General features: G+C 28.1%; 7 protein-coding genes across 7 annotated transcripts; 3 read left to right on the top strand and 4 right to left on the bottom strand.

Annotated features, from left to right (window-relative positions):
* The first annotated feature begins 2619 nt into the window (after window positions 1-2619).
* LOC135952295 (uncharacterized) lies at window positions 2620-4190 on the top strand. The gene is made up of 2 exons (XM_065502168.1): window positions 2620-2694; window positions 2762-4190. The coding sequence occupies exons 1-2, from the start codon at window positions 2653-2655 to the stop codon at window positions 3857-3859; spliced, it is 1140 nt and encodes a 379-aa protein (XP_065358240.1). The 5' UTR covers window positions 2620-2652; the 3' UTR covers window positions 3860-4190.
* A 2635-nt stretch (window positions 4191-6825) lies between these two features.
* Window positions 6826-8145, bottom strand: LOC135951735 (uncharacterized). The gene is made up of 2 exons (XM_065501438.1): window positions 8061-8145; window positions 6826-7993 (listed from the first exon to the last, which is right to left on the bottom strand). Exons 1-2 carry the CDS (start codon window positions 8100-8102, stop codon window positions 6899-6901), a joined length of 1137 nt encoding a protein of 378 aa, XP_065357510.1. The 5' UTR covers window positions 8103-8145; the 3' UTR covers window positions 6826-6898.
* Window positions 8146-17812: 9667 nt separating this feature from the next.
* Window positions 17813-19142, top strand: LOC135952158 (uncharacterized). The gene is made up of 2 exons (XM_065501965.1): window positions 17813-17940; window positions 18005-19142. The coding sequence occupies exons 1-2, from the start codon at window positions 17899-17901 to the stop codon at window positions 19085-19087; spliced, it is 1125 nt and encodes a 374-aa protein (XP_065358037.1). The 5' UTR covers window positions 17813-17898; the 3' UTR covers window positions 19088-19142.
* A 7856-nt stretch (window positions 19143-26998) lies between these two features.
* On the bottom strand, window positions 26999-28269 carry LOC135952392 (uncharacterized). The gene is made up of 2 exons (XM_065502303.1): window positions 28184-28269; window positions 26999-28118 (listed from the first exon to the last, which is right to left on the bottom strand). Exons 1-2 carry the CDS (start codon window positions 28223-28225, stop codon window positions 27033-27035), a joined length of 1128 nt encoding a protein of 375 aa, XP_065358375.1. The 5' UTR covers window positions 28226-28269; the 3' UTR covers window positions 26999-27032.
* Window positions 28270-52634: 24365 nt separating this feature from the next.
* Window positions 52635-54365, top strand: LOC135951099 (uncharacterized). The gene is made up of 2 exons (XM_065500681.1): window positions 52635-52708; window positions 52779-54365. The coding sequence occupies exons 1-2, from the start codon at window positions 52667-52669 to the stop codon at window positions 53829-53831; spliced, it is 1095 nt and encodes a 364-aa protein (XP_065356753.1). The 5' UTR covers window positions 52635-52666; the 3' UTR covers window positions 53832-54365.
* Window positions 54366-59301: 4936 nt separating this feature from the next.
* Window positions 59302-60588, bottom strand: LOC135950878 (uncharacterized). The gene has a single exon (XM_065500402.1). The coding sequence runs from the start codon at window positions 60586-60588 to the stop codon at window positions 59302-59304; it is 1287 nt and encodes a 428-aa protein (XP_065356474.1).
* A 14392-nt stretch (window positions 60589-74980) lies between these two features.
* On the bottom strand, window positions 74981-221853 carry LOC135950315 (uncharacterized). Its single transcript, XM_065499854.1, has 6 exons — window positions 221746-221853; window positions 184693-184725; window positions 107210-107270; window positions 98606-98713; window positions 77949-78442; window positions 74981-76600 (listed from the first exon to the last, which is right to left on the bottom strand). Exons 5-6 carry the CDS (start codon window positions 78315-78317, stop codon window positions 75533-75535), a joined length of 1437 nt encoding a protein of 478 aa, XP_065355926.1. The 5' UTR covers window positions 78318-78442; window positions 98606-98713; window positions 107210-107270; window positions 184693-184725; window positions 221746-221853; the 3' UTR covers window positions 74981-75532.
* Between the last annotated feature and the right edge of the window lie 59960 nt (window positions 221854-281813).

The raw sequence follows: 281813 nt of genomic DNA, 5'->3' as shown, positions 1-281813 counted from the left end.
ATTCTTCACCTTTTTTGTAAGTTATCTAACAAAACTTTATTTAAATCCTCTTCAAATGAAACTGATTTCATCTCAGATGAGGAGCTAAAAGATATTATTAATAAATGTAAAAAACCCAAATAACAATAACGAAACCAAATTATAATGTAGATTTGCAACTTGCAAAATATCATTTTATTTCTGAAGGAACAAGAGGAAAATACTTGCAGATTTGTTATGCGGCAGCAGCATATGCCGGAAACAAAATTCGTTCCAGAATGGCAGATGAAATCATAGATGCAATAGTATTCTTAAGAAGCTATTTAAAATAAACACTATTTTTTCTACATACTTGTAGATTTCTTCTTATATATTGTACTCATGCAAGTATTTTATGCTTTTTAGTGTCTAATAAACATTAATTGCTAAATAAAAAATGTACTTTCAATTGTAAATACAAAATTATGCACGTTTCTTTCTTATAATTTTCGGGATTTTAGATTTCCCGAAAATCCCGAAACGCCGTGTCGGGATTTCGGGATTCTTTACCAAATCCCGATCCCCGGGATTTTCAAAAATCAGTCCCGATTAGCATCCCTATGGAAATATAACCATATACGGACACCACTAAGTGATAAAATACCAAACCAAATAAGACCCGTGACTCGCAGATTTACCCAAAGATTTGGGGCCTCGTTGTAATTTTTGCAAAAAGTGATCATTTTCTCGGGTTCATATCATGCAAACAGTTCGGAATTTTGAGTTATTCTCTGAGGCAAAGTTGTAGCCCTTGTCATAAAGAACAAAAATTGTGAACATATAAAATCAAAAAAACTTCATCTTTAAGATCAAAATCGTAAACAACTTAAAAAAACCGATTTTTAAAATTTTTTCCCTTGTTCGAGTCCATAGGTAGCAAACCGTTCAAAATTCAAGAAAACAATCAATTAAAAAAATGTACCTAAGATCTCATTGAACAACTTTCTAGAACATATGAACTTCCTAGGAATAATTCTTAGCATCGTTAAGGTAGGTCAATACAAGTTAGTAAGAAAAATCTAAAGGAATAAAGCACACTTTTAGGCAGCTTTAAAATTACTTATTTCGAATTTTTTAAAGTTTTTTGCGATTTTGATCTTGAAGATGAAGTTTTTTTGATTTTATATGTTCACAGTTTTTGTTCTTTATGACAAGGGCTACAACTTTGCCTCAGAGAGTAACTGAAAATTCCGAACTGTTTGCAAGATATGAACCTGTGAAAATGATTACTTTTTCAGCAAAAATTACAAATATATATTTGGTATTTTCTGATAAGAAAACAATATGATTTTAATTGCATTTCTTTGTTTAAAAGTCACAATAAAGGGTAACCAAAAAAGAATAAATATACAGTTTTTAACAATTTTCTCCCCTAAAAAGCTTCAATTTCAGAAAAGTTCCCAACAGCTGTCTGCTCTTATTTCAAATGGATGAAGGTGCGCTTTAAATGTTCTTTTTGTTTCTATAATATTGTAAAGAAACCTAATTTCATAATTGGCCATAGCTCCAATATAATCCCAATTCCGAAAATAAATTACTGAAATTTTAAAAGAAAAATTATTTGCTGATATACTCCATGTACGGCTTGACCGACTATAATTTCTTACTTGTTTTTTATACCCTACACCACCATAGTGGGGAGGGTATAATGCGTTTGTGCAGAAAAATATTAGTCTAACACCCACCTTAAAGTATACCGATCGACGACTTAGAATCACTTTCTGAGTCGATTAAACGATGTCCGTCCGTCCGTCTGGTCGGCTGGTTGGCTGGCTGTCCATGTAAACCTTGTGCGCAGAGTACAGGTCGCAATTTTGAAGATATTTCGATAAAATTTGGTACATATTATTTTTTCGGCCCAAGGACCAAGCCTATTGAAACTGGCTGAAATCGGTCCACTATTTCACCTAGCCCCCATACAAAATTGGAAATTGGACTTTATCGGTCATAAATGTTTAATTTATAAATGTATCTCCACAAATTGCGCTCCAAATAAGTTTTATATACACAAAATTCATGTCACCAAATTTTGTTACGATCGGTCCATAATTAATCATAGCTCCCATATAGACCCGCTTCCGATAATCACTTTAACGTGCATAAATCGCTTAAAAATGATGGTCAACACACAAAATTCAACATAGTTAACTTTAATATAGACATAAATCACACGACCTAATTTCATGGTGATCGGTCCATAATTGGTCATAGCCCCCATATAACCCCACTTCCGAAAATCACTCAAAAATATAAATTATTGAAATTTTAAAAGAAATTTTTTTTTGCTCTTTTACTTAGTGTAGGGTATTATATGGTCGGGCTTGACCGACCATACTTACTTACTTGTTTTTTATTATATTATTCTAATCATAACAAATGAAACTGTTTCAAATATTAATCGTGCATCACATTAATATTTAGATGTGTAAGCAATAAAATAGAGAAGCTACAGAGCGACTGGAGTATCTAAACGATTTATTATTTATATATACCTTTAGTGGTCAACCGACAATCTTAAAAAAAATGAGTTTGTTACTTACAGCAATTTGTTATAAAAGTGGATTTTTAAATAAAATAAATTTATTATTCATTTAACAGTCACACTATGAACAATTAGTTATTAGAAAATCAACAATGAAACTGTTATACACTGTTATAATATTGGGGCTTATACAAGTAAGTATGAGATTTGAGATTTGGAAATTTTTACATCATCATCACACATAAACTTTCTGAATTTCAGTTGGTTGTTTTAAGGCCATTGGAAGCTTCCATTTCATTGCAGGACGAACTTATGGAACTATATAACTCCGAATTGGATATTTTAGGCAAAGAATTTTGTGAAAGGGCTAAAGCTATGAGTAAAAACATACTGCAAAATAAATATGTACAACAAGCCAAAACACCTGTAATGAGAAAATTTAAACAGAATATAAAAGATTTCTTACATGATTATCCTTCCTATATACGTTATGGTTTAATCCATGAATTAGTCCTCCTATTTGGTGGAATAATTCCAGATGTCATCAGCAACGCAGATACACAATATATTTCGGAGTTATTGATAATACAAGGTTATAACGAATTTGATGAAGATTATGAAAGCAAATGTGTGGAATTTGTGCAAGATATATTTCTACCCAAATTTGAGGAGTTAAAGTTAAAACTTTCCCAAGATGAATTGCAGCAAGAAAAAACCTTTATAAACTTGTGCAATAAATTGAAACAGTGCCATGATTATTTCTGTCAGAGTAAATATTTTATGACAATGCTTGAACAATACATCAGTCCAAAAAAGAGGCTCTATTACTTTATTGTTAAACAGCTCGATATCATTGATATCTTCCGTGGTAACAATGAAAACAATATTGCCAGTGCCGTAATAAAGGATCAAAAACTTTCACAACTTAGTCCTGCCGTCAGGCAACACTTAATAATTAGCCTTAATAACTTCATTATGAAATTCGAAAGCAATGAAGATGTGGTTGAATTGCACGATTTGAATGATGAATTCAATAACAATATATTAATGAAATTCTACTATAATAGGAAGTTGCCCTCAAAGGACAGAAGATTGTTAATGGAAATCTTCAACAAAAATGGTTATGCGAAATTTGTATCCAATTATCGCTTAAAATTTAATGGTTTTATTGAGCAGGGACTTTTAAAGGAATTAAAAACATTTCAAAAGTCTCTCAGTCGCAAAGAGTTGAAAAGTGAAAAGAACTTAATAAAATGCTTTGTTCAATCAAAAGCTTTGACCAATTTCTCTGAAAGATATGATCAATTTGAAAAATGTTTTGTGATACTACAAAACGAATTGGAAACAGAAACTATTTAAAAATATTTTTTAAAATAAGACAAACATTTATAAGTTATGTAGCTGTTTAATATATACTAGGATCGCCTGGTGGCCGAAATTCGACCACTTTTAAAACGCTTTTATGGAAAGAATTTTTAAATATTTTTTATATTGTGCACATCTAGAGAAAAAAACCATATATTTTTCATCAATATTGGTGGACAATAACATACCTAAAAGTGTACCAAAAAAAAACGTGTGGCCTATTTATATATAAGAAGATTGATAATTGTTAAAATGATATTTTGAAAATTAATAAAAACAAGTAAGAAAGTATGGTCTTTCAAGCCATATAATACCCTTCACTAAGTGAAAGAGCAAAAACATTTTTCTTTTAAAATTTCAATAATTTATATTTTTGAGTGATTTTCGGAAGTGGGCTTTATATGGGGGCTATGACCAATTATGGACCGATCAGCATGAAATTAGTACGTGTGATTTATGTCTATATGAAAGTTAAATATGTTGAATTCTGTGTGTATACTAACATTTTTAAGCGATTTATGCACGTTAAAGTGATTTTCGGAAGCGGGTCTATATGGGAGCTATGACTAATTATGGACCGATCGTAACAAAATGTGGTGACATGAATTTTGAATATATAAAATTATTTGGAGCGCAATTTGTGGAGATACATATATAAATTAAACATTTATGACCGATAAAGTCCAATTTCGGAAGGACATTTGTATGGGGGCTATGTGAAATAATGGACCGATTTCAGCCAGTTTCAATAGGCTTGGTTCTTGAGCCGAAAAAATAATACGTACCAAATTTAATCAAAATTGCGACCTGTACTCTGCGCACAAGTTTACATGGACGCCAGCCAGCCAGGCGACCAGACGGACGGACGGACATCGTTTAATGGACTCAGAAAGTGATTCTAAGTCGTCGATCGGTATACTTTAAGGTGGGTGTTAGAATAATATTTTTGGGCGTTACAAACATCTGCACAAACGCATAATATCCTCCGCACTATGGATGGTTGTGCTCTATTAACAGATTATAATTCACGAAAAAATTTATCTAATTTGAAGTGAAATTTTTAAAATTTAGCTTATGAAATATTTAATAAATAAAATTACTCATACGCTCTAGAGTTGCTTTAAGGGAAATTTAAAGAAATTAAATGATTTACTGCTAAGATCAATAATAAATTTATTAAAATTTAACAATGAGAGGCTAATTACGTACATTTATATAGGTAGACTTGTGTTAAGAGCCACACATGTTTAGACATATTTTTTTCAAAGCAAATATTTTGTCGCTGTAAAACAAAGGTTAATCATTGTTTAGGATGAAACCGTACTAAATTTACTCACTTGTCTCTTTTGTAGGACTTTCTAATCCATGTTTCCAATTTTCTTCGAAAACTACACTGTACAACACCAAAAAAAAAAATTACGAGGTCCGACCAATAAATATTGATAAAGGAGACTAAACAAACAAGTAAGAGAGCTGTATTCAAATTATATTTTAAAATAAATTTTTTTAAATATTTTTAACAAAATTTAATTTTTTTTTAATTGTTTTTCTATCATTAGATATCCGTACTGTCTATATTAATGACTTAGTAATCGAGATATAGATCAAAAATAGGTCAAAAATCGAAAATAGGTCAATTTTTTTTGTCGTAAATTTTTTTTCCAAAAAATTAAAAACTAAAAAAAAAATTTTAAAAAATTTGGAAAAAACTTTTTTTAAAAAAAATTAAAAAACAATTTCGAAAAAAAAAATTTTGAAAAACAATAAAAAAAATTAAATATTTAAAAAAAATTATTTTCAAGTATAATTTGGTGAAGGGTATATAAGATTCGGCACAGCCGAATATAGCTCTCTTACTTGTTTTTTTTCTATACCACTGTGTGACGTGCGAAAAATTCATAAAATTGGTTAATTTCAAACATTTCTTTAAGTGGTGACCAACATTAGGAAACTGAACAACCTCAGCTCCAACCATGTGCAATTTCATAACAATATCTAATATATTTTGACGACGAGTGCCATTTTTATACCCTACACCACCATAGTGGGTAGGGTACCCACCATAACACCCACCATAAAGTATACCGATCGACTTAGAATCACTTTCTGGGTCGATTAAACGATGTCCGTCCGTCCGTCTGGTCGGCTGGCTGGCTGTCCATGTAAATCTTGTGCGCAGAGTACAGGTCGCAATTTTGAAGATATTTCAATCAAATTCGGTACGTATTATTTTTTCGGCTCGAGGACCAAACCTGTTGCAAATGGCTGAAATCGGTCCATTATTTCACCTAGCCCCCATACAAATGTCCTCTCGAAATTGGACTTTATCGGTCATAAATGTTTAATTTATAAATTTTTCTCCACAAATTACGCCCCAAATAAGTTTTATATATACAAAATTCATGTCACCAAATTTTGTTACGATCGGTCCATAATTAGTCATAGCTCCCATATAGACCCACTTCCGAAAATCAATTTAACGTGAATAAATCGCTTAAAAATGTTGGTATACTCACAAAATTCAACATAGTAAACTTTCATATAGACATAAATCACACGACCTAATTTCATGGTGATCGGTCCATAATTGGTCATAGCCCCCATATAAGGCCCACTTCCGAAAATCACTCAGGAATATAAATTATTGAAATTTTAAAAGAAAAATGTTTTTGCTTTTTTACTTAGTGTAGGGTATTATATGGTCGGGCTTGTCCGACTGTGGATCGGTACATAATTGGTTTTAGCTCCTATATAAGGCCAGCCCCCTTTCAAAAATCACACGACCTATTTTAATGATTGGTCATAGCTCCTGTAATTTTAAAAGAATAATAATTTGCTCATTTACTTAGTTTAAGGTTGGGCTTGACCGATTATACTTTCTTAGTTGACTATTTTTGTATCCTCTGTATAATTTCTTTTAAAACATCTTAAGAAAAAAGAAATAACAATCATGAACAAAATTGTGTTTTTGTTTACAAAATTTATTTATTCAATGAATTTATTAGCAATATTTTATTAAAAATTCTTACCGCGTTACATTTTATTTTCATAAATCTCTTCTAATTTATTTAAAGCCTCCAAGATATCCTCTGGATTTTGTAAATCTTTCACATGATCATACCACTGCAATAAAGGCTTCTCTTTGGCCAACTCTTTGCGTGTTAAAGCAGCTTTAAATTGTTTAAATCTCACCACAAGACCCTGCTGCACAAAATCTTTCAATTTGCGGTCATATTCTGAAACAAATTTAGCACAGCCATGATCATCAAAGATTTGCACGATCAGTTGCTGCTGCTTTAATGGCAAAGAAATGTTATGGTAATATTTCGCTAATATATTAATGTCTAATGCATTTATAATATTGTACAAGTCATTAATATCTTCATGCTTCTTGTAGATCTTAATGAATTGCTTAATATTGTTGGTTAAATTAATTCTTAGATTATGGGGCAGTTGTGATAATCGTTTGTCCTTTAATACAGCCTTGGCCATTTCAAGTGCTGCATTGCCATAGTCGATATGAATGTTATCTACCATTTCCACAATATACTCAAATAGATTGTCTTTGGGTGTAAAGTCTCCTATAATTTTATACAAATATTTTGACTGACATTTATAATTTTGACATCTTTTCAATTCATTGTAAGAGTTTATTAAGTCCTGGTGTTGCTTTAACTCTTGTTGGTTAAGTTGTTTCTTGAACTCTTCAAATTTGGGCAGAAATTTATGTTTAACAAATTTCATATATTTACTTTCATAATCCTTATCCATTTCGTAATAACCATGTTTCTCTAATAATTTCCAAATGTATTCAATGTCTTTATTGCTGCTGGGATCCGGAATTTTTTCCTCAAATAGTAAAACCAATTGATTGGTTAAATGATAACGTTGATAGGAAGGATAGACATGTAAGAAATCGCTTATATTCTGTTTAAACTGTTTCAATATAGCTGTGGAAGCCTGTTTTACTAATTTATCTTGTAAAAGTTTTTCACTTAAAACTTTAGATTTTTCACTGAAATCTTTGTCCATAGATTCCAATTCATTGTCAAGTAATTTCGTTAAATTTTGCTTCAGTAATGTTGCATTAGAATTGGGGGAGGCTTCAAAAGGTTTTACGAAAACCATCTAAATTTAAAAAAAGGAAACAATTATTATTAATGTGAAAATGTTTCTTAAATATATAAAAACTTACTTGTATTAGGCCCAAAATTATAACTGAGTATAACAGTTTCATGTTTGACTTCAGTTTAAGTAGTTTGTTCTTAATACCTCAAAGGCTAAACGATTAATAAATTTATTTTATTTTCCGAAAGGCTTTTATACAAACTTCAGCAAGCTGTAAGTTTATTTTAAAAATTCATATTATTTCTATTTATTTGTAATGATTAATAACTGATGATTATTGTTAAGTTTTATCAAAGAATTATAATTTTATCATTAATCGCTGATAATAATACAGTTTGATTATACTTCCATATGATTCATTTTACCTCTAACACCCTGTAACAAATTCAGAATTGTTTTTAAACTTTATTCCATTTCTAGCAATCCTCTTCTTTAATTTGAAACCCAAAACAATTTGTATAAATCTTTAGTTTAAATTGTAAGTTTTTTAAAAAGTAGAATTGAAAAACTTATTACGCACTTTTACTAAATTCGTCTTCTAGTTTTGTCTGATGCAATCGGTATAAAATTTGACGTGGGCGTAGACAAGTAGTATTCGAGCTTAAGTTTTTAAAATGGACCCTACAAATGCACCATTGGCGGCGCAATGGGGCTCAAAGTAAAGTAAATGTAAAATTTTCAAACACATGCCAGTCTTTGTTTCTCATACGATTTCAAAGATGGGACAAAAATATATTTGCGTGCGCTATTTACTTTTATAATTTCCGAGTTATAGGCAAAATTGAAATTTTAACATTTTGGTCTGCTTTTTTAAAAATATTTGCACCGAAAAGTCTCTAATTTTTGTTAGTTAGACGAAAAAAAATTACAATATTTTTGAATGTCGGAGATTGTATTTTTTACAATTTCAACCATAGGATCCACATTTCCATTGCGGCTGAGAAAATACTTTGGATATAAATAGGGAACACATCAAGGTTTCCAAAGCTGCTTTCTGTTTTTATACCCTACACCACCATAGTGGGGAGGGTATTATGCGTTTGTGCAGATGTTTGTAACGCCCAAAAAAAATTAGTCTAACACCCACCTTAAAGTATACCGATCGACTTGTAATCACTTTCTGAGTCGATTAAACGATGTCCGTCCGTCCGTCTGGCTGGCTGTCCATGTAAACCTTGTGCGCAGAGTACAGGTCACAATTTCGAAGATATTTCGATAAAATTTGGTATATATTATTTTGCCCAAGGACCAAGCCTATTGAAACTGGCTGAAATCGGTCCATTATTTCACCTAGCCTCCATACAAATGTCCTTCCGAAATTGGACTTTATCGGTCATAAATGTTTAATTTATAAATGTATCTCCACGAATTGCGCTCCAAATAAGTTTTATATATACAAAATTCATGTCACCAAATTTTGTTACGATCGGTCCATAATTAGTCATAGCTTCCATATAGACCCGCTTCCGAAAATTATGTAGAAATATTTATATGTATATATATGTATGTATATATCATTTTTTATTTATGTTTTTAATAATATATTCAATATATTTTAATTTTAAATTTTATTTAATCATTTATAGCTTTCTATTTTAAATTTACAATAAAATTTGTAAATTAAGCTCATTTTCCACAAAATTAAAAAAACGTTCCCAAACAGACAAAACATTTTTTTTGTTTAGTATGGTTTCTTTTTAAGGGTATGACAATTATTGATAAACAAAAAAAATATAAAAATTTATTTCGTTACTTTTTATTTTTCAAATCGTTAAATATACATAAAAAGGCATATTATGAGAAAAGATACACTGAAAAATTTTTTTTTTACGATTTTAAAACGGAAAGTGATTTTTTTAAAAAATGAGAAGCAAAAAATAAATATATATATATATATTTTGAATAAATTTGAACATAAGTTTTTATGTATATTAAACGATTTGAAAAAAAAAAATTAAATTACGGGTACCATGAATTAATCGCCACTTTCGGTGTCATCGAACCCACTGTGCGCTGATGAAAGTTTAGAGAATGCTACACACAAAAAACTAAATTACATCACACAGTGGTTTTGAAACTTTTTTTTTGGGAATAATTCGGTATCTCAGGAACTATTGGATATATTGTTACGAAATTTCACATGGTTGGAGCTGAAGTGTTTTTCAGTGGATCTGCATTTGTTCAGCTTTCTAGCGCTAATGGGGGCCAGTGCAGGACCCTCAAGGTTCGTCACCTAGGGTCCCAATTTTTTTTTAAAAAATCGCCAAAAATCCATTTATGAACTGAATGAGCTGAAACTTAAAATAAAAATAGTCCTTAAGAAGATCTACAAAAAATATGCTTACATGTGTAGGTTATCTCTATTAGTTAAAGAAATATTTAGGTTTACTGATTTATTTTTTTAATTTTACTCGATCTTTTTTTGGTTTTTTAGATATGGCCGGCCTACGGAGGGCCCAAATTTATTTTTAAAATATTGGTGTATTGCTGATAAAATTCTAAATATAATAAATAAAACCTGCTAATAGTTATCTCATCTTTATAAAAAGTTACACGCATCCAAAGTTGGAACTAGTAAAAAGGTCCGTATTTTTTACGTTTTTTTTCCAAAAAATACCATATATTTTTTCATTTGTAAAAAAAAATTTCTTCGGGACTATATACAATTTTTATTTGAGCCGGAATGAGAACTTAATGAGAAAGCGAGTAAAGTAAAATTTGGCCCCTTTAAGGGAAGCTAGTCCCCACCTGGCCTGGCCAAACTTGGCCAATTTTTAAAAATAAATTTAGGTTTGAGTAAAAAATTCTAAAAAGGCAAAGCACTGATCCTCCAAAAGGATCCATATTTGTATAACCCCATATGTTTTTTAAATACTTACAAAGTTTTTTTACTATCACACGGTAAATAACGTCACAGTCGGCACTTTTCTAAAAAAACTCAGTTTTTGGAAATTATTTTCCCCGTTTTAGGAATTTCGGTACTTAGAAATAAAAAATGCCAAAAATTAAAATGCCATTAATTTAAGGACACTTGGAGCTACATTATTTTTGAATTTTGTTATGATATCTTTAACTATTAAAATTTTACATTAATTCAAATTTTATATTTTTATTCGTGGAAAATAACCATATTATAATTTTTTTTATTTTGTATGATAAATGACGTCCGAAAAATTCAAAAAATTATCTAATTTTACTAAAATATCAATCTTCAAGTCCTAAGGTTTTCACCAATACCAAATACTTATATAAAATGTCTTTATTTACTCCTCTAAAGTTCCACAAACCGTGCCCCCTTTGAAAAATTTGTACGTTTTTTCATATATTTCATGCAAAATGTTATTAACATATCAAATGTAAATTTTGAATTCAAACACATACTGACTTAACAGAAATTTTTGCGTAACAGATTTTGCACTCATTATATGAAAAAACGTACAAATTTGTCAAATGGGGAATCTGATTTTTAAAATCAATTAAATGATTCTTCGCTGAACACTCATTTAGCATAACTGAATGCAAAATTCAGTAAAGTTCTTCATAATTCTGAACGGGACGTGTTAAAAACATTGTTGGCAAATTTTTTTTAAAACGGCTACAGAAATAACGCGTTTCTAATAGAAAAATAACAAATATTGACTTTGACCAAATCTCATTTGTGTGTTGATTTTTGAAGTTCATATTTTATATACTGACATCCATTCATACATTAACATTAAGCTTTGTGAGAGCAACTCAATTTCTATTGCCGGAATTACAAGGTAAGTTGTATACAGATATGTATACCTGTGTATTTATGTGAATATTTAATAATTATTGGATATATTATTTAACTAATACAGTGCAACTTCGACAATCCGGACACATATAGTTTTAGGCTCGGTCGGATTATCGAGTTGTCCGGACTATAGCAGTGAACATTTTTGAAATAATCTGAGTGAATTAAAACATGAATTTACTCTTTTGGTGCATATATATTTATTCAAAAACCAAAATTCCTCTAATTCTGAATTTTCTGCTTATTTCATAACTTTTCTATTTCCTAAAAGAAATTTTTATATTCAGTCCAATTATGAATAAAAAATCTGCTGGAGTTTTTCCCTTCTCCCATTTTTATTGAATTTGAATAGCAAAAATGGAAAAAGGGAAAAAACTCCTGCGAATTTTTTATTCATAATTGGGCTGAATATAAAAATTACAATACATTATTTTGGTTCAAATGTTAACGGGTCCACATTATAGGTATACGAAATACATTTTTTTATCTTCTAATTATTTTTTTTTTCGAATCAAGGCTTTTGTAAAATATCCATTATTACTTTGAAGTTAGTGTGTTTTATGTTTGCGAAATTAGACAAACACGCTTACGAGGGAAGGAACGGAAACTGAAGTAATGACAGTGCAAAATGTGAATCAAAGTGTGAACAACAAAACATTCGAGGTTAAAACGGTAAAACAACGGCATTTAATTTTTGTTCTTGCATAAAGAAACATTTGTCCGGATTCTGGAGGCAAACATTTTATATTGTCCGAAACGTATAAGCGTCCGAATTATTGGAGTGACCGGACTGGCGCATGTCCGAACTGTCGAAGTTGCACTGTATAATTGTTCATTATAGAAGCGAGAATCGAGTATAGGCATCTACATCTATTAAACAAATTAGACCCCGAGCAGATATTCGAGAGGAGCCTTTTAAGAAGTGTAACAAGACAGTGTGTATTGGGAAAAGGTGAGTTTATGGTAATTAATTTTGTTCATTATTTATTTTAAAAGTTTATGTTTTTTGAATTTAGTACAAATATAATCCCGGAAAATGCCTTCTACAAACACCAACTAATTTTAAGGTAATTATCCATGACATATCCAGGAATTTCCTCAAGAATAGCAGGTTTTGGTGAGTTTATAGAAATAGTTGTTTATGTAAACGTTTATGTATGAATAATGTTTGTAAAATATATTGAATAAATTTTCGTTAATATTAAAAAAATCTTTTATTTAATTCTCTGCACGCAGCTGGTAAAATAATAAGCTTACGTTCAGTAATGAAGTAATTGAACGCAGCACAGTGCACAGTGTCAGATTTTGCAAATTTAGGGGGACAAAACTCATTTTTTTTTGTGTGTTTTTTTGATTAAGTTTAAATGCAGTACGACAGACAACTGTCCAAATAATAAATAAATGCTTAAGAAAGTGAAGGAATGTAAACCAAAACAAGGTAACGGTATTCTGAATGTCGTGTATATTACAAAAAATAAAAATCTTATTTTTATCTGCCGAGTATTCAATAACTTTAAATCATTATAACTTTTTTGTTTATGGATATTTTTCCATTTTTTTTTGCTTTTTAAAGGTATTAATCTATTTATTAATAGTAATAAAGCTTTTTGAAAAATAAGTGAGGACACATTTTTCTGTACCGTTTAAAGTAAGTCATTTTATTTTAAGTAAGTTTTGAAATTAACAAATATTTAATGGAATCAAAAATATAGAATACCATTTGATTCCAAGGTTCTGTTGGCACTATATGATAAATTGATATATAACCTATTGGGATTACAAAATATTTTTTGCATCTTTTTGCATACCCCATACACATTTTTTCAAAAGTTCATCATGAACTCGCAAATGTCGAATCAACAAATTTTCGATGTTTGGTGTTCCGCTGCGCCAAATAATAAATATGAGCGGGTCTTTGATTTTATTTTAGGAAATATTAGTAATGGATCCAATCAAACTATTGATCTTAAAAAATTAAAAATTTTTGTTAGTAAAATTTGCCATGATATACTGGAAAAGTGGAGGAAGTCTCAAAGATTAAAATCAAAGTTTTTAAAAATTAACAGTGAGTGGCTTGCATATAAAATTGATTTCTCAGTATACTTGAGTCAACCTTCTATTTCAAAGTCCAGAGGTGGTAGACCAACAAAAAATTTCGTTGACTGTTGTCGAAAAACAAAAACAAGAAAAGCAAAGGAGATTGTGAAAGGGACCACTCCGAATGAGTTGTTAATGGCAGCGGCTGTACAACTACATTCATCTGGTAAGCGATCTTCAGCTGCAATTGTAACTGAGCTTGCAAATGCATCCCCAAAAAGAGGTGTCTCAATAAAAATGGCTAGAATGTCTAATGAAAGGCTAACAACTCTTTCTACTGACCAGGCCTTAGCAATGATAATTGATACCGATTTATCGACGCATAAATATCGATTAGTAAGACAACATACAAAAGCTGTACATCCCAAGATATATCCATCTTACGATTTAGTATCGAAATCGAAGCGTTTATGTTATCCGAATGGTATAGTTGTCACTGAGTCGTATGCGGCTATTAATCTTCAATCTTTAATTGATCATACAGTTGAAAGACTATGTTCCGCTTACGAAGAAGTTTTTCTATCGATACCGAATAATTTCCATGATGTAATTATCATTATTAAATGGGGCTGTGATGGAGCTGAACATAATCAATACAAGCAAAAATTCGCTCAAGAAGATATTTCGGACGAAAATTTGTTTAGTATTTCCATGGTCCCAATTGAAATGTATGTAAATACAAAGGATGGAGTTAAACATACTATTTGGAAAAACTTGGCACCATCCTCAACGCGGTATTGTCGTCCAATAAAATTTATATTTGCTAAAGAAACTAAAGAACTTATTTTAAATGAAGTAAAGTTAATTGAGGAACAAATTTCGTCACTTGTACCAACCACGATAACAATAGGCACTATTGCTGTTACTGTTACTTCCAAATTAATTTTGTGTATGATTGATGGAAAAGTGTGCAGTGCACTTTCTAATTATTCATCGTCACAAGCATGCTATATATGTGGAGCAACACCATTAGCTATGAATAACCCAGTGGCAATTTTAAATAGATCAGTGGATCAGCATATGCTGCGTTTAGGAATTTCTCCTCTCCATGCCTGGATCCGTTTTATGGAATGTCTCTTACACATTGCATACAGAACAGACATTCAAAAATGGCAAGTTAGAGGAGATGAAAATAAAGCAAAATTGTTGGAACGAAAAAAACATATCCAAAAAAGATTTAAAAACGAAATGGGATTACTAGTCGATATGCCAAAACAAAAATCCGGAAATTCTAACGATGGAAACACGGCAAGAAGATTTTTTAGAAACGCCGAGAAAACAGCAGAGATAATTAATATTGACATGGAACTGATAAAACGTTTTCACATTATCCTAGAATGTTTAGCATCAGGATATCCAATAAATTCCACAGCTTTTGAAAAGTTCGCAGAAATGACAAGAAATATATATTTAGAGAAATATTCTTGGTACTTCATGCCAGTGACAGTACACAAAGTCCTCTTCCATGCAAAAGAAATTATAGATAGCAGTATTCTTCCAATAGGCCAGTTATCGGAAGAAGCACAGGAAGCTAGGAATAAAGACAACAGAAGATATCGACTAAACTTTACGAGAAAAACATCTAGAGTTGACTCTAATACTGATTTATTGCATAGACTTTTGATATCATCTGATCCGATAATATGCAGTTTGCGCAAAAATCCGAAAACTAAAAAACACGTTTTAACTCCTGAAGTTTTGGCATTACTTAAAGAGCAGGATATTTATAATGACGACTCTGATGGCTCTGATTTGGAATAAATAATGTAAATTAAATGTTTATGTACTTACCTACTATTGTATTATTCTGTAACAAATATTAAATTAATAAAAAATAAAAATATATTTTTTGACCAGCTATAAATTTTTTTTTCAGTGTAGTAAGGCCCGAGTATTTTTAAATATGGGTTTATCCTAATGGGTTTGCCCTAAAAAATCTCCTGGCCATAACTTTCAATCTTTCTTTGGCGCAATCTTAGCATATTTATTCTTACTGTTACATGGGAGGTGGGCGTGTCAGTTGTCCGATTTCGCCCAATTTTTCTAAAAAGATGCGTCTTTTCATGATAATACCAAGTTCAAAAATTCGTGGCTTTACCATTAATAGTTTTTGAAATACAGAGTTTAGTCCCCCTAAAATGGCAAAATCTGACACTATGCAGTGGTTTAAAAACTTTTTTTTTTTGGAAATAATTCGGTATCTCGGGAACTATTTTAGATATTATTACAAAATTTCACATGGTTAGAGCTGAAAAAATGTACAAATTTGTCAAAGCGGGCAAGGTTTGTGGAACTTCTGAGGAGTAAATAAAGGCTTTTTATATAAGTATTTGATACTGTTGAAAACATTATGACCTGAGGATTGATATTTTAGTAAAATTAAATAATTTTATAAAATTTTGGGACTTCATTTACCTTAAAAACTAAAAAAAACTTTCATATGGTGATTTTCCACGAATAAAAATATAAAATTTGATTTAATGTAAAATTTTAACGATTAAAAATATCATAACAAAATTGGGAACTAATTTAGATCCAAATGTCCTTAAATTAATGACATTATAATTTTTGACATTTTTTATTTTCAAATACCGAAATTCCTAAAACGGGGAAAATGTGTTCCAAAAACTGAGTTTTTTTTAGAAAAGTGCCTACTGTGACGCTATTTACCGTGTGATAGTAAAATAACTTTATAAGTATTTAAACAACATATAGGGTTATACAAATACCGAACATTTTCGAGGATTGGTGCTTTGACTTTTTAGAATTTTTTACTGAAACCTAAAAATTTTTTTTAAAATTGTCCAAGTTTGGATAGGTCTGGGGGATACTGCGTCCGCTTAAGTGAGCCCAATTTTACTTTACATGCTTTTGCATTAAGTTTTCTTTCCGGAACATATAAAAATTGTATATAGTCCCAAAGAAAATTTGTTTCTACAAAAGAAAAAATATAGGGACTTTTTTAGGAAAAATCGTAAAAAATTAGGCCCATTTTACATGTTCCAATTTTGGATGCGTGTAACTTTTTACACGGACGAGATAACTGTTACCAAGTTTTTTTTTATTTTATTTAGAATTTTATTGAAAATATAGCTGATATTTTGAAAAAAAATTCGACCCTCCGTAGGGCCGCCATATCTAAAAAACAAAAAAAAAATCGAGCAAAATTAAAAAAAAAAAATAAATAAACCTAAATATCTCTATTTTTTGTAGATCTTCTCAAGGACTATTTATATTTTAAATTTCAGCTCATTCGGATCATAAATGAATTTTTGGGGATTTTTTTTAAAAATTTTGAGACCCGAGGTGACCAACTTTGAGGGAGCACAAACTGGCCCGTATTACCCCTAGGAAGCTGAACAAATGTAATTCAACTCAAATACACCTCAGCTCTAACCATGTGAAATTTTGTAATAATATCTCCAATAGTTCCCGAGATACCGAATTATTTCCAAAAAAAAGTTTCTAAACCACTGTGCGCAGCTGATATGAAACTAAACTCTCGTTCAGTATTGCGAAAATTAAACGAATACATATAGTTAAAACCTGAACGCCCGTTTACTTTTGCACAAGCTGAACTCTAAATAGTAAAAAGCTGAATGCACGTTCAACGTAAATCTAAACGTATTACTCGGTTTTCTACTAAAGCCATAATGGGTGCAAAAACCCTAAAAAAAAATTTCAGAAAAACTAAACGTTTGTTCAGTTTTTTGCTATTTAATTTTTTCTGTATTCGTTTATTTAAAATGAGAAGCTTATAGGTTAATTTAATCATATAGCAATTCTTAGAATAAACATGATCGAACTGTATTATTTCCAATGCTTTATGATGAAACTGAAATTATTAGAAAATACTTAGCAATACTTGTTATTTATATATGAAAACTAAATACCAGAATTAATCATTTCAAATAAATAGAAAAATTATTAATTCTTACAATAATCTTACATCTTGCTGATGATTGTATAAAAAGCTTTTCGGAAAATAAAATAAATTTATTAATCTTTTAGCAGTTGAAGTTGAAGAAATATGAAACTGTTATACTCGTTTCTAATCTTGGGCCTAATACAAGTAAGTGTTAAATATTTTTTAAACATTTTCTCAATAAAAGCAAATATTTTCATGTTTAATTCAGCTGGTTTTCATAAAACCTTCAACAGCCTCAACCAAACATGAAACAACTTCATTCAAGCAAAAGCTAGTGGAATTCTATGACAATGGCTTAGAATCTATAGAGAAAGATTTCTGTGAAAAGGCTAAAGTTTTGAGTGAAAAACTTTTAAAAAACAAAGTAGTTAAACAGCCTAAAACACCTATAATGAGAAAGTTTAAACAGAATTTAACCGATTTCTTAAGTGATTATAATTCTTACCAACGTTATGGTTTAAACTATCAATTGGTTTTAATGTTTGAGGATAAACTACCAGATCCCAGCCACAATAAAGAAATCGACTACATTTGGCAATTATTAGAAAAATATGGTTATAATGAATTGCATGAGGATTATGAGAGGAAATATATGAAATTTGTTGAACAAAAATTTCGGCCCAAATTTGAAGAGTTAAAAAAGCAACTTGACCAACAAGAATTAAAGCAATACAAGGATTTAATAAAGGGATACAATAAATTGAAAAGATGCCAAACCTATAAATGTCAGTCCAAATATTTGTATAAACTTGTAAGGTACCCTACACCAAAAGCGGAACTTTTGGAGTATTTCTATGAAAAACAAGATAACATTCACATCTACTATGGCAACACAGTCCATAATATTGCCAAGGCTGTATTAAAGCACAAACGATTGTCAGAACTTCCCAATAATCTAAGGCTAAATTTAACCAATAATATTAAAGATTTCACTGAAAAATACGAAAAGCATCAACATATTGATGAATTATACACTTTAATAAACCAATTCTATTACAATATTTTAGAGAAATATTACTACAACAACACAATACCATTAAATGAGCAACAATTAATCAAGCAAATCTTTGATGCAGCAGGTTATGATAAATTTACAGCAGAATATTCACGCAAATTGAATGATTTTGTACAGCAGGGACTTTTTCAGAAATTTAAACAATTTAAAGCTGCTTTAACACGCAAAGAGTTGGCCAAAGAGAAGCCCTTAATACAGTGGTATGATCATTTGAGAGGTTTACACAATACCGAAGATATAACGGAGGCATTTGACCAGATATTAGTGTTTTCTTAAAACAGAATTAAACTTAGGAAATATATTTCAAATTTAAGCTAGTTTCAGTAAATAAATTAGTTTTTTTTTGTCAAAATACATAGAGTTATTATTTAATTCTTTCCGTTTAAGTGATCACTTTTCTAACCACCTTTTCTACGGAGAATTTAAACAATTTTTAGTGATATGTATTGGCATTTTGCTAAATAATTAAATTATTTTAAATCATCGTTTAAGTTTTTTTTTGCCAAACTTTGCTGCTTAGATTGATATATTAATTTAAAAATATTGAAAACCGCAGTTTTTCTAAGGGGGTTTTACGCATTCAATATAAACAAGTAAGAAAGTATGGTCGGTCAAGCCCGAAGCGGGTCTATATGGGAGCCATGACTAATTATGGACCCATCGTAAAAAAATTTAGTGACATGAATTTTGTATATATAAAACTTATTTGGAGCGAAATTTGTGTAGATACATATATAAATTAAACATTTATAACCGATAAAGTCCAATTTCGAGAGGACATTTGTATGGGGGCTAGGTGAAATAATTTACTGATTTCAGCCAGTTTCAATAGGCATGGTCCTTGGGCCGAAAAAATTATACGTACCAAATTTTATCGAAATATCTTCAAAATTGCGACCTGTACTCTGTGCACAAGGTTTACAAGGACAGCCAGCCAACAAGCCAGATGGACGGACAGGCGGACATCGTTTAATCAACTCAGAAAGTGATTCTAACTCGATCGGTATGCTTTAAGGTGGGTGTTAGACTAATATTTTTGGAGGTTACAAACACCTGCACAAACGCATTATACCCTCCCCACTATGGTGGTGTAGGGTATAAATACATATATTTTCACATGAAAATAGCAAATTTTTTTTGTTTTAAAAAACTCATGAAAAATTTAAAACGGCAAAAATTTATTGAATTATCGCAAAGCCATATGTAATATGAAGAAAATGAAATATCGATAATAAAAATCGATGGTTTCTTTTCGAATTTAATCCCAATTAAGTGCATTCGCTCATAAAGCAATAAATCAAAACAATTTGTGATATTATCGATTTTTCATGAGTTTTTTAAAACAACATTTTTTTTTGGCATTTTCATGTAAAAAAAATATATTTTGTATAAATTTGTCCGGAACCACTCCGAAAACTCCGATTTTTAAATACTAAATTTTTTGTATATAAAACAAAAAACTTTAATTTTTTTGAAAATGAGCGAATTCACTTAATTGTGAATAAATTCGAAAATAGTCAATTGATTTTTGTGACCAATATTTAATTTTGTTGCTATTATATGTGGGTTTGTGATAAACTAATAAACCTGAGCCATTTTTGCAATATTCGATTTTTCATGCATTTTTTAAAACAAAAAACTTTGCTATTTTCACTTAAAAAAATATATTTTTTGCTTCAATTTGTTATTATAACTCCGAAACTACTGAGCCGATTGAAACGCAACATATATGTGAAAATTTGTACATAGTATGCGGAAAATGTTTTAAAAATTCAATCATTCGAAAGATGAACATTACCAACTCAATTTTATGTATATCAAACAAAAACCTTAAATTTTGTGAAAATGAGCGAATTCACTTAATTGTGAATAAATTCGAAAAGAATCCATAGATATTTATACTCGAGATCTCATTTTATTGCTAATACATGTGGCTTTGTGGTAAAGTAATAAATCTGAACAATTTCTGCCATATTCGATTTTTCATGCATTTTTTAAAAAAAAAAATTTGTAATTTTCATGTAAAAAAAATATATTTTTTGTTCGAATTTGTTATTATAACTCCGAAACTGCAGAGCCGATTGAAACGCAATATATAAGTGAAAATTTCTATATAGCATGGGAAAAATGTTTTCAAAATTCAATCATTCGAAAGAAGAAGATTACCAACTCAATTTTATGTATATCAAACAAAAACCTAAAATTTTGTGAAAATGAGCGAATTCACTTAATCTATATATATAAAAGAGTAACGTTACTGACTGACTGACTGACTGACTGACTGACTGATTCATCATCGCACAGCCCAAACGGCTGAAGCTAGAATCACGAAATTTTATCTGTGGGTTCCTCCCTCCCCAAAACGATCCGATAAGAAGGGATTTTTGGAAATTCGAACGTTTAGGGGGTAAAAAAGGGTAAAAACGGGTAAATTCGGTAACCTTATATCTTCAAAACTAATAAAGATACAAAAAAACTTAAAATAGCATGTTACTCCATTTAAAAAATAAGCTGACAGGTGTTTCGTACTTTTTGGAAATTCGAAACTTTTAGGGGAGAAAACGGGTAAAAACTGTATTTTGGTACTTTTTTTGCACCCTATGTATCTTTTAAACCAATAAACATAGAAACAAATTTTAAATCGTATTCTTTAATTAACAAAAAATAAAAAATATAAGTTTGGTACTTTTCGGAAATTCGAACCTTTAAGGGATAAAAATTGTGTTAATTTTTGGTACTTTTTCATAAAATATGTTTTTCTATAATTTGACATAGACATACGAATATTTTATTATGAGCTCCCACCACGTTACAGAAATTTATTTGAATGAAATTGTACCACCTCAATGGGGATAAAAAAGGTACCAAAAAGGGGATAAAATCGGGAAAATACATTATATTTGAAATTATTAAGCCAATTTTGATAATTTTTTTTAACGTTGGTTCCTGGATTCATACAAAAATTAACTAACAGCGTGTTATTTGGAACTCGAGTACCAAGGTGTATATTGGGCCAAATCCGGGTAAACAGTTTGGTACTTTTTTTAAAACATATTTATTCTTGGGCACATTAACACAGATTTTAATATTTTGATACATGCCTATAGCATAAACAATTTTGGCAAAATGGAATATTTTTAAATTTCAAACTTGAGGGGTGTTCAAGTAAGAAAAGGGAAATTGGTACTTTTCTCCTAATGGTACTTTTTTAAAATTTTAAATTATTTCAGTTATCGACATTAAAGTTAGCTGATATGTATTTGAGTGAAGTTAGTGTTAGGAATAGGGGATAATATTTAGGTACCAAAATGTGTGAACTGTACTATAGGTACTTTTTTGTTCATCTAATGGTACTTTTTTGAAATTTCTATAATAATGGACTTAGAAACATGAAATTAAACATATATGGTCCTAAGTGAGTGAGAATTCTAGCGGGAGACTTTTTGGTACTTTTTCTTTATTGGAATGGTACTTTTTGTAATTTCTTCACCAATGAACCTAGAAACATGAAATAAAGCTTATATGGAACCGAGTGAGTGGAAAACCACAAGTGTGGGTTTTTTGGTACTTTTTCTATATTCTAATGGTACTTTTTTGAATTTTCTATAACTATGGACTTAGAAACATGAAATTAAGCATATATGGTCATAAGTGAGTGAGAATTCTAGGGGGAGACTTTTTGGTACTTTTTCTTTATTCTAATGGTACTTTTTGAATTTTCTATAACTATGGACTTAGAAACATGAAATTAAGCATATATGGTCCTAAGTAAGTGATAATTCTAGGGGGAGACTTTTTGGTACTCTTTCTTTATTCGATTGGTACTTTTTGTAATTTCTTCTCCAATGAACCTAGAAACATGAAATAAAGCTTATATGGAACCGAGTGAGTGGGAAACCACAAGTGTGGGCTTTTTGGCCCTTTTTCTATATTCTAATGGTACTTTTTTGAATTTTCTATAACAATGGACTTAGAGACATGAAATTAAGCATATATGGTCCTAAGTGAGTGAGAATTCTAGGGGGAGACTTTTTGGTACTTTTTCTTTATTCAAATGGTACTTTTTGTAATTTCTTCACCAATGAACCTAAAAACATGAAATTAAGACCGGAGTGAGTGGGAATCTACAAGTGACTGCTTTTTGGTACTTTTTCTATATTCGAATGGTACTTTTTGAATTTTCTGTAATAATGGACATAGAATTATGAAGTTAAGCATATATGGTCCTAAGTGAGTGAGAATTCTAGGGGGAGACTTTTTGGTACTTTTTGTTTATTCTAATAGTACTTTTTTGAATTTTCTATAACAATGAACTTAGAAACATGAAATTAAGCATATATGGTCCTAAGTAAGTGAGAATTCTATGGGGAGACTTTGTGGTACTTTTTCTTTATTCGATTGGTACTTTTTGTAATTTCTTCACCAATGAACCTAGAAACATGAAATAAAGCTTATATGGAACGGAGTGAGTGGGAAACTACAAGTGGGTGCTTTTTGGTACTTTTTCTATATTCTAATGGTACTTTTTGAATTTTCTATAATATAACGGACCTAAATATGAAATTATGCGTATATGGTCCTAAGTGATTGAAAATTCAAGCGGATACCTCATGGTACCTTTTGTTTATTCTGATGGTACTTTTTTTTAATTTTCTACAGCAATGGACTTAAAAACATGAAATTAAGCATACATGGTCCTAAGTGAGTTAGAATTCTAGGGGAGACTTTTTGGTACTTTTTCTTTATTCGAATGGTACTTTTTTGAATTTCCTATAATAATGGACCTAGAGTTTCCAAAAAATCGAAGAATTTCAAAACCGCGGTTTCGGTTTTAAAAAATTAAAAACCGATCGGTTTCGGTTTTGTGATAATTTATTAAATCTTAAGTATTATAGAAACAAAATTAGTTGATAATATAGGAAATGATATACAAATCTAAAATTCAAGCTTGACGGGTTATGGTTTAGTGAATGCGAATTTAAAAGTGATAATCAATGGTACTATTTCCTTATTGCAATGGTACTTTTTGAATATTTTATATAATAAACATAAAAATTTAAAATTAGGAACACATTTAGCATTTTCTATAATAATGGACCCAGAAATATGAAATCAGACATTTACAATTAGATTCACAAAGTGAGACTTGATAGTACTATTTCTTTCTTCTAATTGGGGTGGCGAAGCGCACCGGGTCAGCTAGTTGTAAATAAATTCGAAAGGAATCCATAGATATTTATGCTTGATATCTCATTTTATTGCTAATATATGTGGCTTTGAGGTAAAGTAATAAATCTGAACAATTTCTGCCGTTTTCGATTTTATATGATTTGTTTAAAAAAAAAAATTTGTAATTTTCATTTAAAAAAAATATATTTTTTGTTTGAATTTGTTATTATAACTCCGAAACTGCAGAGCCGATTGAAATGTAATATATAAGTGAAAATTTCTGCATAGCATGGGAAAAATGTTTTCAAAATTCAATCATTCGAAAGAAGAAGATTACCAACTCAATTTTATGTATATCAAACAAAAACCTTAAATTTTGTGAAAATGAGCGAATTCACTTAATTGTGAATAAATTCGAAAGGAATCCATAGATATTTATGATCGATACCTCATTTTATTGCTAATACTTGTGCCTTTGCGGTAAAGTAATAAATCTGAACAATTTATGCCGTTTTCGATTTTTTATGATTTTTTAAAAAAAAAAAAAATTTTAATTTTCATGTAAAAAAAATATATTTTTTGTTTGAATTTGTTATTATAACTCCGAAACTGCATTGCCGATTGAAACGCAATATATAAGTGAAAATTTCTACATAGCATGGGAAAAATGTTTTCAAAATTCAATCATTCGAAAGAAGAAGATTACCAACTCAATTTTATGTATATCACACAAAAACCTTAAATTTTGTGAAAATGAGCGAATTCACTTAATTGTGAATAAATTCGAAAAGAATCCATAGATATTTATACCCTGTATCTCATTTTATTGCTTATACATGTGACTTTGTGACAAAGTAATAAATCTAAACAATATCTGCAGTTTTCGATTTTTTATGATTTTTAAAAAAAAAAAATTGTAATTTTCATGTAAAAAAAAATATATTTTTTGTTTGAATTTGTTATTATAACTCCAAAACTACTGAGCCTATTGAAACGCAATATATAAGTGAAAATTTGTACATAGTATGCGGAAAATGTTTTCAAAATTTAATCATTCGAAAGATGAACATTACCAACTCAATTTTATGTATATCAAACAAAAACCTAACATTTTGTGAAAATGAGCGAATTCACTTAATTGTGAATAAATTCGAAAGGAATCCATAGATATTTATGCTTGATATCTCATTTTATTGCCAATATATGTGGCTTTGAGGTAAAGTAATAAATCTGAACAATTTCTGCCGTTTTCGTTTTTTTATGATTTTTTTTAAAAAAACATTTTTAATTTTCATGTAAAAAACATATATTTTTTGTTTGAATTTGTTATTATAACTCCGAAACTCCAGAGCCGATTGAAACGGAATATATAAGTGAAAATTTTTACATAGCATAAGATTTTTTTTTACAAGAAAGATGAACATTACCAACTCAATTTCATGTATATCAAACAAAAACCTTAAATTTTGTGAAAATGAGCGAATTCACTTAGTTGTGAATAAATTCGAAAGGAATCCATAGATATTTATGCTTGATATCTCATTTTATTGCTAATATATGTGGCTTTGAGGTAAAGTAATAAATCTGAACAATTTCTGCCGTTTTCGTTTTTTTATGATTTTTTTTTAAAAAAAAATTTTTAATTTTCATGTAAAAAAAATATATTTTTTGTTTAAATTTGTTATTATAACTCCGAAACTGCAGAGCCGATTGAAACGCAATATATAAGTGAAAATTTCTACATAGCAGGGGAAAATTGTTTTCAAAATTCAATCATTCGAAAGAAGAAGATTACCAACTCAATTTTATGTATATCAAACAAAAACCTAAAATTTTGTGAAAATGAGCGAATTCACTTAATTGTGAATAAATTCGAAAAGAATCCATAGATATTTATACTCTATATCTCATTTTATTGCCTATACATGTGGCTTTGTGACAAAGTAATAAATCTGAACAATTTCTGCCGTTTTCGAATTTTTATGATTTAAAAAAAAAAAAAAAATGTTTAATTTTCATGTAAAAAAAATATATGTTTTGTTTGAATTTGTTATTATAACTCCGAAACTACTGAGCCTATTGAAACGCAATATATAAGTGAAAATTTGTACATAGTATGCGGAAAATGTTTTCGAAATTTAATCATTCGAAAGATGAACATTACCAACACAATTTTATGTATATCAAACAAAAACCTAAAATTTTGTGAAAATGAGCGAATTCACTTAATTGTGAATAAATTCGAAAAGAATTCATAGATATTTATAATCGATATCTCATTTTATTGCTATTATATGTGGCTTTGCGATAAAGTAATAAACTTGAACCATTTCTGCCATATTCGATTTTTCATGAATTTTTTTTTCACTTAAGAAAATATATTTTTTGCTTCAATTTGTTATTATAACTCCAAAACTACTGAGCCTATTGAAAAGCAATGTATAAACGTATTAAAGGCTATGTAAATTTAAAATTTTCTAAGTTTATTTTAACAACATGTGACTGACCCTTATTGAGTTATCATTAATTATGTGGACAAACGTCTACAAAAATATCAAAATTTTACTTAAAATTTTTTTTTAAAAAAAACCTCTTATTAGAATTTAAAATTTGGACTACTGGAACCACAATACATCAAAATTGTGTAGTGGTTTAAAAAGCCTGTAAATTGTTTACGATTTTGTTGCCCTGTATATTTAGTAAAATATGTATGTTCAACATGTTAAGTGTGTTATTCTCGTGTTTTCAAAAAATGGAATTATATACCTAGTTTTTCCATACGAACACAGAAATGTTCCTCAACGCTCATTACGATTTAATAAACCCAATTTATGTTAAAACTTTTAGAACAAACTACGAAATGGCAGATCCGTTTAGGAAATTATGTTGTAATTTTAACGAAATGTTTAGCTTTATAGATTTCATTTGAAATGTTGATGTTATAATACGAACTCTTATTTTCAATTTAAACAACTAAATATTAAACTTTACATTAAAACAAATTTTTTATAATTTAATTTAACACTCAGTCTATAAGGATAATATCCATATATTAACTCATATAAATAAATAACTCATTCAACATCTTAGCTATATCTTGTGTGGTGGTATGACCTCTCAAACGATCATACCACCGTATTAAGAACTTCTCTTTGGCCAACTCATCTCGTGTTAAAGCAGCTTTAAATTGTTTAAATTTCTGAAAAAGTCCCAGCTGTACAAAATCATTCAGTTTGCGTGACAATTCTGCAGTAAATTTAGCATAACCTGCTGCATCAAAGATTTGCTTGATTAATTTTTGCTCCTTTAATGGTATTGTGGTGTTGTAGTAATATTTCTGTAAAATATTGTCGTGGAATTGGTTTAATAACTTGTATAACTCATCAATATGTTGATGCTTTTCGTATTTTTCATTGAAGTCTTTAATATTTTTGGTTAAATTAAGCTTTAGATTGTTGGGAAGTTGTGACAATCGTTTGTGCTTTAATACAGCCTTGGAAATATTATCTGCTGTGTTGCCATAGAAGATGTAAATACTATCTACTTTTTCATTGATATACTTCAAAAGTTCCGCTTTTGGTGTAGAGTACCTTAGAAGTTTATACAAGTATTTGGACTGACATTTATAGGTTTGGCATCTTTTTAATTTATTGTATCCCTTTATTAAGTCCTTGTGCTGCTTTAATTCTTGTTGGTTAAGTTGTTCTTTGAATTCTTCAAATTTGGTTAGAATTTTATTTTTAACAAATTTCATATATTTACTCTCATAATTTTTATCCATTTCGTAGTAACCCTGTTTTTCTAATAATTTCCAAATGTATTCAATGTCTTTATTGTGGCTGTGATCTGGTAGTTTATCTTTAAATATTAAAACCAATTGCTGGGTTAAACCATAACGTTGGTATGAATTATAATCACGTAAGAAATCGGTTAAATTCTGTTTAAACTTTCTCATTATTGGTGTTTTAGGCTGTTTTACTACTTTGTCTTGTAGAAGTTTTTCACTCAAAACTTTAGCCTTTTCACAGAAATCTTTGTCTATAGATTCTAAGCCATTGTCATAGAATTCCACTAGTTTTTGCTTTAATGTAGATGTTTCAGATTTGGTTGAGGCTGTTAAAGGTTTTATGAAAACCAGCTGAATTAAAAATGAAAATATTTGCTTTTAATGAGAAAATGCTTAAATACATATTTAACACTTACTTGTATTAGGCCCAAGATTAGGAACGAGTATAACAGTTTCATAATTGACTTCTGTTAAGTTTGCTCTTAATCTCTCTCAACTGCTAAACGATTAATAAATTTATTTTGTTTTCCGAAAGGCTTTTTATACAAGCATCAGCAAAATGCTGGATTATTTTAAGAACTAATAGTTTTTCTATTTATATGAAATGATTAATTCTGGTGGTTAGTTCTCATATATAAATAACAAATATTGCTAAGTATTTTCTAATAATTTTAGTTGCATCAGAAAGCGCTGAGAATAATACAGTTCGATCATGTTTTTTGATTCATATATAATTAATTTTAACTAAGAATTTACATCAGCGTTGGAAAAGTTGATACGAACGTACTTTGTGAATAATATGTAACGTTCAATAAACAATAATCAATAAATAAAAACAATCTAAAAACAAGTAAGAAAGTATGGTCGGTCAAGCCATATAATACCCTACACTAATTAAAAGAGCAAAAAAAATTTTTCTTTTAAAATTTCAATAATTTATATTTTTGAGTGATTTTCGGAAGTGGGCCTTATATGGGGGCTATGACCAATTATGGACCGATCACCATGAAATTAGGTCGTGTGATTTATGTCTATATTAAAGTTAACTATGTTGAATTTTATGTGTTTAACAACATTTTTAAGCGATTTATGCACGTTAAAGTGATTTTCGGAAGCGGGTCTATATGGGAGCTATGACTAATTATGGACCGATCGTAACAAAATTTGGTGACATGAATTTTGTGTATATAAAACTTATTTGGAGCGGAATTTGTGGAGATACTTGTATAAATTAAACATTTATGACCGATAAAGTCCAATTTCGGGAGGACATTTGTATGGGGGATAGGTGAAATAATGAACCGATTTCAGCCAGTTTCAATAGGCTTGGTCCTTGAGCCGAAAAAATAATATGTACCAAATGTCATCGAAATATATTCAAAATTGCGACCTGTACTCTGCGCACAAGGTTTATATGGACAGCCAGCCAGCCGATCAGACGGACGGACGGACGGACATCGTTTAATGGACTCAGAAAGTGATTCTAAGTCGATCGGTGGGTGTTAGACTAATATTTTTGGGCGTTACAAACATCTGCACAAACGCATTATACCCTCCCCAATATGGTGGTGTAGGGTATAATAAAGGACTTTTGTATTATTCGATCCATCTTACTGAACACTGAAGCCACTACAAAATACACAAACTGTATATGACTTAAAATTGCGTGTTTCTTTCCTAAATGTTTAGCTTTTATTTTGAAAAGCTATAACCTTTTCCAAGCCAAAAGAATTGCTCATCTTTTGAGGTCAAGAACAAATCAAGCCAATTTAGGATACTCTGTTCCAAACTTAAGCGTATGCCAGAGAGAGCGTACTGCATCTATCGAAAGAAAAATATTTTAAAATTTTTTTTTTGAATTTTTTTAAAATTGTTGAATTTTTTTTTTTCTTGGAAAAATTAATTTCTAGTTTTCGACTTTTCAAATGAAAGCAAACTTTTTGGTGTCTTCAATTTGCATAACTTTTTCTAAAATCGTGCTTGTTTTAGCTGTATATTAACGTTTATTTAAAATAAATAATCTAGGCGTATGATTAATATTAATTATGGGGTTACTTAACTAAAATCCTTATAACATTTAATAGGATTTAGATTCTAACTTTCTGTAAATGGTGTTTTGAAGCCAAAAATATTTACTTTTAGAAATATGGATTAAAAATTCATAATTTAAGAGCACTATGTTGATTAAAGCTTTCGAAATTAATAAAAATTATTGAAAAATATCGATATTTTTCACATTTATTTGATTTAGTTCCAGAAATCATAAATATTATTGAATATATAAGTAGTATTATAACCAAAAAGTCAAAACAAATTTTCTTCATTTTAAAATATTTGGAAATTTTTTTCAAAATTTATTAAATTTTCGTATTTTATTTTAAGATATGTCTGATAGTTTTTCTATTTAATTTAAGTGGTTTATTCTAATATTTTTTTCCATGTATAAATAACAAGTATTGTTGGGTATTTTTGAAATAATTTTAGTTTACCCATCAATCACAGAAAAAAACTGAAAACGGAAATGTTTACAGTGCGAAAAATTTACAATTCATTTTACTTATAAAACTCTATTTTAAGTTGCCTTGATCTGAAACGTAAAAGGACTATATTATATTGATCGAATTCTAAAAAAAATGTCATAATTTTTTTCTCAAATCATGCTTGTTTTATCTATATATTAAGGTTTGTTTAAAATAAATAATCTATGATTAATATTAATTAAGAGGTTACTTAACTAAAATCCTTATAACTTTTAATACAATTTAGATTCTAACTTTCTGTAAATGGTGTTTTAAAGCCAAAAATATTTACTTTTAGCAATATGGATTAAAAATTCATAATTTTAGATCACTAAGTTGCTCTAAGCATTTGAAATTAAAAAAATAATTGCAAAAATATAGATTTTTGTTTTATTTGGTTCCAAAGATCATAAATATTTTTGAAAATATTGGCAGCAATCTTGCTTTAGCATTATTACATAAAAAAGTCAAAACTAATTGTCTTTTTTTTTTTGAAAGATTTGGAAATTTATTCAAAATTTATTAAATTTTCTAGCTATTATAGAATTTTCTATAATTTTTTTGTATAGTTAAAGAAAATATGAAACCAAAATTTTAAATTTTTTTTTTGAATTTTTCTAAAATTGCTGAATTTTTTTTTTTTGAAAAATGAATTTCTAGTTTTCGATTTTTCAAATGAAAGCAAACTTTTTGGTGTCTTGAATTTGCATAACTTTCTTGTAAAATCTTGCTTGTTGTAGCTGTATATTAACGTTTGTTTAAAATAAATAATCTAGTCGTATGATTAATATTAATTATGGTGTTACTTAACTAAAATCACTATAACTTTTAATAGGATTTAGATTGTAACGTTCTGTAAATGGTGTTTTGAAGCCAAAAATATTTACTTTTATCAACATGGATTAAAAATTCATAATTTAAGAGCACTATGTTGATTAAAGCTTTCGAAATTAATAAAAATTATTGAAAAATATCGATATTTTTCACATTTATTTCATTTAGTTCCAGAGATCATAAATATTATTGAAAATATTATTAATTAATTTTTTTAGATATTATAGAATTTTCTATAATTTTTTTGTATAGTTAAAGAAAATATAAAACCAAAATTTTAAATTTTTTTTTTGAATTTTTCTAAAATTGTTGAATTTTTTTTTTTGAAAAATTAATTTTTAGTTTTCGATTTTTCAAATGAAAGCAAACTTTTTGGTTTCTTCAATTTGCATAACTTTTTGTAAAATCGTGCTTGCTTTAGTTGTATATTAACGTTTGTTTAAAATAAATAATCTAGGCGTATGATTAATATTAATTAAGAGGTTACTTAACTAAAATCCTTATAACTTTTAATACGATTTAGATTATAACTTTCTGTAAATGGTGTTTTAAGCCAAAAATATTTACTTTTATCAACATGGATTAAAAATTCATAATTTAAGAGCACTATGTTGATTAAAGCTTTCGAAATTAATAAAAATTATTGAAAAATATCGATATTTTTCACATTTATTTCATTTAGTTCCAGAGATCATAAATATTATTGAAAATATAAGTAGCAATCTCGCTTTAGTATTATAACAAAAAAGTCGAAACTAATTTTCTTCCTTTTAAAATATTTGGAATTTGTTTTTCAAAATTTATTAAATTTTCTAATTATTTTTTTTTTGGAGATTACAAATGTTTCTAGAATTTGTTTGTATCAATATAATTAAACAAAAAACGAAACCAAAATGTAAGCCAACTTTCTGGTTTTATAAATTCATTACTTTTTTTCTATAATCTTGCTTGTTCTAGCTGAACATTAACGTTTGTTTAAATTAAATAATCTAGGCGTATGATTAATATTAATTAAGAGGTTACTTAACTAAAATCCTTATAACTTTTAATAGGATTTATATTCTAACTCTCTGTAAATGGTGTTTTAATGCCATAAATATTTACTGTTAGAAATTTGGATTAAACATTCATAATTAAAGAGCATTAGTTATTTATAGCATTTGAATTAAAAAAATTTTAGAAAAAAATATCGATATTTTTCACTTTCTTCTAACTTTCTGTAAATGGTGTTTTGATGCCAATAAAATTTAATTTTAGGAACTTGCTTAAACAGCAATAGTCCAAGAGCAATAACTTGCTTAATGCATTTAAATTAAAAAAATCTTGAAAAAATATAGATTTTTTCACAATTATTTTATTTGGATCCAGAGATTGTAAATATTTTTTTAAAATATTAGTACCAATCTCGCTTTAGTATTAATAACAATAAAAGAAAAAATAAATTTTCTTTATTTTAAATGTTTTGGAATTTTTTTCAAAATTTATAAAATTTTCTTATTTTTTAGAGATTAAAAAATGTTTCTATATTTTTTTTGTATCAAAATAATTTCCAAAAAAACCGAAAAATATTTTTTTTTAATTTTTCTCAAAATTGTTGAATTTTTTTTTTTTTTTTGAAAAATTAATTTCTGGTTTTTGATTTTTCAAATGAAAGCAAACTTTTTGGTTTCATAAATTTTCATTACATTTTTGTAAAATCTTGCTTGTTGTAGCTATATATTAACTTTTGTTTAAAATAAATAATATAGGCGTATGATTAATATTAATTAAGAGGTTACTTATCTAAAATCGTTATAACTTTTAGTACGACTTAGATTCTAACTTTCTTTAAATGGTGTTTTGAAGCCAAAAATATTTACTTTTAGCAATATGGATTAATAATTCATAATTTAAGAGCACTATATTGAGTAAAGCTTTCGAAATTAATAAAAATTATTGAAAAATATCGATATTTATCACATTTATTTGATTTATTTGATTTAGTTCCAGAGATCATAAATATTTATGAAAATATAAGTAACAATCTCCCTTTAGTATTATTTTGGAGATTACAAATTTTTCTAGAATTTGTTTGTATCAATATAATTAAACAAAGAATGAACCAAAATGTAAGCCAACTTTCTGGTTTTATAAATTCATCACTTTTTTTCTAAAATCTAGCTTTGTTTAACGTTTGTTTAAAATAAATAATCTAGGCGTATGATTAATATTAATTAAGAGTTTACTTAACTAAAATCCTTATAACTTTTTATAGGATTTAGATTCTAACTTTATAGCATTTGAAATTAAAAAAAGTATTGAAAAATATCAACACTTTTAAATTTTTTTTATTTAGTTCCAGATATCTTAAATAATTTTTGAAAATATTTTTCAGATTATAGAAATTTCTAAATTTTTTTTTACTTTTCTTGAAATTGTTTGAATATTTTTTTTGGAGAAAATAATTTTTTGATTTTCAATTTTCAATTAAAAGCAATCTTTTTGGTTTCATAAATTTTCATAACATTTTTGTAAAATCTAGCTTGTTGTAGCTATATATTAACATTTATTTGAAACAAATAATCTAGGCGTATGATTAATATTAATTAAGCGGTTACTTAACTGAAATCACAATAACTTTTAATAGCATTTACATTCTAACTCTCTGTAAATGGTGTTTTAAACAGAATAATATTTACTTTTAGGAAATTTCATTAAATAGCAATAATTAAAGAGCAATAAGTTGCTTAGAGCCTTTCAAATTGATACAAATTATTGAAAAAAATGTCAATATTTTTCACATTTGTTTTATTTGTTTCCAGAGATGGTGAATATTTTTGCTTTTATAAGTAACAGTCTCGCTTTAGTCTGATTAACAATAAAATACAAAATAAAGTTTATTTATTTTTAAAGTTTTGGAATTTTATTTTGGATTTATATCTCTTTATTATTAAACACTATTTAATTTTAAATTCTTAAATGACTTTTCATAAAACATAGTATGAAACTTATCAAACATTATAATCATATCCAAAGTACTGTTTAAACCTTTTAACTCATCATACCACTTTATTAAAGGCTTTTGATGGGCCAACTCTTTGCGATTAAGAGCAGCTTTAAATTGTTTAAATTTCTTTAACATACCATGTTTCACAAACTCTAACAATTTATGTTGATAATTGGTAATTAAATGGGCACAGCCTTGTTCGTTAAAGATTTTTACCAATAATTTATGGTCCTTGGAGGGAATAGTTTTTGTGTTATGATAATATTTCAATAAGATTTGAATATAGAAATTGCGTGTTAGATTGTATAAATCATCTATAGTTTGGTGATTTTCATACTTTCGAATAAAATTATTAAGATCTGCTGATAATTGTTTGCTTAGCAATGGTGTTAAATGGGTAAATTTTTGATTTTTCATTAGACCTTTGGAAATATCATAAGCTTTTTTGCCATAGAAGATATTAAGGCTGTCCAGTTGAGCTGTTATATATTCCAGTAGTTTCCGTTTGGGTTCACTTTCCTGTGATATTAAAATATTGAAATATATGCTGTAGCAGTTATAATCCCGACACTTTTTCAAACCATTAAACCACTGTATTAAGTACTGCTGCTGATTCAATTCTTTGTCAGAAAGTTGTTTTCTCAACTCTTCAAATTTTTGTAGAAATTTTTGTTTAACCAACTTTACATATTGAGTTTTATAACCAATACTTATGTCACTGTAACCTAGTTTTTTCAATAACTGCCTTATATACTCAATGTTTTTATTATTCTCAGGCTCTGGTAGTTTTGCCTCAAATAGGGAAACCAATTCATTGATTAAACCATAACGTTGGTAGGAGGGATAATCATGCAAGAAATCTGTTATATTTTGTTTAAACTCTTTCAGTTTTGGAGTTGCAGCCTGTTGAATTTTTGAATCTTGAAGTATTTTCTGACTTAAATGTTTAGCCTTTTCACAGAAATCTTTGTTTATAGTTAGCAATTCATGGCTGCAGAATTCCACAATGTTAGCTCTGAATGATGTAGAGGCTGCCAAAGGTTTCAATACAAATGATTGCTTTTGAAATAAAAAAAGATTTTGTGTTAAATTCAAAGTTTGCAATTAATTTAATTAGAACATACTTGTATTAGCCCCCAGATTATAAACGAGTATAACAGTTTCATTGTTCCTAGCGCGACGACTTAAGGAAAAATAAATTTCTGTTATTTCAAAGAAATTTCTTGAAAGAACTTATAATATTAGTTTATTTTATTAAATAAATCAATAATATTTTTTGCCACAATCAACTATTACTGCGGTTTATTCATTAAAGTTATAAAAAATATAGTTTTTTTCTAAATCAAAGCAAATGATAGTATTTCAAATAGAGCTATAAATAAACTAATAAGAGTAATATATCCGGCTGTGGCGAATCTTGTAGACCCTTCAACAAAGTATACTTTAAGATAACTATTAAAAACTATTTTTGAACAATAGAAAAAACATTAAACAAATAATTTCTGCCGTTTTCGAGTTTTCATGAATTTTTAAACAAAAAAAAAAATTTGATATTTTCATGAAAAAATATATATTTTGCATCAATTTGTTATTATAACTCCGAAACTGCTAAGTCGATTGAAACGTAATATATAAGAGAGAATTCTACATAGCATGAAGAAAATATTTTTAAAATTCATTCGAAAGAAGAACATTACCAACTCAATTTTATGTATATCAAACAAAAAACTTAAATTTTGTGAAAATGAGCAAATTCACTTAATTGTGAATAAATTCGATAAGAATCAATCGATATTTTTGGCCGGTATCACATTTTGTTCCTAATACATGAGGCTTTGCGATAAAGTAATAAATTTGAACAATTTCAGCCGTTTTCTATTTTTCATTACTTTTTTAAAACATAAAAATTTGCTATTTTCACGTAAAAAATATATTTTTTGCTTCAATTTGTTATTATAACTCCGAAAATGCAGAGCCGATTGAAACGCAATATATATGTGAAAATTTGTATATAGCATGGAGAAAATGTTTCCAAAATTCAATCATTCGAAAGAAGATCAATAACTACTCAATTTTATGTATATCAAACAAAAAACTAAAAGTTTGTGAAAATGAGCGAATTCACTTAATTGTAAATAAATTCGATAAGAATCAACCGATATTTATGACCGGTATCCCATTTTGTTTCTATTACATGTGGCTTTGCGATAAAGCAACAAATCTGAACAATTTCTGCAGTTTTCGATTTTTCATGATTTTTGAAAGAAATATGAAAAATATTTTCATGTAAAAAAAATATATTTTTTGCTTCAATTTGTTATGATAACTCCGTAACCAGTGAGCCGATTGAAACACAATATAAATAAGAAAATTTGCACATAATATGGGGAAAATATTTTTAAAATTCAATCATTCGAAAGAAGAACATTACCAACTCAATTTTGTTTATATCAAACAAAAACCTAAAATTTTGTGAAAATGAGATAATTCACTTAATTGTGAATAAATTCGAAAAGAATCCATCGATATTTATGACCGATATCTCATTTTATTGCTAATACATGTGGCTTGCGAGCAAGTAATAAATCTGAAAAATTTCTGACGTTTTCAATTTTTCATGAATTTTTAAACAAAAAAAAAAATTAGCTATTTTCATGTACAAAATATATTTTTTGTTTCAATTTGTTATTATAACTCCGAAACTACAGAGCCGATTGAAACGCAATATATTTGTGAAAATTTGTACATAGCACGGGGAAAATGTTTTTTAAATTTAATCATTCGAAAGAAGAACATTACCAACTAAATTTTATGTATATAAAACAACCAAACTAAAATTTTGTGAAAATGAGCGAATTCAATTAATTGTGAATAAATTCGAAAAGAATCAATCGATTTTTATGACTGCTATAACATTTTGTTGCTATTATATGTGGCTTTGCGATAAAGTAATAAATTTGAACAATTTCTGCCGTTTTCGATTTTTCATGATTTTTTTAAACAAAAAAATTTAGCTATTTTCATGTAAAAAATATATTTTTTGTTTCAATTTGTTATTATAACTACGAAACTGCAGAAAATAATCCATAGATATTTATAATCTAGACCTCATTTTGTTTCTATTACATGTAGCTTTGCGATTAAGCAACAAATCTGAACAATTTCTGCCGTTTTCGATTTTTCATGATTTTTTTAAAACACAATAATTTGATATTTTCATGTAAACAATATATTATTGGCTTCAATTTGTTAAGATTATGTAAATTTGTAAAGATTATGTAAATTTGAACTTTTCTAATTTTACGTCAATAATACAGGACTAAGTCTTTTGGAGTTCTCATAAATTATGTTAAAAAATTACGTTTAAAAAATTCACAATTTAACAAAAAAAAAATTTTTTAAAAAACTTCTCCATAAAATCTAAAATTTGAACCATATTTGTACTACTGAAACCAAAATACATTTAAATTGTGCAGTGGTTTAAAAATCCCTTAAATTTTTTTCGATTTTGTAGCCCTGTGTAATTTGTTTACGATTAAATTTACAAAAATCAATTTTTTTTTATAGAATAATATAAGAAATATTTCCCTTTAACAGCCTCCATACAAATGATTCGATTCCCGGAATACTGTTTGAGCAGTCATAGATATTTTGATGACGAAAATCGAGCAAGATTTTTCCCCATATAAGGCCCCCCTCAGAAATGACATTCACTGTCCGACAAATTGAGACTTTTTGATTGGAACAGAACTAAGACCGATAATTTTGAAAGGGCATGTTGAGTAGATAATTTTTGTAGCATATACATATAGTCCAGCTGTTCTGAATTTCTTTTACAGTGCACATTAGGTCAAATGACACCTTTTTCTGTGCAAAAGTCTTAAAATCGAAGTGCTGTTTTACACTTGTTTTTGTTGTTTTTTAATTGGAAACACTTCAAATAAAATACTACTGTTTTTGTTTTTATAATTGTCAAACACCGTTACACAGCTGTGCGTCAAAGTCAATAGATGTAATTTTTTTTATAAATGTGCTTGCAATTTCAGTAGTGCTTGCTCAAGTTTAAGTGCGTGTTTTTCGAATTGTGTTCGTATTTAATTAAAGCTGCTTGATATATATTTCGCTATACCTCAAAATAACTCATTTTCCTACATAACCTCAAATCGGTAAAATTTATCCAAAACTTTGACTTTTCGTAAGCCATAAAAAATGTTGACCCCATTTGACCTCTTTCAATTTTTACTAATATATTAAAGAATAATTAGTGAGTTATTAGCAATTTATTTCAAACTGCACTTTTTTGCGTTTTAGGAGTAATCCCTCTTTAATTCAGGTAACCGATGTATAAAAAAACTATCTATTTGAAATACGACGAAAAGAATGCACAACAAAAGAAAAAATTTATGCCATTTTTAATTGAAATTAAAATATTTTCAGATGAAGTGGAGAAGCATATAACGCAAACAATAAATTTTTTATACCCTACACCACCATATTGGGTAGGGTACAATTCGTTTGTGCAGATGTTTGTAACGTCCACAAATATTAGTCTAACACCCACCATAATTTGGTACATATAATTTTTTCGGCCCAAGGACGAAGCCTATTGAAACTGACTGACATCCCTCCATTATCCCATATATCCCCCTTACAATTGTCCTCCCGAAATTGGACTTTATCGGTCATAAATGTTTAATTTATATAGGTACCAACAAAAACTTCGCTCCAAATAAGTTTTGTATATACGGAATTCATGTCACCATAATTCATGTCGGTCCATAATTAATCATAGCTCCCATATAAGACCAGCTTCCGAAAATTACTTTAACTTTCATAAATCTCTTAAAAATTTTGGTATACATATAAAATACAACAGAAATATCTTTCATATAGAAATTAATCATACGAGCTAATTTCATAGAGATCTGCCCATAATTGGTCATAGTCCACTTCCGAAAATCACTCAAGAATATAAATTATTAAAATTTTATAAGAAAAATGATAAAGGCAAATGAGACCCTTGCCAAAGTTTCGTTGCAATCTATTTTTTTTTCCACCTGAAGTAATTGAATTATTATGTTGCAGTGAACCCATGAAAGAATTCCACCTTAGCCACCAAGACGATAAAATTAATGAAAGTGAAGAGGACCTTTGATATAAATTTACAAAATGAATTAGATTTAAGCAATTACTAAATGTTTTAGTATAATTAAAATAAATGAATGAATTCAATGTATTGTGTTTGCACTAATGGTTGCAAAAGAGTTAATTTTTGGTCATTAGTGGGTTAAATTCCATTTTTTTAATAGAATGATTCTTTGTTATGAAATTCTTACAGGTTTTGGTTTGAATAACATGATTTTGTAGTCGTTATTAATTTAGCACAGAAAAAGTGGTCATTTGACCTATAGTGCAGTGGGTCAAAGTTTTAATTTTTTGATCGAAAGTAGCATTATACTAACTGAACAAAAATGTTATAAGTTAATGTCTGAGAGAATTCTTATTGGGATTATTTTATGGGGATCATTTTTGTGGAAGATCTTAACCTTTTATCTCCTCTCCTTAGGGGTCAATTTGACACTTTTTTCGAAAAAATCAAAAAAAAAATTCTTTAAAAAAGACATTTAAGGATTGAAACTTGGCTTACTTAAGAGGACCTCGTTGCCCTCAGAACTATCAAAACTTTGACAATTTAAAAAAAAATTTAGGTTTAAGTAAAAAATTCTAAAAAGGCAAATCACCGATCCTCGAAAAAGCTCCATTTTTGTATTTTTCTATATCTTATTCTAATTAATAAAGCCAATTAAAAACAGTTTTCTTTGTTGTATTTGAATTTAAAGTTGTCAGACTTTATAAAAAGTAAAGAATGTACAAACGTAATGACAAACTTATATAAATCCTTGCCACTCATAGAAAAGGCTTTAAAAATTAATCGTTTACAATTTCTCTCAGCAAACATTTGCGATCTAAAAATATTTTCAATGATTAATAAGGAAAATAAAATTAATTGTAATCACAAAAAAATTTATGTATTCTTAAATTAAAATCCTTAACGCTGATGTTGTACAAAAGCTTTCGAAAAACACTATAAATTTATTAATCTTCTAGCAGTTGAGGTATTAAGAACAAACTTGTTTGAAGTCAAACATGAAACTGTTATACTCGATCATACTCTTGGCCATAATACAAGCAAGTATAAAATTCTTTTTTAAAAATTTTCTCTTAAAAATAAATGATTTTTATTTTAAATTAAGCTGGTGGTCATTAAACCTTTGGAAGCCTACACCAAAACCAAAAAACCCATATTCAAAGAAATACTACTGGAAATCTATAAAAAGGAAATGATACCCTTAGACAAAAGTTACTGTGAAAAACTCAAATTTATAAGTGAAAAACTTTTACAATATCGATCAATAAAAGAGCCTAAAACTGCTATAATGTGGCGGTTTAAACAGAATATGACAGAGTTTCTTCAGGAGTATCCTTTGTATATGCGTTTTGGCTTAAGGAGGGAATTAACTTATGAATTTGATTATAAATTTCCGAGGCATAGCTTTAATAAAGAGAAAGAATACATACGTAAGCTAATCAAAAACCTTGGCTACAACGACCTGAATAAAGATTATATTAACAATACTACAAAAATGGTTAAACAAAAATTGCTGCCTAAATTCGAAGAGCTAATAAAACAACTTTCACCACAAGAAATTGAGCAAGACAAAGATTTAATAAACTTATATCATGATATGAGTAGGTGTCCTGATTATTACTGCCAGTACATATATTTAAACAGGATAGAGGATCCTTCACCAAAACAAATATTATTTGATTATATCACTGAAAAACTCGATAGCCTGCATATCGTTTATGGCAGCACCACACTCAATATTTCCCGGGATATATTAAAGGATCATAGATTGTCACAACTGCCACCAGACTTAAAGAACAATCTAACAAACAATATTACAGACTTCATTAGCCAGTTCATAAGCCATAAATCAATTCAAGAATTAAGAAATTTAACACGCCTCTTCTTCTTGGATATATTATCAAAATATTACCGTAACAGTACTCTGCCTTTAAAAGACCAACAACTAATCAGGCAAATCTTTGATGATCATGGCTGTAATGAATTAGGTTACAAATTTACTTACAAATTAAATCATTTTCTTCGATACGAACTTTCTGAGAAATTTAAAAAATTTAAAGCTGATCTAAATGGACAAGAGTTGGAAAAAGCGAAGCTTTTACTGCAGTGGTATGATGGTTTGAAAGATTTACACAAACCTGAAGATATACTAAAGGCTTTTGATAATTTAAAACAGTTTAAATAAAATGAAATTAAGACTAGCTGCATAAAAACATATAAAAAGTTTCTGTTTTAAGGTTTTTATGAAAAGTTGATTTTCTAGGGGCCAGTTATACTGTATATATTTTGAAATATTTATAGTAGGGTTCTTATCCCGGGAATTCCCGGTACAAATTTCAACAAATTTGCCAATTTTTTACTACCCGATTACCGGGATTTTTAGTCGGGAATCCCGGGGATTAAAAACTGACGAAAATACATAGAAAACAAGTTAGAACTCTATTTTTTTCACCAAAAAACAGTGAAAAGTTTTTTGCTAATATCTCGGCAATAATAGGCCGCTTATTATTATTATTATTAATTTTGGGTTTTTCGTATGAAAATCTAAAAAGTGAATTCATTATTTATAGAATTTATTTCTTATTGAATCATTCTAATTTCTTTATTTTTCTTCTTCAAATCATAATTTATTAAATGATTCAGATCTATTACAAAAATGATTTGATTTAACATAAATTTAATCATTAAAAGTTTGAATAAATTCTGTTATTAATTAACTTTAAAATTAATTCAGTTTAAACAAAGGCTTTGGAATGAATCTAAAAAATTAAATATTAGGAATGGATTTATGGAATGAAAGGCTGATATTCTTTAATTACGTATTAAGATTTTAGTGAATTAGGCACAAATTTTATTAATTAATTCGAAGCTCTGATATTTAATAATTATAACATTAAGTTTTTATATGAAATTTGGATACAATATTCATAATTAACAATATTTTATATTTCTGGAATAGCCGGGTACCCGGGAATGTAGAAACAATTTTCCCGATTCCTGGGAATCAAAAAAGGTCGGGAAATTAAAAACCCTAATTTATAGTCATTGCACATTGGTTTTTTTACGTTTTTTTGGCATAAACTCTAATTTAAAAGCAATTGAATTGAAATTTGGTTTGTATACATTTTTTATACTCCCAATATGACCTACCAAGTTTCATATGATTTGGGGCACTATTTCATATAGCTGCTATATAGCCGATCTGGCCGATTTGCCCCAACTTTTTTGTTTATCAAGCTATTGAAGTGAAATTTGATTTGTATTTATTTGTATACCCTTCACCTTCGTGAGAAGGGTATATATAAGTTTGTCATTCCGTTTGTAATTTCTACATTTTTCATTTCCGACCCTATAAAGTATATATATTCTGGATCCTTATTGATAGCGGAGTCGATTAAGCCATGTCCGTCTGTCTGTTGAAATCAATTTTCTAAAGACCCCAGATATCTTCGGGATCCAAATCTTCAATAATTCTGTCAGACATGCTTTCGAGAATTTTGCTATTTAAAATCAGCAAAAACGGTCCACAAATGGCGAGAGATATGAGGATGAGGAAAAAACCAAGACAACCTCGATTTTTGACCTATTTTTGACCTATATCTGGATTACTAAGACATTAATATAGACAATATGGATATCTAATGATAGATATTTCAAAGACATTTGCCACGACGTATATAAGACCAGATGGACCTACAATGGGTCAAAATCAAATTTAAAATTTTGAAGTATAATTTGGTGAAGGGTATATAAGATTCGGCACACTTGTTTACTTGTTTATGTTCCTAAGATGACCTACGAAGTTTCATATGATTTGGGGCACTATTTCATATAGCCGATCTGGCCGTTCCGACCGATTTGCCCCAACTTTTTTGTTTATAAAGCTATTGAAGTGAAATTTGATTTGTATACATTTTTTATGTTCCTGAGATGACCTACAAAGTTTCATATGATTTGGAGCACTATTTCATATAGCTGCCATATAACCGATCTTGCTGACATTTTGACGTTTCCACTAAAAATATAATTTTTAAATTTTGATTTTTCTTATTCTTATTAATCTGCATACTTTGGTTAATAACTTCTCACTTACAACTTTTTGCAACGCTATACCATGCAAAAGTAGTGATCCACGAAACACAACTACACTTGTTAAGCTCATTCATTTTTTTAATTGTTTTTAAAAATTTTTATTTTTGAAATTGTTTTTTATTTTTTTTTAAAAAAAGTTTTTTCCAAATTTTTTTTTTAGTTTTTAAACTTTTTTTTTGGAAAAAAAATGTATGACAAAAAAAATTCGAGTTAAAAAATGTTTTTCCCGATTTTGACCCATTGTAGGTCCAACTTACTATAGCGTTATCTACATCGTTGCAATGGACTTTGAAATATCTATCATTAGATATCCATATTGTCTATATTAATGACTTAGTAATCCAGATATAGATCAAAAATATGTCAAAAATCGAGGTTGTCCAGGTTTTTTGCTCATATCTCCGTTATTTATGGACCGCTTTTGCTGATTTTAAATAGCAAACTTCTCGATAGCATGTCTGACAGAATTATTGAAGATTTGGATCCCGAAGATATCTGGGGTCTTCAGAAAATTTATTTCAACATACAGACAGACAGACGGACATGGCTTAATCGACTCCGCTATCTACAAGGATCCAGAATATATATACTTTATAGGGTCGGAAATGAAAAATGTAGAAATTACAAACGGAATGACAAACTTATATATACCCTTCTCACGAAGGTCAAGGGTATAAAAATATATTAAGGGAAAGCCAGTATTGCCGTGTTTTTAATATAATAAAATTACTAAAAAAAATATTTTCGTTAATTTTTTTTTAAATTAATGAAATTTATTTTTGAAGATCAGTAATATGTGTTGTTGTATATTTGTGTTTTATTTTATTTTTTTAAATACATAGAAAATCTGCTATTTTCTTTTACTAAGTTCTAGAAAATTGATATTAAACTCGTTCTTGGTAACACTGTTTCATCATTTGTCATTTTATTTGCGACAAGTGAAAAAATTTACTTGTAAGCAAATTCTCTTGCAAGCTGGGCTGCAAGTAAGAAAAATATGAATATGTTATAAAAAAAACTATGTGAGTGTATTTATTTTTTTTGAACTTGCACTTGCATGTGGCAATAAAATTTTTCTTTGAATGGTTTTTAATACATTTTTTTAGTTATATAGAAAGTGTTCATCAAAATTCAAAAGTCGAAAAGAAATTTCTGATTTGTTATTGAGAATCCAGCAATTCCCAAAAAAAACTTTTCAAAAAATGTATTTTATAGTAATTTGACTATGGTATAAATTTCCTTTATTTCAGAACATATTGAGGCATACAAAAGAGATTTAAGTTTTTTGAAAGCAGCTATGCCATTACAGGAAATTTGGCATAAAGTTGGTGATTTTCCATGAAGAAAAATATAAAATTTGAGTTAATGTAAAATTTTAACGAGGTAATATAGATCACACACCTCATTAAATCAATGCCATTATAATTTTTGCCATATTTTATTTTCAAATACCGAAATTCCTAAAACCGGGAAAATGTGTTCCAAAACCAGAGTTTTTAGAAGCTTTTACTCAAACCACAATACAATATTTTTTTTTTAAATTGTCCAAGTTTGGATAGTTCTGGGAACTGTTATGTCTGCTTAACGGCCATTTTCACAATGTACGATTAAAAGTTAACGCGAACTTTAACCGCAAGTTAGGCTAATATGAATTTCACAATGTACGATTAATTCTTAACTGACACTATTTAACAAGAAAGTTGCTGTTAAATATAACCGAATAAATTTCGCCGGTTAGCATCTCAATTGTAAGAAATATAATAAAAGAACATGGAAAAACATTTATATTTTTGTAATATTTATAATTTTTAAAAGTGTATAGCGAAGAAAAGTAAATTTTGCACGGGGTGATCCATATACCACCCGGATATTTCCTTGTTGGTTTTCAGTAATTGTTGTTCAGTTTGTTCTGTAAATTTTACAGTTAGGTACCTTAATATTTTTGAATTTTATACTTTTTTTTTATTATACCAATTTTGGATGCGTGTAACTTTTTATAGGGAAGAGATAACTGTTAGCAAGTTATGTTTTATTTAATTTTATTTTATTTATAATTTTATCGCCAATATATATTGATAGAAATATATATTTTAGAAATAAATTTCGACCCTCCATAGGCCCATCATATCTAAAAAGCCATAAAAAGAACTAATGGTTATCTCTATTAGTTGATTATTATGCTTACATATTTAAGCATAATTTTTGTAGGTCTTCTCAAGAACGGGGCCACGTACTGGCCCCATTAGCGCTAGAAAGCTGAAAAAACGCAAATTAACTCAAACTCAAAAACACCAAAGCTCTAGCCATGTGAAATTTCATAACAATATCTCCAATAGTTCCCGAGATACCGAATTATTTCCAAAAAAATAGGTTTCTAAACCACAGTGGGTGGCAAATGAAAAATGTGAAAATTACAAACGGAATGACAAACTTTTAACTCATAATGAAGGGTATAAAAATGAATCGTTTAAAATTTCTCTTAGCAAATATTTGCGATCTAAAATATTGTCAGTGATTAAGGGGGGAACTAAAATTACACTTTGAGAACACTTAACAATACATAATTGCAGAATTCACAAAACCCCTTGTATCATTGTATCGAGTGTATTATTGAATTCAAATACAATAGTGTAAGCTTGTTGTTGGAAATTTTCATACAAAAATTAAATACACTTATACACTTTTATTTTGTATGTTTTTAAAAAGTTGTATTGGTTTACAGCTATAAATTTCTCTGAGCACACATCTCTCACGTATATGTGAGAGAGTAATTTGAAAAAATTAGAGTCGGTCCACTTGTTATACATACTACGCTTTCAAAAACATTCATACAATATACAATGGGTGTTCACAAACTAATAAACAAAAATTGTATTTAATACAAGATACACGATACAAATTGTTGTGAATTCAGCAAATATTTATAACAGAAACTAAACCAGCAGACTTAACCACATAAAATAAATAGAAAAACTATTTATTCTTAAATTAAAATCCTTTGTGCTGATGATTGAATAAAACCCTCTCAGAAAATAAAATAAATTCATTAATGCTCTAGCAGTTGAGATATTAAGAACAAACTAGTCAAACATGAAACTGTTATACTCGGTCATAATCTTGGCCATAATACAAGTAAATGTAAAAAAAAATTGTTAAACATTTTCTCTTAAAAATAAATGATTTTCATTTTAAATTAAGCTGGTTGTAATTAAACCTTTGGAAGCCAAAAAATCCATATTCAAGCAAAAACTAATGGAAATATATGAAAAGGAAATGGTAGCCTTAGACAAAAGTTTCTGTGAAAAAACCAAATTTATAAGTGAAAAACTTTTACAAGATCAATTAATAAAACAGCCTAAAACTCCTATAATGAGACAGTTTAAACAGAATATAACAGAGTTTCTGCAGGAGTATCCTTTGTATTTGCGTTATGGTTTAAGCAAGGAATTGGGTTTTGAATTTGATAATAAATTGCCGAGGCCTAACAATAATAAAGACATCCAATACCTACGTCAGCTAATAAAAAAAACTTGGCTACAACAACCTGATTAAGGATTATAATAACAATTCTACGAAACTGGTTAAACAAAAATTGCTGCCTAAATTTGAGCAGCTAATAAAGCAACTTTCCCTACAAGAAATAAAGCAAGAAAAGGATTTAATAAACTTATATCATGATTTGAGTAGGTGTCCTGATTATTACTGCCAGTATAAATATTTAAACAGGCTAGAGGATCCTTCACCAAAACTTATATTATTTGATTATATCACTCAAAACCTATATAACCTACATATCGTTTATGCCAACACCACATTCAATATATCCCGGGCTATATTAAAGGATCAAAGATTGTCACAACTGCCACCAGCCTTAAAGAACAATCTAACAAACAATATTAAAGACTTTATTAGGCAGTACAGAAGACATAAATCAATTCAACAATTAGAAAATTTAACCCGCCTATTCTTCTCGGATATATTAGCAAAATATTACCACAACAGGACCCTGCCTTTAAAAGACCAAAAACTAATCAAGCAAATCTTTGATGATCATTGTTGTTTTAAATTTAATTACGAATTTACTCACAAATTGTATAGTTTTCTGCGACATGGACTTTGTGGAAAATTTAAACAATTTAAAGCTGTTCTAAATCGTCAGGAGTTGGAAAAAGCGAAGCCTTTACAACAGTGGTATGATGATTTGAATGTTTTATATAAACCTGAAGATATACTAAAGGCTTTTGACAATTTAAAAAAGTTTAATTAAAATAAAACAAGTAAGAAAGTATGGTCGATTAAGCCCGACCATATAATACCCTACACCAAGTAAATAACAAAAACATTTTTATTTTAAAATATCAATAATTTATATTCGTGAGTGATTTTCGGAAGTGGGCCTTATATGGGAGCTATGACCAATTATGGACCGATCACGATGAAAGTAAGTCGTATGATTTATGTCTATATGAATGTTATTTAAGTTGAATTTTGAAAATTGCGACCTGTACTTTGCGCACAAGTTTTACATGGACTGCCAGCCAGCCGACCAGCCAGCCAGACGGACGGACATCGTTTAATCGACTCAGAAAGTCGGTCGGTATAATTTAAGGTGGATGTTAGACTAATATTTTTGGACATTACAAACAGCTGCACAAACGCATTATACTCTCCCCAGTATGGTGGTGTAGGGTATAATTAAGTCCAGTGGATTAAGATATAAGATGGCCCTTTTTTAAAAGTTTTTATGATTTTGTTATTCATATGTTTGGAAAATTATTTAAATTAATAAGATTATTCATTACAAAAAAAGGGAAAATTACACTCTGATTTTTTTACACTTTTACTCAATAATGAACAAAATTCCACCAAAAAAAAACAACTTTTTTTTGGAATTTTTTTTCTTGTGTTTGGTTTTTTGAAATGAATATCCTCAATATAAATTTACTGAAATGTTTGTTTCCGTTATTCGAAATTCTATATTTTCTTTCCTAATTGATGTTTATAGGGGCCAGTTATGCCGTATATATATTTTGAACATTGAATCTTAGAAGTAGTTCTTTTGATTTCTTTTATTTTCCCTTGAAATAAGATAAATTTATAGAACGAATTGGAAAATTTATAGAAGACTTTTTGTCAAAATATGGAAATAAAAAATTTAAGCTGATTTTTTGGGAAAATTTTAGGTTTCTTTATGAATCGTTTTGAATGAAGTTTAACAGCTGCACTGTGGTTCCAAATCAAAATCTAAGTGAGCAAAATTATGAAAATCGGTATCTTCAGAATTTGGAAAAACTAAGTTTATTCGGAAGCTGACAATCTGCTCTCCTCAAATACAGATGAGTTTTTCGATTGGACATTTCGTTTTCACGACAGAAGCGCCAGAAGTTCAACAAATTTTGAATCATATTTTCGATATTTTTTTTTTTAATATTTTACTGCTTTACTAAATTAGATATATCTCAATGGTTTTACTATACAGATCAAAATACAGATAAACATTGATATAGGCTTTTATTAACTGTATATCTTATATTTATGGTCTTCTCCATTTTCCAGTTATAGTTCTTTAAACTTGGTTCTCAAATATACTGACTATATTCATCACTTAGGCATACAACAAGGATTTTAATTTTCTGTTGCTGATGGACGAGGTAATGTTCAAGAATAATACCGGACAAAAAGCTCACAAAATTCCCCTGGAAGTTAGTTTCTTGTGGTGCAAGCCATTTGTAGTTGTGGTTAAAGAAGCCAATCATTTGTTACATCAGGCACGATAAATACATACGATTGTCTACAAAAACGCCTTTTACCTTTCTCAAAACAGCACAGATTGCCTTCATATTTCTGGACCGATTTTCCATCATGCCACTTTGAAAAAAAAGTCCCAATTCAAGCAATAATGTAAATTTTGTACTACGAAACAAATCCACCCAACTGTCCAGAACTTCGACCTGTGGAAAGGTATTGTTCTCTTTTGAAAAAAATAAAGAATATAGGAAAGATATCCCAGGACAGGTACGATTTGAAGCGTATCTGCCCTGCTTGAATTTGATTTTATTATTTCAGGAAATCACCCAGAAATATATGTGAAAAATTTCCTCTTTCTGCGTTCTCTATGATGCATTCATCACCTTGATAGTTTTGTTAACCCACATGTAATTGTTGAAAAACTAATGACTTCACAACATGGAAGACTTTGTGCTGTAGTCATATTGGACCAAAATAAGGTTGGTCAAGCAGTGACTATTACTGTTGCTTGATACCATGTCATTATAACTAACACCCATCTTAAAGTATACCGCTCGACTTAGAATCACTTTCTGAGTCGATTAAACGATGTCCGTCCGTCTGGCTGGCTGTTCGGCTGGCTGGCTGTCCATGTAAACCCTTTAAAGATATTTAGATAAAATTTGGTACATATAAGTTTTTTCGGCTCAAGGACGGAACCTATTGAAACTGGCTGAAATCGGTACATTATTTCACCTAGCCCCCATACAAATGTACTCCAGAAATTGGACTTTATCGTTCATAAATGTTTAATTTATACAAGTATCTACACAAAATTCGCTGCAAATAAGTTTTATATATGTATACAAAATTCATGTCAATAAATTTTTTTATAGGCTCATAGCTCGCATATAGACAAACTTCCGAAAATCACTTTAACGTGCATAAATCAATTAAAAATATTTCATATAGACATACATAAATCACACGACCTAATTTTATCGTGATCGGTCCATAATTGGTCATAGCTACCATATAAGACCCTCTTCTGAAAATCGCTCACGAATATAAATTAATGATATTTTAAAAGAAAAATGAAAATACTTTCTTACTTATTTCTACTGAAATTGGAGAATATTGGTGTAATGAGGACAACATGTGGTTTCACAGCATGAACCATTTCCTGGTCGTGAACTATCCTGTTTTATTGTCAAGAATTAGACACCTAGATCGTGTGATATAACATCCTATATTGCCCATTTCCAATACCAAACTAACCTTATCAACAGAGAGTATTTGTGGAAATTTTCAGTCAGCTAGCTTCTTTTTATTTGAGCCCTATCGTGTTTTAAACAGACAGGTAATAAATCTAAGCCTGCCATAAACTGAATGACTAGAATCTTCTTTATTAGCACTCCAAAATTTCTCTTAATCGAATCATTAGTTTAGAAGATTTTAAAATTTTTGTTTATGGCAGTACTAGTGCGTATAATTGATATTAATTCAGTCCAAAATGTTTAAAAACTTGAAAACTTAATGAAATTTTAATTTGTTTCTATAATATTTTGATTTTTCTTCGAAATCTCGTTTTTTTGCGAACCGGTTAATTTAAAATTTTGATTTTCGGTTAACCGGTTTATCCGGTTTATATAACACTCAGTTAACCGATTTTTAAAATTTGGGACTTAAATGAATAAATCTCATATTTTGCTGAAACAGTTGGTCTGATTTGAAACCTAAACTGCTGATATAGAGTCTTACCCCCATTAACACGAAGTCTGTTTATATGTTAACCGACAGTATAAATATTAGATAACATATAACCAGACTTCGTATTAATGGGGGTTAGTACTAAATTAGTAATAAAGTAGAGTTTAGTTTAAAAATAGATTTTCAATAAAATAGGGTTTTAGTATTAAAATAGAATTTTAGTACGAATATTGACTTTTAGTACTAAAATTGAATTTTAGTATGTAAAATAGAGTTTTAGTAAAAATTGAGTTTTAGTACTACAGACTTTTAGTACTAAAACAGAGTTTTAGTACTAAAACAGAGTTTTAGTACTAAAACAGAGTTTTAGTACTAAAACAGAGTTTTAGTACTAAAATAGAGTTTTAGTACTAAAATAGAGTTTTAGTACTAAAATAGAGTTTAAGTACTAAAATAGAGTTTTAGTACTAAAATAGAGTTTTAGTACTATAATAGAATTTTAGTACGAATATTGATTTTAGTACTAAAATTGAATTTTAGCATGTAAAATAGAGTTTTAGTACTAAAATTGAGTTTTACTACTAAAATTGAGTTTTAGTAATAAAATAGAGTTTTAGTACTAAAATAGAGTTTTAGTACTGAAATAGAGTTTTAGTACTAAAATAGAGTTTTAGTACTAAAATAGAGTTTTAGTACTAAAATAGAGTTCAAGTACTAAAATAGAATTTTAGTACGAATATTGATTTTAGTACGAATATTGATTTTAGTACTAAAATTGAATTTTAGTATGTAAAATAGAGTTTTAGTAAAAATTCAGTTTTAGTACTAAAATTGAATTTTAGTACTAAAATAGAGTTTTAGTACTAAAATAGAGTTTTAGTACTAAAATAGAGTTTTAGTACTAAAATAGAGTTTTAGTACTAAAATAGAGTTTTAGTACTAAAATAGAGTTTTAGTACTAAAATAGAGTTTTAGTACTAAAATAGAGTTTTAGTACTAAAATAGAGTTTAGTACTAAAATACTGTTTTAGTACTAAAATACTGTTTTAGTACTAAAATACTGTTTTAGTACTAAAATACTGTTTTAGTACTAAAATACTGTTTTAGTACTAAAATACTGTTTTAGTACTAAAATACTGTTTTAGTACTAAAATACTGTTTTAGTACTAAAATACTGTTTTAGTACTAAAATACTGTTTTAGTTCTAAAATAGAATTTTAGTACTAATATTGAGTTTTAGAACTAAAATTTAATTTTAGTATTAAAATAGATTTTTTGTATTCAAATATAGTTTTAGTACTAAAATAGAGTGTTAGTACCAAAATAGAGTTTTAGTACCAAAATAGAGTTTTAGTACTGAAATTGAGTTATAGTACTAATACTAAAATTGAATTTTAATATTATAATAGAGTTTTAGTACTAAAATAGTGTTTTAGTACTAAAGGGAAAGGGAGTTTTAGTACTTTTCAGATTAATACCATTGTTTTAGTACTAAAATAGAGTTTTAGTACTAAAATAGAATAGGGATTTTAGTATAAGAAGCTTTAGTATTAAAAAGGATATTTAGTACTAAATGGGAGTTTTAGTACGAAAAGGGAGTTTAAGTACTTTTGGGATTAATGCCATTGTTTTAGTACTAAAATAGAGTTTATTACTAAGAATTTATGCAGATGATTTTTTCTTACGTATAAATAACAATTTACTGTTACAAATGGACTAATTTAAACGATTGGTTTTCTGTGCGGTCACATACTAACCAAGCGATTTTCTTAAAATAGTTAAACTTTGTTACAGCAATTTGTTATAAAATTAGTTTATTTATGATAAATACGTTTATTATAACGCTAGCAGTCACGGCATAAAGACTAAACTTGAGAAGAAAATGAAACTTTTACATACTGTTTTAATCTTGGGACTAATACAAGTAAGTTTAATTGAAAATTAGTTAGAAATACGTTTGAATATATATTAATAAAACTTTAAAAAAATATTAGCTGCTTTCAGTGAAACCTTTGCTAGCTTCATCTTCATTTAGGAATAAACTTGTGCAATTCTATGATCAAGAATTACTATTATTGTCCAATGAATTCTGTGAAAAGGCCAAAAGTTTCTGTGAAAAAATACTTCAAGATGAAATGGTGCAACAGCCTAAAACCCCTAAAATGCGAGAGTTTAAACAAAATATAACAGATTTTTTACAGGAGTATACGGCTTACAAACATTATGGCTTAATTAATGAATTAGTTTTGCTATTTGAGGATAAAATACCGGAACCCAGCAACGACCAGGATTCCCAGTATATCTGGCAGTTATTGAGAAAACTAGGTTATCATGAGTTAAGTGATGAATATGAAAATAATTTTCAAAAATTTGCCAAACAAAAGTTTCTACCCAAATTCGAGGAGTTAAAGCTACAACTTTCAACAGAAGAACTAAAACAACATGAGAACTTATTAAAGTGGTTCAAGGGCTTAAAACAGTGTCAGGATTACAAGTGCGATCACAAATATTTCAGTAGATTACTACGAACTCCCAAAGAACAGCTATTTGGTTATGTTCATGAACAACTGGAAAACATTAATATCTATTATGGCAACAATGCTTACAATATTGCCAAGGCAGTTTTAAAAGACCAAAGGCTAAAACAACTTAATCCAGCTGTACAGCAAAACTTAACAAATATTCTTAGAGAATTCATTGGAAAATACGAAAGTAATCATGATGTTAATAAGTTATTTAATATAGCGCAGATTTTCTACAATCAAATAATATTGAAATTTTACTATAATCCCTTGGATGACCAACAATTGCTGGTGACAATCTTTGATGACAAAGGCTATGTTAAATTTGAGTCCAATTATCTACAGAAATTCAATGACTTTGTACAGCGTGGTTTTTATAAAAAATTTGAGGAATTTAAAAACTCTTTAGGTTCCAAGGAATTGGCCAATGAGAAGCCCATATTAGAATGGTTTCAGCATTTCAAAGGTTTAACTGAATATTCAGATAGAGTTGCAGCATTTGAGAAATTAAGTGCAATTGAGTAAATTTAATATTTTCATATGTAATCAGTGGTATTCAAAAAACGAGAGAGACTACAAGTTCTCTTGTTGTGCCTTCGTCATCGACACAACAGAGAGTCTGTTGTTTTCAACTTTTTTTAATAATTATTTAACAAAATGACCGATACCCTACAATAAAACCATTAAAATATTAATAAATTTAGTGACAAATATCCAGCAATTATCCAGTTCTCTCAATACTAAGTATTTGTTTCGAAGAAATTTATGCATTATTAAATAATTTTCGAAAGTTACATTAAATGGGTGCTGCATTTAACCTGAAATTTAGTACCTTGATGTATTTATATAAGAAACTTGTTTCATTTTCCTACAAATATGGAAGCTATTACCAATTAATGATTTTTTGGTAAAAATTTAACTTTGATAAAAATAAATTTATTTCTTAAAATATTTTATCCCTAATCAATTGGAAATTTTTGAACATTTTCAAGAGAATACAATACAAATTATAATTAATAAATATTCCTTACCTTTTATACTATAAAACGCATAAACAAAGTTTTTTAGTTTCCTTAAATTTTCAACATTATTTTAAGTTTTCTAAATATATGCCACAATTAATATCAATCATACGCTCTAGAGTGATTTTTTGTTAAATATAGAATAACTAGTAATGTAATGAATGGATTGAGTCAAAACTTTCTGTGTTAATAAAGGATACTTAATGCTTTTTGGTTAATTTGGATAAAGAATAATATTTTAAAATGTACACCTAGTACTTTGGAGTCATAGTTAACCCTATAATTTTTGAAATTTTTTGCAGAATTTTGTCTTTTAGAAATATTAGTTAAATCTTCAATAGAAATTACTTAAAAAGTTTGAATATTTCCTTGATTTTCCATTAAATATTTTAATTTTTAAAATTTGTACCATAATTAATATCAATCATACGCACTAGGAATGCTTTAAGGAAAATTCTGAATAACTTCTATATTAATGAAGGGATTGAGACAAAACATGGCTTATTAATAAAGGGGACTACAAGCTTTCTGTATAATTGGCTTTTAGATTTATATCCTAAAACTTATATCTATAGGGTGTAAGTATAGGGACAAACTTAACAATAAATTTTTTTTAATTTTTTAAAGAATTTTGGTTAACCTTTAGAAATATTATTTTAATGCTTAATGTACCATATTCTGTACTTTACAGAAATCAGCATAATTAAAATTTAAATTGTCTTAATTAAAAGCCGTATTTAAAATATTTGCCATCATAAATATTAATCATACGCACTAGTTGATTTTAACTAGAATAATTTCAATAACTTTAATATTTATATTTATTCATAATTTCTAAACTAGTTCAGCAATAAACAAAACATTTCTACATTCATTAGACAAATTTCTAAGCTTTTTAATATGATATAGCAATGCTTTCAGTTTAAATTCAATAGATTCAGTAGGTTAAAATAATTGAACCAAAATATGAAAATTTTAACACAAATGTTAACAAATTTGTATTAATATTTTATTAAAATATTTTATTTATTTTATTTTATTAATATTATATAATACAATAAATGACACTATATAATAAAGTTGGATGAGAGTTCTGGTAGCTGTGACCTTCGACTCCACTGATTATAATATAAATAAATTCTTAATATATATATATATATATATATATGTATAGAGGTAATTATATTGTGAAATATATATTCATATAAAGTTGTTATAGACAATATATTAAATAAGGTTCAATAAATTACATTTTTTGATGAAGTTAGCGATTTTGGCGATGTTATTTTGGCTTGGATTAGTTAGACATGAGCTGGGGATCGTCGTGTCAAAAATTTGTAATCTTATTGTGGAGTATACTTGACATTGATCTAGAATGTGGTTTATGGTTTGTTGTACACTACATATACGGCATATGGGGCTATCTTCTTTTTTCAGCAGGTGTTGATGGGTAATTTTGGTATGACCCAATCTTAATCTTGTGAAAACTCGTAGTTCTTGTCGGGAGTTAGATTTGGGGTAGATGGGTTTGACGCCATTGGGATTAATTTGTTTGTATCGATGGTTGTAGTTTTCCCATAGATTTAATTTGTTGTCTTCAAGGTGTTTAGATAAAAGTCTATTAAGATCTTTTACAACATGGGTGGTAAAGGTGTATGTTGGAGATTTTGCAGCAATGCATGCAGTTTTATCGGCAGCTTCATTACCTGCAATGCCGGAATGACCTGGGACCCACATTATGCGTATTTTATTTGGAAATTTAATTAAAAAATTACGTATGTATGTTACATATGTTTCGGAACATTTGGTATTTAAAATAGCTGAAATTGTGGATTTGCTGTCTGTGCATATAACGTACCGTCCTTTTTGAATTGAGAAATGTTCCGCAGCAAGTTTAATTGCTTGAGCTTCAGCAGTAAAAATACAACAATGTGGTTCCAAAAGTCCATAGATTACAGGAGTGTGATTATCATTCACTATACCAAAAGAGGTATATAGATGTGTTTTAGACCCGTCTGTGAATATGAATTTCCAGGTATTGTATGTCGGTGAATAGCGAATGGTATTGAACTCTTGCTGATATACAACTGGAGAAGTTGACTGTTTGTCATATTTCTGCAAATCAAGTATAAATGAACTGCGTTTTAAAAGCCACCACGGTTCATTTTTCGAGGAAATTTGCAATGGTTGTATTGTTGGGAACAAATTTCGAACATAGTTAACAATCCTGTGTATCGGTGATAATTTTTTACAGGTACGTCTGAGATTTATGGTATTTTTGACGAGTCGGTGAAGATTTTGGTTATTACAAATGTATAATTTAGGTATTAGTTTTATGTTTTTTTCATAAATTCTTTCAGTAATAGATGGGAATCCTGATTCGATAAGTAAGTTTTTAACGTTTGTTGTTGGGAAAGCTCCTATTGAACATCTGATGGCGGCATGATAAGGTGAATTTAGCATATTTAAGTACTTTTTTGGGCAGTTGCTATAAATTTGTATTCCGTAATCAATTTTGGAAAGTATTAGAGATTTAGTTATCATGAGGAGTGTATTTGTGTGAACGGAACTTTTTTTACATGAAAGGTATTTGATTATATTCAGTCCTAATATAATTTTTTTCCTCAGGTTGATGCAATGTTGGCTAAAATTGAATTTATTATCGAAAATAATACCCAGTATTTTCAATTGAGAGACATGTTCGATATTAATGTTGTTGTATAAGAGGGTTGGAGGTCTACAATGATGTTTTCTGCAGATATGAAGAATTTTACATTTGTTGAGAGAGAGTGAGGCTCCAGAGCTTTTTGACCAATCTTTGATATCATTCAGCAGGTTTGTGAAGGCTAATTTGACTCTGTCGTTGTTGTTATTTTTTGAAAAAAATACGGCATCGTCGGCGAATAATGAATGTCCAATAATATTGTATTTTGAGGCTATTTTACTAATGGCGTTGAAGGCAATTAAGAAAAGCACCACTGATAGAGGTGATCCTTGAGGGATGCCGTTGAATAGAGAGTAATTTTTTGAGAATGTAGTGTTGATTCGAACTTTGAACTTTCGATTTGTTAGAAATGATTTTACTATATTATATATTTTGATTCCTACTTTCCAATTTATTAGTTCCTGCAGTACAATATGAACACCGATGCGATCGAACGCTCTCTCAAAATCTGTGGATAATATAGAAATATGGTTCTTATGTGAGAGACCTTGTGAAATAAAATGGTTAAGTTGAAGTAGAGCATCTAATGTGTTTTGTTTTTTTTTGAAGGCGACTTGGGTAGAGGTTATAAGATTATTTTTGAATGAATACCACGAGAGCCTTTCAGCTATGATTTTTTCTAATACTTTTCCTAGACAAGGTAATAACGATATTGGCCTGTAGCTGCTGATATATTCAACAGCTTTATTGGGTTTTTGTATCGGTAATATAATGGCATTACGCCAGTTTTGGGGATAAATTCCGGAATTAAATATATTATTGTACAAGTTGATTATTCTACTTTTTAAACAGGTTGGCAGGTTTTTTATCATTGGATATGAGATTTTGTCATAACCAGGAGTTTTGCCTTTCGCATTAGATAACACATGTTCGAATTCTAAAATGTTTATATTGTTTTCCAATTGTTTTGCCGAATTGGTTAAATGTATGTTTTCATATGTGAGGTTTAGTATTTCCGATTTTTTAGATGCAAAATCCGAGTGGAATTGGCTGTCGTGGGATAAGTTTGACCAGTATTTACCAAAATTATTTGATATGTCGATTGATGTTGTAAAAAAATGTTGGTCCATTTTTATGAATCGAAAAGAGTTATATTGATTATTGCCTGTAAGTTTTTTTATATCATTCCATATCTTTTTGGAGTTGGTGTTGGGGTTTATCGCAGCAGTGAATTTTGAAAAGGCTTCTTCTTTGGCTTTTTTTATGTTTCTTTTGAACAACGCATTTGCTTTTTTATAAGCTATAAGATTTGTTTGGGATCTAGAACGAACAAAAGTGTGCCATTTATCTTGTTTTTCTGTTCTTAGTTTATTTAAGGTAGAGTTCCACCAGGGAACTTGTTTTTTATATAAGGTAGATGACGTTCGAGGGATGGATGAATTTGCTGCAAAATTAATGATTTTATGAATCTTTGCTGCTTCAGCATTGACATTAAGTGATACATTTGAAACTGTGTTTTGTGTTTCACAGTATTTTTTAAAGCTAATCCAGTCGGCTTTATCAATTTTAAATTTGTTGATTGGTTTATATTTTGTTGAGTTAGAGTCACATCCTAAACTGAGAAGGATAGGTAGGTGATCGCTGCCATATAATGAATTAAGAGTTTTCCACGATATACAAGGTGCAATTTGTGAATTGCAAAAAGACAAATCAACGTTTGTAAATGAATTATGAGTAGATAAGTGTGTAACTGATCCATCGTTTAATAATATTAGATTTTTCGAGAAAATTAGGTTCTCCACGATTTTCCCCCTTGAGTTGGTTGTTTGTGAACCCCAGATAGTACTCCAGGCATTAAAGTCACCTAGTAGTAAACAATTTTGTTTGGTGGGATGTAATATATCATTTAAATCTTGATTAGTAAACTGTTGGTGTGGTGGAATATAACAGTTTATAATAGAAAACATAGGATTAAGATTAATAACGAGTTCCAATGAAGCGATTTTTGTGTTGTGAAATATAATTTCATGCGGTATATTTTTCTTTACAAGTATGCTAATACCTTGTTTTGATGTTGTTACATTGGGTAAATTATAAAAGTACCCCTCGTATAGTGTATGAGTAATTATAATTGAAGTGTTCTGAGGTATATGAGTTTCTTGTAACGCTATAATGTCAGGGCTATACTCATTTATGAGAAGAGATAGTTCATTAAAATTGTTTTTGTAACCGTTGATATTCCACTGAATTATTTTGATCATATTGATGGGAAGTGAGAGTATAGTAGGTGGGAGAGTTAAATAATTATTTACTCTTCTTCGCTAGACTGGATTATTTGATAATCCATTGCATCGTCAAGTGTTTTAGTTAGTTGCTTTCCAGGTTTATTTATTATTTCTTGTACTCTATTTAAGAGTTGTTGATTATTTAAAAACTGGTTTTGTTTGATTTGTTCAGTAGTTGATTGTTGTTGTTCTGTGATGGTTGTGGGATTATTTGGAATTACTTTTTTATTGTTTGTAGATGAGGTGGAGGGAGCTGTGCTATTGATGGTAAGTTTTTGTGCAGTCTTATTACTTACTTCTTTATTTTCGTTTTTTTCAATTTCTTTATTTACTGTGATGTTTTTATTATAATTAGTATTATGGGTAATATCATTTTTGTTTTTTGCAATATTAGGTGTTGGTGTATAATTTGATACAATTGAGGAGAAAGAGGCATTTGGAGATATTAAACTTATGGAAGACTTATGAATACGTTTAGCTTCACTTATTGTACATTTGTTTTTAATTTTAATTCTAAGAATTTCTTTCTGTTGAATGAACTTAGTACATTTGTTAGATGAGGCTGCATGTTCTTCGAGGCAGTTTGCGCATTGGGTGCGAGAACAATCTGATGGTTTATGAGGTGGTAAGTTACATTGAACACAAATAGGATCATTTTTGCAATGTTTTATTGTGTGACCTAGTTTTTGGCATGTTTTGCAACGCATCGGATTGGGTATATATTCTCGAATATTTACCGTGTTCCAAGAAACTTTGATTTTTTCTGGCAAATGATATAAATCGAATGTAAGAAGAACTACTCCACTTTTTATCATTTTATCGTCTATTTTTTTTTGGAATTTGTAAATGTCGATTACACCTTGGCTGGAAAGTTCCCTGATGATTTCGTCTTCTGGGATGTCATTAAGATATGGGGCGTAGATTGTTCCTTTTGTACTATTTAGGTTTTCATGTAGCTTACATTGAATTGTGCATAGGCCAACCAGTTCCTTGGACTGAAGAAATTTGTCAGCAGTTTGCTTGTTGTTCACCAATAAGAGGAGGTTTCCATCACGTAGCTGGGTTATAGATGTAATGTCTTTGCTAATTAATTCTATTGCTCTATTCACAGCAAAGCAGGAAAAACTAGATATAGGTTTTTTAGGGTCTATTGTTTGCATGATTATATATTTGGGATTGGGAGGTTGAACTTTAGGTAATTGAGGGAATGGTGTTGTGTCTTTATATTTTGTTTTTTTACGTTTAGGACTTATCGAATCAGCTAGTAAAGTGAAACGATTGTCCCCAAGGTTGGGGGGCCCTGTGGGCATGTTGTAGTTGTTTTTAGCGCGCTATAGAATATATGTATTAAAATGCGTAGAGAAAAAAAGAAACACTTTGTAAAGCGATAACGAGAAAAGTAAAAAATAAACAATCCGAGTGTTTTGATAATGCGTCTGCTTATAACAAGTATTAGCCGAAGACTGATTTTATTAAAATAATAATAATTTTCTTTTTCTTGTTTTACAATTTTGGGCATATTCGTATCGTTTCTCGCACAGCCTCCACTTGATGATTTGAACCGATTATTCGTTGTTTAATTATTCGAATAATATTTTATTCGCTACAAAAAAATCTTATATTTTTAATAGTTTTAATATCAGTATCGATTTGGTTTAAATTTTCTGGTTTTGAAGATACAATTTTAACATTTATTCGTTTGCAATTATTCGATTAAAATTTTATTCGATGCAAAAATCATATTTTATACCAAAAGTTTCTAATTTAACAGTTTAGATGAAATTTGTATTACAACTCTGTTGATTTTAAGCGATTATTAGTTTTTAAATTATTCGAATAATATTTCATTCGTTTCAAAAATCTTATATTATTTAATATTTTTCATTATTATACTGATTCCTATTAAGTTGTGTCATTGTGAAGCCGTTATTTGAACGATTATTCGATTAAATTTTGCTTTAATATTCGAATATTACAACAAAATATTTTGAATTAAGTTTTTGTTATAAATTAGTTGTTTTACTATTGATTTTTCGTTCATAATTATTCGAATAATATTTTATTCGCTAGTTTGCTCACAATCGACCATAAATGCAAAGCAAAATTTCATGAATTCAGTCTGATTAATGCGTCAGAGTCATGGAAAATTGGACATTTCGGATGGCATCGATAGGCCTTTCAAACGAATAAAAAACTTAATTGAGATCACACACACATTTTGTTTTATTTTAATTTAAAGATAGGAAGCGCTTAATGAAAGTCGTCCCATTGTGCGCTTTAGAGAGATTCATCACTCTAGAGCGCGAAATGATCGATAATCGATTCAGTTTTGCGTTTGTGAAGAAGCATACTGAGGCGTTTACGACATTTTCTAAGCTCCGTTTTAAGTTGAGGGGATCTGTAGAGTTGCCACTCTCAACGAACTCTTCTTTTTTCAGCTAATAACTTTTCAATGTCTGCAGAATATACTCTATTGTATCTTATTTGTTGAGTTGTTTGAGTGGCTTGTTCAAAAGCAATTTTTAAGTTTTGTTCAAGATTTTTAAGAGAGATATCGATATTTTCTGGTGTTCTTAGCGATATATTTGGCATTGATAAAATCAGTAACAAGATGCTCCTCGAGCTACCCCAAATTGCATTAAGAATAATCCTATTTATTTTTAATGCTATATTACGCCTTGAATATTATCCACCAGAATGGAAGGTTTCTTTAGTTACAATGATACCTAAGCCGGGAAAAGATCACACTAAAGTGGAATCATATAGACCCATTGTCAAATATATCAAAGCTATTCGAAAAACTCTTAATGAACAAGTTAAAGCCGATGGTGAATCATTTTGATTATATTCCAACTCATCAATTCTGATTTCGGGAAAAACATAACACCATAGAACAAACTCACAGGCTGGTAGATATCATATCTAAGACATTTGAAGAAAAAAAATATTATTCTGCGCTCTTCTATTAAAATTAAAATAAAACAATATTTACCAGTAAACACACATAAGCATCTAGAAAGTTATTTAAGTCATCGAAAGTTCGTTCTTAAAGAGGGAGACTTCATAAGTTCACCACAGCCTATTGAAGCAGGCGTACCCCAAGGAAGTATACTGGGTCCCTTCCTATATTTGCTATATACTTGTGATATGCCAACTAACAGTCGTACCCACATATCAACATTTGCTGATGACACAGCTATTCTAGCCATTCATGAAAACCCCCAAGAAGCATCTGTACTTTTACAAGACCATATACTCGACATAGAAAGGTGGTTAAAACAATGGAGAATAAAAGTAAACGAGCAAAAATGTATATATCTTACATTCACACTGCGTAGAGAATCGTGCCCTCCAATCCTAATAAATAATCATATAATACCTCAACAAACTGAAGTTAAATATCTAGGTCTGCATCTTTTTTTTTATACCCTACACCACCATAGTGGGGAGGGTATAATGCGTTTGTGCAGATGTTTGTAACGCCCAAAAATATTAGTGTAACACCCACCTTAAAGTATACCGATCGACTTAGAATCACTTTCAGAGTCGATTAAGCGATGTCCGTCCGTCCGTCCGTCCGTCCGTCTGGTCGGCTGGCTGGCTGGCTGGCTGGCTGGCTGTCCATATAAACTTTGTGCGCAGAGTACAGGTCGCAATTTTGAAGATATTTCGATCAAACTTGGTACATATTATTTTTTCTGCTCAAGGACCAAGCCTATTGAAACCGGCTGAAATCGGTCCACTATTTCACCTAGCCCCCATACAAATGTCCACCCGAAATTGGACTTTATCGGTCATAAATGTTTAATTTATATATGTATCTCCACAAATTCCGCTCCAAATAAGTTTTATATACACAAAATTCATTTCACCAAATTTTGTTACGATCGGTCCATAATTAGTCATAGCTCCCATATAGACCCGCTTCCGAAAATCACTTTAACGTGCATAAATCGCTTAAAAATGTTGGTAAACACACAAAATTCAACATAGTTAACTTTAATATAGACATTAATCACACGACCTAATTTCATGGTGATCGGTCCATAATTGGTCATAGCCCCCATATAAGCCCACTTCCGAAAATCACTCAAAAATATAAATTATTGAAATTTTAAAAGAAAAATTTTAATTTAGGGTATTATATGGTCGGGCTTGACCGACCATACTTTCATACTTGTTTTTTTTTTTAAAAAAACAAACACAAACTGCGAAGCGTTTTGCTTGTACACCCAGAGTCTCTGACGGGGAATCGAACCCGCAACCCTCAGATTAATAGTCCAGCACACTAACGACTGTTCTATCGGGGCACTCATCTAGACCGACGTCTAACCTGGAAAAGCATATAGATACGAAATTGACTCAAATTAAGTTAAAATTACTACAAATTTACTAAAAACTCGAGATTGAGTTTAGATTGTAAACTTTTGCTTTACAGCCCAATAATAAAACCCATATGGTGCAATGGAATTTAATTATGGGGTACGGCCTCAGCTTCTAATATTGAAAAATTCAAAGATTCCAAAATAAAATATTAAGAATGATAACTGCAGCGCCCTGGTATGTGCGAAATTTTAACATTCATAAGGACCTAGGTGTCTTCCTGGTGAAAAATTAAATAAAAAAAACAAGCGGAGTCATATTTGAAAAAGTTAGAAGTTCACCCTAACCCACTTGCACGAACATTAATAAGAAGACTAAGTAGAAGGAATCCAACAGACCTGTGCAGATGATAGGATCTATAAATTAAACATCATTTTTCGTCCAACTGTGGTGGGACGTAAATAAAAATAAATATTTAGATTTAAGATTTGAACAAATTACTGATAGTTCACATTATTTTGTGAAGATACGATAAACAAAAATACGAAAAAAAATTAATTATTTTTAAAAACTTAAAAAATTTTACTTAAATTAAATCAATTCTGGTAAATTCTGAAACCTTAAAATAAAGGATTTTAATGGTCAATATTTCTTTTATTATATTCTATAGATATCATAACAAATTTGTTAAAATTTCTTCAATTTCTAGTCATATTATTATTTTTGAAATATTTTTGTCATAATTAATATAAATCATACGCACTAGAGTTATTTTTAAGAAAATGTTTAATAAAATCTGTATTACTGCAGGGATTGGGACAAGACTTGGTATATTAATAAAGGAGTAAATTTTTAATTAGGCTTAAGTTCATTTTTATTACGATTTATTTGTAATAATTCAAAGAATATCACTGAATACTAAAATTTAGACAATTGGCAAATTGGAATGCATTTTCTACCCTGCAAAAAAACTGATAATTTTCTCAGGCTCATATCTAGCAAACAGTTCGGAATTTTGATTTACTCTATGACACAAATTTGTAGCCCTTGTCGTAAGGAACAAAAATTTTCAACATTTAAAATCAAAAAAACTTCATTTTCGAGATCAAAATCGCAAAAAACTTTAAAAAAAATCGAAATAAATTTAGTTATAAATTTTTTTTTAAGCTGCCTAAAAGTATGCTTTAGTTTATAATAATAGAATACTTTATGGCCCAAAACACTAATTTTCTTAATTTTTTCATACTAACTTATTTTGACCTACCTAAACGGTGTTAAGAATCCTTCCTAGGAAGTTCACATGTTCTAGAAAGTTGTTTATTGAGATCTTAGATACATTTTTGTAGTTAATTGTTTCCTTGAATTTCGAACGATTTGCTACCTAAGGACCTGTACAGAGGAAAAAAGTTTAAAAAAATAGAATTAAAGTTTTTTGCGATTTTTATCTTGAAGATAAGGTTTTTTTGATTTTATATGTTCACAATTTTTGTTCTTTATTGCAAGGGCTACAACTTTGCCTCAGAGAGTAAATCAAAATTCTGCACTGTTTGCAAGATATGAGCCTGAGAAAATTAACACTTTTATGCAAAAATGACACCGATGTCCCAAATCTTCTTTGGGCAAAACTGGGAGACACGAAAATTTGTTTTGGTCTTTTAACATGTTGTGGTGTCCGTATATGGTTATTTTTTTCATTTTGCACTGTGTTATTATAAGTTTTGTGATGAATAGAGGCTGTGATGGTAATAAAATTGTCTTACCAAACTTTTTTGTTTTTTAATTCAAATAAAACTCAGTTTTTTGAAATATTTTCTTTTTTATTTCAGTGTTTTTGTTTTCAATATTAATTTAAATTTGAAAAATATGCATTTATGTATAAATTATTAATAATAAGCAGTTCATTGATCAGCAGTTTTGCCTAAAAATATGCCATAATTTTTTTCATTTATGTTTGCAATTAGAAAAACAAAGATATTTTATTAATTTATATGACTTAATATTAAGCTTAATTTTAGTTTACATTTAAATGATTTGTAATAATAAAAAAAGAATTTACAATTATTATAATAAATTATTTTTGGAAATTTTTCTGGAAATTAGCTTAAAAATATGATTTCAATAATTTCTATAAATTGAAATTTAGCAATAATTGTTGGTTTATAGTTTAATTTTTAGCAGCAAGTGTAATACAACAAACTTCAAAATACTATTTTAATGATTGATTTCAAGCCTAAAACTAGGCAATGTTACACTTGCTACTTGATTCAGTGTTATTAACTTTTAGTTTTTATTTTATTATTTTTTTTTTTTTAATTTTCTTTTTATTTATATATATATATTATTTTTCTTTTAAACTTTAACACATAAATATATAAACTTTTATATTATTTAATTTATAATCATTATTTCTTAAAAATTTGTTTTAAATTGATTTAATTATACATATACTTTGTCTCTATGCATTTGCTTTTAGAATTCTTTTAACGCTCTAGTTTGTATGTAAATATGTACACATTACACTTATACGAAAATGTATTTAACATTATATATTTATATTTATATAGCAGTTTTGCATTCTATATACATATATATTTTAGTATATAAACGATAAAATTTGCAAATTGCATTTTGTCTAGCAGACTTTAGGGGATTTGAATTTAAATGCAGATAATATAAATTAAACGTATCTATACAAAACAGACTGTTTATGTGTTTATAGTTGGAATTAAGAGAAAAGTCATTTAAATTAGAAACTAGCAAGGGGTATGTAGCAGTTCATTGTTGTTTAAATTGACAAATATTATAACGAGCATACTTTCGGGGGGGTCTTTGAGTTTGACAACATAATTTGCATACTCTGGGGAGTGAAATAGTATAAAGATGTTGAATAAATAATTGAGCAATAGTTTAAGTCATTGTCAAAATATATGTGCATATTTTTATTATTTGTATAGTTGGAAACCTAATGGAAACGTTTATTTCTTAATAATTAAATGCAATTAAAGGAAAATTCCTTTTATAAGATAATTAGGGAAAATTGAAATAAAATTGAATTTAAAAACAAAGAAAATATGTTGAAGGTCTTTTAAAAAAGCGAAGGAAGTATAAAAAATTATAGCATACTTTGAGGGGTTGTAAATGCTAGTAAATGTGATGCATACATTGGGGAACTGATGATTTATAGTAAAAGTAAAACTTGAAATAAATTATAAACAATTGTACTTAAATGTACAAAGAATTTAATATGTAAGTACATATAAAAGAGGATTTAGAAACAATTAAAACATTTTAAAGTTTAAAAAATATTTGTGTATGTGGGGGATCAGTTTTAAATCAAAACTCAGAACAGCGAATAAAAAACTATTCAAATTTATGTTCTTAAGAAGTTGTTCATATTCCAACTGATCTACTTTGCTGCACTGAAAATAAGAAAATTATAGCAAAAAAAAGTTTTTCATTTTAACAGTTGTGTAATTTGAATCGCTGTGTGTTTAAACTGAAAGATTCTGTATAACATATTATTAAAGCCTGGGCGTTAGACTATTAAATGTTCTAGTTTTGTGTTATCTCTCTCAATAGTTTTTAAGTTATTAAACTTTTCCCTTAAAGAACTCTAGAGCGTATGATTAATATTAATTGTGGGAACATTTTTTAAAAAACTAAAGGTTATATTAAAAACTGAGATATTTTTAATAATTTTAAATGGTTTTTTTAGTAAACACTAGTAAGAATGTGGAGCTTTAAAATAAGATTTGTGAAGCAAACATAAATGGCCAAAAATAATTTAAAAAAATTATAGTTTTTAAAAATAATTTTCAGTTTTTAAATTTTTCGACATAAATCAGTATCGCAATTCTGTAACTTTTTATACTTTCCTACCGATGTCGTTAAGTAACGAAAACTATCGGTTGCTTTAACGAATTTAATGTTCACTATTTGAAGTTAACGATATCTCTCGGTAATAAATTTTAACGACGAATAGTTAAAAATATAAATGTCAATATTTTTAAAATTAAAAAATCATAAAAATATTTACTATTTTTTCGTGTTTGCAGATAAATTCGTAGTCGTGTGAAAAAATAATCGCATTTATATATAAAAATCAAGCATCAGCTCACCCAAATATGTTCGCGAAACCTACTGAAAACAAGAACAAGAGTTTTTTTCTAAAAATAATAGTAACCCAGTGTAATACATATGCACCACAAGTGATCATTAATTCAGAATTTAGATATGTGTTGTTATAAGGACAGTCGACAAATTCAGATGAATTTTCTTCTTAGAATACTGCCTTAAAAACGATTTTATAACTTTTATATAAGTTTATAATCGTATCACATCGCCGAAAATGGAAATTGAATATAGGGATAAACATCATACACTCCAGAAATGTGTTAATTATGGATATTATGCCCCAAATAAAAGCTGGTCTTAAAATTCGAATATTATTTTCTAAAATTAATATAATTGGTCAATTCGCAACGTATCTTATCATGTCATATTGTCCTAATATTTCACAGTGATTTGTTTTGCTTTTCAAAATAAATATAATTGGTCAATTCACAAGGTCTCATAATGTCCTAATATTTCACAGTGGTTTTTATTGCTTTTCAAGCTAAAAAAAGTCCTAAAATAATACTACTATGTATGCTACGTTTATTGTGTTATCGTAACCAGCCAGCAGAGACCTGTGCCAAGTGCCTAAGAGTCGGTTAAGCCGAGCCGCCGAGACGAGATATGTTAGGACATTATGACAATATGACTGATAAGAGACCTTGTGAATTGACCAAATATATGTCCAAATTTATCTTAAAAAGATAATTAAAGCATGTTAATTTGTATATTAAAAACTCAAATCAGTCCGTATCTAACAAACACAAAAAAGTTGACAAACCGTACTTTCAAAAAACAACTTATTTCGAATATTTATGTTACAAAACTAACTCCTAAACAATTATCGTTATGGCTTAACTAGAACATTTTATTTGTCGTTAACCTACCGACAAATTTCGTTATCTACCGACTATTTTTAACGAAAATAATCGGTAAAATTTAATTCGGAATATCTCTTAACGATAAATATTGTTAACTAACGAATTTTGATTACTTAACGACAAAATTTTGTCGTTAAAAAGTTACAGAATTGCGGTACAGCATTTTAAAATAATAACTAGCCGTTGAACTATTTTAAATTCATACATACAAAAATATTTATATTTATTAAATTTTGAAAGGAAGACACTGCTCCTGTCAACAGGAATCTATCTGTCCACTCCTGTCAATAACAAGCTGTGTCATTTAGTTTGTTTTTGACAGCCCTTGATAGCAGATTACCACGCGGGAATTGAGGAGAAAATTAATTTCATGAACTGAAAAGCATTATTTTTTGAATTCAATCCAAGGCTTTGCTTGGGAATTCTGCACCATCAATTTCAGTGTTAAAAAAGTGGTTTATTGAATTTCGATGGGAATTTCTTCCGTACGGATGATGGCGAACGTTCTGCACGACCAGTTGACGTCTCTACACGACATCGTGTTGGCGGGTCTTAGGTAGAAAGTTCGAGAGATTGTGGAAGCATCTCACATGGTTCATTGCGTTTGCGAAATCGTATGTTAACATACGATTGCGTTGTTCAACTGCAATATGAACGAGTTTTTTCACCGTTTCGTAACCATGGACGAAACATGGATCCACAACAGTGATTAACCAGCATTCAAAACGCTAGGTTTCTCGGTTTGAGGACAAGTAAAATAATTTTTAATCCAAAAACCTGGGTTTTATTCAAAAAGTCACCCGCCCTTGTTTTATATTATTATAGCCCAGACATTAATCTACACCATTTCCAATTGTATTTCAGAAGTTTCTAATTGTATTTCAGAAATTTCCAATTGAATTTCAGAAATTTCCAATTGTATTTCAGAAATTTCCATTTGTATTTCAGAATTTTTATTTTATACTTAAAAAGTTTCCAATTGTATTTCAGAATTTTCCAATGGTATTTCAGAAATATCCATTTGTATTTCAGAAAATTCTAATAGCAATACCAATGGATATTTCTGAAATACAAATAGAAAATTCTGAAATACAATTAGAAACATTTTAAATATAAATTAAAAATTCTGAAATACAATTAGAAAATTCTGAAATACAATTAGAAAGTTCTGAAATATAATTGGAATATTCTGAAATACAATTAGAAAATTCTGAAATATAAATGGAAATTTCTGAAATTCAATTGGAAATTTCTGAAATACAATTAGAAACTTCTGAAATACAATTGGAAATGGTGTAGTAAATGCTAAACTTTTGTGTTATTTGTTTAAGTTGTTTGATAGTTATTAAAATTTTTCCTTAAAAAAAAACTCTAGAGCGTATGATTGATATCACAGTGCAACACAAAAAAAAACATATACGGACACCAACAAAAATTGCCCGTGTCTCCCAAAGTCATGCACTTTTTGTATGGGCCCCCATAGATTAGGGCCCTCGGTGTCATTATTGCAAAAAAGTGATAATTTTCTTAGGCTAATATCTTACAAACAGTTCGGAATTTTGATTTACTCTCTGAGGCAAAGTTTTAGCCCTTGTCATAAAGAACAAAAATTGTGAACATATAAAATCAAACAAACTTCATCTTCAAGGTCAAAATCGCAAAAAATCTTTAAAAAAATTCGAAATAAATTTAGAAATAAATTTTTTAAGGCTGCCTAAAAGTATGCTTTAGTTTATAATAATTTAATAGTTTATGACCCAAAACACTTAATTCCTTTAGTTTTTCCTTACTAAATTATATTATACCTTAACTTCTTAAGAATCATTCCCAGGAAGTTCATATGTTCTAGTAAGTTGTTTATTGAGATCTTAAGTACATTTTTGTAGTTGATTGTTTCCTTGAATTTTGAACGGTTTGCAACCTATGGACCTGAACAGGGGAAAAAAGGTAAAAGAAATCGAATTTTTTAAAGTTTATATAGATATCAAGAACAAAAGAGTCCAGTTGTATTTTAAATATATTCTAATTGCTGGCTTATTTAAATATTTTTTACTGAAAAAAATCAAAAGTTCCCCTGGTATTGTAGTTTTTTTTTTACAATAGATAGAAGAGCAAAACTTTCTTTAAATTTCAAATCATTTAGAGTGCATTTTATAAATAAAATTTTACATAATTTTTAGGTTAAATTTTTAAGCAAAGTATAGGTAGTTATATGTATATTTAAAGTTTACGATAGTCTTGATTTCAGCAATAATGTTTTAATACTTAGCATATATTTTTATTAAAATCTAAAGAAATTAGGGAGTTATATATATGAAAAACCTTTTGTTTCTAAGAAAAATAATCCAGGAAATTTAGAAATCATTTAAACTATTAAATTGTATTTGAATTTTATTTAAAATTTAGCTGGTTATATTTTGTTTGTTTAAATTTAAACAGAAACTATGAATTCTTTAGGTTTTCTGCATTTTGTTTAAGCTAGTTTTGTAAAGTTTTTTAGAAAAATATATAGTTTTGAGTGTCTTGGTTTTTTATTTATTTTTTATTTTGAATATTTCTTTAAATTGATTTTATTAATTTTATAAACTGAAAAATATGTTTATTTATGTTTCATTTAGCTTATAATTTAGTTTTATTATATGCAGTTTTTATTGTTTTATTTTCAGCTTAACTATAGTTTAACTTATTGAAGTTTTGTACCTTGAGGTTTACAGTGAAACAACAACAATAACAGCATTCGGTAAAAGGAAAACTGTAAATATGAGAAGCTCTGTTTGCTTTAACTGGAAAGTCCTGGTGTGTGAGTGAGATATAAATTAAATTTGATGAGGTACTTTAGTTTTAGAGAGAAGAGAAAGAGATTTCAGTCAAAGTTAAGCTAGAAATGAGAAACTTAAATTTGAAATTAAGCCAGATAACTAATAACAAACAATTAAAACCTTAACTCTAGTTAACTGACGTTTAAGTGAAAAAGAGTAAATTTTGTGCAAAAGAAATTAATATTTAAGGTTATATAAATAATTTTAATAAATTAATTTGATTTGTAAACGAATAGTTTTTATTTTTGCTTAAACTTTTGAGTAATTTGGTTTTAGTTATCATTTCTTTAACAAATTCTTATACTTCTTGTGTGAAATCTCTTTGCTCCTACCCTCTTTGAAATGTTTTCTATAGAATTTTACTTATTTGTTACATATTTATTTATTTACATTTTTAATTTATTTATTATATATGTATGTATATTCTATTTTTTATTTATATTTATTCAATTAAATAGTTTAATTAAATTTCTGTTTATTTTTGTAACATTACATTTAATTTAAGGTACATTTGACATTTTTTGTTATGCATAAGCTAAATTAAACGAAATTTATTTGACAATATGTGTGTGCAACATATTGAAAATATAATTTGTTTAATTTGCTTAGATAATTTAAATAACTTTGTTTTTTTTTTAAGGAAACTAAACAAAAACTATTATATAAATTTAAATATAAGACAAACAATATTTTATTATAGCTAAAATTTTAAGATTTATACCCAAACCGTAAACTGAACATTAATTTATTAAAGAATTAAAAATTTAAAAATTTTTGAAACTCTTGTGTCCATTTAAGATCTTTTTACTTGCCTTTTTAAACTCTTTTTATACTTTATTCTGAAAGCTTAATGTCTAGACTATGAGCCGCTCTAATTTTGTTGTGATTGGTTTACAATTGTGGAAGCTATAGCTTTTTTCTTAAATAAACTCTAGAGCGTATGATTGATGTTAATTATGGCAAATATTTTAGAAAATTAAGAAATCAAACAATGTTTAAGCAAATTTTATTATTTTTCTTAAGATTTTTGTAGACAAGAGAACAAAGATTATTCATTTTAAAAATAAAATTTCTTCGGGAGTTATTGTTGCTTGAAAATCTTAGAAGATTTAAAAAAATATTTTTTTTAATTTTAACTTTTTTTGTAGAAATTCTACTAAAAAAGCTAGATATTTTAACGAAATGAACTAGATTTTAATGTTCTATTGTTTTATTAAACATAGGCATTTAAATTTATTAATTTTTGTTACATTTACAAAGTCTTTAATGCTTTCACTTATTGGGTGGTCTTCTTTGGCCCACTGTAAATAGCTCAGTGCTTTAATTAAAAGTTTATTTATAGAATATTTCAAAAGTCTGTGGTCTTATGCATAACATATTCTAATTTCAGTTCAAATAATTTATGTTTCAAGATGTTATTTAACTTTTTTCTTTTTGAAACTCTAGAGCGTATGATTAATATTAATACAGGTAGATTTTTTTAGAAAATTAAAAATCAAACAAAGTTTAAGAAAATTTTATTATTTTTCTTATGATTTTTATAGTCAAGAGAACAAACATTATTTATTATAAAAATGAAATTTCTACGGGAGTTATTGTTGCTTGAAAATCTCAAAAGTTTTAAAAAATATTTTTTTTTCAATTTTATATTATTAGAAATGATATTAAAAAAGCTAAAAATTTTAGCGAAATGAACCATGCTTTTGTTTTACTAAACAAATGCATTTAAATTTATTAATTTTTGTTAAATTTACTAAGTCTTTAATGTTTTCTTTTTTTGTGTGCTCTAATTTGGCCAACTGTATCTAAGTCAGTGCTTAAATTAAATGTTAATTTATAGCATATTCCAAAAGTCTGTAGTCAAACCCATTACATAATCCAATTTCAGTACAATCAGATTAAGTCTCAAGAAGTTATTTAACTTTTTTCTTTTTGAAACTCTAGAGCGTATGATTAATATTAATACAGGGAGATTTTTGAAAAATAAATAAATTTAACTAAAATTAAAGAAAATATTAATAAGTTTCATATGATTTCTATACTACACAAAACAAAGAATATTGATTAATAAAATTATTTTCTTAAAGATCTTTAAATAAGACAAAAATCTAAATAAAATTTGAAAAATATTTTTTTTTAATTAATTGATAAAAATGAAATTATTTTTAATAAGTAAATTATTAGTAAATTTTAAAAGGAAACGAATAACATTGATTTTATTAAAAGAAAACTTTGAATTTTTTAAGATTTTCAGAGTATAGAAAGTTTTTTTGGTCTGACTGTGTCTAGCTAAGAAAATAAACTGAATGCAATTTCAAAGCAAATTCGAAAATGTAATCAATAAACTACATAAAATTGATTTTATTAAAGGAAAACTTTGAAATTTTTTAAAGATTTTCTGAGTTTAGAAAATTTAATCAATAAAATTGATTTTATTAAAGGAAAACTTTAAAATTTTTTTAAAGATTTTCTGAGTTTAGAAAATTGTCAATATTTCATCAGATCTATTTTGACACCCTGTATTTGCTATGAAATTAAAATGAATTTTATTTCATAGCACATTTGAAAATCTTATTGATTTGTGCATAAAATATTAAAAATAAACAAATTTTGATTATGATAATTTACTCACAAACAAATTTAGACCCAGGTTGTTCAGGGATTTTTTTTATTATTTTGAATAAAGCTATAATAAGTGTTTTTTTATATACAGTGTTTTTTTAACTTAAAACTAATTATTTACATTTGTTTTTTGTTGTTTAATAATTAACAGTCCATAGAAAGTTGGTTTGTTTTGATACAAAGGCAGAAAAATAGCAGGAAATTGTGAAGGAACTAAAAAAAGTTGTAAAATTAAATATAATTTTTTAGAAATTTTTATAAATAAGAAAAGAAAAGCAATGCCAACCATTAGTTTTAATAAATTTTATCAGTTACTTAGTAAAATAGTTCTGTAAAAATTTCAGCCATGAATTGATTCATTTTCCAACCAGCAGCATTTTTAATTTAGGGGGAAATAATGGTCCTTCGAATCCCAATTTTTTGAATAAAGCTCCAGAAATACGTATCTAAAGGCTATTTGGAAACCCAACTGGATTAATATTTCGATTTCGACTTCTTGTAATGGTCCTTCGAATCTCAATTTTTCAAACAAAGCTCCAGGAACACGTATTTATGCTCTTTTATTATGATAAATGTTAGAAACTTTTATGTTTAAAGGCTATTTGGAAACCCAATTGGATTAATATTTCGATTTTGACTTCTTGTAATGGTCCTTCGAACCTTATAATAAATTTATAAGCCTGTTTCGTCTTTATACATCGTCTTTTGTATTGTTTCTAAGCTTGTTGGAAAAACGATCGTTTAAAAGCAATCCAATTTTCTGAGAGAGATTTTGAGAAAGTCCACAGTTAATGTGACTTTTGAGTTCCTACAACAAATTTAACTGAATTCTTTCTTCACATAGGTTTAGTAACTGGCATTACCTCCAAAGTAACACAAAATTTTCCAAAATAAAAACCTTTAAAACAAGAAGAACTCAAAATAAAACCAAACTAAAAAAAATATTTTTATAAAATTATAATTGTTTTTATTATTATAAATTTTTAATCTCACATAATTAAAAACTAAAATAATATTGTAACTATATATGTACAACAATTTAAATTTTCGTATCTATTTTGTTGAGTTATCTTAAAAATATATGCTGCATTTATATTTACACAATATTAAATGACATTTTTAAACAAACGGGGGGGTGGAAAAAAAATCTTTTATTCTCTCACTTTTTTATCACAATTACGTATGAAGAATTTCTTTAATTGCTAGAAACTACTACGACTACCCGTCCCCGAACCAGAGCCAGCTGAACCATTGCCGCTGTTGTGCAAAGCAGCCTGTGGCACCAAAATACGCGGTAAAGTGAGCGAACGTTTAGGGCCCGCATGTTTAGGCACCGCCATAACAGCCAAAGCCAAAGACACCTCGGAAGTGGGCTTGCGCTCAATGCCAAATTTGAAGGTTTCTGTAGTTTTTACCGGTGTATTTTGGGTGGTGGCCGAGGGTGAGGGTGAAGCAGTTTTAAAGTCCTCTTCCTCGCCGTTACAGGGGGGCATAGGTCACGCATATGACTGAGCCGTTTGCGGCATTACATTGGCTGTGTACATGGGTGCAGCCAATACGGGATCCACCTTTTCCACCAGATTTTTTAAGCGTCCCCTCAGCTCTTCCAAACTTTTCGATTTAGCCTTATTGATTCTCTTATACTTAACATCTTTAGGTTTAGTAACCGATCGATGATTGGACATGACTCTGTTGTAGTTGGTCATGGGATTTTGGGGTTTTTGTGCTAAAGTCTCTGTTGCTATATCTTCGTCATCTCTACTCAAGGATCTTTGCTGATCCTCCATAGACTTGGCATTACGCTGCAACTGAGGCACTCTCATACTTAAGGCCGTATAGCCATCCTTAATGGGTGACGTTTGCACAGTATTTTCCTTATCTTTGGTTGTATCCTCGGGCGCCGTTATGGTTACCGTCGTACACGGCAGTGTGCCATTTGTTAGGGGCGGCGGTGTTTCGCCACTATCCAATTGACCTTCGGTGGAACTGGAACTCAAAGCCTTTTCCGATCTCTGCTTAAATTTATCTCTTTTCTCCGCCACATCTGAAGTGGGCTCGGGATCCTCTTCGACGGAGTAGACAGTCTCTAAAATTTCGGGCCGCCGCAAAAAACAATTGTTCCTGCGCACAGCACCATACTTCTGTAAACTGGTCTCTATGGCATCCGATATAGAACGAACTATGGTTATACCATCACCACCCGTACCACCGCCACTTCCCGTTGTGCAGCTGCCGGCACTGGAACTTTTTCTGCGGCTGCCTATCAGAGTCATATTGGTGTCGGAGTCGATGTCTTCTAGCACCACTGCAGAATCGGAATCATTTAGCGAATCCAATTCGGTGGCATAGCTGGCATCGATGGCTTCTAGGCCATGATCTACCAGACGCGAAGACAGGGTATCGATAATTTTCTGTTGTCTTTGTATGGTCATCTCACGATGTTGCAAAAGACTGGAAATTTGTTTTTGTTTACGTTTCAGGCGGGACTCGAGCAGCAGCAGTTGTGAGGTGAGAGCGTTCATTTGATCGCTTTTTTCCTTCTGATAGCGGTACTGCTGTTGGACCTGGAATAAAGATATAGAAATATAAATGCTATAAAAATCAATAAAGGTTATAGGAAAGGAATAGGAAAGGAATAGGAAACGAATAGGAAACGAATAGGAAACGAATAGGAAAGGAATATGAAAGGAAAAGGAAAGGAATAGGAAAGGAATATGAAAGGAATAGGAAAGGAATAGGAAAGGAATAGGAAAGGAATAGGAAAGGAATAGGAAAGGAATAGGAAAGGAATAGGAAAGGAATAGGAAAGGAATAGGAAAGGAATAGGAAATGAATAGGAAAGGAATAGGAAAGGAATAGGAAAGGAATAGGAAAGGAATAGGAAAGGAATAGGAAAGGAATAGGAAAGGAATAGGAAAGGAATAGGAAAGGAATAGGAAAGGAATAGGAAAGGAATAGGAAAGGAATAGGAAAGGAATAGGAAAGGAATAGGAAAGGAATAGGAAAGGAATAGGAAAGGAATAGGAAAGGAATAGGAAAGGAATAGGAAAGGAATAGGAAAGGAATAGGAAAGGAATAGGAAAGGAATAGGAAAGGAATAGGAAAGGAATAGGAAAGGAATAGGAAACGAATAGGAAACGAATAGGAAACGAATAGGAAAGGAATATGAAAGGAAAAGGAAAGGAATAGGAAAGGAAAAGGAAAGGAATAGGAAAGGAATAGGAAAGGAATAGGAAAGGAATAGGAAAGGAATAGGAAAGGAATAGGAAAGGAATAGGAAACGAATAGGAAACGAATAGGAAACGAATAGGAAAGGAATATGAAAGGAAAAGGAAAGGAATAGGAAAGGAATATGAAAGGAATAGGAAAGGAATAGGAAAGGAATAGGAAAGGAATAGGAAAGGAATAGGAAAGGAATAGGAAAGGAATAGGAAAGGAATAGGAAAGGAATAGGAAAGGAATAGGAAAGGAATAGGAAATGAATAGGAAAGGAATAGGAAAGGAATAGGAAAGGAATAGGAAAGGAATAGGAAAGGAATAGGAAAGGAATAGGAAAGGAATAGGAAAGGAATAGGAAAGGAATAGGAAAGGAATAGGAAAGGAATAGGAAAGGAATAGGAAAGGAATAGGAAAGGAATAGGAAAGGAATAGGAAAGGAATAGGAAAGGAATAGGAAAGGAATAGGAAAGGAATAGGAAAGGAATAGGAAAGGAATAGGAAAGGAATAGGAAAGGAATAGGAAAGGAATAGGAAAGGAATAGGAAAGGAATAGGAAAGGAATAGGAAAGGAATAGGAAAGGAATAGGAAAGGAATAGGAAAGGAATAGGAAAGGAATAGGAAAGGAATAGGAAACTTACTGTTTCTATTGGGAAAATATTCGAAATAATTACAAATCCTTATAAAAAGCATACCTGCATTGCATACGCCTTTCGCCACTTCATTATGTGTTCCGCCTGAAATCTCACCTTCGACCTCAACTCCTCGATCATGGCACGAGCCGTATGCAAGTCTTTCGGATCCTGATTCATCATATTCAAACGCACATTATTCGTGTGCGTTGAGACCGGCACTGGCGGTGGCCACTGAAATTCCAAAGGCGGTTGCACCACCATATCCGTGGGCAGAGAACCACGCGGTGCACCCGCACCTTTAGGTTTCGGTGTGGTGGGTCCCGCCGATGACGAGGTGGCCTTGGGTAATGGTTGGGTAGAGGGTTGCTTTTGTACACTACACGCCATTGTTATGGTTTTGGCAAATTGTGACGCTCTAGCTGCATACATCTAAAAGGCAGGCTAGTTTTTTGTTAATATTACAGGATATGGTAGTGGGGTCTACTCCCAGTACGTGGTGTCATTTAAAAAAACAGATGTATTTAAGTGTTTCCTGTTTAACTTTAAGTAAGGGGCTGTAAAGAATAAGAAAAAGCATAGAAGGATGTAATTAGTAATGAGTTTTTAATAGCTGGAATTTTAAATATAAACCGCAGCTGTTGAAGTAATTTATAAAACATTAAATGTATGAGGAATGTTAATATTCTGTTGATTTTTAACTGCAATAGTTTTGTTTTTGTGTGTAGGAGTTTTAAATTCTTTGTTTGTGGTAAATAATTAAAACTTAATTTTTTCAACTATTAAATGCATTTGTGTGAATAACCATGTTTAAATATTCATTGCTTAATTGGATTCATTTAATTAAATGCCGATGAGTTTGAAATAATTGTTTAATAAAATGTTAATATTACTTTGATGATGATGGCAATAATATCTTTAAAAGAGAACAATCCGCAATTGCACTAACTCCAGGTAACCTTCAAACTGCTCAATAGTTCGAGAAATATGAATATTTTGTACATGACAGGAAGGAAATGGAAGGAAAGGAACGAGAAGGCAAGCTAAGCTATACTAAGCTAAACTAAGCTAAGCAAAACAATGCAAAGAAAAGCAATGTAATGCAATTTAGTCGGAATTAAATTTAAAGTCTTCTTATTTTAAGAAAAACCAACGATCCTTCTTCTACCTAGTATAAAAATAAACAATCCAAGGGCCAATATTCCATTAATTGTAAAACTCAAATTAGTTTGCATATTTCCCCAATCTTCTCTGCTAATGTATACCCAGAAAAGCTCAAACAATTTTGTTCTTTGCCATACTTGAAAATTAATAAAATATTTCTTCCATGAAGTTCAGCTGACTTGTAATGAAAATATTTATTTTATATTTCCCATACAATCAAGCATATGATTATTATTTTATTAAATATTTCCCTTAAAGATACCAAAAACATGTGGAAAGGGTCTTCCATTAGGGACTTCCGGACTTTGACAGTTGATAGGGAGCATATTGTTAAAGCAAAGTCTGTCGAATTGGCTGTCGCTGATTCAGATTGTTTTGCGAAACATAAAATTTGTTTATAAAAATGCTTCTGTTGGAGCAAAGTTCCGCGAGCTTTGGTCATTTTAAGGTTGAAATATCGTCCTGCTGAGAGGACTCTTCACAGTGCGGCAAATTTGAGTTCACAGGTTCAGTAAGAAATGAACCAATGACAAAACGCAAGATCTGCCGACAATATTGCCGCTGTCCATGAAAGAGTGCAGGAGAAACCGAGGCACTCGATCACAAGAACTTGGCCTTTCACAGACCAAAACATGGCTAATATGGTATCTTGACTTGAACCTGCATCCATAAAAAATTCAAGTGACCCCCAGTAGCTGAAAGTAAGCAACCATAGACAACGATGTGCGGTCACTAAATGTGTCTTGAAGTGGTTGGAAACTGACCATACGTTTTCTTAGAAAATCATCTTCAATGATGCTCCTTTCTGTAAAATAGTTTTATGCTAAAATCCCAATTTTTAATTTGATAAATTCACTGAAATTTATTGTTGGGGGATAAGCTAGTTCCTATGCGCATTTCACTGGTTGCTTAGGCCAGATCATCAGGAAACCTTTTCCCAAAAAGCTTTAGAAAAACCAAAGATATTATACAAATAAAACTATAGAGTGCCTCGAACTCTCCTTGGCATTTCGTAGACCATAACATGGACAATTTTGCATCGTGACTTTGGCCTGTATTCGTACAAAATTCAAGTGACCCCCATCAGCTGAAAGCAAGCGAACATAGACAAGGACGTGCGGTCTCTAAATGTGCCCTAGAGTAGTTGGAAACTGACCATAATTTTCCTCAAAAAATCATCTTAATTGATGCTCATTTCTTATGAATGAGAGAATTGTCGAAATTGGGATGATACCAACCCAAATGAGATCCAAGACTGTCTAATGCATCCCGAAAAAGTCACTGTTTGATTTGGTTGGCGTCATCGGTCCATTAGTCTTTGAGAACGATATTGGTCAGGCTATCGCCGTCAACGGCATGATCTATAGATCGATGATTACTAACTTCTTTAGCCTGAGTTGGATGATATGGACTCAACAAGATGGCGCACAGTGGTATAGTTCCATACATTTTTTTGCAAAAACTAGAAGGAGTGCTCCTATGATAACAAAATGTGGTACACTTGGCTAGTTTCATATAGAAAAGCTAAATATTAAAAATGTTTCATATCGGATAGTCCCTAGGGGTACCTCCCATACAAGGGTCCTTCCAAAATAACGTTGTATCGGTTATAAATTCTTAAATAATGCAGCGATCTTATTTAAATTTTGCATACGTTAGTTCCAAGTGCCCAGATATCATAGTACAAAGCACAGTGGTTTAGAAACTTTTTTTTTTGGAAATAATTCGGTATCTTGGAAATTATTGGATATATTGTTATGAAATTTCACATGGTTTGAGCTAAGGTTTTTTCGAGTTGATTTACGTTTGTTCAGCTTCCTAGCACTAATGGGGGCCAGTGTGTAGCCCCCCAAAGTTGGTCACCTCGGGTCTCAATTTTTTTAAAAAAATCGCCAGAAAACCATTTATGATCCGAATGAGCTGAGATTTTAAATATAAATAGTCCTTGAGAAGGTCTACGCTTAGCAGTGTAGGTTTTCTCTATTAGTGGAAGAGATACATATTCTGGTTTATTGATTTATTTTTTTTAATTTTGCTCGATCTTTTTATGGTTTTTTAGATATGGCGGGCCTACGGAGCGTCGAAATTTATTTTTAAAATATCAGCTATATTGATGATAAAATTCTAAATAAAATAAAAAAACTTGCCATCAGTTATCTGTTCCCTAGAAAAAGTTATACGCATCCAAAGTTGGAAATTGTAAAAAGGGCTGTATTTTTTACGTTTTTTCCCAAAAAAACCCATATATTTTTTCTTTTGTAGAAAAAAATTTTCTTCGGGACTATATCGAATTTTTATATGATCCGGAAAGACAACTTAATGCAAAAGCGTGTAAAGAAAAATTTGGCTCACTTAATCGGACATATCAGCCTATCCAAACTTGACCAATTTTAAAAAAAAAATTTCGGTTTGAGTAAAAAATTCTAGAAAGGCAAAGCACTCCAATACTCCAAAAACAACATTTCTATAACCCTAAATGTTTCTTAAATATTTACTAAGTATTTTTACTATCACACGTTAATAGCGTCACAATAGGCACTTTTCTAAAAAAAAATCAGTTTTTGGAAAACATTTTCCCCGTTTTAGGAATTTCGGTATTTGAAAATAAAAAATGTCAAAAATTCTAATGCCATTGATTTAAGGACATTTGGGTCTATATGGGTACCAAATTTTGTTATGATATCTTTAACTGTTAAAATTTTATATTAATTCAAATTTTGTATTTTTATTCGTGGAAAATCACCATATTGTAATTTTTTAGTTTTTAAGGTAAATAATGTCCCAAAATTTTATAAAATTATTTAATTTTACTAAAATATCAATCCTCAAGTCCTAAGATTTTTAACAATATCAAATACTTATATAAAACGCCTTTATTTACTCCTCAGAAGTTCCACAAACCTTGCCCCCTTTGACAAATCACATTTGCATAATGTTATACTCCATACATAATGGCAACGACTGGCCTTTCAAATGAATGAACAAATTTGAATTAAATTTTACTCAAATACTTTGTTTTATTTAAATTTAAATTTAAAGATAAGAATCACTTAATGAAACCCCCTTTAAATGCAGCTCTTTTTCTAGGCCACTTAAACGTATGAGTATTAAGTAGGGTATACATTCGACTAATGATCGTTCGATTAATCGAATAATTTCTTACGAATAATTATTCGAACAATTTAAAAATGGCCATTTTCGAATAACGAATAATTCGAACAATTTTATGTAGAATAATCGAATAAGACGAATAAATGTTCATATATATTTAAATTTATTAAATCGTTTAAAATTGTTCATAACTCCAAATTTAAATAAGTAATAACGACTTACAAAAATTGTATTGTTTATGAAATTCGACAAATAACTAAAGACAAAGGGACTTTCGATCACTGTAGATGAGTGTTCCGATAGCTCCTTCTATAAATATTTAAATATTACTGCAAGAAGTTACAATTCTAAAAACAAATCTTTCAAAATGTTTAACTTAGGACTTGAACCAATGAAAATAAAAGGTACGGAATAAAATATATTTTATTTAGCTGGCGAAATATTAGAAGAATCGCAATTAATAATCAAAATTTTAACTTAGATTAAAGTGGAGTTGAATGTGATGGAGAATGTGATTTTGAAACGGTCGTCGAATGTGATATTGAGGATGAAATTTATAATGATTACATTATCTGATCTTAAAATATTTGTATATAAATGATGTTATTACCCGCGTATGTAAGTGTTGCAAAATATTTAGTAAATCGAATGATAAACACAAATATTGCCAACTAACGTTTTGTTGCAAGAAAAGCATGGAGTTCGTCTTATATATGATTTTGAACATCGTTGAACATATTTGTCTAACATGGTAATAAAATGTTTGCGTATTTGTAAATGCGTCAATCATGCACTGCCTGACTTCAAATTAGCCACGTTCACTGACAATGATATCAAACTTTGGACAGATTCCATTTATTGTGTAATTCCCCAAGACCACTTTATTAAGCAAAGATTCGGCAACATTGATAGAGCTTGATGTATAATATAATATGTTATAAATTATTTAGAAATAGTGAATAATTAATTTACTAAAGAATTAGTTACTCAATTTAAAACCCGAATTAATGAACGACATAAAAAGTTCTTAATACGTTTATATTGTATTTGAATTCATGATCAATCCAACTAGCTCAAATGTTGTAAAGTATAGCTCCAAAGGGTTGCTAGTCGATTGTTTTGTAGATTGTTCGGGAGTTATTCTGATCAGAATACTTCTGTTGAAAATTTAAGGATGGACTTTGTTTTCGAATGCCTTTTAACATTATTAATAATAGAATTGTTAACTTTAATGTTATTTTTTGTTTTTCTTTAACAATAAAATATTAAAAAACCGACATCAAAACTTCATTCTTTACTTTTTTAAAAAAAATAAATTATTCGAATAATTCGATTAATTTTAAACGTGTAATCGAATTATTCGAACAAGTTAAAAGCTCTTATTCGAATTATTCGTTTTATTCGAACAAGAGAAAAATCGAATAATTCGAATACCCTAGTATTAAGCCAATTTATCTTGTATATTTTTTTTTCAAGAGCACTTAAACGTATGATTAATATTATTTTTTCATTTATGAAAAAATTTCATGGAATTTAAAATTTGCCTTTTTCCCTATTCCAAAAGAGTCATCTTAAGACGATTTTTATGATAATTTTTTAATATTTGTTGCTACTTGCTGTGGGTATGATAAGGGTATGACATTTGGAAATTTTATTTAATTCACATGTGTTTTTTTTTACAAAAATTTGTATTCAAATTTGTTTTTTCTTCTGTTTATAAGTAGATTTTGTTATTTTAGGCTGTTTATTATTTCTTGTTTTGTTTTTCTTATAAATATATACATTATTTTGCATTTTATTCCAGCTAAATTTGGCCTGAAGTTATTAATGCACGAGTGAATTTCTATTATCTGTTTTTTTTTTTTTTTTTTGTGTAACATTCATATGCCATTATGGGATATGACTGATGTGTAATATATGTCGAAAACATGTGTTTGAATATTTGTGGCTTTTAGAAATGAGGTTAAAGATGATGACAGATTGAAGCCGTGTTATACTTAAAGCTAATTACACTGTCCAACAAATTGAGAATTTTTGATTGCAACAGACTAGCGACCCTATAATTCTGAAAGAGCATGTTGAATAGATCATTTTTGTAGAATAAACTTATAGTCCAGCTGGTCTGAATTTTTTTTTACAGTAGGTCAAAGTTTTAATTTTTTGATCGAAGGTAGCTTTATATTAACTGAATAAAATATTGTAAGTTAATATCTGAGAGAATTCTTGTTGGCAGAGTTATATTATGGAATTTTATGGGGATCATTTTTGTGGAATATCTTAACCCCCTATCTCTTCTCTTTAGGGGTCAATTTGACCCCTTTTTTGAGAAAATCGAAAAAAGTCCTTTCAAAAAGGACATTTAAGGATTAAAATATTCTACGAAATTTTTTGCCGTAAAATTTCATTGAGGGTCACCAAAGACACAAAAGTTGTAAATAGAGCCCTTTACGCTTAATTAGCAAAATTATACGCCATATCGGGTCTCAAATTTTTTAAAAATATCTCCAAAAATCCAATTTTGATCCGAATGATCTGAAATTTAAAATATAAATAGTCCATAAGGAGATCTACAAAATATATGTAAGTTATCTCTTTTGTTTCAAGAGATATTTAGGTTTATTTATTTATTATACCCTACACCACCATAGTGGGGAGGGTATAATGCGTTTGTGCAAATGTTTGTAACGCCCAAAAATACTAGTCTAACACAAACCTTAAAGTATACCGATCGACTTTCTGAGTCGATTAAACGATGTCCGTGCGTCCGTCTGGTTGGCTGGCTGGTCATAGCCCCCATATAAGGCCCACTTCCGAAAATCACTCAAAAATATAAATTATTGACATTTTAAAAGAAAAATGTTTTTGTTATATACTTAGTGTAGGGTATTATATTGTCGGGCTTAACCGACCATACTTCCTTACTTGTTTTTTTTTTTTAATTCTGCTCGATCTTTTTTTGGTTTTTTAGATATGGCGGGCCTACGAAAGTTCGAAATTTTTTTTTTAAATAATATCTATATTTGCTATAAAATTTCGAAAACAATAAAACTAACAGTTATCTCACCCCTATAAAAAGTTACACGCATCCAAAGTTGGAACATGAAAAAATGGCCATATTTTTTACGTGTATGAATACAATTAACAGATCGAGCTAGACAAATATAGATATTAAGAAGCTAATGCTGTAAAATTGAGATCTACTACTGTCAGAGTTTAGCATGGAATTCCTTTTAGGTTGTTTTCTTTTAATAAATAATTTTCAAAATATTGTTTTACATATTTTTTAAAATACTTTATTTATTATTAGACATTAGCATTCAGTTGTCCCCATATTGCCACATTAAAATTGCATTTGAAGTGCTTTTAATGTTTTTATTTGTAAGCTTTGGAAACGTGAAAGAAAATCTTAAATATATTTAAATATGATTCCAAAACACATATAAATATATGTTCTTGCTGCTACGTATTTCTTACGTACCAAAAAAATATGTTCCCCTTCCTAGAATTTTGCAGATGCTACAGGTCTCCCTTTTAAATATTCATCAGTACAAATATGCTTATGGCATAAATAAAACAAAATTAAGCAAATATATGGTGAAAAATAGCAACCCAAATATTTGCAAATACAAACCAAATCTAGGGAGAAATTTTAAAGTGATGTGTAAATGGTATTAAGTGGAAATTGTGAAAAAATTTCAAAGAAATCTATCTCTAGATGATATAAATGAAAACTTCTTTTAAAAGACTATCTATCTTTATATATGGGCCAACTTTTGAAATCGATGTCCTCCGATCGGTATGAAATTTGCACATAATTTTTCAACAAGATCGGTCAAGATCTCTTTGGAGTTGGAGGTCAAAACTTGACATTTTGGCCAAAACAGGTGTTTTTTCACATCCACGTAACTTATTACATATTTTTGTTAGCAAAATGTGTCCCAAATAGTTATTTTGGGACACATTTTTAATTTTTTTCCAAAATCAAATACTTTTTTGACTTATTTTTTTCAAAATGGTTAATTTTTTATCTCAAAACAAAGCTTAGGTCTTTTTCTTGAAGAGGCTTAGTGGGTGCAAATTTCATCCCGATCGGAAGACATCGATTTCAAAAGTTGGTTCACTTCACATGAAATCCTCCGTATACAAATTAATGTATTAATGTTTATTTATTTGTTTGTCTGTCTGTGACTTATAGCAGTCGAAACCACTAGAAAGATCCTCTTGAAATTGTTCCAATGTGCGCATCTTGACTAAAAATGGGCGGAATTTGATAAAAGGGCGTGGCACCACATAAAAATGCGTGATTTACAATAGATGGCTTAACTTTTGATCACCATTTTTGTTTTTAATAACTTATATGTGATTTTGAAGGATACATATCAGTCATTTATTCTCACTAAGACCCCTTTCACACTAGGCAATTTAGTTGCGCAAGTCTCTTGTGTTTGTAGATGCCAGAGGTAATGTCGGGTTAAGGAGAATAAGGGTCTTAGTTACACTGTGTGTAATTTTTTGAGTCATGGAAATATAAATATATGCGGACACCACTACGTGATAAAAGACCAACAAAAAAAAGACAAGTTTTGCCCATAGCCATGCACTTTTTCTTTATGGGCCCCCAAAAAATTTTCGGATCCAAAAATCTGTAACTTTTGAATAGATAAGGATTTTTGTAAGATTTTTCTTTTGTTGAATAGGTGGGACTTTAAGCTTTAATATGGATTTTTAATCATAAAAATCGAATTATTAAAAAAAAAAGTTATGAACGGTTAAAAATTAATTTTTTTAATTTTTTTTTTTGAGTTTTTGTATAAAAGTAATAGTACTATAGTACCTCTAACTCACATATTTTTAGACCGCTTTCAAAATTGTAAACAGTTATGGAGAGGCATCGAATTAGTCTTTCATAAATGTCTGCATATTTCATAAAATTATGCAAGTTTTTATAAAAAGTTTCGCATTTTTTTCGTAATTTTTAAAATTTAACAGTAGTTATTTTAATTTTTTTCTATCAAAACCTATTTTTTTTGCACAGTATTTTAAAGATAATTTTATAGTTGCGTAGGTAAGCGAAAAAAAAATTATATATTTCAAATGAATAAATTTCAAATCTGCTAACAATATATAAAAAACTCATTACAAAGATAGAATCTGGACAAGATACCCTTTCCAACAAGGTATAACAATCCTAAAAAAAATAATTATAAATATTAAAAATACGACCTTGAATATCATATAATTTTAACTCCCATAATCTTTAGAGTCCAAAGTAGTGTGTTCTGTCGCCATTTTCGAATACTTCTGTTGACATAATAACTATAATTTCTGCAAATAATTATTGCTTGACATCTTAACTTTACGATATGGTAAATGGTTAATTTATCGTTAATTTCAATCATTTGCAAAAATCAATTATGAGATGCATTCACCTTTTATAATCCACTGTGCCTCTATATCATTTTTGCGAAAAATGTATCATTTTCTCAGGCTCATTATCATGCAAATAGTTCGGAATTTTGATTTACTCCCTGAGGCAAAGTTGTAGCCCATGTCATAAAGAACAAAAATTGTAAACATATAAAATCAAAAAAAATCATATTCAAGATCAAAATCGCAAAAAACTAAATTTAGAAATTATTTTGTTTAAAGCTGCCTAAAAGTATGCTTTAGTTTAATAGTTTAATAGTTTATGACATAATAAAAACACATAATTCCTTTAGTTTTTTCTTACTAACTTATATTGGCCTACCTAAACGGTGTTAAGAATCATTCCTAGGAATTTCATATGTGCTAGAAAGTTGTTTATTACGATCTTAGGTACATTTTGTAGTTGATTGTTTCTTTGAATTTTTAACGGTTTGCTATGGACCTGAACAGTTTTTTAGCGATTTTGATGGTGAAGATGAAATTTTTTGATTTTATATGTTCACAATTTTAGTTCTTTATGACAAGGGCTACAACTTTGCCTCAGAGAGTAAATCAAAATTCTGAACTGTTTGCAAGATATGAACCTGAGAAAATTATCACTTTTTTGCAAAAATGACACCGATGGTCCAAATCTTTGGGGACCATAAAAAAGTGCATGACTTTGGGCAAAACTGTTAGACACGAATCTTTTTTTTTTGCTCTTTTATCACGTAGAGTTGTCCGTATATGGTTATTTTCCTTCGTGTTGCACTGTATTATTGAACAATATAGTGTAAACAACAAAGATTTTTTTTGCTTCGAAAATGGTGAAATTTCAAATATGCGGGAAGTTTTTCTTCTCGCATTTGTGGCCAGACATGAAACTGTAATATTCCATCATGACAATGCTTGGCCAAATGTTACAATACGTGTTAAAAACTATTTAGAAAGAAGTGATGGGGAAGTTTTGTCTCACCCGCTTTATAGTCCAGACCTTGCCCCATCCGACTACTATTTAATTCTATTGATGCAGAACGCTCTCTGTGGGATACGCTTCACTTTGGAACACTTAATTTTTTTCTGTATTTTTATTATATCTTTGTTGTTCTCATCCAAAAGCAAAATTTAACTTTTTTTAAAAAGAGACAACTTAACGGTACTTTTTGAAAGTAAACAAGTTTTTTTTCTTATTCTTGTTGTTTGCCTTAATTATGCCATTGGTGCTATTTTAAGTGGAAGATTCGTATAAACGCAGATGTGAAATTTGTTTTTAAAAAAGTTACCAAAAATAAAATATTATCAATTTAGGTTTTTTTTCAACGTTTCTAATAGTAACATCTCAATTTACTGCAACTTTTTCTATTTGAATCAATAACTTTCATCACTTTTAAAGATGCCCAAAGGAAGTTTTTAGTCCGATCAAGAAAATATTCAAATTAAATTTTGACACGACCAAGGATGTTTCAATAGAGAAATTGGAAGTAAAATCGATCGTTCGGAAAGTCTTGAAGAAAGTTCAAAATTATGGAGTTCGCAAACCTACAAAGGGAAATACAAAACTAACAAGAAGACAACTTAATTTATTAAAACAAGAAGCAACCCGCAACAAATTGAATTCCACACAAATAAATAATAAATTGAAGCTTCCAGTGACTTCCAAACACGTTGCACACATTTTACGAAACGATGAAGACATAAAATGGAAAACAGCCGAAATGTAAACCAATGCTAGCTAAAAAAGCACCATAAAGAAAACCGTCTAAAATTTTGAGATCAAACGATTTTTGGATGTCAAAACGTAATTTCGGTGGTGGCAGTGTTATGGTTTGGTCAAATTTTTCTGCAGTTGGCAAGTCGAAAATATGTTTTGTTCCGACAAAAATTAATAGTGCGATGTATAACGGACTGTTGGAAGAAGCTCTTCTCTCATTTATGAATGAGGATTGTATATTCCAACAATATAATGCTGCAATCCATGTTTCTAAGCAATCGAAATCTTGTTTTAATGAACATAGCATGCCTCTGTTGGACTGGCCGGCTTGTAGTCCGGACTTAAACCCAATGGAGAACTTGTGGAGATACATGGCCCGTAAAGTTTATGCAAATAATGCCCAGAATGAAAGCATAATGACTGTGACAGAGCTGAAACTAAGAATTAAACAAGTCTGCAAGGAAATTGATTCCAATCAGCTTAAAAAATTAGTGGAATCAGTACCAGAACGTATTTTTGAAACAATCCATAACAAAGGGTCATCCACACATTATTAATATTAAAAAATTAAAAAAAATAAAAGCACTTTAATTTATGGGTCACTGTAGCATACCCATAAATTAAAGTGCTTTTATAGGAAAATGCCCTTAAAAATGGCTGTTAATCTCGAAATGTAAGTAAAAAAAAATAAATGAATTGTTTTTGTAAAGAATATTTTAAGTGAAGTCTTAACTAATTTAATAAACCCCCCTAAATATGTTCATGTTTAATTTTGTCAATCTTTTTTAGAAAAAAGAGTGTGCATTTATAGGAATATGCACCAGTATAGTATCCGATATTGGATTGATTCGTTCTTGGCCTCAAAGATGAGCAGTTCCTTTGGCTCGGAATCCATATGTTGATAGAAAGAAGGGAAACGGTAGCTAACAATGGCCAATACTTCTATCTTAGAAATTTACTGGATAAATACTTCTTTTTGCAAAAATTATAATATTTTTGGCTTTTATTGCTCACAATAGTAAAATCTAAAGAATTTGTAAAATTTCAAAAAATCTTGAAAATATTTAAAATAAATAATTGACAATTGTAGTTAGTACATTTTACTTATTACCGCAAGTTGTTTTCGTTGTTTTGGGTATTTGTAAACGTGGTTACATTTATTTATCTACTCTTCCAAGGAAAAGAAAAACAACCAAAACATTCTTACAAATTATTCCCCTCATATTTGTTTACATACTCATGGCTGAGTGTGAGAGGGTGAGTAAGTGAGGTAAGGGAGTTTGCAAGAGTGGTATTGTGATTATTTTTAAAAAAATCTCTTTTTTCAAATCCATACATGTTTACCTTACATGCATTAAACATGTATTTATTGTAATAATAACAATAACAAAAAAAAACAAGTAAGAGAGCTATATTCGGCTGTGCCGAATCTTATATACCCTTCTCAAATTATATTCGAAATAAAAATTTAGATTTATTTTTTTTTTGCAGTTTTTGAAACAAAAAAATTTTCGAATAGTTTTTTAAAATTAAATTTAAAATTTTTATTTTTTAAATTTTAAAAATTTTTTTTTTGTCTTTAAATTTTTTTTGGTTTGGTGAAAAAAAAAATTCGGGTTAAAAAATATTTTTTCCGATTTTGACTCATTGTAGGTCCAACTTACTATAGTCTCATATACGTCGTAGCAAAGGTCTTTGAAATATCTATCATTAGATATCCATATTGTCTATATCTAGTTTTATCCAGATATAGGTCCAAAATAGGTCAAAAATCTAGGTTGTCCTGGTTTTTTCCTCATATCTCAGCCATTTGTGGACCGATTTTGCTGATTTTAAATAGCAAACTTCTCGAAAGCATGTCTAACAGAATTATTGAAGATTTGGATCCCGAAGGTCTTTAGAAAATTGATTTCAACATACAGACAGACAGACATGGCTTAATCGACTCCGCTATCTATAAGGATCCAGAATATATATACTTTATAGGGCCGGAAAATTATATTGTGGAAATTACAAACGGAATGACAAACTTATATATACCCTTCTCACGAAGGTGAAGGGTATAAAAAAAAACATCACTGAAATGTGTGTGCTGTGGGCACTGTGAGAAATTTATTACAAAAGATATTTTTCCACTTCATTTTTAATCATGGCTGCGCTTTCAGTTTTCTTATTTTCTTAATACTTGTTCTGTGTGTGTGTGTGCTTTTTCCACATCTTTTGTTTTCACTTCCGTTTTTGATTATTTGCCTCTGTTTGTTAGCAGCATTTCTGGATGCCTGCCTGTCTAGGAAATGAATTCATTGATTTTTTTTTACTCACTTCAGTTCATTTAGGTTTTCTTCTTTTTGATTTTAGTAATAATTTTTTTTCTGTATTTTGCTGATTTTAATAAAAACCAAGTTTGTTTTAGATTTTGTATTTTGTTCAAGGTTTTGTTTTGTTTTTCTTGTTAAATAGTATGACAGCTACAGGAAATTCCGTTTTTGGCACAGGATTTTGTTGGACATTAGCAAGAAGAAAAAAAATAAAGTAAATGCTAAGATAACAGCATGAGTTAGTTTTATATTTTATTACGCGTATGTTTACAATTTCCGGCAGAGATGTTTGAACTTGAAAAAACTTGTTAAATGACCTACAAGATTTAAAAGATATTAAATTTTAAATTGAAGGACAATTACTAGATTTTTTAATTAAAGAAAACTTAAAAAAAAAATTTCAAGTTTAGAAAAATTTGTTAAAGAAATAAGTATTTTTAACCAAAAATACATTTAAATGTAAAAAATACTAAAATTTTGTGGATTCCTAAAATTTATCAAAAAATCCCCAAAAAACAATTTGTAAAATTTTTTTACATTTTTTGATAATATATCAATTATATTATAAAAATCAGCTAAAGACATGAAATTTTATGAATTCCCAAAAAGTTGAACAAAAATCTCCCTCCTCAAATCCTAAATCCACATAATTTTAGATTTTTTAAAATTTTTAAATATGTAATAAAAATGTGTAAAAAATTTAAAAAAAATATATAAATTTTTGATTTAAAATTTTAAATGACAGATTAGAATTTGTAAAATACATTAAAATATGAAAAATGCTACAATTTTATGGAATCCCAAATAGTATAAAAAAATCCCCACAACACAATTTTTGAAAATTATTAAAATTTTTTGATCAAATATCGCTTATATTAGAAAAATCTGCTAAAGACATGTAATTTTATGAATTCCCAAAAAGTAGTTAAAAAATCTCCTCAAACTAAATTCACAAAATTTTATAATTTTTTTTAAGTTTTCTTAAAAACTTCACATAAATACTATTATTAAATAAAAATAATATAATAAAAATTAAATTTTAGGAATTCACAAAAAGTAGATCAAAAATCTCCTCAAACTAAATCATCATAATTTTATAATTTTTTAAGTTTTCTTAAAAACTTCATATAAATAATAATATTAAATAAAAATAAATTAATAAAAATGTGAAAAAAAATAAAATTTTAGGGATCCCAAAATATCCCCGCAAAAAATATAAATTTTGTTTAAGTATTTTTGATTAGAAATAAATTTACAAATAATAAAACTAATTTGGCGAATTCCCAAAAAAATGTATCAATAATTAACTCAATCTAATTAAATTGCATAAATATCACTTTGATTACAAAAATCTTCAAAAAAATAGAAATTTATGAATTCCCAAAAGGGAATTTAAACATCCCTCCACACTAAATACACACAAATTTAGGAAAAATTCCCTCAAATTATATCTATACAAATTAAAGATTTTTGTAACATATCTTCTAATAAACAGCTTGTTTGAATTAAAAATTTCATAAAATACAAAAAAAGTATCAAACTTTAGGAATTCCCAAAATGTCCTCTCAAAGAAAATTGCAATCATGGGTCCTTTATAATACAATTTGAACTTCAATCGTAGGTCTTTCTATACTACAATTTTAGCCTTAATATTAGGTTTTTCTATACTCCAATTTGACCTTCAATCGTAGCTCTTTCTGTACTCCAATTTGACCTTTAATTGTAGTTCTCCAATTTGACCTTCAAACGTAGCTCTTTCTATACTTCAATTTGACCTTCAATCGCAGCTTGTTCTATACTCCAATTTGACATTCAATCGTAGCTCTTTTTAGCTTCAAACGTACCTCTTTCTATACTCCAATTTTAGCTGTAATATTAGGTCATTCTATTCTCCCATTTGACCTTCAATCACAGGTCTTTCTATACTTCAATTTGACCCGCAATCGTAGCTATTTCTATACTCCAATTTTAGCTTTAATAGTAGCTCGTTCTATACGCCAATTTAATCTTCAATAATAGCTTTTTCTATACTCCAATTTGACCTTCAATCGTAGCTCTTTCTATACTCCAATTTAACCTTCAAATGTAGCTTTTTCTATACCCCAATTTTAGCTTTAATACTAGGGGTTTCTGTACTCCAATTTGAGCTCCAATCGTAGGTCTTTCTATACTCCAATTTGAGCTCCAATCGTAGGTCCTTCTATACTCCAATTTGATATTCAATCGTAGGTCTTTCTATACTTCAATTTGACCCGCAATCGTAGCTCTTTCTATACTCCAATTTTAGCTTTAATAGTAGCTCGTTCTATACTCTAAATTGACCTTCAATAATAGCTCTATCTATACTCCAATTTGACCTTCAATCGTAGCTCTTTCTATACTCCAATTTGAGATTCAATCGTAGGTATTTCTATACTCCAATTTGACCGTCAAACGTAGCTCTTTCTATACTCCAATTTTAGCTTTAATATTAGGACTTTCTAGTCTCCCATTTGACCTTCAATCGTAGGCCTTTCTATACTTCAATTTGATCCGCAATCGTAGGTCTTTCTATACTTCAATTTGACCCGCAATCGTAGCTCTTTCTATACTCCAATTTTAGCTTTAATAGTAGATCGTTCTATACTCCAATTTAATCTTCAATAATAGCTATTTCTATACTCCAATTTGACCTTCAATCGTAGCGCTTTCTATACTCCAATTTAACCTTCAATAATAGCTTTTTCTATACTCCAATTTGACCTTCAAATGTAGCTTTTTCTATACTCCAATTTTAGCTTTAATACTGGAGGTTTCTGTACTCCAATTTGAGCTCCAATCGTAGGTCCTTCTATACTCCAATTTGACTTTCAATCGTTGCTCTTTCTATTTTCCAATTTGTCCTTGAATCGTATTCTTTCCATACTCAAATTTGACCTTCAATCGTAGGTTTTTCTAAACTCCAATTTGACCTTCAATTGAACTTGAATATTGGGTATTGTTATAGGGGTTTCAATATTCCACTTTAAGCTTCAATCAATTCTATACTTTAATTCTAACAATTTGTTTTGATTTTCACCTCAAATTTAAAAAAATTTCCATGAAATGTTCTTTAATTATAAAGAATTGACGTTTTTTTTTTAAATCGTATTAGAAAGTTTTTAAAATTGTTAGATAATTCCTGTACTTTTAGCAGTTTCAAATTTTTAAACCAACTACGCGTATGATTAATATTAATTACAGTATATTTTTAAACATTTTATAAAATAGAGCTGAATATTTACAAAAGTTTAAATTGTTTTTTTATGATTTTAATAAAGGACACTATAGAGTATAATTTGCAGTTATCTTGGTTTAATTTGAACTATAGGATTATTCTAAAAATCATGAAAGAATGTGAAAATTATTAAATTTAAAAAATTTTTATAAATTTTTATTAGTTTCAATTTACTTGATTATATAAAATGTATTATTTAATTGTCTACTAAAATTTTAAATTTTTTAAAGTAAAAATTTTAAAAAATCTACATGGCAGAAAAGGTAAATAAATAATCTGTTGTAAGAAAGATTTTTTTTGAATTTCCAGAAAGTATTTGAAAATCCCCTCGGTGGATATCTACATGAATTTGAGATACCATTTATGAAAAAAAAATATATTTTCTTATTAAAGTCTATAAAATAATAAAATTTTTTGAATTCCGTCTTCTAAAAAATCATTTTTGAATTAAAATACATAAAATAAACTTTAAGAATTCCAAAAAGAACTTCCAACAAAATTGGAAAATTGTTCCTTTAGTTTATAAAAACCTTTACGAAGTGTTATATTATACGAATTTCCAAAAATTGTAAAATAAATTCCCTGAAACAAAATCTATAAAAATATATGATTAGTAAACAGCATTTAGCTAATATAAATTTTTAGAATTCCTTTAATTTTGTTATAAAAATCTACAATAGTTATGAATTGTTGAAAATTTAATATGAAAAACTTATCATAATATAAAGTAATCATGCATGTTTTGTTTCCCCCAGGCTTTGGTGACAAATACAATAATAACAACAGGAATATTAAGAAGCAAACAAAATAAAACAAGTAAGAGTGCTATATTCGGCTGTGCCGAATCTTATATACCCTTCACCAAATTATACTTCAAAATTTTAAATATTTTTAGGTAAACAAAATTTAGTTTTTTTTTCAGTTTTTTTAATTTTTTGGAAAAAAAAATTTTCGATTGTTATTTTAATTTTTTTTTTTTAAATTTAAAAATTTTTTTTTTAAATTTTAAAATTTTTTTTTTTAAATTTAAAATTTTTTTTTTTTTAAATTTTAAAATTTTTTTTTTGTTTTTTAAATTTTTTTTTTTTTAAAAAAAATTCGGGTTAAAAATTTTTTCCCGATTTTGACCCATTGTGGGTCCAACTTACTATGGTCTTATATACGTCGTTGCAAATGTCTTTGAAATATCTATTATTAGATATCCATATTGTCTATATTAATGTCTTAGTAATCCAGATATAGGTAAAAAAATAGGTAAAAAATCGAGGTTGTCTTGGTTTTTTACTCATATCTCAGCCATTTGTGGACCGATTTTGCTGATTTTAAATAGCAAAATTCTCGAAAGCATGTCTGACAGAATTATTGAAGATTTGGATCCCGAAGATATCTGGGGTCTTCAGAAAACTGATTTCAACAGACAGACAGACAGACAGACAGACAGACAGACAGACAGACAGACAGACAGACAGACAGACAGACAGACAGACAGACAGACAGACAGACAGACAGACAGACAGACAGACAGACAGACAGACAGACAGACAGACAGACAGACAGACAGACAGACAGACAGACAGACAGACAGACAGACAGACAGACAGACAGACAGACAGACAGACAGACAGACAGACAGACAGACAGACAGACAGACAGACAGACAGACAGACAGACAGACAGACAGACAGACAGACAGACAGACAGACAGACAGACAGACAGACAGACAGACAGACAGACAGACAGACAGACAGACAGACAGACAGACAGACAGACAGACAGACAGACAGACAGACAGACAGACAGACAGACAGACAGACAGACAGACAGACAGACAGACAGACAGACAGACAGACAGACAGACAGACAGACAGACAGACAGACAGACAGACAGACAGACAGACAGACAGACAGACAGACAGACAGACAGACAGACAGACAGACAGACAGACAGACAGACAGACAGACAGACAGACAGACAGACAGACAGACAGACAGACAGACAGACAGACAGACAGACAGACAGACAGACAGACAGACAGACAGACAGACAGACAGACAGACAGACAGACAGACAGACAGACAGACAGACAGACAGACAGACAGACAGACAGACAGACAGACAGACAGACAGACAGACAGACAGACAGACAGACAGACAGACAGACAGACAGACAGACAGACAGACAGACAGACAGACAGACAGACAGACAGACAGACAGACAGACAGACAGACAGACAGACAGACAGACAGACAGACAGACAGACAGACAGACAGACAGACAGACAGACAGACAGACAGACAGACAGACAGACAGACAGACAGACAGACAGACAGACAGACAGACAGACAGACAGACAGACAGACAGACAGACAGACAGACAGACAGACAGACAGACAGACAGACAGACAGACAGACAGACAGACAGACAGACAGACAGACAGACAGACAGACAGACAGACAGACAGACAGACAGACAGACAGACAGACAGACAGACAGACAGACAGACAGACAGACAGACAGACAGACAGACAGACAGACAGACAGACAGACAGACAGACAGACAGACAGACAGACAGACAGACAGACAGACAGACAGACAGACAGACAGACAGACAGACAGACAGACAGACAGACAGACAGACAGACAGACAGACAGACAGACAGACAGACAGACAGACAGACAGACAGACAGACAGACAGACAGACAGACAGACAGACAGACAGACAGACAGACAGACAGACAGACAGACAGACAGACAGACAGACAGACAGACAGACAGACAGACAGACAGACAGACAGACAGACAGACAGACAGACAGACAGACAGACAGACAGACAGACAGACAGACAGACAGACAGACAGACAGACAGACAGACAGACAGACAGACGGACATGGCTTAATCGACTCCGCTATCTATAAGGATCCAGAATATATATACTTTATAGGGTCGGAAATGAAAAATGTAGAAATTACAAACGGAATGACAAACTTATATATACCCTTCTCACGAAGCTGAAGGGTATAAAAAGAGAGACAAGCTCTTACCCAACATAAATTAAAACATGTAACAGTGTTTTGTTTGTGTTTTGATATTGCTCATTTTAACTGTTGTTGTTGTTTTTGTTGTCTCTTATGATGATTATTATTTTACACTTTAATTACAACAACATGCATGCATGCATGAAATGTAAACAAACATGCATAGAGGACAACAATAAAAAAGGATGTGAGTGGTAAGAAGAGAACTACTATTGGAAATATTGCAACAACAAAAAAAATTACACTCATTTACTGTTGTAACAACTGTAAATATTTGTGCTTGTTTGTATCTGTATAACAGTAAAAGCTGTTGGTATTAAAATTAATGAAAAACTAAATGAAAAATGATTACAAATCCAGTGAAATGATGCGTATGTAATAATAAATAAACATTTTTGTAATAAAAAACCTTAAACAAAAGAATGAAAATAGTTAAATACAAACACAAATTAAAACCAACAACAAAGCAAAGAATTTTTTAATTAATATTTGTTATTTTTTTGTTTTGTTTGTAAATTAAATAAATAAATCTTTTAAATAACAAATTGTTTAAATTCATATGATTTAAAGCAAATAAAAAACAAGAGATAGCCTAAATAAATAACCCTCTATTTGTAGAGTTCTTCCAATAGAAAAGTTAATAAAATAATTTGCATACTTTTGGCTACAAACTTGTTATTTTGGTTTAAACAAATGTACATAAATACATACCATTAAAATGGTTTCTCTTTTTTGTGGCTGGCTGGTAGGGGATGAATTTGTAACAGATCTGTTTTACTGTTTACAACCAAATAAAGAGATTTGTGTTTTCAAATATTCCTAGAAATAAAGGAAAAATAAAACAAAAAATAATAAGTAATTTGCATATTTGTTTTTTGTTGGGTATCATGAAATTTTGAAATATTACGGAAATAGTTATTGATGAAATAAATGTTTAAGAGGAATACAGACAAAGAGAAAAAGGATAATGCTTATGAATCCCAAATACCATAATTTTAAGAAGATTTTACGCTAGTTTTATTTATATTTATAAATAAATCAATATAAGGAGTGAGATCGAAAAATTCTTAACACACGTTTTTCATTACATTTTTTAACCCAAGTATTATTTGAATTTTTTTTTGATCAAGTTACCTTTGAAAAACATGTCAGTTATTATGTGTAATGTCAATTATATTAATTTTTTTGTTAATCTGATTAAAATGAGTGACCAGAAAAAAGTGCGTACTGAAATTATTAAATATTTTCAACAAAACCCAACTTGGTCTTACAAAAAGTTGGCCAAGCATACAAAGGTCTGCCGTCAAACTGTTTCCAATGTTATTAAACAGTACCGGGAGAACTTGTCAGTTGATAGAAAACCTGGTTCAGGTAGAAGGAATGGTCCACATGATGTTTCTAAAGCCAAAAAAATAGAACGCATTTTCAAAAGAGCTCCCAACACATCCGGTAGGAAAGCAGCCCGGTTAGCTCAGTGCTCGGACTATTTGGTACGAAAAGTTAAAGCTAATGCAGGTTTAAAAACATACAAGGCTCAAAAAGTTCCTGACAGGAACGCTACTAAAAATTTAGAGGCCAAAAACAGAGCACGGAAATTGAAGTCAAGTTTTATAAAAAAATATTCTTGCTGCATAATGGATGACGAAACGTATGTTCTGGCAGATTTTTCGCAACTTCCAGGTCAAAAATTTTATGTTGCTGATGCTCGAGGGAATGTTGAAGAAAAGTTTAGGACCCAAAAGCAGACAAAATTTCCCAGAAAGTTCTTGGTATGGCAAGCAATATGCAGTTGCGGCAAAAGAAGCCACTCATTTGTTACAACGGGCTCTATAAATACCGAAATTTACATCAAGGAATGTTTACAAAAAAGGCTGCTTCCATTCATAAGACTTCATAATGTGTCCACTTATTTTTGGCCTGACTTGGCATCCTGTCACTATGGCAAACAAGCCCTTGAGTGGTACAAGAACAATAATGTGGTATTTGTACCAAGAGAGGCAAATCCTTCAAACTGCCCGGAGCTAAGGCCAGTGGAGAGATATTGGGCTCTTGTTAAAAGAGAATTGAAGAGTACAAAAAAGGTGTCCAAAAGTGTGGTAGATTTTAAACGGAGATGGACTACATGTTCGAGCAAAGTGACAGAAAGCACTATAAAAACGTTAATGGAAGGGTTTCCGAAAAAGGTTCAAAATTTCATCACTAGTGATTAAAACTATAAAAATAATTTTTTTTGTAAATTGTAATAATAATTTCAATCAAATAAAAAAAAAATTAAAGCTGTAAGTTTAGTGGTTTCTTTTTTATAAACATATATGTATGTTAAGAATTTTTCGATCTCACTCCTTAATTTTAAATAAGAATACTTTGGAAATCTACAAAAATGTATGTCTTTCTATATTATAATTTGAGCCTCAATCGCAGGTCTTTCAATTCTCCAATTTGAGCTTCAATCTAGATTTTTCTATACTCCAATTTAGGTCGCAGTTCTTTCTATACTACAATTTGAGCTTCAAACTTAGGTCTTTCTATACTCCAATCTGAGCTTCCTTAGAATAAGTTCCTACACTCCAATTGGAGCCTTAATAGTAGGTCTTTCTTTACTCCAATTTGAGCTTCAATCTTAGGTCTTCTTATACTCCAATTTTAGTTTCAATCATGGGCTTTCAATACTCCAATTTAAGCTTCAATCGTAGGTCTTTCTATACTCCAAATTGAGCTTCAATCGTAAGTCTTTCAATACATCAATATGAGCTTCCTTCGTAGATATTTCTATACTCCAATTTGAGCCTTAATCGTAGGTCTTTCTGTACTCTTATATGGGCTTCAATCGTAGTTCTTTCTATACTCCAACTTGAGCTTCAATCGTAGGTATTTCTATACTCCAATTTGAGCTTCAACCGTAGGTCTTTCTACACTCTAATTTGAGGCTCAATCGTAGGTCTTTCTTTACTCCATTATTAGTTTCAATCGTAGGTCTTCTATACTCCAATTTGAGCATCAATCGTATGTCTTACAATACTCCAGTTTGAGCATCAATCGTAGGTCTTTCTATACTCCAATTTGAGCTTCAATCGTAGGCCTTTCTTTACTCCAATCGTAAGGCTTCCTATACTCCGTAGGTCTTTCCACACTCCAATTTAAGCCTCAATCGTAGGTCTTTCCATAGTCCAATTTGAGCTTCAATCGTAGGTCTTTGTATACTCCAATTTGAGTTTCAATCGTAGGTCTTTCTGTACTCCAATTTGAGCTTCAATCGTACGACTTTCTGTACTCCAATTTGAGTTTCAATCGTAGGTCTTCCTATAAACCAATTCAAGCTTCAATCGTAGGTCTTTCTGTACTACAATTTGAGCTTCAATCGTATGTCTTTCAATGCTCCCGTTTGAGCTACAATCGTAGGCCTTTCCTTACTCAAATATTATCTTCAATCGTATGTCTTTCTATAAACCAATTTAAGCTTCAATCGTAGGTCTTTCAATACTCCCGTTAGAGCTACAAGCGTAGGCCTTTCCCTACTCCAATATTATCTTCAATCGTATGTCTTTCTATAAACCAATTTGAGCTTAAATTGTGGGTCTTTCTGTACTCCTATTTGAGCTTCAATCGTATGTATTTCAATACTCTACTTTGAGCTACAATCGTAGGTCTTTCCATACTCCAATTTGAGCTTCAGTGCAAGGCCTTTCTTTACTCCAATTTTAGCTTCAATCGTTGGTCTTTCCATACTCCAATTTGAGCTTCAGTGGAAGGCCTTTCTTTACTCCAATTTTAGCTTCAATCGTAGGTCTTTCTATACTCCAACTTGAGCTTCAATCGTAGGTCTTTCTATACTCTAATTTGAGCTTCAATTGTAGGTCTTTCTTTACTTTAATAAGAGCTTCAATCGCAGATCTTTCTATACTCCAATACTCGTAGGTCTTTCCATACTCAAATTTAAGTTTCAATCGTAGGTCTTCTATAGTCCAAATTGAGCTTCAATAGTAGGTCTTTCTATGCTCTAATTTGAGCTTCAATGGTAGGTCTTTCTTTACTTTAATAAGAGCTTCAATCGCGGATCTTTCTATACTCCAATTTGAGCTCCAATCTTAGGTCTTTCCATACTCAAATTTAAACTTCAATCGTAGGTCTTTCTATACTCCAAATTGAGCTTCAGTCGTAGGTCTTTCTATACTCCAATTTGAGCTTCAATAGTAGATATACATTCGTAGCTCTTTCTATACTCCAATTTCAGCTTCAATCGTAGATGCTTTTATACTCAAATCTAAACATCAATCAAGTTCTTTCTATGGGTTTATTTGAGATATAACTACATGATTTTAATTGAGCATTCTTTAAGTGAATAAATTAATTAGGAATTAGTTTTTCTCAAGGGTTATTTTCGATATTTTTAAATTTGAAGTAGTATTATGTGAAAAATGTTCATGAAATGTTCTTTAATTATAAACAGTTGACTGTTTTTTTACAATCGAATCAGAAAGTTTTTAAAAATGTTAAATAATTCCTGTACTTTTAGCAGTTTCAAATATTAAAGACAACAGTACGTATGATTGATATTAATTACAGTATATTTTTAAACAGTTTTTTAAATATGAGCTGAATATTTACATAAGATGAAATTGTAGTTTATGATTTGAATAAAATACACTATAGAGTATAATTTGCAGTTATCTAAGTTTAACTTGCACTACAGGATTATTCAACAATCCTGAGAGAATAATAAATTTGGTGAATTTATAAATTTTTACAAATATATATTAGTTTCAATTTACTTGATTATATAAAATGTATTATTTAATTGTCCCCTAAAAGTTAGTTTTTTTTGTTAATGGTAATTTCTTTTCATTGAAACATACATAGTTTTGATTATATAACATTTTTGTAGTTGAGAGGGTGCGTTTACTTGTGTTTTATTATATTTATTTGTAGTTATTTTTTGTAACTATTTTCCCAAGGCAGTTATTTGTTATTTAAAATAATATTTATAGTTAGTTTATTTAGGTTGTGTACTAGAAAAAAAAAAAACATTATCAAACAGGTGTTTATTTTTATGTTATTTGTTAAGTAGATAAATCTAAATTATTAGCAACAATTGAGAGTAAAGAATTAGTACATTATATATGAAATAAAATCCATAATAGATTTAAAGGAAATTATTCGACATTTGGGCAAATCAAGCTCAAAAGAAAATACAACCATTTATAAGGAATTTCGCACTTTTTTGTTTGTACTTTATTGCCTGAATTTGTTTCTAAATCCCTGCCTTAATTTCACACCACACTGTAGAATATTTTTATAAAACTTGTGTGTTGCGTGTATTTATGTTTTGGTGAGTGGGTGGGTCACTTTTGTATTTATATATTATTAAAATATGATTTTAGTTTTTATATTTTCTCTCATTTATAGCCACTCATATACATGTGTATGAGCTTTAAGGATTTGTAGCACACGTGTAGGTTGAAATTTAATTGGCTGTAGTGTGTTGATTTCATATTTATACACGCAACTCCGCACAATTTGTTAAATATACATGACCACAGATAAATAAATTTATTTATCTGAACTCGCAGGCAAACAACAGGACTATTAATTTAATTGAGAATTAAAATTGCTTGAATAATATTTAGCTTGTTGAGCTGTGGAGCATGAAATTTTGAATCATAGTTGTATTTTTAATAAACTAATGAGGCATTTAGTAGTAGTATACTTTTAAATAAGAGGATTGTATTGTTTATGAACGAATTGAAATATTTCATAAAAAATATTTAATTTTTTTGTTTGCATTCTCAAGTTTTAAAGCAATTTTTAGGAGAGATTTCTTTTTAAATTTATGAATTTACTTGCTTAATAGCATTTATTGATGTGTTTTCTATTATAAACTAGTTTTAGTTGCTATAAAAACCTTTAAAAACTAAAACTTTTTAAAGGAAATGTAAAAATACTCAGTAATTAATATTAATCATACGACACACTGGCCACTTCATACATGTTTGGTGATTAATCTACAACTTTTAAGCTTGTGAGCCAATCTCCATGAAACTTTTAACATCATTTAAGAACAAAATAAGCTTTCAGAATATTTCAGTGATGAAAAGTCTACTGTATTCACCAAGCATGCTACATCACCACAAAGATGACATATTTTGGTAGTGAAAATCTTAAATTTTTTAATTTATTAAAATGTGTTCTATGGCTTGTGCCAAGGAAATCTATTCATAAATATAAAGAAAAGAAGACAACATATTAGGTCATCTGCCAAACACTGTAATTATGTTCATTTCTACACCCACATGTCTTATTTATAAACGTAAAACTAACATTTTAACAGCAGAGTTTTCTCTATCATTTCTTCTCCTTTCTCCAAATTTATTTCTTAATTACCTAATAAATATTGCAAAAGTAATCATTGTTAATAAATAAACAAATACAAGCAACAATTTTCTCCACTTAAACTCCAAATGAATACAAAATAGCTACTAATACTACAAGTTCAATACAAAATTTAACACAACTAAACACTTCTTTCTACCCATAGAAAACATGACCAAAACCTTACACTCAATATTTAACCCAACTATCACAGTTCATTACAATTTCATGTAATAAATAATTAATTTTCAGCAATAAATGGAAAGGGGAAGCCAAAGTAATTTTCATATTCTTTGGATAACCAAACATTTCAATAGAACAGACTAACATAAAAACTAAAACAACAAAAGAATTTAATAAGTGGGTTTGTTACTTAGGACTTTTGGCTATAAAAATATATAATTTTTGGTTCAATATAAGTTTGGTAACTAATTTATATTTAATTATAAAAGACAAACGTTTGAAAGGAACTTGCAACAACAAGTGGTTAATTCTAATTTCCTTCTTAGAAAAGAAACACAAATTAAAGATAAGAAGATTAGTTTGTGATACAATTAATTTGCTTATTAATTATTTAATAGTATTCAATGAATTTGATCATAAGATCAATTTAAGTACACTGAAAACGTTTGTATATTATTAGTAATTTTGTTGTCTAACTAACAAAATTCGAGTCCATTCGATTCAAAATTCCTTCCTATATTTTTAAAAAAGCCGACCAAGTTATAGCAAAGGAGTCAGTTTCGTTAATCGGTTGTTGATCCAGCTAAGTAGATGATTGGTCTACTGTAGCTGGTCTAGGATAATGGTGCTGCCATCTGTCGTTGCCTAGAAATAACGCCCTCTGTGTATTTGGAGTAGTGGTAGGGAACCTTGCTGATATCTTTGATTCCTACCTTTTTCTCCCAGGCGGTGGCGGGCAGCCTGACCTTTTCCATAATGTTATCCTCTTTTCCAGGTGAAGGAGTGGTCAGGGGGCTTCTTGGATGCATGGAAAAGTGTTTTGTAGAATTTTTTTATGGAAACAGCATCAAATATTGCCGATTAAGTTCTTTCGACATCGAGAAACTGTAACTTTTCAGCCAAATTATGTCAAAATGATAAGAGAGCAATTCGGCCAAAATTTGATGACCTCCAAATAGTTCTCAACTTACATATTTCGAAATAACTATTTACTTTGTATAAGAGGTACAACATCCCCATTTCGATCCATCCCATCTCTTGTTAAACCTCATGCAGTGATATGAAATTGATTTATATAAAGTTTGAAGACTGTCACGATTATAGTGCTGTAGATATTCGAAAATAACTGTTTCCTTTTTTGGGGAGGTGCCACGCCCATTTATCCAATCATCCTCATTTTCAGCCAAGTTGCGCACGATGATGCCAAAGAAAATCCCGCAAAGTTTTGCTGATTTGAAAGGTATTCTTTAATAACTATTTACTTTGTGTTGGATTTGCCACGCCCATTTGATATTTCAAAATAAAATGTAAGTGATATTTCAAATCGGCCCAGTGGTTTAACTACGTCCATTTTCTCGATTTTAAATAGCAACCTAAGTTGGATTATAGAGGATATATTGATGTATCATGTATGTAAGTTAATTTCAACGGAAAGACGGAGAGCTGGATATGTTTTTTTCCACTGCGCTATGAAATGTAAATTATGGATATTACAAACAAAATGACAAACTTCTGTATATACCCTGGCCACTCATGGTGAAGGGTATAAAAAACCTTACCCTCTCCTGTTCCTCCGTATTAAAACTTAAAGTATATGGTTTGAAAAATTTCCTAACTAATAGTTGTCATTATTACCATTATAAAATATGGCATATTTTTTTGTTGGAAAAAAGTTTTTGTGTTAAAAATAATATTTGCTAAAAAGTTTTTAATGCAAATATATAGAAAAAGGAAAGTTTCATTATAGTTTTCTGTTTGGTTTTAGGCAAAAGCTACAAAGCAAAAAGTTTTTCTTTTGACTTTAGTTAGTTGTTGTGAGTGTATAAATTTAAAATGTAAAATTGTTTATGAGTTGTTATTGTTGTAGGGTTTTAAAAGTATCTTTTACAGTTGACAAAAACAGAAATGAGAAAGGCAACTGAAAATGACAGCAACAGCAACATCAGCAGCATCAACTGAACATCTACTAAAGTAGAGATATAGCATTTACAGCCAAAAGGCAGGCATTGAAATGAAATATTTAAGTGTGAAAAAGGGGAAAAAACTTTTGTTTTATTTTTATTTTTTGAAAGGCTGCCGAAAAATTTAGTTTTTATATTGAAATTAATAAGAAATTCATGGTATTTATGAAAAAAAGTAGTGAAGGTTTTAACATTTTTCTGTTTACAAAATGAAATTTAACACCTTGTTTAACCTTGAATCGAGAAAACTTTATATTTATAGTTTTATGTTCAATGAAATTGCTTTTTAAAGTGTTTAACAAATTCTTTTGTTTAAGGACTCTGCAATAAATTTAAAATGAAACTTTTGTGATTTAAATATAAAAACTTTAAATTTAAGCACTTAAATATAGTTTAACTAAAGTGGCCAGGCAATATTTTTCACAAAATAAAGTAAATTTCAAGAGAAATTGTTAAGAATATATAAAGCAACTTAATGCAGATTAAGGAAAATACAAAATTTGTCTTAAAATTTTACTAGAATTCAAGAAATTCCTAAAAATTTCATTAAAATTAAGGCAGGCGTATGATTATTATTAATTGCAAGCTCACCACATGGTATGAGTAATATTTATTGCATGACTATTGAGGCGTATGATTGCCAAAAAACCATATAATAAATCAAGGCGTATGATTAATATTGATTAGCTGTGTGGTTTAAACACTGTGTTCTATGATTAATAATTATTTTCAAAAGCTGACATTTTATATAAATTGAATAATTTTAATCTTAAAATCTAATAAACATTTAAATTCACTAGCTTACCATAAATCAAATTTCCTTTTAATTATTTTCTAAAGACAATTGACTGCAGCTGTTGCATTATCTGGAAATAAACAAAAGATTTTAATTGAATTTTAAATAAATACATGTACAATTTAATGAAAATCTATTACAATAACTACATATATCTTACATTAAACAAACATATAGTCATATGTTTATGAATATCCAATCACTCAAGTTAATTTTAGCTTTTCTTTCAAAGATAACAAATCAATATTGTCATAAATCTTAAACTAACAATATGTACAAATAAACTCCCAAATGTATGAAGAAAATTATCAGGAATAAAAGGAAAATATTTTATTACATCTTATTGCTTTTAGTACATCACAATTTCCGCATTCCACTCACAAAAAAACTTTATATTTGTTGTATATTTTCTTTAAAAGAAAGAAAAATACAGTAAAATATGAAATAAAATATAAACAAATGAAGTTATAAAATCAAACATTAAAAACATATTGTATTACTTATAAAGAAATATGAATTACAAGGAAGAAATGAACAATGTTAGCAAAGAAAATAAATAAGGAACTTCACAGTAGCAAAAATTACAGAAATAAGTTCAACTGAACCTTTAATCGGCCTACGATTGAAGCTCCCTTTGGAGTATAGAATGACCTACGATTGATGCTCCAGTTGGAGTATAGAACGACTTACGATTGAACCACAAATTGGAATAACGATCTACCCATGATTGAAGTTTAAATTGGACTATAGCACTACCTATGATTGAGGCTCAAAGTGGAGTATAAAACGACCTGCGATTGAAGTTCAAATTAGAGATTAGAACGACCCATGATTCAAACTTAAATAGGAATATAGAACTATTTACGATTCAAAATTAAATTGGAGAGTAGAATGACCTGAGATTGCAGATCAAATTAAAGTATAGAAGGGATCCACGATTGAAGTGCAAATTGGTCTGTAGAACGATAAACAATTGAAGCTCAAATTGGATATAGAAGGAGCTACGATTGTAGCTCAAGTTGGACTGTAGAACTTCCTACAATTGAAATTTAACTGTAGAACGACCTGCAATTAAAGCTCAAATTGGAGTATAGAAGGAGCCACGATTGAAGCTCATATTGAAGTATAAAAGGAGCCACTATTGAAGCTTAAATTGGAGTATAGAAGCAGCCACGATTGAAGCTCATATTGAAGTATAAAAGGAGCCACTATTGAAGCTCAAATTGGAGTATAGAAGGAGCCACGATTGAAGCTCATATTGAAGTATAAAAGGAGCCACTATTGAAGCTCAAATTGGAGTATAGAAGGAGCCACGATTGAAGCTCAAGCTGGTCTGTAGAACGACCTGCAATTGAAGCTCAAATTTAAGTATAGAAGGAGCCACGATTGAAGCTCAAATTTAAGTATAGAAGGATCCACGATTGAAGCTCAAATTGAAGTATAGAAGCAGCCACGATTGAAGCGCAAATTGGAGTGTAGAAGGAGCCACGATTGAAGCGCAAATTGGAGTATAGAAGGAGCCACGATTGAAGAGAAATTTCACTGTAGAACGACCTGCAATTAAAGCTCAAATTGGAGTATAGAAGGAGCCGCGATTGAAGCTTAAATTGGAGTATAGAAGGAGCCACGATTAAAGCTCAAATAGGAGTAAAGAACGACCTACAATTGAAACTGAAATAGGAGTAAAGAATGAGCCACGATTGAAGAGCAAATTGGACTGTAGAACGACCTACAATTGAAGCTCAAATTGGAGTATAGAAGGAGCCACGATTGAAGCTCAAATTGGAGTATAGAAGGAGCCACGATTGAAGAGCAATTTGGCTGTAGAACGACCTGCAGTTGAAGCTCAAATTGGAGTATAGAAGGAGCCACGATTGAAGGTCAAGTTGGATTGTAGATCGACCTACAATTAATGCTCAAATTGGAGTATAGAAGGATCCACGATTGATGCTAAAATTGGAGTATAGGAGGAAGAACTACTGAAGCTAAAACTGAAGTAAATAATGACCCATGATTGAAGCGCAAATTGAAGTATGGAAGGAGCCACGATTGAAGCTAAAATTGGACTGTAGAACGACCTTTAATTAATGCTCAAATTGGAGTATAGAAGGATCCACGATTGATGCTAAAATTGGAGTATAGAAGGAGCAGCGATTGAAGCTCAGTTTGGACTGTAGAACGACCTACAATTAGTGCTCAAATTGGAGTATAGAAAGATCCACGATTGATGCTAGAATTTGAGTACAGGAGGGGCAACGACTGAAGCAAAAATTTAAGTAACTAATGACCTACGATTGAAGCGCAGATTGAAGTATTGAAGGAGCCACGATTGAAGCTCAATTTGGACTGTAGAACGTCGTACAATTGAAGCTCAAATTGGAGTATAGAAGGAGCAATGATAGAAGCTCAAGTTGGACTATAGAACGACCTACAATTGATTGATTGAAGGAGACACGATTAAAGCTCAAGTTGGACTCTAGAACAAAATACAATTCAAGCTCAATCCACGATTGAAGCTAAAATTGGAGTACGGGAGGAGCCACGACTGAAGCGTAAATTTAAGCCGCGATAGAAGCTAAAACTGGAGTACAGGAGGAGCCACGACTGAAGCGTAAATTGAAGTATAGAACTATCTATGATTGAAGCTCAAATTGGATTATAGAACGTGATCTGTGATTTCGTTGATTAGCAACAAATTTTATCCATGGAAACATGACCTCTACGTGGCACCTAAAAGTATGCTAATTTTTTACAACTTTCTTAAATGTACAGTTTAACTGTGATTACCCTTATTCCCAAAAATATTATATTCACAAAATTTGCGTTTCAAAAGAATTTTATGTATGAAAGTGGTAGTAATCATAAAATATTTATGAATATGTTTTTATAGTTGTTACATAAAACACACAGACACATACTCTCCTACACATATGAATAATGTAATAAAATTGTGTATGAAATTGGTGTGTGCTTTTCTTGGAATTGAACACAACTTTTCTATATTTTCCTTAGCTTCCTTTTGATTTACTTATATGCAAAAACAAGTAAATTTAACAAAAATTTGTAAAAACGTATTTACAAAAGAGGATATTTTAATGCAAAACTCATTTTTTAAAGATTTCCTAAGTAATATGAATGAAATGAATGTTATTTGTTTGTTCCAGTCAAATTTTACAAAATTTTAATAAAATTATTACATTTGTTTTTAGTCTTCCTTTGTTAAAGTAATTGAATTTAAATGGTTTTTTGTATACGAAAGATAAAATTGGAAAATAAATGTATTATAGAATGTTACAATGAAATTTCAGGAACATTTTATTAGAGTTTTTCATCTGAATTCATGATTGAAAATAGTTGTTGTGCAATGAAGTAATTGGTGATATAAAGCTATATGAAAGTGGGTGCATAGTGTAGTGTTTAATTTCCAAGGGCATAAAGGATTTTGTTTTCCAAAAAGGAATAAAAAAAAACCTACGATTGAAGGCATGAAAATTCTACGACTGAAGCTTACATTGGAGTATTAAAATACATATCTACATTTGTTCTTCAAAGAGTATGGAAAGATCTGCGATTAAAGATCAAATGGGAGTATAGAAAGATGTACGATTGTACCTCAAATTGGAGTGTGGACATTCTGCAATTAATCTAAAATTGAAGACCTGCGATAAAGCTAAAATTTAATAATAGGAAGACTTGCGATTGAATCTTTAATTTTAACATAGAAAGATCCATGAGTTAAGTTAATAATTGCAGTACGAAATACCTTAATTTAAAGTTCAAACTGAAGTAATATAAGACCTGGAATTGAATGTCAAAATAGATTGCATAAATCTATACTAATAAAACTAAAACTTCAGTAAAAAAAACTCAGTTTGGAGTATAGAAAGACCTACATTTGAAGCCCAATTTGGAGTACAGAAAGGCAAATGGTTGACTCTCAATTTGGAGTATAGAATGATCTACGTTTGAAGCTTAATTTGGAGTATAAAAAGACCTATGGTTTAAACTCAAATTGGAGTAAAAAAATACCTGCGATTCAAGCTAAAATTTTAGTATAGAAAGACCTACGATTGAAGCTCAAATTGCAGTACAGAATGACTTGTGATTGAAGCTCAATTTGGAGTATAGAAAGACCTAGGATCGAAGCTCAATTTGAAGTATAGAAAGACCTACGATTGAAGCTCAATTTGGAGTATAGAAAGACCTACGATTGATGCTCAATTTATAGAATAGAAAGACTTTCGATTGAAGATCAATTTTGAGTATATTGAAGCTCAATTTTGAGTATAGAAAGACCAACGATTAATATACGATTGGAGTATTGAAAGGCCAACGATATTGGAGTACGGAAAGACCTTCATTTGAAGCAAAAATTGGAGTATACAAAGACCTTCATTTGAAGTAAAAATTTTAGTATAGAAAGACCTACGATTAATATACGATATACTAATAAAAAGGCCCAATTGAAGCTCATATTGGAGTATAGAAAGACCTACGATTGAAGCTTATATTGGAGTACAGAAAGAACTTTGATTGAAGTTCAAATTGGAGAATAGAAAAGACGTACGATTGAAGCTCACATTTGAGTAAAGAAATACCTATGATAGAAGCTCTAATTGAAGAATAGATATTCCTACGATTGAAGCTAAAACTGGAGTATAGAAAGACCTACGATTGAAGCTAAAATTGGAGTATAAAAATTTATTTATTTATTTATTTATTTATCTGTTTTTCCATACAACAAGACATACATCTTTTAATTATAGTGTGGAACTAGGGGAAGTTATTGTAATACAATTTAGTTTAACATAATAATTTATTAAGTGTGAAAAATTTAAACATTTTAAAAATCAAAAATTAAAATAGTTAAGAATCAATATAAAAGTAAAAATAAAAATAACGAAACTTAACAAAAGTGCAAGTTACTAATTAACAAAAATACTTATCATAAATACAATATCAAGTTTAAAGTGTAAAGTTACGTTATATCATTATATCATTATTCAAATGTTTCGTTATTTCTGATTTAAAAGAGTTTACGTTGCTGTTTGTTTGTGCTTTATTCGGAAGTCTGTTCCATAGATGGATTGCGTTATAGTAAAATTGCCATTCCGTTATCTTACTTCGGTGTGCAATAGGTATGACCTTATTCCCTCTATTAGACCTTGCAAAAGTTATCCGATTATATAAATATGACGGCACTTTAGTGTAAACGATTTTGTGTAGTAGCGTAAGTGTCCTGATGTTGACCAGATTATTGAAGGTCACGTTGTAAAGCCTTTTACTTAAGGTTGCAATACCATCATGAGTATGAAGACCAAATACATATCTGGCAATATTGTTAAAAAGAGTATTTAACTTCCGCTTACTAGCGGAATCACAGTTAGCATAAACTTCGCAACCATAAAGTAGTACTGGCATTAAATAGGTTTTAGCAATTAGCATTCTAATGTTAACTGGGGTGTAAAATTGTGTTGCCCACAGATTACGAAGCATTGAGTACGTTTTACCTACTACAATATTAACGTGATTATCCCAGCTGAGCGTGCTATTAAATGTAACGCCTAAATTCTTTGCTGAAGTAACGATTTCAATTTTTTCATTGTTAATACAAATGTCAACGTTAATATTTTGTTTTAAGGATTTCTTACGGATTATTAAACATTTTGATTTTTGGGGGTTCAGGCATAGACCATTTCTTGATGCCCAGCAATAAATATTGTCAAGATCCGAATTAAGCTTACATACATTTTCATTTATGGTCTTAAGCGAAGTGTTAATGTATAGCTGCACGTCATCAGCATATAAATGAATTTTACTGTAGGATACATTATTAGGCAAGTCATTAACATACAAAGAAAATAAAAGTGGACCCAAAATTGAACCTTGTGGTACTCCTCGGGTAACAGACAGAGCTCCAGAGTAAGTGTCATTTAAGAACACAGATTGAGAACGATTATCAAGGTACGATTTAATTAATGAAACTGATGTGTCACTGAACGCGAATTGATGATACAGTTTTGAACAAAGTAAGGAATGATCAACAGAATCAAAAGCTTTCGAGTGATCTAGCAGAACCAAAAGTGTTAAATTCCCACCATCAATTGAACAACGTATATCTTCAGTAACATCTATTAAGGCTGTGATGCAACTGTGTTTCTGACGAAATCCGGATTGCCTGTTGGTGAGCAGATTATATTGGGCTAAATGATCGCTTATCTGTTTATGTAATATTTTCTCAAGAACTTTAGATAAAAATGGTAGAATAGCTATCGGCCTGAACTCAGAGTTAGACTTAGAAACTGGTATTATTTTCGCATGTTTCCAGTTAGTTGGAAAAACACTAGTCATGAGGATGGTATTAAAAATATGAGTGATATGAGGCAAAAGCCGAGGAAGTAGGATTTTAAGAAATTTAGGGCTGATGTTATCATAGATTCCTGAGATCAAAGCTTAAGTTGGAGTATAGAAAATCCTACAATTGATGCTCAATTTGGAAAATAGAAATACCTATTATTGAAGCTCAATACGAAGTATGGAAAGACCAATGATTAATATACGATTGCATTATTGAAAGACCAACGATTGTAGCTCATATTGGAGTATTGGAAGACCTACTATTGAAGCTCATATTGGAGTACAGAAATTGAAGCTAAAATTTAAGTATAGAAAGATCTACAATTGATGCTAAAATTGGGCTCCACTATTCTTTTAAACATCATTTCATTCAAATATTAATGTATGATTTTTATTAATTCCAGTTAAATCTTAATTTTCTTCCACATTTTATTTGAAACAACTTTAGTACTTCCGTATCACTAACATTTTGACTCAATTTCGAAATAGTATTTTTCAACTTTAATTTCCTACACAAAAATATTTCTTTTGTTTTGAAATAAAAACGTTTGTGTAATAATTCTTTTATTTTCCCATAAAAACGTGAGAAAAATTGTGAAAAATATTCTTCTAACTAAACAAACGATTCTATTTTTACACATTTAACACACACCATTTGAACTTGTTTATTTTTTATTTCTTTTTTGATCTACAAGCACACACACACACAACATCCGTCATAATTACAAAACAGTTTAATAAATATAATTTTAAAATAAAGAAAAATATAGTTAAACATAACAGCGTTTAACATACTAAATATTAAATTAACATGTCATAAACCAGAATGAAAGAAAGAAAAAAAGTAAAAGATCATAATTGTCACCTGGTTTATTTAGAAAATAAAAATTGCAATCATGACACCATGACACACACTCATAATGAAAACAAAACAAACAAACAGGCAGAGAGAGAGAGCTTGAATGAAAAAAACCAAACACGACATGTTTTTAATTGAGACCATAAAATCATTAACATTAATAACATAAAAGCAATGCACACACACACACAACTATTGATGACTAGCAGACCCGGTGCGCTTCGCCACCCCAATTAGAATAATGAAATAGTACTATTAAGTCTCCCTTTGTGAATCTAATTGTAAATGTCTAATTTCATATTTCTGGGTCCATTATTATAGAAAATGCAAAAGAAAGTTACCACTAAAGTCACCTTTTGTGAATTCAAATTCATTTAAAATCATGTGTGCCTAAAATTATTATAAAATATTCAAAAAGTACCATTGCAATAAACAAATAGTACCATTGATTATCACTTCTGAATTCGCATTCACTAAACCATAACCCGTCAATTTTGAATTTTAAATTTGTATAGCCTTTCCTATATTATCAACTAATTTTGTTTCTATAACAATTAATATTTAAAAATTATCACAAAACCCAAAAATAAAACGAAACCGCGGTAAAGTACCATTAGAATATATAAAAAGTACCAAAAAGCCCCCACTTGTGGTTTCCCACTCACTCCCATATAAGCTTAATTTCATGGTTTTAGGTTAATTGGTGAAGAAATTACAAAAAGTACCATTCGAATAAAGAAAAAGTACCAAAAAGTCTATCCCTAGAATTCTCACTCACTTTAGAACATATACGATTAATTTCATATTTGTATGGCCATTATTACAGAAAATTCAAAAAGTACCGCTACAATATACAAAAAGTACCAAAAATCAGGCACTTGTGGATTCCCACTCACTCCGGTCCATATAAGGTTCATTGGTGAAGAAATTACAAAAAGTACCATTCGAATAGAGAAAAAGTACCAAAAAGTCTCCCCCTAGAATTCTCATTGACTTAGGACCGTGTATGCTTAATTTCATGTTTCTAAGTCCATTGTTATACAAAATTAAAAAAAGTACCATTATAATAAAGAAAAAGTACCATGAAGTATCCGCTAAATTTTCAATCACATAGGACCATATACGCTTAATTACATATTTCTAGGTCCAAGTACCATTATAATATAGAAAAAGTACCAAAAAGTCCAAGTACCATTATAATATAGAAAAAGTACCAGAAAGCAGTCACTTGTAGATGCCCACCCACTCTGGCCCATGTAAGCTTTATTTCATGTTTCTAGGTTCATTGGTGAAGAAATTACAAAAAGTACCATTCGATTAAAAAAAAGTACCAAAAATCTCTCCCTAGAATTCTCACTGACTTAGGACCGTGTATGCTTAATTTCATGTTTCTAAGTCCATTGTTATAGAAAATTAAAAAAAGTACCATTATAATAAAAAAAAGTACCATGAAGTATCCGCTTGAAATTTCACTCACATAGGACCATATACGCTTAATTTCATGTTTCTAGGTCCTTTATTGTAGAAAATTCAAAAAGTACCATTATAATATAGAAAAAGTACCAAAAAGCAACCACGTGTGGATTCCCACCCACTCGGGCCCATGTAAGCTTTATTTCATGTTTCTAGGTTCATTGGTGAAGAAATTACAAAAAGTACCATTCGATTAAAGAAAAAGTACCAAAAAGTCTCCCCCTAGAATTCCCACTTACTTAGGACCATATATGCTTAGTTTCATGTTTCTAAGTTCATTGTTATAGAAAATTCAAAAAAGTACCATTAGAATAAACAAAAAGTACCAAAAACCCCACAATTGTGGTTTCCCACTCACTCGGTTCCATATAAGCTTTATTTCATGTTTCTAGGTTCATTGGTGAAAAAATTACAAAAAGTACCAATCGAATAAAGAAAAAGTACCAAAAACTCTCCCCCTAGAATTCTCACTTACTTAGGACCATATATGCTTAATTTCATGTTTCTAAGTCCATAGTTATAGAAAATTCAAAAAAGTACCATTTGAATATAGAAAAAGTACCAAAAAACCCACACTTGTGGTTTCCTACTCACTCGGTTTATATATAAGTTCTATTTTATGTTTCTAGGTTCATTGGTGAAGAAATTACAAAAATTACCATTCGAATAAAGAAAAAGTACCAAAAAGTCTCCCCCTAGAATTCTCACTCACTTAGGACCATATATGTTTAATTTCATGTTTCTAAGTCCATTGTTATAGAAATTTCAAAAAAGTACCATTAGAAGAACAAAAAAGTACCTATAGTTCTGTTCACACATTTTGGTACCTAAATATTATACCCTATGCCTAACACAAACTTCACTCAGATACAAATCAGCTAACTTTAATGTCGATAAGTGCAATAATTTAAAATATTAAAAAAGTACCATTAGGAGAAAAGTACCAATTTCCCTTTTCTTCCTCGAACACCCCTCAACCTTTAAAAATATTCCATTTTGCCAAAATTGTTTATGCTACAGACATGTCTCAAAATATTAAAATCTGTGTTAATGTGCCCAAGAAAAAATATGTTTTAAAAAAGTACCAAACTGTTTACCCGGATTTGGCACAATATACACCTTGGCATTCGAGTTCCAAATAACACCCTGTTAGTTAATTTTTGTATGAATCCAGGAACCAGTGTTAAAAAAATTATCAAAATTGGCTTAATAATTTCAATAAAATGTATTTTTCCGATTTTATCCCCTTTTTGGTACCTTTTTTATCCCCATTGCTTTGGTAAAATTTAATTCAAATAAATTTCTGTATCGTGGTGGGAGCTCATTATAAAATATTCGTATGTCTATGTCAAATTATAGAAAAACATATTTTATGAAAAAGTACCAAAAATAAACACAATTTTTATCCCTTAAGGGTTCGAATTTCCAAAAAGTACCAAACTTATATTTTTTATTTTTTGTTAATTAAAGAATACGATTTAAAATTTGTTTCTATGTTTATTGGTTTAAAAGATACATAGGGTGCAAAAAAAGTACCAAAATACAGTTTTTGCCCGTTTTCTCCCCTAAAAGTTTCGAATATCCAAAAAGTACGAAACACCTGTCAGCTTATTTTTTAAATGGAGTAACATGCTATTTTAAGTTTTTTTGTATCTTTATTAGTTTTGAAGATATAAGGTTACCGAATTTACCCGTTTTTACCCTTTTTTACCCCCTAAACGTTCGAATTTCCAAAAATCCCTTCTTATCGGATCGTTTTGGGGAGGGAGGAACCCACAGATAAAATTTCGTGATTCTAGCTTCAGCCGTTTGGGCTGTGCGATGATGAATCAGTCAGTCATTCAGTCAGTCAGTCTGTCAGTCAGTCAGTCAGTCAGTAACGTTACTCTTTTATATATATAGATGATTAAATACAAGGTAATGAGTGAGTGAGAGAGTGATTGGTGCTGTTGTTGTTCTTTCTGTTAACTCTTTTTAATACCGTTAAATGTTTACACACATGTTGTCATCATTAGCAAAAACAAAACAAACTAAAGAAAATAAAACAAGAAACCAAACACTAACATGTTTTGTTGTTATTGTTGTATAATATTGATTTTTTTTCTATATCTCTCTCGTATCTTGTTTTAATCTCTCCAAGTTTTTTTATTGTTTTGTTTTAAATGAACCTAAGATGAACACCCCCCCCCCCTCTTCATTAATAAAGATCATGATCATATAAAAACGAACAACAACAAACAATAACTGTCATTAAATTAAAATTTTGTTGTTGTTATGTTTGTTGTTTTTGTTTGTTGTAAGTACTTGGTCTTCTTCTTGTGCTTTAAGGTTTATAGGAGTAATGAAATGTTATGGCTGTTGTTTGTGTTGTTGTTGTTGTTTTTATTGCAATTTATTGATGCCTTGTTGTAGTAATGGGCTCCTACAACTTCTTTTTTTTCGTTTTGGGTAGAATTTTCTGTAGTTGCTGTTTTAAAAGTTGACCTTCTGTTACCTTTTCATGTTTGTTACTATTTGTACAGTGAAAAACAATGAAAAAAATTTAAAAAAATCATCAGAATCAGTGTTACCATATGTCGAGTGTAGCTTTTTTTGGACAAATTTTTCAAGTTTATTTCTACCAAAAAAGATTTTGGAAATTTATACAGTTTTTCAAAGTTTTTTATGTTCATAATTAGTTTATTGTCCAAAAGGGACCACTAATTTCAGTTTATTGAAAAAAATACATATTTTTGTAATATTAACAAAACAATAGTCAATGTTCTGATACCAATCCACAACAGACCCTACAGAAAAATGATTCTTTTGAAGCGGTGGCATCATTGGACCTGATTTATTCAAAAATGAAATCGGAACTCGCGTTACGTTCAATAGAGATTGTCAACGCACTATTCATTGATTTTTTGTTTGAAAATATGGATGACATTGATTCGGACGAGATGTGGTTTCAATAGGATGGCGCACAATGGTTGAAGAGTGGCCGAAATTAATTTTTTTCATGTTCGCCGATTTGGATTTTTTGGTAATTTGTTGTCAGATATCAGAATATTATGATTCCGTTATATTAGGCTGATATATTTATTATTTGTTTGGACAGACACGATCGAAGTTCATATATGTTCGCTTGTTTAAAATGGCATGCAAATTTACTGTATATTCAATCTATTGGTAAAATCACAGTAAACTTATCATTTGACTTTGTTGTATATTTTCGTAAATTACAATTGCCATAGATGAGATTTGCATTAAAAAAAGTTGGAAAAAGTGCCATATAAAAAATTTCGTAGAACAAAATATAAACAACATCAAAATTTCAATGTTCATCAACTTCAGTGGACTGCATCTTTTTAGCGCTGTTTAAAGAAAGATGTCAAATTACAGCTTGAAGTCTCAGCTAAAAGTTAAAAAAAGTTCAGCTGCTCCTTTCCAAAAAAACAGTAAAAACTATAAAGTGATATAGTGATAAAGTAATAAAACATGAATTTTCGTTCATGCATGTTGTTGTTGCCATAATTCTTTAGTTGTAGGAAGGAGAAATTTATCTCCTTTCCTGGGTGTTTTGTTATTTTATTATTTTTTATACTTAAATTATTAAGTAAACCCAAGCCACTCGATCAACGTCAAAGATTTGTTTAATAGGATAAATCGGACTATAAAAGTCTTAATCTGTCCTATTTAGTATTATTTTAAAAAACGCCGCCTTTTAATTTGGTCAACTTTACCAGTGGACAGTTCATATGCGAATGAATTTTAGGTATATATTTTCAGGAGCCCATTCTACAATTATAATATTTATTTTTTGAGAAAATTGAGGTGATGCATTAAAAATCAAGGGAATTATGAAACTTTTTCAATACAAGTTGTATGGGAAGTGGGCGTAAAAGTGGGTGGATATTTTTCAAATTTCACACAAATGATTCTGAATGTTTAAAAATGCTATGCGCCAAAAATCAATGCCGTAGGTCAAAATTAAATTTTCACATTGTATGGGAGGTGGGCGTAAAAGTGGGCGGATCATTTTGATTTTTAAATTTTTTCTTGATTTAAAGAAAAAATGCCAAGTTTCATTGTCCTTGGACAACTTCTTCTATTTTTAGCCGCTCGTTGTATGAACTTCAACCAATGTGTGGCGCTACGTTCCATACCGTGATCGCAATTATCGATTTATTGAAATCAAAATTTGGCGATAACTTGATTTTGAGAAATGGACATGTCAATTGGCCTCCAAGATCGTGCGATCTGACATCTCTCGATTATTTCTTGTGAGGCAACGTGAAGTCACTGGTTTATGCTTAAAAAGTGGATGTCCCATTTCAAATGTTAATGTCATGTATTCGATCTTACGTATAAACTAAACTAAACTTTTTTATTAAAATTTACTTTTTTTTTGTTATTTTTTACAATTTATGGAGAATAGTAGTAGGAATAGTACAGATACCACTACGTGATAAAAGACCAAAAAAAAAACAAGTAAGAGAGCTATATTAGGCTGTGCTGAATCTTATATACCGTTCACCAAATTATACTTCAAAATAAAAATTTTAAATATTTTTAGGTAAACAAAAATTTTGATTCCAAAGATGTTTTTTTCATTTGGAAATTTTTTTTTTAAATTTAAAATTTTTTTTTTGCTTTTTCAATTTTTTTTTTAAATATTTAGCGAAAAAACGAATTTTTCTGAAAAAAAAATTCAGGTTAAAAAATATTTTTTTCCGATTTTGACCCATTGTATTTCCAACTTACTATGGCCTTATATGAGTCGTTGCAAAGGTCTTTGAAATGTCTATCATTAGATATCCATATTGTCTATATTAATGACTTAGTATTCCAGATATAGGTCAAAAATAGCTCAAAAATCGAGGTTGTCCTGGATTTTTCTTATATATCTCAGCCACTTGTGGACCGATTTTCCCGATTTTTAACAGCAAAAGAGCCGGAAGATTCCGGAGATATTGATGTAAGAATCGTGTATGTAAGTTATTTGGGGGCTTCGGAAAGTTGATTTCAAAAGACAGACGGACAGACAGACAGACGGTCATGGCTTAATCGACTCCGCTATCTATAAGGATCCAGAATATAGGGTCACAAAATTATATTGTGGAAATTACAAACAATGACAATCTTATATGTACCCTTCTCAGGAAGGTGAAGTCATGCACTTATTTTTTATGAGTGTCATTTTTGCAAGAAAAGTGATCATTTTCTCAGGCTCATATCTTGCAAACAGTTCGGAATTTTGATGTACTCTCTGAGGCAAAGTTGAAGCCCTTGGCATAAAGAACCAAAATTGTGAACATATAAAATCAAAAAACTTCTTGAAGATTAAGTTTTTTTGATTTTATATGTTCACAATTTTTGTTCCTTACGACAAGGGCTACAAATTTGTGTCAGAGAGTAAATAAAAATTCCGCACTGTTTGCAAGATATGAGCATAATCTTTGGGGGTTTATAAAAAAGTGCATGACTTTGGGCAAAACTGGGAGACACGGGCCTTCTCCTTATATGGTTATATTTCCATGATTCAAAAAATTACACACAGTGTAATTCTAGTAACTACATTGAAAGTAAAAAAGTTTTTTTTTTCAAAAATAAAAAAGTTTTTGTAAAAAAAAAATGGTAACACTGATTCAGAACATATAAAAGAAGAGTTGGTTGGTTGGTTGGTTGAAGCTAAAGAAAAATGTAAACAAAAAACTGCTGGGTAAAACAAATGTGAGAACCAGTTTAAAGATTTCAACAAGTATCTTGAGTTCAACAACAAACAATTGCTTTTTATTTGTAAGTTTCTTTTTATTTATTTTGTTTTCATCTTCTCATTGTTTTTATTATAATTCTGCTTTGTGTGTTCTACTTCGTTATAAGAAAAGGGAAGGTAAGCCCAGAGGAATTGGAGCAAATATTTTAAAATATTTTTCAAAGAAAATGTTTATAAGAAATATTTTAAAGTCGGCGACAGAAATTTCTAAAAAAAAATTATATTTAAAGCTACAAAAGTTTTTATATAGAGGGATTTTAAAGTAGGCGACACAAATTTTAACAGAAGCGACAACATAAAAATTTCATAACAAATTTGCATACTTTTTTCGGCCTACAGTTTTTGACGAACGCTATACTAATCGTCGCTATATGAAATGTCATGTTAAAGAGTCACTACAGAAATATTTTTATGCCCGCGTTAAAAAATATAGCTATAGAAACGCTATAAAAAATTATTCACCGCCATTTTAAAATCTATCGCTTTTGAAAAACCGACTTAAAATTTTTCGCTAATTACACGCCACAAAATTCTCTGTGAGTTGTTAAGTTTTCCCTAATTAATTTGCCACGTAAAAAACGTAAGATATTCATGTTATATTTCAGTGGATAGGGAATTTTGTCTATTTTTCAAAAATATATATAGCTTTAAACAACTACAAAATTCATGGAATACTTTTATGAAAAATATGACAAAAAAATGTTTTTTATGCAGTTTTTGCAAAGATACAAAATTTTCACATTGTAATAAAAATTTTAATTATGAATACTTTTTAATGAAATTTTAAAGTAATATAGATTTTCCTATTGGAAATGCAAAACTAAAATCTAATTTCGAAATTTGTTATCAGAAATCCGGCAATTCCCAAAAAAGTTTTGAAAAATTCCAAAAATGGTATCTTTTAGTTTTTTGGCTATAAAATCCTTACCGGGGGCGCAGTTATAGGAACCCATTACAAAATAATTAACAACATATTGGGCCATCTAAAATGAGTTACCATATTTTGATATCTTTTATGGGATTTGAGAATTTTAGCCATAAAAGTGAATTTTACTTAAAAAAATAGCCATTGTTTGGAAGGACCTGGATCCCTCGGTATCAAAAATTTTAAAATTTTTGTTTCTATAAAATATTTAATGTAAAGTTAGCTTTTCAAAAAGTATAAATTCCTAATACATCTTCTTAAAAAATTTTTAAAGAACTTAAAAAGAACAAAAGTACATTTTTCCCTAAAAAAAAACGAAAAATTGCCTTTTAAAAATTTTTAAATTCAAATGCATATAACTTTGGAGTCAGTCATGATTTTTAATCTATTGTTTTTTTCTTTAACATAAACATTTGTTGTTAGTCCAATTAAACAGAAATGGAGGAAATCGGGAAATATTTGGTTCCGCTGTTATCAAAAAACTGGAGTAGGGTGGGTAAAAATATAGAAAATTAAATTTTCAAATGCGAATATCTCCTAAGTTATAAGAGATAATTGACAGATACGACAATGTTTTTTGTAGTGCTCGATGAGGAGATCCTATATATGTAATTTTATCAGAAAGCAAATGAAGAAATTTTATCGTTTTAAAAATCGAGGTGTCCTACTTTGGGGACTCATAGTCGCGCTCCTGGTTTGCCCATGAGGTCCAAATTCAAAACTTAAACTCGAAAAAACTTCCTCTTTACACATGTTAAATTTAATTTAAACCGAACTAACGGTTTAGAAGTTACAGATTTAATTCCATCTTTTTTTGTCTATACCACTGTGCGTTATAGATATTTTTCTCGCTTTCGTTAATATTTGTCGCTTTAAAAAATGTTAGAAACGTTTTAAAATTTGTAGATTTAAAAATTCTTTGTATTAATATTTGACACTTGAAAATATTTTTGAAGCCTGTGTTGAAATGTTTGGCGACAAATTTTCAGGCGACAAATTTTGTCGCAACAAATTTCAACGCGAAATTTTTAATAATTTAATTTTGAAGCCCGTGTTAAAATGTTTCTCTATATAAATTTTTCTGTCTCTAGGACAAAAATTTGTCTTCATAATTATCGTTAGTATTTAACTGTTTCTTAGCAATGTTTGTCGCTAACATTAAAATCCCTGTCTTCATAAAATTGTGTAAAATTTTCTGTTGAAATCTTTGTCGCCGGTAAAATAATAATTTGTATTACAGCTGCTTCTTAAAGAAAAACATAATAATAATTGCCTTTTGTAAATCATAAATTTTAAAAATCATTTCCTTTGTACAGACATTCAAACCATAACCACAATCCAAGACCGACCACACTTAAGCCAGCAAAAATGACACGTGTTGGATAAGAAAATTTTGCCAGGATTTTAAATGTAACCAATAAACCAAAATTTAAGGAAATAAGGAAAAACCCCCCCAAAAAAAAGTTTGAAAACAAAAACCAAAGACAATTTTTTTGCTGAAATATAATCTTACAGAAGACAACAGCTGGTTTGTTGGCCATAATGTTGTTGATGTTGTCGTCGTTATTTATGTTGCTGCTGCTGTTGTTGGTTAGTAGGTTCTTATGTCGCTGCAAGAGCTTTGGTTTTGTGTGCGTCCAAGTAAGGCCAAATTATAAACGTTTGTATATGGATGGTGTCTTTGGATAAAACCAGAAGCAACCAGTTAACAGGACAAGTTAAACACAACTAAGCCAAACATGGCAACAAAACTCAAACACAGACAGTGGAACAAACAAACAATAATAGAGACAGACAGACGGATGGACGGACGGACACAAACACAAAAAGACTCTTCTACAGCCATTTTAAGAAACTGGGTTTACGACAAAAATAAACTTATATGAAAAGCATAAAAATGATTGCGCAACATTAACAACAACAACAACACATTAGCACCAGAAACTAGTCTGTACATTTTAACCATCATTTCTAGCCTTATTTAACTAGTTTTCTTAGATTTTTCTTCTTTTATTTTAGGCCAAGTCCACATGTGGAAGTTGCTTATAAACATTTTTTATAGTATTTTCCTCTATTTTCTTTGTACAAATGTTTGTGTGTTTGTACGTTTGTTTGCAAATTGCTGTTGCTGTTATTTAACAGCAATAAAAACCGACTATTTCTTAACACATTTACCAGTTTCATTGTATAGTTAGCGGTTCTTAGAGACACACATTTAATAATGAAAAGAAAGATATTAATAATGAAATCTTAGAATAAAACATGTAAGACTCTATTAACGCTCATAAAAAGGAGACAAGTTTTTGAAACTGAATTCAAATTTTTTGTATTTTTGAAGGCAAATGACAACATTTACTATAGCGACAAACATTTTCTTAAGCGACAAATTTTAATGCGAGCATCGAAAGTTGCCTATAGCGAGACTGGCGTCAAATAAATTCTATTGCTACAAATTTCTATGTTTCTATTTTTGAAGGCAGATGGCAACCTTTTCTAAAGCGAAATTGAAATTTTAATGCGATCATCAAAAGTTGCCTATAGCGAGACTGGCCTCAAATAAATTCTAAAGCGACAAATTTTATGATTGTCATCAAACATTTTCTATAGCGATGAATTTGATCTCCATTTTTTATAATGAGAAATTTTAACGCGGACGTCAAAAATTGTCTAAAGCAAACAATTTTAACGCCGAGATATAAATTTCTCTATAGCGAAAAATTTTATCGCCGCCGTCAAAAATTTTCTATAGCGACGAAATTGATCTCCAGCGTGATAAATTTTTTATAGCGATAAATTTTATGTCGCTTTAAAAAATATTCAAATTTCTCGATAAAAAAAATTTTATTGCCGCCGCACAGTGGTATGAGAATAAAAAAAGATGGAAATAAATCTGTAACTTCTAAACCCTTACGCCGATTTGAATGAAATTTTACATGCGCAAAGAGGTAGTGTAGTCGAATTTAAGTTTTGAATTTGGACCTCATGAGCCCACCAGGAGCGCACCCAGGGGTTCCCAAAGTAGGACACCTAGGGTATGTTCAATTTTTAAAATGATACTATTTCTTCGTTTGTGTTACGATTTAAAATAAATTGCACATTTAGAATCTCCTCGAGCACTACATAAAACCTCGTCGTAGCTATCTATTATCTCTTATAGCTTAGGAGATATTCGCATTTGAAAATTTAATTTTCAACATTTTTACCCACCCTACACCAGTTTTTTGGTGACCGCGGTTCCAAATATTCTCCGATTTTATCCATTTTTCTTTAATAGGATTAACAATAGATCTATATATCAAACAAAGAAAGAAGTGTTTAAAAATCATGACTGAGTCCAAAGTTACATGCATTTGAATATAAAAAAAATTAAAAAAAGCGATTTTTCGCAATTTTTTTTGGAAAAAAAGTACTTTTATTCTTTTTAAGTTATCTAAAAAATTTCTAAGAGGATGTATAATGAATTTGTACTTTTTGAAAAGCTAACTTTACGCCAAATATTTTAAATGAAAAAAACGTTTCTAATTTTTGATACCGACAGGATCAGGTCCATTCAAAAAATGCCAATTTTTTATGTAAAATTCAAATTTAGGGCAAAAATTCTCAAATCGCATACTCGATATGAAAATATGGTAACCTATTTTAGATGGCCCAATAAGTTCTTAATTATCTTGTAAAGGATTCCGATAACCCTGCCTCCATTATAGATACTATAGCCAAAAAACGGAAAAAAAACATTTTTGGGATTTTTCAAGATTTTTTTGGGAATTGCGGGATACTTGATAACAAATTTCAAAATTTGTTTTTATTTTTCCATTTTGAATAGGAAAATCTACATAACTGTGAAATTTTATTAAAAAATATTCATAAATAAAAATTTTATTTCAATTTGAAAAATTTGTATCTATGTATAAATTCAATAAAAAGCTTTTTTTGTCATATTTTTCCAAAAAGTATTCCATGAATTTTTTAATTGTCAAAAGCTATATACATTTTTGAAAAGTAGACAAAATCCTCTATCCATTGATATATAACATGTCTACCTTATGTTTTTTACGTGTCAAATAAATTAGGAAAAACTTAACAACTCGCTGAGAATTTACCTAGCACTGTTATTTACATTCATAAAAATGTTATTATGTAGGCAACATGCTTTTTTATGAATTTCTATGTTAGGTAAATTCTCTGCGAGTTGTTAAGTTTTCCGTAATTAATTTGCCAAGTAAAAAAGACAATGTAGACATATTATATATCAATGGATAGGGAATTTTGTCTACTTTTCAAAAATATATATAGCTTTTTATAACTAATAAAATCATGGAATACTTTTTTGAAAAATATGACAAAAAATGCTTTTTATTGAATTTTGCATAGATACAAATTTTTCAAATTGAAATAAAATTTTTATTTATGAATATATTTTTATTTTTTGGACCTCCAATGGGTCAAATTCGGGAAAAATATTTTTTTAAAAAAAATTAAAAAATAATTTTAAAAAAATTTTTTTTTTTAAAATTTAAAAACAATTTAAAACAAGTAAGAAAGTATGGTCGGTCAAGCCCGACCATATAATACCCTACACTAAGTAAAAGAGCAAAAACATTTTTCTTTTAAAATTTCAATAATTTATATTTTTGAGTGATTTTCGGATATGGGGGCTATGTCTAATTATGGACCGATCACCATGAAATTAGGTAGTGTGATTTATGTCTACATGAAAGTTTACTATGTTGAATTTTGTTAGTATACCAAAATTTTTAAGCGATTTATGCACGTTAAAGTGATTTTCGGAAGCGGGTCTATATGGGAGCTATGACTAATTATGGACCGATCGTAACAAAATTTGGTGACATGAATTTTGTATACATAAAACTTATTTGGAGCGGAATTTGTGGAGATACATATATAAATTTAACATTTATGACCTATAAAGTCCAATTTCGGGAGGACATTTGTATGGGGGCTAGGTGAAATAATGGACCGATTTCAGCCAGTTTCAATAGGCTTGGTCCTTGAGCCGAAAAAATAATATGTACCAAATTTCATCGAAATATCTTCAAAATTGCGACCTGTACTCTGCGCACAAGGTTTACATGGACAGCCAGCCGACTAGACGGACGGACGGACATCGCTTAATCGACTCAGAAAGTGATTCTAAGTCGATCGGTATACTTTAAGGTGGGTGTTAGACTAATATTTTTGGGCGTTACAAACATCTGCACAAACGCATAATACCCTCCCCACTATGGTGGTGTAGGGTATAAAAATTTAAGTATAATTTGGTGAAGGGTATATAAGATTCATCACAGCCGTATATAACTCTCTTAATTGGTTTCAAATGGGTTTCTCTGGGTGTATAGAAAATTGTTGATTCCCGCTTTAAAATTGTTCGCTACATTTTTGAAGCAATTGTTGAAATTTATTTCTATACAAAATGTTGACGTCCGCTTTAAATAATTGTCTATATCGACATATTTTTCCAATATGGATTTAAACATTTTCACTAGCAACTAATCTTAACAGGGACGTCAAAAATGTTTCTGCTTAATTATGCTTTTAAATATCCTGTTATAATCCACTGTGATAACTGCTTCCCATAAGTATAATTATAATTCCATCATACTATTTCCCAGCAACTATTATTAGACCAGCTTACGTACGTCTCAACACCTTGTTGCATGTGTGTCAAAATATTTGGCTGGTGGCTGTCATGTCAGTCTTTCTATTGCTGTCTAAATGTTGTCCTAAATACTTAATCTTAATGTTTCTAACAACCTGCTGGTTTATTTAGCTATTCATTTGCTGGCTCCTTTTGCTAAGTAGTTGTGGGTTTATCCTTTCTTAGTTTTATTTATTAAAAAAAAATTAAAGCTTTTAAAAGCTTTTACTCGTAATTTAACCATAATTATTTTAGTAGCTACTCTACAACTCAAGATTTAACTAAAAGTGTTTTATATATTTTTTTGTTTATATTCTTTTGTTGCTTGTCCTCCCCAATTTAATTAATGAACTACCAACTTAATTTGTTTAATTCCAAACAGTTTAGATGGTCATGTACCGAGATTTTTAGGGTTTTTATTTTCTTTTTTTTTTGTTACAAAGAAAATCAAGTATTCTCCGGCACGAATTTAACCCCAAACTCCCCAAAGAACACAGCAGCAGCAGTATCAGTAAAAAGTACTACAAGTTTAATCATCATTTATCACATACAATTTTTATACACTCCCACTCAAACACTGAATTACTGGCTGATTTATACACTTGTCGTGTGTTCTTCGTTCTAACCAAAGTCAGAGTCAGTTAGAAGTGTCCAATAGCATTTGAATATGTAGAACTTGCAGTAACCCAAGAATATGAAGTGTATGTTTTTGTCACGAAACTAAACTCCGGGGACATGTCACATTTTCTCAGATACAAACATAGCAAGCCCTACCTAACTCCCTACCTCTCTCCCTAAATACATAACATTTAAGTGTCAATGGCAAAAAGTTCCCCTAAAACAGGGAGTTTTGTTTTGGCTTAATATTGCCTTTAAAGCTGTACTATAGTTTATTAAAGCTATGTGCGACAAATGAGTGTGTTTTAAAAGCAAAGCAGCCATTAATTACATTTTTGCAATTCTAAGGTTGTTTTTTATTTTTTTTAAAAAAGAGATTTCTATTCGTTTTTGATGTTTTGCAAATACTACAAGACAAAAAAAAATTTCAGTAAAGAAACATTTCTGTTCGTAACTAGGAAACAAATTAATTGCAGTTTAATGATTTTAACATGATTTGTGTACAAGAGTTCAGCACGAAAAGTAAATCAAGTGGCAGTAAGTACTGGAATGACAAAAAAAAAAAAATCAATTCTCAAAGACAGAAAATTAATAAGGGTGTTCACAGTAATATTTTCACTATAAACAAGAAACCTTATGAGGCCATTTTTGAAATATGTTGATATATAAAATGTTGTATGCCCGTGATACTTGTTTTTATAGATCATTTAAAAAAGTCATTCAAAATTTGTAAATTTTTTTTTTTAAATTTGTATACCCCTCACCAAACTAAGCTTAAAACAAAATTGTTTCAAAACTGTTTTTGAAAATTTAAAAAAAAAATTTTTTATAAATTTTTAAAATTTTTTTTTAATTGTGAAAAAAATTTATAACAAAAAAATTGTTTAAGCTTCATTTTTATACCCTTCACAAATTAAACTTAAAATAATTTTTTTTTTTTCAAAATTGTTTTTGAAAATTTAAAAAAATTTTGGTTTTTCAAAATTTGTAAAATTTTTTTTTTCAAATTTTCAAATTTTTTTTTTTAATTTATTGCTGAAAAAAACTTATGACAAAAAAGTGTTTAAGCTGAAAAAATTCGGTTTAAAATTTTTTTTTTTTCAAAATTTGTAAATTTTTTTTCAAATTTTTAAAATTTTTTTTTTTTAATTTAAAAAAAAAATTTAAGACAAACAAGTAAGAAAGTATGGTCGGTCAACCCCACCATATAATACCCTACACTAAGTAAAAGAGCAAAAACATTTTTCTTTTAAAATTTCAATAATTTATATTTTTGAGTGATTTTCGGAAGTGGGCCTAACATGGGAGCTATGACCAATTATGGATCGATCACCATGTAATTATGTCGTGCGATTTATGTCTATATTAAAGTTATCTGTGTTGAATTTTGTATGTATACCAACATTTTTAAGCGATTTATGCACGTTAAAGTGATTTTCGGAAGTGGGCCTTATATGGGAGCTATGACAAATTATGGACCGATCATCATGAAATTAGATCGTGTGATTTATGTCTATATGAAAGTTAAATATGTTGAATTCTGTGTGTATACTAACATTTTTAAGAGATTGATTTTTAAAGTGATTTTCGGAAGCGGGTTTATATGGGAGCTATGACTAATTATGGACCGATTGTAAAAAAATTTGGTGACATGAATTTTGTATATATAAAACTTATTTGGAGCGCAATTTATGGAGATACATATATAAATTAAACATTTATGAGCGATAAAGTCCAATTTCGGAAGGACATTTGTATGGGGGCTAGGTGAAATAATGAACCGATTTCAGCCAGTTTCAATAGGCTTGGTCCTTGGGCCGAAAAAATAATATGTACCAAATTTGATCGAAATATCTGCAAAATTGCGACCTGTACTCTGCGCACAAGGTTTACATGGACAGCCAGTTGACCAGCCAGACGGAAGGACGGACATCGTTTAATCGACTCAGAAAGTGATTCTAAGTCGATCCCACTATGGTGGTGTAGGGTATAAAAATAAAGCTTGAGTGTCTGTAATTCTCATTCACTCCAGTGTTTTATTTGTATAACATCTTTAGTTTTTCTAAAGCCTTTTGGGAAAAGGTTTCCTGGTGATCTGGCCTAAGCAACCAGTAAATGCACATAGGAACTAGCTTATCCCCCAACAATAAATTTCAGTGAATTTATCAATTATTGGGAATTCAGCACACTAATTCTTAACAAAAAAATGATTTAAGCTGAAAAAAAATTCCGGTTAAAAATTTTTTGAAATATCTATCATTAGATATACAAATTGTCTATATTAATGAATTAGTAATCCAGATATAGAACGAAAATAGGTCAAAAATCGATGGTGTTCCGGTTTTTTCCTTATATCTCCTCATATCTCTTATGAGCCGATTTTATCGATTTTAAATTGATCGATAAATTCAACAGTTTTTGCGCTCTCCTGAAAAATTTGAAAATTCCACTTAAGTTGTTTTGTCAAAAGTTCGCAGAATTGTATTCCGAACTAGCTGACCCGGTGCGCTTCGCCACCCCAATTAGAAGAAAGAAATAGTAAATAGTCAAGTCTCACTTTGTGAATCTAATTGAAAATGTCTAATTTCATATTTCTGGGTCCATTATTATAGAAAATGCAAAATGTGTTCCTAATTTTAAATTTTTAGGTTTATTATTATAAAATATTCAAAAAGTACCATTGCAATAAGGAAATAGTACCATTGATTATCACTTTTAAATTCGCATTCACTAAACCATAACCCGTCAAGTTTGAATTTTAGATTTGTATATCATATCCTATATTATCAACTAATTTTGTTTCTATAATACTTAAGATTTAATAAATTATCACAAAACCGAAACCGATCGGTTTTTAATTTTTTAAAACCGAAACCGCGGTTTTGAAATTCTTCGATTTTTTAGAAACTCTAGGTCCATTATTATTCGAATATATAAAAAGTACCAAAAATCCCCCACTTGTGGTTTCCCACTCACTCCGGTCCATATAAGCTTAATTTCATGGTTTTAGGTTAATTGGTGAAGAAATTACAAAAAGTACCATTCGAATAAAGAAAAAGTACCAAAAAGTCGCCCCCTAGAATTCTAACTCACTTAGGACCATGTATGCTTAATTTCATGTTTTAAAGTCCATTGCTATAGAAAATTAAAAAAAGTATCATTAGAATAAACAAAAAGTACCATGAAGTATCCGCTTGAATTTTCAATCACTTAGGACCATATACGCTTAATTTCATATTTCTAGGTCCATTATATTATAGAAAATTCAAAAAGTACTATTAGAATAAACAAAAAGTACCAAAAAGTCTTCCCCTAGAATTCTCACTCACTTAGGACCATATATGCTTAATTTCATGTCTCTAAGTCCATTGTTAAAGAAAATTCAATAAAGTACCATTAGAATATAGAAAAAGTACCAAAAAGCCCACACTTGTGGTTTCCCACTCACTCGGTTCCATATAAGCTTTATTTCATGTTTCTAGGTTCATTGGTGAAGAAATTACAAAAAGTACCAATCGAATAAAGAAAAAGTACCAAAAAGTCTCCCCCTAGAATTATCACTTACCATATATGCTTAATTTCATGTTTCTAAGTCCATAGTTATAGAAAATTCAAAAAGTACCATTAGAATAAAGAAAAAGTACCAAAAAGTCTCCCCCTAGAATTCTCACTCACTTATGACCATATATGCTTAATTTCATGTTTCTAAGTCCATAGTTATAGAAAATTCAAAAAAGTACCATTAGAATATAGAAAAAGTACCAAAAAACCCACACTTGTGGTTTCCCACTCACTCGGTTTATATATAAGCTTTATTTCATATTTCTAGGTCCATTGGTGAAGAAATTACAAAAAGTACCATTCCAATAAAGAAAAAGTACCAAAAAGTCTCCCCCTAGATTCTCACTCACTTAGGCCATATATGTTTAATTTCATGTTTCTAAGTCCATTATTATAGAAATTTCAAAAAAGTACCATTAGAAGAACAAAAAAGTACCTATAGTACAGTTCACACATTTTGGTACCTAAATATTATCCCCTATTCCTAACACTAACTTCACTCAAATACATATCAGCTAACTTTAATGTCGATAACTTAAATAATTTAAAATGTTAAAAAAGTACCATTAGGAGAAAAGTACCAATTTCCCTTTTCTTACTTGAACACCCCTCAAGTTTGAAATTTAAAAATATTCCATTTTGCCAAAATTGTTTATGCTACAGGCATGTATCAAAATATTAAAATCTGTGTTAATGTGCCCAAGAATAAATATGTTTTAAAAAAAGTACCAAACTGTTTACCCGGATTTGGCCCAATATACACCTTGGTACTCGAGTTCCAAATAACACCCTGTTAGTTAATTTTTGTATGAATCCAGGAACCAACGTTAAAAAAATTATCAAAATTGGCTTAATAATTTCAAATATAATGTATTTTCCCGATTTTGTCCCCTTTTTGGTACCTTTTTTATCCCCATTGAGGTGGTACAATTTCATTCAAATAAATTTCTGTAACGTGGTGGGAGCTCATAATAAAATATTCGTATGTCTATGTCAAATTATAGAAAAACATATTTTATGAAAAAGTACCAAAAATTAACACAATTTTTATCCCTTAAAGGTTCGAATTTCCAAAAAGTACCAAACTTATATTTTTTATTTTTTGTTAATTAAAGAATACGATTTAAAATTTGTTTCTATGTTTATTGGTTTAAAAGATACATAGGGTGCAAAAAAAGTACCAAAATACAGTTTTTACCCGTTTTCTCCCCTAAAAGTTTCGAATTTCCAAAAAGTACGAAACACCTGTCAGCTTATTTTTTAAATGGAGTAACATGCTATTTTAAGTTTTTTTGTATCTTTATTAGTTTTGAAGATATATGGTTACCGAATTTACCCGTTTTTACCCTTTTTTACCCCCTAAACGTTCGAATTTCCAAAAATCCCTTCTTATCAGATCGTTTTGGGGAGGGAGGAACCCACAGTTAAAATTTCGTGATTCTAGCTTCAGCCGTTTGGGCTGTGCGATGATGAATCAGTCAGTCAGTAACGTTACTCTTTTATATATATAGATCATCAATAGACTTGTAAATGTGATAAGAAAAGTCTTTGTGGAATAATAAGTAAGAGAACCCTTCAACAAACTAAACTTAAATTTTTTTTTTTTAAAATTTGTAAATACTTTTCAAATTTTTTTTTTTTTAATTTTTTTAATTTTAAATTTTTATACCCTTCACCAAACTAAACTTAAAAAAATATTGTTTCAAAATTGTTTTTGAAAATTAAATTTTTTTTTTTCCAAAATTTGTAAACATTTTTTTTATAAATTTTTTTTCAAATTTTTAAAAAAAAAAATTTTGTTTAATTTATTGGTGAAAAAAATTGTTTAAAGCCTAGTACTCTGTTCATATTTGCGAAAAATTATGGTTTTTTCATGCGAAAAATTTTATATGCTGTTTGACAGTTTTAATTTCGTGCGAAAGAAGTGCTGCTTATGTTATTTCGTGTGGAAAAATAAGGTTGCCAGATGTATTTCACATGTTTTCCACAATAAAAACAGAGTACTGCTTTTGCGAAATTATTTCGCATATATTTCATTCCAAATATTTTATATGTAGTTTGACGGCATTTCGCACGGAATTTTGAACAGAGTACCTAGCTTAAGCTGAAAAAAATTCGGGTTAAAATTTTTTTTCCGGTATTGACCCATTATAGGTCCAACTTACTATCCTTATATACGTGTTTGCAAAGGTCTTTGAAATATCTATCATTAGATATCCAAATTGTCTATATTAATGAATTAGTAATCCAGATATAGATCTAAAATATGTCAAAAATCGATGTTGTCCTGGTTTTTTCCTTATATCTCAGCCATTTGTGGGCCGATTTTAAATTGAAAATTCCACTTAAGTTGTTTTGTCGAAAGTTCACAGAATTGTATTCCGAATCATCAATAGACTTGTAAATATGATAAGAAAAGCATTTGAGGAATAACAAGTAATAGAACCCTTCACCAAACTAAATTTAAAATTTTTTTCAAAATTTGTAAACATTTAAAAATTTTTTTTTTAGATTTTTTTTCCAAATTCACCAAACTAAACTTAAATATTTTTTTTCAAAATTGTTTATGAAAATTTAAAAAAAATTTTTTTTTCAAAATTTGTAACAGTTCTTTTTAATTTATTGGTGAACAAAATTTATGACAAAAAAATTTTTTAAGCGTCACTGTTATATCCTTCACCAAACTAAACTTAAAATAAAATTTTTTTTTTCAAAATTGTTATTGAAAATTTAAAAAAAGTTTTGTTTTTCAAAATTTGTAAACATTTTTTTTAAATTTTTTATTTATTTTTTTTATAGTAAAACAGCTGATTTTTTCCAGTTACCGCAAATTTTAAATATAGATTCGAGCCAGGTTGATATATTTATAAAAACAACTATTTGCGTTTTTTGGATAAAAAAAAATAGAAAAAAATAATATCTTCAAACTTTACCACGTTTTGTGAGTGAACTATTTTGACAACAGCGAAAAAGTAGTACCTTTTTTTTAAATAACTTTCAATGGTCTATTCGACTATGCTAGGGCCATTTTTATTTTAGAACAATATGTAAAAAAAGTTATAGCCCTATTGTACATAGCACTTATGTATATCAAACATTTCTATTGAATTTTCTAACATTTTAAAATTATTTTGAAAATTTGTCATTTGTATTTTTTGTTCATCTGTTAAAGTTTAATTCAAATACCACTTCACAACAAATATTTTTCGTTAGAATTTTATTTTTGTATTGATTACCCTGGCTTCCTTTGGTCTTCATACAATTTAACGCTTCATTAGCAAATGAAATTTTTCCAAATAATTGAGAAAAAATATTTATTTTTTTAACAGGGGGAGCAAATGTTAGGTAAACATTTTTCCATGTTTTATTTACAAAAATTTTCAAATAATTATAGACATTAAGGCGTTAAAAACAATTGCTTCCCTAACATAATTTTCAAAATAGTGAAGAAAACTAAATTGCAGTAACTATGTAATCTTTTGCAGTTTTAAATTTTTAGAAATAATTTAGCAATTGTTGCTGCCTGCTACTGCCTTAAGTGTCAATTAAGTGGCCCCATCTTGTACATTGTCATAATAAATAATGTTAAGTGTCATTATAAATGTCCATTGCTATTTACTTTGTTGCTTCTCCATCTCCCTCTTTCTCTTTTTCTACCTCCCTCTCTATTACTTTTTGTAAAATATTTTTAAACTTCCTTTCGCTTTTTTTTTATTTCAACATTTCTGAAAGATTGTGTGTATTATTTATTTCATATCTTTTTCATAATTTGTTCATTATTTATTTATATTTTTTTTTCTTTATCATTTTTTTAACATCATGACAATTACTTTGTATTTATCTGCTGCTGGTAAATATTTTTTTAAACATTATTTTGTTTTTGTTTTGAACCACAACAGCAGCAGCAGAAATTGAATAATTTATTACGTCAATGAGTCTGAAAACAAAAATGACAATTCACTTTCATTTATTTTTAACACAAAATATTAAAAATTAAATGCATACTATTGATTTAAGTCGCTCTCTTTTTATAATAAAATTTTTGTTTAATTTGAGGGTATTTATTATTAATTTATTTATAACTCTATTTAATATGGTTTAAACAACAATTACGTGCAACCAATTAAGGCAATAGTAATTGGGAAAGAAGCTCATTTTAAATAGGAAAATTTCAATAAAATGAACCACGATTCATTAATGAAAATTTCAATAAAATGAATCACGATTCATTAATGAAAATTTCAATAAAATGAACCACGATTCATTAATGAAAATTTCAATAAAATGAACCACGATTCATGAGAAGAAAATTTCAGTAAAATAAACCAGGATTCATTAAAGAAAATTTCAATAAAATGAGCCACGATTCATGAGAAGAAAATTTTAGTAAAATTAACCACTATTCATTAAAGAAAATTTCAGTAAAATGAACCACGATTCATGAGAAGAAAATTTCAGTAAAATGAACCACGATTCATTAAAGAAAATTTCAGTGAAATGAAAAACGATTCATGAGAAGGAAATTTCAGTAAAATGAACCACGATTCATTAAAGAAAATTTCAGTAAAATGAATCACGATTCATTAAAGAAAATTTTCAGTAAAATGAACCACGATTCATTAAAGAAAATTTCACTAAAATGAACCACGATTCATTAAAGAAAATTTCAGTAAAATAAACCAGGATTCATTAAAGAAAATTTCAGTGAAATGAATCACGATTCATTAAAGAAAATTGCAGTAAAATGAACCACGATTCACGAGAAGAAGATTTCAGTAAAATGAACCACGATTCATTAAAAAAAATTTTCAGTAAAATGAATCACGATCCATGAGAAGAAAATTTCCGTAAAATGAACCACGATTCATGAGAAGAAAATTTTAGTAAAATGAACCACGATTCATGAGAAGAAAATTTCAGTAAAATGAACCACGATTCATTAAAGAAAATTTCAGTAATATGAACCACGATTCATTAAAGAAAATTTCAGTAAAATGAACCACGATTCATGAGAAGAAAATTTCAGTAAAATGAACCACGATTAAGTAATAAATATTTCAGTAAAATGAACCACAATTCATTAAAGAAAATTTCAGTAAAATGAACCACAATTCATTAAAGAAAATTTCAGTAAAATGAACCACGATTCATTAAAGAAAATTTCAGTAAAATGAACCACGATTCATTGAAGAAAATTTCAGTAAAATGAACCACGATTCATTAAAGAAAATTTCAGTAAAATGAACCACGATTCATTGAAGAAAATTTCAGTAAAATGAACCACGATTCATTAAAGAAAATTTCAGTAAAATGAACCGCGATTCATTAAAGAAAATTTCAGTAAAATGAACCATGATTCATTAAAGAACATTTCAATAAAATGAATCACGATTCATTAAAGAAAATTTCAGTAAAATTAACCAAGATCCATTAGAATAAAATTTCAGTAAAATGAACCACAATTCATTAAAGAAAATTTCAATAAAATGAACCACAATTCATTAAGGAAAATTTCAGTGAAATGAATCACGATTCATTAAAGAAAATTTCAGTAAAATGAACAACAATTCATTAAAGAAAATTTCAGTAAAATGAACCACGATTCATTAAAGAAAATTTTAATAAAATGAACCACGATTCATTAAAGAAAATATGAGAAAAATGAACCACGATTCATTAAAGAAAATTTCAGTAAAATGAACCACGATTCATTAAAGAAAATTTCAGTAGAATATACCAGGATTCTTTAAAGAAAATTTCAGTACAATGAACCTCAATTCATGAGAAGAAAATTTCAATAAAATGAACCACAATTCATTAAAGAAAATTTCAATAAAATGAACCACAATTCATTAAAGAAGATTTCAGTAAAATGAACCACGATTCATTAAAGAAAATTTCAGTAAAATGAACCACGATTCATTAAGGAAAATTTCAGTAAAATGAACCACGATTCATGAGAAGAAAATTTCAGTAAAATTAACCCTGCATGTTACTTCTTAAATATTGATTTTATTAGATATTTAAATTTACTATTGCAGAAAGAGGATTCTGGAGATTACATACCTGCAAATAAATGAAAAGAGAATTTAGCATTAATTTAAGTTTAGTTTCTTGTAAACCCTGTAATTATTTGTTTAAGCAGTTTGGCTTTTATACCCCTCAAAAACCTCAAATAATTTCATGATTGAAAAAATGATGCCTGTGAAATGATAAATTATTCAAAATGTTAGAAAAACACACAAACAATGTAAAAAATATATATAATTTTTTCTTGCCTGCCACTCACTCTGCAACAAATTATAATTTTGTGCCAGTAAAAAAGCAAAATGATGCTGTTTCTAGCTGAAAATATTAACCCAGTGCCCTGGGTTTTATTTGCTATATTGAATGAATGGCTGGCTGGTTGGCTGCTAGTCTCCTCCATACCCAGTGCCTTACAATTCTCCACTAGACTGGCTGTATAATTATAATAGTTTGTGTAGATTCTGTAGTTTTTTAAATGATTTTAGTTTGCCTTTTTTGTAGCTGGCTTTTGCTAGTTTATGGCCAAGAAAAACCAAAATAGTTTTTCTTTCATTTTTTTTTTGGTATATAATTTTTCTAAAAAAGAATTAAGTTTTTTTTGTCAATTTTTTTTTATAAATATAGAGATAAATTTGAATAATAACTGTAGAAAGGAAAAACCCTGAGGTTTTGTTTGGTAACTGAGCAAAAAGAAAATAAATTTTTAGTTTAATTTTTATTTAGCGAAAAAATGAGTGGTTTTGCGGTGTTTGGAGCTGATGAGTTTTGAAAAAGTAAAAGATTTTTTTTGTAGCTTTGGATAGAAATTCTTGGTAATTACACAGTAGGCCGGATAAAGGATGTTATTTTCAAGTAGACGAATGGCTTAATGTAAAAACAAATGTAACAGTGGTAGATTTCGTTTTTAAGTATTCTTAATTATGCTCAATTAAATTAAATTTAATAAAATGTGAAAATTTAAATAATATAATAAAATCAACCAGGATTAATAGAGGAAATTTAGTACAAAATAAACCAGGATTAATAAAGAAAATCTGGGGTAAAATAAACCAACATCAATGAAAACAAGTAAGAAACTATGGTCGGTCAAGCCCGACCATATAATACCCTACACTAAGTAAAAGAGCGAAAACATTTTTCTTTTAAAATTTCAATAATTTATATTTTTGAGTGATTTTCGGAAGTGGGCCTTATATGGGGCCTATGACCAATTATGGACCGATCACCATTAAGTTAGGTCGTGTGATTTATGTCTATACTAAAGTTAACTATGTTGAATTTTGTGTATATACCAACATTTTTAAGCGATTTATGCACGTTAAAGTTATTTTCGGAAGCGGGTCTATATGGGAGCTATAACTAATTATTTACCGATCGTAACAAAATTTGGTGACATGAATTTTGTATATATAAAACTTATTTGGAGCGGAATTTGTGGAGATACATTTATAAATTAAACATTTATGACCGATAAAGTTCAATTTCGGAAGGACATTTGTATGGGGGCTAGGTGAAATAATGGACCGATTTCAGTCAGTTTCAAAAGGCTTCGTCCTTTGGCCGTACAAATGATATGTACCAAATTTGATCGAAATATCTTCAAAATTGCGACAAGGTTTACATGGATAGCCAGCCAGTCGACCAGCCAGACGGACGGACGGACGGACATTTTTTAATCGACTCAGATATTTGGAGTAAAATAAACCAAGATTAATATAGGAAACTAGGAGTAAAATAAACCACGATTAATAAAGAAAATTTGGAGCAAAATAAACCAAGATTAATCAAGAAACTTTAGTGTAAAATAAACCAGGAATAATTAAGAAAATTCGGAGTAGAATAAACCTGGATTAATAAAGATTATTTGGAGTAAAATAAACCAAGATTAATAGAGAAAATGTGGAGTAATATAAACCAAGATTAATAAAGAAAATTTGGATAAAATAAACCAAGATTATTAAAGAAAATTTGGAGTAAAAAAAAGAGATTAATAAAGACAATTTTGAGTAAAATAAACCACGAAGATTAAAGAAAATTTGGAGTAAGATAAACCAAGATTACTAAAGACAATTTGGAGTAAACTAAACCAGGATTAATAAAGAAAAATAGGAGTAAAATAAACCAGGATTAATAGAGAAAATTTCGAGTAAAATAAACCAGGATTAATAAAGGAAAGTAGGAGTAAAATAAACCACGATTAATAAAGACAATTTTGGAGTAAAATTAACCAGACTAATAGAGAAAATTTGGAGTAATATAAACCAAGATTAATAAGGACAATTTTGAGTAAAATAAACCACGATTAATAAAGATAATTTGGAATTAAACCACGATTAATAACGAAAATTTGGAGTAAGATAAACCAAGATTGTTAAAGATAATTTGGAGTAAACTAAACCAGGATTAATAAAGAAAATTAGGAGTAAAATAAACCAGGATTAATAGAGACAATTTCCGGTAAAATAAACCAGGTATTATAAACATAAACTGGACTAAAATAAACCAGGATTAATAAAGCAAAATAGAAGTAAAATAAACCAAGATTAATAAAGAAAATTTGAAGTAAAGTAAACCAAGATTAATAAAGGAAATTAGTTGTAAAATAAACCATGATTAATAAATAAAATCAGGGGTAAAATAAACCAGGATCAATAAAAAAATGTGGATTATAACAAACCAGGATTAATAAAGAATATTTGGAGTAAAATAAACCAAGATTAATAAAGGAAACCAGGAGTAAAGAAACAACGATTAATACAGACAATTTTTAGTAAAATATACTAGGAATAATAATGAAAATTTGAAGTAAAATTAACCAGGAATAATAACGAAAATTTGCAATCAAATAAACCAGGATTAATAAAGTAGATTTGGAGTAAAATAAACCAAGATTAGTAATGAATATTCGGAGTAATATGAACCAGGATTAGTAAAGAAAATTTGGAACAAACTTAAAAACGAATAACCAGGAATAAACCACAATTAATAAAGAAAATTTGCAGCAAAATAAACCACGATTAGCAACGAACGTTTAGTATAAAATGAACAGCGATTAACCAAGAAAATCTGTAGCTAAATCAATCAGGTTAATAAAAAAAATTAGGAGTAAAATAAACCAGGATTAATAGAGAAAATTTCGGGTAAAATAAACCAAGATTAATAAAGAAAAATTGGAGTATAATAGACCAAGATTAATATAGGAAACTAGGAGTAAAATAAACCATGATTAATAAAGAAAATCTGGAGTAAAATAAACCGCGATTAGTAAAGAAAATCTGGAGTAAAATAAACCACGATTAGTAAAGAAAATCTGGAGTCAAATAAACCAAGTTTAATTTAGGAAACTAGGAGTAAAATAAACCACGATTAGTAAAGAAAATCTGGAGTAAAATAAACCACGATTAATAAACAGTATTTAGTATAAAATGAACCACCTTTCATTAAGAAAATTTAGTATAAAATGAAACGTAATTCATGAAGATCATTTCACCTATTCTAGCTAACTATATTGTATATTATCCTCATAAAAATTAAGCTTCTTTATAAACATTTCTTACCAAACATTTGTGTTAAACTTTTCTTTGCATGTTAATAGTTAACAACGAATTGTCTTGACTTTATTTGACTTCCCTTAACCTAACATCATCTTAAGAAAACATTTTCATAGCTTGTGTTTACACAAAAATTAAGTCAAAATCGTGATGTTAACTACAACATGAAATACAAACTACAAATTAACCTTTTTCTATGAAAACAAAAAAAATAATAATAAAGAAACGGTACCCAACTAAGTTTATGTAGTAAAGGAAAGGAAACTTTGTTTACGGTTTAAGTTTTTTTTGAGCTAAACATCAACTAATTTGAAGAGGGGGAATTCTTTTAAGTTAAATTTAAGAAAAATACTTAAAATTTATATTGAAAACCTGGAAATAAACAGGAAATAAACAAATAAATTGAAAATATTTTGCAAATGAGATCACATTTAATGTTTAATACAAAGAAGAAGGTAAAGAAGGGAAGTTCCCGAAAAAAATATTGAAAAGTTACAAAATTCCTCTTCAAACAAGACTTAATTTTGCTGCAAATTTTCTTTATTAATAGTGGTTTATTTTACTCCAAATTTTCTTTATTAATCGTGGTTTATTTTCCTCAAAATTCTCTTTGTTAATCGTGGTTTATTTTACTCCAAATATTCTTTATGAATCCTGGTTTATATTAATCCAAATATTCTTTATTATTGCTGGTTTATTTTACTCAAAGTTTTCTTTATTAATCCTGGTTTATTTTACTCCAAATATTCTTTATTATTCCTGGTTTATTTTGGTCCAAATATTCTTTCTTATTTCTGGTTTATTTTACTCCAAGTTTTCTTTATTATTTCTGGTTTATTTTACTCCAAGTTTTCTTTATTAATCCTGGTTTATTTTACTCCAAATATTTTTTTATTAATCCTGGTTTATTTGACTCCAAATATTCTTTATTATTTCTGGTTTATTTGACTCCAAATATTCTTTATTATTTCTGGTTTATTTTACTCCAAGTTTTCTTTATTAATCCTGATTTATTTTACTCCAAATATTCTTTATTATTTCTGGTTCATTTTACTCCAAATATTCTTTATTATTTCTGGTTTATTTTACTCCAAGTTTTCTTTATTAATCCTGGTTTATTTTACTCCAAGTTTTCTTTATTATTTCTGGATTATTTTACTCCAAATATTCTTTATTATTCCTGGTTCATTTTACTCCAAATATTCTTTATTATTCCTGGTTTATTTTACTCCAAGTTTTCTTTATTAATCCTGGTTTATTTTACTCCAATTATTCTTTATTATTCCTGGTTTATTTTACTCCAAATATTCTTTATTATTTCTGATTTATTTTACTCCAAGTTTTCTTTATTAATCCTGGTTTATTTTACTCCAATTATTCTTTAGTATTCCTGGTTTATTTTGGTCCAAATATTCTTTATTATTTCTGGTTTATTTTACTCCAAGTTTTCTTTATTATTTCTGGTTTAGTTTACTCCAAGTATTCTTTATTAATTCTTGTTTATTTTACTCCAATTATTCTTTATTATTCCTGGTTTATTTTGGCCCAAATATTCTTTCTTATTTTTGGTTTATTTTACTCCAAGTTTTCTTTATTAATCCTGGTTTATTTTACTCCAAATATTCATTATTATTTCTGGTTTATTTTACTCCAAGTATTCTTTATTAATCCTGGTTTATTTTACTCCAATTATTCTTTATTATTCCTGGTTTATTTTGGTCCAAATATTCTGTCTTATTTTTAGTTTATTTTACTCCAAGTTTTCTTTATTAATCCTGGTTTATTTTACTCCAATTTTTCTTTATTATTCCTGGTTTATTTTGGTCCAAATATTTTTTATTATTTTTGGTTTATTTTACTCCAAGTTTTCTTTATTAATCCTGGTTTATTTTACACCAAATATTCTTTATTATTTCTGGTTTATTTTACTCCAAGTTTTCTTTATTAATCCTGGTTTATTTTACACCAAATATTCTTTGTTATTTCTAGTTTATTTTACTCCAAATATTCATTATTATTTCTGGTTTATTTTACTCCAAGTTTTCTTTATCTATCCTGGTTTATTTTACTCCAAGTTTTCTTTATTATTCCTGATTTATTTTACTCCAAATATTCATTATTATTTCTGGTTTATTTTACTCCAAGTTTTCTTTATTAATCCTGGTTTATTTTACTCCAATTATTCTTTATTATTCCTGGTTTATTTTACTCCAAGTTTTCTTTATTAATCCTGGTTTATTTTACACCAAATATTCTTTATTATTTCTAGTTTATTTTACTCCAAATATTCATTATTATTTCTGGTTTATTTTACTCCAAGTTTTCTTTATCTATCCTGGTTTATTTTACTCCAATTATTCTTTATTATTCCTGGTTTATTTTACTCCAAATATTCTTTATTAATCCTAGTTTATTTTAATTCAAATTCTATCTGTTAATCGTGGTTTATTTTACTTCAAATTTTCTTTATTAATCGTGGATTATTTTGCTCCTAATTTTTTTTTATAATCCTTGTTTATTTTGTTCAAAATTTTCTTTATTAATCTTGGTTTATTTTACTCCAAATATTCTTTATTATTCCTGGTTTATTTGACTCCAAGTTTTCTTTATTAATCCTGGTTTATTTTACTCCAAATATTCATTATTATTTCTGGTTTATTTTACTCCAAGTTTTCTTTATTAATCCTGGATTATTTTACTCCAAGTTTTCTTTATTAATCCTGGTTTATTTTACTCCAAGTTTTCTTTATTAATCGTGGTTTATTTTACTCCAAGTTTTCTTTATTAATCCCGGTATATTTTACTCCAAATATTCATTATTATTGCTGGTTTATTTTACTTCAAATGTTCTTTATTAATCCTGGGGTATTTTAATCCAATTTCCCTTTATTAATCCTGGTATATTTTAATCCAAATTCTCTGTGGTAATCGTCGTTTATTTTACTTCAAATATTCTTTATTAATTCTGGTTTATTTTACTTCAAATTTTCTTTATTAATCCTGGTTTATTTTACTTCAAATATTCTTTATTAATTCTGGTTTGTTTTACTTAAAATTTTCTTTATTATTCCTGATTTATTTTACTCCAAATATTCTTTAATAATTCTGGGTTATTTTACTCCAAGTTTTCTTTATTAATCCTGGTTTATTTTACTCCAAATATTCTTTATTAATCCTGGCTTATTTTAATTCAAATTCTATCTGTTAATCGTGGTTTATTTTACTTCAAATTTTCTTTATTAATCGTGGATTATTTTACTCCAAATTTTCTTTATTAATCTTGGTTTATTTTACTCCAAATTTTGTTTATTGATCTTGGTTTATTTAACTCCAAATTTTCTTTTCTCATGGTTGGCTATACTTCCCCTTTTAACAATTGTAGTGCAAACTTTATATAATTTAAAAGTAAACAGAATTTAACTAAAGTAAATCAATGGGAAACAAGAGAATTATACTACAAACGAAAACAAATTGTATTTCAGTAATTGCTGGGGGTCAAAATACCATAAAAAAAGCAAAACTTTTTTAGCATTAAAAACCATTAAAATAAACTAACAGAAGAGGTAGAATAATTTGTTGAGATACAGAAATACTTGGTAGTAACAAAGTTGAAAGATACCCTACAAATCCAAAAAACTGGCAATCATTATCTACTGGTCATAACTCAATTATTCAAATTATGATTTGAAAGATAAGGAATTTATTTCATACTATAAGACATATTTAGGTTTTGAAAAAACTTAATAAAATTGTTGTTTAGCTAGGACAAAATTGATTTAAACATACTAAGATTTGAAATTTTGTTGGTTTCATCTAAACTTAGTTCCAAACCTATATTACCTGCCCAATTGTTGTAGGGTATTCTTAGAAAAAGAGCAGTAAAAGTTTATTGAGCAAAAAATAAGTGATAAACATTAGGGTTTTTTTTTGTTAATGAAAAACAAAAATATAAAACAAAATAAAACCTAAATGTTGGTTTGAAGTCACGCATGCTTAACACGTACGAAAACTGCTAAAACAACAACTACAATGAATAATATTGTAGTAAAAAACAATAATAATACAAATAATAATGTTATAAACAAAAACACTTTAGTCAAAACAGCAACAACAAATTTATTAATAAATTAAAATGATTCAATAATAAGACGAGGTCAAAACAGTTTTATTTACGTTTTGGCTTCAAGACAATAAAAAACTAAATTTAATTTAAAACTATCTGTTAACATAGAAAATAGTAAATTCTAAATAGTTAAAAGCAAACATAAAGTATTTTTTTGAAAACAAATGAATGAATTGAATTCAATACTCTTGGTAGCCAGACAGCATTTTAAACTAACCATAAAAGGCAGAGCTGGTTTTTATTGTTCGTAAATGGCTTCACAAAATTAGTGAGAAAACAAAACGTTGATAAATTATAATTAGCTAAAATTGTTTAAAATAAATTAAAATTAAAAATAAAATCAAAATAAATTGACGTCATTTGAGTTTTAAAATGTAAAATGGTAAACCTAAGAATAGAATTTTTGCAATTAATTTGAAAATAATTTTAATTAGTTTGCAATAGTATTTTAAAAATATATATTACAATTTTTAATTTCTTTTCAAGGTTTTTCAAAGATCATGTTAATGGCTGTAAACGAAATTAAAAATATTTTACGAAATTTAATTATACTGTTACGAAATTGTATTTGAATTTAAATATAACGGTTTTACGGCTGGTTTAAAGTTGCATCATGTTTCTCAATCTTTCTATTTCTGGAGACTTCTAATTATGTCAGTTAATCGGCCATAAAAGTGGACATTATTAACATAACTGTGGACCATACAATATTGAATAAAAGCTTTGAATTGATCATTTTAGAAAAATAACTTTCATGAAGCTACTGGAAGGAAGATGGCGCTGTTATAAATAGTGGTAACGGTTGCTGTCGGAGTATAGTTTATCATAGAATAAAAATCAATTGTATTACCAGTGTATTCTTCTGTATTATCAGTTTATACTTCTATTTATACCCTTCACCTTCACAAGAAGGGTATATATAAGTTTGTCATTCCGGTTTGTAATTTCTACATTTTTCATTTCTGAACCTATAAAGTATATATATTATGGATCCTTATAGATTGCGGAGTCGATTAAGCCATGTCCGTCTGTCTGTCTGTCCGTCTGTTGAAATCAATTTTCTGAAGACCCCAGATATCTTCGGGATCCAAATCTTCAATAATTCTGTCAGAAATGCTTTCAAGATGTTTGCTATTTAAAATCAGCAAAATCCGTCCATAAATAACGGAGATAGGAGCAAAAAACCGGGACAACCTCGATTTTTGACCTATTTTTGATATGCAAACATATATATGGATTACTAAGACATTAATATAGACAATATGGATATCTAATGATAGATATTTCAAAGTCCATTGCAACGATGTATATAAGGCTATAGTAAGTTGGACCTACAATGGGTCAAAATCGAAAAAAATATTTTTTAACCCGAATTTTTTTTTCATCAAACAATTTTTTTGTCATAAATTTAAAAAAAAAAAATAAAAAAAATTAAAAACTAAAAAAAAAAAAATTTTAAATTTTTTTTTTAAAAAGTTTGGAAAAAACTTTTTTTTAAAAAAAAAATAAAAAACAATTTGAAAAAAAAATTTGAAAAACAATTAAAAAAAAATTAAATTTTGTTTACCTAAAAATATTTAAAAAAATTTATTTTAAAGTATAATTTGGTGAAGGGTATATAAGATTCGGCACAGCCGAATATAGATCTCTTACTTGTTATAGTACACTTCGAATTTTTTCTATAAATTTTTGTAGGAACACCTAGTTAAGTACAAAAGGTACTTTTTCCAACTTTTTTTACAAATTGATTTTTTGGTATTTTTATAATATTTGGGTGAAATCTTCTAGAAAAAATCAATTTCAGAAAATTTTTAAATTTTCCAAAAAGTACCTTTTGTTCTGCGGCTCCTCACATATTATATGGAGACTAAATGGTACTTTTTTTTAGCAAAGGTACTTTTTGAATTATCGTTATTAATTTCATTAAAAAACATGAGCCGAATCTTAAAAACCCTTCACCAAAGTATACTTTAAGATAAAGATTGAAAACATTTTTTGGTGAACATTTTTTTTTTGCTAAAAAATGTCATTAGTGAAAAAAATTAATGAAAAAAATTCAATTTAAAGATTTTTTTCCGTGCAAAAAATATTTTTTCATAAAAAATTTTTTTGCTAAAGAATTGTATTTGTTAAAAAAATGAATGCAACAAATTTAATTAAAAAAAAATGTTTTTTCTGTGAAAAAAATATTTTTCCCGATTTTGACTCATTGTCAGTCCGACTTAATATGTTATTATATACGTCCTTGGAAAGGTATTCGAAATGTATATTATTAGATATCCATATTGTCTATTTTAATGACTTAGTAATCCAGATATATGTAAAAAATAGTTCAAAAATTGAGTCGTGGATTTATGTTGATATCTCAGCCACTTGTGGGCCGATTTTGCCGAATTTAAATAGTAACGTATGCGGGACTATTGCTGATCTATTAATGTATAAATAATGTGTGTAAGATAATTGGGGTCCTCGAAAAGTTGATTTCAACATACAGATGAAAATGGCTATATAGAAATCCGGTAACGGTATTTATGAATATATCGGTAATGGTATTTTAGCGGCAACGGTAATTGGGGTAACGGTAGCCAAACATGTGAAAAAAAAACATTAAAAATATACCAAAAATTTCAATTGAACCCGCATTCTATAATGTTTGCATTGACATACGTCACTTTTGAGTGAAATTTTCGCTCTTAGACATTTTTGTGAACTGGATTTTAAATAAAATTTAATTTCAACGTAAAAGTGTTTTTTTTTTTGTCCTGCAACAAATCTGTTGCATTTGCTAAATAATTACTTCAAAATGAACATAAATTTATGAAATTTTTTTATTTTATTAAAAAACCTTTTATTTTGTTAGGAGAAAAATTAAAAATGAAAATCTGAAAATATGATTTTGAATTTGTCATTGTTTTAGTTGTGTTTTTGTTGTTGTTGTTGTCATTAAGATAAGCTGCCCAAAACAAACACGCTTTCGCTGTGTACTACATACGTTGATTTGAAGTTTGCATGTTTCATTAAACTTTTCAAAATTTTCTATGGGATGGCACTGAAAGTGAAGCAGGTGTCGCACGAGTATAATGGAAACAAGCACAGGTATTCAAGCTATACATATATACCCAGCAATTTCGAAGGTAGTCAGCCATTAAATAAATTTTCTGTAGTGTCTTCTTACTTAAATTATTCCAATTTATATATTTTTGAACCAAGATATCTTTGTATTGCAACGAGAAGTGAAGTGATTACTTTATACATCCCTGGTAGTCTTGCATGAAGTTAATTGTCACTTTAGTGTCTTAAAGTAATCTACAGTGTAGTCACTTTAAACATTTTTTTGGAAACAGCTCTTTAGAAAGTAGTTATTTTACCCACCAAAATTAATCTATTGGGAAGTCAATTGGACATCCAAAACTGCCGGAAACTTCTTTTGTCCCCCAGCCAGTTTATTCATTTAAAAGACACACAACACACATTTTTATATGTGCAACTTGTTTGTGGCATGTATCAAATGTTTTGGAAGTGATGTATGTTATTTTCGTTAGTTGTGTTGTAGCCCTTTTTTGGCTCAATGTTGTTGGTGTGGCTTTAATCTTGCTGCGGTCATGCTTTGTTAGTTGAAACTTTTTGTTTCTTTTTTTTGTTTTTTGTTAATATTATTTGTTGCTGTTGTATTTTGTTACTGTCGTTTTGGGTTTTGGTAGCCAACCAACCAACCATCCATCCATCCACTCACCAAAAACAGCATGAACATTTGAACAACAGCAACAGCATTTGAATGAAACGAAATAAAAAACCGAAATGAAACTTAAATAAATGCACCTGTCAAGTTTAACAAATACGAGGGTTGGCTTACTACCTAGAACATTTATTTTAGTTATTTTTGTTTTCGTTCTGTTCTTGTCTTTTTATTTAGTGGTAGCGAAAGTTAAATGTTTTGTATTTCTTGGCAAATAAATTTTATTGCCATTGACAGGTTTATCGAAATGTTATGAAGACTTATGACTGCAAAAGGTTTAAGTTAGAAAAATGGAAACAAAAAATAAGAAAATAATGAACAAAAGTTTGGTATAGGAAACTGACAGTTTAGTGTTTTTAGGAAAAAAACATTTGGAAGAAAATTCTAGAATTTAACTGGGCAAATGGACTGGATATATCTGCTGTATCAATTGTGCTTCCAAGGTGGACTTTACACCTTCAATATCTTCCTCGAATACGAAGACACGAGGATCTGAGTTACAATTGATGTGAAAAAATCTCTTATTTTTAAGTCATACAATCAACTTATTCTCTGTTGTCTGGTTTCCGTTTTTTATTTTATATATTTTTACTAAAAAACATAATTTTGCACAAAATTCTATTAAACTCTTAAATCGTACTCTATCCTAGTTTATGCTCAATATAAACTACAAACATAAAAATGTACGTTCACTTAAACACTGCACAATATTATTTAAACCAATATTTCATTTTCAAGTTCAAACAATAAAAAAAAGAATATAAAAAAACTAAATTGTAAAAAAATCCACACAAACAAACAATAATTACATGGCTATATAAATTTACACTAAACTCTTTTACAGCTCAAACAAGCAGCAACAGAAAACAAATAAAAAAAAACGACAAGATTCGGCTGTGTCGAATCTTATATTCCCTTACAACTGATTTCAACAGAACCTGAACTGGAACTAGAACCTGAACCAGAACCTGAACTAGAACCTGAACTAGAACTAGAACTTGAATTAGAACCCGAACTAGAACTAGAACCTGAACTAGAACCTCAAATAGAACCTGAACTAGAACCTGAACTAGAACCTGAACAAGAACTAGAACCTGAACTAGAACCTGAACTAGAACCTGAACTAGAACCTGAACTAGAACCTGAACTAGAACCTGAACTAGAACTGAACTAGAACTGAACTAGAACTGAACTAGAACTGAACTAGAACTGAACTAGAACTGAACTAGAACTGAACTAGAACTGAACTGAACTAGAACTGAACTAGAACTGAACTAGAACTGAACTAGAACTGAACTAGAACTGAACTAGAACTGAACTAGAACTGAACTAGAACTGAACTAGAACTGAACTGAACTGAACTGAACTGAACTAGAACTGAACTGAACTAGAACTGAACTGAACTAGAACTGAACTAGAACTGAACTAGAACTGAACTAGAACTGAACTAGAACTGAACTAGAACTGAACTAGAACTGAACTGAACTGAACTAGAACTGAACTGAACTGAACTAGAACTGAACTGAACTAGAACTGAACTAGAACTGAACTAGAACTGAACTAGAACTGAACTAGAACTGAACTAGAACTGAACTAGAACTGAACTAGAACTGAACTAGAACTGAACTAGAACTGAACTAGAACTGAACTAGAACTGAACTAGAACTGAACTAGAACTGAACTAGAACTGAACTAGAACTGAACTAGAACTGAACTAGAACTGAACTAGAACTGAACTAGAACTGAACTAGAACTGAACTAGAACTGAACTAGAACTGAACTAGAACTGAACTAGAACTGAACTAGAACTGAACTAGAACTGAACTAGAACTGAACTAGAACTGAACTAGAACTGAACTAGAACTGAACTAGAACTGAACTAGAACTGAACTAAAACTGAACTAGAACTGAACTAGAACTGAACTAGAACTGAACTAGAACTGAACTAGAACTGAACTAGAACTGAACTAGAACTGAACTAGAACTGAACTAGAACTGAACTAGAACTGAACTAGAACTGAACTAGAACTGAACTAGAACTGAACTAGAACTGAACTAGAACTGAACTAGAACTGAACTAGAACTGAACTAAAACTGAACTAGAACTGAACTAGAACTGAACTAGAACTGAACTAGAACTGAACTAGAACTGAACTAGAACTGAACTAGAACTGAACTAGAACTGAACTAGAACTGAACTAGAACTGAACTAGAACTGAACTAGAACTGAACTAGAACTGAACTAGAACTGAACTAGAACTGAACTAGAACTGAACTAGAACTGAACTAGAACTGAACTAGAACTGAACTAGAACTGAACTAGAACTGAACTAGAACTGAACTAGAACTGAACTAGAACTGAACTAGAACTGAACTAGAACTGAACTAGAACTGAACTAGAACTGAACTAGAACTGAACTAGAACTGAACTAGAACTGAACTAGAACTAGAACTGAACTAGAACTGAACTAGAACTGAACTAGAACTGAACTAGAACTGAACTAGAACTGAACTAGAACTGAACTAGAACTGAACTAGAACTGAACTAGAACTGAACTAGAACTGAACTAGACCTGAACTAGAACTGAACTAGAACTGAACTAGAACTGAACTAGAACTGAACTAGAACTGAACTAGAACTGAACTAGAACTGAACTAGAACTGAACTAGAACTGAACTAGAACTGAACTAGAACTGAACTAGAACTGAACTAGAACTGAACTAGAACTGAACTAGAACTGAACTAGAACTAGAACTGAACTAGAACTGAACTAGAACTGAACTAGAACTGAACTAGAACTGAACTAGAACTGAACTAGAACTGAACTAGAACTGAACTAGAACTGAACTAGAACTGAACTAGAACTGAACTAGAACTGAACTAGAACTGAACTAGAACTGAACTAGAACTGAACTAGAACTGAACTAGAACTGAACTAGAACTGAACTAGAACTGAACTAGAACTGAACTAGAACTGAACTAGAACTGAACTAGAACTGAACTAGAACTGAACTAGAACTGAACTAGAACTGAACTAGAACTAGAACTGAACTAGAACTGACCTGAATAGATTTAGCATTGAGGCATGTCCTGTTTTGTGAATAGCCAGCCAGTTCGAAGGACAGTCAGACAGACGGACATTGTTAAATCATCTCAAATACAGATTCAGAGTAAATAATTACATAATAAGTTTCCTAATAGACTGATATTTCTGGTTATTACAAACATCAGCACCAAACCTCTCCACTATAGTAGTGTAGGGCACAACAAAATTTTAGCTTTTATTAAAACCTACAAACCATAAAAAACAGCAGCAACATCCCCCGTTTTATATATGTAGTGGATGATGTACTTGAATTGTAAAGGAACTTTGCTGTATGTTTTAGACGATTCTAAAACGACAAACTCTGTTTCGTATTCACTGGAGCGTGTCACAGTTAAAGTTACACTTAAATCATGGCAAAATAATAAAAAAAAAAGTTATAAAAAAAACTTTACACATAAATAAAAAGTAAAATCAAGTAAACCATAAATGAATGAAATGGTAGTTTTAATGAATGAAATATTTAAACAGAAATTAATTAAAAATCAAGGGCAAACAATTGAAAACAAACAAAATTACACAATTATCTAAGAAATAATGATTTTTTAAAAAGTAATAAAGTAAAGTTTGAAATTGGAAAACTAGCAAGAAGTTATGGCATTTTAAAGCATTTATTTCCAGCAAAATCTGGTTAATTAATTAATAATATAAATGAATTTTATTGAGGCGGTGTATAATTTCCTGCCTCAATGATCGAATGGTGGAGTTACACGATCTATGAAGCCAATTCTGATCTGACTGAAACGAGAGATTGCACGATCAGAAAATGTATCATGCTGTTATTGAAATCTTTCAAACATTAAGATTTTGCTCGAAAATGTTTCAAATGTGGCCTCTAAATTTTCAGTATTTGCGAAATATCTCTCGTGTAATGCTGCAGTTTTAGTAGTTCGATTGAGTTATAAATTTTGAACTATAATTCGCTTCCTTCCACCACTCCGGTTTCTGCTTCTTTGGTAGCCAAGTTCGCCTGGCGATGTTACAGTACAAGTACAGCCGGGAATCTTTCTGCAAATAGATTGAGAGATTGGTCTAGTGGTGCTTGAATTTCCAGCTTGGAACGACTCTTCTAGGAAATCTTCGATTGATTTGGTTTTGCAAACATTTTATAAAGGCACGTCTAAATAAGATGTTGGAGAATGTGCAGTCATGGATGATTTGGATTTCCTCGGAAAATGTTCTGAATAAATGTTTGTAATACAGGTGGATGTCTCCAACATCATTGTTTAATTTTTTCTATTGGGCAATTAATCTATATGTATAAAAATGAAATGGTCCATGTATGTAATGTCATCACGTGAGAACGGCTGGAGCGATTTGGCTGATTTTTTTTTATTCGATTCGAAATTTTCAGAAGATGGTTTGTAAAGAAAAAAAAAGAAAAAAAATACGGCTAAACCCGGCTTTTTTGAGTCCAGTTAACTGTAATAAAAGAGCCCCTAAGGTATGCAGTACAAATTTAGATATTTTATTTGCAAATAAATAAGAACAGGCAGGGTTGGAGAAACTTGAAGAACTAACATTAGTAAATGCTACTGGGCGAGGCCGGGCGGTCAACTAGTCTTTTATAAACATGAAGAAGCGAGTCCATCAACGTATGTAGATATCGTTTGGCTTCGTACTGTTTCTCCTTCAATAAGGGAGAGAGATCAAAATCTCTAATGTTGTAGTCGTATGAAGGATAAAATCCCTCGTCCAAATTACCAAAAGAAGTGACAATAGAGATAAATGACTCGTGTTCTCTGGCATCAATGTCTAACTTCTTCTTCTTCGAGCTTTCGTTCATCTCATCTCGTCTTTCCGTCTACTTTTTCTCTTTCAGAATCACTGCTTAAAATAGCTTCCTTCTGATGTTGTAATTCTTCGTTTTCGGGCATCACAGGAGATTCGTCGTCGAAAACTACTGGTTCGCGAATTGTCAATTTCTTGAGACCCATATGGAGAATAATTGTATGAGTAAACACTAGAAATACTTGTAATATCTTTATCATTTGCTTGTTTAGCAGGAATTCATTATCGAAATGTTTTATTCGTTTGAAAGTCCTATCGATGCCAATTTTCCATAACTCTGGCGTATAAATCAGGCTGAATTTGATTGATGGCATGGATTATGTTGGCTTTGAGGGCCACCTCCTCTGTGATAGCCTGGCCAATGTCGTACTCAAAGAAATAAGGACCAATGACGTCGACAGCCCACACCAAACAGTGGCTTTTCGGGATGATTTCGATTGCTTCGTCCCAAATTCGTTAATTTTGTAAAGCGCCCGGAAAGTTTCCCGAACAGAACAGTTTTATTATTTGCAAGTGCTGTTGAATGCTATAACTGTCCTTGGTGATTTGCCAAAACAAACAGAATAAATGACAACCAATTCGACAGATGTGGCTTCAACAATATGGCCGCTATTAACTGTCAATTTTTTTTGGAAGAACTTTTACATTCAATTAGAGATGACAAACGGGGAATCACGTTCCCGAAAATCCCGGGGTTTTCGGGATTTCTTAAACCCCGAAGCCCGGGATTTTTTAATTTTAAATCCCGGGATTTTCGGGATTTTCCAAATCCCGTTTTTCATAAATAAATAGGGCAAATTGTCAATTTTGTGTGCCTTTTTTATGCATTTTGACATTCTACATGCCCGAATATCGCAAAGTGATGTTCAGCAAAGTTGTTAAGCTAAACTCCTGCTGCAACATAGTTAATAAAGGAATCGGTATTTTTGGTTTTCCTAGAGTGGGGCTCTGCAAAATCAATTCTTCACATTTTTTTGTAAGTTATCTAAAAAAACTCAATTTAAATCCTCTTCAAACGAAATTGATTTTATCTCAGATGAGGAGCTCGAACAAAAAGAAAATATTTCGATTGCTCAAAAGCTAAAAGATATTATTAATAAATGTAAAAAACCCAAATAACAATAACGAAACCAAGTTTATTTATTTCTGAAGGAACAAGAGGAAAATACTTGCAGATTTGTTATAAGTATTTGCAAACGGTTTTGCCAATATGAAAGATGTTTAAATAAAAAATTTACTTTAAATTGTAAAGCCATAATTATTAACGTTTCTTTCTTATAATTTTCGGGATTTTAGATTTCCCGAAACCCCGGGATTTTCAAAAATCAGTCCCGATTAGCATCTCTACATTCAATACTCTCTTTAGCTTTATTTATTAACATAAATCATTTGTTTAAACTATGAAAATCCCTTAAGGTTATACTTTAGTTATTTGCATTGGTTTAAGCAGAATTTGAATAGTGTCTACTTTTAGGGGTCATATATACCCGCTGCATTTCTCTTAAGACATGTTGTCAATAGTGGTAAAAAATCAATTTATAAAATTATGGTTTTGTATTGCTTTTATTGTATTAAAAGTATGAGAAATTCAAATGGTATCAAAAGGAATTTATATGGCTGCAGATGCGCAAGTAAGTTTGACCCCTAAAAGTAGGCAATTTTTAATTTCGTAGTAAAGATTTGGCTTTATAATTACAATTTAAATTGCTGCTAATCACTAACTTATTTTTGTTTTGTGTTCACAAATGAATTTCTACATTTTATTTGATTTAAATAAAGTTATCTTGCTTACATTGCACAACATGGCCTCTCCCTCAAACCTTTCCAGACAAATTGTTTTTTAACATAATTATAATTGTTTTACTGAATTATAAATAAACCTTTTATAAAGTATGTGGTCTTAATTGTAGCTGCATTTGAATTGGGTTATTTATCTTAACATTTGACCGCCTGCAAGTATGCTTTAATTTGTTAATTAAAAAACCCTTACCTTTATGCTGTGCTTTGTTTTGCAGATGTCAATTTAATCACTTGCTGTGAGTAATTAAATCTAATTTTGATATGAAATATTAAATTTAACTCATTTCAAATTTAAATGAAACTCTACCTATCGTTTAATAAATCTCTTGAATTTCAATTATTTTGAAATATTTTATTGCCCTAGATCCTGCTACAATTTCCAGCAAACTATTTTCCTTATGATGTTCAACAAATTCTTTGAACAGCACTAGTTTTTCAAACTTTATAAGACATTTTAAGCCTCTTAACCACCAAACCCCATTAACACCAAAACTTTCTTTTAAAAACTCCAGCTAAAAGTTAAGAATTCATGCGGCTGGTAATGACATACCAGGAAAAGCCTCTTAAACATACAAAAAAAAATCTATCAACAGGTATCATAAAAGTAGAATAAAATATAAATTTGTTTAGCAGCAAATAAATGTTAAGACGCCCTAAAGCCAACTATGCCATTAAGGCTAACATATGACTACTAAACTTTTTGCTACTAGACAACAACATATTTCTAGGCATTATGCCAAAATGTCTAAAATATTCTAAAAGTTCACCTGTTGACGACTCAACAGCCAACCAGCCTTATACACAGCTGTGCGGTGTGTGTTAAACAGAAATGTTTAACATGGTTTTAGCCTGTTTATTATATTTAATTTAATGTTTCTGTTTTTCTTACTTTATGGCTGCATACTTTGTATGGCATGCTTTTAGGCATTGTTTGGTAATTATTTTTGTGTTTAAGTATAACTAAAATGTTGCTAGAAAAACCAATTAAAGCCAGCAGTAAATTTTTTGTGGGTTTGTCAGCTATTTTGTTGGCATGTTGTGAAAGTGAAAAAAAAATAATTTTTAATTAATTAAAATAAAGTTGAACAATTTAAAATAAAGCATAGTTTAAGGCGTTTTCCAGAAAATAACTTATAAAAATGTTAATTTGTTAAGCATTTTTTTATGTTTAGCAAAATATTTGTTATCAATTCTTTACATTTTAGGGCCAACATAAAAAAATAATTAATTAAAATTTTTTAGGACTTTACCACTTTAATGTATTTTTTATTTTGTTCTTTAAAGCCTTTATTTCAATTGTTTTGTTATTGCTAAGGCTTTTAGGAATGAGTTATTTATAAAATTTATATTTAATTACTTACAGCAAGTGATTAAATTTACATTTGCAAAACAAAGCACAGCATAAAGGTAAGGGTTTTTTAATTAACAAATTAAAGCATACTTTCAGGAGGTCAAAGGTAAATATAAATAAACCAAAGTAATTGCAGCTACAGCTAAAACCAGATACTTTATAAAGGGGTTTATATCAGCCAGTAAAATATTTATAATTATGTTAAAAAACAATTTGTCTGATAAAGTTCAAGGGAAAAGACAAGATTTATTTAAATGTTATCTAGAATTCTTTATTAAATAAATAGTGATTGCAAGCAATTTAAAACTTCTTATACTGAAAAGTTTTTTTACTTTTACATGATTGTTAAAGAACTATTGCTCATTTTGTATTTAATGAAGCTCATGAACCGATTTTCCAAAGAACATATATATGTATTAAGTGATTTTTATATGGTTACTTTTAAAAACTTAAGATTACTTTTATAAAGTTACTAGATTTTTGTAAAATTGTTCATATTGTCTTCTCTCAATCAATCTAAATTAAGTGATTTTGTTTAATTTAGTGCTTAAAAACAGATGGTTACTTTTGAAATATTCGGCTACTTTTGTGTATTTCTTTAATTTCTAAACAAAATTTGGTACGTTTGTATTTATTCAAGCTAAAGAATCATTTTTCTAAAGCAAAAGTATGTGTATTAAGTGATTTTTGTATGGTTACTTTAAAAAACTTATGGTTACTTTTTTGAATTTATTAAATTTCTTACAAATGTTTCATATTATCCTAACTCAATTGCTTTAGAAATCTAATTAAAGTCGTTTTTCTGAATTTAAAGCTTAAAAACTTATGGTTACTTTTGAAAGATTCGGTTACTTTCGGTTACTTTCGGGTAATTCTTTAATTTTTAACCAAACTTTGGTAGTTTTGTATTAATTCAAGCTAAATAATAGTTTTTCTAAAACAAAAGTATGTGTATTAAGTGATTTTTATATGGTTACTTTAAAAAACTTATGGTTACTTTTTTGAAGTTATTAAATTTCTTACAAATGTTTTATATTATCCTGTCTCAATGGCTTTAGAAATCTAATTAAAGTCGTTTTTCTGAATTTAAAGCTTAAAAACATATGGTTACTTTTGAAAGATTCGGTTACTTTCGCGTAATTCTTTAATTTTTAACCAAACTTTGGTACTATTGTATTTATTCAAGCTAAAGTATAGTTTTTCTAAAGCAAAAGTATGTGTATTAAGTGATTTTTATATGGTTACTTTAGAAAACGTATGGTTACTTTTTTTAAGTTATTAAATTTTCTTACAAATGTTTCATATTATACTGTCTCAATGGCTTTAGAAATCTAATTGAAGTCGTTTTTCTGAATTTAAAGCTTAAAAACATATGGTTACTTTTGAATGATTCGGTTACTTTTGCGTAATTCCTTAATTTTTAACCAAACTTTGGTACTATTGTATTTATTCAAGCTAAAGAATCATTTTCCAAGAGCAAAAGTATGTGTATTAAGTAAGTTTTATATGGTTACTTTTAGAAACTTACGGTTACTTTTTTTAAGATATTAGAATTTTTCAAAATGTTTTGTATATTCCTATTTCAATGCCATTTGACATTCAATTTAAGTCATTTTGTTGAATTTAAAGCTTAAAAACATATGGTTACTTTTGACAGATTCGGTTACTTTGGCATATTTTTTTAATTTTTAACTGAACTTTGGTACTTCTGTATTAATTCAAGCTAAAGAATCGCTTTTCGAAAAAACACATATGTTTATTAAGTAGTTTTAATATGGTTACTTTGAAAAACGTACGGTTACTTTTTTAAAGTAATTGGATTTTATAAAAATGTTTAATATTTTTGTATCTCAATGGTATTAGCTATGTAATGTAAGTCATTTTGTTGAATTTAAAGCTTAAAAACATATGGTTACTTTTGAAAGATTCGGTTACTTTGGCGTTTTTTTTTTCATTTTTAACTAAAATTTGGTACTTCTGTACTAATTCAAGCTAAAGAATGCTTTTCGAAAAAACACATATGTTTATTAAGTAATTTTAATATGGTTACTTTTAAAAACTGACGGTTACTTTTTTAAAGTAATTGGAATTTATAAAAATGTTTAATATTTTTGTGTCTCAATAGCATTAGCTATGTAATGTAAGTCATTGTGTTGAACTTAAAGCTTAAACACATATGATTACTTTTGAAAGATTCGGTTACTTTGGCGTATTTTTTTAATTTTTAACTAAACTTTGGTACTTCTGTATTAATTCAAGCTAAACAATCGCTTTTCGAAAAAACACATATGTTTATTAAGTAGTTTTAATATGGTTACTTTTAAAAACTGACGGTTACTTTTTTAAAGTAATTAGATTTTATAAAAATGTTTAATATTTTTGTGTCTCAATGGGTTTAGCTATGTAATGTAAGTCATTTTGTTGAATTTAATTCTTAAAAACTTATGGTTACTTTTGAAAGATACGGTTACTTTTGCGTAATTTCTTAATTTTTAACAAAATTTGAGTGCTTTGTATTTATTGCAGCTTAAGCATATAATTTTTGGAAAAGAACTGTGTAAACAAAGTAATTTGTATATGGTTACTTTTTAAAAGTATGGTTACTTTTTTATAGTTCTTTGAATTTTATAAAAATTTTCATATTTTCCTGTCTTAATGGTTGCCAACATTTGACTTAAGACATTTTGTTGAATTTAAAGCTTTCAAACGTATGGTTACTTTTGAAAGATTCGGTTACTTTCTCGGATTTCCTTGATTTTTTATACCTCATCATATTAAGCATTATTCTTGAAAAATTATAATAATATTATTTTGAATTAATATATAACTAGTAAATTATTTTACTTTTTTTTACAGTTTTCTAACAAAACTATGCATAAACCAATGAAAATAACTAAAGCATAACCTTAAGGGATTTTCATAATTTAAACAAGTGGATTATATAAATAAATGACGCGGAATGTATTGTATAGAATATAAATATGCATTTGCATAGAAAAACCTAAACTTAGACACCATTAAAATATTTACAAACCGTGGTGAGCTATAGCTGCTAAATAATGCATAGATAAAATATGAAGTATACTTTTAGGTGTGAAACTCGAAACAATAGTTTTGGGCTAAATAAAACAAGTTTAATGTTTTTTTTAAAATATAGCAGAATTAAAAGAACATTTGATAGTTTATAAATATATGGAAATGATTATTAAAATCTATTACTCCAAATAACTTTATCTATATGTACTTCAAACTTTTTTTCAGAATTTCTCACAAAAATATTTAATTTCCATTTTTCCCAATTATCCACTTTACTGTCTACTTAGGCCATATTTAGTAGTTTAAAGTGCTTAAAATTTAATTATTCTTATTAAATTTACCCCATAGCAACTTCCCCCATTTTGGTTTTAAACATATTTCCGTCTTTCCTTTTTATTCAAGAATGTAATAAAAAGTGTAAGTAATTAAAACAAAATTCCACTTCCCCTTCTTTTTACGCATAAAATGCTTTTGCTGCCACAGTTTGTATAAAAATAAGTTATGTCAGCAGTTATTTTAACTTTTACTGTGCAAAATATTGCCAGTACTTTTTAATTCTTTAAAAATATTTCTGTATTAACAAACGGAAACGGAAGTTTATTTATTGCCTTTAACGTTTTTTAATGCATACAAAAAAGCGTTTAAAAAGATTTTAATAAAGAATTTATTCAAACATACATATTGTGCAGAATATTTTGTTGGTTTTTACCAGCAGGCGTTGTTAAATGTTTTAATTTATTATTAATAAAAAAAAAATGCTGTCATAATAAAATAATTGTTGTGGATGCTAGTGTGTCAGAGTAGTTTAAATTAATTTAAAAGCACGCGATTTCAATTTTTCATTTATAATAATTATTTAATTATGAAGACACAAGTAAATATTGGCAAAATATTGCCAAAGGGATTTTCTGTAACAAACAACAATAGAGTGATGATTGCAAAATGAATTGTTACTATTATTTGTTTGACATGAATTTTCCCAGGTTCTAATTTTGAATAGCCATTTAAAGTAACCATATAAAAATCAATAGAAAAACAATTCAAAAGCTTATATGCATGTGTCAAAGGCTATAAAAATCTAAATTAACTCATTGTTTTTAAAGATAAGGCTTAAAAACATATGGTTACTTTTAAAAGTTATGGTTACTTTTGCTTATAACCTTGATTTTTAACCCAACTTGTTAGCTTTTGTATGTGTTCTAACATAAGAATAGCTTTTCTAAGAAAAAAATATGAAAATTAAGTAATTTTGATATGGTTACTTTCAAAAAGTTACGGTTACTTTTTTAAAGTAACTTGATTTTTATGAAATTTTTTATAATTTCCTGTTATAAGGGCTATAGACATCTAAATTAAGAGATTTTGTTGCATTTTTGGCATAAAATCATATGGTTACTTTTAAAATATTCGGTTACTTTTGTGTATTTGCTTGATTTTTCTCCAAACTTTGATACATTTGTATTTGTTTTAGCTTAAGAATGTTGTTTTAGGTAAAACATATAGTATATTTGAAGTGATTTTTATATGGTTACTTTTCAAAATGTAGGTTACTTTTTTAAGTTACTTGATTTTTATAAAAAAAAATCATATTTTTCTGTCCTAATAGCTATATCTATCTAAATAAAGTGATTTCGTTTAATTTAAGGTTTAAAAATATATGGTTACTTTTAAAGATATGGTTACTTTTTCTTATTTCCTTTATTTTTAACCAAACTTGGTTGCTTATAACTTAAGAATAGCTTTTTTAAGTAAAAACTATTAAAATTAAGTCATTCTCATATGGTTACTTTTAAAAAACTTAAGGTTACTTTTTTAAAGTAACTGAATTTTTATGAAATTTTTTATACTTTCCTGTAATAAGGCCTATATACATCTAAATTAAGAGATTTGAATGAATTTTAGTCATAAAAGCATATGGTTACTTTTAAAATATTCGGTTACTTTTCCGTATTTCCCTGATTTTTCAACACACTTTGATACTTTTGTATTTGGATTAGCTTAAGAATAAGTTTTATATGTAAAACATATGTATTTAAAGTGATTTTTATATGGTTACTTTTAAAATCTTATGGTTACTTTTTTTAAGTCACTTGATTTTTAAAAATGTTTTATATTTTCCTGTCTTAATAGCTATAGCCATTCAAATTAAGCGATTTGATTGAATTTTAGTCATAAAATTATATGGTTACTTTTAAAATATTCGGTTACTTTTCCGTATTTCCCTGATTTTTCAACACACTTTGATACTTTTGTATTTGGTTTAGCTTAAGAACGAATTTTATAAGTAAAACATATGTATTTAAAATGATTTTTATATGGTTACTTTTAAAAACTTATGATTACTTTTTTTAAGTTACTTGATTTTTATAAAAAAAAATCATATTTTTCGATCTTAATCGCTATAGACATTTAAATTGAGTGATTTTATTGAATTTAGGGCTTCAAAACAAATGGTTACTTTTAAAATATTCGGTTACTTTTCCGTATTTCCCTGATTTTTCACCAATCTTTGATATATTTGTATTTGTTTTAGCTTAAAATTACTTTTCTAGGTAAAACATATGTGTTTAAAGTGATTTTTATATGGTTACTTTTAAAAACTTATGGTTACTTTTTTTAAGTTACTTAATTTTTATAAAAATTTCACATATTTTCCAGTCTGAATCGCTATAGACATTTAAATAAAGTATTTCAATGAATTTAAGGCTTCAAAACAAATGGTTACTTTTAAAAGTAACGGTTACTTTTCCATAAGTCCTTGATTTCTAACCAATCTTTGGTAGTTTTGTAATTATTTAAGGTTATGAGTGGCTTTTCTACGAAATAAATATGCTAATTAAGCGATATTTATATGGTTACTTATAAAAAAATACGGTTACTTTTATAAAAATTTCCCTTTTTCCTATATTAATGGCTATAGAATCTAAATAAAGTCATTATTTTTAAGCATACATATGGACATTCTAATTTATGAATTATTTATCTACCTTAACTATCATACTCAACGTAGAATACCTACATAAATTATAACTTCCTCCTCTACTTAGTTTCTCTTCAAAAATGCACTTGCATTTTTATTATAAAAGCTAGAAGAAAAAAAAAACACTTGCACTTCATACGTCATTGCACAGTCAAGACTCAACCCACATAAGCATGCAGCCAGCCACCCACACGTAGCAATCGTGGCACACAACTTTGTTTCCACACACATTAATTTTAAACAATTTAACTTGAATATTGAAGAAGAACCACCATGGATGGCTTCAATTCATTTCATTGCCTGTGTGTGCTTCGAATAATTAATGATTTTTTAATTATATTGATTAATATTACACTCTAACATTGTGCATTAAATGATGGTGTTGCTGTTGTTGTACGCAAAAATAGAGACACATTCATACAAATTAATGTAAACGAACTTTTTGTCCAAAATTCCCCAAAAAAAAGTCAAATATAAATAACTTTATTTACATTTAGAAATGTAAATTTGTTAGAGGGAGGAGGGTGGTTGGGAGGTTAAAACTAATTAAGATTGGCAGTAAACTATTAACCCTCGAAAGGGAAATTAATTTAAGCTAAAAAATTGATTTTCATATGGTTACTTTTTAAATGTTACGGTTACTTTTTTAAAGTTGCTTAAATTTTATTAAATTTTTCATATTTATCAGTTTTAATGACTATAAACATCTAAATTAAGTGTTTAGTTTTGAAGTTAAAGCTTATAATCATATGGTTACTTTTAAAAAATATGGTTACTTTTGAATATTATACTGATTTTTAACATAATTTGTATACTTTTTTGTAAGTTTAAGCTTTTGAATAGTTTTTCTTAGAAAGTATAATGAGAATTAAGCGATTTTAACATGGTTACTTTTTCTCGTTATGGTTACTTTTTTAAAGCCGCTTGATTTTTATGAAATTTTTGGTATTTTCTAGAATCGGTAATTAAAGGCATTCAAAATAATTGATTTTTCCGATGCTAAGTCATAAACACATATGGTTACTTTAAAAATATTCGGTTACTTTGGTGTATTTTGTAGATTTTTTAATTTTTTTTATTAATTTAAACTTATTTGTCTGTCTTAAAGGCTGTACCATGTAAATTAATTGATTTTTTTTGAAGTAAAGGCTTAAAAGCATATGGTTACTTTTAAAAAATTTGGTTACTTTTGAATATTTTATTGATTTTTAACATAATTTTTGTTTTTGTATACGTTTAAGCTTTATAATAGATTTTCTTAGAGATCATAATGAGAATTAAGCGATTTTAATATGGTTACTTTTTCTCGTTGTGGTTACTTTATTAAAGCCGCATGATTTTTATAAAATTTTTGGTATTTTCTAGATTCAGTAATTAAAGACATTTAAAATAATTGATTTTTCTGATGCTGAGTCATAAAAACATATGGTTACTTTAAAAATATTCGGTTACTTTGGTGTAATTTGTAGATTTTTTAATTTTTTTATTAATTTAAACTTATTTGTCTGTCTTAAAGGCTGTACCATGTAAATTAAGTGATTTTTTTTTTAAATAAAGCCTTAAAAGCATATGGTTACTTTTAAAAAATGTGATTACTTTTGAATATTTTATGGATTTATAACATAATTTTGGTTTTTTTGTATAAGTTTAAGCTTTATAATAGCTTTTCTTAGAGAGCATAATGAGAATTAAGCGATTTTAGTATGGTTACTTTTTTACGTTATGGTTACTTTTTTAAAGTTGCTTGATTTTTATAAAATGTTTGGTATTTTCTAGAATCGGTAATTTAAGGCATTTAAAGTAATTGATTTTTCTGAAGCTAAGTCATAAAAACATATGGTTACTTTAAAAATATTCGGTTACTTTGGTGTTATTTGTAGATTTTTTTAAATTTTTTTATTAATTTAAACTTATTTGTCTGTCTTAAATGCTATAACATGTTAATTGGGTGATTTTTTTGAAGTTAAGGCTTAAAAGCATATGGTTACTTTTAAAAAATTTGGTTACTTTTGAATATTTTATTGATTTTTAACATAATTTTGGTTTTTTTGTATAAGTTTAAGCTTTATAATAGCTTTTCTTAGAGAGCATAATGAGAATTAATAGATTTTAATATGGTTACTTTTTCTCGTAATGGTTACTTTTTTAAAGCCGCTTGATTTTTATAAAATTTTTGGTATTTTCTAGAATCGGTAAATAAAGGCATTTAAAATAATTGATTTTTCTGATGCTAAGTCATAAAAACATATGGTTACTTTAAAAATATTCGGTTACTTTGGTGTATTTTGTAGACTTTTTAATTTTTTTTATTAATTTAAACTTATTTGTCTGTCTTAAAGGCTGTACCATGTAAATTAATTGATTTTTTTTGAAGTAAAGGCTTAAAAGCATATGGTTACTTTTAAAAAATTTGGTTACTTTTGAATATTTTATTGATTTTTAACATAATTTTGGTTTTTGTATAAGTTTAAGCTTTATAATAGCTTTTCTTAGAGAGAATTATAAGAATTAAGCGATTTCAGTATGGTTACTTTTTTAAGTTATGGTTACTTTTTTGATTTTTATAAAAATTTACACATTTTCTTTTCTTAATTGTTTTAATCATTTAAATAGACATATTTTTTTGTAAGCTAATGCTTAAAAAGAATATGGTTACTTTTAAAAGTTTCGGTTACTTTTGCTTATTTTTTTAATTTTTCATTTGAATTTCATATTTTTGTATTAGTTTAAGCTTCAGAATTGCTTTTCATTGTAAATAATATGATTTTAATAATGGTTACTTTAAAAATGTTATGGTTACTTTTTTAAATTTTTTGATTTTTATAGAAATGTTCGTATATGTTTGTGTTAATGGCTGTAGATATCTAAATTAAGTGATTTTCTTGATGTTAAGGCTTAACTTCAGTTCAATTCTCTGAAGATTTATTATATTGAGTTCATTTATACTGCTTTTTAAATTAAATCTTCATTCTAAAATTATTATCTGTAGTTCATTTATCCAGCATTGTAAATCAAATCTCCATTAATAGTCTACTTTTAGGGGTTAATTGTTATGCACATAAATTAACTCAAACCTTACTGCCTTAAGGCGTTTAACAGCATCTGTCTTTATAAGATAAATCACACTCATATACAAGTATAAATAATGTTTTAATTAAGGTAAGAATAAATGTTAGTATGTATGTGGTTTAAATCAATCACTCTTCATTAATTAATTGATTACAAATGTTGATATAAAAGTTAATTGAGGAATGAACAAAAAGAAAATATCACACAATTTAAAGGGAATTTTCTTATACAATGGATTGAAAAGTAAGTCAGCAAAAAAAAAACTTCCTAAGAAAGAAGAAAACTAGTAAAAATTTTCAATATAATTTCTAATACCTAGAATAAAAATTCGTGTTGCTTTAAAAAGTAATTAATTTGTTAAATGTTTGAAATAAATCTGTACTTAATTTGCTGTTTTTCTGTAAAATTAAACTCAATTAAAAATATCCCTTCTATCCCACTCCACTTATTTTAAAATTAAACACCTAAAAGTATGCTACACATTTCTTCATAATTTCCTTGAATTTTTCTAAGAATTTAATTGATCATCTCATGCTTAAGTTTCCTTTAATGAACCTTTTATTTAAATTTATGGAAAATAGTGAGAGAAAAATTCATATTTTTTAACAATTTATAGTGTTGGCTTTTTAAATAAAACAAAATTGTATTTTACCAGCTGCAAAAATTGTGCTTTACGCCCCATTGATTTATTTGAAGTGGTTGTTGAAAATTTAGTGAATTGTAAAATTGGTGGGTCTTTTTTTATTGCTCCACGTTATGGCAGCTTTAAAGCTGGCTGGCTGCAAATAAGAAATTTGATTTTAAACAAAACAATACCTTTGAAAAATCAAAGTATTTAGTCAAGTGAAAAGTTGAAAGTTATTTGTTTAATATGTAATTTAATTGGATAAAAGTGAGAAAATTTAAAGGGAAATTTATGAAAATAGTTTAAACAACTCTAAAGTCCCGAGACAACTAATAAAAATCAGCCTAATTGGACCAGAAGTGGATGGCTATTAAAAATATTTGATTACTTTAGCTTTTGTATTTGTTTTTCTCGGGAAAAATATGAAAATTAAGTGATTTTTATATGGTTACTTTTTTATAGAGGTTTGATTTTGATAAAATTGTATTGTACATGTAAAAATTAAATGGTTACTTTTAAAAAGATTCGGTTACTTTGGCGAATTTGCTTGATTTTTAGCCTAACTTTGGAATTTTTATGTTTATTGAAGCTTAATAATCACTCGTCAAGGGAACAAGTATGGTATTACAAAATTTTTATATGGTTACTTTTCAAAAGTTACGGTTACTTTTTTAAAATTATTTATTTTTTATATATTTTTTGGTATTTTCTCGTATTAATGGCCATAAACATTAAATTGAAATACTTTTGTTGAATTTAAGGCTTAAAAATCATGTGGTTACTTTTAAAAGTACCGGTTACTTTTGCTTATTTCTGGATTTTCTAACTAAAAGTTGGGAATTTTTAGTTTAATAATCGATTTTGTCGGGAAAAAATCATAAATTAAATGATTGTTATATGGTTACTTTTTAAAAGTTACGGTTACTTTTGTAAAATCGTTGGATTTGTACATAATTTTTAGTTTTTTTCTGTCTTAATAGCTATAAATATTTAACTTTAGCGATTTTGTTAAAAATAAGACTTAAAACATGTGGTTACTTTTGATAGATTCGGTTACTTTTTCGTGATTTCTTGTTTTTTATCTAAATGTTGTTATTATTTGTATAGTTTAATCTTAAGAACAACTTTTCTTGGCCATACATATTTAAACTAAGCTATTTGGTTACTTTTTTAAAGTTACGGTTACTTTTTTAAAGTTGTTAGATTTTTATAAAATTGTTTCTATTTTCTTGTCTTAAAGGCCATAGAAAACTAAATTAATTAATTATTTTTAATCTTAATCCATAAAATCATGTGGTTACTTTTAAAATATTCGGTTACTTTCGGTTATTTCCTTAATTTTGAACTAAATTTGTATACCATTGTATTGGTTTAAGCTTAAGAATGTATTTTTTTCGGAAAAAATATGTAATTAAAGTGTTTTCTATATGATTACTTTTTAAAATTACGGTTACTTTTGTAAAGTTGTTTGGTGTTTCCATAATTTTTCGGTTTTTTCTATCTTAATGGCTATAATCATTTAAATGAAGTGATTGTGTTCACAATAAGGCTTAAAAACATATGGTTACTTTTGAAAGATTCGGTTACTTATTCGTGGTTTCTTGATTTTTATCCAAATTTTTGTTATTATTTGTATATTTTAAGCTTAAGAATTGTTTTCCCTGGCAGAAAATAGGTAATTAAAGCTGTTTTTATATGGTTACTTTTTAAAAGTTACGGTTACTTTTTTAAAGTTGTTAGATTTTTATAAAATATGTCCTATTTTCCCGTCTTAATGACCATAGACAACTAAATTGAGTCATTATTATTGCTGTTAATCTATAAAATCGTATGGTTACTTTTAAAATATTCGGTTACTTTTTTTAATTCCTTAGTTTTTTAACTAAATTTTGTTACTTTTGTATTGGTTTAAGTTTAATAACGGATTTTCTAGGAAAAAAATATGTAAGTTAAGTGATTTTGATATGGTTACTTTTTTAAATTTCACGGTTACTTTTTTAAACTAGTTAAATTTTTATAAAATTGTTTCTATTTTTCTGTGTTAAGTGCCACAAGCATCTCAATTAAGTCATTATTTTTTATGTTAAGCCATTAAATAATATGGTTACTTTTAAAATATTCGGTTACTTTTTTATTTCCTTAGTTTTAAACTGAATTTTATTACTTTTGTATTGCTTTAAGCTTAATAATAGCTTTTCTCAGAAAAACATAAGTCAATCAGGTGTTTTCAATATGGTTACTTTTTAATTGTAACGGTTACTTTTTTAAAATTATTTAATTTTTTATAAAATTGTTGATATTTCCTTGCTAAAATTGCTATAGGCATCTAATTAAATGATTCCTTTGAAGCCAAGACTTTCAAAACCACATGGTTACTTTTAAAAATTATGGTTACTTTTGCCTATTTACATGAATTTTAATATTATTTTGAATCTATCCATATTGCAATTTTACCTCATTTAACTAACTTTAGAGGGTATTAACCTAACACTTTTGTTACTTATTTAAAACATTGTTGCGTTTTTATGATTATTTTCTATCTAAAAATATACATCACGTTTCAGTTTACTATGTAGTGGTGGTAGCAGCAGTACTTTTTAAATCTTTTGGCTGGGTAACACCTTTTGTTCCATTTTTGGTAAATGTAGGTTTGGGTCTTAGTTTTTGCTTTTTCCTTGCTCTACCATTTTTGGTAGCTGGTAAATTGTGGATAATTGTGGTCTTGCTTCATTACTTCAAACTTATAGAAATTTAAAAAAAACAAAGTTTCCCAACATTAAACTATTTATTTGTTATTTTTTTTTTTTTGGATTTTAAGTTTAGTAAACAAAAAAAATCGTGCCGTTTGTGCATGCGCAATATGAAGATAATAAAACAGTACTTGGTTTCGAGGTGGCCTATTTGAATTCAAATTTGACTATGCTTGTTCATGTCTGTTTATATGTATGAGTTTATACATAATTTTCGTGTCTACTTAATTTTAAAATGGGGTTTTCCTTTGCCAAAAAAAAAAAAACTAATCTAAAAAGTACTTACTTTCCTTACTGGTGAATTGCATGTGAGCTACCTTTTTAGACATAGTCTTGACCCAATTTGCCAATAGGATGATTAATTTAACAATATAATTTTGGCAAAACAAAATAAGCTTTAATAAGAGTTTTAAACTCAAGGAATAGAAAAAACTGCAAATAATTTACTATTCAAATGGAAAATTGTATTTTCTTGATATTAATTTCAAGAGCAATCATTTCTGCATGAAAAAGTAATAAATTTTTGAACTTTTTGAAAAAGTAGTATTTCTACTACTATTTTTAAAATGGTTAAAATAAACGTTTTTATAGACAGTATAGACACCTATTTAATACATTGTCTAAATAATTTTAAAAATATTACTTTTTTTCTAATAAATGTACCAAATAACTCACTACTTTTTATCAAAACTAGAAAAGTTTTTAGAAAATTTATATGCTAATTTTTTTTTTTGATATAAATTTCAAGAAAAATAATATTCTACCTTAAAAAAGCAATGAAATTTACAAATTTTAAAAAGTAGTATTTTTACTACTATTTTTAAAATGGGTTAAAATAAAAGCTTTTGAATTGAATGACACACGTTAAATATATTTCATTAATACTTTTACAAAATTTACTACTTTTACTAAATAGTAGCAAATGATTTAAAACTTATTGAAAATGCATTGAAGTAATTGTATTTTCTTGATATAAATTTCAAAATAAATGATATTCTACGTTAAAATGTAACAAAATATTAAATTTTTAAAAAAGTAGTATTTCTACTACTATTTTTAAAATTGCTAAAAGAAGAGTTTTTGATGTCATACAAGCATTTTTAATACTTTGTGCAAAAAATTTACAAAATTTATTACTTTTTGCTAAGAAAAGAGCTAATAAATTTACTATTTTCTAAAAAAAAAACTAGCAACTAATTACTGCCTATTCCAAAATTTATATGAAAAATTGTATTTACGTGTTATAAACTTCAAAAGCAATAACATTCTACATAATATTTTTTTAAAAAATAGTAGTATTTCTACTACTATTTCTAAAAATATTCGAATTTTAAAAAGGTATTATTTTTTAAAAAAGTAGTAAATAATTTCGTACTTATTGGAAAATTTATATGAAAAATTTTAATTTATTGATACAAATTTCCCGAGAAATAATAGTCTACCACAAAAAGTAACAAATTTGAAACATTTGAAAAAGTAGCATTTCTACTACTATTTTTAAAAAGCTTTTATACATAAAAATTTTATTTTCTTGACGAAAATTTGAAGACCAATAATATTCTACCACAAAAAGTAACAAATTTAAAACATTTGCAAAAAGTAGTATTTCTACTACTATTTTTAAAAAGCTTTTAATATATATTTTTAAAACCAGACAAACACTTTAAACATATTTCATCAAACATTTTACAAAATTTACTATATTTTTTAAAAAAAGTAGCAAATAATTTACTACTTTTTGAAAAATCAAAATAAAAATTTTGATTTTCTTGACCCAAATTCAACAAGCAATAATATTCTAACACAAAAAGTGAAAAATGTTAAACATTTAAAAAACTAGTATTTCTACTACTATTTTTATATAGTATTAAATATACATTTTTAAAACCAGACAAACACTTTAAATATATTTCATCAAACATTTTACAAAATTTCCACATTTCTTAAAAAAAGTAGCAAATAATTTACTACTTTTTGAAAAATCAAAATAAAAATTGTATTTTCTTGACGCAAATTCAACAAGCAATAATATTCTAACACAAAAAGTAAAAAATTTTAAACATTTAAAAAAGTAGTATTTCTACTACTATTTTTAAAAAGTATTAAATATAAATTTTTAAAACCAGATAAACACTTTAAATATATTTCATCAAACATTTTACAAAATTTCTACATTTCTTAAAAAAAGTAGCAAATAATTTACTCCTTTTTGAAAAAATCAAAATAAAAATTGTACTTTCTTAATACAAATTTGACGAAATTTTAAATATTTAAAAAAGTAGTATTTCTACTACTATTTTTAAAAAGTTTGTCTCAAAAGTTTTACAAAATTTACGATTTTTTTTTAAAAGTACCACTTAATTTACTACTGTTTCTAAAAAGTAGCAAACAATTTGCTAATTATTAAAAAATTGTTACGAAAATGTTCAGTTTTTCATACAAATTTAAAAAAATAGAAAATTTCATTGTTTATAACAAAGTAGTTTTCTACTACTATTTTTAAAATTGTTCAAATAATCCATTTTAAAAGTCATACACACATTTTTACAACATTGTCTAATAAATTTTACAACATTTTAGTAGCAAATATTTTACTTTTTTTAAAAAAATAACAAATTGAATACTTATTGGGAATCTAAAATATAAAAATATGTTTTCTTAATATAATATTTAAGAGCAATCATATTCCCTTTTAAAAAGTAATAAAATTTAACATTTTTAAAAAAGTAGTATTTTTTAAGTCAAAAACTCATCTTTATTATATTTTATGTAAATTTTTTGAAAATTTACTACTTTTTTAAAAAAGTAGCAAATATTCGACTACTTTTTTTAAAAAAATGTAACAAATTGGATAATTATTGGGAAATTAAATTGAAAAATTATGTTTTCTTAATATAAAATTTAAGAGCAACCATATTCCTCCTTAAAAAGTAATAAAATTTAACATTTTTAAAAAAGTAGTATTTCTACTACTATTTTTAAAATTGTTCAAATAAATGTTTTTTAAGTCAAACACATATCTTTAATATATTTTATGTAACATTTTTTTAAAATGTACTATTTTTTCAAAAATGTAGCAAAAATTTTACTACTTTTTAAAAAAAAAATTGACAAATTGAATACTTATTGGGAAATTAAAATGGAAAGTTATATTTTCTTAATATAAAATTTAAGAGCAACAATATTTCTTCTTAAAAAGTAATAAAATTTAACATTTTTAAAAAAGCAGTATTTCTACTACTTTTTTTAAAAAAAAATGTAACAAATTGTATAATTATTGGGAAATTAAAATGAAAAATTATGTGTTCTTAATATAAAATTTAAGAGCAACCATATTCCTCCTTAAAAAGTAATAAAATTTAACATTTTTAAATTAGTAGTATTTCTACTACTATTTTTAAAATTGTTTAAATAAATGTTTTCTAAGTCAAACACAAATCTTTAATATATTTTATGTAACATTTTTTTAAAATGAACTTTTTTTTCAAAAATGTAGCAAAAATTTTACTACTTTTTAAAAAAAAATTGACAAATTGAATACTTTTTGGGAAATTAAAATGAAAAGTTATATTTTCTTAATATAAAATTTGAGAGCAACAATATTCCTTCCTAAAAAGTAATAAAATTTAAAATTTTTAAAAAAAGTAGTATTTCTACTACTATTTTTAAAATTGTTCAAATTAAGATTTTTAAAGTCAAACACACATCTTTAATAAATTTTCTGTAATATTTTTAAAAATCTACTACTTTTTTAAAAAAAACGTAGCAAATATTTTACTACTTTTTAAAAAAAAAGTAGCAAATATTTTACTACTTTTTAAAAAAAAAGAATGTAGCAAATATTTTACTACTTTTTTAAAAAAAAGAAGCAAATATTTTACTACTTTTTTTAAAAGTAGCAAATATTTTACTACTTTTTTAAAAAAAAGAAGCAAATATTTTACTACTTTTTTAAAAAAAAGTAGCAAATATTTTACTACTTTTTTAAAAAAAAAAATTGTTTAATATTTTTAAATTTAAAATTGTTTACAAAATTTAGTACTTTTTGTTAATTATAGTACATTTTGCGGCACCTTGTAGTTATTATTTACATACATAATTCACTAACAGCAATTGTAATTAAAATCTCACATTTCATACATTTTTTAACTCACTAAATTACCTCGAAACTTCCCAGTAATTATTTAAATTTTTGCTTAATTTACCAACAACATCAAAAATTCTGTGTCTTTTCTTTTAGTTTAATTCAAAATTTTATGACTTCTCATCATTATTTTAAATATATTTTGGGATGTGCGTGTGAAAACCCAAAAAAAATTAATCATAATTTCTTCTTTATTTTCTCAAGTAACTGAATATGGCTGTTGGTTGGCTGTAATGGCTATGCGTGTAATTGTCAAAAAACATTAACTGTCAAAATATTACAGTGTAATTATTAAATGGTGTGGTGTATGTGTATAAAGCTGTTGCTTCTCTACTCTGTTGAGAGTATGACTCTTTGTCACTGCCTTGAATAAGTAGTTTCTCGTGTCTTTTATAGTTTTGTCTGTCAAGTTCCGTTGTTTAAAATTTTGCCGAATGTGTCATTAAATGAACTCTCAAACACACCATACTTTCGGGGCCCATATTGTGAGTTTTGTTTTATTAAAATATCTAAAAAATTATAATCATCTCTCTAATGTTGTGCGTTATTAAACAGCCTCTTAGTCACTCAAAAAATTCATAGCAAGACAATTTGAAATTCTGTGGAAAATAATGGTTTATGGTAATGATGTATGAATGCTTTGATGGTGGAAATGGGAGTTTTTAATATGACTGAAAGTGTTGCCAGTTAAGGTCGTTTTTCGAGCAATAATGGGGACAAAAGTTTATACATAGTTTTGGATAAATATTAGGAAATGGTATCATAATAGTTCTACACTCAGATCTCAAACTTATATAGACATATTTGGCTGATATTTGATGGAAATTATCGAAGGATAATAATATTGTATCAAGTCTCCAAAGAATGATCAAATTGTATATTCTCTGTACCTCCAAAGAGCCTTAATATATTCATTTGGCAACCCCATTATGTAACTTATTGTGCTTTTAAGTCTTCTTATGGTGATATCAAACTATACATCATCTACACGAGTATATCCCTTCAGTTTAAATAGTGGCAGTGTATTATTTTTCCGTTTGTATTCTGTGTATTTGGTGGGAGCAAAATTGTCCTATCTATTGCGAGTTGCTGAAATCTGACCAGACCATCAAAGGGAATCTGTACCGAATGCAACTGATTCGTTTAAAGCGAGAATTGGCCGAAAAAATCCCAGACATGAAACCGTAATATTCCATCGTGACAACGCTCCTCCACATGTTGTAATACCTGTTAAAGAGTATTTAGAAAACTTGAAAACAGACCGTGCTCCATCTGACAACTATTTGTTTCGATGGATGCAGAACCCTCTTTCTGGGATACGCTTCACTTTGGAACAGAATATCCGATATTGAATTTCTTCGTTCTTCGCCTCAAAAACTGAGCACTTCTTTTGGCTCAGAATCCTTACGTTGCCAAAGAGATGGGAAAAGATCACAGCTAAAAATGGACAATACTTTGAATAAATTTATATCGTACAATATTTCAAAATAAAAGCATAACATTTTAAAAAAAGTCCCACATTTTTAAGTTGTTGATCTTTATCCAAAGAAGCTTCAATGGGGGATCTTTAGAAGGTTCCGAATTAGTTTCAATTGTGGCTCTTTAGAAGGTTCGAAACTAGTTTCAGTCGTGGATCTTTAGAAGATTCCAGCGCAATCGTTTATCTTTAGAAGGTTTCAAATTCCATTTACTCGTGGATCATATAAAGTTCAAAATTTCTTCAATTCTTGATCTTTATATGGTTCAAAATCGTGGATATTTAAGAGGTTCATATTTGGTTCCAAATTTCCTTGAATTTCGTATCTTTAGAAGGTTAAAAATTAGCTTCTGTCATGTCTCCTTAGAAGATTCTAAATTAGCTTCAATCGTGGATATTTAGAAGGTTCCAAATTAGTACTTGTATGGTTAGAAAGTTCAAAATTTCCTTCATTCGTGGATCTCTAGAAGGTTCCAAATCAGCTTCAATCGTGGATCTTTAGGAGGTTCCAAATTAGCTTCACTCGTGGATCTTTGGAAGGTTCCAAATCAGCTTCAATCGTGGATCTTTGGAAGGTTTCAAATTAGTTTCAGTCAAGTATCTTTAGAAGGTTCTAAATTAGCTTCTACAGTGGATTTTTAGAAGGTTTCAAATTAGCTTAAGTCATGGTTAAGTCAAGGTTCCAAATTAGTTTCAATGGTGGATTTTTAGAAGGTTCCAAATTAGCTTCAGTAAGTATCTTTAGAAGGTTCCAAGTTATTTTCAATCGTTGATCTTTAGAAGGTTCCAAATTAGTTTCAATGGTGGATGTTTAGAAGAATTCAAATTAGTTTCAATCGTGCATCTTTAGAAGGCTCCAAATTTGTTTCAATCGAGGATTTTGAAGGTTCCAAATTAGCTTCACTCATGAAACTTTAGAAGGTTCCAAATTAGCTTCATTCATCGATCTTTAGAAGGTTCCGAATTAGCGTTAATCGTGGATCATTAGAAGGTACAAAGTTAGTTTCAATCGTGGATTTTTAAAAGGTTCCAAATTATTTTCAATGGGAGGTTGCAAATTAGTTCCAATTTTGGATCTTTAGAAGGTTCCAAATTAGCTTCACTCGTGGATCTTTGGAAGGTTTCAGATTATCGACAATCGTGGATCTTTAGAAGGTTTCAAGTTAGAGTCAATCTCGAATCTCTTGAAGGTTCCAAATTAGCTTCACTCGTGCATCTTTGGAAGGTTCCAAATTAACGTCAATCTTGAATCTCTTGTAGGTTCCAAATTAGCTTAAATCGTGGATCTTTAGAAAGTTCCAGACTAGCGTCAATCGTGGATCTTTAGAAGGTTCCAAATTACCTTTACTCGTGGATCTTTGGAAGGTTCCTGCTTGGCGTCAATCGTGGATCTTTAGAATGTTCCAAATTAGCTTCAATCGTGGGTCTTTGGAAGGTTCCTGATTGGCGTCAATCGCGGATCTTTATAAGGTTCCAAATTAGCTTCACTCGTGGATCTTTGGAAGGTTCCTGATTGGCGTCAATCGTGGATCTTTAGAAGGTTCCAAATTACCTTTACTCGTGGATCTTTGGATGGTTCCTGCTTGGCGTCAATTGCGGATCTTTAGTAGGTACCAAATTAGCTTCACTCGTGGATCTTTGGAAGGTTCCTGATTGGCGTCAATCGTGGATCTTTAGAAAGTTCCAGATTAGCGTCAATCGCGGATCTTTAGAAGGTTCCAAATTAGCGTCAATCTTACATCTCTTGAAATTTCCAAATTAGCGTCAATATTAAATCTCTTGAAGGTTTCAAATTAGCTTCAATCGGGGATCTTTAGAAGGTTCCAAATTAGCTTCACTCGTGGATCTTTGGAAGGTTCCAGATTAGCGTCAATCGTGGAATTTTAGAAGGTTACAAATTAGCATCAATCTTGAATCTCTTGAAGGTTCCAAATTAGCTTCAATCGTGAATCCTTGGAAGGTTCCAAATTAGCTTGAATCATGAATTTTTAGAAGGTTCTAGAATCTTCAGTTCCCAGACAGTTCTCAGAACTGCTGGAATACTTAATAAACACTTGTATGTATGTGTGTATAAGTACATGGTTATGTGCGTGTACGTTCGTCTTCGTATCATTAAAATTTTTTCTAGTTGTGGTATTGGTTGATGGTGGTGCTGCTGCTGCTCCTGGCAAAGATGACAATAATGAGGCTATTACACGTTCTACACTACATACACATTAATATTGATGTTGGTGTACATTAGGGAGCAACAGAGAAACGAATATGGCAATTTTGAACTTACTTCTTACAAAAATTATATATATTACTTTTAAAATAGATTTTGCCAGGAATAAATTCTCTATGTTTTATATAGGAAGCTTCATTTCTTTGGAGTTTTTGGGAATTTCTTTTCTGTGGAATGATTGTTTAACTAAAGAGAGGAATTTGAGCTTTTTCTAGCTGTTCTCTTTACAATTTAGCGGCAGTCTAGTGTTTAGGTGTTTGATATTTATGAAGGTTGCAAGATACTTTATTTGCAACATTATGTGTTAATGAGTTTGGGTTTCATTTGATTGTTTGTCTGGCTGTTGGAGGAGAAAATTTAAGGTCTCACAAATACGGCTACTTGTTGCGGATGGTAGGAGAAGGCATCAGATGTTCTTCTTTGGGACTTTATATTACTTTTAATAAAATAATTTCGTTTAAATTTCAAATGCTTAAAATAGCTTTTCATTTAATTCCCTTGTGTATAAATTCATTGTTACTTTAACTATCTTAATTCCAATTTTATGGAATTTCTGTGTTTTCTTTCAAAAAACTTAATCTCTTTATTTCCCATTTTTTTACACATAGATACTTTTAGCAAATATTTGTTTTGTAATTTATACTTTATTTCCACTTTTCAAGGGAATTGCCTTCATGTGGCTTAAATACATACAGTTTTTGTGTTAAAGCTGTTAATCTAAACTACTTTTCAAAATCCACTACTAGGGCTTCTTTAGCATCAATGAATGAATGAGTGAATGAATGTAATAAGTGGTGATGAGATGCACATAGGGATAAGAAATGCTTTTGTTAATAGTGACAATATGCTGAAAATATATGATATTTTGTAGAATAACAGCAACTTTATAAAAGATATAATTACATTTGGGTTTTTGAGGTTTTCATTAATGTTCGTTTGGCTTAGTTTACTCACTTATTCAATGATTATGTTTTAAAGTTTACTGATTTATTATCTCTTTTTCATAAAATGCTAAAAAAAAATACCCATAAATTAACAATTTAAAGCCTTTCATGTCACATAAAGCCAGTAAATTTAAGTGAATTGATTTTAAAACAATTTTTTTATACAAAAAAAAAATGACAATATGTAAATTTACTATAATATCTATAGATACAATTACCAACTAGTTGCTTTTGAAATATGCAAAAACCATTTGTGGTTTTAACTCATACAATACATAGGGATTTTATTTTATTTTCTCAAAACTTGAACAGTTTACAAGAGTTTTATGTTTTTGTAATTGTATTGTGGAAAAATGTGTTTGAAAGTAATCAGTTTTGATTTAAATCTTACACACACACACTTAATACTGTTATAAATTTACGGGAACTTATGGAAAAAAATATAAACTTATTTCCTTTTACTCTTTATTTTTTTCTCCATAAACCAGAAGCCTTATTGTTGAGATTTGCTGGCAGAGTTGCAGAAAAGGAAATAAACATTACAAAAGAAATCTTTAAATAGATCTTAAACTGTTGAAGAATTTAAAGGAAATGATGTTCAGGTTTTCCAAAGGAAATTAAGGAAGTTTATAAATATAATAGGAGCTTTTTTTAAATTATGAACAACAAGTTCATTTTATTCTAAACAGAATTTTTTCCTGGCATGCTTAAAATGTTTCTAAAGAAAATTTTCTCTCTTGACATAATTTTCTGTACAGAATATACTTCTGTCTTGACATAATATTTTCTAAATAAAATTTAAAAAAAAAAAAAATCTGTCTTGACATATCTGTCATGACATATTTCTGTCTTGACATAATTTTGAAACATGTCATGACAAATAAATTGTTTTGGTCTTTAAATAATAGTCTGAGAAGATTATTTACAATTTACAAAAAAATTCTGTCTTGACATTTCAGTCATGACATAATTCTGTCTTGGCATAATTTTGATAAAAGTAAATTGTTTTGATATTAAAATAAAAATCTGGGAAGAAGAACATTTTACAAAAAAATCAGTTTTGACATAATTTTGCTAAATCCAAAAAAAAAATTTACAAAACAAAATTCTGTCTTGACATTTCTGTCTTGACATAATTTTGCCAAAGTAAATTGTTTCGGTCTTTAAATAATATTCTGAGAAGAAGAAAATTTAACAAATTCTCTAAATAAAATTTAAAAAAAAAATTCTGTATTGACATCTGTAATGACATAATACTGTCTTGACATAATTTCGACTAAAGTAGTTTAATTTAAATCATAATTTGGGAAGAATACAATTTTACAAATTTTCTAATTAAAACTATAAACAAAATTCTGTCCTGACATTTCTGTCATGACATATTTCTGTCTTGACATAATTTGGAGAAAAGTAAATTATTTTGGCCTTTAAATAATAATCTGGGAAGAAGAACGTATTAAAGAAAATTCTGTCATATTTCTGTCATGACATATTTCTGTCTAGACATAATTAAGTCTTAAGTTAATTGTTTTGCACTTTAAATAATAATATGGAAAGAACATTTTACAAAAAAAAATCTGTCTTAACATTTCTGTCTTGACATAATTTTGACTAAATTAAATTGTTTGTTAAGATGAACATTTTACAAAAAAACGGTTTTGACATAATTTTGCCAAAGTAAATTATTTTGGTCTTTCAATAATAATAATTTTACAAAATCTAAAAAAAAATAATTTTACAAAACAAAATTCTGTCTTGACATTTCTGTCATGACATATTTCTGACTTGAAATAAATTTGACTAAAATAAATTGTTTCGGTCTTTAAATAATATTCTGAGAAGAAGAAAATTTTACAAATTCTCTAAATAAAAATTAAATAAAATTCTGTCCTGACATTTCTGTCATGACATATTTCTGTCTTTTTTTGGTCTTTAAATAATAATCTGAGAAGAAAAACATTTTACAAAAAAATTCTGTCTTGACATTTCTGTCATGACATATTTCTGACTTGACATAAATTTGACTAAAGTAAAATGTTCTGGTCTTTAAATTATAATTTGGGAAGAATACAATGTTACAAATTCTCTAAATAAAACTATAAACAAAATTCTGTCCTGACATTTCTGTCATGACATATTTTTGTCTTGGCAAAATTTTGACTAAAGTAAATTTTTTTGGTCTTTAAATAATAATCTGAGAAGACAAACATTTTACAAAAAAAATGTGTCTTGACATTTCTGTCTTGACATAATTTTGACTAAAGTAAATTTCTGTCATGACATATTTCTGTCTTGACATAATTTTGACTAAAGTAAATTTCTGTCACGACAGCCTGTCTTGATATAATTTTCACTAAAGTTGATTAATCTTTAAATAATAATCTAGGAATAATTTTACAAATTCTCCAGATAAAAAAAATAAATACAAAATTATGTCATGACATTTTTCTGTCTTGACACAATTTTGACTAAAGTTAATGGTTTTGGTATTTAAATAATAATCTGGGAAGAAGAAAATTTTACAAAAAAATTCTGTCTTGACATTTCTGTAATGACATATTTCTGTCTTGACATAATTTTGACTAAAGTAAATTGATTTGTTCTTTAAATAATAATCTGGGAAAAAGAACATTTTACAAAAAATCGGTCTTGACATTTCTGTCATGACATATTTACGTCTTGATATATTTTTGGCCAAAGTAAATGGTTTGATATTTCTAGGAATAATTTTACAAATTCTCCAGATAAAAAAAATAAATACAAAATTATGTCATGACATTTTTCTGTCTTGACACAATTTTGACTAAAGTTAATGGTTTTGGTATTTAAATAATAATCTGGGAAGAAGAAAATTTTACAAAAAAATTCTGTCTTGACATTTCTGTCATGACATATTTCTGTCTTGACATAATTTTGACTAAAGTAAATGGTTTGATATTTAAATAAAAATCTGGGAAGAAGAAAATTTTACAAAAAAAATCGGTTGTGACATACTTAATTCATAGCTAAAGACAAAAAATATATGTCTTCACGAAATTCTTCTGTCTCTGTCAACAAAATTTATCTGTTTTGACATACAAAATTATTTTGACATACAAAACATACATAGAACTACATTTGAACTAGAACTGAACTAGAACGTGAACTAGAACCTGAACTAGAACTTTCTTTCTTAAACCGAAGTTATATATATACATTTCCCCTTTAAGGCTGTTTCCTTCTAAAAATTCATTTTTCTTCTTTAAATCATCCTTCAAACTATCAAACAAATCGCTGTCTGAAAGAAAATATATACTTTTTTTACATTGTAAGTAAATGTATGTCTAGTGTGGCTGCAAACTAATAAAACTTTTTAAATCATTTAAGTTTTTTCTGCCACTCTAACATTTACAACATGACAGCCAGGAAATGAACAGCTTCCAGAAAAGAAATTTTTTGTTTTTGTTTTTTTTTTCCTAAGCTACAAAGAAAATTTAAAGGCAAAGTTTTTGCATTTAATATTCTTAAAATGTTTTGAAAAAGAAATTATGCATAAGAGGGAAATATGTTAAACTCAAAAGTTTAAATTATAAGAAAATGCTTGAAATATTTACAAAAGTAATCATGTGATAGAGGAGAAAGTAAGTATAGTTTAACTAAGATGTCAAAATTAGCAAAGAGATGAGTTGCAAAAAAGAAAGAAAGATAAAAGCTTTTCAGAATTTAGCTTGAAGGGACATTTCTAAGTAATTATATTCATAATAAAAGTATGTAAAAAAGGAGAGAGATAATTTATTAAGTTTCTTAATATTAAGAAGTAAAATGTCAAGATAGAAAAGCTTTCTTTAGACATAGATATAATTTTCTTTAGGGAAAATTATATCAAGACAATTTTTGTTTAAAAAAATTATGGCAAGACAGAAAGTCTTTTTTTTTTTGGAAAAAATAATGACAACAAAGCAAATATCTCGCATGAAAATTATGTCAAGACAGACTTATTTTCAGTAGACAAAATTATGTCAAGACATGTAAGAAAATTGTGTTGAAGCAGAAATTTATTTGTAATAAAATTCCTGAAATCTTTCTTAAGACAAAATTATGTCAAGACAGCAAAATTGTTTTAGAGACAAATATGTCTAGACAAAATTATGCCAAGACATTTAAAAAATAAAATATAATGACAACAAAGAAAATTTTTTTAAAGAAAATTATGTCAAGACATACAAATTTACAGTAAACAAAATTATGTCATGACATAAAAGAAAATTGTGTCAATTTTTTTTTGTAATAAAATTCCTGAAAATTTTCTTTACATAAGATTATGTCAAGCCAGCAAAATTATCTTAGAGAAAAGTATGTCAAGACAAAATTATATCAAGACATTTTTTTGTAATATAATTCCTGAAAGTTTTTTTTAGCCAAAATTATGTCAAGACAAAAAAATTTTTTTTAAGCTATTATGTCAACAAAGAAAATTTATCAAGACAGAAAAATTTTAGAAAAAAATATGTCATGACATAAAAGAAAATTTTGTCAAGACAGAAACTTTTTTTGTAATAAAATTCGTAAGAATTAATAAAATTCGTAAGAATTTTCTTTAGACAAAATCATGTCAAGACAGTAAAATTGTTTTAGAGTCAAGTATGTCAAACAAAACTGTTTATTTCAAGACATAATAATTTTGTATAGACAAAATTTTCTTTAGATAAGATTATGTCAAGACAGTAAAATTATCTTAGAGAAAAGTATGTCAAGACAAAATTATATCAAGACATTTTTTTGTACTATAATTCCTGAAAGTTTTTTTAGCCAAAATTATGTATGAAGACAGACAAATTTTAGAAAAAACTATGTCATGACATAAAAGAATATTGTGTCAAGACAGAAACTTTTTTAGTAATAAAATTCGTAAGAATTTTCTTTAGACAAAATCATGTCAAGATAGTAAAATGGTTTTAGAGTCAAGTATGTCAAGACAAAAATGTTTATTTTAAGACATAAAAGAAAATTGTGTCAAGACAGAAACTTTTTTTGTAATAAAATTCGTAAGAATTTTCTTTAGACAAAATTATGTCAAGACAGAAAAATTTTCTTTTGGGAATATTATGTCAACAAAGAAAATTTATTTCATGAAAATTTTACAAGACAGAAAAATGTTAAAAAAACTATGTCATGACATTAAATACAGCAACTATTTTTGTAATAAATTTCCCGAAAATGTACTTTAGGCAAAATTTTGACAAGGCAGTTAAATTTATGCAGAGAAAACTTGTCATGACGGAACATTTTTCAAGACAGAAAAATTTTCTTTTGAGAAAATTATGTCAAGACAGAAAAATTTTCTTTTGAGAAAATTATGTCAAGACAGAAAAATTTTCTTTTGAGAAAATTATGTCTTGATGAATATCTCTTAGTAAACATTTTCTTTAGACAAAATTATGTCAAGACATATATATTTCTGTGGAGAAACAAATTATATATTCTTATTAGAAACAAATTATGTCAAGACAAAAATATTTTATATATAGAAAATTAGGTAAAAAGAGATACAAATCTGACTCTTAAGTCTATACTTACGTTTTAGTCCAATTACGATTTAGCCTAAGAAACCTGAAAATACATAAAAAAATCATTCAATTATAATAAAATTAAACATATTTTAAACACAAATTAAATTACAGTAAAATAAATATTTAAATATATAATAGATTTTGTAAATTCAGTTTAACAAATTTAACATTTTTCTACTCTATTATTAAGCTAAAACTTTTCAACACTTTTCCCTAGTAACTAAATGAAATATATAGTACAAATAATACACATATATTTTGGTATTCCTTGTACATATTCCTGTTCACATAAAATTTTATTTCCTTCGAGAAATTATACTTATTTCATTCGCTTTAGTGTTACTCTTCGACCAACCCCACCCCCCTAGAACTATGCTTTTCTTTGCTTAACAAAAACATTTGCCCCCTAAAGTATACTCCTACACTTGATTTTTGGCTTTGTTTCTTTTTATTTCTATTTTATGCCAATAACGTACATATAAAGAATTCTAATTTGTAGGTTTTCATGAAGATAATAAAATTAATTTGTAGCCAGAATGTAATTTTCTACTATTTGCGTAAATAATATTGAATTCATAGCCTGACCTTCAATATTTATTGGCTACTTTTATTGGAAAATTTGTTTTTAGTGGTCTCTAAAGACACGCATATTTATAAATTTGTTTGGTTTTTAATATCATAGAAAATTCCTAAGAGTCCCTTAGTAGCAAACAACATTTTTGATTAATAATTGTAGTCTCTAGTAGTTGCAAATGTAATTAATGTAAAATGAATTTCTTTAGCTCTTTGATGTTTGCTAAGCACACTGAATTTATGGCGTTTTGTGGTGTTTCACTAATATTCGAGAATGACAAATTAATAAGCATACTTTTAGGGTTTAAAATTTCTAATAAACTTTTTGGGTTTCCTTTGGTTTGAGAAGGTAAAGGGTGAAAAATTATTAATTAAAGTAAAACAAATGAAAAATGTTGTAAAAATATCAATGGAGCAAATAACATGACCGAAAATTATTCTATATAATTAGAAAATTATGTCAAGTTAGAAAATTATTCCTTAAAAATTAAACATTTTCTGTTTCAAAAAAATAATTTCAAAACACCAATTTTGTATAAAGAGAAATTAATGTCATGACAGAAATTGTCCTTAACTGCAATTATGTCATTACAGAAATAGTAATTATAAATATTTTTTGAAAGAAAAAATATTTCAAGGCGAAGGAATTTCTTCAGATATATAAGAAACCTTTAGAGAAAAAGTTGTCAAGACAAAAATGATTTAAAAAGGAAATTATGTCAAGAGAGAACATTTTTCAATGCACACAAATTTCCCATAGAAATATAAATTTTACTTTGAGAATATTACGTTAAGGTAGAAAAATATACTTTATATTAAATTAATTGTCAATAAATAAACATCTTTAGAGAAAATTATGCCAAGACAGAAAAATTTTGTTAAAAAATGTCAGGACAAAAAAAAATTGTTTAGAGAAAATTAAATAAATGTCAAGACATAAAAATGTTTAAAGAAATTATCAGAGAATAATTTTTTTAAAGCAGAAAAAATAGTCTTCTTTATAAAAATGTCAACAAAAATATATTTTATTTGTAGAAGATTTATTGAGACTGCAAAAATGTCTTAAGAAAAAATATGTCAATAGAAAAAAATCTTTAAAGAAAATTATGTCAAGACAGAAAAAACTTTTCAACAAAAACTACTAAATTTTGACAAAATGTTTTTAAGAATGACTAAGGGTTTTTAAAAATGTAAATTTTAGCCATTTTAAAAATAGTAGTAGAAATACTACTTTTTTAAAAACATTGAAATTTATTAATTTTTGAAGCAGTATTAGTATTGCTTAAAAATTTATGTTAAGAATATAAAATTTTATGTATTGATTTTTTACTTAGTAGTAAATTATTTGCTACTTTTCTTAAAAAAAGTTGAAAATTTTATATAATTTGTATTTAAAAGTATTAACAATGACTAAATGATTTTAAATAAATAATTTTAAACATTTTTTCAAATAGTAGTAGAAATACTACTTTTTTAAAATATTAAAATTTATTACTTTTGAAGGTAGAATACAATTGAATAAAAATGTTTTACTCAAACATATTAGCGTTCATTAAATTTGCTTTAAGAAGTTACAATTTTGATAATTATTAACTAATTTTGAACAAAAAGTAGAAAATTTTGTTAAACTGTATTAAAAAAATATAGTAGTAGAAATACTACTTTTCCAAAAATTCTAAATTTATTACTTTTTTATTTAAAATATTATAATTTAAAGAATTTACTATAAAACGCTATATTTTTTCTGATTAATTTTATAAAAGGTAGTAAAAAAAATACTACTTTTTAGCAAAAAGTAATAAATTTTATAAAATTTTGTAGAAAACGGATTAAGAACGACTAAGGGATTTTGAAAATGTAAATTTTAGCCATTTTAAAAATAGTAGTAGAAATACTACTTTTTTAAAAACATTGAAATTTATTAATTTTTGAAGCAGTAATAGTATTGCTTAAAAATGTATGTTAAGAATATAAAATTTTATGTATTGATTTTTTACTTAGTAGTAAATTATTTACTACTTTTCTTAAAAAATGTTGAAAATTTTATATAATTTGTATTTAAAATTATTAACAATGACTAGCTTATTTTAAAAAAGTAATTTTTAAAATAGTAGTAGAAATTCTACTTTTTTAAAAACACATTGAAATTTATTACTTTTGAAGGTAGAATACAATTGCTTAAAAATGTTTTACTCAAACATATTAGCATTCATTAAATTTGCTTTAAGAAGTTACAATTTAGATAATTATTAACTAATTTTTTTAAAAAAATAGCAAATTTTGTTAAACTGTATTAAAAATGTAAAGATATAAAAAAAAATAGTAGTAGAAATACTACTTTTTCAAAAATTCTAAATTTATTACTTTTTGATTTAAAATATTATAACTTAAAGAATTTACTATAAAACGCTATATTTTTTCTGATTAATTTTATAAAAGGTAGTAAAATAATTACTAATTTTTAGCAAAAAATAATAATTTTTTTTAAATTTCGTAGAAAATGTATTAAGAATGACTAAGGTATTTTAAAAATTTAAATTTTAGCAATTTTAAAAATAGTAGTAGAAATTCTACTTTTTTAAAAACATTGAAATTTATTAATTTTTGAGGCAGTATTAGTATTGTTTAAATTTGTATGTTAAGAATATAAAATTTTAGGTATTGATTTTCCACTTAGTAGTAAATTATTTGCTACTTTTCTTAAAAAAAGTTGAAAATATAATTTGTATTTAAAAGTATTAACAATGACTAGGTTATTTTAAATAAGTAATTTTTAACAATTTTTAAAATAGTAGTAGAAATTCTACTTTTTTAAAAAATATTGAAATTTATTACTTTTGAAGGTAGAATATTGCTTAAAAATTGCTTAAAAATGTTTTACTAAAACATATTAGCGTTCATTAAATTTGCTTTAGGAAGTTACAATTTAGATAATTATTTACTAATTTTTAACAAAAAGTAGAAAATTTTGTTAAACTGTATTAAAAATGTAAAAATATAAAAAAATAAAAATAGTAGTAGAAATACTACTTTTCCAAAAATTCGTAATTTATTACTTTTTGAGTTAAAATATTATAATTTAAAGAATTTACTATAAAACGCTATGTTTTTTCTGATTAATTTTATAAAAGGTAGTAAAAAAAATACTACTTTTTAGCAAAAGGTAATAAATTTTGTAAAATTTTGTGGAAAATTTATTAAGAATGACTAAGGGATTTTAAAAATTTAAATTTTAGCAATTTTAAAAATAGTAGTAGAAATACTACTTTTTTAAAAAACATTCAAATTTATTAATTTTTGAGGCAGTATTAGTATTGCTAAACTTTGTATGTTAAGAATATAAAATTTTAGGTATTGATTTTCCACTTAGTAGTAAATTATTTGATACTTTTCTTAAAAAAAAGTTGAACATTTTATATAATTTTTATTTAAAAGTATTAACAATGACTAAATGATTTTAAATAAGTAATTTTTAACATTTTAACACTTTTTTTAAATATTATAATTTATTACTATTGAAGGTAGAATACTATTGCTTAAAAATGTTTTACTGAAACATATTAGCGTTCATTAAATTTGCTTTAAGAAGTTACAATTTTGATAATTTTTAACTAATTTTTAACAAAAAGTAGAAAATTTTGTTAAACTGTATTGAAAAAAAAAAATAGTAGTAGAAATACTACTTTTTCAAAAAATCTAAATTTATTACTTTTTGATAGAACAAATTATAATTTAAAGAATTTACCATAAAACGCTATATTTTTTCTGATTAATTTTATAAAAGGTAGTAAAATAATTAATACTTTTTAGCAAAAAGTAATAAATTCTGTAAAATTTTGTGGAAAAAGGGTTAAGAACAACTAGAGATTTTGAAAATATATATTTTAGCAATTTTAAAAATAGTAGTAGAAATACTACTTTTTCTAAAAACATTCAAATTTATTAATTTTTGAGGCAGTATTATTAGTATTGCTTAAATTTGTATGTTAAGAATATAAAATTTTAGGTATTGATTTTCCACTAAGTAGTAAATTATTTGCTACTTTTCTTAAAAAAAGTTGAAAATTTTATATAATTTGTATTTAATAGTATTAACAATGACTAAATGATTTTAAATAAGTAATTTTTAACATTTTTTCCAAATTGTAGTAGAAATACTACTTTTTTAAAAATATTAAAATTTTAAATTTTAACAGTTATTGTTTCATATAACCAATTTATTTTATTAATATTATTTAATTAATAACCATTAGCTATAAATATTAAATTTAAACCCTATTAGTTGCACATACATACATATTTAAAATTGTCTTGCTAAACAGTTTCAATGCCTTTTTTAATGGCTCTCACCAGCATCATCATCATCAACGCCATTATAATTGTATAAATAAGTATGGATACATGCATATGAGACTGCACTGCACTGCTCTCACAATAACAGCAACAACAGCAACAGAAAATAACGGTTATTATAATAATGTACTCGTATGTACTTGCATTCGTATGTACTCGTAAATTGTTGTTCTCTGTAAATGTGGCTGTTATTGCTTTTGCTATTGTTTTATATCACGTTAATGTTGTTGTTGTTGTTTTTGGTTGTTGTTATTGTAACTATGATCATAGAGTAGACTTTGTCAACATAATGTTATGCATGGTTGCATTTTATGTTATGTTGTTGTAATTGTGTATTTAAAGTTTCGATTTAACAACAGAAAAATGAAGAAAAAAAACAATGAATACGTGTGTGTAACCATGTGTGTTGAAGGTGGTGGTGAATGGATGGATGGTTGGGTGGGTGGCTGATACCAGTAACCTTAGCCAGTATGTCAGTCAGTGTAAATAATTGCATGAATTTGTATAAAAGAGTAACCAGTATGCAGATGCATTGTATGGTTTTTTTTTTGGAATTTTATTTTTGTCATACTCTATGGGCTGTCCGTCCGTCCGTCCGTCTGTCGGTTTATCTATATGTTAATGGTAATTGTGGATACATATTTAGTTACATACAAACTTTTTGTTGCTGTACTTCAGATATTGTTAGAGGAGGTTTTGTTGGCAACTACATTTTAAGGTTTTTTTTTTTTTGATTTTACTTAGAGTCTAAGTTAACGAGTTTAGTGAGGGTGGCACACTGGATAAACTGCTAAATCGATTTCCAAAAAATAGAAATCAAAATGGCAAGCAAATAAATAAGGCCTCTAGAATTTAGTTTTTATGCAAGTTTATCTAAAAAATATTTTATTCCTTTGGAAAGTTTTGCTGCCTACAGTTCCACTGTGCATTTATTGCAACTGCATTTCTAGTATTTTTTTTTTTTTTGTTTCTTTCTGTTACCAGTTATGTACCATGTTTAGTGAGGGTGGTTAAATAACTGAATTGGTTGTTAGGTTACACAAAAAAAAAAATACAAAGAAAATTTATAATTTAACTGTATTTTTAAAATGACATGTTTGATATGTTCACCAACTATGCAAATTATTTTTTTTTTCTGTTAAATTTGTTATTGGTTGCTGCACACACTAAAGAGATTTGAAAACAGATGATGTTGCTAATGAAAAAAAATACTGTATAAAGTTTTTTTAAATGCATTTGCAATACCAGGGAATATGATACTACAAAGAGTAGAGGTATCATATTATTATTAGATTTATACAATTTTTCAATAGAAAAAAAAAAAAATGTTAAAAATAAAATACACGGGAAAAAAGAATAAAACAAATAAAATAAAAACAATTTAGAGTGATAAATTCGGTTGTAATGAATATTATATACCCTTCAGCAAAGATAAATATTACAAATATTTTTGGTTGAAAACATTTTTTGTCCAAATTATAGATAAATTGTGTTAAAATGTATTAAAACTTAAAAAAGAGTAAAAAGAAAAATAGTAGTAGAATTGTTACTTTTTCAAAAATTCTAAATTTATTACATTTTGAGTTAAAATATTATAGTTCTGAGAATTTACAATAACACTCTATATTTTTTTTGATGAATTAAATAAAAAGTAGTAAAATAATTACTACTTTTTAACAAAAAGTAATAAATTTTGTAAAATTTTTGAGAAAATGTTTTAAAAACAACTAAATGATTTTAAAAATGTAAATTTTATCAATTTTAAAAATAGTAGTAGAAATACTACTTTTTTCAAAAATTCTAAATTTATTAATTTTTGAGTTTAAATATTATAGTTTAGAGAATTTACAATAACACCCTACATTTTTTTTGATGAATTAGATAATAAGTAGTAAAATAATTACTACTTTTTAACAAAAAGTAATAAATTTTGTAAAATTTTTGAGAAAACTCTTTAAGTACAACTAAAAGATTTTAAAAATGTAAATTTTATCAATTTTAGAAATAGTAGTAGAAATACTACTTTTTTCAAAAATTCTAAATTTATTACTTTTTGAGTTAAAATATTATAGTTCTGAGAATTTACAATAACACTCTACATTTTTTTTGATGAATTAAATAAAAAGTAGTAAAATAATTACTACTTTTTAAGAAAAAGTAATAAATTTTGTAAAATTTTTGAGAAAATGTTTTAAAAACAACTAAAGGATTTTAAAAATGTAAATTTTATCAATTTTAGAAATAGTAGTAGAAATACTACTTTTTTCAAAAATTCTAAATTTATTACTTTACTTTTTGAGTTTAAATATTATATTTTAAAGGATTTACAATAACACGCTAAATTTTGTCTGATTAATTTTTTGAAAGGTAGTAAAATAATTACTACTTTTTAACAAAAAGTACTAAATTTTGTAAAATTTTTGAGAAAACGCTTTAAATACAACTAAAGGATTTTAAAAATGTAAATTTTATCAATTTTAAAAAAAGTAGTAGAAATACTACTTTTTTCAAAAATTCTAAATTTATTACTTTTTGAGTTTAAATATTATATTTTAAAGGATTTACAATAACACGCTACATTTTTTCTGATAAATTTTATAAAAGATAGTAAAATAATTACTACTTTTTAACAAAAAGTACTAGATTTTGTAATATTGTAAAGAAAATGTTTTAAGAACGTCAAAGAGATTTAAAAAATATAAATTTTATCAATTTTAAAAATAGTAGTAGAAATACTACTGTTTTCAAAAATTCTTAATTTATTACTTTTTGAGTTTAAATATTATAGTTTAAAGGATTTACAATAACACGCTACATTTGTTCTGGTAAATTTTATAAAAGGTAGTAAAATAATTACCACTTTTTAACAAAAACTAGTAAATTTTGTAAAATTTTTGAGAAAATGTATTAAGAATGACTAAGGGATTGTAGAAAAGTAATTTTTATCAATTTTAAAAATAGTAGTAGAAATACTACTTTTTTCAAAAATTCTAAATTTATTACTTTTTGAGTTTTAATATTATATTTTAAAGGATTTACAATAACACGATACATCTTTTTTTGATGAATTTTATAAAAGGTAGTAAAATAATTACTACTTTTTAACAAAAAGTAATAAATTTTGTAAAATTTTTGAGAAAATTTTTTAAAAACAACTAAATGATTTTAAAAATGTAAATTTTATCAATTTTAAAAATAGTAGTAGAAATAATACTTTTTTCAAAAATTCTAAATTTATTACTTTTTGAGTTTTAATTTTATAAAAGGTAGTAAAATAATTAATACTTTTTAACAAAAACTACTAAATTTTTTAAAATTTTTGAGAAAAAATATTAAGAATGACTAAGGGATTTTAGAAAAGTAATTTTTAACAATTTTAAAAATAGTAGTAAAAATACTACTTTTTTCAAAAATTCTAAATTTATTACTTTTTGAGTTAAAATATTGTATTTTAAAGTATTTACAATAACACGTTACATTTTTTTTCTGATGAATTTTATAAAAGGTAGTAAAATAATTAGTACTTTTTAACAAAAACTACTAAATTTTTTAAAATTTTTGAGAAAAAATATTAACAATGACTAAGGGATTTTGGAAAAGTAATTTTTAACAATTTTAAAAATAGTAGTAGAAATACTACTTTTTTAAAAAATTCCAAATTTATTACTTTTTGAGTTTAAATATTGTAGTTTAGAGAATTTACAATAACACGCTACATTTGTTCTGATAAATTTTATAAAAGGTAGTAAAATAATGACTACTTTTTAACACAAACTACTAAATTTTGTAAAATTGTTAAGAAAATGTATTAAGAACGTCGAAGAGATTTAAAAAATATAAATTTTATCAATTTTAAAAATAGTAGTAGAAATACTACTTTTTTCAAAAATTCTAAATTTATTACTTTTTGAGTTAAAATATTGTAGTTTAGAGAATTTACAATAACACGCTACATTTGTTCTGATAAATTTTATAAAAGGTAGTAAAATAATAACTACTTTTTACCAAAAACTACTAAATTTTGTAAAATTTTTGAGAAAATGTATTAAGAATGACTAAGGGATTTTAGAAATGTAAATTTTATCAATTTTAAAAATAGTAGTAGAAATACTACTTTTTTCAAAAACTCTAAATTTATTACTTTTTGAGTTTAAATATTATATTTTAAAGGATTTACGATAACACGCTACATTTTTTCTGATAAATTTTATAAAAGGCAGTAAAATAATTACTACTTTTTAACAAAAACTAGTAAATTTTGTAAAATTTTTGAGAAAATATATTAAGAACGACTAAGAGATTTAAGAAATATAAATTTTATCAATTTTAAAAATAGTAGTAGAAATACTACTTTTTTCAAAAATTCTAAATTTATTACTTTTTGAATTAAAATATTATAGTTCTGAGAATTTACTAACACTCTACATTTTTTTTTTGATGATTTAAATAAAAAGTAGTATAATAATTACTACTTTTTAACAAAAATTAATAAATTTTGTAAAATTTTTGAGAAAATGTTTTAAAAACAACTAAAGGATTTTAAAAATGTAAATTTTATCAATTTTAAAAATAGTAGTAGATATACTACTTTCTGCAAAAATTCAAAATTTATTAATTTTTGAGTTAAAATATTATAGTTCTGAGAATTTACAATAACACTCTACATTTTTTTTTGATGAATTAAATAAAAAGTAGTATAATAATTACTACTTTTTCACAAAAAGTAATAAATTTTGTAAAATTTTTGAGAAAATGTTTTAAAAACAACTAAATTATTTTAAAAATGTAAATTTTATCAATTTTAAAAATAGTAGTAGAAATACTACTTTTTCAAAAATTCTAAATTTATTACTTTTTGAGTTTTAATATTATAGTTTAGAGAATTTAAAATAACACGCTACATTTTTTCTGATAAATTTTATAAGAGGTAGTAATGACTACTTTTTAACAAATACTGCAAAATTTTGTAAAATTTTTGAGAAAATGTATTAAGAACGACTAAAGGCTTTTAGAAAAGTAATTTTTAACAATTTTAAAAATAGTAGTAGAAATACAATTTTTTTAAAAACTTGCAAAAATGGTACTTCTGTATTTTATTTCTCTTTAAGTTTATATTATGAGTATGAAATTTGTTGAATTAATTTTGTAATAAGTAGCAAATTATTAAATACTTTTTGCCAAAAAAGTACTAAAAATTTACATTATTTTATTTTTGAATCTAGTTTTGCTTGCCTTTGTGTAAGTTTTTCTTTTTCAGTTCCTAATTGTCCTTCAATTGCAGTACATTGACTGTGGAGGAGGTTTAAAAGTACTTATCGCAAAATAAGTGACTGCATGAAAGAGTGAGTGAGTGGCTTATGTAAATCTATTCATGTGTCTTCTGGTACTCATATGTTTGTAGTTTTTCCCACAGTTTTCTTTTCTGTTTGAATTCCTACATATGTGCCTTGTATCCACTATAATAACTGTTCAACTATAAAATTAGAACACTTATTTAGATTATCAAACCCTCATTATGTATTTGTTTCTTTTGTTAGACAAACAAATGTGTATAAATTTGATAACAACAAATTTATTTTTATCGAAAAGAGGGCGTTACAAACACTTGTCTATGAATAGGAGAAATATTGGTTATTACAGTAATTACATATTTGTGTTATGCATTTAGTAGGTTTATAGGGTTTATTTCTTTTGAAACACAATTTCTTTGTTTGGCTACGCACCTGCTTGTACATAAATGTAATTAAAATAGCAATATTTTAAATGTAAATGACAGCAAGTAAAACAGTACATAAAATTGACATGAAATCATATCAAATAAATCGATCTCTCAAATAAGTGACAACAACAAATATACATATGTACATTATACTCGTATACACTTTTTGTAAGAATATTTCATCATAATGTTTATCACTGCTTATCTTTAAATAAACCATCAGCCAAAATATAAAAATTAGATTAATCAAATCTTCTGAATTTAGGAAAATTTAGTAAATTTTTTTTAAGATTTGTTACAAAATAATTAAATGTGTTTGAGTGATTTTAAAAAGTTTAAATTTATGCTTTTTAAAAATAGTAGTAGAAATACTACCTTTTTTAAAATACATAAATATATTACTTTTTGGGTAAAATGTGATTTAGATGGAAATTTATAACAACTTGCTAAAACTTTTCATACTAATTTTCTAATAAGTACTAAATTATTTACTACTTTTTCACAAAAAGTACTAAATTTTATAAAATTTTCTACGCAAAGTATTAAAAGTGTCTGTGTGATTTTAAAAAAGTAAATTTTAACAATTTTAAATTTAGTAGTAGAAATTCTACTTTTTTAAAAAACCTTTAAAATTATCAGTTTTTGAGGCAGAATATTATTGTTTAAAAAATTTTGTAATAAGAGAATATATTTTTCCATACTAATTTGCTAATAAGTACTAAATTATTTACTACTTTTTCACAAAAAGTACTAAATTTGATAAAATTTTCTACGCAAAGTATTAAAAGTGTCTGTGTGATTTTAAAAACGTAAATTTCAAACATTTTAAAAATAGTAGTAGAAATACTACTTTTTTAAAAAACCTTTAAAATTATCAGTTTTTGAGGCAGAATATTATTGTTTAAAAAATTTATAATAAGAAGAGATATTTTTTCATACTAATTTTCTAATAAGTACTAAATTATTAACTACTTTTTCACAAAAAGTACAAAATTTTGTAAAATGTTTGATGGAAAGTATTAAAAGTGTTTCTGTGATTTTAAAAGTGTAAATTTTAACCATTTTAAAAATAGTAGTAGAAATACTACTTTTTTAAAAACATTAAATTTAATTACTTTTTCATAGCGAAAACCAAATTTACAAATTGAATAACATATTTTCTTCTTCCCTGATATAATCTCTGCACGCATTCATACAAGTTTTTTATTTTTTTCGTAATTGTCCATCAATTGCAGTACATTGACAACAGCCCATAAAACATTTTTAATTAACTATGCAAATCTTTCTGCACAAAAGTTTCTAGAGATTTTGTTAGCTACTTCTTACACAAAAATGTAATTAACATCTTGTATAGATAAAAATAAACTTTTTTTTTCAAAATTTATTTGTCATCATGATGAACATAGACAAGTATCATCATCATCATTATAGAGTTTAACAAACTGTGACATTCCCGTGTTAATCATTACAAAATTACTTACTTTTCTAAAGTAACGTAAAAATACAATTAGAAAACAAGATAAAACACAGAGAAAGAGAGATAAATGTAAATAAAAAGTAAAATGAAGAGGTGTTAGTTAATAGCAAAGAAAAGGTTTTAAAAAAAATATTCAAATCAAAATCAACTAAAACTTTAAATTAGTATCAAAATAAATCAAAATGCTTCTAAAAATCAGTAACAGTTTATAGGATTTTTAAAAATTTACCCAATAAAATTTTCATTAACTTTTATTTTCCTGCACATTTTACTTTTTCAACACAAAATTACCAAATTACAATTACAGAAATTATTTATGGCTGAAATAATAATATAAACGAAATTAATTTATGTCTGAGCATTATTATGCCAACACATTACACACAGTGCACATGGTTGGTTGTGCTGGCTGCTGCCATTAAACAATAACCAACCATTGAAGCTAAAATCAATTTAAGTCAAATTTATGTGCAATTTTTACAGCGACAACCAACGGTGCTGATGGTGAGTGAAGCTGCACTGAATCGGGGAATGATGAAGATGCTGCTACATCCGCATTCGTAATACATTTACTTATACAAACTATTGCTGCAATTGTTTTCAATACTTTTGTGGAACTGGCTGTACGATTTTTAGCGTAAAGTATGAGTTTGTGTATCGACAATAATTTTTTGTTTTTGTTTTATATTTTTTGTTGGTTTATTTATGGCTGACAATTTACAGGAAGCTGCTCAAAATTCAATGTAAGTATGAATTTAATATTCGCACAATTGTTTACAATTTGGCTGATGAAAATTTAAAATATTTTGAAATATTTTCTTCATATGTACAAATTTGTTGACATTTTTCAATAAATAAAAAACTGAAATGATTCTACTCAAGTCCAACTTCAAAACAAATAATTCCTGGAAACTATTTCATCAGAAAATATGAAATAAATAAACGAAATTAAGTATGAAGTATAAAGTATAAAGTATAAAGTATAAAGTATAAAGTATAAAGTATAAAGTATAAAGTATAAAGTATAAAGTATAAAGTATAAAGTATAAAGTATAAAGTATAAAGTATAAAGTATAAAGTATAAAGTATAAAGTATAAAGTATAAAGTATAAAGTATAAAGTATAAAGTATAAAGTATAAAGTATAAAGTATAAAGTATAAAGTATAAAGTATAAAGTATAAAGTATAAAGTATAAAGTATAAAGTATAAAGTATAAAGTATAAAGTATAAAGTATAAAGTATAAAGTATAAAGTATAAAGTATAAAGTATAAAGTATAAAGTATAAAGTATAAAGTATAAAGTATAAAGTATAAAGTATAAAGTATAAAGTATAAAGTATAAAGTATAAAGTATAAAGTATAAAGTATAAAGTATAAAGTATAAAGTATAAAGTATAAAGTATAAAGTATAAAGTATAAAGTATAAAGTATAAAGTATAAAGTATAAAGTATAAAGTATAAAGTATAAAGTATAAAGTATAAAGTATAAAGTATAAAGTATAAAGTATAAAGTATAAAGTATAAAGTATAAAGTATAAAGTATAAAGTATAAAGTATAAAGTATAAAGTATAAAGTATAAAGTATAAAGTATAAAGTATAAAGTATAAAGTATAAAGTATAAAGTATAAAGTATAAAGTATAAAGTATAAAGTATAAAGTATAAAGTATAAAGTATAAAGTATAAAGTATAAAGTATAAAGTATAAAGTATAAAGTATAAAGTATAAAGTATAAAGTATAAAGTATAAAGTATAAAGTATAAAGTATAAAGTATAAAGTATAAAGTATAAAGTATAAAGTATAAAGTATAAAGTATAAAGTATAAAGTATAAAGTATAAAGTATAAAGTATAAAGTATAAAGTATAAAGTATAAAGTATAAAGTATAAAGTATAAAGTATAAAGTATAAAGTATAAAGTATAAAGTATAAAGTATAAAGTATAAAGTATAAAGTATAAAGTATAAAGTATAAAGTATAAAGTATAAAGTATAAAGTATAAAGTATAAAGTATAAAGTATAAAGTATAAAGTATAAAGTATAAAGTATAAAGTATAAAGTATAAAGTATAAAGTATAAAGTATAAAGTATAAAGTATAAAGTATAAAGTATAAAGTATAAAGTATAAAGTATAAAGTATAAAGTATAAAGTATAAAGTATAAAGTATAAAGTATAAAGTATAAAGTATAAAGTATAAAGTATAAAGTATAAAGTATAAAGTATAAAGTATAAAGTATAAAGTATAAAGTATAAAGTATAAAGTATAAAGTATAAAGTATAAAGTATAAAGTATAAAGTATAAAGTATAAAGTATAAAGTATAAAGTATAAAGTATAAAGTATAAAGTATAAAGTATAAAGTATAAAGTATAAAGTATAAAGTATAAAGTATAAAGTATAAAGTATAAAGTATAAAGTATAAAGTATAAAGTATAAAGTATAAAGTATAAAGTATAAAGTATAAAGTATAAAGTATAAAGTATAAAGTATAAAGTATAAAGTATAAAGTATAAAGTATAAAGTATAAAGTATAAAGTATAAAGTATAAAGTATAAAGTATAAAGTATAAAGTATAAAGTATAAAGTATAAAGTATAAAGTATAAAGTATAAAGTATAAAGTATAAAGTATAAAGTATAAAGTATAAAGTATAAAGTATAAAGTATAAAGTATAAAGTATAAAGTATAAAGTATAAAGTATAAAGTATAAAGTATAAAGTATAAAGTATAAAGTATAAAGTATAAAGTATAAAGTATAAAGTATAAAGTATAAAGTATAAAGTATAAAGTGTAAAGTATAAAGTATAAAGTATAAAGTATAAAGTATAAAGTATAAAGTATAAAGTATAAAGTATAAAGTATAAAGTATAAAGTATAAAGTATAAAGTATAAAGTATAAAGTATAAAGTATAAAGTATAAAGTATAAAGTATAAAGTATAAAGTATAAAGTATAAAGTATAAAGTATAAAGTATAAAGTATAAAGTATAAAGTATAAAGTATAAAGTATAAAGTATAAAGTATAAAGTATAAAGTATAAAGTATAAAGTATAAAGTATAAAGTATAAAGTATAAAGTATAAAGTATAAAGTATAAAGTATAAAGTATAAAGTATAAAGTATAAAGTATAAAGTATAAAGTATAAAGTATAAAGTATAAAGTATAAAGTATAAAGTATAAAGTATAAAGTATAAAGTATAAAGTATAAAGTATAAAGTATAAAGTATAAAGTATAAAGTATAAAGTATAAAGTATAAAGTATAAAGTATAAAGTATAAAGTATAAAGTATAAAGTATAAAGCATAAAGTATAAAAGATAGCCCAGATAAATACAAAAATATGTCTGAAAATCGAGGTAGTCTCGTGGTTTTTTGCTTATATTTTTTTTAATTCCAATTTCATCTGAATATATCTATTAGGTGTATGACTTAAAAATGCGGGTGTATGACTTAAAAATGCGGGATATTTTCAAATTTTTATCTTTTATTTTGAAACATTTGTACAATATAAATTTATTCAAAATATTGTCCATTGTTAGCTACGATCTTTCCATATATTTCTGGCAACATATTGATCCGAGCCAAAAGAACTGGACATCTTTTGAAGCTAAGAACTAATCAAGCCAATTTCGGATACTCTGTTCTGAAGTGAAGCGTGTCTCAGAGTGATCGTTCTGCATCGATCGAAACAAATAGTAGTCAGACGGAGCACGGTCTGGACTAAAAAGAGGTTGAGACAAAACTTCCCAATCGCTTCATTCTGAATTCTTTTTAACAGGTATGTTAACAAGTGGCCGAGCGTTGTCCTGATGGAATATTATGTTTTCATGTCTGGCCTCATATTCTGGGTGTATTTCGGCCATTGCTTGCTTTGGTACAGGTTCACCATGATGATCTGGTCATATTTTAGCAGATGATAATAGATAGGACCCTTTTGTTCCCACATAATACAAATAATTAAATTAGTTCCATGAATACTTGGCTTTGGTGTGGATTCGGCTGGTTCACATACGTTCTCTTACGCCATGTGAATTCATTTTTCATCGCAAGTAATGATTCGGTACAAACATGATTTTCTTTTATAACGTTCAAGCATCATTTCGTATGGTACCTAATTCCCCTGCTTTTGAATGAATCCTGCAAACATTTTGAAATTGCTGCTTGAGTAGCTCCCAATGAGTTTTTGAGTTTTAGAACAATCTTCAATTCTTGGTGTTCAAACATTTTTGGATGTCCTGGGCGGTCTTGGTGTCGGTAATAATTTCTCTCGATTTATATCGGGCTTTCTCAGAGATCTCACTTTACGAGTTATTATAGATGGAATCTCATCAAACGAGTTTAAGATAAATTATATTTCTTATCTTCCTATCTTCAAACTTCCAACCCTATCTATTCTTTTGCAGATGACAGCAACATTTGCCATTCATATTCATTCAATTATAAACCTTCATTACTCCTCAAATTTTCTCGCAGTGTCCGCTGCTTTAACCACACACGTTTTTATGCTTGTGTAGGCTTTGGTCACTGTGTTTATTCCTCCTGCGCTCTGTTTGATTTAGAAACCATACATCATTTGGCTCTAATTTGGACGGCTGTAGGTTGGTGTTTGTTTTTCTGAAAACAAAAAAACAACAACAAAAACAAACAGTCTCTGAGGTTGGTTCTGATGTTGGCAGTCATGATGGTGATGTTGCTGATGAAATTTACTAAACTAACAACTCAACAAATAGACTTAAACAGAAAAAGAAAACTAAAGCTTTAACTAAAAAATGCTATAGAAAATAAGAAAAGGAAATTTGAATACCAGGAAAATATGTACTTGAAATTAAAGACAAAACAAAAATCTGAGAGAATTAAGTAAAAATAACATAAATTGTGCCTCAAAATTTAAAATATCCATAAAAGAGTATTGGTTTTTCACAATTTATTGCAAGAAAAAAGCCCATCAACATTATGGAAATTTTATTAGAAAAACAGAACAAAAAAGAAAAATAAATTCAAAATAAACAAAACAAAATATTAATGTCAAATGTGTGATAAAAAAAAAAAAGTTTTCCATCCCGTCTAATGTTTGTTGGCCTGACAACTCTTAGCTGCTGACACTCTCAACCCACTTCTGCAGACATGTCATCACAGCGCCCCCACACACACACACATCGGATGTCATTTGATAATAACGTCAATACTATACCGTAGCAACACTTGGGCAGTACTATGTTACTCTATTACCCAACATTACCATCATTTTCACTTTTTTTTCCAATAAACTTTTTATTTATGAAGTTTTTTTTACAACTTTTTTACACATTAGTTAGTAGATATATAGAAAATCACAAAAAAAGTAATGAAAACTAAAAATATTTATGTGTAAAAAATAGAAACCTCTGACTGTCAAAAGTCTCCACCCACAAAATGCTATGTGCATTTTGCATTTTACATTTTCTATTTTAGTTTTTAGTCTTCTTTGGTTTTTTTGTTCGTATTTATTCAAACAAAACAATATTGCAGCCATCACCAGAGACCGCATTACAATTACAATACACATTTTGTTGAATGTGGCATCTATGTACATAGAAATATCATCAAATAAAAGCGCTTTATGCTTTTGGGGGAGCAAAATAGTTGCACATTTTTCCATTAAAAAATCACAAGTCACAACAATGGTTATGCAAAATTGTCGGTTGCAGAAAAAAAACATAAAAAAAAGAGCAGGGAAAAATGTCATGAGGGTTTCAAAACACTTGAAGGGCAATGCAAATAAGAAAAGTCTTTAACTAAATGAGTGAATAATTACTAAAAAATAAACAAAAATATGGTGTACTAGTTTTAGTACTAAAATCTTGTACACTAACTTTACAGCTTTTTAAAATTTTTTTTTTTAATTTATTAGCGAAATTATTGTTGGTGAAAAAAAATTTTTTTTTTAAAAAAAAAATATTTAATTTATTTGTGAAAAAATTTTATGACATAAAAAATTTGGGTTAAAAATTATTTTTCCCGATTTTGACCCATTGTAGGTCCAACTTACTATGGCCTTATATACATCATTACAATGGACTTTGAAATATCTATCATTAGATGTCCATATTAATGACTTCATAATCCAGATATAGATAAAAAACAAGTAAGAGAGCTATATTCGGCTGTGCCGAATCTTATATACCCTTCACAAAATTATACTTAAAAATAATAATTGTTTTTTAAATATTTTTATTTAAACAAAATTAATTTTTTTTCCAATTTTTTTTTTTAATTTTGTTATAAATCGAGAGAAATTATTACCGACACCAAGACCGCCCAGACCAGCCAAAAACGTATGAAGACCAAGAATTTAAGATTGTTCTAAAACTCAAAAACTCGTTGGGAGCTACTCAAGCAGCAATTTCAAAACGTTTGCAGGATTTATTCAAAAGCAGGGGAATTAGATACCATATGAATGGAAGTCGAAATGATACTGGCACGCTATAAAAGAAAATCATGTTTGCACCGAATCATTACTTGCGATGAAAAATGTATTCCCGCAGCGTAAGAGAACGTATGTGAACCAGCCGAATCCACACCAAAGTCAAGTATTCATGGCGTTAATTTAATTCTTTGTATTATGTGGGAGGAAAAGGGTCCTATCTATTATCATCTGCTAAAATATGACCAGATCATCAAGGTGAACCAATACCAAAGCAAGCAATAGCCGAAAAAAACCCAGATTATGCAGCCAGAAGTGAAAACGTAATATTCCATCAGGACAACGCTCGCCCTCTTGTTGCCATACTAGTACAGGCTTTGCCCTGTCACTACTATCTGTTTCGATCGATGCAGAACAGTCTCTCTGGGATACGCATCACTTCAGAAAAGAGTATCCGAAATTGTATTGATGCGCTCTTGGCCTCAAAAGATGTGCAGTTCTTTTGGCTCGGAATCCAATGGCCAATATTTTGAATAAATTTATATTGTACAAATGTTTCAAAATAAAAGCTAAATAAACATTTGAAAATATACCGCATTTTTAAGTCATACACCTAATAGATATATTCAGATCAAATTGGAATTAAAAAAATAAGCAAAAAATCTTTAATTTTTTTGTACATTATACTTTATACTTTATACTTTATACTTTATACTTTATACTTTATACTTTATACTTTATACTTTATACTTTATACTTTATACTTTATACTTTATACTTTATACTTTATACTTTATACTTTATACTTTATACTTTATACTTTATACTTTATACTTTATACTTTATACTTTATACTTTATACTTTATACTTTATACTTTATACTTTATACTTTATACTTTATACTTTATACTTTATACTTTATACTTTATACTTTATACTTTATACTTTATACTTTATACTTTATACTTTATACTTTATACTTTATACTTTATACTTTATACTTTATACTTTATACTTTATACTTTATACTTTATACTTTATACTTTATACTTTATACTTTATACTTTATACTTTATACTTTATACTTTATACTTTATACTTTATACTTTATACTTTATACTTTATACTTTATACTTTATACTTTATACTTTATACTTTATACTTTATACTTTATACTTTATACTTTATACTTTATACTTTATACTTTATACTTTATACTTTATACTTTATACTTTATACTTTATACTTTATACTTTATACTTTATACTTTATACTTTATACTTTATACTTTATACTTTATACTTTATACTTTATACTTTATACTTTATACTTTATACTTTATACTTTATACTTTATACTTTATACTTTATACTTTATGCTTTATAATCTATATGGTTTCAAACTGTAAATTTGTTCTACATATTTATTTCACATTTTGCCAAAAAACAGTTTTCAAAAATTATTTCCCTTAAACTTGTGTTGCTGGTGAAGAATTATTTATTTTATTTATTAAAAAAAATTTCAAAAATTTTGTTTATATGAAAAAAAAAGTTTCAAAATATTTTAAATCGGCCAAATTGTTTACATTTTAACATTGAATTTTCAGAAGCTTCCTGTTTATCTGGAAATTTTAATTTAAGGCAAAAAATTATGAGATTTTCTAGAATCTATTTGTGACAGATCAGTGTAAATAGAATTTGTGGTCCAATTTTTTAAAAGTAAAATTCTAGAGAATAAACATGTTTTATTAATATAAATTTCCACGAATGGATATTGCTAAATAGACTTTTTAATTATAAATTTTAAACTATTTTGTTTCCTAACTCACATGTACATATATAAGTCAGAGTCTTTTTACAACATTTTATTGAAATTCTAGGAAAATTTTATTATGTATCTATATTTGTTGTTACAATTTCTCACTAGTTCAAAAATCCATTAAAATTTGCAACAATGATGATGGTTTGTCGTTTTAAAACACCAGCAAATTGATTAAACATTTTGCGAGTATTCAAATGATAAACTGATGGTATTGAAATTTAAATTAAAAATTCATGTCAACCGGTTTTGTTTGTTTTGGAAATTAAAACAATGAAACAGTGGATAATAAAAGTGTAGAGCAATATAAAGTTTTAATTGTTAAACCAATAAAAATATGGCAATTAAAAGTAATTAATACAAATTAAATTAATCTGGGTTTTTTTGATGTGTTTTTGCAAATCCCTCTTTTTACCCTTGTGTGAAAAACCACACAGAAATGATACTTCAATTCAAATTAAATTTATATGAATTTGTTTGATTGGTTTTTTCAAAAACCTCTTTTTATCCTTGTGTGGAAAACCACACAAAATTAATAGTTTTTTTCTGATAAAGAGATGTTCATGAAAGGAAGGTGAAAAACCACACAAAATTGATACTTCAATTCAAATTAAATTGATCTGAATTTGTTTGATTTGTTTATTCAAAAACCTCTTCTTACCCTTGTGTGGAAAACCACACAATATTATTACTTTTTTTCTGATAAAGCGATATTCCTGAAAGGAAGGTTAAATGTTTAAAAAGTAATGCCTAAAATTTCTTAACTAATTGACAATTGAGTACAAACTTAAAATAAAATTCTCATTACTATGACCTTTTTATTTCATTACAGACTGTTTTATCTTTTTCATTATTTTTTGTCATTGAATTAAATCTAACCTTGAATTTTCATTAAAATTTTCCCTATAAATTATAAATAATTTATTTACAATACATACAGATAGCAAATTTAAAATGGCAGCAGACTTTTTTTTTTGTTTGCTGGAAAATTGCTATTTTGCAAACCTTTTAAAAACGAATTGAATTGAGCCATTGTTAATAACAGACAACAGATAAAATAAGCTGCCAAATAGAACAAAACAAAAAAAATGAAAGACATAAAATGCAAATAAATGTTTTATTTATGTTAAACCTGAAAATCCTTTTAGATTACCCAATTTTTCTATAGCATCCCCCCACCACTCTCGCTCACAACCACGAAAAACAAACATGTAATAAATTAACGTAACAAAATAGAGACACAATGAAAGCTGCAGACAAAATGAGGCAGAAGATCTTCAGAATCTATGAAAGTATTAAACAGGGGGCCTAAAGAATCTATGAAAATATTGCTTTGATGGCAGCACAGTGTGGTGAGTTTTGTAAAGGTAGCAAAAGCAACAGTTTTTGCTCAATTATCTTGATGTGTAGTTTAGTGTGGCAGTCAAAAAAAAAAAAACCTCATATCTCTTGAAAATTTTGTAATGGCAGTTGAACAAAAAGATTCAAGATTTTATTGTTTGTTTTTTTTTAAACTAAAATGGCTAAATCATGTTAAATGTTTGGTAACAATGTGTGAAAAGAAGAATTTAAATACAAACAAGTAAGAGAGCTATACTTTAAAACAAAGATTGAAAATTTTTTGCTAAAAAAATTTTTTTGGGAAAAATTTTGTTTAAAAAAAAATATTTTTCCCGAGTTTGACCCACTGTAAGTCCGCACTACTATGACGTTATATACGTCGTTGAAAAGGTCTTTCAAATACCTATCATTAGATATCCATATTGTCTATATTAAAGACTTAGTAATGCAGCTATAGATCAAAACCTAAAATGGGTAAAAAATCGAGGTAGTCCTGGTTTTTTGTTTATATCTCAGCCATTTATGGGCCGATTGTCTCGATTTTAAATAGCAGCTGAACCGGGACTATAGCGGATTTAATGATGTATGAATCAAGTATATAAGTTATTTGGGGGCTACTTAAAGCTGATTTCAACATACAGACGGAGATGGGGCTGCAAATGAAAAATGTAAAAATTACAAATGCAATGACAAACCTTTACCACTAATATTGTAGGGTATAACAAGTCAGTGTGCTATTCTCGTTTGTGACGAATCTAATATTTTCAAGATTTTTTTTAGATTTTAAAAATTAGATCTTAAAAATTTTATTTGAAAATATTTTTCTCTAAATTGGCCCACTGTCTATCCAAATTTTTAAGTTTTGTTAGGTTCATTGGAAAGGCCTTTGAAATACCTTTCATTTGATATATATATTGTCCTTGTTTATTTATTTTATTTTTGTATCTGAGTTATAAACAAGAATACTTCCCATAATCGAGGTAGTCTTAGTTTTTTGCTCATATCTCAGTCATTTATGAACCGATTTGGCTGATTTTTAATAGCGAATTTTCTATGAATATAACTGAGATAATTATACTAATACTGGGTTTGTAGAGTACCTGGGGACTATGGAAAGCTGATTTCTACTAACACATTTTATTAACAAAATGTATAATGATTAGTTTATGCCAATTAGGGGGAAAATACTATTCATTCTGCTATTTAGTATCAAACTTCTAATATATTTGTTAAATATAAGTTAAGAATTTCTTTTAATTCTCTTCATTTATGCCTAATTTACTTTAAATGCCCTTCCTTAACTCTTAATATTGTGGTTTAGTTTTCAAACTATTTTCATTTTAATCAAGTTTTCTTTGTGGCTAAAGAACTAAAATTAAAACAAAACTTATAATATTAAGGTTAAACCTCAAATCTTTTGGGAATTTCTAATAAATAAAAGCAATAATAAACAAAAAGTTTTTCTCTTTTTCAAAGCAATTGAAGAAATAATCAAGTAATTAATAGACAAATAATGAAAGTAATTAAGAAAAATAGAAAACTAATTTAAACGATTTATGGCAAAAAAATATAAAGATTTTGAAAGAACAGCTAAATAAAAAGGGGCAAATAAATCACAAGGTAATATATAAAGAATTTGTAAAAAAGCAGGATCGATCATGTTTGGTTCTTCCAAAAATTATTTTACAAAAATCTTTAAATGCAAAAATTAAAATAGAAATGTTTTTCTCTTATTTTTATTAGCTCACAATTAGTTTTTTTTATTCTAAACGATTTAATTTTAATAAGAGTTTTTTTTTTGTTAAACTTAATTTGCCTTATAAAGATGTTTACTGGTTAAAGCAGTTTTTTTTTAAACAATTTTGCTTAAACAAATAACTCTAAATGAATTAATTACGAGTATTACTTAACCACGACAATTATGGCCAGACACATGTATGGAATAATTTAAAAAAAAAACTTTTGTTAAACCCACATGGGAGAACAATGTAGAAATTTAAAGATTTTTTAAATGTTTTTTGGAAAGAACCGGTAAAACCATTTCAAATCAGTTTAATTTAGATAAGAAAGATATTAATAAATAAACGAAAAATGTACTTTTTGCGTCAATACCTATTGAAATATTTTAGTTAAATAATATTTTTACATGAAAAAGGCACCTTATTACTAATGACTGCCTATCGTGGTAGTTCACTACCCAAAAACTTGCAAGAGGAGTCGAAAGGAAACCGTTTCATCATATTGCTTATGATATTTCAGTTAATTTTTGTGAAAAAGTACTATTTTCTAATATGTACCTAAAATAAAAAAAAAGTATTTTTCAGTTTAAAACATTGCAAAAAGGACCTAAAAGGGCTTTTTTATTATAATTCAAAAAAACATGCAAAAATTATTTTTTTACAAAAAAGTACTTTAAATATTTTGGAAAAAACTAAAATTTTTAATTCAAAACTGAGGTACTTTTATTTGGGGTACTTTTCTAAAGAAATTTTTGCATAGTCTTTTTGTAAATTATAACAAAAAAATTCGTATGTCCCTATTTGCTATGTTTTAAACTAAAAAGTACTTTTTATTATTTTAGGCACATATTTGAAAATAGTACTTTTTCCCAAAAATGTTATGTTTTTTAAATGACTTGCATTAAAACTAGTATTTAGTGCAAAAAGTATTTTCGTGGAAAAAGTACTTTTCAATTAAAAAGGTTTAAACCGAAAAGAATCCCAAAAACAATATTCATTAGAAAATAGTACTTTTTTAAAAAAGTACCTTAAGTACTTTCGGTTTAGAAAATAGTTTAAAAAAATGGTTTAAGTTAAAAATACAATACAAATACATAATATTTATTGCAAAAACAGCTTAAGGCCACCGTAGCTATAGCTTTTCTTTTTATTATTATACTCATAATTTACTTATAAGTTTAATAAATAAATAAATTTATTGCAAAAAAGTACATTTAAAAAAAGTACCATTAACTATGAAATAGTACTTTTCCGTAAAAAGGTAGATTTAAAATTGCTTATGTTAATAAAAAGCTGTAAAAGTAAAATTTTTGGGTAAAATTGAACTTAATGATAAAAGTACTTTTTTTACAAAAAGTACCATTTTGTAAAAGAACTAATTTATAAAATTTACAAACTAGTTTTTGGTTTAGAAAATAATATATAACAAGCAAGAGGGCTATATTCGACTTTGCCGAGTCTTATATAATCTTCACCAAAGTATATTTTAAGAAAAATATCAAACCATTTTTTGGGGAAAAAAAAATTTTGGAGAAAAATTATTTTTGTAAAATAAAAAACTGGGATAAAAAAAGTTTGACATAAATGTTGGTGAAAAAAGATATTTTAGTGAAAAAAAATTTTGGGTGAAAAATAAATGAAAAATCAAGGTAGTGTCGAAGTTAGTCTATATTGGATATATTGCTGTACGAATCATGTATGTAAATTATTTGGGAATTATGGAAGTTAATTTCAACATACAGACGGACAAGGCTATATCGACATCGCTGTATTTAACGATACAGAATGGGGTCGGCAATGAACCATTGGTGAAGGGAAAGAGTTGTGATGGGTATATAAATGGTTTTAATTTAATATAGGTACTTTCCAAAATAACATTTATGGGGAAAAAGTACTTTTCAAAAAATTACCTTGAATTTTTTAGTTAAAAAAGTATTTTTCAGTTCCAAAAAGAGTTTTTTTGAAAAGAAAAAAATATTTGGGGAAAAGTCAAATTTATTGATAAAAGTACTTTTGTACAAAAAGTACCTTTAATATTAAAGTTAAAAAAATGTGATGGGTTTTATTAAATAAAGTAGGTAATACAAAATTCAATAGAAAAAAGTACTAAAGTATCATATTTTTAAAAAGTACTTTTCAAGAAAAAAGCTTATAATAATGCTTTCAACTAGAAATACTTTTTTAAGTAACATTTATTGAAAAAGTACTTTTTTCAAAAATCGAGGTTGTCGTGGTTTTTTCCCTTTTGTGGACCGATTTTGCTGATTTTAAATAGCAAACTTCTCGAAAACATGTCTGACATAATTATTGGAGATTTGTATTCCGAAGATTTCAGTGGTCTTCAGAAAATTGATTTCAACAGACAGACAGACGGACATGGCTTAATCGACTCCGCTATCTATAAGGTTCCAGAATATATATACTTTATAGGGTCGGAAATGAAAAATGTAGAAATTACAAACGGAATGACAAACTTATATATATCCTTCTCACGAAGGTGAAAAGAGTATATATAACGGAGATATGAGCAAAAAACCGGGACAAGCTCGATTTTTAACCCATTTTTGATCTATATCTGGATTACTAAGTCATTAATATAGACAATATGGATATCTAATGATAGATATTTCAAAATCCATTGCAACGATGTAGATAAGGCTATATAGTAAGTTGGACCTACAAGGGGTCAAAATCGGGAAAAATATTTTTTAACCCAATTAAATTTTTTCATAAAAATTTTTTTTTTGTCATACATTTTTTTCCAAAAAAAAAAATTTTAAAAAAAAATTTGGAAAAAACTTTTTTTAAAAAAAAAAAATTTTGAAAAACAATTAAGAAAAAATAAATTTTGTTTACCTAAAAATATTTAAAAAAAATTATTTTAAAGTATAATTTGGTGAAGGGTATATAAGATTCGGCACAGCCGAATATAGCTCTCTTACTTGTTTTTATCTTAAGTTCTTTTTCTATGAATTTTTTTTCTCCAATATTTATTTGTGTTTATTTTGTTTACGCTCATTTTTCTTATTTATTGTAGATTTTCATTTGTTCTACATGATTTTTAGAACGTGCGAATGTTCATTTCTGACCATTTTACTAGAACGCCTTCTCTAGCCAAGTATTTAAGCAATGAAAATATATTTCATGATGCTGGTGTTGTTTTTATTATTTGTTTCAGTTGCTATTTATTAATATATGAGATAAAGTTTACTTTTATTTTATTTTGGATTAAAAGAAAACAAACAAAAAAATATCGAAATAAAATCGTTTGTAAAAAAAGAAATGAAATTTATTTGAAAATACAGTGGTCTTAGAGGGTCCACCTCTCTTCATATGTAGTTCCACTAAAAAAGAATTTGTAGACATTTTTGAAAGGTTGGAGAGTGAAATCTTCTATAATTTATATCTTTATTTACTTAAAAAATTACCAGACATATCTCTGATTCTTTTTTGAAATTCCTACCCTTTATGGGGAAAAAGCGGGTAAAAATTAGTTCTTTTTTAGCTACTTATGGTACTTTTAAATCAACTAATCTGTATATATAAAAATGAAATGGTCCATGTATGTAATGGCATCACGTGAGAATGGCTGGAGCGATTTGGCTGATTTTGTTTTATTCGATTCGAAAGGAGATGGTTTGTAAAGAAAAAAATTCAAAAATTCCGAATAAAACTCGGACATTTTTTTTTGAGCCCAGTCAACTGTAATAAAAACAGCTCCCTAAAGTATGCTGTACAAATTAAGATATTTTATTTGCAAATAAATAAGAACAGGCAGGTTTATGTGGGTTGGAGAAACTTGAAGAACTAACATTGGTAAATGCTAGCGGGCGAAGCCGGGGCGGTCAAGATGTTTTATTAAGATTGATATATTTTACCATTGAGGTAAGCAAAATAGACATATTGTATATCATTGTAAAGGAAATTAAATGAACTTTATAAAACTGTTAAAATTATTTAATTATTAAAAAATTCATAGAACATTTTTGTTAAAAGACAACGAAAAATCAGAAATAAATAATTTGGATATGGACTGAATCCAGAATATTTTTCAAACAGCTTTAAGTAATCAAATTATGTTGAAATATGTAATAAAGGGAGATAGAAGAAATCTTAAAATGTTTCTAAAATAAAAAAAAAATGTATTAAAAAAATTTTAAGACCAACACAAAATCTGCATAAAAAATAGTTTTTTACTTGAAATCAGAAATTTTTGGAGAATTAACCCGATTACTTCTGCTGAATTATTACAAAGTTTTTAGTTAATAAGTTTTAAACAATCTGAAGAAATCAAAAAAAAAATTTAAACATTTTTTTTTTTTTGGTTTAATGTATGAACTTCATGAAATGCTGAATGTAGAGTGCTGAGTAAATTTTTCTTAAAATTATATCCATGATAATGCTTGAGTTATCTACTTTCATAATTTGCTGGAATATATTTAGTTTTAATAACAAGATTTTTTATTATATTGTTAAAACCAAAGAGACTTTATTTAAAAAATTTCAGATTTTTGGCTTCCAAAATATTATTTCAACATTTTTTCATTATTTAAAATTTGCAGCTAAATTAAAATTTTCTTATACAATTTACTTACTAAACTGTGTATTAACCAGAAATATTTTTAGTAATTTTTTAAATTTTAGAACAACAAAGTTATTAACAAAAACGTAGAAAAGAGTAAAAATTTAAATTTCAGTGTGAAAATCAGATGATTTTTTTAAACATTTTTTATAATTCAATTTTTTTTTTGGGATTTTTTTCATAATTTCTTTTTAAAGAATTATTTAAAAATTGTATATTTAAAAATTTTTTAACAAAAAATTTTAAGAAATATTTTTTTTTTAAATATTGAATTTTTTTCACAAATTTTTTTTTATTTAAAGTTTGAAGCTAAATTAAAATTTTCTTATACAATTTAGTTAATAAACTGTGTATTAACTAGAAATATTTTTAGTAATTTTTTAAATTTTAGAACAACAAAGATATTAACAAAAACGTAGAAAAGAGTAAAAATTTAAATTTCAGTGTGAAAATCAGCTGATTTTTTTAAACGTTGTTTTGGGCCATTTTTTATAATTAAAATTTTTTTTTGGGGATATTTTTCATAATTTCTTTTTAAAGAAAAATTGCTGGTACAGTTATATGTTTCAATTTTATTTTAAATATCTGCTAAGCTTGTCTACTTTCATAAATTGCTTTAAAATATTTAGTTTTATTAACAAAATTTTTAATTATATTAAAAAAACTAAGGTTAATTTTATTTAAAAAATTCAAGATTTTTGTGACCAAAACTTTAAGTTTATAATTTTTCTTTATTTAATTATTGAACATAAATTAAAATTATATTCAAATAAATTATTCAGAAAATTGTTGGCAATCTAGAGATATTTTTAGAAAATTTTTTCAATTTACAACAACAAAGTTATTAGCAAAAGAAGATAAACCCCAAAAAAAAAATTTTAATTTAAGTGAGAAAATATAAATTTTTTCTAAATTTTAAAGGGTTTTAAAATACTTTCAGTTATTTATAGCTTTATTTAGTTTCGTAGTGTTCATAATTAAAAAAAAATTTGAAATTTTAAAAAATTTTATTAAAAATTTTGGCCTTTTTTATGTTTAACATTTATATTTGTTTTAAGAATATTTTGAAAGCCTAACTCTTGCTCTATTGTTAAACCAAATTTGATTTCATTTGAATTAACAGTTGTTTCGAATTTAGCTAAAATATAAACGTAAATTTTTCTTTATTTTCCTTAGTTTTTACACATAACTTTGGCTTACACTGTATTTGTATTGCTTTTGAGAATTTTTTAATTATTGTTACATTTCTGTTATAAACAAATATTTAAAGAATTTAAACCAAGCAAAACTAAATAAATAAAACTATTTGCAGATTAAAAGAATATTTTTTTTTTAATAATTCAAAATTCCCTTGAAGTTTGCGACAATTAAAAGCAAATACATTCTAAAAATAAGAATAAAAAGTTTAATGTGCTGTTTTTCTATAGCGAACGAGTGCTTTGAGTGGACGTTTTACATGTATTTTGTTTTTGTTACAGTAACAAAACACATGTTAAATTTCCACTCAAAGTACTCGTTCGCTATAGAAAAACAGCACATAAGCATAATAATTGTTCATATAAAAATTTAATAGCTTTTTAGAATGTTCTGTTTCTAGCTCATTTTCTTTGAATAAAACAAAAATTAAATTTCAGTTTCTTTGCTAGAAAAAAACAAAACAAATTTCCTAGATTTTTCTTTCCTTTGTAGCAAATTTTTCCCATAATTTTCTTACCCACATCACATAATTAACAACATATTTTATTGAAAAGTTCTTCTTAGCTGACTACACTTTCTTTGACATGAAATATAATGAGAAAAACAAACATATGCTGTTGAAAGCAGACAAATTATGTTAAAGAAAATTAAAAATAAAACTAATTAAGCAACATGATTTTAATTTCAATAAACAACAGACACTTTTATATAAATAGTTTAAAAATAAACAGGGCTATGCCTACTTTAGCAAGCAAATTAAAAACTTTTGAAACATGTTTGAACATGTCTTCATTTAATTGAAATTATTTTATTAGCAACTCAATTTAAGAATTTTTTTCTTTTTCCTGAATAGAGCTATAAATGTTTAAAATTGTTTTCCTTTCTTTGCTAATTATTTTAGCTTATTTTGGTTTAATTTCCTTTTAACACAAAGCAATTAAATATTTTGCAAATTTCTAGACAATTGTAATTGGCTTTTAGGCTATATATTTGAAATAGAATGTTAATTCAAAACAAAAAACAAAACTTTTTGAGTAAACAGCAAAGTTTTTATAACTTTTCAAGGTTAACAAGAAACTTTTAAACAAACGCAATAAAATTTAATATTTAAAATTTGCTATTAACAAAATGACCAAAATAACAAAGCGGTATAACACATTTGTATAACAGTTTTTGTTATATTTAAATAAATAACATTTTATTAAATTCTATTTTATATAAACAAAAAGGATTTTATGTTAGTATAAGAGTTTCATTTATTAAGTATAACAGTTTAATTTTTTTTTAGTATAACAGTTTATTTTCCCTGTCTAACAGTTACAAATTTGTATTAATTTCTTAGCTAAACATGTTTAAAATGCTTGAAATATAAATATTGGCTGTTGTTTTAGAGAAATTTTTCTTAAGCAATATAACAGTTATAAAAGAACTTTTAATAGTTTTCAAAATCCATAAATTTTAGACGAAAAATTCTGATAACTTAAAATTATAATAACGTTTTCATAGATTTTCCATCATTATTAAAAGAAATTTTCAGAAATTTCATAAAATTTCTATTAGTATAACAGTTTTAAAACAACTTTATTGTTTATAACAGTTTAATTTTAATTTCTTTATACATAAAACAGACAATATATGCATTTTTCATTATAATTTCAAAGAGATTTCTGTAAATTAAAAACTGTATAACAGTTAGACAACAACTGTTGAATTTGTATAACAGTTTTGTTTATATTTTGAAAATATAAAATTGTTTTAAATCTCTAATTGTTTAAATCAAAAAAAAATATATTTTAAAACTGTATAACAGTTAATTTCTAAGTATAACAGTTTAGGAATTTTGTCTCTCTACGAAAAAAACTGTTAAAAACTTTAAAATATTGCAGGAGGACAATGTTTAGATACCTTTGGAATAAACTTAGAAACATAGCACTGAATTGAGAGGCCTGTTGTTGGCAAGAAATCATAAGGCAAACGTTAATAATGAGATTAAATGTTGTTTTAATTGTATAACATATAATGAATTCTTAATTGCATTTGAAAAATTCCAACTTCTATAACAAAACAACTGTATAACAGTTTTACTTTCAGTATAACAGTCTTTCGCTAAAGAAGGACATATTTAATTTGTATAATTTTTTATATTGTTACGAAATTGTACTTGAATTCAAATATAACGATTTTAAGGGCTGATAACAAATAACAGTGCATGTCTGTGGGCATTATTAAATAAAAGCTTTCAGTTGATTTGATCGTAAGTTGACAATGCTGTATTCGAATTCGAATATTCAGTTAAAGAACATTGTAGAAAGTACACCACAGATGGCGTATGTATTAGTAAGATCTAGAATATTCGAATTTTGACAGTTAAAGAACAATCTAGAGTGCAGATGTCAGTGTTATAGTGGCAGAGGTTGCAGTCGTGAGTAAGTTTATCAGAGACGCTTTTCGAATAAACATCAACTGAGTGCCTTAAAGTGTGTTGTGTTTTTCAAGTAAAATAAATAAATTGTAAATTATAAATTGTGTCTGTATTTCTGAGAATTTACCACCGTGTATAAAAACCACTGAGTGACTATTTAATTCTGTGGTTGTTGTACATTTTAAATAAATAAAGAGTTGTAACAATTTTTAAACTACTAAACGGCTTTTATTTGCAATCAGAAGTATCCGGATTATTTAAAGGAAATAAACCAAACGTTTTGAAAAAGTTAAAACGTAACAATATTCAAGTTTCATGAATAACAAACTTAAAACAATCTTTATTTGGTAAATCCTAGTTTAAATTTAGTGTATAACAGTTTGAAAAAAATTTGAGATTTGTATGTCAAAAATTTTCCAAATGTTACAAAATCTTTAAATTTATGGTATATAACAGTTTAAATTTTAGTATAACAGTTTTGCTAAAAGATGATATTTGTATGCCAACCTTTAATAAATCCTCAAATTGGAAAGCAAATGTTCATACAATTTAGATTTCTTTGTATAACAGTTACCATTACGAACAAAATAAAATATTGATGTATAACAGTTTGACAAAAATCTGAGAATTGTATGTCTAACTTAAACACAAAGACAGATATTTTCTAACTAAAAAAGTTTTTTGAAATGTTACAAAAACTTTAGATTCTATAAAATTCGGGCGTATAACAGTTTCAATTTTAGTATAACAGTTTTGCAAAAAGATGATATTTACACGACAGACATTAAGAAATCGTTAAATTGGAAAATAATTATTTATAACAATTTAGATTTCTTTGTATAACAGTTATAATTTTGAACAAAATCAAATATGGATGTATAACAGTTTGGCAAAAATCTAAATTTCTAACTAAAACAGTTTTTTTGAAATGTTACAAATACTTTAGGTTCTATAAAATTCTGGCGTATAACAGTTTCAGTATAACAATTTTGCAAAAAGATGATATTTATATGACAAACTTTAAGAAATCTTTAAATTGGCAAATAATTGTTTATACAATTTAGATTTCTTTGTATAACAGTTATAATTTTGAAAAATATAACAGTTATTGGCTAAATATAACAGTTTTTTTTGATAAGTCTAAAATGGCATTAATACAAATACTTTAGTTTCTATAAAAAACTGGTGTATAACAGTTTTATTTTTTGTATAACAGTTTAATTTTACAGTTTTGCAAAAAAAAAAACTGATTTATCTTCTATATATATAAAAATGAAATGGTCCATTTATGTAATGGCATCACGTGAGAACGGCTGGAGCGATTTGGCTGATTTTTTTTTTATTCGATTCGAAATTTTCAGGAGATGGTTTGTAAGGAAAAAAAATTAAAAAATTCCGGGTAAAACTCGGAATTTTTTTTTGAGTCCAGTCTACTGTAATAAAAAAAGCTCCCTAAAGTATGCAGTACAAATTTAGATATTTTATTTTGCAAATAAATAAGAAAAGCCATTAGTATGTGGGTTGGAGAAACTTGAAAAACTAACAAGTTTCATTTAACTAGTTTGTATTAAAAATCAACAAAAACGGTCCATTAAATCTATCTTTATACACTGACAATATGTAAATCAAATGAAAGGTATTTCAAAGACCTTTCCAACACTGCTGATTGCTTTAAGTTTGTCATACAGTTTGTAATTTTTACAATGTTCATTTACATTATAGCTAGGGATATTGATATATATCTTAGTCGAAATCAACTTTCTTAAAGCCTCCACACGAAGAGAAAAACATGATTGTGGTAAACATAATCTAAGAGCAACATATTATGATAAGATTTATTATTGTTTTCCAAAACATATTATGATCATTATTATTATCATAAAATATCATAATATGTTTTGAAGTAATCATATTATGATAAAAATCAATCATAATATGTTCTGAAATACTCATATTATGATATAAATCGAACATAATATGGCCCAAATTAATCATATTTATGACCCAATTAAATCATATTAAGATCAAAAGTAATCATATTATTACTAAAATTTATTTTTGAAAATACAAAATTTAATTTTAATAGGTTTTAGTTTTAAGGTACTAACTTCCCAATTAAAATATTATTAATAAATTCACTGAAATTTATTTTTATTCGCTCTAGGAAAGTTAAAGATAATATACAAATAATACTATAGAGCGAATGAGAATTGCATACACTCAAAATTTACTTGTAAAAAAATTATAGCTTAGACAAACACCAACATTCACAAATAGTGGCGAAAAAGACTATTAACATTAAACATGTTTTGTTTGCATCTTAAACATATTATGACTACGCGTATAGAAACTTAACATTTAATGGTTGTACCTAATAATAATATGTTTACCTATTTATCATTATTTAGTTGTTCGAACCATTCGGTGAACCATATTCATATTTATAACATTTAATGGTTGTATTGTTGAAATTAAATTAAAACAACAATTATATGTTTACTACAACAATATATTGTTACAACGAACATGGTAAGCTGTCGTAACCATATCGAACCATATTTTTTTCTATGGGTGCCATGATTTTCTATTAAGTAATAGATAGACATTAGGAAATGTTGTTATTAGAAATTAGAAGAAAGAGTCCACAAATAACTGAGATTTGATAAAAAGAAACCACGACTACCACGATCTATTTACAGACAATATGTATATCAAATGAAAGGTTTTGTTTGACAGCCTTTCCTAGGCAATAGTTATTTTAGCCTCAATCGTAGGTTCAGTTAAAGTTTCAATCATAGGTATTTATGTTGTCCAAACTAGCACCATTTAAGGGTATTTATATATTTCAATTTTAGTTTATTAAAATTAAAATTTATAAATCCTGCGTTTTAGCATCAATCGTAAGTCTTCATGCAGTCAAATTTCAGCTTCATTCGTAGGTCTTTATGAACTCAAATTTTTTCTACAATCGAAGGTTTCAATCGAAGGTCAAATTTTAACTTCAATCGTAGGTCTTCATGGAGTCAAATTTCAGCTTCAATTGTAGGTCTTCATGAAGTCAAATTTGATCTTCAGTTGAAGATATCCATGAAGTCAAATTTCAGCGTCAATCGAAGGTCTTCATGAAGTCAAATTTCAGCTTCAATCGTAGGTCTTCGTGAAGTCAAATTTTTTCTTCAGTCGAAGGTCTTATTGTGTTCTTAGTTTAGCATTAACCGTAGGCCTTCGTGAAGTCAAATTTCAACTTCAATCGAAAGTCTTAATGTGGTTTTACTTTAACATTAATCGTTAATCTTCAAGAAATAAAATTTCAGATTCAATCTTAATGAAGTCAAATTTCAGCTTCAATCGAAGGTCTGCATTAAGTCAAATTATATCTTGAAGCGTAGGTCTTCATGAAGTCAAATTTCATCTTCAATTGTAGGTCTTCATGAAGTCAAATTTTTTCTATAATCGAAGGTCTTCGTGAAGTCAAATTGAAGGTCTCCATGAAGTCAAATTTCAGCTTCAATCGAAGTTCTTAATGAAGTCAAATTTCAGCTTCAATCCAAGGTCTTCAAGAAGTCAAATTTTAGCTTCAATCGTAGGCTTTGATAAAAGCAAATTTTATCTTCAATCGAAGGTCTTAATGAAATCAAATGTCAGGTTCTATCCAAGGTCATCATGAAGTCAAATTTTATCTTCAATCTTAGGCCTTCATGAAGTCAAATTTCAGCTTCAATCGAAGGCCTTCATAAAGTCAAATTTCAGCTTGCATCTTAGGTCTCTATGAAGTAAAATTTTATCTTCAATCATAGGCCTTGATGAAGTCAAATTTTTTCTTCAATCGAAGGTCTTAATGATTTTCAGCTTGGAATCAAATGTCAGCTTGAATCGTAGGCCTTCATGAAGTAAAATTTTATCTTCAGTCAGAGGAATTTCAGCTTCATTCGTAGGTCTTGATGAAATCAGAAATTATCTTCAATCGAAGGTCTTAATGAAGTAAAATTTCAGCTTCAATCGAAAGCCTTAATGAAATCAAATTTCAACTTCAAAGATCTTCAAGAAGTCAAATTTTAACTTCAATCGTAGGCCTTCATGAAGTCAAATTTCAGCTCAAATTTCAATCTAAGGTCTGAATGAAGTCAAATTTCAGCTTCAATCGCAGATCTTCATGAACTCAAATTTCAGCTTCAATTGAAGGTCTTAATGAAGTCAAATTTCAGCTGCAATCCAAGTTGCTTATAAAGACTTAATTTAGCATTAGTCGTAGGTCTTTATCTTGTCCATGTTTGGCTTGTAACGCAGGTCTTTCTGTTATCCAAGTTTGGCTTCAAACGTAGAAATGTGGTGGTGATAAAAAGCATTCAAAACAGAACTGACATTTGGTAGTCTACCTTTTCTCTCACCTTAGATGAAAAATAAACTTTGAATGTCACTATTATATTGTTATAAATTGTTTTCTTTTTAACATTTTGTTTACTTTCCTTCACCATATGTATGTTATTTCGTTTGTAATTTCTACATTTTTCATTTGCGCTCCCATAAAGTATATATATTCTGAATCGTTATAGATAGCGGAGTCGAAATAGCCATGTCCGTATGTCCGTTTGTATGTTGAAATCAACCTTCCCTAGCCCCCGAATAACTTACATACATGATTCATACATCAATATATCCACAAAAGTTCCGCTTAGGTTGGTATTTAAATTGAAGAAAATCGGCCTTCCAATGGCTGAAATATAAGGAAAAAGCAGCACCTCGATTTTTACCTATTTTTTTAATCTATATCTGAATTAAGTGCTTAATATAGATAAGATGGATATCTAATGATAGATGTTTTAAAGACGTTTCCAACAACGTAAATATCACCATAGTAGTTCAGACCTACAATAGGGAAAAATCGGAAAAAATAATTTTTTAACCCGAATTTTTTTTTTTCACCAAAAAAATATTTTAAAATAAAATTTTTATTCAACCCTATTTTTGTCAATAATAAAATTAAAAAACCAAAAAAAAAAAATTTGTTTTAAATTTTTTTTAACAAAAAATTATTTTTTAAATAAAAAAAATTTTAAGCGAAAAATATTTCCAATTTTCTTGTTCTTTCTTTGATGAAGGTTTTAAACAAATTTGTTTAATTAAAATATTTTTGCAAAAAAAATATTTTTTTTTAAATCCATCTTTATCTGTTGGCCTACTTCCCTGTATTTAGAGAAAATGTTTTTATTTTATAATTTATGCATTTGTAACACTTCAAAATAAATAACAAACATTTTTTTATTATTATTATTTTTCTTTCTTTTTATATTTTATTCTGTTTTTATTTATTTTGCCCAACTTTTTCTTGTGAATTTTTTTCGTCTTTGTTTTTCTTAGTTAAAGAAAATTTACATTTAAAGTTTTGTTCAAAAAAAAAAACAACAAAACAAAAAACAGCAGCTGTAGTAAAGCACTTACACAAAATTTTCAGCTTTTTGAAACAAATTTTTGGGCAGCTAAAATGGATGCGTTAGAAGGGGAGCAAGAAATGCACAAATTATTTTTTTTTTACTTTTAGAATTTAAGGAAATATGTTGTTTAAATAAATTTTAATTTATGAAAACTCTCAAAAATAAATATTTAGAGATTTTTTTATAGAAATAAATTTGTTAGATTTAACTGCTTTTTAATTTATTGTAACTGGTATAATTTTATTTGTTTTACTTTTTTTCTGTTTTTTTTAACAATTTTTTCGTGTTATTTAGGTAATAAATAAACAACCTACTTAAAATTTGTTTTACAATTTTTATTATTGAATTTTCCACTGCCCACTGCTGTTTAGAACTTTTTTTATGTTAAACACTTGGTTTTATGTTAAAGCAATTTGTTTCTTTTTAAGATTTTTTTTACAAACTTTTTGTACACAACTTTTTTTTGTTAAATTTTTTTTCAATTTTATTATTCTTTTTTAATTTATAGCTCTTTTACTTTATAACTTAATTCATTCTCTTTATTATTTATATTATTATTCTTATTAGAGATTTAAGACACTATAATTCTTTATTTTTCATAATTTTTTCTAATGTGTTTTAGCGCATTTTGTTTGTTTGTGGCTACCGAACACGTTGAAACTCGCTTTAAAACTAAAGTTTAGTTTAATAAGGCCCAGACACATTGTTGTGTTTTGTTAGGCCATATAAAAAGGTGGTTGGTTGGTTGGTGGAGAGAACACATACAATGGGCTAAAACCAAAACAGCTCAAACTCAAACCAAATTAACTAACACAACTATCAATAGCCCAGTTTTACACACACGCAACATGTTGCCTATAAATAAATGGAAATTCAGGTTTAACTGGAAATAACCAACATATAACAACAACAACAATACAGCTAACACAACCAACAAGTTGCAATGAAAATGTTGTTGTTTACAAACAGGTTTGAAACGAACCTTTGTAACGGTAAATGTTGGAAGAACCAAATAGTTTGAATATGAAATTGAAATAGTTAGATGTTAAAGATTGAAGCTATTTATTTGTAACTGGGATAAAGAAAAGTTCAACATATTTGATATCATTTTAAAGGAAATTCTCTCTAGTTTTTAAATATATAAAAAATAATTGGCATATTACAAAAAATAAATTAAAGAACATAAAAAAATAAAAATAAAATTTTGAAATATTTCAAGTACATTTTTTGCAAAATTTGTCCAAGAAGAAATGAATAGTTACACATACTTTAAATTAATATAAAAGCCAATAATGACAACCTTTCAAAATCAATATATAAGCAATAAAAAATACTATAACTGCAACAAAAACTGTAAGCGAACTATAATATTTTAAAGTAAAAAATTGTCAACTTAAAATTTGAAAATTTTCTTAAACTTTTAATCAAACCTATATTTTTAAAGGTAAATTATCAAAATGTATGCAATTTTTGGAGAACACCATAACATTTTTGTTTTTTAACTTGTAAAAACTAAACAATTTCCCTTAACGCTAGCTTCCTTAACACCCTTACTCCTTGATTAATACTATATTGCTTTTTAAATACTATATACCTCACTTATCACATGTTCTCTCCATATCTTTTCACCCCTCCCCCCCTCATTCCATAAAACATTCAACAGTTCTTGTTGTCTTATTATGTTAAACCCGCTTAAAATTGCACTTATTTCCAAAACCCTACCATAACAAACAACACATAAAAACAATCAACATTAAACAACCCTCGACCACCACCTGCTATTCCAATCCGGCGGCTACTTTTCCAATCCCCAGATTTTATTTGTTTTCATTACTGGAAGACCCCTGCTGCAATCATCATCATCATCATTATCAACCATACTCAACAACATCATCATGTGTAAACATCTGTTTAATAAACCTTGAAACAATTTTTTTAATATTTCCTTTAACTGTTTTGAGAGATTTTATTTCAGCTCGAAATATGCAACAGGCATTAAAAACATCAATAATACACAGCAGCAATGGAAATAAAATTAAAAAAAAAAACGAAAAACTTATAATGTGTTACAAGTTGCAAACGAACAGTTTGGTGGAAACTAACACACTTGTGAGGTAAATGGTTGTAAGACAGTTGTGGAAAATGAAATAAGTACTAAAGCAACATAAAATTAGAACTAGTTCAGGTTTTTATATAGGTTCTAGTTCTGTTCTAGTTCTAGTTCTAGTTCTAGTTCTAGTTCTGTTCTAGTTCTAGTTCTGTTCTAGTTCTGTTCTAGTTCTAGTTCTGTTCTAGTTCTGTTCTGTTCTAGTTCTGTTCTAGTTCTGTTCTAGTTCTGTTCTAGTTCTGTTCTAGTTCTGTTCTAGTTCTGTTCTAGTTCTGTTCTAGTTCTGCTCTAGTTCTGTTCTAGTTCTGTTCTAGTTCTGTTCTAGTTCTGTTCTAGTTCTGTTCTAGTTCTGTTCTAGTTCTGTTCTAGTTCTGTTCTAGTTCTGTTCTAGTTCTGTTCTAGTTCTGTTCTAGTTCTGTTCTAGTTCTGTTCTAGTTCTGTTCTAGTTCTGTTCTAGTTCTGTTCTAGTTCTGTTCTAGTTCTGTTCTAGTTCTGTTCTAGTTCTGTTCTAGTTCTGTTCTAGTTCTGTTCTAGTTCTGTTCTAGTTCTGTTCTAGTTCTGTTCTAGTTCTGTTCTAGTTCTGTTCTAGTTCTGTTCTAGTTCTGTTCTAGTTCTGTTCTAGTTCTGTTCTAGTTCTGTTCTAGTTCTGTTCTAGTTCTGTTCTAGTTCTGTTCTAGTTCTGTTCTAGTTCTGTTCTAGTTCTGTTCTAGTTCTGTTCTAGTTCTGTTCTAGTTCTGTTCTAGTTCTGTTCTAGTTCTGTTCTAGTTCTGTTCTAGTTCTGTTCTAGTTCTGTTCTAGTTCTGTTCTAGTTCTGTTCTAGTTCTGTTCTAGTTCTGTTCTAGTTCTGTTCTAGTTCTGTTCTAGTTCTGTTCTAGTTCTGTTCTAGTTCTGTTCTAGTTCTGTTCTAGTTCTGTTCTAGTTCTGTTCTAGTTCTGTTCTAGTTCTGTTCTAGTTCTGTTCTAGTTCTGTTCTAGTTCTGTTCTAGTTCTGTTCTAGTTCTGTTCTAGTTCTGTTCTAGTTCTGTTCTAGTTCTGTTCTAGTTCTGTTCTAGTTCTGTTCTAGTTCTGTTCTAGTTCTGTTCTAGTTCTGTTCTAGTTCTGTTCTAGTTCTGTTCTAGTTCTGTTCTAGTTCTGTTCTAGTTCTGTTCTAGTTCTGTTCTAGTTCTGTTCTAGTTCTGTTCTAGTTCTGTTCTAGTTCTGTTCTAGTTCTGTTCTAGTTCTGTTCTAGTTCTGTTCTAGTTCTGTTCTAGTTCTGTTCTAGTTCTGTTCTAGTTCTGTTCTAGTTCTGTTCTAGTTCTGTTCTAGTTCTGTTCTAGTTCTGTTCTAGTTCTGTTCTAGTTCTGTTCTAGTTCTGTTCTAGTTCTGTTCTAGTTCTGTTCTAGTTCTGTTCTAGTTCTGTTCTAGTTCTGTTCTAGTTCTGTTCTAGTTCTGTTCTAGTTCTGTTCTAGTTCTGTTCTAGTTCTGTTCTAGTTCTGTTCTAGTTCTGTTCTAGTTCTGTTCTAGTTCTGTTCTAGTTCTGTTCTAGTTCTGTTCTAGTTCTGTTCTAGTTCTGTTCTAGTTCTGTTCTAGTTCTGTTCTAGTTCTGTTCTAGTTCTGTTCTAGTTCTGTTCTGTTCTAGTTCTGTTCTAGTTCTGTTCTAGTTCTGTTCTAGTTCTGTTCTAGTTCTGTTCTAGTTCTGTTCTAGTTCTGTTCTAGTTCTGTTCTAGTTCTGTTCTAGTTCTGTTCTAGTTCTGTTCTAGTTCTGTTCTGTTCTAGTTCTGTTCTAGTTCTGTTCTGTTCTAGTTCTGTTCTAGTTCTGTTCTAGTTCTGTTCTAGTTCTGTTCTGTTCTAGTTCTGTTCTAGTTCTGTTCTAGTTCTGTTCTAGTTCTGTTCTGTTCTAGTTCTGTTCTAGTTCTGTTCTAGTTCTGTTCTAGTTCTGTTCTAGTTCTGTTCTAGTTCTGTTCTAGTTCTGTTCTAGTTCTGTTCTAGTTCTGTTCTAGTTCTGTTCTAGTTCTGTTCTAGTTCTGTTCTAGTTCTGTTCTAGTTCTGTTCTAGTTCTGTTCTAGTTCTGTTCTAGTTCTGTTCTAGTTCTGTTCTAGTTCTGTTCTAGTTCTGTTCTAGTTCTGTTCTAGTTCTGTTCTAGTTCTGTTCTAGTTCTGTTCTAGTTCTGTTCTAGTTCTGTTCTAGTTCTGTTCTAGTTCTGTTCTAGTTCTGTTCTAGTTCTGTTCTAGTTCTGTTCTAGTTCTGTTCTAGTTCTGTTCTAGTTCTGTTCTAGTTCTGTTCTAGTTCTGTTCTAGTTCTGTTCTGTTCTAGTTCTGTTCTAGTTCTGTTCTAGTTCTGTTCTAGTTCTGTTCTAGTTCTGTTCTAGTTCTGTTCTAGTTCTGTTCTAGTTCTGTTCTAGTTCTGTTCTAGTTCTGTTCTGTTCTAGTTCTGTTCTAGTTCTGTTCTGTTCTAGTTCTGTTCTAGTTCTGTTCTAGTTCTGTTCTAGTTCTGTTCTAGTTCTGTTCTAGTTCTGTTCTAGTTCTGTTCTAGTTCTGTTCTAGTTCTGTTCTAGTTCTGTTCTAGTTCTGTTCTAGTTCTGTTCTAGTTCTGTTCTAGTTCTGTTCTAGTTCTGTTCTAGTTCTGTTCTAGTTCTGTTCTAGTTCTGTTCTAGTTCTGTTCTAGTTCTGTTCTAGTTCTGTTCTAGTTCTGTTCTAGTTCTGTTCTAGTTCTGTTCTAGTTCTGTTCTAGTTCTGTTCTAGTTCTGTTCTAGTTCTGTTCTAGTTCTGTTCTAGTTCTGTTCTAGTTCTGTTCTAGTTCTGTTCTAGTTCTGTTCTAGTTCTGTTCTAGTTCTGTTCTAGTTCTGTTCTAGTTCTGTTCTAGTTCTGTTCTAGTTCTGTTCTAGTTCTGTTCTAGTTCTGTTCTAGTTCTGTTCTAGTTCTGTTCTAGTTCTGTTCTAGTTCTGTTCTAGTTCTGTTCTAGTTCTGTTCTAGTTCTGTTCTAGTTCTGTTCTAGTTCTGTTCTAGTTCTGTTCTAGTTCTGTTCTAGTTCTGTTCTAGTTCTGTTCTAGTTCTGTTCTAGTTCTGTTCTAGTTCTGTTCTAGTTCTGTTCTAGTTCTGTTCTAGTTCTGTTCTAGTTCTGTTCTAGTTCTGTTCTAGTTCTGTTCTAGTTCTGTTCTAGTTCTGTTCTAGTTCTGTTCTAGTTCTGTTCTAGTTCTGTTCTAGTTCTGTTCTAGTTCTGTTCTAGTTCTGTTCTAGTTCTGTTCTAGTTCTGTTCTAGTTCTGTTCTAGTTCTGTTCTAGTTCTGTTCTAGTTCTGTTCTAGTTCTGTTCTAGTTCTGTTCTAGTTCTGTTCTAGTTCTGTTCTAGTTCTGTTCTAGTTCTGTTCTAGTTCTGTTCTAGTTCTGTTCTAGTTCTGTTCTAGTTCTGTTCTAGTTCTGTTCTAGTTCTGTTCTAGTTCTGTTCTAGTTCTGTTCTAGTTCTGTTCTAGTTCTGTTCTAGTTCTGTTCTAGTTCTGTTCTAGTTCTGTTCTAGTTCTGTTCTAGTTCTGTTCTAGTTCTGTTCTAGTTCTGTTCTAGTTCTGTTCTAGTTCTGTTCTAGTTCTGTTCTAGTTCTGTTCTAGTTCTGTTCTAGTTCTGTTCTAGTTCTGTTCTAGTTCTGTTCTAGTTCTGTTCTAGTTCTGTTCTAGTTCTGTTCTAGTTCTGTTCTAGTTCTGTTCTAGTTCTGTTCTAGTTCTGTTCTAGTTCTGTTCTAGTTCTGTTCTAGTTCTGTTCTAGTTCTGTTCTAGTTCTGTTCTAGTTCTGTTCTAGTTCTGTTCTAGTTCTGTTCTAGTTCTGTTCTAGTTCTGTTCTAGTTCTGTTCTAGTTCTGTTCTAGTTCTGTTCTAGTTCTGTTCTAGTTCTGTTCTAGTTCTGTTCTAGTTCTGTTCTAGTTCTGTTCTAGTTCTGTTCTAGTTCTAGTTCTAGTTCTAGTTCTAGTTCTAGTTCTGTTCTAGTTCTGTTCTAGTTCTAGTTCTGTTCTAGTTCTGTTCTAGTTCTGTTCTAGTTCTGTTCTAGTTCTGTTCTAGTTCTGTTCTAGTTCTGTTCTAGTTCTGTTCTAGTTCTGTTCTAGTTCTGTTCTAGTTCTGTTCTAGTTCTGTTCTAGTTCTGTTCTAGTTCTGTTCTAGTTCTGTTCTAGTTCTGTTCTAGTTCTGTTCTAGTTCTGTTCTAGTTCTGTTCTAGTTCTGTTCTAGTTCTGTTCTAGTTCTGTTCTAGTTCTGTTCTAGTTCTGTTCTAGTTCTGTTCTAGTTCTGTTCTAGTTCTGTTCTAGTTCTGTTCTAGTTCTGTTCTAGTTCTGTTCTAGTTCTGTTCTAGTTCTGTTCTAGTTCTGTTCTAGTTCTGTTCTAGTTCTGTTCTAGTTCTGTTCTAGTTCTGTTCTAGTTCTGTTCTAGTTCTGTTCTAGTTCTGTTCTAGTTCTGTTCTAGTTCTGTTCTAGTTCTGTTCTAGTTCTGTTCTGTTCTAGTTCTGTTCTAGTTCTGTTCTAGTTCTGTTCTAGTTCTGTTCTAGTTCTGTTCTAGTTCTGTTCTAGTTCTGTTCTAGTTCTGTTCTAGTTCTGTTCTAGTTCTGTTCTAGTTCTGTTCTAGTTCTGTTCTAGTTCTGTTCTAGTTCTGTTCTAGTTCTGTTCTAGTTCTGTTCTAGTTCTGTTCTAGTTCTGTTCTAGTTCTGTTCTAGTTCTGTTCTAGTTCTGTTCTAGTTCTGTTCTAGTTCTGTTCTAGTTCTGTCTGTTCTAGTTCTGTTCTAGTTCTGTTCTAGTTCTGTTCTAGTTCTGTTCTAGTTCTGTTCTAGTTCTGTTCTAGTTCTGTTCTAGTTCTGTTCTAGTTCTGTTCTAGTTCTGTTCTAGTTCTGTTCTAGTTCTGTTCTAGTTCTGTTCTAGTTCTGTTCTAGTTCTGTTCTAGTTCTGTTCTAGTTCTGTTCTAGTTCTGTTCTAGTTCTGTTCTAGTTCTGTTCTAGTTCTGTTCTAGTTCTGTTCTAGTTCTGTTCTAGTTCTGTTCTAGTTCTGTTCTAGTTCTGTTCTAGTTCTGTTCTAGTTCTGTTCTAGTTCTGTTCTAGTTCTGTTCTAGTTCTGTTCTAGTTCTGTTCTAGTTCTGTTCTAGTTCTGTTCTAGTTCTGTTCTAGTTCTGTTCTAGTTCTGTTCTAGTTCTGTTCTAGTTCTGTTCTAGTTCTGTTCTAGTTCTGTTCTAGTTCTGTTCTAGTTCTGTTCTAGTTCTGTTCTAGTTCTGTTCTAGTTCTGTTCTAGTTCTGTTCTAGTTCTGTTCTAGTTCTGTTCTAGTTCTGTTCTAGTTCTGTTCTAGTTCTGTTCTAGTTCTGTTCTAGTTCTGTTCTAGTTCTGTTCTAGTTCTGTTCTAGTTCTGTTCTAGTTCTGTTCTAGTTCTGTTCTAGTTCTGTTCTAGTTCTGTTCTAGTTCTGTTCTAGTTCTGTTCTAGTTCTGTTCTAGTTCTGTTCTAGTTCTGTTCTAGTTCTGTTCTAGTTCTGTTCTAGTTCTGTTCTAGTTCTGTTCTAGTTCTGTTCTAGTTCTGTTCTAGTTCTGTTCTAGTTCTGTTCTAGTTCTGTTCTAGTTCTGTTCTAGTTCTGTTCTAGTTCTGTTCTAGTTCTGTTCTAGTTCTGTTCTAGTTCTGTTCTAGTTCTGTTCTAGTTCTGTTCTAGTTCTGTTCTAGTTCTGTTCTAGTTCTGTTCTAGTTCTGTTCTAGTTCTGTTCTAGTTCTGTTCTAGTTCTGTTCTAGTTCTGTTCTAGTTCTGTTCTACTAGTTCTGTTCTAGTTCTGTTCTAGTTCTGTTCTAGTTCTGTTCTAGTTCTGTTCTAGTTCTGTTCTAGTTCTGTTCTAGTTCTGTTCTAGTTCTGTTCTAGTTCTGTTCTAGTTCTGTTCTAGTTCTGTTCTAGTTCTGTTCTAGTTCTGTTCTAGTTCTGTTCTAGTTCTGTTCTAGTTCTGTTCTAGTTCTGTTCTAGTTCTGTTCTAGTTCTGTTCTAGTTCTGTTCTAGTTCTGTTCTAGTTCTGTTCTAGTTCTGTTCTAGTTCTGTTCTAGTTCTGTTCTAGTTCTGTTCTAGTTCTGTTCTAGTTCTGTTCTAGTTCTGTTCTAGTTCTGTTCTAGTTCTGTTCTAGTTCTGTTCTAGTTCTGTTCTAGTTCTGTTCTAGTTCTGTTCTAGTTCTGTTCTAGTTCTGTTCTAGTTCTGTTCTAGTTCTGTTCTAGTTCTGTTCTAGTTCTGTTCTAGTTCTGTTCTAGTTCTGTTCTAGTTCTGTTCTAGTTCTGTTCTAGTTCTGTTCTAGTTCTGTTCTAGTTCTGTTCTAGTTCTGTTCTAGTTCTGTTCTAGTTCTGTTCTAGTTCTGTTCTAGTTCTGTTCTAGTTCTGTTCTAGTTCTGTTCTAGTTCTGTTCTAGTTCTGTTCTAGTTCTGTTCTAGTTCTGTTCTAGTTCTGTTCTAGTTCTGTTCTAGTTCTGTTCTAGTTCTGTTCTAGTTCTGTTCTAGTTCTGTTCTAGTTCTGTTCTAGTTCTGTTCTAGTTCTGTTCTAGTTCTGTTCTAGTTCTGTTCTAGTTCTGTTCTAGTTCTGTTCTAGTTCTGTTCTAGTTCTGTTCTAGTTCTGTTCTAGTTCTGTTCTAGTTCTGTTCTAGTTCTGTTCTAGTTCTGTTCTAGTTCTGTTCTAGTTCTGTTCTAGTTCTGTTCTAGTTCTGTTCTAGTTCTGTTCTAGTTCTGTTCTAGTTCTGTTCTAGTTCTGTTCTAGTTCTGTTCTAGTTCTGTTCTAGTTCTGTTCTAGTTCTGTTCTAGTTCTGTTCTAGTTCTGTTCTAGTTCTGTTCTAGTTCTGTTCTAGTTCTGTTCTAGTTCTGTTCTAGTTCTGTTCTAGTTCTGTTCTAGTTCTGTTCTAGTTCTGTTCTAGTTCTGTTCTAGTTCTGTTCTAGTTCTGTTCTAGTTCTGTTCTAGTTCTGTTCTAGTTCTGTTCTAGTTCTGTTCTAGTTCTGTTCTAGTTCTGTTCTAGTTCTGTTCTAGTTCTGTTCTAGTTCTGTTCTAGTTCTGTTCTAGTTCTGTTCTAGTTCTGTTCTAGTTCTGTTCTAGTTCTGTTCTAGTTCTGTTCTAGTTCTGTTCTAGTTCTGTTCTAGTTCTGTTCTAGTTCTGTTCTAGTTCTGTTCTAGTTCTGTTCTAGTTCTGTTCTAGTTCTGTTCTAGTTCTGTTCTAGTTCTGTTCTAGTTCTGTTCTAGTTCTGTTCTAGTTCTGTTCTAGTTCTGTTCTAGTTCTGTTCTAGTTCTGTTCTAGTTCTGTTCTAGTTCTGTTCTAGTTCTGTTCTAGTTCTGTTCTAGTTCTGTTCTAGTTCTGTTCTAGTTCTGTTCTAGTTCTGTTCTAGTTCTGTTCTAGTTCTGTTCTAGTTCTGTTCTAGTTCTGTTCTAGTTCTGTTCTAGTTCTGTTCTAGTTCTGTTCTAGTTCTAGTTCTGTTCTAGTTCTGTTCTAGTTCTGTTCTAGTTCTGTTCTAGTTCTGTTCTAGTTCTGTTCTAGTTCTGTTCTAGTTCTGTTCTAGTTCTGTTCTAGTTCTGTTCTAGTTCTGTTCTAGTTCTGTTCTAGTTCTGTTCTAGTTCTGTTCTAGTTCTGTTCTAGTTCTGTTCTAGTTCTGTTCTAGTTCTGTTCTAGTTCTGTTCTAGTTCTGTTCTAGTTCTGTTCTAGTTCTGTTCTAGTTCTGTTCTAGTTCTGTTCTAGTTCTGTTCTAGTTCTGTTCTAGTTCTGTTCTAGTTCTGTTCTAGTTCTGTTCTAGTTCTGTTCTAGTTCTGTTCTAGTTCTGTTCTAGTTCTGTTCTAGTTCTGTTCTAGTTCTGTTCTAGTTCTGTTCTAGTTCTGTTCTAGTTCTGTTCTAGTTCTGTTCTAGTTCTGTTCTAGTTCTGTTCTAGTTCTGTTCTAGTTCTGTTCTAGTTCTGTTCTAGTTCTGTTCTAGTTCTGTTCTAGTTCTGTTCTAGTTCTGTTCTAGTTCTGTTCTAGTTCTGTTCTAGTTCTGTTCTAGTTCTGTTCTAGTTCTGTTCTAGTTCTGTTCTAGTTCTGTTCTAGTTCTGTTCTAGTTCTGTTCTAGTTCTGTTCTAGTTCTGTTCTAGTTCTGTTCTAGTTCTGTTCTAGTTCTGTTCTAGTTCTGTTCTAGTTCTGTTCTAGTTCTGTTCTGTTCTAGTTCTGTTCTAGTTCTGTTCTAGTTCTGTTCTAGTTCTGTTCTAGTTCTGTTCTAGTTCTGTTCTAGTTCTGTTCTAGTTCTGTTCTAGTTCTGTTCTAGTTCTGTTCTAGTTCTGTTCTAGTTCTGTTCTAGTTCTGTTCTAGTTCTGTTCTAGTTCTGTTCTAGTTCTGTTCTAGTTCTGTTCTAGTTCTGTTCTAGTTCTGTTCTAGTTCTGTTCTAGTTCTGTTCTAGTTCTGTTCTAGTTCTGTTCTAGTTCTGTTCTAGTTCTGTTCTAGTTCTGTTCTAGTTCTGTTCTAGTTCTGTTCTAGTTCTGTTCTAGTTCTGTTTTACTTAGTTTAGTTATTCTTATTATGTTTTTGTACCTTATTTTGTTGTTGTTTCTGCTAAAATTACATTAGTCTTTTTTAAATCACCTCAAAAACTCTTAATAAAGTTGTAATTTGTTCTTTTTTCCTTTGGCTCATAATAAGTTACTCTTCGTGTCTCTAATTGACCAGTTTCAAATATAATTTCGTAGAAATCAAAAGTCATTTCACAATTACAATTAACTTTAGTTATGCTTGAGCATTGTTTAGTTTCTACTCTTCATGGTTTTCAAAATCCATTTTCTGCTGTTAATTGTTTGAAATTGCCAGGGTCTGTTTGGTTTTTTTTTTTTACAGGGCTTTTAATACAAAAGCAAAGTGTCTGTCTGCCAAGTTCCTTCTAGCTAATACTAGAGTTTGTTCTTAAATTAAAAAAAAAACTTTTTTATTGTTAAATTGTTGGATTGGCGGAGCATTAAATAGTTTTTTGTTTTCTTTATAACAAAGTGAATTTTATTTCGCATGTAACACGCCAAAGCTTTTAAGCCTGCGCACTGCACAGCTTTTGCCACTTATTTAGTAAAGAATGAAAACTTAAGATGTATGGTTCTGCTTTGAAATTCATTTGGTCATAAAAGAGTAGAACGGAAGCAATTCCCTTTTACAGCTTAAAATGAAATTACATTAAGATGTGTGTATGCTGAGATTGTCTGCTTGGAAAACTACCTGTCATTCCATTACAGCCTTTGAAATGACAGTCATTTTGAACATTTGCTGTTTGTAACAGATTTAATTTAATGTCATACTTTTTAATGTGCTACAAAGTATTTAATTTTTTTGTCCAACTGTTGATGGATTTTTTTGTCATGATGTGTGCCTTATGTCTTTGGTTAATAAGTTTATGTCAAATTTAAAGTATTCTACAAAAATCCTAAAAATAATCATTACCATTTTAGAAATATCAAGATTTAATTCTTTGGGATATTGATTATGTAACAAAATTACTAGAACAGAACTAGAACAGAACTAGAACAGAACTAGAACAGAACTAGAACAGAACTAGAACAGAACTAGAACAGAACTAGAACAGAACTAGAACAGAACTAGAACAGAACTAGAACAGAACTGGAACAGAACTAGAACAGAACTAGAACAGAACTAGAACAGAACTAGAACAGAACTAGAACAGAACTAGAACAGAACTAGAACAGAACTAGAACAGAACTAGAACAGAACTAGAACAGAACTAGAACAGAACTAGAACAGAACTAGAACAGAACTAGAACAGAACTAGAACAGAACTAGAACAGAACTAGAACAGAACTAGAACAGAACTAGAACAGAACTAGAACAGAACTAGAACAGAACTAGAACAGAACTAGAACAGAACTAGAACAGAACTAGAACAGAACTAGAACAGAACTAGAACAGAACTAGAACAGAACTAGAACAGAACTAGAACAGAACTAGAACAGAACTAGAACAGAACTAGAACAGAACTAGAACAGAACTAGAACAGAACTAGAACAGAACTAGAACAGAACTAGAACAGAACTAGAACAGAACTAGAACAGAACTAGAACAGAACTAGAACAGAACTAGAACAGAACTAGAACAGAACTAGAACAGAACTAGAACAGAACTAGAACAGAACTAGAACAGAACTAGAACAGAACTAGAACAGAACTAGAACAGAACTAGAACAGAACTAGAACAGAACTAGAACAGAACTAGAACAGAACTAGAACAGAACTAGAACAGAACTAGAACAGAACTAGAACAGAACTAGAACAGAACTAGAACAGAACTAGAACAGAACTAGAACAGAACTAGAACAGAACTAGAACAGAACTAGAACAGAACTAGAACAGAACTAGAACAGAACTAGAACAGAACTAGAACAGAACTAGAACAGAACTAGAACAGAACTAGAACAGAACTAGAACAGAACTAGAACAGAACTAGAACAGAACTAGAACAGAACTAGAACAGAACTAGAACTAGAACAGAACTAGAACAGAACTAGAACAGAACTAGAACAGAACTAGAACAGAACTAGAACTAGAACTAGAACTAGAACTAGAACAGAACTAGAACTAGAACTAGAACAGAACTAGAACAGAACTAGAACAGAACTAGAACAGAACTAGAACAGAACTAGAACAGAACTAGAACAGAACTAGAACAGAACTAGAACAGAACTAGAACAGAACTAGAACAGAACTAGAACAGAACTAGAACAGAACTAGAACAGAACTAGAACAGAACTAGAACAGAACTAGAACAGAACTAGAACAGAACTAGAACAGAACTAGAACAGAACTAGAACTGAACTAGAACAGAACTAGAACAGAACTAGAACAGAACTAGAACAGAACTAGAACAGAACTAGAACAGAACTAGAACAGAACTAGAACTGAACTAGAACAGAACTAGAACAGAACTAGAACAGAACTAGAACAGAACTAGAACAGAACTAGAACAGAACTAGAACAGAACTAGAACAGAACTAGAACAGAACTGAACTAGAACAGAACTATCTCTTTCCATTTTGTTTAATCAAAATATGATATGTTATTATAGTTTATCTCCTACAAAAACCTAGCATTTCTGAGCAATATTATTTTAATTAAAATTTGCAAATACGCCAGCTAACATTGCAAAAGTAATTACTTTATTTTATATATTAACCTTTTTGAGAAATTCAAAATCCTCCACAAAAAGTTGTCTTCTTGGCGAAAAACTTATGCATTTTAAAATTTACTTATAATTTAAAAGTTTACTTAAGAGACACATATTATATTATTTTCATTTATAAAGTTAAGGAAAATAACATTTCCTTTCTGGAATCCTTTCTTTTTTTGTGACACCACACTTTGGCTAAACAACTGTCTTGCTATAGACAATGTTGGCAGGGAAATGAATATAATGAAAGAATCCTTGTTTAATTTCCACACACACAAATAAACTAAAGGAATAATATTTTAAATGACTCCTTAATGCTGGCATTTAAGCATTTAAAAATAGGAGGAGAATGTGTTTCAAACAAAATTGTTTTTTTTAGCTGTTAGTCTGGCAGGAAGCACGAAAAAGTTGTAAGAGATAAAAACTTTTCTTTACTCTGGGCAGAAAATTGCTTTAGTTTCTGCTTCCTGATTTCAAAGTCTGGTGTTTGCTGCCAGCCACCACATGCACAGACACTTTAGAGTCCTGCTAGCAGGTGACATGTTTTGTGGGGGTATCGGTTGGGCAAAGCAGCAGCTCAGCAGCTCAGCATAGAATGTGTTTCAAACAAAATTGTTTTTTTTAGCTGTTAGTCTGGCAGGAAGCACGAAAAAGTTGTAAGAGATAAAAACTTTTCTTTACTCTGGGCAGAAAATTGCTTTAGTTTCTGCTTCCTGATTTCAAAGTCTGGTGTTTGCTGCCAGCCACCACATGCACAGACACTTTAGAGTCCTGCTAGCAGGTGACATGTTTTGTGGGGGTATCGGTTGGGCAAAGCAGCAGCTCAGCAGCTCAGCATCATCATCATTATTCTCCAGTTGAGATAATTTCGCCTTAAGGGCGTTGATGTGGAAAAAAATCTAAAATTATAAATAACAAGAAGCAAATACTACATAATTTGAACAGTAAAAAGGAAAATCTACAAAATAAAAGGATATGAAGAGAGAGTTATAGTGGTCAAGGGCTTAAATAGTTATAGCAGGTATAGTGGTGTTCAAGGATCGCAGGTGTTAGATAGAAAAGTTGTGAGAATTATTGTAATACTTACTGGCAAATTATATAGAGAACTTTAACTTAAAATCTAGCTTATTCTTTATATTTATTTAAGCAATTGTTAGTGACAAAGATGTCCAGTTTTTAAACAAATTAATTTACATATTTTCTAATATCCGGCTACTTCTTAAACATGCTGTAATCTAACATATTTATAAACTGACCTTCAGTTTCATTTGCTAGTAAACCACAAAAACCACAACCTATTTAAACACTCACAGATTTTAATTAGAATTTAGAGCAAGACCAAAGGCTTTATCCTTTATACCCCCAACAAATTCGTCCTCAATGTTGACAGTTGTAAGTTTATACAAAACCTTTTTTCTTTTAAAATTCTATTTATTTCTTTAGTTTTTTCAATAATAAACACGTAGTGACCCTTTACACACTGATTTTCTGCTTTTGAACATTTATTTTTTTGTGTTGCTGCTAATTATACACAATCACCAGTTTACTAAGATCCTTAGAAGCTTATTAAATTACATCTGTGTTTTTAACTTAATGGTACTTAAGTTCATGCTGCTACATTGCTCCAAATGAAATAAGTGGCAAAAAATTCATACTTGAGTTTTAGGGGGTCCCCTGAAAAAGTTATTTGTGAAAAAAAGGAGAATAAGTCTGGAGATGTAACTTCAAATTAGTTTCTTTCTGTTTTAACATTCTTTTTTTTATAATTTTTAAATTTTTTTAAGGGGATACCCTAAAATTTACCTAAAAATTTAACCAAACACATGTTTAACCAAACACACGCACTCTGCTGTAAAAAAACTACCATCAAATTGTTCATTAGGCCAACTAGCTCTATATTACACAAACATACACAATTTGTACAAGTACCTTTTCCAGTTAACATTTACATCTTACAAGTTATGACCAAAACAAGGTTACCCTTGTACTGGCACTGATCCCGATCAACTATTTGGGGGGAAAATAAAGTCAATTTATTTGAATTTTTTTTGGATTTGGGGAGGGTGGGAATTTCCCCTCTTCAGACCCCTGGGTCCGCGCCTGCTCTTGTAAAGTTTTTGACTATTTTCTAATAATTTTTACAGTTTTTTTAAACTTCCCCACACAAAAATGATCTTCCCCAGACAGGTGATTTTTTAATCCGATTTTGGGAATTTGATGAGTTAGTTAAATTTATAAAATTCATAGATTTCTTATCTTTTTAGAACATTTTAGACACTTCCCCACACAAAAATTAACTTCCCCGGACTGGTGATTTTTAATTAAATTTTTGGAATTTGCTGAGTTAGTTAAATTTATAAAATGCATAGATTTCTTTTAATTTTAGAACCTTTGAAACACTTCCCCACACAAAAATTAAGTTCCCCAGACAGGAGATTTTTGAATTCGCTTTTGGGAATTTGATGAATTTGTTAAATTTATAAAATGTATAGATTTCTTTTAATTTTAGAACCTTTGAAACACTTCCCCAGGCAAAAATTTACTTCCCCGAGAGGAGATTTTTATATTAAATTTTGGGAATTTGATGATTTAGTTAGAATTATAAAATATTCTTATTTCTTCAAAATTTGAGCCTTTGAAACACTTCCCCAGGCAAAAATTTACTTCCCCAGAGAGGAGATTTTTAAATTAAATTTTGGGAGTTTGATGAGTTAGTTAAATTTATAAAATATTTACATTTCTTGATAATTTGGAAATTTGAAACACTTCCCCAAATAAAAATTAACTTCCCCCGACAGAGATTTTTGATTTCAATTTTGGGAATTTTGTGACATAGTTATATTTACAAAATATTTAGATTTCTTTTAATTTTAGAACTTTTTGAACACAGGTGATTTTTGTATTAAATTTTGGGAATTGGATGAGTTAGTTAAATTTATAAAATATTTACATTTCTTATAAATTTAAAACTTTTGAAATACTTCCCCACTCAAAAATGAACTTCCCCAGAGAGGAGATTTTTGAATTAACTTTTGGGAATTGGATGATTAATTTAAATTTATAAAATATTTAGATTTCTTGAAAATTTATAACCTTTGAAAACTTCCCCAGACAAAAATTAACTTCCCCGGTCAGGAGATTTTTTAATTCTCTTTTGGGAATTTGCTGATTTAATTAAATTTATAAAATATTTACATTTCTTGAAAATTTAAAACCTTTGAAACACTTCCCCGCACAAAAATTAACTTCCCCAGGACAGGGAATTTTTTAATTCGATTTTGGGAATTTGCTGATTTTATTAAATTTAAAAAATATTTAGATTCCTTTTATTTTAGAACTTTTTAAACACTTCCCCACAAAAAAACTATCTTCCCCTGACAGGTGATTTTTATATTAAATTTTGGGAATTGAATGAGTTAAATTTATAAAATATTTACATTTCTTATAAATTTAGAACTTTTGAAATATTCCCCACTCAAAAATTTACTTCCCCAGAGAGGAGATTTTTGCATTCACTTTTGAGAATTTGATGAATTAGTTAAATTTATAAAATATTTAGACATTCCCCAGCGACAAATTAACTTCCCCAAACAGGGGATTTTTTAATTAAATTTTGGGAATTTGAAAATATCCATTATTCAGCTTTATTATTGGGTTTCTTGACTGACTTTTTAACATTTTATTTAAAGTTCTAAAAACTTTAAGTCCTTAATCAAAAAATAAAATAAATTCTAAAAGTTCCTGGTAATTTAAAATGCTACTAAAATTCTATTATATTTACTTGCACATGAGTAAATATCTACTTGCATACCTTTGCTGCTACTTTTCAGTTCTATTTGCCAACTTAGTTGTTGTTATACATCGTAGTTAAAAAAAAAAATTTGTGTTTTGCCCAGGAGTGTTACAATTTTGATAAGAGTCTAAGGCAAATACTTATCTTGGCGAACAAATGAGGAATAATGAACAAAAAAATCCTGGAAGGTAAAACAATAAAAGAATGCTGAACACGTACGTATTTTTTCACGTATGTAAAAGCAGCAGTGAGACTACAAAATATTAGCAAACATTAGTTAAGTTTTGTGCTTATTTAAGCAAATATTTACCCAGTATGCAAAATGATTCGAAGTTATGTCGAAAATGAATCATTTTTTCGTAAAATTTTATCGATATCGACTTCGATATAATGTCGAGAATGTGCGTGTTTTTCTAAGTAGAGTGCAGAGCGATAAAGAGTCGAAAATTATTTATTATTCTGATTCTAATTTTTATCGATATACTATACCTTTTTCGGTATTAAAAATGTTCTAAATTGATTCGATTTCGATTAAATATATGAACAATTTCGTATACTTTATACCATTGGGCAATTTCTTCTTGAAATAATGCATATTCAATACCTTTATTATTATCCAATAATGTTGCGTTAGATGTGTTTTCATTTTCAAATGCAATAAACTCTGCACATATTTCTGATGTTTGCTGATTATGAGATTCGAATTGTCAAAAACGACATCAATAATTGGCTGCGCTTTTCTTTTAAGACGTCTTTGATACATTTTTCGTATTAAACTATATTTTTATGAATATGTTATTGTTAGGATAAGAAATAAAATTTTATTTTCTCACAAATTGAGAAAAGAATAATATGTATGTATATGAATTTGTCAATTTGTGCAAAAATAAAATTTGACATTAAAAAAAAAATTCGAACATTATTCGCCATTTCTATAAAATATTAAAATACGATATTCTAAAAAATGTAGATTGGATAGAGCATCATAATAAATTCATATTTTCGATTTTAATTCGAAATAAGTTCGATAAAAAGAACTGACTCGAAATGTTGCATACTGGGTAATTAGATGAAAATTATACACTTTGTGTGAGAGGATGAAAATTATATTTTGAATTAAAATTGCTGTAAAAGGAATAGATTTGTTTATTAGACATATTTTTAAGGATGTTGGATTTAATTTTTTTGAATTTAGAAGATTTTAGGGTAAGTTGTTTAAGGAAATCTTTGAATTAGTCAAAATTAATATTAATCATACGTTACAGTGGAAATATTGTTAAAAATGCATATAGTTGAACTTTTTATCTAATTTTGCAGGCCTTTTATTTAAGTAGAACTTTTACCCTTTATAATATGCCAATCGTTATTGACATGAGGCAATATATCGGAATTTGTAAGAATTTGTATAGGAATCTTGAATGAAATTTTTCCAATCAAGTGAAATTTTCAATATGTAAAACAAAATAATAAAACACTTTTAACTTTTTGTTGAAAACGTTTTTTTCTTGAAGGGAAATTTTTTGAAAAAGGGAAATTTTATATTATTAAGCTTGCTTATTTGAAAATAAACGAAATTAATAAAAAAATAACCTTAAAATTTTAAAAATATAAAAATTTCTTTAAAAATTTTATATAATTTATCTGGCTTATTTAAATAGAAATATTTACAATATTTTTTTAAAAATAATTCTAAAATTTTTAAAACTAAAAATTTCCTTCAATGGATATTTTTAGACAAAAGGAAATTTTAAAAATTTTATTCATTTTATTCAATTATTATTCCCATTAAAGGAAATTTTTATTTTTGAAAATTGAAAATTACTTTTGATCCATTTTCTTAATTTTTAAATAAGCAAGATAAATTACATAAAATTTTTAAAATTTCTTTTTTTTTCCAAAAATGTCCATTTAAGGCAATTTTTAAAATATTTAAAATATTGTTGACATGGCTTTAAACAAAAATTTCCCTTAAATTAAAATTTTTTTAAAAAAGGGAATTTGTTAAAATTAAGAAAATTTGTAAAAAATAATTTAAAAATGTTCAAAAATAAAAATTTTCCTTAAGGTGAAATTTTTTTCAACAAGGGAAATTTTCAAAATATGTCTATAATTTTAAAACTTCAAATATATACTTTAAAATACTATTTCAATATTGTTAACTTTGCATTAAACAAAAATTTCCCTTAAATTAACATTTTTTGAAACATGGGAAATTTTAAAAATTTAAACAACAATTTTATATAATTTAATTTACTTAATTGAGAACAAACTAAATTCATTCAGTAATTCAGAAATTTCCTAAACACAAAATTTCTCTGCTTGGGAAATTTTTTGTAACAAGGGAAATTTTCAAAATTTTTAAAAAATAAAAATTTTCTTTATTGAATTTTGTTAAAAAAAGGGAAATTTTTAAAATTTGTTTTTAGTTTAAAAAAATTAAATAAATGCTTTAAAATGCTATTAAAATATTGTTGACTATCTTTAAACAAAAATTTCCCTTAAATTAAAATTTTTTGGAAAAAGGAAAATTTTAAAAATTGCATATAATTTAATTTGCTTTTTTTAAAATTAAGAAAATTTATAAAAAATAACTTAAAAATTTTTCAGAATAAAAATTTCCCTTAAAGGGAATTTGTTATAATTAAAACAATTTAATTAAATGCTATAAAATACTATTCAATTATCGTTGACTTGGTTTTAAACAAAATTTTCCTTAAATTAAAAATTTTTGAAAAAAGGAAAATTTCGAAAATTGTATGTGATTTAGCTTGCTTATTTTTAAATTAAGAAAATTTATAAAAAATAAATTTAAAATTTTCAAAAATAAAAACTTTCCTTAAGGGGAAATTTTTTCAACAAGGGAAATTTTCAAAATTTTTTTATAATTTAAAAACTTTAAATAAATGCTTTAAAATACTATTAAAATATTGTTACTTGGCTTTAACAAAAATTTCCCTTAAATTAAAATTTTTTTAAAAAAAGGGAAATTTTAAAAATTTTATGTAATTTAGCTTTCTTATTTAATTATTAAGAAAATCTATAAAATAATTTAAAAATGTTCAAAAATAAAAATTTCCCTTAAGGGGAAATTTTTTTAAACATGGGAAATTTTCCAAATTATTCTACAATTTAAAAACTTTAAATACATGCTTTAAAATACTATTAAAATATTGTTACTTGGAATTAAACAAAAATGTTCCTTAAATTATAATTTTTTTAAAAAGGGAAATTTTCAAATTTTCTTTATAATTTTAAAAATTTATATAAATTCTTTAAAATACTATTAAAATATTGTTAAAGCCAAGTAAACAAAAACTTACTTAAATTATTTTTTTAAAAAAAGGAAATTTTAAAAATTTATGAAAAATAATTCAGAAATTTCCAAAACACAAAATGTCTCTTTATAGAAAATTTTTTGTGTAACAAGGGAAATTTTAAAAGTTTGTATAGAAATTGAAATTTTGAAATAAATGCTTTGAACTGCAACTCAAATTTAATTCAAATCTCTTTCCTTTAAGAAAAAAATTAAATTTCAATGAAAATTTTTTTGAAAGAATCAAAATTTCGTGCTTATTCAAAAATAATACAAATTTATGAAACATTTTTTTGAAATTTCTAAAACTAAAAATTTCCCTATACAGTTTATTTTTTCTTAAAAGAGAAATGTTCAAAATATTTATATATGTAAATCGAAAGTTTGAAATAAATATCGGATACCCCGATAGGCCAGTCGATAGTGTGCTAGACTATTAATCTGAGGGTTGCGGGTTCAATTCCCATTAGCAAATCTGGGTGAATCTGCAGACAAGCAAAACGCTTCGAAGTTTGAGATTGTTTAAAAAAAACCATTTCAAACATAATTCAAATCTCTTCCCTTAAAAGGGAAATTTACTCCTCTCAATTTGTAATCTCTTCCAACATACCGTAAATCCTTTAATTTATAATAATCTCTTAAACTAAATATTTTCAAGACTAAAACAATGTGGTTAAAAGAGTCTAATTCAGTCAGTTGACTGCTTAACTTGTTATATTTTCCATTTATTCATATTGAAAACAAAAAAAACAGGAAATACTTAAATCCCTTTGCACTGCCTTTAACAAGGAGTTTTGCTGTGTTTCACATTTCTTTAACATATAATTGGATTATTTCTGCTGGCCATTTTCTTATATAGCAATAATCACGTTTTTTCCTTTATAAAGGAATGAAGAAAATTGGATTTGTTTTTGATTTAATTTATAAAATGCCTTAAATCGTTTATCTTACATAGCAATAATCACATGTTGACATCTTGTAACTGATAATTGGCATTTTTATTGAATTGTCGGTAGCCTCAAACATGTGACAATAAAAATGTATTTCATTTGCTATAACTAATTAGCTGTTATCTTATTCTTATTTAGAAATTTTAACAAAAATCTCTAGAAATATCTTAACCAATATTAATCATAGGCTAGAGTATTATTTTTTTAAGAAAATTTAAAAGACATTTTAAAAATATATCAAGTAGTTTCCGAGTAATATAAGTTTTTTAATAAAAGTTCAACGGAACGTATGATTAATATTAATTCACAGGTTTTTAGAGATTTTTAGCAATATTTCATTAAGTATTTAACATACAGCAAAGTAACATATAGCAAATGAAAGCTAACTCTTCAGACTATCTACAAGTATATAACAAAGTTTTCAAACTCTGAGGGATTTAATATAAATACTAAACTTTTCAAATAATTTTATAAATATTTCTTTAGAAATGAAACAAACAAAATTTATAATAATATGAAAAGGACACCACTACACCTTTTCCTAACATTTATATATTTATTAACAATAAAAATAAACAATTTATGAAACTACTTATGTGTGTTTCTAAACGAAAATATCACAATCTTAGATTCTACAGAAAATATAATGTTTTCACTTTAAACAAAAAAAAAAAATTAATGACAGTTTTATAGAACATGTGAAATAAATTTTTAGATAATTTAAAATGGTTATGGCTTAACTTTTTGCCATAAAATGCCAATTTCTTATATGTATTTGAAATTGCTTCCAATTGTTTTAAATTGTTTTTCTAAGAAAACTTGTTTAAGGAGAAATGTAAGTTGTTCAGGAAAAATTTCCATGAAATGTGTGTGACAACCCCTCTTGCATATTAATCGTTATGGAAAGAAAAAATCTTCGTAGGCCCGATTCAAACACAAACTGCGAAGATTTTTGCTTGTCTGCAGATAGAACCAGAGTCTCTGTCAGGAATCGAACCCGCTACCCTCAGATTGATTACCCAGTACACTATCGTCTGGTCTACCAAGTGATGGAGGTCTTAATAATGAAACAACTTGCTTCAAACTCGGTGGTGATATTGAACTTCGGTGGATAAAGAAGATCTGGTATCAAGTCCACTTTTAGAGTCATTGATCTTTAAAAAAGTCTTCCCAAATTGGCTTGGAATTCTCTCTTATGAAAAGAGATTGCATAGTGTTCAAGGATGTTTGAATGAAGGACGACGGGAAGATATGGTTTTAGATCACCTCAGACTCTTTGACTTTTGACATGTTCTGAGATATCGACCCAAATTAACTAGAATTTTAATAATAATACTGACAAGTAAATGTCTCCTTTCAGATTCTTTGGTTTCCGTCGTCTTTTAAGACAGAGATGCTGGATATCTACAGATCAATTGAACTATATTAGTCGATGAATGTTGGATGTTATTGTATCATATATAGAGAGATGATAAAGCTGAGATGTAACAATTTGTTGGTGGAATTGTCCTCTGGGTTTTAATCAATCTCATCCAAGAAGGAATTGTGGATACAACAAGATTGAGATGTACTGTGGGGACTCTCAACTCTTCAATAGGATCATTTATGATGTTAACAAAATGGTCGAAGAAACAGGATCCAACTATGTGAAATTATTTTCCCTCTTTACCAAATTTTCTATGGTATTCCTGATACTTATAATCACAATTACCGAGATTAAAGCTACATTCAGCTAATTCGAGTTTGCTTAGGGGGACCAATAAATGTTAAGTCTCACTGAATAAGATCCTAGAGAGATCATCAAAGATGTATCTGAAATTATGTTTCGGGTGAATCAACTACTAGGGAATCGATATCAGATGTCCAATTGATTGTAATGAATGACAAAGTAGCTGAATTTTTAGCGAAACAGTCACAGTAGTAGCCAAACGATCATGTCCAGCTAATACAGCGCTCACGACAGAAGAGCTTTATGTCATCCGGAATACCAATCATGAAATCAGCAGGTTGATGAACGAGAACAAACGAACAAATGTCTGGATCATTTCAAAAACTGGCAGAATAACATGATGACATCTGGAGTGCCAACTGCATGAAAGCCCAGATGGTTGAGGAAATGCAGAAGGAATTTCACATGAGAAATGGAATTTGTTGTGGTTGTTCGAAAATTTAACAACCTTCCGGTCGCGGAAACACTAGAGCTCTACATGTTAACTGAATGTGCAAACGTCATCAATGCAGTTAACATTTCCAAGTCTGACGATCACGGCGATACTTGCAGGCTAATGTTGATACTGGTTGGCGAGTGGCGTGTTAAGTTATCGACAATGTTTTTAAACTTATTTGTGGGGAGTGTAATTCTACCGAACGACTGTAAATAATCATGCCGAATGTAAGTTCTGAAAAAGACGCGGACGAGGGACATGAAGACTCTCGGTGTTTTTCTTATTCCTTATCTGGAATTTTGTATTCTATTCATTCGGTTAGCTACAAGGAAACTCATTTCTGAGCTTGTAAGTGTAAGGGAATATCTAATGAAATTGAAACGATATCGACGATGAGTTCTATAAAAAAAAAAACTGGTAGACATATGCCATGACCCGCAATGCTCTACTGAAAGAGGAGGATCCTTCCAAAATGAGGAGAAATGTATCTGTACTGCTTTAAATTACTACACTGCTTCAGAACCTCCATAAGTCATTTTAAAAGACCTTGCGATCATACACCTCAACTAGCCAGATAAGCAGGACTTTCGTCGAAGTCTACATGCTTCCATTGTAATTTGTGAGATTTTCGACGCTATTTTGGTCCCAAAGCTTAACCAAAAACAAGGTGGCTTTGCCGGACACAGTCTATACAGCTGAAAATACAGCATTTGTCGACATTCATTAAGCTAGGAGAACTGCCCCATAAAAATTTAATCTCAGAATCTATGGAGTTGGATTTCTAAATTTGGTTAATAGTAAATCTATTGAGGAATACGAATGATATTGATAACGGAATAGTTTTATTCAAAGGTTTTCTTATGATTAAGTATATCTGGAGCAATAATTTCAACCCAATCAGTAGCATCTCTCCATATCTCCCCTATTAACATGTTGGCCAACTAACCTATCGACAGGATCAAAGAGTTTTGCAATTTCAGAACAAACTCTCTTTTTTTGTATCACAGCATTAACTGCTATAGCAATTTTGATTGAACCAGAACCAGAGCCTTGTGTAGTTTTAGACATTCGACACTGTCAACCACGCAACACTCCTCCAGGACATCATGTAGTCTATATTGCCTATTGACTCTTTGAGATGGATATTATTTTATCTGAGTGCTAGGATGTTGTTCCTAACACTGTCATATAACTGCATATTTCAACGATAATTTAACAGTTTTCATATGTGTCCAACTTAACGAAAATACAATTTCTTCACTACACGTGACAGGCAACTGTGGTCACCGATGTCATCGTCAACACTCTTCACTAACTGACTGAAGGAGGTAAAGCATCGTAATCGATGTAGTCCAAAGTCCGACTGTGAATCACCCGAAAATTTTAAGGACCCTCTTTGATATCCACTTTATATCGTCCTAATTCCTCCTACAAATTACTAAGGCTCTTGCTGATAATGAAACATTGTTATCTATCTAAAAGACGCTTGGCAATTCAATAGTCAATTACGATGCTATAGTGTGGTCGCCGCCGTTGAGTGATATCCAGTGAAGAAATATTTAAAGTTGTCAAAATGGTTATCAAAAAACCGCGGCTTGAAAATCATCTCGGAATTTCATATAATAATATGTTCTTCGAACACTCGCAATACTCTTCAGCAACAGGACGAAGGAAGTTAAGCTCAATATAGAAGTTGTTGCCGATGGTATCAAAATTTTAACTTGGACAGCTTTTTTACCAACTGCACGATGAATTTAAACCACCTAGACTGAATTGAAATAATCTTGAGATCAGGGATAATGTAAAGTACAATGGCATCATTCTAGATAAAAGATTATCCTGGAATCTGAACATTCAGAACACTCTTCCAAAAGGGCAATTGGTACTAATTGGGGTATTATGCCAAAGGGTATCAATTGGATCTTCAAAGCAGTTGTTTATGGAGTACTGGTGTGGACGCATGCCTAGGCGTTCCTAGACGGTTCCGGAAGGCCGTTTAATGGGTTCTAAGGACTATCGCGATTACTGATGTCTTCACGGCATCTAGGTTAACCGAGGAATGCCGGATATCCCTAACTGAGATAGCGAGACATTCTAGGATAACGCTTATATGGGTTCCTGGACACAATGGAAATCAGGGTAATTGTATAGTAGATGAATTTGCCAAAAGGGGTGAGATGATGATTGAGGAGGCTATCTACTCATTTTTTTGTACAGTAGAAACTCTATGAGGCTGCACAAAACAGTTGGACAAATGAAAAATTCTGTGCTATAACGAGATCGACTTGGACTGCATATGATGTCGGCAGGACGAATCTCTTTATGGAATGGAGTCTTGAGCAAATAAGGCTAATTGTTTCCTTTATAACAAAATTAATATTATTGGGACACAATGGTCCTACGGTACAACGAATACTGTAGAAGCTGTCATAATGAAGAAGAGTAGGAGACTGTGTCTCACCTATTATGCCAATGCACGGCTCTGACAAAATAAAGTAAACAAATCCTTGGAATCACATTCATATCATGTTTGGACGAGCTATCAAGGATGAATCTAAGACAAATCTACTCCTTCATTAGAGAATAGGGTTGGTTCAGCTAGGAGACAAAGGACGTATTATAAACTTACCCCTTGGTTTCACAGCGAGATCAGTTTTGAATAACCCAAGTGAACTCCTTGAGGAGTGGCTGCCCCTGGAACCTAATCTAACTGTACGATGGAGGTAAAGTTCTATATTAAAGTCGTCACCGATGAAGTCTTAATTATATTTAACTTTGTTTGCCTCTATATCATCAGCTCATGACTTGGAGACCTCACACAAATTGTGAGCTATAATCGAGATTCAAAACGCTATCTGACTGCAAATAGGATTGGTAATCGAAACCTTGTTGGGTGGATCAATTGATCGATTAGTGATCAATTCCGTGTTTTCATCTTTGTTAAGTGGTAGAAATATTTACAGCTGCCTAAAACGCAGACTTTTGTAAGTACGGACATAACATTCAGATGTTCATGTAGGATCCATTGCATCGCAGCTCGTGTAAAGTAGTTTTGAATGCCATTTAAAAAGACGCTATAATTTCGAGGTCAACCACTGCCCATAGCAAACACAGAGGAGAACTTTCCACGCCAAACAAGAGTAGTTCAGACACAACAAAAGTTAAGATAATGAAACAGGCGTAATACCCGCATATATCCCAAAGTTCCCAACATAAAGCCAGGTTGTAATGAAACCATATTTTCATCTTTGATAAGATAGTTAAGTTGTTCTTACTAAGTGTAGGGTGTTTGATGGTTTCGCCACAACCATTTTAACATTCTTACTTGTTTATTTGTGAATTATTCGCTTTCATATCACTCCAAAATTAATTTTTAATTCCAGCCACAACAAATGAACTTTATAAAGCTCATTAGCACCACAAAATTACGTTTTTTTTCCTTTCTTCTTTTGTCTTTCTTTGCTTTTTTTTGTTATATGTTCTTAAGTTTTTGCTTTCTTTAATTTACAAGAGATTTCTTGGGCTCTACTTTGAGAGCTGCCGCCATCAAAGACCACAAGAGGAGAAGGAAAATCTTCCAAAAAAAAAAAAAAAAAAAACAGCAATTGTATACATTTCGCTTTCAATAAAAGTTTAAGTTCTTTTGGCTGTGGGCTGTGGGGTAATAAATTGGCTTGTTTAAGTACAAGTATATTTTTTCCACGCTTCTTGGGCCAAAACTAAAAACCAAGACGCAGAACAAAATTGAACAATGACTTGCGTGTGAATTTTATAAGAACAACACAACAATAAACAGACACTATAAAACTGTGTGGTTAACAATTTGCTGCAACAAGCAACATGGTGTAACGAGGGTGATGAGATAAGTTAAGGATAAGTCAAAGACATAGAATCAGTCACGCCCATATAAAGGGCATGGTTGGAGATTTAGCAAGCTAGAAGCAGATTTATTACTTTGTTCTGAAATAATTTGATATATTGTATATTAATGGATAGGAAATTCAGTCTTATTTCCTTCAATGTATAAACTGTTGCATTTTTATATAAGAAAGTTTTTAAATCCCGCCTCGTTTCCATGTTAACTGTGTAATATTTAATGCTACTTTATTTCCAGCTCTTATTTCTTTGGTTTTACACTTGTTTCTGTATGTTTTTAAACAAGAATATAAGTTTTTTTCTTCAGTGCCATTGTTTTGCTAAAATAAAAAAAAAATAACCAACAAAATAAAACATTCTTTACAGTATTAATTTTTTTTACTTATTACTTGTACTTAATGCTCAAAAACACAAATTCTGTTGTATTTGTGTAACGAACTCTGAACACTGAACACTGAGCCAGCATGTGAATGATGTTAAAGAAAACTTTGGTTTTTAAGCAAGAACAAACAAATGTTTGTAATAAGATTAATTTCATGCGGAATTTTTTTTTTGGTATTTTTACACTGTGGCGCGCATGAAGTTCTAGGGATTTTGAAAGGAGAAAATAGAATAATGAGAATATTGGGAGTTAAATGAAATTTTAAATTTTTTACAAATAAGAAAAAAAATTGCTTTATTGCCTTGAATCTAAATTGTACTTAAAGATAAAGACGAATTGGTTGACTACTTAGGGGTGGTATGGTAAGTAGTGGAACTGTAGAATTGTTAAACTAATTACTAATGGATAATAATTCATTGTATAGTTAAAAAATGTATCTTAAGGCTGCAAAATTCGAAAATTGAAATTCAAGTTCGAATTTTCGAACATCATTTATATAGTATTAGATTGCAATTAGCTCTTCAATGGCTTCTTTTAAAAATCTAAAAATTTGATTATAGGCCAGAATTTCAATGTTCGAAAATTTTAATTAAAGTTCGAATTTTCGAACATGGCTTCAAAATTGTTAAACTCCAATCTGTAAAAAAGAAAATCTGTAATTTTTAACCCTAAAATCCATGTTCGAAATTTCAAAACTTTTCGAATAAACTAAAATTTATAAATTTTATGGTAATCACTAAATCGGAAATCATTTAAAAAAATTATCTCAAGAATGGAAAATTTTCAAATTGTTGGTTAGAATTCCAATGTTCGAAAATTTAAATTCGACTTCGAATTTTCGAACATCATTTAAACAGTATTAAATTTCTATTAGCTCTTCAATGGCTTCTTTTAAAAATCTAAAAAATAGATTTTAAGCTAGAATTTCAATGTTCGAAAATTTTAATTAAAGTTCGAAATTTCGAACATGGTTCAAAATAGTTAAATTTCAATAAGCTTTTAACTATATCAAAAAGAAATAAAAAAAATTATTTTGTAACCTTAAAATCTATGTTCGAAATATCAAAACTTTTTCAATAAACTAAAATTTATAAATTGTAGGATAATCTCTATATCATAAATCCTTGTTTAATTAAAAAATTTATCTCAAGAATGCAAAAATTTAAATTTTGGGTTAGGATTTCAATGTTCGAAAATTTAAATTTAAGTTCGAATTTTCGAACATCATTTATATAGTATTAGATTGCAATTAGCTCTTCAAAGGCTTCTTTTAAAAATCTAAAAATTTGATTTTAAGCCAAAATTTCAATGTTCGAAAATTTTAATTTAAGTTCGAAATTTCGAACATGGCTTCAAAAGTGTTAAATTTCAATAAGCTTTTAACTATATCTAAAAGAAATAAAAAAAATTATTTTGTAACCTTAAAATCTATCATCGAAATTTCAAAACTTTTCGAACTAAAATTTATAAATTTTATGTTAATCACTAAATCAGAAATCATTGTTTAGTTGCAAAATGTATCTTAAGACTACAAATATTTAAATTTTGGGTTAGGATTTCAATGTTCGAAAATTTAAATTCAAGTTCGAATTTTCGAACATTATTTAAATAGTATTACATTTCAATTAGCTTTTATTGGCTTCTTTTAAAATCTAAAAATTTGATTTTAAGCCAGAATCTCAATGTTCGAAAATTTTAATTGAAGTTCGAAATTTCGAACATGGCTTCAAAATTGATAAACTTCAATAAGCTATAAATTAAAGCCGAAAATAAAAGAAAATCTGTAATTTTTAACCCTAAAATCCATATTCGAAATTTCAAAACTTTTCGAATAAACTAAAATTTATAAATTTTATGGTAATCACTAAATCGGAAATCATTGTTTAGTTAAAAAAATTATCTCAAGAATGCAAAATTTTCAAATTGTTGGTTAGAATTCCAATGTTTGAAAATTTCAATTCGAATTTTCGAACATCATCTAAACAGTATTAAATTTCAATTAGCTCTTCAACGGCTTCCTTTAAAAATCTAAAAATTTGATTTTAAGCCAGAATTTCAATGTTCGAAAATTTTAATTAAAGTTCGAAATTTCGAACATGGTTTCAAAAGCTTAAATTTCAGTAAGCTATTAATTAAAGCTGAAAATAAAAGAAAATCTTTAATTTTTAACCCTAAAATCCATGTTCGAAATTTCAAAACTTTTCGAATAAACTAAAATTTAAAATTTTATTTTATGGTAATCACTAAATCGGAAATCATTGTTTAGTTAAAAAATTTATCTCAAGAATGCAAATATTAAAATTTTTGGTTAGAATTTCAATGTTCGAAAATTTAAATTTAAGTTCGAATTTTCGAACATCATTTATATAGTATTAGATTGCAATTAGCTCTTCAATGGCTTCTTTTAAAAATCTAAAAATTTGATTTTAAGCCAAAATTTCAATGTTCGAAAATTTTAATTAAAGTTCGAAATTTCGAACATGGTTTCAAAAGTTTTAATTTCAATAAGCTATTAATTAAATCTGAAAAGAACTAAAAATCTTTATTTCGTAACCTTAAAATCCATGTTCGAAATTTCAAAACTTTTCAAATACATAAACTAAGTTCTATAAATTTCGTTTTAAGCTCTAAATTATAAATGAATTGTTTAGTTAAAAAATTTATCTCAAGATTGCAAAAATTAAAATTTTTGGTTACGATTTCAATGTTCGAAAATCTAAATTCAAGTTCGAATTTTCGAAATTCATTTAAAGAGTATTAAATTTCAATTAGCTGTTCAAAGGCTTCTTTTAAAAATCTAAAAATTTGATTTGAGAATTTCAATATTCGAAAATTTTAATTAAAGTTCGAAATTTCGAACATGGCTTCAAAAGTTTAAATTTCAATATGTTATTAATTAAAGCTGAAGAGAAATACAAATTTTTATTTCGTAACCTTAAAATCTATGTTCGAAATTTCAAAACATTTTGAATAAACTAAAATTTATAAATTGTATAATAATCTGTACATCATAAATCCTTGTTTAGTTTAAAAACTTTATCATCAGAATGCAAAAATTTAAATTTTTGGTTAGAATTCCAATGTTCGAAAATTTAAATTCAAGTTCGATTTTTCGAACATGGTTTTAAAAGTGTTAAATTTCAATAAGCTTTTAACTGTATCTAAAAGAAATAAAGAAAATTATTTTGTAACCTTAAAATCTATCATCGAAATTTCAAAACTTTTCGAACTAAAATTTATAAATTCTATGTTAATCACTAAATCAGAAATCATTGTTTAGTTGCAAAATGTATCTTAAGACTACAAATATTAAAATTTTAGGTTAGAATTTCAATGTTCGAAAATTTTAATTAATGTTCGAATTTTCGAACTTGGATTCAAAAGTTTAAATTTCATTAAACTATTAATTAAAGCTGAAAAGAAATGAAAATCTTAAATTTTTACCCCAAAATCAATGTTCGAAATTTGAAAACTCTTCCTCTACCTTAAATTTGAATTCTCGAACATGGCTTCAAAAAATGTTAAATTTCAATAAGCATTTAAATAAGCCTTTAAAGAAAAATATATTCTAGGCCGTAAATCTATGTTCGAAATGTAAGTTTTTGGTTCAGATTTTTAAGTTTGAAAAATATAACTCTGGTTCGAATTTTCGAACTTGGCTTTAAAAGTGTTAGAATTAAATAAGCTCTCCAATGATTCCTTTTAAAAATAAAATTTATCGATTTTAAGCCAAAATTTCAATGTTCGAAAATTCTAATTAAAATTCGAACTTTCGAAAATGTTTAATTTCAATAAGCTTTTAAATAAACCTTTAAAGAAAAGAAATCTTAAAATTTTTAGCCCCAAAATCTAAGTTCGAAATTGCACATTTCGAAAATGAAACCATAAAGGGTATCTAATATTCGTTACTGCCAAACATTGCACTCCAACTGGTTGTTAGCCTATTTAGTTTGGCTTTTTTGTTTGAGGTCTTTCTCATTTTTCTTTAAATATCAGTTGGTTGGTTAGTTGGCCTTCTTGTCGTACACGTGTTTGAAAATAAATATATTCTGCCCAATTGCAATTATTGATTTTTTGTTTATTATTTGTTTGTGGGTGTCTTAATTAAGCACGTAAATCTATGTATAGAATTAAGAGATTTTAATTTATTTGTACTAAATTCTTGTTTTTCAATTTTTGACTTGGTTTTCTAATTGACTTAAGTTGTACAACTATTTGAATTTATTTGAAATTTTGTGAAATGTATACACTGCAGGAGATTTAAAAGGAATTTTATTGACACTAACTCTATGTGTGTTTGTGTGAGAGTGAAATTTGAATAATGAAATTTTGGGAATAAATTATTTCTATGAAATAGTTACAACCCAGCAAAATGTGAGAAAATAAATTTATAAAAAATTTTTAATAGAAAATTTGGGAGTTAATAAATTTTCTATTGAAAACAAATTCCTTGGCAGAAACCCACAAATTTTAAAGTAAACTTGCTTAATCTCATTATTCACTGGGTTATTTTTTTGTTGCTCCTTTAATAATAAACATTTATTTAATTTTTCTTTGCTACTGCACCACATAAATCAATTTAGACATATCACTTGCCTTGCACTTGATCTCTTCATTATTTTAGAACTTATTTGTTACAAAAAAAAGTAGAAATATTGTTGGCTGTAAATCATGTACAAGAGAAAAACCTCATAATTTATGTGGTTGAGTGTGTATTTAAACTTAATTGCAAGCATAAAAGTTAAATATTATGCAATTTGTTTTGCAGGAAAGATATAATAGAAAGGAAAATTTATTTATTTAATTATAAACATTTTCTCCATGTTTGTCTATTGCGTTGTAGACTGAAATATGTAATAAATTTTAGTCGTATATTTAAAATCAATTTAATTTTCACAGGAAAGTAGAAAGAAATTCAGGGAATTCAGTTTAAATAATTGAACAAGGAAAGTTTGAAAAAAAATTTTTTTCGAAATAAATTTCAGAAAATTCTTATTTCAATCATTGATTTTACGGTTAAATATCTGAGATTTTCATTTAATATTAATTTAGAAACTTACTTAAATTGAAGACTTTTGAAGCAAAGTTTGAAAATTCGAACAAAAATTAAAATTTTCGAACATTGAAATCTGTACCATAAATTTAAAATTTTACATTTTAGCAATGAAATAAATAGAGGTTTTATAATTTTTAACATGTTCGAAAAGTTTTGAATTTTCGAACCTTGATTTTAGGGTTAATGAAAGATTTTTATACTTTTTAAACCATGTTCGAAAAATCGAATTTAATTTGAGATTTTCGAACATTGAAATCTTAAGCAAACATTTGAATTTTTGCAGAATTTCGATTAATTTTTGTACGAAAACTAATTAATTTTGTAATTGCCAGAAAAATTTAAAAAAAATTATAAAAATCGAAAAGTTTTGAATTTTCGAAATTTAATTTTAGAATTAAAAATCAAAGATTTACATTTCTTTTATGGTTTATTTAAAAGCTATTGAATTTTAACACTTTTGAAACCATGTTCGAAATTTCGAACTTAATTTGAAATTTTCGAACATTGAAATCTTAAGCAAAATTTTTAATTTTTGCAGAATTTCGATTCATTTTTAAATTAATTTAGTATTTGATTGAAAAATTAACAATATTTTATAATAATCGAAAAGTTTTGAATTTTCGAAATTTGATTTTAGGATTAAAAATCGATGCATTTAATTTCATTTATGGTTTATTTAAAAGCTTATTGAACTTTAACACTTTTGAAACCATGTTCGAAATTTCGAACTTAATTTGAAATTTTCGAACATTGAAATCTTAAGCAAAAATTTTAAATTTTTGCAGAATTTCAATTAGATTTAGTACGGAAACAAATTTATCCATGTTCGAAAATTCGAACTTTAATTAAAATTTTCGAACATTGAAATTTTGGCTTAAAATCATTCTTTTAGGTTTGCAAAATAAGCCATTGAAGAGCTAATTTAAATTTTATACCATTTAAATGATGTTCGAAAATTTGAACATGAATTTAAATTTTCGAACATTGAAATTATAACCAAAAATTTGGATTTTTGCAAATTAATGAAATTTAAACTTTTGAATCCATGTTCGAAAATTCGAACTTTAATTAAAATTTTCGAATATTGAAATTCTAACCAAAAATGTTGATTTTTTGCAGCCTGAAGATACATTTTTTAACTAAACAAAGATTTAGTGCTTAACATAAAATTTATAAATTTTAGTTTATTCGAAAAGTTTTGAATTTTCGAACATAGATTTTAAGGTTACAAAATAATGATTTTTATTTATCTTCAGCTTTAATTAATAGAATAATAAAATTTAAAGTTTTGAATTCATGTTCGAAATTCACATTGAAATTTTTGCTTAAAATAATTTTTTTTAAAATTGTGAAAGAATCAATTAATAGCTAATTGAAATTTAATACTATTTAAATGATGTTCGAAAATTTTAATATAAATATTCGAACATTGAAATCTTAACCAAAATTTTGCATTTTTTAATCATTTAATATATGTTTGTATTGAATGAAATAAAATAAAATGTGTAAATTTAAGCTTGATAGAAAGATTGTCATGTTTGGTTTACTATGTCCTCCTTCTGTGTTTAAACTTGTCCTTTTTTAATCAATATTCACAAAGCCTAACTTCATCTCTATTGTTATTGTAAATTTGAAACAAATTGCTCTAGTAGTTTTAAAGTTATGTTAGGTTTACATTTTTATTTTCATACGACCTACTGTGCGTATGAGTATTATTAATTATTAAGCATGTTGGTAATTTTAGCTAAAACATTGGCAATTTAAGCCTTAGCAAGGTATTTTTGAGCTCATTTGAAAGGTAAGACATAAAGCTAATAAAATCCATTGACATTTTTATGAAAAGTTGTTAACAAAATGCTTAAATTTAAAGCAAATTACAGCCATAAATTGTGAGTCAATAATAAAAACAAGTGTTTATGAGTAAAAGATTTAGTTTTTTAGCTTAATGCTTAATGAAAACCAATATTAACAGACAGTTTGGTATAAAGGACTAGCAGGAACCTGTATTTTCTGATTTTATATAGAAATTTCTTAAATTTTCCCCTTAAGTCTGAGGTACCTAACACAACATACGATTATTTAAACAATAGCACATTGCAACAATTAATGCCACTTTTAAACAATCAACAATCCTCTTCTACTCAGTTTGCCTTTGACTTAAGCTGTTTTTTTTTTGCAACCATTTTGCTCATTTTTAACACTATAAAAATGATACTAAAGAGTTCATATTCAAACACACGAGACTGCAGTATATTTATAGTATTTCCTTTACTCTGGTTACGTTGGCAAAAGGTAAAAGGAAAGAAGGAGGACGAAAATAACCCTGAAAACTGAACAAGGTTATGGACAGTTTAAGGTAAAACTGAGAATGCCTAAATAAACTAAAATATTTTAAATGACTACAATACGAATCAGAGGCTGTAAATGAAGGTCATTATTATATGATTATAAAGTTTCTAAAAGGACTGAGATTAAACTGAATAGAATAGGGTATAGATTTTAAATTTTAAAAGTCTTGCTTAACAAATTGTAAGTAAATGAGTAACATTCGATTTTTATCCTAAAAAATCTTTAGAAAAATTTAATTTGACTTATCTCCCTCCTTTTACTCAAGAGATTGCGAAAAAAAATAGTACAAAAAACACAACTACTTGTTGAGTATTCTTTTCATATTCATCCGATTAAAACAAGACAAAAAACGAAAAGAAAATATCTCTAGGTACAAGTATTTACCAGCCATACAAAAGGACACATTACCAACAAAAAGAAAAGTCTAAGTGTGAGTAAAACAGCATATGTGCGGGCTTCCACACTTACACTTTGCAATGGCCTCCTTTATACAAGTGTCTTTGAGGGAGTGATGTCAATGCTAAGGTAACTATCTAACTGTATCATGTGTCATTGTTTGTATATTTTTATATTTTTTTTAAAAAAAAAACTTGTTGTTCTTACATTATGTCTCTCTCTCTCTGTCTTTCTCTCTAGCTATGTATCTGTATAAAGATATCAAGGTTAAAATTTTACTGCATTAAATATTGCCTAAGGATTCTTTGTAGAAAAAAAAACAACAGAATAAATAAAAGTTGATACATTCTACATATTCTTTAGATTTCTTTACATGGCTTTTCATGGAAAACTTAAACTCATATAGACTTACTAGAACAGTGGGGAGCTAACTTAAAAGAAACTGTAATTATGTTATTATTTTTATGTTTTATACAAGATAAGTACCTATAGTAATATTAAAACAAGAAATAATTCAGCAACATCTTAAATTAATTTCATGTTTTCATGTAGCTCAGGTGGATTTTCTTTAAACATTTTAAAGTGAATTGTCCTTATTTTTATTAGCTTTAAGCCTAAGCTTTCATTTTTATTCAAAAACTGTTTAGTTATAACTTAAAATTCAGCAGTTTTAGCTAAAAATGTGAAAATACTCCTTAATTAATAATACTCATACGTCTGGGTGTACAATTTTAAAGATATCAATAAATTGATATGACACATAAAGATATTTATAGGAAAATCAGCATAATTACAATAATTAGATTTAAATCTTTATAAATAACTCAACAAAACCAAAGTTTTAAAAGACCAAATCAAAAATATTACAGATTAAGCAAAAATGTTTCAAAATTCTAACTACATTCTAACATTAAAACATGCTCATGTCTATCTTGCATTGATTTTTATGGAAAATAGTTATAATTTATATTGTCCAACAGTCTTAGCTTTCATTTTCATTAAAAAACTATTAAGTTATCACTTAAAATTCTGCTGTTTTAACCAAAAATATCAATATACTTCTTAATTAATAATACTCATACGGCTTGGTGTACCATTTCAAAGATTTCAATAAATTTATAGGGAATATAAAGATATCTAGAAGAAAATCACTATAATTACAATAATTAGATTTAAACACCTCCATAACGTTAAATTTGCAAATGACAAATCAAAAATATTAATTTTTTTTAAAATTCTAAATAAATTCTAACATTTGGACATGCTTATGTCAATTTTACATCGATTTTTTATGTAAAGTAGCCTTAATTTCTATTACCCTAAAGTCTTAGCTTTCATTTTCATTCAAAACTGTTGAATTAGCCTTTAAAAAGCTGCTGTTTTAACCAAAAATATCAATATACTTCTTAATTAATAATACTCATACGTCCTGTTGTACCATTTCAAAGATTTTAATAAATTTATAGGGAATATATAGATATCTAGAAGAAAATCACTATAATTAGAATTAAATCTTTATAAACACCTCCACAAAATTAAATGTATAAAAGAAAAATTCAAAAATATTAATTTTTTTTAAAAAGTCTAAATAAATTCTAACATTAAAACAGGCTTATGTCAATTTTACATTGATTTTTTATGGAAAGTAGCACTAATTTCTATTACCCTAAAGTCTTGGCTTTAATTTTCATTCAAAATTGTTGAATTAGCCTTTAAAATGCTGCTGTTTTAACCAAAAATATCAATATACTTCTTAATTAATAATACTCATACGTCTTGGTGTAGCATTTAAAAGATTTTTACCAAATTTATAAGGAATATAAAGATATCTAGAAGAAAATCACTATAATTACAATAATTAGAATAAAATCTTTATAAACAACTCAACAAAATTAAATGTATAAAAGAAAAATTCAAAAATATAAAATTTTTTTAAAAAAGTCTAAATAAATTCTAACATTACAACATGCTTCTGTCAATTTTACATCGATTTTTTTATGGAAAGTAGCCTTAATTTCTATTACCCTAAAGTCTTAGCTTTCATTTTCATTTAAAACTGTTGAATTATCCTTTAAAATGCTGCTGTTTTAACCGAAAATATCATTATCAGTCTTAATTGATAACAATCATACGCCATCATGTACCATTTTAAAAATTTTAATAAAATTTCACAAAAAGTACTGGGGAAAAGAGGTAAAGCCACTTAATTACAATAATTAATGCTAAATCTTGAAAAAAATATATTAACAGAACCAAATTGTTTTGAAGACCCAGAATAAATTTTAATGATTTGATATAGCTTATAGAAAGTCAATTTTAACATGCTCATGGGAATTTAGTTTACAAATCTTAGATTTTAAACTTTAATTTCAATGTTCTTAAATTCAAAACTTTTTGATCATCAACAAATCAATAAATTTTTCAAACACACTTTCAAAAAAATTTAATTTCAATAATATTTTAAATAATTCAAAACTTTTCGAACATGAAAAAATATAATAATTTTATGGTTATAGCCAAATCCGTTTGTTTTATTATTTGTTTTATTACAAAAATGTATCGAAATGCCGCAAAATTTTAAATTTTTGCTTAAGATTTCAATGTTCGAAAATCTCAAATTAAGTTCGAATTTTCGAACATGATTTCAAAAGTGTTAAAATTCAATAAGCTTTTAAATAAACCATAAAGGTAATGAAATTCATTGATTTTTAACCCTAAAATCAAAATTCGAAAATTGAAAACTTTTGATTATTAAAATTTTTTTTTTCAATTTCTCTGGCAATTACTAAATTAATTTGTTACCGTAAAAAAATTAATAAAAATTCAAATTTTTGTAAAAGATTTCAATGTTCGAAAATCTCCTATTAAGTCCGAATTTTCGAACATGGTTTCAAAAATGTTAAAAGTCAATAAGCTTGAAAATAAACCATAAAGCAAATGAAAATCATTAATTTTTAACCCTAAAATCAAATTTCAAAACTTTTCGATTATTAAATTTTTTTTTGAATATTTCGAACAATTATTGCAACTTTTCGAACAATTATTGCAATTCTGCAAAAATTGAAAACCTCAAATTAAATTCGAATTTCGAACATGGTTAAAATTCATTAAGCTTTTAAATAAACCATAATAGAAATGAAAATTTTGATTTTTAACCCTAAAATCAAAGTTCAAAATTTCAAAACTTTTCGATTTTTATAAATTTTTTTTTTCATTTTTCTGCCAATTACTAAATTATTTTGTTTTTGCTTAAGATTCCAATGTTCGAAAATCTCAAACATGGTTTCAAAAGTGTTAAAATTCAATAAGCTTTTAAACAAACCATAAAGCAAATGAAAATCTTCGATTTTTAATATTAAAATCAATATTTGAAAATTCAAAACTTTTGGATTATTAGAAATCTTTTTAAATTTCATAATAATTACTAAATTGATTTCTTTCCGTAAAAAATCAAATCGAAATTCTGCAAAACTTAAAGTTTTTGCTTATGATTTCAATGTTCGAAAATCTCAAATTAAGTTTACAATACTGATATTTAAGCTAAAAACAATTACAAACTAGTTAATAATACACAATTCATATTTTAAAGATTTTAATAAAGTTCAGCTTACTTTGAATTATGAGAGCAGCTTTTATCACCAATTCAAAAATATGAATGATTTTACAAAAATTTAAAAAAAAACCAAACAAATTTCATTAAAACAAGATCGTGTGAATTTTTTATAGATTTTTGGAAGATAATATCCATTATTTTTATTACCCTAAAGTTTTTGCTGTGATTTGCATTCAAATTCATTGAATTATCCTTTAAAATGCAATTGCTTTAGCTAAAATTATCAACATACCCCTTAATTAATAATAATCATACGCCACCATGCATGATTTTAAAGATTTTAAGAAAATGTTATTGAAAGTAAAGGGAATAAAAGGTAAATCAGCATAATTATATTAATTGGAACTAAATCTTAATAACCATATCAAGAAAATCCAATTTTTGGAACACCAACCTAAAAATATTAATGATAAATCAAAAAGTTCAAATAAATTCTAACACTAAAACATACTCTTGTGAAATGCTATATAAATTAGTATGAAAAAATAATTTATTTCTATTGTTCCAAAGTCTAAGCTTTCATCTGCATCCAAAACTGTTTAATTATTTCTTAAACAGCTACTGTTTTAGTTAAAAATATCAGCATTAACCTTAATTAATAATAATCATACGCCACCATAAACGATTTTAAGAAAATGCTATTGAAAGTAAAGGGAATAAAAGGAAAATCAGCATAATTATAATTATTAGAGCTAAATCTTAATAAACATATCAAGAAAAAACTATTTTTTAAACAACAACCCAAAAATATCTATGATAAATCAAACATTTTTAAAATGTTGAAATAAATTCTAACACTAAAGCATGATCTTGCGAAATGTTACATAAATTAGAATGAAAAAATAATCTATTTCTATTACTCTAAAGTCTAAGCTTTCATCTGCATACAAAACTGTTTAATTATTACTTAAACAACTGCTGTTTTAGCTAAAAATATCAACATACCCCTTAATTAATAATAATCATACGCCACCATAAACGATTTTAAAGATTTTAAGAAAATGTTATTGAAAGTAAAGGGAATAAAAGGAAAATTAGCATAATTATAATAATTAGAGCTAAATCTTAATAATCATATCAAGAAAAAACAATTTTTTAAACACTAACCCAAAAATATTAATGATAAATCAAAAATTTTTAAAATTTTGAAATAAATTCTAAAACTAAAACATGCTCTTGTGAAATGTTATATAAATTAGTATGAAAAAATAATTTATTTCTAATTCTCTAAAGTCTAAGCTTTCATCTGCTTTCAAAACTGTTTAATTATTTCTTAAACAGCTACTGTTTTAGCTAAAAATACAACATACCCCCTAATTAATAATAATCATATGCCACCATACACGATTTTAAAGATTTTAAAAAATTTTATTGCAAGTAAAGGAAATAATAAGAAAATCAGATTAATTATAATAACTAGAGCTAAATGATTTTAAACGAATCAACAAACCTTAATTTTTTAAACACCAATCCAATAATATCTAACACTAAAATATGCTCGTGTGAATTTTGTATAAATTTGTATGAAAAATTCATTAATATCTATATATAGTATGAAAAATGAATTAATTCGTATTTCTCTAAAGCCTAAGCTTTCATCTGCATTCAAAACTGTTTAGTTATTCCTTAAACAACTGCTGTTTTAGCTAAAAATATCAACATACCCTTTAATTAATAATAATCATACGCCACCATATACGATTTTAAAGATTTTATGAAAATGATATTGAAAATAAAGGGAATAAAAGGAAAATCAGCATAATTATAATTATTAGAGCTAAATCTTAATAACCATATCAAGAAAAAACAATTTTTTAAACAATAACCCAAAAATATCAATATAAAAAAAAAAAATTTAAAAAGTTGAAATAAATTCTAAAACTAAAACATGCTCTTGTGAAATGTTATATAAATTAGTATGAACAAATAATCTATTTCTATTACTCTAAAGTCTAAGCTTTCATCTGCATACAAAACTGTTTAATTATTACTTAAACAACTGCTGTTTTAGCTAAAAATATCAACATACCCCTTAATTAATAGTAATCATACGCCACCATATACGATTTTAAAGATTTAAAGAAAATGTTATTGCAAGTAAAGGAAATAATAGGAAAATTAGATTAATTATAATAACTAGAGCTAAATGATTTTAAACGAATCAACAAACCCCAATTTTTTAAATACCAACCCAATAATATCTAACACTAAAATATGTTCGTGTGAATTTTGTATAAATTTGTATGAAAAATTCATTAATATCTATGTATAGTATGAAAAATTTATTAATTCGAATTTCTCAAAAGTCTAAGCTTTCATCTGCATTCAAAATTGTTTAATTATTACTTAAACAACTGCTGTTTTAGCTAAAAATACCAACATATCCCTTAATTAATAATAATCATACGCCACCATGAACGATTTTAAAGATTTTAATAAAAATTTATGAAAACTAATAGTAACAAGTGAAAAACCAGCATAATTACAACAACTAAAGATAAATCTTTATTTCCCATTAAAAGTTTGAAATTTCAGCTAAAAATATTGGGTGTATGACTTAAAAATGTGGGATTTGTTTAAAATTTTTGTTCTGAAATGAAGCATATCCCAGAGAGAGCGTTCTACATCGTTCGAAACAAATTGTAATCGGGCAGAGCTAGATATGGACTATAAGGCGGGTGAGGAAAAACTTCCCAACCACTTCTTTCTAAATACTTTTTATCGGGTATTGGAATATGTGGTACAGTTGTGTGTCGGTACAGGTTCCCTGTAATTGGCTGGCCAGATTTCAGAACCTCATAATAAATAGGTACAATTTACCTTAATTTATAGCGGTACCTATTATTTTTCCCTAATACTGTTAACACTTGTTCACATTTCTATATTTTTCTATTTCTGTTTTTTTGTTTTTCTGTGTCCTTTTGTTTAGCTGTTCACATTTTCTCTGTAAATATTTAAACAGCTTGATATTTTGCTCCATTTTTCTTTTGTTTATTTCAATGTTGTTGTTCTTGTTGTTTTTTTGCTTGAGTGAATGAATGTGTGTTTGTTAGTTGTTATTGTTAATGTTATCTTGCAGCATTTTATTTCCGTTTATTATTTTTCCTGTTATTTCGAGTACTAACAACAACAACAATAACAACATAAATATTTTACTCTCCCCACTCCCACGATGTTCAATGAGCCAGCATACACACATGCTTGTAAGAGCTAGTGTGTGTGTATGTAGAGTGAGAGAGGTTTCCGTTATTATTTGATGCTCCATTTTGGAAAAGGTTTCAATGAAATCGTATTTTAAAAATAAAATACAGTGAGACTAACTAAGAGAAATAAGTAAAACTTTTAAAATACTAAGGCGATCGTAATAAAATTTGTAGTATGAATAAAGAAAGGGATAAGCTTTTAGAATATTATTAAAATTCTGCTAAAATACAAACAGGGAGGGAGCAATATGATGATAAAGTTTTTTTTTCTTAACAAGTTTCCTTTTAGTTTCTGGTTCCACTGTTTAATGTTAACTGGTCTATAAATACAATATTTTTATTGTTTTTTTCGTAGCATTTTTCTGCTTTATTTTATTTAATAATTTTTATTCCAGATTTTCATTGAAAAACAATAGACTATATTCAATGAAACAAAAAATATATTTAAAATGGCAAAAAAATCCATTTTATAACAATGGGAATGCTATACATGCCTTCATCATTATTTTATTGTTTTATTTAACAATGGTAAAATCTATTCTATGTCAATATTTTATTTACGCCAAATATACGTGACTAACAGAAGGGATAGACTGGTTGGTAGGTAAGGGTTAGATTTGGTTTGATTTTTTAAGGGAGAGGGGACAAATTTAAAGAAAGATTTCAATATTTTGTTTATGAAAAACATATAAAGATTTCAATTTAGGATATTCTGTGTAAAGTAAACTTTTGTTGAACAATTGGAAATTTGTAAGCTTTTTATCCAAAAGGTAAAATTTGTAATTAAATCTTAATTTACATGATGTAAATAATATTTTTTTTTATTTTCCTAAATTTTACATTGTTGACATAATGTAAAGAATGGTAAAACTGTACAATTTTCATGAAATTTTATATAATTTTCATATATTTTTAAACACTTTGTAATTTACTTAAATTTTTCTTAAATTTTACATTGTTGACATAATGTAAAGAATTGTAAAATACTGAAATTTCAATGAAATTAGTTACATTTTTTACTTATTTACAATATAGTTTTAATTTACTTTGATTTTTTCAATTTTTCATTGTTTACATTATGTAAAGAATGAAAAAAATTTACAATTTTCATGAAAGTTAAGATAATTTTCATATATTTCTAAGCAATTTGAAATTTGCTTTAATTTTTCTTAAATTTTACATTCTTGACATAATGTAAAGAATTGTATAATACTTAAATTTCAATGAAATTAGTTACATTTTTTTACTTATTTAGAAGATAGTTTTAATTTACTTTGATTTTTTAAATTTTACATTGTTTACATTATGTAAAGAATGAAAAAAATTTACAATTTTCATGAAAGTTAAGATAATTTTCGTATATTTCTAAGCAATTTGAAATTTGCTTTAATTTTTCTTAAATTTTACATTCTTGACATAATGTAAAGAATTGTATAATACTTAAATTTCAATGAATTTAGTTAATTTTTTTACTTATTTAGAAGATAGTTTTAATTTACTTTGAGTTTTTAAATGTTACATTGTTTACATTATGTAAAGAATTCAAAAAAGTAAAAAAATTGGATTAAATTTGAGATAATTTTAACAAAAAATATTATATTTACATAGATTTGTTTTAATTTTACATTGTTTACATAATGTAAAGAATGAAAAAACTTTTACATTTTCTTTAACTTTGAGACAATTTCGTATTTTTCCTAGAAATTTGTACTTTTTTTTTTTGATTTTTTTCGGTATGTTTTATTACACGCTGATTTTTTTTTAAATTTTACATTGTTTACATAATGTAAAGAATACAAATAATTTTAAATATTCCTCAAGTTTCAACTTTTTTACATTTTTCTAAGTAATTTGATTTTTTTTATATTCTACATTCTTTACATAACATAAAATATTAAAAAAACTTTTAAATTTTCCAGAATTTTGGGCTAATTTTAATTTATTTACAAGTAATTTGTAATTTACTTTAATTTTCCATAAATTTGCATCGTTTACATAATGTAAAGCATAGAAAAACTCTTAAGTTTTCATAAAATGTGTAATTTACTTTAATTTTCCATTAATTTACATTGTTTACATCATTATTTAAACTAAAAATCTAAATACATCACAAGGGAATACAAATTTTCTAGATAAATTGTATTTTATATTAAAAAAATCCTATACATTTGCTTAATAACTTAATTTAATTAAATTCTCTATATAAATGCAATGCTAATATTATATTAAACCTTGTCTCATTATGTACAAATGTACAATATTTTAATTATTTCATTAATATGTATCATACTCTATGCAATATACACTCTCCTAATTACAGTTATAGTTTCAAACCACACATTAACAGCACATGACTGACAGTTTTACTTACTCCTACGAGTGTAAAGAAAACATTCTTCTATTGTCAAACACTAGAATTATCCTTTTTGTGCTGTGTATCGTATGTATGTTTATGAATTTATTAAATTAATGTTACAGTGTACAATGTACATATGTCTAGAGATAAATGTATGTAAGGATAAATATTTGCAAATTTATGCAAATTATATTTATCATTATTAAATTCCCTTATGTGATTTTATTTATTTTGTGCTGCTGTATACACATAGTAAAGATTATAGAAATAAGTACACTGATACGAAAAATACTCTGATACATAACTCTTTTTCTAGTCATAGTCTAGTCATAGTCTAGTCATAGTCTAGTCATAGTCTAGTCATAGTCTAGTCATAGTCTAGTCATAGTCTAGTCATAGTCTAGTCATAGTCTAGTCATAGTCTAGTCATAGTCTAGTCATAGTCTAGTCATAGTCTAGTCATAGTCTAGTCATAGTCTAGTCATAGTCTAGTCATAGTCTAGTCATAGTCTAGTCATAGTCTAGTCATAGTCTAGTCATAGTCTAGTCATAGTCTAGTCATAGTCTAGTCATAGTCTAGTCATAGTCTAGTCATAGTCTAGTCATAGTCTAGTCATAGTCTAATCATAGTCTAGTCATAGTCTAGTCATAGTCTAGTCATAGTCTAGTCATAGTCTAGTCATAGTCTAGTCATAGTCTAGTCATAGTCTAGTCATAGTCTAGTCATAGTCTAGTCATAGTCTAGTCATAGTCTAGTCATAGTCTAGTCATAGTCTAGTCATAGTCTAGTCATAGTCTAGTCTAGTCATAGTCTAGTCATAGTCTAGTCATAGTCTAGTCATAGTCTAGTCATAGTCTAGTCATAGTCTAGTCATAGTCTAGTCATAGTCTAGTCATAGTCTAGTCATAGTCTAGTCATAGTCTAGTCATAGTCTAGTCATAGTCTAGTCATAGTCTAGTCATAGTCTAGTCATAGTCTAGTCATAGTCTAGTCATAGTCTAGTCATAGTCTAGTCATAGTCTAGTCATAGTCTAGTCATAGTCTAGTCATAGTCTAGTCATAGTCTAGTCATAGTCTAGTCATAGTCTAGTCATAGTCTAGTCATAGTCTAGTCATAGTCTAGTCATAGTCTAGTCATAGTCTAGTCATAGTCTAGTCATAGTCTAGTCATAGTCTAGTCATAGTCTAGTCATAGTCTAGTCATAGTCTAGTCATAGTCTAGTCATAGTCTAGTCATAGTCTAGTCATAGTCTAGTCATAGTCTAGTCATAGTCTAGTCATAGTCTAGTCATAGTCTAGTCATAGTCTAGTCATAGTCTAGTCATAGTCTAGTCATAGTCTAGTCATAGTCTAGTCATAGTCTAGTCATAGTCTAGTCATAGTCTAGTCATAGTCTAGTCATAGTCTAGTCATAGTCTAGTCATAGTCTAGTCATAGTCTAGTCATAGTCTAGTCATAGTCTAGTCATAGTCTAGTCATAGTCTAGTCATAGTCTAGTCATAGTCTAGTCATAGTCTAGTCATAGTCTAGTCATAGTCTAGTCATAGTCTAGTCATAGTCTAGTCATAGTCTAGTCATAGTCTAGTCATAGTCTAGTCATAGTCTAGTCATAGTCTAGTCATAGTCTAGTCATAGTCTAGTCATAGTCTAGTCATAGTCTAGTCATAGTCTAGTCATAGTCTAGTCATAGTCTAGTCATAGTCTAGTCATAGTCTAGTCATAGTCTAGTCATAGTCTAGTCATAGTCTAGTCATAGTCTAGTCATAGTCTAGTCATAGTCTAGTCATAGTCTAGTCATAGTCTAGTCATAGTCTAGTCATAGTCTAGTCATAGTCTAGTCATAGTCTAGTCATAGTCTAGTCATAGTCTAGTCATAGTCTAGTCATAGTCTAGTCATAGTCTAGTCATAGTCTAGTCATAGTCTAGTCATAGTCTAGTCATAGTCTAGTCATAGTCTAGTCATAGTCTAGTCATAGTCTAGTCATAGTCTAGTCATAGTCTAGTCATAGTCTAGTCATAGTCTAGTCATAGTCTAGTCATAGTCTAGTCATAGTCTAGTCATAGTCTAGTCATAGTCTAGTCATAGTCTAGTCATAGTCTAGTCATAGTCTAGTCATAGTCTAGTCATAGTCTAGTCATAGTCTAGTCATAGTCTAGTCATAGTCTAGTCATAGTCTAGTCATAGTCTAGTCATAGTCTAGTCATAGTCTAGTCATAGTCTAGTCATAGTCTAGTCATAGTCTAGTCATAGTCTAGTCATAGTCTAGTCATAGTCTAGTCATAGTCTAGTCATAGTCTAGTCATAGTCTAGTCATAGTCTAGTCATAGTCTAGTCATAGTCTAGTCATAGTCTAGTCATAGTCTAGTCATAGTCTAGTCATAGTCTAGTCATAGTCTAGTCATAGTCTAGTCATAGTCTAGTCATAGTCTAGTCATAGTCTAGTCATAGTCTAGTCATAGTCTAGTCATAGTCTAGTCATAGTCTAGTCATAGTCTAGTCATAGTCTAGTCATAGTCTAGTCATAGTCTAGTCATAGTCTAGTCATAGTCTAGTCATAGTCTAGTCATAGTCTAGTCATAGTCTAGTCATAGTCTAGTCATAGTCTAGTCATAGTCTAGTCATAGTCTAGTCATAGTCTAGTCATAGTCTAGTCATAGTCTAGTCATAGTCTAGTCATAGTCTAGTCATAGTCTAGTCATAGTCTAGTCATAGTCTAGTCATAGTCTAGTCATAGTCTAGTCATAGTCTAGTCATAGTCTAGTCATAGTCTAGTCATAGTCTAGTCATAGTCTAGTCATAGTCTAGTCATAGTCTAGTCATAGTCTAGTCATAGTCTAGTCATAGTCTAGTCATAGTCTAGTCATAGTCTAGTCATAGTCTAGTCATAGTCTAGTCATAGTCTAGTCATAGTCTAGTCATAGTCTAGTCATAGTCTAGTCATAGTCTAGTCATAGTCTAGTCATAGTCTAGTCATAGTCTAGTCATAGTCTAGTCATAGTCTAGTCATAGTCTAGTCATAGTCTAGTCATAGTCTAGTCATAGTCTAGTCATAGTCTAGTCATAGTCTAGTCATAGTCTAGTCATAGTCTAGTCATAGTCTAGTCATAGTCTAGTCATAGTCGAGTTATATAATCATGACATAATACATTTCACATTGTGTATAGATATGCATTTCCTGTTTTCTTTTATTTAATACTGACATTCTTTTGATGCCATCAAATTCATAGATTTCATGATTTTTACCTTGCAACCATTTGGTCTCTATTAGGCTTTCTATGTGCATGAATTCTCAACAGCTACTTCTATGTATGGCTTAATATAGACAGCCTATTAGAATTTGTATCGCTGCATACGTGTGTAGGAAAATTGAATTTATTCCAAATTGAGATGCCAATGGAATAAAATGAAATTCCCAGTGTCTTTCTATGCACATAGTCTATATTGGTATTTATTCAAATTTGTTCAACTCAGTTTGGACAGCAGCACAGATGATCAAATGAAGCCTATAACAAACTATGAAAGCCAAAAATTAATTGGGAAATGAATGAAGTGAAAAGGTTAATTGCAGAACTTGAAAAATGCTGGTATTTTCGAAATAAATTCAAAGAATAGCAAGTAGTATTTCTATAGTTACTTTCTAGGGAATCGAAGGGGGTTACTGAGACTTATTATCATATGTGAATTTGGTTTGTTTTGTTAACCTTTGTATTGTGATTTTAATGACAATGATACACTAAAATAACTTTTCCAACAGTACTTTAATAATATTTCCTCTTTTCTATTTTTCTGTAATCCTCAGCAATTTAGCAAAATATTTATCTTAATGCCAATCAAAATGATAAATTGATTTTGTTGTAACTCATACTCTGCTGCCCCCCGAAAAAAGTAGGAGAAAAATGTTATAAAATAAATATATTGACAAGAAAGTAGCAAAAAGTGTCTTACAAAATGTCATAGCAAAGATACTTACATTTTTATTATTAAATAATTTATTAGCAAAAATTTTAAAATGTCAAGAAATATTAAGTTTTTAGTTATAGAAGAATCATAGAGAAATACACATAGAATGGAAACTCTCCTCTCAAAAACCTAACTCAGTTATCAAAAACCTAAGTGGTGAGAATGTATTAGCAAAGAAAACTCTATGAAATATGTGATTATGTTGAGTTATTTTATTGTTTGATTTTTTTCTAGTTTCCTTTCTATGTTTGTCTATGGTTAGAATATTGTCTATTGTTTTATACAGTTCACTTCAATAAAATTACAAAACAATTACAGGTAAAAAGATTGTCAAAGTTTTTTCTATTTTCTTTTCCTTGAACTAAAGCTTACAATTGTGGTAAGAAAATGTAATTACTTGGCTGCCAAGTTCATGTAATCAGAATGAAAAATAGTAAATCAAGCAAGTAAGTTAAAAATTATGCCATAAACATTTGGGGTAAGCACAGTTTAAACAAATTGAATAAGAAGGGGATATTCAACTCCAATTTATATATTTTGAAACATTTGACACGTATGTGCTCTTTGTAGTGCACAGATAAGTCAACTGGTTACTTTATACATCCCTGGTAACCTAGCGTGAAGTCAATTGTCACTTAAGTGTCTCTAAGTAATCTAGAAAGTAGTCACTTTAAAGGTTTATTTTAAACTGCACTTTAGATGACAGTTATTTTACCAACCAGAATATATTGCAGACTTGTTTTAAGAAAATTAGTTTACAAGTTCGGGACAGTCTCCGAGAACTGCTGGGAATCATCAGGCCTACAATAATCCCTAATTCAAACTCCTTCCTTCTCCTAAGGAAGGCTACACAAAACCAGACTATACAAATTACTGTGAAGCGTAAAAAGCAATTTGAGCAACAAAACTCCAGGGCGTCTCTCTGTCTGATGTTTAAACAACAAAAATTACATACTTTTACAATTGTTTCTCATTGATTGTGCTGATGACATGACACAAATAAACACCTCATTAGAGGAGGGATTTCAATAAGAAACAACAGCAAAATGAATGACAAATCCTCTAAAACAATAGAGTTTCAAAAAATAGAACCAAATATCTAAAAAGAAAAGTTTAACCATAATTTTCTCTTTTTTATTTCACTACTGTAATCTCTTTTGCCTTTAATATCGTTCTTGTCATGTCAACACGTTTTTCTGTTAAGCTTTTTTGGGCTTAAATTTAAATACAAATTGAATTCTGGTGAATTTTTTACACATTTTTGGGAGGCCAAAAAATGGAAAATTTGCCAACAAAAAATTATAATTTTTTGAAAAGATCTAAAAGAAAATTAACTGAGTTTGTATAATTAATATAACAAAAGTAGCTACAGGCCAAAAAACAACATTTAAATTAGTTCTTAGTAAGAGTAACAAAGACAAAAGCCTAAATTAGTTTAAGGGACCACATCATAAATTAAAAAGAAAGAAAATAGAAATTCTAAAAGTTATTTTTTTTTTGGGAGAAAAGGAAATCAGGGTAAAATCAGAGAGTGAAAATAAATGTATACGAACTTAAAAAACAGCTGGAGGAATTCAAAATTTTAAACTTAAAATTTTTAGAAAAAACAAAACAAAACTTTTAATTCAATAAAAAGCTTTTTTACTCAACAAGATATCTTTACTAAAGAACAACAAACTAATAAAAACACGATTTAGAAAAAAAGCTTTTTAAGTTAAAAATCCATAGTTTAACAAAAAAAGATTTTTTAACTATTTTCACTAAAAGAGCTTTTAAGAAAACTTTTTATTTTCATCAAAAAAAACCTTTAGAAAAAAGCTTTATAAGCTAAAAATCCAGAATTTAACAAAAAAAATTTTTAACTATTTTCAATAAAAGAGCTTTTAAGAAAACTTTTTATTTTCATCAAAAAAACCCTTTATTTGTTTAACTTTCTTAAACCACGTATTTGTTTAAACAAAAAATCTATGTATACTAAGCTTTAAGCATTGTAAAAGAGAAAAAGCTTTTTTAAAACAAAAATTTAACAAAAAAGCTTTTTACCAAAACTTATAAACGTTTAAACCAGAATTTCTGTGAATATTAATTTAAAAAAAATGCTGATAAAGCTGAACGATTTCTTATAACAAATTCGAACAAATCAGTTTTCAAAAATAAAATAAAATTTAATCAGAAAAACTATTTTCTGTACCAATAAAGCTTATTTTACAAAATACTACTTATTAACCAAAAGAACTTTTTATAAATCACAAAATTTATAACCAACAATTTATTTTAATCTAAAAGCTGTTTCAAAAAATGTTTAAACAAAAAAGTTTTTTTAAAGTAGACTGATTTTTTAACAAAATATAGACAGAAGAGATATATTTTATCAAACATTGTTTTGATAAAACAATTCGGTTTTTGAACTAGAAAAGCTATTTCAACTATTTCAAAATTATTTGACAAAAAAGCTTGTTAAAATTATTATTAAAACAGAAAAGCTTTATTAACTAAATGAATATTTTTAAAATAAATCATTTTATTAACAATAACACTTTGTTACTAAAAAAGCTTATTTAGCACCTTATACCAAAAAAATGTTGTACAACAAAATCTTTATGTTTTAATCAAAAACCGTTTATAACAACAAAAACGAAAATTTTAAACCAAAAAGCTTTTAACTAAAAAATATTTTAAAAAAATGCTTTATAAACTAAAACTTTACCAGAAAGCTTTTAAAAACAGAAGCCCTTTTAACTGAAAAAAACTAATATTAACCGTGTAGCTTTTTTAAAGTCTTGTTAAGAAAAAAAGCTTTTTAAATCACAAAAGATGTTTCAAATAAAACCTTTTTCAGCAGAATGCTTTTGAATCCACAAAAGCTTCCATAACCAAAAAAACATTTGAAACCAAAAAATATTTCATGTGGAAGCTTTTTAAACAGTTTCACAAAAAAATCTTGTTTGAACCAGGTTCTTAATAAATATTTTTGACCAAAAAAGCTTTTTATTAAAAAAGCATTATTTTTAACTTAAAATACAAAAATTCAAAACCAGATTTTTTTGAAAAAAATCAATTTAAGCAAAAAGCGTAATTTAACAAAAAATCATTAACACAATAAATCTTTTAAGCAATAACCTTATTACACAGAATAGCTTTTTAACCAAAAACCAAAAAAAATAGCTTTAACCAAAAAGCCATTTTTATTAAATAAAGTTTATTAAAAAAAATATTTTCACCTTTTAAAAAGCTTTTATATATTTTTTTTTATCAAAAAAGCTTTTAAATCAAAACATAATTTTTGTAACAAAGAGGCTATTTGATCCAAAAAGAAGCTATTTTAACAAAAAAAATCTTAATTGAAAAAGCTGTTTTAACCAAAAAAAGCTTTTTGACCGAAAAATGTTTGTTATCAAAAACTAAAAATTTCATTTAAACAAAAAATTTAATTTAAAAAAGCCTTTTACACAAAAAAAATATTTTCGCCAAAAAGTTAAAAAATCTTTTTTTTACCAACAAATTCCATTTCTATCAAAAAAGATTTTTACACCAAATACAACAAAATTTTTTTTTTCATAAAAAGCTTTTTCAAATACAAACATTTTAATCAAACAAAAAAAATGTTTTTATTTGAAAAACCTGAAAATTAAATTTTTTTGAATAGATGAAAATAACATTTTAAACAAAAGAGCTTTTCTGCACCAAACAAATTATTTTTACCAAGAACCTCAAAAATAAGCACACAACTAACTATTTTACATAAAAAGGCTTTTCAACCAAAAACATACAATATTTTAAACACGAAAACACTTTAAACTAAAAATATGTTATATCCAAAAAAAGCTAAAAATTTAATTTTAAACAAAAAAGCTTTTTTAACAAACTTTTCTTTTAAGCGATAAAGAGTTTTGAATAACAAATATTTTTTAAATAAAAAAGCTAAAAAAATCTCTTATAACCAAAAAAGCTTTTTTTACGAAAAATATTTTTTGACCAAAATTTTCATTTCAGCTATTTCAATGATAAGGATTTTAGAAAAAATTATATTTTTTAACTAAAAAATCCATTTTAACCAAAAAAGCTTTTTTTGAACAAAAATATTTTTTGACCAAAATTTTCATTTCAGCTATTTAAATGATAAATATTTTTGAAAAAGTTATATTTTTTAACTAATAAATCTTTCCTAACAAATAACAAATCTAAAGAAGCTGATTTAACCAAAAAAAGCTTATTTCACTTAAAAAGCTTTTTTTTAAGAAAAATTGTTTTTGACCAAAGTTTTCATTACAGCTATTTTAAATGACAAAGCTTATTGAACAAATAATATTTTTAAATAAAATAAGCTAAAAATCCATTTTAACCCAAAAAGCTTTTTTTTACCAAAAATAGTTTTTGACCAAAATTTTCATTTCAGCCATTTAAATGATAAATATTTTTGAAAAAGTTATATTTTTTAACTAATAAATCTTTCCTAACAAATAACAAATCTAATGAAGCTGTTTTAACCAAAAAAGCTTATTTCACTTAAAAAGCTTTTTTTTACGAAAAATTGTTTTTGACCAAAATTTTCATTACAGCTATTTTAAATGACAAAGCTTACTGAACAAATAATATTTTTTAAATAAAATATGCTAAAAAATCCATTTTATACAAAAAAGCTTTTTTGACCAAAATTTTCAATTCTGGTTTTGGAACAAATAATATTTTTTAACTAAAAAAACTTCCTAACTAAAAAAAAAATAAAGAAGCTGTTTTAACCAAAAAAGCTTTTTTACGTAAAATAGTTCTTGAACAAAATTTTCATTACAGCTATTTTAAATGATGAAGTTTATTGAACAAATAATATTTTTTAACTAAAATAAGCTAAAAAATCCATTTTAACCAAAAAAGCATTTTTTGCCAAAAATATCTACTGGGCTTCTTACTAAGCCATGTAAATTAAGGACAGGCCCTCAAGTTATAATATCTTTGTTTCAAACAGTTCATTAAAAAAAACTGTAATAAATCTTTTAGTTTCTTTCTTATTATTTAGAATTTAATTTACCAACTCTCTCACAACAATGCCCAGCATATTTCCAAGTCATTAAATAAAGAAATATAAAGAAAAAAAATATCATAATTTCAGTAGTTTCTTAAAACAAAGAAAAATAACATAAAAATTAAATAATTTTTTATTTCATTTGCCCAGTCTCAGAGGAAAACAAAAATGTTTTGTCATTGTTGACGTAATGTTTGACAGTAATGAAATTGTTAATTATGTTTGGCTCACTTCTTCACTCATGCCGCTCTATACGATGCATAGACTCAGCATTAGCAGACCAAGAGGAGACCAAAACTGTTGTATACATTTGTAAGTTGTTTAAGTTTTTCTTATTATTTTTTCTGTTCATCTTATTTTAACTTTGTTGGAAGGAATGTAAGAAAGAAGAAAGCGTAAATAGTCATTACTTGTGCTTTTTTGTTGGTTAATTAAAAAAATTTTTATTTTCTTTGGGAAAAAGTTAAATAATCATTGAATTTTGCTTTGTAATTAAATATTTCTTTAAAAATTATTTCTCTTTTTATAATTACAAAGGGTCAATACTGACTGGTAAGGCTAATGAATCGAAGACTAAGTTAAACAGCTCAAAGAATGAAAGTTAATTAAATTGTCATTTAGAAAGAAACTTGCAAAAATTATAAGAAAAAATGCTTGTTTGCTTTGAAAATTTCCTAGGCTAAGAAAGAAAAATCTAATGCAAAAATGTAGTAAATGAGGACTTAGAAGCTACTTGAACGATCAATCGATGGAATATCAAGAGAGGAGTAGTGAAGCTTTCAAAATAAAGTTTAAAGGGAAATAAAGCTTTAATACAGAGCAAATTAAAGTGAAGCAAAATTAGGGGAAATATTCAGAACTTGTTTAAAATTTACTTTCAATAGACCAGCAATTTAGTTAAGAAAATCCTTATTCATTTTATATTTAACCCTTCTATATTACAATAAATGTCAAACTTAATTTTGTTTCCAAAAAAAATTCCATTCTTTTAAACTCAATTTCATTCCCTTCTTTAACCTTGTCCTTGCTTTAACAAACAGCTAACAAATCATGTAGAAAATATCTAAGCATACAAGAATAAATTCCCAACCTGCAACGTGTTCAAATGTTCATGCAAAAAGCATCAAAGTAGTTTTAAGATTTAAATCTAACCTGCAGTTATTTATGACTTTACACCTTTATTTCAAAACATCAGAAAATCCTCAGCTAAAGCTCATAAAAAACACCTACCTAAATATCCTTCAACATTTAAGGATTCCCTTAACTATCTCTCTCTCTCTTTCTGAGAAAACCTTTAACATGTCACGAAGATACATGAAATAAAGTTCAAATACCTTTACTTTTATAAGTTTTTTTTTTTGGATATTCCTTTATTTTGTTGAATATTTTGTTTAACATACTGGTCTATGATGTGGCAACAAGGACATGTGTCACATAAAGAATTATAACCCAAACACTCGTCCTTTTCTACACATACTTTTACGAGTTTATACAGAGTTATTATGGAGGACCTCATGTTTATGGCGTATGTTTATTTTTTTAATATGACTACACTTGAAGAAATTGTTTTGGTCTTAACCCTCTACCCGTAAACTTTAAAAAGCTAAATAAAAGTTGGTGAATAATTTTTTTTAGGGTAATTATGACCCTGACAGAACAAAAACTAAAAGTCGGAAAGCATTTCGACCTTCCAGGGAAATGTTAACAAATCTGTAACTAAAGTCACAGTTAAATTAAAAAAAAAAACAAGTAACAGAGCTATATTCGGCTGTACCGCATCTTATATGTAAAACCTTCACCAAATTATTGGGGTATTCAAACGGTCTGCTATTAGGTTGTATTGTCATAATGTCCTAAAATATTATTTTAGTTTAAACAAATTGTTGTTGTGCTGCAAACAAAAAAAGTGTTATTTTATGACAAAACAATAAACATGGTTCAAAAAGTCTTATTAGTTTACAACTTTTTAGTTTGAAACACAACAAAAATTTGTTTAAACTAAAAAATATTTTAGGACATTATGACAATACGACCTAATAACAGACCATTTGAATCCCCCATATACTTCAAAATAAAAATTTTAAATATTTTAAGTTAAACAATTTTTTTTTTTTACAAAGTAGTTTTTTCTTTTTTTTTTAAAATTTTCGAATTTTTTTTTTTAAATTTCAAATTCTTATTTTTTAAATTTAAAATTTTTTTTTTTAAATTTTAATAAAAAAATTTTATGTTTTTTATTTTTTTAGTTTTTTTTTTTAACGTTTATTTATTTATCGAATCTGCCTTACTTAGGCCTGACAATAAGTAATAAAATCTTATAACTAAAATTAAAACTAAATGCTCTCTGACGGGAGCGTTGATGTTCATATGGGCCACATCTTAGCGGGGTGGTAGATCGGCTCTACGAAGCCTTGATCTTGTTTGGGTCTGTATGAGATGTCTTGCAAGCGGGTTCGGGTGGTTCCACAATTTCATGATGTATTTCTCACGGACATTCTTGAATTCATCTTGAACTAACGGTACTTGTAGGTCTCTATGGATGTTCTCATTTCTTATGTACCAAGGTGCACCTGTCATTATCCTAAGAATTCTCGATTGGGCCCTCTGTATAAGTTCAATACTGGAATTACTGGCCGTTCCCCACAATTGGATTCCATATGTCCAGATTGGTTTTAAAACACATTTATACAGGATGACTTTATAGTCAAGGCTTAATTTTGATTGGTGATTGAGTAACCAGTGAAGGCTAGAGGCTCTTAACTTCATGTGAAGTCTCTTGGCTTCTATATGACGACGCCAAGTAAGTCGTCTATCCAAGTGAATACCAAGGTATGTAACAGTATCTGTCTGTGGAATGTTTATGTTATTTAGTGTGATAGGTGGACAATTACCCCTTCTGAGAGTAAATGTGATGTGTTTACTTTTGAGTTCATTTACTCGTATTCTCCAGTTATTCAACCATATCTCCACGAGTCTCAGATAATTGGCCAATTTCGTAGAAGCTACCTGCGGATCTGCATGTGAGCTAAGTATTGCCGTATCATCAGCGAATGTTGATATGGTAAGTCTATCACACACAGGCAAGTCAGAAGTATATATCAAATAAAGTGTTGGTCCGAGAACACTTCCCTGTGGAACACCAGCTTTAATTTCATAATTTCCTGTTACATAATCGCAATATTTCACTCTAAAAACTCGGTCTGATATGTATGACTCCAGCAATCGATGCGTACTTGGTGGCAGTAGACACTTAATTTTGTGAATTAACCCCTTATGCCACACCTTGTCGAAGGCCTGAGCGATGTCCAAAAAGATAGCACAGCAGTATTTTTTATTTTCAAAAGATTTTCTGATCTCTCCAGTCAATCGATTAACTTGTTCAATGGTTCCATGTTGTTCACGAAAACCAAATTGATGAACTGGGATAATATTTTGGTTATTTAAGTATGGAATAATTTTACATTGCAATACTTTCTCAAATAACTTTGATATGCATGGCAGTAGACTTATAGGTCTGTATGAAGACGGCATTGTTAAGTCTTTTCCTGGTTTAGGTATCATTATGATCTGAGCAATTTTCCAATTAGTTGGGAAAACGCCTAGTCTAATGATCGCAGAAAACAATACAGATAGCACGATTATAGCTATATTCGGTAGGTTTTTAATCATGGATGGCGTAATTTTGTCATATCCTGGAGATTTTTTTGTATTTGTGTTATTTATGATAACTTTTCGAACGTCCTCGGGACTTACTCTGATATGATCATCCGCTGTCTTGTGAACAGGAGGATTTTCCAGTACAAAATCATTGTTGGGTGGATTTGGCTTAAATACATTACGTAGGTGCTCGACAAAAATTAATGCTTTGTCCTTATCAATTCTTGCCCAATTACCGTCAGATTTTCTCAACGGAGTTTTTCCCTCTACCGGTGGTTTGATGTTACGTGTGGCTTTCCAAAGAGAAAAGTTCGTATGTTTAGTATTCGTCAAACTCTCAATGTATCTTTCGTTTCTGCGATCCTCTTCTAAACAAAGGGCTCTCTTCAGTCTTCTAGTAGCGATGGACAGCCTCTGCTTTGCAGCAGGTGATCTATTTTGTTGCCATTCTCTTCTAAGCTTTCTCTTTTCGAGAAGCAATCGTTCAATATCTGAATTGGAAATATGCATTTTTGGCTTTCTAGAGATCTCGATCCTTGAATGATCCAGAGCCGAAATAATTAATGACGTGAAGTCATTGACGCATTCGTTTATCTCTCCCTCACACTGTATACTGATAAACTTTTTGTATTTAAGCCAATTTGTTTTGTAAAACGGAATATTTTCAGGAGATTTCGGTATATTTTTCCCATAATAGGTGACTATTACGGGTGAATGGTCGGAAGATAAATCAAAAGATATTTCCGTAGATATTGAATTTCGATCTACATTTCTGGATATGGCAAAGTCTATAAGGTCAGGAATTTTCCTAGGATCAGTAGGCCAGTATGTTGGTTGGCCAGGGGATATGACATCCAGGCAATTCTTACTGTCAACTAGGGCTTTGTAGAGCTGTCTTCCTCTAGGGTTAATTAGCCGTGAACCCCAGTATGTGTGTTTCGCATTGTAATCACCACATGCCAGGAAACGATCTCCTAGAGTTTCAAAGAATTCTTCAAATTTGTCCTTAGTCATCGAAAATCGTGGGGGGCAATATATGGAACTCACTGTAAGATTTCCAAATGAACATTCCAGTCGTATGGAAGTTGCTTGCATATATTCTTTTGAAAATTCATCTAGGGCATAATGTTTTAAACGGCTTTTAATCAAGATACCAGTACCACCATGAGCTTTTCCGTCGGGATGATTTGTGTTATGGAATGAAAATCCTGGAATATTAAAGTTGTATCTATTTGTAAGGTGTGTCTCAGAAATTAACATCACATCGACGTCTTTACTCATCATAAAATTATAAACCTCAGATTTATGTTGGTTCAAACCATTTGCATTCCAAAAACAAACTTTCAAGAAACTCATTTTTTTGATAGGAGGATTTAGTGAAAAAAAAATTCTGGTTAAAAAATATTTTTTCGAGTGGGAAAGGTTTGTGGAACTTCTGAGGAGTAAATAAAGGCTTTTTATATAAGTACTAGCTGACCCGACAGACGTTGTCCTGTTCAAGCAACAACAGCATACATGTAAATCAATGTACATATTTTGAGTAATCGAATTTTGGTCAGAAATATGAGTGATCACAGATCGACAACTTTTTCTTGATTAAAGGCTATTGGCCAAGTTATTAGCGAATTTTGATATTTTGAGTTTTTATATAAAAAATCGATTTTTGTTCAGAAATATGAGTGAACACAGATCGAGCTCCTTTTCTTGATTAAACGCTTATTGGCCAAGTTATTAGCGAATTTAGATATTTTGAGTTTTTATGTAAAAAATCGAATTTTGGTCAGAAATATGAGTGATCACAGATCGAGCTCTTTTTCTTGATTAGACGCTTATTTGCCAAGTTATTAGCGAATTTAGATAATTTGAGTTTTATATAAAAAAATCGATTTTTGTTCAGAAATATTTGTGATCACAGATCGAGCTGCTTTTCTTGATTAAACGCTTATTGGTGAAGTTATTAACGAATTTTTATATTTTGAGTTTTTATATAAAAAATCGATATTTGTTCAGAAATATGAGTGATCACAGATCAAGCTCATTTTCTTGATTAAACGCTTATTGGCCAAGATATTAGCGATTTTAGATATTTTGAGATTTTATATACAAAATCGATTTTTGGCCGGAAATATGAGTGATCATATATGGAGCACTTTTTCTTGATTAAACGCTTATTGGCGAAGTTATTAACAAATTTTTATATTTTAAGATTTTATATAAAAAATCGATTTTTGTTCAGAAATATGAGTGATCACAGGTCGAGCGCCTCTTCTTGATTACACAGTTATTGGTGAAGTTATTAGCGAATTTAGATATTTTGATTTTTACATAAAAAATCGAATTTTGGTCAGAAATATGAGTGATCACAGTTCGAGATTCTTTTCTTTATTAAACGCTTATTGGCCAAGTTATTAGCGAGTTTATATATTCTAAGTTTTTATATAAAAAATCGAATTTTGGTCAGAAATATGAGTGATCACAGATCGAGCTCCTTTTCTTGATTAAACGCTTATTGGTAAAGTTATTAACGAATTTAGATATTTTGAGTTTTTATATAAAAAATCGATTTTTTGGTCAGAAATATGAGTGATCACAGATCGAACAGCTTTTCTTGATTAAACGCTTTTGGCCAAGATATTAGCGATTTTAGATATTGTGAGTTTTTATATAAAAAAATCGAATTTTGTTCAGAAATATGAGTGATCACCAGGGAAACCAAAATATGCAAATGCATGTTTTTTCTGGTGAGTCTAATGAGCACATGGA

Source organism: Calliphora vicina, chromosome 2, assembly GCF_958450345.1.
Source record: "Calliphora vicina chromosome 2, idCalVici1.1, whole genome shotgun sequence".
Lineage (NCBI taxonomy): Eukaryota > Metazoa > Arthropoda > Insecta > Diptera > Calliphoridae > Calliphora > Calliphora vicina.
Note: the sequence above shows the minus strand (reverse complement) of the source record. Positions and strands in the feature narration are given on the sequence as shown.

What these genes read in the sequence shown, in the direction of transcription:
- LOC135952295 (XM_065502168.1), top strand. Translation starts at nt 2,653, where the DNA reads ATGAAACTGTTATACACTGTTATAATATTGGGGCTTATACAA. An exon ending in TAATATTGGGGCTTATACAA is followed by an intron (nt 2,695 to 2,761) that starts GTAAGTATGAGA and finishes TCTGAATTTCAG; the next exon opens with TTGGTTGTTTTAAGGCCATT.
- LOC135951735 (XM_065501438.1), bottom strand. Translation starts at nt 8,102, where the DNA reads ATGAAACTGTTATACTCAGTTATAATTTTGGGCCTAATACAA. An exon ending in TAATTTTGGGCCTAATACAA is followed by an intron (nt 7,994 to 8,060) that starts GTAAGTTTTTAT and finishes TTTTAAATTTAG; the next exon opens with ATGGTTTTCGTAAAACCTTT.
- LOC135952158 (XM_065501965.1), top strand. Translation starts at nt 17,899, where the DNA reads ATGAAACTGTTATACTCGTTTCTAATCTTGGGCCTAATACAA. An exon ending in TAATCTTGGGCCTAATACAA is followed by an intron (nt 17,941 to 18,004) that starts GTAAGTGTTAAA and finishes TGTTTAATTCAG; the next exon opens with CTGGTTTTCATAAAACCTTC.
- LOC135952392 (XM_065502303.1), bottom strand. Translation starts at nt 28,225, where the DNA reads ATGAAACTGTTATACTCGTTCCTAATCTTGGGCCTAATACAA. An exon ending in TAATCTTGGGCCTAATACAA is followed by an intron (nt 28,119 to 28,183) that starts GTAAGTGTTAAA and finishes TTTTTAATTCAG; the next exon opens with CTGGTTTTCATAAAACCTTT.
- LOC135951099 (XM_065500681.1), top strand. Translation starts at nt 52,667, where the DNA reads ATGAAACTTTTACATACTGTTTTAATCTTGGGACTAATACAA. An exon ending in TAATCTTGGGACTAATACAA is followed by an intron (nt 52,709 to 52,778) that starts GTAAGTTTAATT and finishes AAAAAATATTAG; the next exon opens with CTGCTTTCAGTGAAACCTTT.
- LOC135950878 (XM_065500402.1), bottom strand. Translation starts at nt 60,588, where the DNA reads ATGCCCACAGGGCCCCCCAACCTTGGGGACAATCGTTTCACTTTACTA.
- LOC135950315 (XM_065499854.1), bottom strand. Translation starts at nt 78,317, where the DNA reads ATGTATGCAGCTAGAGCGTCACAATTTGCCAAAACCATAACAATGGCG. An exon ending in GAAAGGCGTATGCAATGCAG is followed by an intron (nt 76,601 to 77,948) that starts GTATGCTTTTTA and finishes TCTTTATTCCAG; the next exon opens with GTCCAACAGCAGTACCGCTA.